The sequence below is a fragment of the Centroberyx gerrardi genome, chromosome 11 (assembly GCF_048128805.1).
Source record: "Centroberyx gerrardi isolate f3 chromosome 11, fCenGer3.hap1.cur.20231027, whole genome shotgun sequence".
NCBI lineage: Eukaryota > Metazoa > Chordata > Actinopteri > Beryciformes > Berycidae > Centroberyx > Centroberyx gerrardi.
The window spans coordinates 14,138,112-14,353,788 of record NC_136007.1 but is presented as its reverse complement, the minus strand read 5'-3'; the positions used below and the strand labels follow the sequence as shown (position 1 = coordinate 14,353,788).

General features: G+C 41.5%; 14 protein-coding genes across 20 annotated transcripts in view; 6 read left to right on the top strand and 8 right to left on the bottom strand.

The window, feature by feature from the left end:
• Nucleotides 1–3,942, top strand: part of slc7a1a (solute carrier family 7 member 1a) — a 10,948-nt gene extending 7,006 nt beyond the window's left edge. The window contains exons 7-12 of the mRNA XM_071924662.2: nt 366–502; nt 1,413–1,515; nt 1,689–1,894; nt 2,371–2,522; nt 2,623–2,731; nt 3,758–3,942. Of these exons, the coding sequence (XP_071780763.1) occupies nt 366–502; nt 1,413–1,515; nt 1,689–1,894; nt 2,371–2,522; nt 2,623–2,731; nt 3,758–3,942 (892 nt within the window). The remainder of the gene's footprint in view (nt 1–365; nt 503–1,412; nt 1,516–1,688; nt 1,895–2,370; nt 2,523–2,622; nt 2,732–3,757) is intronic.
• A 19,349-nt stretch (nt 3,943–23,291) lies between these two features.
• mtus2a (microtubule associated tumor suppressor candidate 2a) lies at nt 23,292–61,825 on the top strand. The gene is made up of 15 exons (XM_078286728.1): nt 23,292–25,424; nt 27,207–27,472; nt 31,713–31,944; nt 47,953–48,131; nt 53,662–53,753; nt 56,892–57,079; nt 57,166–57,291; nt 58,831–58,897; nt 59,277–59,491; nt 59,605–59,710; nt 59,825–59,898; nt 60,047–60,145; nt 60,428–60,547; nt 60,721–60,821; nt 61,387–61,825. Exons 1-15 carry the CDS (start codon nt 23,292–23,294, stop codon nt 61,823–61,825), a joined length of 4,437 nt encoding a protein of 1,478 aa, XP_078142854.1.
• Nucleotides 61,826–66,689: 4,864 nt separating this feature from the next.
• Nucleotides 66,690–71,333, top strand: slc46a3 (solute carrier family 46 member 3). Its single transcript, XM_078286786.1, has 8 exons — nt 66,690–66,878; nt 67,116–67,422; nt 67,570–67,780; nt 67,847–67,973; nt 68,116–68,362; nt 68,497–68,580; nt 69,194–69,350; nt 69,713–71,333. Exons 1-8 carry the CDS (start codon nt 66,690–66,692, stop codon nt 69,834–69,836), a joined length of 1,446 nt encoding a protein of 481 aa, XP_078142912.1. The 3' UTR covers nt 69,837–71,333.
• Nucleotides 71,334–79,094: 7,761 nt separating this feature from the next.
• On the bottom strand, nt 79,095–84,948 carry stoml3b (stomatin (EPB72)-like 3b). The gene is made up of 7 exons (XM_071924634.2): nt 84,815–84,948; nt 82,228–82,331; nt 82,048–82,120; nt 81,794–81,876; nt 81,362–81,565; nt 80,123–80,257; nt 79,095–79,665 (listed from the first exon to the last, which is right to left on the bottom strand). Exons 1-7 carry the CDS (start codon nt 84,876–84,878, stop codon nt 79,477–79,479), a joined length of 852 nt encoding a protein of 283 aa, XP_071780735.1. The 5' UTR covers nt 84,879–84,948; the 3' UTR covers nt 79,095–79,476.
• A 1,829-nt stretch (nt 84,949–86,777) lies between these two features.
• proser1 (proline and serine rich 1) lies at nt 86,778–97,561 on the bottom strand. Of its 2 annotated transcripts, XM_071924639.2 has the most exons (12): nt 97,045–97,561; nt 96,870–96,935; nt 95,656–95,724; nt 95,307–95,401; nt 95,059–95,152; nt 94,169–94,279; nt 93,381–93,479; nt 92,497–92,575; nt 92,028–92,120; nt 89,649–91,038; nt 88,823–88,964; nt 86,778–88,659 (listed from the first exon to the last, which is right to left on the bottom strand). In XM_071924639.2, exons 1-12 carry the CDS (start codon nt 97,087–97,089, stop codon nt 88,534–88,536), a joined length of 2,409 nt encoding a protein of 802 aa, XP_071780740.2. In that variant the 5' UTR covers nt 97,090–97,561; the 3' UTR covers nt 86,778–88,533. The 2 variants fall into 2 exon arrangements, with proteins under 2 accessions (XP_071780740.2, XP_071780741.2); XM_071924640.2 differs by lacking the exon at nt 92,028–92,120.
• Nucleotides 97,562–97,933: 372 nt separating this feature from the next.
• On the top strand, nt 97,934–105,209 carry vps36 (vacuolar protein sorting 36 homolog). Its single transcript, XM_071924641.2, has 14 exons — nt 97,934–98,096; nt 98,385–98,453; nt 98,776–98,846; nt 99,061–99,175; nt 99,322–99,411; nt 100,168–100,254; nt 101,426–101,458; nt 101,763–101,840; nt 102,506–102,640; nt 102,977–103,042; nt 103,333–103,397; nt 103,889–103,973; nt 104,148–104,224; nt 104,532–105,209. The coding sequence occupies exons 1-14, from the start codon at nt 98,001–98,003 to the stop codon at nt 104,611–104,613; spliced, it is 1,149 nt and encodes a 382-aa protein (XP_071780742.1). The 5' UTR covers nt 97,934–98,000; the 3' UTR covers nt 104,614–105,209.
• Nucleotides 105,210–107,095: 1,886 nt separating this feature from the next.
• Nucleotides 107,096–117,344, top strand: thsd1 (thrombospondin, type I, domain containing 1). Its single transcript, XM_071924635.2, has 8 exons — nt 107,096–107,211; nt 108,190–108,309; nt 109,178–109,575; nt 110,134–110,794; nt 112,857–113,018; nt 113,400–113,820; nt 114,431–114,977; nt 115,126–117,344. The coding sequence occupies exons 2-8, from the start codon at nt 108,255–108,257 to the stop codon at nt 115,804–115,806; spliced, it is 2,925 nt and encodes a 974-aa protein (XP_071780736.2). The 5' UTR covers nt 107,096–107,211; nt 108,190–108,254; the 3' UTR covers nt 115,807–117,344.
• Nucleotides 117,345–117,350: 6 nt separating this feature from the next.
• fgl1b (fibrinogen like 1B) lies at nt 117,351–120,613 on the bottom strand. Its single transcript, XM_071924636.2, has 8 exons — nt 120,525–120,613; nt 119,897–120,155; nt 119,484–119,643; nt 119,259–119,356; nt 118,786–118,874; nt 118,568–118,693; nt 118,366–118,430; nt 117,351–117,750 (listed from the first exon to the last, which is right to left on the bottom strand). Exons 1-8 carry the CDS (start codon nt 120,585–120,587, stop codon nt 117,570–117,572), a joined length of 1,041 nt encoding a protein of 346 aa, XP_071780737.2. The 5' UTR covers nt 120,588–120,613; the 3' UTR covers nt 117,351–117,569.
• A 2,777-nt stretch (nt 120,614–123,390) lies between these two features.
• On the top strand, nt 123,391–129,874 carry tpte (transmembrane phosphatase with tensin homology). The gene is made up of 18 exons (XM_071924638.2): nt 123,391–123,453; nt 123,701–123,781; nt 123,885–123,932; nt 124,036–124,197; nt 124,635–124,754; nt 125,289–125,388; nt 125,507–125,570; nt 125,711–125,775; nt 126,055–126,115; nt 126,203–126,284; nt 126,647–126,735; nt 126,881–126,942; nt 127,041–127,121; nt 127,941–128,046; nt 128,144–128,241; nt 128,338–128,433; nt 128,542–128,612; nt 128,927–129,874. The coding sequence occupies exons 1-18, from the start codon at nt 123,404–123,406 to the stop codon at nt 129,030–129,032; spliced, it is 1,542 nt and encodes a 513-aa protein (XP_071780739.2). The 5' UTR covers nt 123,391–123,403; the 3' UTR covers nt 129,033–129,874.
• A 968-nt stretch (nt 129,875–130,842) lies between these two features.
• smpd1 (sphingomyelin phosphodiesterase 1) lies at nt 130,843–207,398 on the bottom strand. Of its 2 annotated transcripts, none has more exons than XM_071924626.2 (9): nt 207,393–207,398; nt 137,966–138,210; nt 136,959–137,279; nt 136,133–136,413; nt 135,165–135,338; nt 134,602–134,773; nt 134,021–134,097; nt 133,094–133,239; nt 130,843–132,894 (listed from the first exon to the last, which is right to left on the bottom strand). In XM_071924626.2, exons 2-9 carry the CDS (start codon nt 138,182–138,184, stop codon nt 132,467–132,469), a joined length of 1,818 nt encoding a protein of 605 aa, XP_071780727.1. In that variant the 5' UTR covers nt 138,185–138,210; nt 207,393–207,398; the 3' UTR covers nt 130,843–132,466. The 2 variants fall into 2 exon arrangements, with proteins under 2 accessions (XP_071780727.1, XP_071780726.1); XM_071924625.2 differs by lacking the exon at nt 207,393–207,398 and adding an exon at nt 138,412–138,564.
• On the bottom strand, nt 139,384–147,392 carry ilk (integrin-linked kinase). Its single transcript, XM_071924629.2, has 13 exons — nt 147,273–147,392; nt 146,416–146,645; nt 144,159–144,324; nt 143,899–143,994; nt 143,515–143,611; nt 143,275–143,358; nt 143,101–143,186; nt 142,897–143,006; nt 141,674–141,801; nt 141,270–141,391; nt 140,855–140,954; nt 140,435–140,565; nt 139,384–139,975 (listed from the first exon to the last, which is right to left on the bottom strand). The coding sequence occupies exons 2-13, from the start codon at nt 146,502–146,504 to the stop codon at nt 139,826–139,828; spliced, it is 1,359 nt and encodes a 452-aa protein (XP_071780730.1). The 5' UTR covers nt 146,505–146,645; nt 147,273–147,392; the 3' UTR covers nt 139,384–139,825.
• timm10b (translocase of inner mitochondrial membrane 10 homolog B (yeast)) lies at nt 148,950–151,114 on the bottom strand. Its single transcript, XM_071924632.2, has 3 exons — nt 150,830–151,114; nt 150,622–150,717; nt 148,950–150,389 (listed from the first exon to the last, which is right to left on the bottom strand). The coding sequence occupies exons 1-3, from the start codon at nt 150,854–150,856 to the stop codon at nt 149,616–149,618; spliced, it is 897 nt and encodes a 298-aa protein (XP_071780733.1). The 5' UTR covers nt 150,857–151,114; the 3' UTR covers nt 148,950–149,615.
• On the bottom strand, nt 152,857–159,733 carry LOC139931213 (uncharacterized). 2 transcript variants are annotated; one of them, XM_071924659.2, is made up of 6 exons: nt 159,639–159,733; nt 157,115–157,225; nt 156,832–156,874; nt 156,607–156,698; nt 155,936–155,994; nt 152,857–155,017 (listed from the first exon to the last, which is right to left on the bottom strand). In XM_071924659.2, exons 1-6 carry the CDS (start codon nt 159,643–159,645, stop codon nt 154,505–154,507), a joined length of 825 nt encoding a protein of 274 aa, XP_071780760.1. In that variant the 5' UTR covers nt 159,646–159,733; the 3' UTR covers nt 152,857–154,504. The 2 variants fall into 2 exon arrangements, with proteins under 2 accessions (XP_071780760.1, XP_078142909.1); XM_078286783.1 differs by having other exon boundaries at nt 157,115–157,228; nt 159,639–159,687.
• LOC139931204 (uncharacterized) lies at nt 161,254–167,762 on the bottom strand. 4 transcript variants are annotated; one of them, XM_078286566.1, is made up of 8 exons: nt 167,572–167,762; nt 166,992–167,336; nt 166,034–166,072; nt 165,713–165,822; nt 165,275–165,431; nt 163,328–163,966; nt 162,097–162,196; nt 161,254–161,810 (listed from the first exon to the last, which is right to left on the bottom strand). In XM_078286566.1, exons 1-8 carry the CDS (start codon nt 167,651–167,653, stop codon nt 161,678–161,680), a joined length of 1,605 nt encoding a protein of 534 aa, XP_078142692.1. In that variant the 5' UTR covers nt 167,654–167,762; the 3' UTR covers nt 161,254–161,677. The 4 variants fall into 4 exon arrangements, with proteins under 4 accessions (XP_078142692.1, XP_071780749.2, XP_078142693.1 ...); XM_071924648.2 differs by having other exon boundaries at nt 163,328–163,957; nt 167,572–167,761; XM_078286567.1 differs by lacking the exon at nt 166,034–166,072 and having other exon boundaries at nt 167,572–167,760.
• Nucleotides 207,399–215,677: the final 8,279 nt, after the last annotated feature.

Genomic DNA, 215,677 nt, shown 5'->3' with positions numbered 1-215,677 from the left:
AGAGCTGAAGTCATGTTTTACACCCTGCATTGGAACAGAGACTAACAGCATGTGGAGCACCATATTTGCCATTGAAGGGGGAGAGTCGTGAAGTAGTGAAGTTTTGCATGCTGGCATCAGAAAAGCCTAACCTGGGTTTAACACTACGCCCCTGCTGCTCTACAGTACAACCAGTCTGATATCCCCATTCACTTTATTTAGCCCCAGCTCTGAAACCCCTATCTTGCTGATCATATTCGTCCCCTTCTCTAATTTTCCCTTTTCTCCCCTACTGACCCCTTTCCGTTCGTCCTCTCCCCTTGTACTTTACCCTGCACCTACCAATCACCCCAACTTGATGTTCCCTTCCCCCGCGCCACCCCCAGTCTGTTGGGCTCCATGTTCCCCCTCCCCCGTATCATCTTTGCCATGGCGCGGGATGGCCTGCTCTTCTCCTTCCTGGCCCGCGTCAGCGAGAGGAAGGCCCCCATAACCTCCACTATGGCCGCCGGGGTTATGTCTGGTAAGATGAACAAGAGCGTGAAAAATGGGGATGGGGAGGGAGATGGGAAGAGACGAGAGAGGCATGTATTTGGGGAGAGAGAAGAAGGAGAAAGAGTGATGGAGAAGTGGAAAAGGAGAAAAGATATGCATGAGATGATGTGCATGTGGTATATTTATATATATTGCCCAACGTTCTTTTTCACAGTGGTATTTTTTGACTAAATTTGCTTGGTAGTTTATAAACTACCAAGCAAACTACCTTTTAGTGATTTTTGAGGTAAAAAAAAAAAATATGAATAGGAATACAAACCGTTTGTTGAGGTCAGCTGTGACCTGCTCCTCTCAGCTGACTGACTGTAAGACACAACAGACATCAATGGATGCTAATTAGGGGCAAAAAACATCTACAACAGCAATGACAGAACGGCTGTCGCAACCATGACCTGTGACCACATGACCTGGTGCTTTCCAAACAACGTGTATTCAACTCTTCATATTACTTGCTTCCCCTTGAATAGGGTTGTTTTTGTTCTGTGATGACTACCAAAACACATCTTTTTTATGTGTTTGTTGGGAAGGACTGTATGTTTCTTATGTGTTATTATTGCATATTGATATATTCGTGTCATATCCATGACGAGAAGATAAAAACATGTTGGTGGGCTTCATCAACTCAAAAATGCTTGCTATTTGAAAGACCACTTTATTACTTAAATACTTCAAACTAATACCTGGTTGCTTGGAGGTCACAAAAACAGCTAACACACACTAGACCTAGATTCCAGAAATGTGTATGTAAAATCAGAGGGGCATCTTAAAAACACATTGATACTTTTCTAATAAGTTTATAATGAAGGTTCTTTGAGTTTCAAGGTCAACAAATACTCTCATCTCTCTCTCTCTGTTTCCCTCTCTCTCCCCTTCTGAAGCTATCATGGCCTTTCTGTTTGACCTGAAGGACCTGGTGGACCTGATGTCAATTGGGACTCTGCTGGCCTACACTTTAGTGGCTGCGTGCGTCCTGGTGCTCAGGTCAGTGGGGAAACACACATAAGCATAGGGACTGACATAATGTCCTGCTCCTACACCTAGCAACTGGGCCATCAAAAAGCAGCATTGTACTGTGGTTGTTAGCAGTGTGAACACAGAGTAAGGAATAAGTGTGAAAACAGCTTGGTGTGTGTGTGTTTCCTTGTTTGTGTCAGGTACCAGCCGGAGCAGCCCAGTCTGGTCTATCAGATGGCCAGTACGCAGGAGGAGGTGGAGCTGAGCGACGGCATCAGCGTCCCCAGTATGGACATCCTGCCCGGCGGGGAGGAGAGGTTCAGCTTCAAGACCCTCCTGTTCCCGGACAACCCCGAGCCGTCCGCACTGTCCGGCTTCACTGTCAACATCTGTGCATCTGCCATGGGTAGGTGATCATGCCTAGTATCTGCAAATAACAGTGATAAAATACAATGATTAAAAAAATAACAAGATTCAAGCAATAATCTGTGCCAAAATAAAAAGGTAATACCAAGCTAAGGCACAACTGCATTGGATAACAGAATCCAAATGACAGAAACATAGGACAGAAGCTGAAAATGAAACAACAGTGAGATCCATTAGATGACAAGGGCAATGGAAATAAATTAGAATGGCTCTCATGAGTGTATGTGGGTGTGAAAGAGAGAGAGAGAGAGAGGCAGTGTGAGAGTGTCAGTGCATTAGTGTGATAGGGAGTGTGTTAGTGCAGGGACGGGAAATCGTTAATAGATGTAGATTCAGTAGAGATATTAGAAATGGCACAGCACTTGAGCAGAATTACACTTGAGATAATCCAAAAACTCAACCCCTCACTGAATTCGCCCCTTCCTGTCCTCTTCGATCCCTCTCTCCGTCCTGCAGGACTGTTGATCCTGGTGTTCAGTGTGATGGCGGTGCAGGGAGGCTCTGCATGGTGGAACGTCGCGGCTCTCAGCATCATCTTCATGGTGTGTCTGCTGCTCACCTTTATCATCGGGAGACAGCCCGAGAGCAAGACCAAGCTCTCCTTCAAGGTGCGATTCCTCTCGCGTACAGAAACTCACCCCGGGTGGAATGAAAGTAGTAGTTTTTGAGCTTTCCTTTATCTTAACCTTTGCCTATTTGGCCCTTTAGGTTCCCCTGCTGCCCTTCATTCCAGTGATCAGCATGTTTGTCAACGTCTACCTGATGATGCAGCTGGACAGAGGCACTTGGATACGATTTGCAGTCTGGATGGCAATTGGTAAGTACTCCATTTCTATGTGGCATGTGTTGTTTTTCCAGGATTCTTTTGACTTGACCCACTCCCCAAGGAGACCAGAGCACAGGGTCCGAACACCAGTGATTTTCAACCTTTTTCATATCAGCGGCCCCTAATTTAGTCCACATTAGGGCCACGGACCCCCATTTGATGAGATTTTGTCTCTCGGACCAAAATCTTAGAGTATTTTTATTGTTAGATATGATTTTGTCCAGAATTCCAAGACTATCTGTAGAGAGATAACAGTGAAACTATGACCAAAATAGTCATAGTCTTCTACATTCTGTAATAGTTTAACAATTCATCTATTTGCTGGGGACCCCCTGGTACCCCCTCAAGGACCCCTGGTGGTCCCCGGACCCCAGGTTGAGAACCACTGCGCTACACAACATGACTCATGGACACTTGAGCAGGGCAGGTGCCTGCTGACATGGGGGCTTGAACCCCTCTGGCTGAAAGATGTTTGGTCTCCCTACTCATTACACCACCCTGCTGCCCTCAGACTAATGACACAATTGGCAGTGTCATTGTTAGTTTGGATATCAGTTGGATCTGGTCTGTTAATAACCTGGCCAAGTTGATTAGACCACAGCTGACCAGCTATGGTTCATAACCTGGCCAAACCTGACTCGAGTTGGTACTACTATTACTAGTACTTAATACTATTACTCTCACACACTAGTGCTGAAAATTAATAGTGATTTTAAGTTGAAGATTCTGGCTTGCCTGCAATACTGACATTGTTTGCCTTGCTGGGTAATCAATCGAGATTCAAGCCCACTCATACCAAGTCATAACTAGGCTGCAGCCAGTTGAACAGAGCTAGTGGGGACGAGACTTTACATACAGATTCATATACAGTAGGTTGTATATTTTCTCTGGCTTTGATAGCCAGAGCCCAAGTCATAGCTTCATTCCTTACTTTTACAATAGAGTGATTTGTATTTTTTTGAAAACAATGACGGCAAAAAAACAAATGATTATGTTCTCTGTTACTCTGTTTTCCAGGTTTAGTGATCTACTTCTGCTATGGTATCCACCACAGCACTGAGGCGGCTCTGGCCCGCTCCTCTCCTGACACGGAGATGAACGGCTTCAAGCCTTCACACAACCACGACGGCGAGGCCATGTCCACAGAAAAGGAGGCCTTCCTCCACAATGGCGTGGAGGCCAGGGAAGATGACGACTTTTAGAAACCGTTAGAACATGCTGCACACTTTTCAACCCCACCCGACCCCCAGTCTCTCTATATCACATAATTTTTGACAGGACCACTCCCAGTCCCTCACTTGCATTACTCCCTTTTGGGAGTTTCTGAGAAGGTAATGATAAATAACTCGGACCTGAAATTCACAAACTCTTGAATGTTTTTTCCCCTTCAGGTGCTGGGTAAAACACAGACAATTGGTGATAATACCCATACAATGATATGAGTTGTGAAACCATAATTGACATCTTCCAATATTTCATTATTTTCCAGTGAGCTCCTTACTTGCCCAGTGCTTGGCCTTGAGCCCTAAACCCCTCTTTATCACTTGGCTGTACCAGAGGGGAGGGGTCACATTGGAGACATGACAAAGCTCAGAGATGCTGGGAGGCCATGATAAGTGTTTTTTCTCTCTCCATGTTTGGTCTTAGCTGCCAATTTGGAGAGGGGCTGGGTTGCAAGTAGTGTTGAAGTTCACCAGCAATAATACAATGACATTTTTTTTCCTTTATTGACAAACCTCAACACCATTTTTCGCTGTTTTTTCCTGTTACATTTTCAGATACATTAGTCACAGCATAATTCTAAAAATCAGGTAACCCAGTCAGTATCAATGTTGATTGGTACCAATAGCTGCAAGTACGGCTCTTATGCCAAGTGTGTGAATACTTGCACACAGTTATGTAACTGAGCCTGAAATGCTGCACTAACCTCTCTGACCAGCGGGAGCTTGCGCAACAGACTGCAACACTCTTGGCCTGTCTGTCGTTCACCAACACAAGGGGGCGGCAGGCTCACTGGCTGCAGATGCAAGTGGGCCGACAGGGAGCTGCAGCTTACAGAGGTTTCCATGTGTCTGATGTTCAGCCCAAGGAATGCATTAATGTAATCTGGGGCCCCGGGCTTTTACATGCAAAAGGGAAAGCTTGGTGACTTATTTTGCCAATGTGGCTGTAATGAAGGTCAGGAAAAAAGCATGTATATGTTGGCAAGAAGCAGTACAGGCCACGGGGTTGACTGAATGTTGTAGAAACCGCTGCAACAAGACATCCTGTTGAAGAACTCCATACACTAAACAGGATGTCCTGGTGAACAGTTCCTTACTCTTGACCTGAAGTCTAGAGCTTCAGAGGAGGTGATTAGGTGTAAAGACTAACAGGAAAACATACTGTAAGTGAAACCGGCACACTGTGCAGTTGTTATCGATTCATTAATGCACCTAGAAGCATAACAGCAGAGAGACCCTGTGAGTTAATAGGTTGATATCAGATACACAGATATTATACACCTCCATCACAGGATTGTCTATATGAGTACAGGTATTTTTATAGTTACTTAGTCATTGGAACATGTTGGAAGAATATTAATAGTTAGTAATCAATACCTTGTTGGGGATATTTAACACCGCAGGTAAACATTTGAAATCTGATTTGTGAATCCCGATATATGTTGAACATCAGGTGAAGACAGTGACAGTTGCTGAATGTCAGTTAATGCCACATAACATTAGTGATGATGGTCAGTGGATTTTCACAGTGCTGGCTGCTGTGTCTTAATGCATCTATAGCTCATAGCTTTTTGTTTCTCCTCTAAAACAGATAGTACAGGATTATTATTTTTTCTTTTTTTCTTTTTTGGTGAATATTGAATTCGGTCTCGGTAATGTTTGTGTGTTTTGAGCTTTTTATGGTGTTTATTTGTGTCAGCATTATCTTTAAGCCTTTCTATTAAACACATGGTCATCTTTTTTTCAGATTCTGAATCAGAATCACCTTTTTATTTCCCAAGTACAATTACTTAAAAAAAAAAGATTGCTAAGAATTTGCTCTGGTGGAATTGTGCCACACTTATAACACGTACATTTACTTTCTACCCATTATATTTTTCATAAAAATATCTAATATTTTACTCTTTTTCATAGCTTAAACTAAATTGACAAAACCTAAACTGTCGAGTAATCATTGAAGTGTGTAACTATTAATTGTTAAAAGTTTAGATTGTCAGTTTTCTCTTGTCAATTTAAACCTGTCAGTTTTAACCCATGAATACATTTACTGTGGTTTTTAAGCAAGTAGCTGTGTATAATTAGCAATATGCATAATCAGTTTTCTGTAAATAAGATATTGTTTATATTTCTTGCAGTAAATTATTTGTAAATTGGAGAAACAGATTTTTTTTTTAAATTTTGGATGCCTAATGAGTTTTGTGCATATGTGATCATCTCTCTGTGGGTGTTTGGTGCTGTTAACGTAAAGATAGCCCTCTAAGTGTCTAATGTTATGTTGCTTCTACTGTGTCTACATGATCAGTGCAACTCTAAACCTTTGTATTCTCAGGGTTGGCAAAATCACTGCCTTCACCTTATTTGGTTAAAAAAGTGCAATTATTGAACTAGACATATATGATTGCATGGCAGCATCAGGTTCCTGTGAGCTAGTGAGCGTAGCATTTTTTACATGTGGGCCCGGTTCTCATTCACTGAAAGCTCCCTGTACAGTAAGTGTAACGTATTTAAAGAGTAACTAAAATCTGTGTAAAGCCTGCTACTAATGGTGAAAAGCATGCTACTGAAATTGCCATCTGCTATTGGCTGATCTTTGGTGCTATGTACACATTTACACAGATTTGGGTTTGGATTTGGTGTTAAATACTCTTTAAAACTTTGACCCTTGCTGTTGTGGAAAAAGTAACATCAGTTTAAAGGAAAATGCATACAGTTCTTTAAGTTTTGATTACTTTGACCACCTATGCTATGATTGACTTTTGCAGGGCTTTTGGTAATTTGTGTATTTAATGCTACATTAATGAGCCTAACTGTTGTGATGTGATGTGATGTTGGGATGCAGACAGAGCATCACACACATGCTCCATCAGTGCTTCTTCGACAAAGCCTCATGTCTTCTATCCATTCTTCTCATGAAACAAAAGGTTGGTTATCACTTTGTAACATCTGACAAACCGTGACTGTTTGATCTGCATCTGAAAGATCTCTGTTAGGGCAGTTATACTGCCAATATACTTTTTCGAGCTCAAATATTAGTAAGTTGCACAGGTAAGCAAAATACATGAAAAGTCACATTTCCCATAATCCAATTTTTTTTTCAAGCACATCTAACTAATCACAGTTTATTGTTTTTGTAATTTACACCCCAAGCATTTAGTGTGGTTCAGTAAGAGTAAAGTTCACTTACATGTTTTAGTGAAGACAACTTTAGGTTGTGGAGTGCTCTCTCTCCTCGTTAGGAGTGAATATCATAAACCTTGATGATGATTGTTTGGAGATGTTTGTGTTAATTTTGTGTTGAATGTATACTGTTCAGGGCTTCCTGTGTGTTTCTCTCTTCAGATGTTCCTTTGGGCCATGATGGAGCAACTTATGGCAAAAAGAATTAGACCCTATGACTTTAGCCTTGCCTTCACATAAAATGTGGCACTTGAGGTGTTTAAAATACAGCACCAGTGTTTCTGACAGATAGGTTCATGATCATGTCATTCTTGTTTTGATTGGACATAGTTTTTTTTTGGCAGCCTGGCTCATTGTTTGCTTCCAGTGTGTCTGAAAATGTCCTTTAAATGGCTTGAAAAAGCACAAAATCATTTTTTTTATAAGAAAGTGCTATGCTAAAAGGGTCACTTTTCTTGAAAAGTTGCACCATTGTTATTCATTTTTCATTCAGTGTTGCCTTAGAAGAGCAACCTCCTGCTGCATAAATGCTGCATTAAAGCACAATGATGCAACTTCAGAAAAATGTGACTTCATTAATGTTAGCATAGTATTTTAACAAAATGTGGTGATTTTCTGGTGTCAAATCTGTATTTTCAGCTATACCTGTAGCCTATGGATGTAATAGGGCAGCATAAACCAAATAACCTACCAAATATCTCAGTATAAAGATGCTAAACAATTGTCTGACATTTACCTAACAATATGTCCAAAACACTGGTATTGTCTTTTAAGGTAAATGTTCTCATTAAAGCCAGGGACAATATTTAAATATGACATAATGTATCCCAAATATAAAACATAGCCTATCAATAATGACCTGATGCATTAACTCGCTTCAAGGCAAGAATGGCCCATGAATGAGACCCATGTCAAAACTGATGATGTTGTCTTTTAATTTACTATTATCTACCATCTAACCCAAGTTCATTACCACCAAATCTTTGATTCAAGTGCCTTAATGTTTTTGTGGCCCTGGACATTGTCTGCTGTTTTCCCTTTGTTCATAATTTCTTTATCATATAATGTCCCATTTTCATATCTGTATCATCGTATTTGCTGCTGTAAATAAAACGAGCTTTTCAAAATCCTGACTTTGTTAATTTCTTTTTTTTTTTCCAAATGGCACATTTTTTCTATCTTTAAATCTACTGAGTTGAGGTTTTGTGTTCCCAGCGTAAGCGTTTTGTATTACTCCTTACATCCAACAGAGAGCGCAAATGTGTTGACATAAAGGAAATAGGAGTAGGACTGGTGGCCTGAACATAAGGATGCTCAGCCATGTGTCGGCTGCAGCATCAGCACCGCGCCGCCCCCTCCTCCTCCTCCTCCTCCTCCTCCTCCTCCTCCTGTCCGCAGCATCTCTCTCATTTCATTGCTGCTCCCAGTCAGTCAGAGAGAGAGAGGGACAGAGAGAGAGAGAGGAGGGACGCTTGCGTTTCGTTCCGCAACTCCTGCATAACCGAAATAAGAAATTCTTCAATGAACAAACAACGGGATAGACTAACGGTAAGTCGTAGAATTGAAAACATCCGGTGGTTGTTTTGCACCATGCAGCGCTTAGCGGGTGGCAGCACTGTGGCGTGAAAAAAGTGTCGCATGTGGCGATTTGGTCGCAGGCTTATTGGGTTCTTTATGCTGATTGGGCTCGTTAAGCGTTTTCAGCTAAAAACGTAAAATATCTCATGTTCCGTCTGCGCAGGCCTAATGCTTTGTGTAGAGTGTGTAGAGTGCAATTTGTGAGTGGCGAATTTGACAGTTTGTTTCTTCACAAAACTTAGTAATACGCATTTTTAAACAAATGTTAGCTACTATAATATGGAACTTGACCCGACTGTAACTGGAGTAAAAGTAGTAGCCTAAATGGAGGGCAGCAGGTCGGAGTGTGAGGTCAGACAGGGAAGAGGAGGATGATGTGATGAATGGAGGAGGTCAAGTCTCTGCGGGTGATGCTAATGATCAGACCTAGATTATCTAGGCTTTAGACCTGACTCCAACCGTGATCCACTGCACTGAGACATGTCAGCCCGTCAGAGAATGATGCAAGGGATGTTCTCAAAAACATATCAGGGAGATGCGGTGTGCCTATCGTGGTTAAGTGGGGGTATTTACTCAGAAGTTTTTACAAAAAAGAAAAATTGGTGGATACTTGATTTACATTTGCATGGGGGGCTAGCATTTATCAGCAATTGTTTTACAGCATGTTTTTGTTGGAATGAAATGCTCTATTGTTTTCGATTTTGTCAAATTTCTAAAAAAAAATAAATCATGGCTATATCAACAGAGACAGATTTAGCATAATGACTTCTAGACATGTAAACTAAAACTAAATACATGGTAATTGTATTTATGAAAAGATACAATAGCTCAGTCTTATTTTTACAATTTTCCTTGTATGTTTAAATCTGAGACGCCCATAGTTGTGTGTTGAAGTCCAGTTGTAATTACATTGTACATGGAACGTTTGAACTCACCGGCATAGCTTATTAAGGATTTGGACACTGTGTCAATCATAAAATCATTAATCTAAACAACACTTCAGAGTACTGTTCTGCTGAATCATGCAGACATTTGCTTAGAGAGGTGCATTTTGAAGTAATATGAGAGGAACATGCATGGTGCGAATTAGAAACAAGCTTTTGTCTGTTTGACACTGATCAAACCTTCAAAGAAACCTTCTGCAAGAGTCATAGCTTCCCTAAAGCAGGATGAGAGAGGCTGTCCTGCTACACACTCCTGCAGCTACACACATCGACACCTTGCTGCTCAGTACAAGTGTCGTATAACTCTCGGCCAATGTGCAGCTCCACCGGCGCACATATGAGGGTTAAGAGCCTTTACTCAAAGGCACATCAGCAGTAATTATATGTGCGTAAGTGGCTTTTGCAACACTTCAACTGCCATGTTCTCGCTCCATGCCTGTACTTAACGATGGGGTGAAACGAGAGAGGAAAGACTGGAAGAGGTGGATCAGAGGAGGGTGAAAAGATAGAGAGAGGGCATGTATTTCACACTCGGCTGTCTCTCGTCCTGATTGATTGGTGTCTGCTGGTCTGGGCGTCCTTGAGAATGTGGGGCACCACTTGCCTCTCTGTTGGTGTGTGTGTGTGTGTGTGCGTGTGTGTGTGTATGAGTGTACCCATACGTACCAGCAAGTTCTTCTGTTTACCCTCTAAAATTATTGGACTTGTTTCTAATAGTTTTAGCATTGCTTTTGCGTAAAGATTCACATTGTTTAGTATTTGTCTAGGGATGCACTGGTATCGGTATCGGTGCCAATACCAGGCTAAAATGGAATAACGGTATCGGAGATTTTACCCAAGACTAAAATCTGATACCGAAAGCCATGAGTAACAAGTAAGAAATAAAAGCAAACTGTCTTGATTTTATGCATTTGTGGCACATAGAAGCCTGTATTTCTCAAACAGAGAACAAGGATTTTATCTCAATAATTTTGTCCATTGACCCCAACTAAGGAAGTAAGCCTGCACTGTTCAGTAAAAGTAATGGATCGGATCGGTACTCAGTATCGGCCGATACTTAAACTTTCATACTCGTAATCGGTATCGGCATTGAAAAAGTGGCATCGGTGCATCCCTATATTTGTCTGCATTTCAAGTGTGATCCCATGCTGGTTGATGTGACCCGCATCGGTTTAATAATGTGTGGGAAGAAGAGTTTCCAGCGTGTTTAATAGAATCGTCTGCTGTCATTTTTGATCCCAATATGTGCGACTTCCCACGCGGCTCTTGTCCCTGTCATGTTACTGTGGAGGTTGACGCTGCATCAAAGCGGGGCAGCAGAGCCTTTGGCCTCGGCTTGTACAGTGCGCTGTCTGCTGTAGCTGCTGTTTTAGATGCTGATGTGTGTGTGATTGATTCATTACGTCTGACCTCTGCAATGTCTGAACAAGTAAGATCAATTCAGCAGATCTCTGCCAGGAAAACCACCCTCAGCAGTGTGTGTGTGTGTGTGTGGGTGTTAGAGCGTGCATGCCCATGTGTGCAAGCAGGCGTGTGTTTCCGCAGGTAAGACAGAGTGTTACAAAGCCCATGAGTGTAGCGCACCGGTCCGACCTTCAAGGTCATGATATAGGACAGATGAGAGGAGGAGGAGGAGGAGAAAAAGGGAGGGAAGGAGAAAAAAAGGGAAATAGAGGCGATAAAGGAGAGAGGGGAGGAGGTGAGTGAGAGAAGTATGTCAGTATGCCGCTCTCGTTGTGTGTGAGTTTATGTGTTAGTTCAACAATGCAGGTATGGGATGCTTCTGTGCTGAATTTGTATGTTTGTGTAGCATTGCCATCTGTAACCTTGGTATTCTTCACCTTTACCTCTTTCTACATGTATCATTTTTATCCTCTATTCTTCCCTCTCTCCAAACGCTCTTACATCTCTTCTGTGTGGACAAAAGCGCACTATTTGCGCTAATGAATTAACCTACAGAAAGCTTGTTCTCAATGTCTTTCTGTGTGTGTGTGTGTGTGTGTGTATGTGTGTGTGTGTGTGTGTGTGTGTGTGTGTGGATAGAGAGAAAATGAGAGAGGAGAGAAAAATTAGGCATGAGCAGTGATTGTATTGACCAATGCAGTGATATTTGATCATTTAATAATTTTAGTATTTCACGGGTGAGAGAGATCTCTCCTCAGTATGAGGATGTGTGTGTGCGTGTGTGTGTGTGTGTGCGTGTGTGTGAATTCAGTGTGAATGAAGTGTCATCACACAAATGCAGACACACACACACTCATTCACACCTCCTTTGTTTGGAAGGTGGCGATGAGGTTGTCGTAGCTCCTCCCCTGCAGTCAGAGGCAGCACATCAGAGACCGAACGCAGAGGCACACCCCCAATGATGGCACACACACACACACACCCACACACACACACACACACACACACACACACACATACTGTGCCCTGTCCCTTGGGGAGTCAACATGAGAGACCTTTTCACATCTTGAATGGATATGGATGTGTGTGTGTGTGTGTGTGTGTGTGTGTGTGTGTGTGTGTGTGAGTGATGTGAGATTTGCTCTATCTGTTAAAGGAATGTGCTACTGATTTTCTGTTTTTTTTCCTGTGTCCTAGGTCACTTTGTCACTGTGTTAGTCAGCATTTTCTATTGTCCCTTATTACATTAATGAACGCTCCTCCAGACATGAACAAAAAAGATTAAACATGTAACTGAGCAGCCTGAGTGCTCCTCTCAGTATACAGCTACAATTTCTAGTTCAGAACTGTACAGACTGCACCTCATTTGGTTGTAAAAGGCAACACAAAAATTCAACGAGCCGACATCATTTATTTTTTATGGCACAGCTCCAGACTGTACATCTGGATTCTCTTTTTTTTGGAGAGAGAGAGAGAGAGTTGTTCATGTTCAGAAAAATAGACTCATTCGCTTTAAGCCGCAAAAACAACATATGCGAATTCTTAAACAGAGTGGCATTCCTCTTTAATTTCCCAAAGGAGGTCTCCTACCTCCGCTTGTCCAATGCATATCAACGCGGTCACAGGCAAACGCACCCGCACCTCCCTACTTATAGTCTCGCTAATGCAACTTGTGCAACAGACAGGACACTACCCCCCCTCCCCACCCACCCCCACCCACCCCCTCTCCTCTCCTCTCTTCTCTTACAGGAGAAAATAAGAGCAAAATAAGCCTTAAAATCAAACCGTTACCGTATCCTTCTGCACATCCTCACCCTCCCAAACCCTCGTACCTCACTCTACTTCGCTCACCTCTCACTGAACCCTTTGCCAACTCTCCCTCCCCCCACACCCCCAAGGCTCTGCCTCTGACACATTATACATGCATACACACACTTACACATTACACTGCTAACTAGATTCTCACATCCCCATCCTTTTCCACCCCCCCACTTCTCGCTCTCTGCTGCATCATTTGTTTCTATTATCTTTTTTTTTTTTTCTTCTTAAAATAACGGGGACTGAGTCAGCCCATCTAACTCTCATTCACATTCTCTTTGTCTGGTCTGTCTCAGCTCGTCAGCTGTGCGTGTGTGTGTGTGTGTGTGTATGTGTGAGCATGTGTTTTACTGTGGCTACTTCCTCATGGTCCCACAAAGAACTCCACTATCATTGCATGCTTTGTCTGGAACAGCTTTGCATTTGAAGTGAGGAGAGACCAGCAGTCGTTTACTACTAATCCTCTCTTCTCCTCTCCTCTCCTCTCCTCTCCTCTCCTCTCCTCTCCTCCTGCTTTGTCCCCTTGTACCGTTCCCCCCCCCCCCCCCCCCCCCCCCACCAGCCGTGCAAGAGTTAACAATTTTCTCTGCGACAGGAGTGAGGCTGGTGGGTGGAGGGGCTTAGCTAATAACAATGCAGTGCTGCCAGCAGCCAGCGTGGACGGACAGCCCTTTTCTCCTCGCCGCCCCGTCTTCTCACCCAGTCCTCGTTTTCACCGCGCACACCGGATCTGACCGCCTGCCTCTCCGTCTGCCTGTGTTTCAGCTGTGTTTTGGCTTAACGAACCAATAAAGACAAGCCTCACATTTCTGTTTCCACTGTGTGACTGTTCCTCCCTCTCCTCCTTCTCTCCTCCAGACCGTATCAATCTATTTCTAACCACGTTAATCTTCCTACCCATTCCTCATTGTTTGCTGTAACTTATCATATTCCCGTTAACTCCTCGATTTTTCTCTTCATTCCCCCTGTCCCTACCACATTCCTCTATCCTTTATGCATCTCTCCTACCATCCATCATTACAGGCTGCACAGCGAAGCCAGACAGAGAAACAGGACCATCTAAGATTTAGTAGAGAGTGGCTCCCAGTAGACGCCAAAAGCAGTGCTGGGTGTCAGAGAAAATGACAACAAAGAGATACTAGTTTTCAGCCATAGGACAGGACCATGGAATAACATGTATGTATGTGTGTGTGTGTGTGTGTGTGTGTGTGTGTGTGTGCTTGTGCGGGTGAAAGACCACTATTTCATAAGCCACATTTTCTCACAGTGAGAGGCTGTCCCTTTGTCTCTGCTCTTGCTGCAGTATTACTGATAGTCATTCCCTGAGTGTGTGTGTAGCTGGTGCTTGCATGAGTGTGTGAGTCTGTATGCATAATGTGTGTGTGGGTGTGTGTATGTCATGTCTGCTTATTAGACTCGGGTTCAAGTTGGAAAGTGACACTTCTAGTTGTTTCGGTTGCTCTATGTGGTTCTTCTTAATGTGTCTCCTCTTTGTTTCAGTAATGTTTGGTTTTACGTAATAGCATCTTGCTGCCAGTGTGAGAGACAAGAAAGAAAGAAGATGAAAGGGAGAAAGAGACACAAGGAAATGTGTGTACGTGCCTGCATATGTGTGTGTACGTTTTGTGTGGGTGTGGGTGTGTGTGTGTGTGTGCGTGCGTGCATGTGGGCGCTATTCATTCTGCTCCGGTTAATAAATCCTATTACTGGCATATTGTGATTCTCGGACTATTTCACAGCTAGGTGGCGAGCAGCTATCTATCTATGTGTGCAATAAGGAAATGGCTGGGAAATCATCAGCTTTTATTGCAGATGATCTGATTGTCTCACTCTCCTTATTCTGTTGAGTGTGACCGCCCGCTCTGACCTGAGATCCTGTGGAAATCCTGTTACAGTTTCCTTCGCAATATACGACGAATCCCCCGGGGCAGAAAAAGGCATCCAACTGTGTGTGTTTAAGTGTGTGTGTGTGTGTGTGTTTGTGGAGAGAGAGAAAGATAATTATTTGGGCACATGCAGTCTGCTGCCGTCTGTAAAGACGAAAATGGGATGGATCACCTCGCCCTGCTCTCATTAACTGTGTATTATTAAGGTGAACAAGGGAATGGAGGGAGGGAAAGTTACACAAGATATATGGAGGAGAGGAGGGAGGAGATAGAGATATGAAACAATATTCAGAGAAAGGGATGAGACAGATGGGAATTGATGAATGGAAACAGCTTAATTGAATACAAGATTATGAGCTATATTGTGATCCAAAGTACCTTGAAGCAAAGATTGTTGATAAGAAGCGGGTTCACTGTTGTTTCGTAACGCACACCTATACAGAGGATCGGTGCAGAACAACAACCAAGCAACTGGAGGCTATTTCTGGATACTTCCCAGTCCTGCCACACTTTTCTGTGTGATGGTAATCCCTTTACTGTGTATAGTGGGTTATCTCCTGGTTCACACACACACACACACCCACACACACGCACACACAGTGTCGTGAATCATCAGTTACAGCAGGCTATCTACAGGGTGCCTATTGTGTCCTTTGTGAGAGTGGAGCGTTTAGCTTATTTCACTGCTACTTCTGCTTGTGTTATGTTTCTCCGTTGACTGAGATGGGAGGAGAAGGGATGGCTGCTAAAGCCTGGCTTACCGTTATTTCTGAATAGACTTTCTCACTAAGCTTTATCCTGCCTGATTGTAACTCTGTGAATGAAATACAAAGTACAAGGAGTGAGGAATTCTATTTTGGTTTTAAAAATGGATGGGATTGATGAGAATAAGAGAGATGGTGTGTGTGTGTGTGTGTGTGTGTGTGTGTGTGTTTGCATGTGCATCTTTCGCTGGTTTATTTTTGAAAGTGTGAAAACACTGAATAAATCGACATGTCTGTGGAGGGTAGGTGCCACATGTTCACAAGCTTCCACACACACACTCACACACACACACACACACGCACACTACAGATGCACACCAGCTCTGAGAAAGCTTACAAGGACATGCAAGGATGATGTCATTAGAGATTAATTACATGCATGCAGAGACACAGCATAATATTAGAGGAATGGAGCTTAATCTTCAGGATCACTGCTACACTGTGTATCAATGTGAATCCTATGGTAAATCTAATTATATCATGTGCCAGCACTCAAGAGTCATAAATTATGGTTACACACACGTCACTCTGCGTGTTTGCATTCACTTCTTTCCTCTTGCTTCTGTTTTGGTGTACTGGAATGCAACTGTGTGTGTGTGTTCTGTATGTATGTGAGAGGGAGCAGGGATGGGATGGGGTGGGGGGGGTTCCCCTGGGACCGCAGGGCTATAAAACCTGTCTGCTCTCTAGTGGGGGAGGAGAGGAATAAAGGAAAGTGCCAGAGACAAATGGCTTCTGTAATAACCACATGTGCTGCTGGACCGACAACAAAGACGCTCAGGAAAGGCATGCGAGCATGTGTGCATGAGTGGATGTGGGTGTCTGTGCAGGTGGAATGTGTTGTGTGTGTATGCATGTGTTCATATGCGTATACAATCTTTGCGTTATCACGTGTGTGCATGTGTTGCTGCGAACACAAACACACACCAGCCTGGCACAAAAAAGGAGCTGCATGTTCCACTTCTTACCTGGCTTCACTCTGAAGGCCCTTGTTATTCCAAGACGAGGAAGAGAAACCTAGGATGTCATTTAATAAAAAATAAAATAAGCACTTAACGTGGATCCACTATATGTAAATTAGATCCGGAATCCTTCCATTCCTACAACCAGAAGCCCCTCCCACATTTTGATTCTCTCTCATTACTATGGAAACCTCAGGGGGATTCAAATCAACCAGCATGAATAGTGTGCTGTCAAGTGTGTCAAGGATGGGATAGTCCACTTATAAGTCATTAGAATCTTGTAGTTGCTGGGCTTACTGCAGTTATGAGATTTGCTTATGTCTTCTTGCAGAACAGAAAAGAATTTCATAGCTGGGAAATGTGTGTTTCATCAATAGGAGCCATTTAGTACAGATTAGGACTTGAATATTTTGTAAATGGATTTCCAATAATCGCCTCGCCCTGATCGCTCAGGCTTTTTAGATTTGATGCACAGAGCTTCAGGAGCGGCACTCTCACTGTAGATATGATGAAGTATTTCCCTGTATTCCCTTCCATCAGCCTAATTAGAAGCCTCAGCTCTCCATCAACACCTCTCTTCCTTTCTGTATCTGTCTGCATGCCTCATCTCTCTCTCTCTCTCTCTCTCTCTCTCTCTCTCTCTCTCTCTCGCAGACACAATCATCCACAGCCATACACTGATTCCTGCTCAGGTTAAGAGAAGTAAATTGAGGAGACTGAGGGAAGCCTCTCTCTTCTCCCACTCTATTCCACTGTAATTCAGTCCTCCATCTTAGATTGTTTATCCCTCCTTTCTGAGAGAGTCTCCGTTCTCATTCCACCTCTCTCTGCCTTTATCCTCAGCTCATTATGACTCTGCCTTCTGAGGCAGCCGTCTGAGGTTAAATGCGGCATTTGATAGGTTAGAAATGAGAACCATATTTATTTCCTAGATTTGTCATACCATCTCTTCTGGTCCATTTGCACAAATCCCTGTTCTTCACTGAATTTGATCAGTGCTGCTGAGATATAGTCTCTGCAACATGATTTCATCACTCCAGCTATCCATCCCTCTACCCCACATCCAGCTACGACTGGTCCTAGATAAATAATAAGTACCTAGTGGGAAAAAGCCCTGGCCTTCACTCAGCTATTTTCAGCACAATGAGATGGGTGCATATGTGTGTATTTTGTGTGCTTGTGTGTTTTCATATGTGTGTGTGTATCTTTATTCATGGCCATGCATAAGTGCGTGCGAGCTAGTGTGTGTGAATGGTGGAGTCTGTGTTTCCATGTTTCTTTGCACTATAGTGTGTATGTGAGAGTATAAGCATGCACCTGACCTTCACAACAACCCCTCTCTTTCTAGTGTTGACCTTCTTCCCTGATGAAAGACGTATGGGTCAGGACGTGTCTTTGCAGATTCCCAGGAATATGGCATTGCCATGACAACAGAAGCAGGATTGTTCCATTTTTCCCCCTGTTTCACGCCCTGCTGTGTTCCCAGGAGATAACTGGGACTGGGGTCACCTCAACTCGTGTGTCTGACCATGACTTGAAACATAGCCTGCCTTCATTACATATTCTAGCCCCTGTCACCTCAACAGCCATGCAGGAGCTGATATTATTCCCATCTATATAACATGCAGTGGCCTTGTCCAGTGTATTGAATGCTCTAAATGTCATCAGCGGGACTGGGTATCAAAGCTGTTTATCTACTGACCAAATCACACTAATACTAAGTACCAAAAACTGTAGACATTCAGGACCAACTTTGCTTTAATTCTCAAAGAAATTAGTAGAAATTCATCTTATTGACACTAACTGTGAGTGTTGTTTCATCTTTACTTATGATTGGCAAAGCAATTATGTGTGTTATATTTACATGGAGAGCTATTGGCTGCATTGCAGACACGACCCACCTCACAAAGCCAAACATTGTCCCAGTTTGCTCTCTGGTTTGCATCGTCTTCCATGGCTCAAAGAGGGGCTAGATGATCAAAGCTGTAGTAGTTTGACATTACAATTACACGGGCATCTGTTTCAAAAAGAGACTACAGACCAGAAGCCAGAAATCTCAACACCTGGAAAAGTAATCCATGAGTTACTGGTATTGAGCAGCAACTCTATCAACCCCCTGCAGATATATTCTGGTTATTGTGTGCTATGGGGCAGTAAAAATCATACTAAATGCACCTTTAACAGACTCCAGACACAGCAAAATGCCACCGATGTGATGCAATATTGAAAGAATCTACTCAACTGCAGACAGCAATGGCCACAAGTGCTCTTGACTATTCACTGGTTCCAAAATGTTAACCTTAGCTTAGTCTCGTGTAGCTACACCTTTATCCACACTTTATTGCACTTTGCATAATTCATATTGTAGTCAAAGCCAACATCAGTCTTGCCTTCCCCACTCTGTCCCATGTGATCCTCTTCACTGTTAGCAGCTACTATAATCCAGATACATACAGATACATCTCAGTGCTTTGTCTGCATGTTAGATAGATAGATAGATAGATAGATAGATAGATAGATAGATAGATAGATAGATAGATAGATAGATAGATAGATTAAAGTATAGATAGAAGTATAGATAGAAGTATAGAAGTATAGATAGATAGATAGATAGATTAAAGTATAGATAGAAGTATAGATAGAAGTATAGAAGTATAGATAGATAGATAGATAGATTAAAGTATAGATAGAAGTATAGATAGATAGATAGATAGAAGTATAGATAGATAGATAGATAGATAGATAGATAGATAGATAGATAGATAGAGAATGAGTGGGTTAGGTGTCAGTGGGTCAGGGGTTTTAAAACCTGTTTTTCTTCTCTGTCTTGCTAGATGAGTTTTGTTTAGGTTTGGCCAGATTGGTTTTGCCCGCCTCAGTGTGAGGCGATGTGTATCTCATGGTTCAGTCTGTGTGACCAGGCTCAGCTCTCAGCCTCCAGGACTGCTGTCATCAGCACAACCTCCAGCTCTACATCAGTGCTGTAACCAATCTGCCACCGTGTCCTCTCGCTGAATTTTCTCTCTCTCTCTCTCTCTTGCTCTCTCTCTCTCTCCCTCTCGCCCCCTCTCTTTTAATTTTGTCTGTGTGTTCTCTAATTAGCTAATTGTTGGTGTGTGTGTGTGTGTGTGTGTGTGTGTGTGTGTGTGTGTGTGTACCAGCTGAGGGTAAATATTAGCTGTGTGTGCAGAGGCCGAGTGCAACAGACAAGAACAATGGATTAGCCCACATTTCATTTTGTCTGTATGTGTGTCTGCCACATTGAATTCTCCGTCTGTCTCTCTCTCCGTCTCTGCGCGTCTCTCTCTCCCTCACAAACAAACCCACACTGTAACTCTTTGCCATCTGACTAGCAGCAACACACCCCCTCATCCCAACAAACAGAATATACAGTAGCTCGGAGAGATGGGAGAGGAGGGGCGGTGGTGGGAAGAAAGGGTGAGCAGCAGTGAAAATTAGATTAATAAAAGAAAGGAGAAGGGAAGAAGGGAGAAGGTGACTAAGAAAGCAACTAATTTATTGAAGATATTTTTATTATATTTTTATATTTTATCTGATCTTTTGTGACAGCTAAACATGTATTTTAGAGTACTAAAAAGGTTGCTCACATTTGTAAACCCTTGAGTAAAACAAGCCTGTTTTTTAATCATGTCGGGTTAACAAAGTTCCCAAAAGCTTATGCTCCTTTGATAAACTCTTCAAGAGAATATGTTAATGTATCCAAATGTTCGATGGTCTTAAGAATTCTGGATTATATCCCTAAATGTTTTCCTCCCAGTGCGTTTACACAACATTTAGCTTTAACCCGAATACAGCAGCATCAAATGTCCCACAGGCAAAGGGAGCAGCCGTGTGAGCAGTGCTCTCAGTTCACTGGCATCACTGCCAGGGGCAACATGGAGCATGCACCTGCTAATGAGAGCACAGGCCCCCGCTGCACACATAATTAGGGGGCGGGAGCTCTATTTGAACTTTGAGATTTGGAAACTAATCTAATATTCAGTATGATGGTTTGAGTGACATTTATTTGGTGATATCGTGAGATTTTGAACATTGTGGCATTCGTTTGAAATGATAGTTGAATAAAATATACTAGTGTGTATAGTCTAGAATCGTTGATAAGCAGGTGGTGAGGGTGTTTTATTCTCCATGACATTCATCTTTATGAGGTTTTCTAACACAATAGGCCAATGGGACAATGGCGTGTCTTATGGCACAAACCTCAGGTGTTAATGGGAAATGCACAAACATCTGAGGTAAAATATATTATCTTAGAAACCTAACGTTTTCCCCTGAGTGCCGTCTCTGGCTGTGTTGGCCATGAACTTATATACAATAAATTGTGTTCGGTATTTTCTCTCCTTTTTCTGTCCTGTTTGCTGCTCAGTTAATACTGCTTGACATATTCAATCAACTGGACTGTACGGAGAAAGAGAGGTGATTGAATACAACATTCACCTGACTGCCAATATAATAAAGTGTGATTGCAATGCATATTGAGTAAACTGCAATCAATATGAGCCTTGTGTATGAGGTTAGAAATAGATAGGCTACAATATCTCATAAACATGAAAAGTAAACACATGACCGATACTCTCACTGCTAGGCAAATGAAATTGACTCCATTAATATTCTGTGGTTTTAATGCTTCTGTTTCTAGGCTAGAAGAGAATCCCTCACAGTGCTGCTGCATAATTGTGGAGAGGTTCAGTTGGTAATCGGACAGTCAGGAGCCTTTCCTCAATGGGAGAGCAAGAACGTGACAGTGTCGCTCTGTGTTGCCCAAGTCAGTAGCTAGCAGTTAATTATGCTGTTGTAATGTATAACCATCCTTCATTGACATGGTGTGACATTTGCCCTCCCTGCCACCTGCTCATCTATTGACTGTACACATTTCACATCAATCACACCACCTATGTTTCTTTGAAAATAAATTATTTATTTTCTATTGAGAGATACATGACAAGATTACCAACTCTTGTCTATGCTCTGTTTATGATCACAGTTTTCTCTGCATCTTGTAGTGTGTTGCATTGCTTCTCTCAGATGAGGTAGGCTGCACTGTTGTTGTGTGCGGTCGAATCATGGCATCGGTGTAATCAGCCATATGGTGTGTTAGAGGAGGCATGTTGAGAGAGGAGTGTTAGCCTTCCTGTACTGAACAGATTTATCTATGGATTTATCTCCCCTGAGCTGGTGTCCCTACACCTCTCCTACACAGGAGACTAGCAGCTATTGATGCACTTTTTGATTTTTTTTGTTTGTGTCATGTACACGCATACACTCATCCATGTAAAGGACATATCCATGCATGCATGCACACGTGCCCATGCAAAGTACAGTGTGTTTTATCATACCAGAATAGGTTGGAAAGTACCTTTGTTGCAGGTGTTTTCACCCAATCCTTATTCTGCCTTTTTATTTTTCAATGTCTCTTGAGGAGGAAAGCTCATTACAAAACACTTCTCACCCTTTCCTTCCTTCCTCTCAGCCTGTCTTCGTCAGCCATCCCCAGGGTGATGCCTTCACTCACAGGGAAACAGTCTGTAGCCTCAGCTCTCTTCCTCTTCTCTCTTCACTTATCTCTTTGCTTTCTGCCTCACAGTGAACATCCATCATCATTTGGTAATTGTATTTCCCATTATTGCTGCTGTACTACTCTTGGTGGTTATGACATCAACATTATTACTCCCTGAGTGTATTTAGCCACCTGCCACATAACATACTTCAACATTTAATGCCAAGCCCTTTCCATCCAGCACATACTAGTAGAGAATGCAAAAAGCCACACATTTAAAATAGAAACAAGGTAGTCAGAGTGCGGTAACATCCTGAGATCCCACCAAAGCCTTTTTGTCCCATGGGCACAATTCTGTTTTCTTTCGAATGGCTCTACCTTGAATAATAATGAAGATATCTTGTAGACGGACACACAGATAAACAAACATATAACAAACACAACACTGTGATAAATGCACAATTGATTTCACAATTTGTTACTGCCCACATTGGTGGGCAGAGCACCTAAAGCAGCTCTATGGGTAGAAAAAACCCCAGAATGGCTTCTAAAAAAAAGTGGACATGTCTTAGGCATGCTGCACCACTGAGCAAAATGTATAAAAGGCATCAAACAGTGAAGTTCAAAGTGAACCATTAATGTTTTACAGTTTATGAGTTACATGTCCAAAAATAAAGATGGATTTCTTATGGAGACATGCAAGCTACTCTGCAAAGGCTGATAAAGGGTACAGGGAAAGATACAAGAAAAGAAGACAAGATCAAACCATGGTGTGTAGCAGAGAGGCGTTAGATGGGATTGGAGCATAACAGAAAAGCAGAGTTTGTTTGGGCATGGTCCCTGGTGGACTGAACTACAGTCTTGTTATGTGGTTGGTATTGTTGTTGCTTATGTTGTTGCTTAAAGGTTGATCTGGTTAAGTTTGTGATGAGAATAATACGTCTTTGTTGTCTATGTTGTCTTTGTTGTTGTCTTACAATATCTTTTGTTGTCTTTTATTTCAGATCGAAGGGACCTGTACGTATCTCCCCGAAGAGCCTTCAAAGAGATCTTTGTGAACTCAATACAACGCTAGATAAAGAAAGTGGGGTTGAAAACGAATACATGAGATGACATTTCACCCTTTGACTAGTCAACTGAAGCACCATCATCTCAGAGATCCTGAGAGGGAGAGGCAGGGAGAGAAGAAACAGAAGAAGAAGAAGACAGTTGTAACTCCATAAATGGCCTCAGGACTCCACAGGTGTCTTTGAGCGTGCCAGAAGAATCAGTCTAACATGAGTATCCCAACTAGTTTCCAGGGGCTGAGGGTCAATGTTACCGGGGGAGAGATGAAGACGAACAAAACTCAGATCCAGCTCCCCCAACCTGGGGATGATAATGCTAATCAGCTGACTCAGGGAGAGGGAGGAGTGGTGGGGGACACTGGGTACAGCACCAGCTCCCTCCCCCCCTTGGTTTCTCAGAGTGATGCCCAGGACAAGCTACTTATCTGGGGCTCTGAGCAGCGATGCATGGACCCTGAGCTCCAGGAGTTTGAGCTATTGGAGTGTCATGAGATACACACCTTCCTGGGAAAGAGGGATCAGGAGGAGGAGGATGATGAGGAGGAGGATGGAGGAAGTGTGAGAGATGGAAAAGATGAGGGTCTCATGTCCATATCCTCCAGTTCAACTGCCAGCTCCGCTTCGGTCGGCGTGAGGAGAAACGACAACGACAGCAACAAAGTGGAGAGCAGAATACAGGGGGGCAAAGAGATGCAGAGAAGGATGGCCTGTCATAGCTCTGAAGACCTAGACGCGTATGTGACAAGCTCTGCGGAGAAGGGGGACACCAGGTCAGGCAGAGGAAGAGACAGGGAGAGACGGAAGGGAGGTCTGAAGGAGTCCAAGTCTGAAACAAATGTGTTTGTCTCCAGTCTGTCAGCCATTTCCCTGAGTGGGAGCCTGGCCAGCGCTTTGGATAGTAGTGGAGAGGCCCAGTCCCTCATCTCTCTGTCCAACCCCAAGACCAACCTGTACCCCAACGCCAACACCACTACCTCAGCCCAGACCAGAAGAAGGGCACCCCCTGTAGATGCCAACCAGAACTCCCCACCTTTGCATCCTCAGGAGGAACATGAGCTGGAAGGGCATCCACAATACTACAGCCAGGATCGGAGACAGGAGGATGGAGGTCACCATAGAAACGGATTGTCCTCCTCTGATGGGGGGCTGGGCCAAAGGAGAAAGGCAGGGTTTGAGGAGAGGGTGCTGCCACCACGACGACAACAACTAGTCAGACCCCTCTGTCAGACTGAGATGGGAAGAGGGAGGAGCTTACCAGAGCCACTGATCAATCCTCATCAGACAGAGACAGTGCAAACCTTTTCCCCTGCCCCCTATCCAGATTCACAGTGTCATGGGACCAACAGAAGGTGCACAAGATCGTCCTTACGTGAACCATCAGATGTCTCCCACCTGTACAGCACAGCTGGAGCCTCCCAGCCCAGACTCCCCGGCCAGGCAGCCCAGAGAGAGGCGCAGCCCCTGGATAAGCAGCCAGCTACTGCACGGCATACTTCCAGTCCTTCCAGTCCTTCCAGTCCCTCCAACCCTTCCACCTTAGAGAAGAGACCCCAGACCCAACTCACATACAGAAGGAACTGCTCCAGTCCCAACAGGACTGGGATTGTATCCAGTGGATCCAGGGCATCCACTCCTCCCCATTCCCCCCTCAGGACGCCCCAGGGCTCTCCACGCAGGCAACCCTCCATGTACCTGGCTTCCAGGAATGTTGCTGGGGTGGTTAGGCACCCCCAGCCAGGATGCAGCCCTGCCGTACAGACATCCCCTCAGGGCTACAGCAACAGTGGCTTGAGACCACCAGTCAGAACTAATATAAGCACAACTGGAATCCCCAAAGCGCCTCTTAACAACCAGCAGAGCCCCCCCAACTCTAACCATAGCTCCAGCCCCAAGGATAGATCCCTTTCACCTAAATACACCCCAAAACCTAAAGGCGTTCGTCCCAAAATCATTACCTATGTCAGGAAGAATCCTCAATTCAAGCCCCAGGCTGTTGACGGGCCTTATCAGGTGTCCTCTCTGCCGTCCAGGCTCTCAGCCTACACACACAGCCAAACAAACCCACCCAACACACCTAGAGACCCCTCCAAACCTGGGGTGGAACCCAGAGGAGCCCCAGTCCTGAGTGCCTCCAACCTTCTTTATGACAAGTACCGCCAAGAGATGCAGACAAACATGTTCCCATCAGGAATGCTGAGCAGGAATATCAGGCCCCCTGGACACACACACACTGTTCCCCCTGTACACGCACACACCGCTCCACACACACACACCCACAGCCACACAGCACCCCCGAAACTGGGCAGCAAGGCGGACAACTTCTACGGGGCCATGCCATCAGAGGTTAGTAATTTGTACTATAATGTATGTTTACTGTTTGATTCCTATAGTTTTTATGAGTGCCAACTACTGTGATGGGCGTCTTTATTATAGATTTTCTCTGCAGGAAAAAAGCTTGCATTGTGATTGCTACTGTGGATTGGTATTACACTGATTCTCATTTCACTGGCTAGAATAAAGGATTTGTTATCATGCTGAGATCCAGCACTATGCATGATCACACACATTCATTGAAAGGGTGAAGATGGATGAATTCAATTATGACACAGTTCCTGTATTAATTAGCAGTAGGTGTCTTCAGCATAGAATTACTTTACGGTATAATGTATGACATGTACTGTATGTTCAGCACAAAGACAAACCTCACAGCAACATCTCCTTCTTTGTCTTCTTCTCTGATTTGTTGTCTCCTATTATATTTGTATATTTGTTTGACTCGGCATATCAATTTCCCTAGCCAAATTTGTTGACTCTGAATGTCAATAAATTCTCTCCCACATTAAACTACGTATAACTGATTAAACATTTTCTCCATTTTACCTCCACTCTTACTAGAGCTGCTCATCATGCTTTCAAATGGTTCCTTATTGACTCTGATTAAATTGCTTAATTTGGCATTCATGTTCATACTGCAGTCAAACATCAAAATATGCAAGTATGTAGTTGATGCATGCTGAAACATGAAGCCCACAAAGGCAAGATGTTTTTCAACAGCTTTATAAGTCATCGTATGTTAACATTTTGCCCAGAATAGGGAATAGTGCCCACGAGGGACGACTCTGACTCTTTAATGATGCTGGTAACAAGAAACATTTCACATTTCTGGATCCAAACTCTCCAGCTCTCTGTTAGATTTCTTTTTAGACTTAGCAATGTGAGATTTCCTTTGTTACATTTTTCATCAGACTCCCTTGTTTATTACTTTTTCTCTCATAGCATGTAAAACATGCAAGGGAGACATCTGTGGAACAAAGAAAAAAATTAACTGGGCCCACATTCAAACACAGTGGAGTGCACTGACTGTTCAAACAAGCAACTGAGATACTCACTGGTAGAAATCTTTGTTATCAAATACCTACAGTATACAGTATATTGTACATGACCATTATATTGTTCAGCCCAAAACTATAATATTGTGTTGTTGCTTACTTTGTTAGTTTTAAAAGACATTGACTAAACCTCACAAAGTATGGCAAAGTGTTTATGGCTGCATGTGATTATGGATGCAACGGATATAGATGCATTTAGTTTAGATTTCAAGGGCATCAAATGTTATACTGCCTTCTCCCTCCACAATATAACAGGCACACAAAGCCAAAAATGTCATGACAATTAGAGCAACGGATTAGCATGCTAGTTGGAAATACCAGCAGAAAATGTAGATAGAGAATTATACATGACAATATACAGTTTGACATTAACAAAAGCTTAAATTTCATTTGATTCAAAATAGCAAAAACATGTATAGGAGGGCTTTAAAAAAAAGCTAATTTCATGTACTATAATCTTTGAAATGCTCATACAAAATGTCATATAATTATGTCATATTAAATTTGACCTTTTGGTTGAAATAGTTATAAATATATCTCTTAGAGGGTTTTCTTTCTTGATGAATCACATCAATTTAGGAAATGTCATGGTCTGGGGTCCTAGAGTGGTTTATGTAAACAAAGTTATATATTTGAAATACACAAAATGTTATAAAAAAAGAACAAAAAAAAAAACCTGCCTGGAATTTTTAATATCACATCAACTGGACAATTAAGCCAATTATTTGTTTCCTAGATGGGAAGGACTGCCAGCTTTGGAGGGAGTTGTGCTGACGACCCATCGCGCCCCAGGACCGCTGCCCAGGCTGGAGGCAGCGGCAGTCTGCTGCGCTCTGGCAGAGGGCTGCGCCTGGGCCTGGGAGCTGTGACCAGGACGGCCACAGGCTCAGCCAAGGCCAGAGGACCCGGTCAAGGTCAGAGGTCAACGCTGGTCTTCAGCCAGCCAGTCCAGTCTGTTAGCCCAGCGACCAATCAGAAAAGCCAAGATTACACAGGTAAATAAACTGTTTCTCATATCAAATCTGCCACCCTGAAGAATGGTATACCTTTTACATTTTAGCGAGTTTAGTTTGACCATACAGAGAATTATGGAGCAGGTTTAAATTTCTTTTTTTAATTTACACAGCAGAAAACATGCAGAATGCCAGATGGGGTCTGACTTCTGTTGAGCTCAGTGTCAGATTTTATTTCAGCGGGCCAACATTTGACACATGAGAAGGCTGCCTTATCTTTCTTCTCCTTTGCAGCAGTGAGCAGTTGTGGGACTGTTTTCCTGTTCATTTGGCCTGAGATGAAGGCAGCTCATTAAAATGCATGTCTCTGAAATTAATTTTGGCTGATCTGATTGGGAGGCTTTAAGAAACACTCCAAGGGGGCTTTTCCTGCTCCAGAAAACTGCATCTAACAGAAAGAAAAAGACAGAGGGATGAGGGGTTGAGAGTAAGAAGGATGCTTGTGTTGGTAAGCATACAATGCATCCTTGCTCCTTCTCTCCAGAACCTGTCAACCCATTAACACACATCAGATTTCCTAGGGGGTTGCTGAAAAACACAACACAAATCATGCAGATGCCAGTTCTAACTGCTGAAGTCAGGTTTACATTACAGCTCAACTGTCAACTGGAGTATGGAAGAGTGAAATTTGCTCATCACTCTGCACACAGCTAGAAGGCAATATGCCATTAATCACTTTCATGCATATTTGATCTGTGCACTCTCCCAGGGTATGATAACCCGGACAGAAGTGTGCACATACAGATTCACACACACACACACACACACACACTCACACACACACACGTACAGTATGTGCATGCATACACACACACACACAACTCCCAACTGCACATGCAGAATTGATCAGCCTGGTGTTATTTTGTGCCAAGCTTCCTTATCATAATCCCTATTAATACATATGTATGGCGTCTCAGTGCTGCTTGGCCCTCAGGGGAACTCCAGCCTTTGAAGTGCAAAGCAATTAATGCTTAAGTAATGTCAGTATCTTCCTGCTGGCATCTTCTCTCATCCCTGCTGTAGCCTGCACTACACACATTGCATGGATAAACACACCCAGTCATCACCAGCGAAAAACGTATTACACGTAGCATTGGTCAGCATTGCGTGTGCATGTATGACTGAAGGACTTTTGTTGTGTTTTTCTCAGCATTTTCTGGGGAAATCCGGGCCGTAGCCATCACCACATGCCAATAAGTGTCTCTTTATTCTTCTTTGCTCTCTTCATCAGTGTGAGCCCTTTCTTAGAGGAAATCCCTACATCTTGATTGCACACTATAGCAATTATATAGCAATTGTATAGCAGTCCAGGTACTGTAACTACTCATATAATTACCATGTAGGTTGTAATGCTGTATTGTTCTGATGAGGAGTATCATCCACTTACAGGACAAGACAGGTATTTTCTATACTCATCTTGAAGCTACCTGCCACTTCCAAAAATTGTCTTGATAATCCAGTCCTCCCTTCTTCACTGCAGTGAAGCCTGTGCTTTTGCTTTTGAGTGAATCTATAGGGATTGCAATGCTCTGAAGTAGCAGATTTAATAACATGCAATTTAACGCTTTATGGGAGAAATCAATGCAGGTTGTCGCCAGTCACCTTGGTCTGTAATTAAAATAGGTTAGTCTTTTTTTCATTATTGCATATCCCAGCAGTCCCATTATCTTTTCTGTGCCCAATTTGCCTAATGAATCTCAGCGTTAGGATGCTCTTAGCTTCACAGAAAGCCAATGGATTAAGATGTTTTCAGTTCTCAGGGGCTGTTGAGAAACCGGTCCCAGTGTGACAGACCTACAGGCAAAGTGAGGCAGTTTCACTCAGATCCTTGGAATGGCTGTCGGAGGGGAGGAAACTGCAAGTCCAGGAAAACACCCAGACTGTTATGTTTAATGGTGCCTTTCCAAATTCACCATTTTCATAAAGTTAAAGCTAAATTTGCAGCTGCATTTGAAAAGAGAGCCAATGAAACGGAAGGACAGGGCTGAAAGAGTAGAATACAGAAAGAGAGGGGAAGAGAAAAGACAGTCAGAGGCAGATTTCTATTATATATTTGATCTCCTTCCTCTTGGCTTTATAATTTGTTATGAATAATGCGTAGTTTCATTTAGCGGGAGCATGGGTCTGTGACATCTAGGCTGGAGTGGATGTTTGCGAGGCCCGCTCCACTCCCTCGTCTCTCAGAGGGGATGAATGCAGCGGGGGAAGGAGGGAGCTGAGGACATTTATCTTTAATGATCCTGACCTTCTCACTCAGGAGGAGCGAGCTCCAATTTAATAAACGGACCGCATTGCACAGAGGTAGAGATGGAGGAAGTGGGGAAGAGATGATAAGTGTGGACAGGGGCACTGGTGATGGGTTTTGATGCTGGAGGGGCGTTTCACCGGAGACACCATTTGAGAGAGACCTCTTTCTTTCTGCCTCTATCTCTCTCACTCTGTCTCTGCTTCACTCTGTCTCTCTCTATCACCTGGCTTGCTCTCTTTTTCTCAAAGTAGAAAGTCTCTGACACCATTCCCCCCCAGTATGGATGCTGTGGTTAGCCTATAGCATGCACTGGAGCACACAGCTATGCCAAATGGAGAGGAAAGGAGGGCTGCCTACCTTATCTCTCCAGCCAGCAGGGGATAATGCTCTTCCTCTGCCCAGGATCAAGTCCTTGTGCTGGGGGCTTGGGTAGCCAAGATGGAGGGTCTACCCAAGACCTGGGGATTTACCCACTGCCGACTGTGTGTGTGTGTGTGTGTGTGTGTGTGTGTGTGTGTGTGTGTGTGTGTGTGTGTGTGTGTGTGTGTGTGCCACATTGGTTGTTCATGCCTGCACATTTCATCTGTTTTGCTGTTGGAAACAGTAGATTAGTGAGAGGGAGGATTTCTGCCCACTGCTCACTGACAATGGCTGTCACTATGGAGCTTTGATTACTTTTTTTTTTGACCCTCCATTTCTCTTTCTCGCTCCCTCTAACCCTCTTTCCTCTCCTTCTCTTTTCTAATCCACCTTTACTTTCAAGCTTTGGTTTGTGCTCAGGAAACCTAGACTGTACCAGGACCACAGCTTTTAGGGGGTTTTGTTAGCAAACTGGAATCCAAAGCTGCTCTAATGCAACAGTAATATGTGCTATGTTTACTGAAGAGCTACTGATAGAGACTGGCTGAAAGACAGGGGGCGAACTTGGTGAAGCAGGGGTGCAAAACGTGTCATTCGCTCCATTGTTTTTACTTGCTGAAATGAGTATATAATACATCAGTTAAGACAAATCAGTCTATGAGTTTTTAATGTGCTGCAAAGTTAATCTCCTATAGGCTATACTTCTGTATTTTGCCAGCACCTAGAAGAAGCCCAAGCTGTGCAGGGGTCACTTTACTTTGTTGCTGTCTGAAAGACTATTTGTCTTGCAACAAAGAGTGACATGTTGTCAGTATTGGGAATTCAAATGGGGATCATCCCTGCCTACACCTGTAGTCCCTTAACCTCAATTGTGGGAGTCATATTCAATGCCATAATAGTGTTGGCAGCAGAGAAGCAGCTGGCTGCCAGCCCAGCCTGTATGTGTGACCAGACTGAGCTAAAAGCAGTTGTTTGCAAGTCGTTGTGTGTGTAATTGTTGTAGTTGATTGCTGTAGCAGTCGGAGTCAGAGAACTTCCTGCTGCCCACTGAGAGCTTAGTCAACACAGGATGTTGAATGATTCACAGGGGAAATAAGCATTATGGTTATGCTGAAGCTGCTTCATTCCTCTAGTATGTGAGCAGTGGATAATGAGTTTACTGTAGTCACTCAAACACACACACACACCAGCATCCAACAGCCCTGCTTCTCATATTTGCGGTGCTGTCCGTTCAGCACCACATGCTGCAGGATAACAGCTCACACAAACTGAGCATTGATGTAGCTGATTACCAGACAAGATGAACTGCAGCGAATGGTGGGTTGCTTTGTTTACCACTGTCTGTATACTGTATACCGTCTGGCTCTTGACTATGTAGTTTGTCTGGCTAATATTGGTTCAGCTGAGGACACTCCATGTAAACTCTGAAACAATATTGCTGCACTACTTGAATTCAGAGGTGGTAGAAGTACACAAGTTCCTTACTCAAGTAAAAGTGCAAATACTCATCTAAAGATATACTCTGGTAAAAACTTTTTGCATTATTGTCAGATAAAAAACCTCCAAATCCCTCTTCATTCTCTGCTCTTCCAACAGAGGACCAGGTTTTCACCGCTCCTGCTCCCGCTCCTCCTCCTGCCCCGGCTACAGCGGCAGCCCAGCCCCAAGCCGCGGCCTCCAGGTCCCTGCTCCCCAAAGCGAGCCAGTCCCAGTCAGGCCTGCGCCCCCCGGGCTTCAGCTCCAGCCGCCTCCCCCCGGGCCGCCTGGCAGCCTTTGGCTTCGTCAGGAGCTCCAGCGTGTCCTCGGTCTCCTCGGCCCACTCTGCTGACAGCACGCAGAGCGACCCCTGCAGGACGACCCACCGTGAGTCACTGCTTAACACCCGTTCTTTTGTATTACACATATTTTTTGTCCTCCTCTCTTTGTTCACAATACGTCGCTATCTCTGTCTGTTTATCTCTGTCTGATAACTTCGCACACAGTTACACTGCCAGTCAAAAGTTTGGACACACCACATTTTTCTTTTCTTTTTTTTTTTTACAATTTTCCACATTTTAAAATAATAAAAGACATCAAAACTGTGAAATAACACACAAAAAAGTTAAACAAATCAAAACTGTCATATCTTATATTTTAGATTCTTTAAAGCAGCCACTTTGCCTTAATGGAAAGGCAAAGGCTTTGGAAAGAAATTCATACAGGCATCAACTTCACTATTTATATTTGTCTAAGAAACAATTTTCAAGCATTTAAGCATAAGCCTTTAGATCAAAATGGCTTTAAGATAAGGAAAAACATAGTACTTTCAATCAGGTGTGTCCAAACCTTTGACTGGTAGTGTACTATGACTACACCATGACTACCCCATCATCATCTACTGTACATACTGTTTTTATTACCTTCTTCTATGTATTCCCCTCATGACCATAGTTTGCATAAACAGCCCCCACCCCATGTTTCCCACATTCATTATGATGCAGTTTGCTTTCTCTCCTGAGCTCCACCCTCCTTAAGATTTATTCTTCACAGTGTATTTTTATACACAAGCTTCCATAATAGGTATAGTGTCTTTACTCAAATTTAGAATTGCAGTTTAGCAAAACACATTTTCTGAGGCACACTGGCATGCAATATAAGGGGCAATTCTTTCATGACCTAGACAGGCAATAAACTTGGCCATTCTCATTGTCTTCTGTTTAGGAACACCATCTGTTTTGTAAGCATTCATGTTATCAGCGCACTATTTGGTCATATCATTAGACAGAAGATAGTTTTAGAACTTTAGATATAGGCTTAATTTAGGTATTGACATCTATTATTCCTCTCTTCCCACACAGATCAATCATTATATAGAAACACGAGCAACTCAGAAAGCAGGGAACCAAAAGTCTAATCTGTGTTGTTACCAAGATGTTCAGCCTGGTGCTGTTCTTTTGACAATGAATGGGAGACTGACTTTGTTTGTGCTTTTACACCCTAATGCGCTGTTTTGGGGTGATGATCTGAAGCAATCTGAACCTGAAAATATACACGCACCCTGAGAAATTCCTTTCAATACTGTGAAAATCAACTTGTCCTTCATTATCCCCTGGAATAAAACTGGAGGGAGGACTATGAATCGGTCTCCTTCCATTTGTTCATTCATCTGTCCATCGCACATGATCTCTCAGACACTGCTGATTGGATTTTGATGAGACTTAGATGAATGATGCATCTCCCCACTGCGTGTTGCCATTTTCAAAATTACACTGACTGGACCAAAGGGGCAACACATACATCATTCATTTGTTCGTACATGCGTCACAAACGATTGACCCGAGGGAGGGGGTGCTAAAATGAGATAATTGAAATGATTATTATTAAGACTATAGGTCAAAACAAGGTGACATACTTGTTACTGATTGGCCTAAGGGGGGCTGCATCATTCGTGATGGGTGACCTCCTTGCCTTGTTTGAACTTGGTGTGACATCACAGATAAGGAGGCAGGATAGACTCTCATTTCTGGGTAAAGGAAAAGTAGAAAAAGTAATACAATTTACTACAATTTACTGCAACAATGATAATTCACTGATTCACATGCTCACATGTTCCAAGGCACAGCAGATGATGACATTTAGTGGTTTCCCCTTTAAGAGCTTGTAACCAGGCCTTTCTCTGTCTTAAAAGTATGTCAAAATAACACAGAATAATTGCCTTTTCTCATCATTTCCCAAACTAGTCCAATCAGTATTTTATTAGGACTCTCATCTGGGCCTGTGCTAACTCAGTCTGGATGAGCGGAGTTACGTTTTACTTTTTAATGCTGTTGACGGAACCCTGTGGATAGCTTTATTTTCTCAGTCTCGGAGAACTGTGAGTGCACTCACAACTGTGCCTTCAATGCTGCTTGGCAGGCTGGCTGGTCGGCTGGCTGAATATGTGGTAGCTGCATGTGTTTTTAATGTGACCTACATAGGTAATGCTTGCTCTTCTTCTCCCGGTTACAGTTGACGTCGGCACCTCCGCTCTCACGCACGTCAGCACCCCTGTTATGTCATCACTCCTTTCCCTCGTCCCCCCCCCCCTTTTTACTTTTTTCAGCCCTGTTTCCCCTGTTTTCCCATTGGTAGCAAATGAACAAAAAAGTGGGTGGCAATGTGGGGGTGCCACCTATTCAAGCAACTGTGAAATGGGGGAAGGAGGACCCCCATGGGTGTCCAGAACAGAGCCTGCTTATGCTCGGAGCTAAAAAGAAGAGAAGTGGTAGAGGGGAAAGACTAAAAAAAGAAGGCGCAGAAATGAGAAGGTTTTCATTTTTGAATAGCTTTATAAATAGCTATGGTAATGGGATTATCATCTGTTTGTCTCATACAGGCTTACACATTGCTGTCATCATTTTATTTTGTTGAAAATGTTCCTTTCCTCCAATGTCCTCTCTCTCATTAGGAAACACTCGTGGTAGAAGGACTTTAATCAATGAGCAGTGCTCTAATTGTGTTCTAAATATTGACCAAAAGTGTTGGCATGTGCGTGGGTGTGTGTGTGTGTGTGTGTGTGTGTGTGTGTGTGTGTGTGTGTGTGTGTGTTTGTACAAACAGAACCATTTTAGAATCAATTCATTGGCCTGGCAGATTGGAAAAGAGGCATTATCCTTCTAATTAAATAAATAAGGAGACAGACAGACAGACAGATGGCTAGAGATGTGTTTGATGAATGGGCCAGCAGTAAATTATAATTGTAGGAAAGAAAAAGTGATGAGTCTAGCAGAACCTGACTGTAAGAAATCATGACTCCGTCAATGGTTATGAATTGCAGACCGCTAGAAGTAATTGCACAGTAAGGATTTTTGACTAGATATGAAAAATTACCATTACCGTAATCTTTCCAAATACTGCTTTAACACTCTGATATGGCTGGAAATGAAAGCTGACAGTCTGTTCTTTAACCTCATAGTCATTTCAAATCCAGATTAATAAGATTATGGAACCAAAACATCAATGGGTCACTGTCCATGTACTTCGGGAGCGCCTTCTATAGTTTTATATTTTTGATGTGGTTTGTTGTCAGAACGAAATAAAATACACACTAGGCAGAATCCTCAGTATTGAATTTATCCCCCTCGCTCTCCTCTGCATAATGATTTTTTTGTATAGCACTTTTCTAAAAAATAATCTGAGAATATCAATATCATGAATCAGTGACAAGGGATCAGGGATAATCTGCAGGAGCAGAGTCTCTGCTACTCTATCTGGTTAAAATGGAGACCCTCCTATAACCAAAAGTTCACAACTTCAATCTCTGCAACAGCTAATGTGTCCATCAACAGCCATGTGTCCCTTCGTAATGTTTCTGAGCAGGATATTGAGCAAGATATTGAGCAAAATATGTCACTAATATTAATCTAATCTCTTGCATGTTACATTATTGCCTATTAAAGCGGCTTGCAATGTTTCTGTGCAGCTTTATTGCAGTATTTTATGATGTAGAAACTTGTTTGAATGTCCATTTACATTTTGATCATGTTACTATGACAAATATTGCACTTATAGGCAAAAAGACACACATACACATACACGTACTGTACACATAAACATACACATACACATACAGATACACACACACATACACACATACACAGATAGATACGCCTGCCAACAGAACAGTAAAGACAGGCAGTTTTAAAAGTATTGCCTAAAGCAGAATGTTCCCTTACTGCTGTTGAGCCGCTGCACCTCAGAGCAAGTTGTGACCAAAATGGAATCAAGCGTGCAGGATCGACATGAGAGGCAAAAGATCAAGGCCCTTTGATGTTCTTTTCCATGTGTGTGTGTGTGTGAGATAGAGAGAGAGAGAGAGAGAGAGAGAGAGGAGGGGATAGGGGAGTATGGTTTACTTCAGGCTTTGACTCTGTGTGGTGCTTGTGACCTTTAGCTGTGAGGCATTTGAACTCCTGCGCTCCATTTGACCTTCCAGACTACGCTGGGCATAACTGTTGATCTCTCTCTGTCTCTCTTACTGTGTGAGCAGTAGAACAGGCTTAACCAATAGGGAGTGTGCTGTCTGTTGTCTCATTTTCCTATGGGGAATTTGGGGAAACTCAACTGTAAAGTGAACTCTCTGTATGTTTTCAGTGTGTGGTTGCCAGAAGGTGATGATTTCTTTTGAAACCTCTGGACATGCCATCCATTAATGAACTACTGTTCTTCATTATGTTAAGAGATCCTTCACCCCACAACCTAAAATCCCATTACCATGAATTAAAGGGGCCTGATATCAATCAGCCACTAAAGCAAAAAAATCAGAATGATTCTGAAAGGAAGCCAATGTTCAAAGCCCCTTACTGCAGTTTAACAAGGATGTTTGGATAATGCGTGATACGCAATGTTGAGTTTTTGCCCCAGAGGTAATTTAGCCCGGATGACAAAAAGGGGCTGATATTTTGTTTAAAGTTCGATCTTTCCCCTTATTTGAATTTTAAATACTGTGTCAGTTTCACCAAAATAATTGCATTTTGAAATCCTTTTGTAGCCCAAGGAAATATGCAAAACGACCCATTTCTCGACTGATATTTTGATTCCCAGCAAGATGGTGAAATACTGAGCTGTGAAGTAACACTGAGAGGACAGAAAAGTAAATGAAGCAGTCATAGGAATGGTAAACATGTCAGACATACAGTAGGTAACACTGTTAACTTGTGATCTCTGTTTTTTGCCATCATTTTTTTATTATCAAAAATATATTCATATTTACATATAAGGGACATATTTACAAATAACAAGCCCAAATCAAAATAACTTATATATACTAACATACATATACATAATAGGGTATCATTAGCAGGCTCCATGTCTGCAAAACTCCCCCATCAAATCAAAGAAAAACAAGTATACAATAACTTCATACAGTAAACAAATATAAATAAGTCAAACTTCATACAACATCACAGTAAAACATAAGTGCGATGAGGTAACCTAATCAGGCCACATGCCTACAGGCCCCCCATCAAATCAAAGAAATAAAAAAACCTTCTAACACAGATGTAATTGTAATACAAGATCCCATCGAATTAAGAGAAGCCATACGATTTTGCCATCATCACATTGGTTCACCTCTCTCTCTCTCTCTCTCTCTCTCCCTCTCTCTGAAGGGTTATTTTAGTTCATTATTCATCTGACTTCTTTCCAGTTTCTGATTTCCTCTGTCTCTTACTCTGTGAGTGTTTAGGAGCTCAGTATGTTGCATGTTTGTGTGTGTGTGTGTGTGTGTATAACTGTGTGCATTTATGTACTTACACATGTATGTGTGAGTGTAGGTGGGTGTGTTTCGTGAACTTGTGTGTGCTCCTACCTGTCTTTGCTGTACCACGTGGGGATCTTTGCCCCGTCTCACAGCGCTCCAGCTCAGATCAAAGCACAGACAGATTGACAGATGAGCTCTCACACAACCTTCCATCAAGGATGTCAGGGGAGACGCTGCAACCCAGCACCTCCTTCCGTAACAGAGAGAAGAAAAACCAGGCTCAGTTGCACGTTTTCCCCATTGATCAGCAAGCAAAGCGGACTCCATTAGGGCTCTGGATGATGTGGATAGGAGAAATCATTAAGGAATAGAGCGATGAGCAGGAAGGGATTGCCAGGCTGCGGTAAAGTGGGTTAGAGGAAGATCCCCGGAGTTTTAGCTCCCCACTGTCGTAGCTCGTCAACCTCACTCTGATCAATGGGTTGTGTGCGTGTGTGTGTGTGTGCGTGCACGTGCATTTGTGTGTCTGTGTTATGTAGGGGGTAAGAAGAGAGGGGAGAGGCAGAGAAAAAGGAATAATATTTTGGGGGTTTCAGAGAATAATGCTATAAATTGCACATGCATGGTTCAACAGCAACTGCATGAGCATTATGGAATATAATAGAATATAATGAAATAATCAAATTATACATACAGGAGACATACAGTAGTCATCATGGACAGGATGAAATTTAAACACAAACACACACACACACACACACACACACAGTGGGTAAGGAAGGTGACTTTGAGCCAACCTGGTATGGCCTTAATTGATTCTCATTGCATGTGTGCACATGTCTGCATGGGTGTGTGTGTGCATGCGCCTACCTATGTATGTGCACATCGGCGTGTGTGTGTGTGTGTGTGTGTGTGTGTGTGTGTGTGTGTGTGTGTGTGTGCTGTCTGGGGCGCTATAGGTCTCTCTATATGACATTGATTAGCCATTAACCCAATCCTCCCTGACCCAATCCTCCTCCTATCACTAACATCCATGAAGGTGTTCCAGGGATGTGCACCTAAGTGTGTGCGTGTGTGTGTGTGTGTGTATGAGAGAGAGAGAGTGCATCTATGCATGCAAGATACATGGGGGATACGCTGCTAATTCCACTGTGATTGACAGACTCTATTACAGAGCTGGGAGGTGAATCCAGAGAGCGGAGGCTAATGAAGCCTGCGCCTTTGAGCCACACTGACTCAGTGATAGAAACTCGATCACCAAAACAAACAGACTGTTATCGCGTCTGTCTGTCCTCTCTTTGGGCGATAATGAAATAATGGTGCGAACTGAATGGGCGTGGGGGAAAATTAAGGAGGCAGCTGAAGAGGAAAAACTGAAGGGAGATTCAGCGATAAAAGGAAATTGAATGAGGCAGAGAGGAAGGGGAGAGAAGGAAAGGCTGGTGTCGAATGTGAAAAGAGAAAGGAAATGGAGAGGAGAGGAGAGAGAGAGAGAGAGGCATGGAGAGGTTGGCGGGCAGGAGGATGGATGTCATACCCCAGATGCCATGGCTCAGATCTGGCTTGTGACTCATGCTAGCTCACTGTGAACAGATGGTTTCTATGGTGCATGTGCACACACACACATACACAAACGCATACACAGACACACACACACACACTAGTAGAGCAGCAAATTAGATGGGCCAATTAGATAAGGCTGCCGTTCTGCGGGTGAGGAGAGAAAAAAAACATGGCAGGGGCTTACTGAAGCATTAGAGCTGTGACAGTGTGGATGGGCTGAGTGGGCCTGTTCATTAACTGATAAACGCCCGGCGTATTTCATCCACCTGCTTGTTAATCACTGTTTATGGGCTTAACTGATGCTCCAGACTGACGAAAACAACGGGAATGCTGAGATAGGCGCACTGAATCAGGTGAGCAGGTACATGCTCATCCCCGAGTCACCTGCTATTCAAGTCACTCTCAGCTACAAGATACTAATTATAGTGCAGTAAACAATGCTATATGGGAGCTGTGAGATTTTGGGAGGTGCAGGATAATGTTAACAACAGTCAAAACAACATGTGCTCAGCAATTTGACAAGAGAAACTGCTGTATTTCAAAACCCATAGACCATAATCCTACGCAATATCATTTAGGTGATGGAGAAGACGTTTGGGGAATCCTAGCCCTCATTTGATTGTCTGTTATGTGCCACTCATTCCTTCCAAAGTCCATCTTAACAAGTCATTTTGTCTCATATTTAGCTTATTTTTCTTAAACCAAGAGAGAAAGCCAATGCGGTGAGATAACATTTGTTTCCAATGCAGTTTCACTTGTTTCAGGAATTCTCTAGAAATGAGTGTCAGTATCTTGAAACAAGTCAGAATAAGGCAAAGTCACTGCACTGCTATCAAGAAAATGACACTTGATTCTACAGAATTCTTGAAACAAGTTGATTTGTATTGGAAACAGGTGAAATTATCTAATCCCATTGTCAGATTTTTTCACTTATTTTAAGAAAATTATGATTTTAGGACTCAATAACAGACTAAATGACTTGTTAAGATTAAGATTTTTTTGCAGTGTAGAAAGAGTGTGTTAAGACATTTCATAATATGTTAATATTAAATTGTTAAGACATTCCATTAAGGTTAAGAATAATCTTAATCTCTATCACAGGAAAAGAAAACACTTGGTTGTCTTTTCCCCTCGTTTCCTCTCTTCTCCTCTGTCTTTGAACCATTTGCAGGATAGAAGCCCCATTCCTCCTCCTCCTCTCTCCCACTGGGCGAGCCTCATTAGCGTCTGCATTGGCAATAAATTACTCCTCTCTCCACAGGAGGCATGTGCTCGCTCTCTCCTACTTTTTCTACACCTAACACTTTCTCTCAGTCCGCGTGTTTTCCTTATTAAAGCGTGAAGATTTTTTTTCATCCTGTTGACAGCCAGCTAGCGTTTCCTTTTTTCCCTCTCACTGTTTTCATCTCTCCTCTTTTTTTCCACTTTGGTTTAGTCCAACACCCTGTCTTCTGCTTCAAAACAAGCAAATAACTTCTGTAAATATCCCTCTCAGGGCAGCATCACAAGAGAGCTTCATCAATAATGCTGTGTACATTGTGCTGCAACAGTTACCCTGCTGGTTTGATGCAAAATGAGGATTTAACCAAACCATTATGTCAAGGCATGACACTGATAAAGCTGTATTATTCAGAGCAGATGTTTGGCACCTTATGTTGTATTTGTTCCCTTGTATTTGTTCCCACCTTATGTTATGATAGCACTTCCCTGAAAAGTGACTTGCCATCAGCTAGTGTAGGGAGATTATAGTCATGAAAATTCCCCTTTGTTCCTTTGTTTTTGTTTTCTTTTGCTATTTCTGTCCCTCATCCCTTTTTCAAATGGAGAGTGAATGCTATCTTGCAAACTGATATACTTCAAATAGGATATAGATAGGGTGTGCTACTGTATGTGCGTGTGTTTGTGTGCATGCACGTGTGTGTGTGTGTGTGTGTGTGTGTGTGTGTGTTTAGCAGATTGGAATAAAATATTCTTCATCAACCTCCATAAACGTTCAAAACATTTATGCTCTCTGGTATCACAGATATCTAAATCTTTATTCTCAATTGTTCCATACTCTATACTCTAGACTGAAGGCCACAGATCAACAACCATTCATTTTGCCTGACACCTGACGCTGTTTTTTTGTGATAAGCTATTGATTCCTGAGGAAGAAATCGTCTGTGTGTTTGCCATCCTCCACAGGGAGGTCAGAGGTCAGAGTCAGCTACAGAACAACGCCCCTCAAACTGGTCGGGATTCAGTGTTTTGCGTCTGGTTGAAGGACGGTCACCTTCCTCGCTTCGCCACCATGCCGCCCCGTCCCTCAAACCCTCTCAAACCCAAATCTCCGCCTGATTGTCCTTTTCTCGTTCTCTCCTCCTTTCAGTCAAAGCTTGGCAGACTGGCAGTGATCTGGTCTAATCCTCTCACAACTTTTCTCCTTGTCCTAAGCCTTTTCTTGTTTGGGGTATTTTACTGCTGTGCCCGGCAGATTCAGCAGCCGAAGGCATTACTGGATCTCCAGCCAGAGAAAGGCATTATCTCCGGGCCTCTTTTTGAGATTATTCTATGGGTCCCAGAATAAAACTTGTAAAATGAGGCAAAAAACAGTCTCTGATTCACTCAAATTGAACTGAACAGATCCCTCCGATTTCATTATTCAAGATGGCACATGACCGATTTCCGTAAAATGCTGATCTACAATGGAGGAGCGTCAGCCTCTGCTCGACCATACAAGGAGGAACATTAACATTTCCTTCTGGTTGAACTGCACCTTTAATCTCCTGACATCTGGCTCCTGACAGAGGACAGGAGGCCTATTGGCTGCTGCTGTCAGCTCCAGTGTTATCATCTAATCTATCTCTCACTCTGCCTGCTTTTGCAGCCTCGCTCTGTCTCTGCAGGGCCATTACTTTGTGCTTTATGTATGCAGCGTTAACCTTGACTTTCACACACATCCCCATGCACGCACATTGTCTACTTTTCATCCCCTGAGTATGTAGGGCAAGACTGCGATGTGTGTGTGTGTGTGTGTGTGTGTGTGTATCATCTGACGTGCATGTGCAGACCTCTTTTTGTTGCCTGGAGGAGATAATAAGTCAAAGTGCACAGTTATGCACAGTTTGTATTCCCTGTCAGCTCTTATGAAGTTTTTGGAATTATTATGTTGCTTTATTCCAGTTAACTCTGACATAGTTTCCCTGTCACTTCCACAGTGCACATCATGTCTGATAGAGGGTCAAGTGCATGAGGTAGTTCCAATATCTCAGTGTGATGATAATATCTGCTGTAGTATATCAGACTGTTGATAGGGAGTGATATAGGAAAAAACTGCTTCTGTGTGCTTCTACACACACACACACACACACACACACACACAACCTGTACCTTTACCCTTATGTCTCTCTCTGAGGATCTAGACTAGAAAGAAAAAGTGTGTCGGCTTAGGGACAGTCCTTTCCAAATGGTCTCATTTGGAAAGAATTTGTCTGCAATGAAATGTGTGTGTGCGTGCATGTGTGCATGTGTGTGTGTGTGTGTGTCTGTTTATGTGTGTGCGTGCGTGCGTGTGTGTGTTTATGTGCGTGTGTGTGTGTGTGTGTGTGTGTGTGTGGGAGAGGGGTGTCTGATTTTGCTGAAACTTGGAATGTGTTCCAGCTTTTACACCAATTGGCCTAATTGGGGCTCTGTAATTAAAGAATTTATCAAAAATTTTAAATCAAACGTGATATCTCACACAGCACTGGTCCACATTTTGATGAAACTTGTAGGGATGATGCATTTTGCCACTTTGTTCTGGAGTTTAAAAACATTACACTGATTTCCCTGATGGAGGCGCTATAATTAAGGTCACACCTTTAAACGTTGAAAGGGCCTAACTACACCATAAGTCAGATTGACATGAAACTTGCGACACAATTAATTAAAAAAATGTTTGAAACTATGCACCAGATGAGTGAGGTTTATCGTATTCAGATAATGTCAGATAAGTTATCCATCCCATAACAGTAGATACAATAGACTTTCAAATTGTTTAAACTTCCTGGCATTATATAGACATGCTGATTGTGACAAATCCCACCCATCTGTCTTGCCAAACAGTTAAAACAAACACTAAATAATATTTGTTATCAAGTCTGCTTGGAGAGATAAAGTTTGGCAGCATGTTGCTGGTGTTTTTTCCATGTGTGTAAAAATAACTGCAATTATATCAAACATCTCAGAAAAAGAAGCACATTGAACTGTTAGTAGTTTAGTCTGTCAGTGACTAATGAGGAATACAGCATCCCATAATATTTTTTTCATTGGTGGATGAAGAGTGACAGTCATTTTGAGCCTGCTTCAGAGGAGTGACAGTTAGGAAGCAACGATTAATAAGCAGAACAAATCACTGGCTCTGATGAATACAATCTTCAAGCTAAATTACACACACTGTCTTTCTTTATTCAACAGTGCTGACTGAAGCTATATCTTTTGTTCTGTATATCCCCTGACTGAATTATAAATATATAAATATTATTTTTCTTAAAACAAGTGAAACATTCTGCAAATGGGGTGAGATCATTTCAGTTGTTCACAATGCAGTTTCACTTTCCATGTTGTATCCAAGCACACTTGTTGGAAATGTCTAGAAACAAGTGTCAATATATGGAAATAAAGTCAAAACATGGAATAAAGCAGATATTACACCAGTAGTATCAAGAAAATGGCAGTTGATTCAAGGCATTGGAAACAAGTGAAATTATCTCTTGGCGGATTCTTCATTTCTGTTAAGAAAAATACAATTTTAAGACTCAATACTAGATTAAATGACTTTTTTTTAGTGTAGGACTGGGGAAGAAGGGAGGTAGCTGGTAGTTTGTTTTTTTTTTCTTTAAAGCTGACATCAAATTCAAAGTGTTTACTCGTTTCCCAGTAGCCAGGTTTTTGAAGAATAAGAGCTATTTCTACGGCATGTCAGCACTACAACCTGGTCTCAATTCACCAATGGATGTATACGTATATGTGTGTGTGTGTGTGTGTGTGCACCTGTGTGTGCGTGCTGCTGCTGCTGCTGTATGTCAGCTACAAGGATTGCTATGAACATAATCAATTCCTTTAGGGACAGGAGAGTTTCATTCCCAGAATGTGAATGTGCTGATTTAGCTGAAGGCAGCGCGCAGAGCGGCTCCTGCTGCAGTCAAATGAAGGACTCTCTTTTCACCCAGGCCTATTAAAGACTCCAGTTGAACTCCAAGGGTCTGAATTTAGCTCTCACTGTGAAATCAAACCTGGACCAGTGTAGTCAGGTTGGTTACATTCCCATCCGTTCCCAGCCAACAGAAACCTCTGAGAATGCGCACTGAGCCTAATGAACGGCTCTATTTGATCTTGTTGTTGTTTTTTATATCTGTTCAGTGGAGGAGGGATCAGGGCAGAGATGGGAGAGTCAGCGTTATTCTTTCGGCATTAGTTCTGCTATGAAACACTAGCATTTACTAGCTTCTCTTTTGTCCTCATCTCCCCCCCCCCCCCCCCCCCCCTCGCTCACTGCCCCCGTTCAATTTCTTTGGTGTTTTTCACGAGAATGTGCTAAGCTTGTCATTGGCTCTATCTCTGCACCATCTATTTTAGCTCGTTTTTTGTTTGCTTCCTCATTTATGGGCGATTCCATACAGCCTCAGTCTCTTCCTTCCTCTCTCCTCCCATCCTCCCCGCGCTCTGCTATCCATCATCGGCTGGCACTTTGCCAATCAGCGATGCGTATCACCTTGCTTTTACCCGTTAATGAAATACACCCCTTTTCCCTCTGCCGCTCCAAGCCCCTGAATCACAGTCTGCCTTTATCATGCACGGCGTTCCCCCCTGTCTGTTGCTGGATATCTCCCCGACTCCCCCCGCTTCGTCCTTTACTCTCCTTCTCCACCTCCCTGCCGTGTGCATTGGGAGTCCGTTCATAGATACCACATGCCTGACCTATGGCCGATGAACAGATCCACTGTTCATATCAACCGACCGATCGATCGATCTGTGTCGTCTCAGCTGATGAGGCGCACGTCAGAACGTTTGGGGTTGTTGAAAAGCTGACACCAAAGATTTTTTTTTTTCTCGTATTTTTAGATTTTCACCGCACCATTAATCCATAGAAATCTGATTTGTTAAGTGTTTAGAGGAAGGCTCTCCCCCTTCAATTCAAAAGGTCAGAAACAATTGAATTTGATTTTACACAGCGAATGTTGACAGCAGTAATTGTAGACTTCAGTAGCAGACAGTAATGTTATATTCAAGATCATATCTGGCCTGGACACACTGCCCATGCCCTTGACTGGTTAATGAGGAGGAAAATACTGTAAACAACCTTGCCAATCAACTCCCAGAGGAACGCTGTGACCACTACCCTCACTAAGGTGCCAGATGAAATGCTACTGCATGTATCACCGGCAAGGTGATGTAGAAAATGCAAGCGGCACAGGCACACGCAGGAGTGGGAGCTCATCCATACATACATGCATCCTCATACTTATGTAAGCATGTTGATTTATGCACAGTAACTCTGCATTTGTCTTCCTTACCATTCAAATGTGAGCAGGTGTGAATTTTCATTTTAAGCTCTTAATAGGGAGGCATAGATAAAATTTTGGCAGCTGAAAATGTGATCTTATTTGTCATGTTTTCTCTGTATATTGTGTGTGTGTGTGTGTGTGTGTGTGTGTGTGTGTGTGTACGTGTGTGTACATGCACCCAAGAATGAGTGCATTAGTCATTTTCACAGCAAAGAATCTCCATCTTAACGAGTCGTTTAGTCCTGAAATCATAATTTTCTTAAAACAAGTGAAGAAAACTGCCAGTGGGGTGAGATAATTTCACTTGTTTCCAATGCAAATCAACTTGTTAGAAGAATTTAGTAGAATCAAGTTTCATTTTCCAGTGCAGTGATCCGCCTTTTTCTGACTTGTTTTTAGATATTGACACATTATCTCACCTCATTGGCAGAAAGGTTTCTCTTGTTTTAAGAAAAATATGATTCGAAGGTTGAATATGAGACTAAATGACTTGTTAAGATGGATGTTTCTTTCAGTGTTGTTCTGCATGGATGTGTGTTTTCATATTCCTGGAGTTCATTTTAGAATGAATCTATCTCTACTTCCAAAAGTAGATTAGCTGGATATTTTGGAATCAACCACGTATTGTCCATGCCAGTCCTGCTCGGGTCTCCTTACAGTCTCCGTCTTTCTGTTCTGCCTCTGTGTGTTATATATCTACATCCACCCTCCTCCTCTTTCAATTTTCTTCCCCTTTTTAACGATGATCAAACATGCTCGGCCAAGTGACAGAGCACTGACAAGGCTTGCATGAAAATGAATAATACATCATGATAAGAAATTCATTAAAAAACAATTGACTATCAATTCATGCTCTGCTCAATTCTGCAGTGGGTGCACATGCTGCACCTTAGGGGGCTTAACCAGTCGATGACAAACCAACTTCCTACTCACTATCCACAGCACAACACAATGCAGTAAAAAGTTGGAGGGGGGAAAGGAGAATTAACAGTTACTTGTGTGTGTGTCTGTGTGTGTGTGTGTGTGTGTGTGTGTGTGTGTGTGTGCGTCTGCGTGGTGCATGGGGGGGTTGAATTTTCTCTTAGCAGCTAACCCAATTCCACATAATAACAGAATCCACTGCTCACAGACACAGTCCAGCCCTCCACCAATGGGAGAGCCGCTCCTCCGTCTGTCAGCCTATCAGACGTGGCCTCCTGCAGAGCACCGCCCTAATCCTGGGGGCTTGAGGGAGTTGGCACTAACATAAGACAATGCAGGCCAAAAGAAACCCTTGATATCTCATTCTTCACAGCAGCTGTTTACTCAGCCATCACATTTCTTTGAAAATCCACAGATCTTTCAAGGTGGGGAGAGATGCAGGTTGTGCTTCAGTTAATACTGCATGGATTAATCACCATCTCAATGGCTGTTTATGAGCAGCTTTATGTTAGTTTATTCGTGCTGTTCACATGTATTGAACAAGGCGGAGAAGTGAAAGCGATCTGTTGTGTTACTATTGATTGGAGAGGGAGAGATAAGGAGGATATAGTGTGTGTGAGTGTGTGTGTGAGTGTGTAAACCGGCCCGTAGTAATTTGATAGATTACGGCTGCACTATAGGGCAAAATGAGTAATGATCAGTGTGTGTGTGTGTGTGTGTGTGTGTGCGTGTGTCTGTGTGGGGTGGGGGTGGAGGTGGTCTATAGTACTTTCCTGTGTGTCTGTTCAAGTGGAAATTCATGTGGAAGTGTGAGAGTGTTCTGGTGTAAACATGTGCAACAGACTGTGTGTGTGTGCGTGTGTGTGTGTGTGTGTACAGAATGTGTGTAAAGCGCTCCAGGTTAACAAAGAGAAGATTGAGAGCAGCAGTAGCCGGCCCAGAGGTTACAGGCTATTTTCCAGGCCAATGAAACTGGATCCAGAGATCAGACAGCCCTATTTCAGTTTACAGAGTAAAACTGATGTGTGTGTATGTGAGAGAGAGACAGCAATCAAGAGAGATAGGAAAGAGAGAAGACATTCAGACAGGGTGCTCACTTCGAAGAGGATCAAAAAGATGCTCATTGTGTATTGTGTACCAGTGTATTCAGTAATCAGTACATTACATACTAGGAATGGCACGATATGCTTATCTCACGATACGATTCAATACACAGTATGGGGTTCACGATTCAATACAACCACGATACGATGTAATAAATAAAAGTTATAAGCAGAATTATGTTTATTTCTGTGCCACGAATCTTTGTAGCAATGGCATTGGCTTGCAAGAATGTAAACAACACTATAAAAATGTCATTACAAAGTGCAAATAATATAATTTGGATGGAGAGCTTGTGAAACTGTGATGGGCAAGCCGTCTCATTTGTGATTACAGCAGAATAAAATGGAGCTAATATCACGATTCATTTTTCTGCCCCACGATACATATTGTCACATTTTTATTTTGTGATATATTGAATTTCAATATATATCGTCCCATCTCTATTACATGTACACCTACTATAATTGAAAACATTTTAACCTACTGTTGTTTAAATGAATCATCTAATTTTGTGTGCTTCGTTGTGTGTTCCAGGTCTGAGTGTGAGCGAGGAGCCCCCCCTCCACAGGGTGACCACCACCCCTCCGTCAGCAGAGCAGCAGAGAGGGCCACCCTGCCGCAGCAGCAGCCTGCAGCCGCCCTCCACCCCGGCCCTGCCCCGACGCTACCTGCCCGCCCAGCCAAGAAACTCTCCTGGAGGTCAGTGCAGGTTCTTACAAAAGAATAAAGTACAATTTATTGGCAATTTTTGTCTGGCTTCAACTGAAAGATAAAGAAGTTTTGTCAAATGTGTATCGTAGGATTTGCAGGCAAAAGGCACAGAACTTGAATGGATAGAACGGTCTTTCCCATTAAAATCAACGTTCCTGAAAGGCCAGAGTGGCGGCCATTTTGATGTGTACTGTTGGGCTAGCTTCTGTATAAACCGACTTACGGCAAGTCGGTGAGGCGAGACGTTTTACAGCAAGAATTAACCAAAGCAGTGGAAAATGCATTGCAGCTGAATGGAGTTGTCAGTCATGCACCACTAGGTGGTCGTCTTTTACCAGTTTCTGCTGTCTTTTTAAGTAACTCAAAAGTTTGACATCTGTGCAGTCAGTAGAAGTGGTTATAGTTGAATTAATCTGTTTCAGCCGATGTCCGTTAGCTGTTTGAAGTTAGCACATGCTAACTTTTCTTCTCCACTAAAGGTAGGCTAAGCTACATTAGTTTATATTAAGGGGCTACATGAAGTTAAACGTACCTGGTTTGATTATGCTAATATGCTAATATTTTGACTAGAAGAGCTATAGAGAGAAGTACAGTCTTTGATAAAGCTATGTTAGCCTTGTCGCTAACGTTAGATTTTAAGTTGAGTTTTGACAGTTTGCTAACAGACTCATCTGCACAGTTATCAAGCAAGTAGTGTGACAGACTTTAAGGCCTTAATGACCAAGACTTGTGTTGTCACCATAGCAACTAACCCTTAAAATTCCATAGTCGCCATTTTATGGTGTACTAGCCAAATTACCATGGCAAACAGTGGCCATGGCAAACAGTGGCCAGTCCATTCAAGTTCTGTGGCAAAAACAGACTTTTTTTTAAGGAGATGATCAGTCCACACCATAGACTGTAAAAAAAGATGGACGTAGTGAGTGTGACGTCACCCATAGGTCTCTGAAGGGCCGTTTTGAAGCCAAAAGATTGGGTTTACGACTGCCGCCATGTTGACATTTTTTGGAGCCAGTGCAGCGAAGCCGAGGGTTGTCCGCAGAGCCGCAGCGCCGCCTAGTATTGGCCCGTAATCGGCGACCTGTCGATCACTGGCAGAGGTGGGATGTAACAAAGTAAAAATACTTCATTACTGTACTTAAGTAGGATTTTCAAGTATCTGTACTTTACTCAAGTTTTTCTTTCACTTAAGACTTTTTACTTTTACTCACTACATTTCAAAAGAAAAATCTGTACTTTCTACTCACTACATTTCCAAAACAGACTCGTTACTCTCGGGAAATCGTCAACTGATTTTCTAAAAAAAAAATATTTTGTGCATCAGACAGCTTCCGTCCCCGAAGCAGCTGATCAAGAGCCAAATGAGATTGGCTGCTTGTTCAGCAAAGCGACACGCAACACGAAGAAGAGAGAAGCAACAAGAGAGAAAATGAACATAGTGAATTCAGCTGCTAGAATTAACGTTTGTGATCTGAGCTGCAGACTCTTTCTCATCTGAGATTCAGAGGAACGCTCAACACAGAACCAGTTTAGAACATTAGAAATGACTTTTTTTAGAGAACGACTTTTACTTTTATACTTTAAGTTAATTTAAGACCATGTACTTTTATACTTTGACTTGAGTAAAGGATTTGAAATGGTACTTCAACTTCTACCAGAGTATATTTTTAGATGAGTATTTGCACTTTTACTTGAGTAAGGAATTTGTGTACTTCTACCACCTCTGATCACTGGACAGGCGACCTGTCAATCACTAGGAAAACAACCCCGTTTTGTAACCGTTATATCCCGTTAATGACGCAATTATTTTGAGAATCGCCATATGGACACACATTAGAAGGAGTGAAATTAGCTACTGAGTCCATAACCTCTTGTCAAAAAAATGTATTGACTTTATATTTTGAGTGAGAAGTTGGGTTGTGGTCCCATTGACTTGCATGGAGTTGGGTCAGGTTTGGAGTCTTTTTGGAGCCGGCTCCTAGCGGACGTTGGAGGAATTGCAGTTTTCAGCCACTTCCTAATTGGCTTCAAAATTCACCTGTGGTTTTGGCTGCTTGGTCCACACAGTATTTGTATTGTTTTATTGAGACACACAAGAGAGAAAGGATTTTAACTCTGGTGACCCGGGTTCTATTACCAACTCATGCTTAGAAGCTTTCTACTGTAAGTGAAGTTTACATTTTTAGCATTTTTTTGCCCATTGATTCCAATGTACCCCTGCCCATGATGGCTGCATTTTCTCATGCCCTGGAAAGCAGAGATATTATGCAACCACACTAGTGGTATAATAATGATATATCCTCATGAGATAAGGTTTGTATTATAAAATACAATGATTAAAGAGCTTAAAAATACCCTTTGTAGCTTTAAAGTAGTAGGAGAGGTGGAAACCGCCTGTCACAGTCAGACTAACAATCACACATGCTAGATGAGGTAACTGTTATACAAATATCTTGTCAGATCAATAATCTAATTTGTTAATCAAATTTGTTGCTATAGTAACATATAATAACTATAGCAAATATCATAGTCTGAATTATTTTCCATAGAGCAAAACACTGCAGACATAGGTCTCCCAATATTGTCTCTATTTTTTATTTTTTTTTCTGTGGATCAGGTATGCAGACAGTGTAGTGGCTGTGAGAAAACTTCTCTCACTCTGTCTGGCTGAAGACCTGAGCAGATTTTATATGTGCTCTAAATTATTGATAAAGAAATACTGGAGTCCCTGTCAATGTGCAAGTCGGGCACAGCCACTACTACAGATAGTAACATTTTTTGGTTTTACGTCTCTCTCACTCCTACAGTACAGACGCTCATGCATGCACACACTGACACACACACACACACACACACGCGCACACACACACACACATACACATACACTTGTTCCCGGTGTTATCAGTCGACTGACACTGCTGTCCTGCTGAGCCCCAGAAAGCTTCAGAGAAAGCCTCCTGTGCAGGGATCCCACAGCAAGCAGTGGCCTGGGACACACACACACACACACACACACACACTCACACACACACGCACGCATATGCATACACAACCTCACTCCCTTGCATAATACACTTCCACACATACATATACAGTAGGCTACATAACCTGTCAGAAACAGACAGTTTCAGAGAGGTGGTTCATCTATAAGCCAAAGAGTGAAGGGTAAGAGTGAGGCAGTACAGGAGGGTTTTGTCATGGTAGAGAGGAACAGGACTGTGGCTTCATTGGGTCCTGAGGCCTGTTCCATTTGCACATGCCATCTGCATACCTTGATATTTATGCATCTCATGGTTTCATGTGACCACGTGCCTGAAAACTCCAGCAGCCTGTTGCACCAGTACTTCCACAAAGTCTTTAAAAAAAAAAAAAATAGCGGTTGACAAGATGCATCAATTTGATATATGGGAAAGCTTATTGGAGGACCTGAAGGTACAAATACAGAGCGGTTTACCTTGGTAGATGAAGAACCAAATTACAATTTTAACATTTTGCCCTGTTAAAATCAACATTTACGCCACTTGATGTCACTGTTGTTGTCTTTATTAATTACATAGTTGTATACATAGACTTACTTCTGTGATTGTAGTGGGTATGGGAGACAAACTACAAAATAATCCTAATACTTCAACTGATAATGTATCTATTTGTTATCATTTGTTGATGCTAAATTAGCTTGATTTATCATCTTTTTCTCCCACTATCATGTAGGTTAGGTAATATTAACTTAGGCTACTGTTAATTGGGGCATGATAAATTGATTTTGGCTTACACGTTATTGGCCACAGAAGGTGAAAAAACACATCACTGTCTGCAACAGTGTTTTGGTTAGTGATTCCTTTACGCCCTACTAGTTAAGCTGTACCTTAAGTCTCCGTGATGCAACTAAAAAAAAGACAGCTTTTATGTCAAACTATTGAGTTTCAACATACCTTTAGACTTTATACCTTAAACTTACGCTCAAACTCAAGTTTAGCTGGTGCATCAGGTCAACGAAGTAGGAAAATTCAGCTATCCAAATCCCCCAACAAGAAAAAAAAACCCCCAAAAACACAGGTTCCTCTTCGTTCAGCCAATCCTCGATGGAGCCACATCTTGATAACTGTGGTGCCGTCCACGCTGTTTCAAATTTCAGGTGGTGAACACGGGTGGTTAGACGGGACGGGACCGCACTCCAGCGCGTTCATTTCCACATGAAGCATGAACCAGGCATAAGAGGGGCCCGTAGGTAGAGGGGGGTCAGAAAGGGAATGGGTTTAGGAAAAGAAGCCAGGGAGTAAGTGGTGTGTAGTTAAGAGGGATAAATGGGATGGTGGAAAGCCACTGGGGGTTAGAATGAATAGAAAAGGAGGGAAGGTAGAGAGTACGAGTGTTAGGAAGAGAGTCCCTCTGGGTGTTTGTGACGGGGGGAGGAAAGTGGATGGGGGGGCAAAGAAGAGGGGCCATAAGTGTGAGTGTGTGTGTGTGTGTGTGTGTGTGTGTGTGTATGTGTGGATGGGGTGGGTGTGTTTGTGGAGGTGATCTGGACTGTCTGGGGTTCAGTTAACGGTAATGAGTCGCTCTGAGAGCCATGTTTGCTTCAACACACAATCACGTGTACAGTGCACATGTAAATGTGGTACACACACACGCGCGCGCACACACACACACACACACACACACTCACACACAGCGGTATCTCTCAAGGGTTATATGGGGATTTGTTCAGGATCAGAGGCTTCTTTTCCATTACCGATCTAATTAGTTTCTTTTCAAGGCCTCTCTCTCTTCTCTGCCTCACAACCAACTCCCTGCCTCCTAACTTCCAGAAACCCAGTTCCTCACTCACTATCTTCTGTTTTTCTCCACACCGTTTTTTTTTCCTTCACTTTATCTCACCATCCATAATCCTGAGCCCCTGGGTAATGCAATTCACATTCATTGTTTTCAAGTTCAGCTTCATTCCTTACACCCACTCACCCCACCACTCTGCGACAGATTTAAATGTGTCACACAAGAGAAGACAAGTTGGTGAGCTCAGAAACAATATTATAAATTATTCTGAATTCCCTGCAGTTGGTATCTTGGCTGCAAGGGGTGTAATGTCACAGAGAGAGAGGGGTGATGATGGGCAAAACTCCCCTGACATGAGCTGCTTCTCTTTGACCCAGTGTCCCGTGAGACGTAGTTATACTTCGCAGCAGGGGGGAGATAGAGGGAGATGGAGATGGAGAAAGAGCGAGGGTAACAGAAAGATTGAAAAAAAGTGAGGAGATGAGAAATATCAACAAAGAGATGGAATGGAAATGGAAAAAAAGGAGAGAGAGAGAGCAGCCAACAGGGAGGGATGGTAGTGGGTTTGATGCTTTTGTCTGCATGTGTGAGAAAGTTTCATGAACATAAATATTATGATATATAGTACTGAGGTATGTCATTGATGTGTGCTACTGCTGTATTTTCTTTTTCATTCATTATCTGAATCTCATTGTTTTGTTTTGCTGGTTGAAGATGGCTGATTGGTTGTATCCTTGTTGATTGACAGTCGGCAGGAAGGAGTTTCAGCGGAGTTCAGAGGTCACACGCTCTCTCCCTTCTTCCCCCAAGAGGCTGGCAGTGGTTCCCCCCAAACCCCAGTCCCCAGGTGAGTCTCTCTCTCTCACGCTCTCATTCAAAAAGCATGTATAATACCCATTCGCTGCTTCGGCGGCGCAACTTTGATCCTCAAAGCATTCCCTGCAGCCATTATTGCATACCCATCCCCTGCCCATCAGCCCGTAACCCCTCCCCTATCTTCCCTGCCCCCCCTGCTTTTCTGTCTTTAACCCAAACCTGATTCCATATGAGCACCATCATTAACACCTTTCTGGCTTCAGGCTGTGTACCATCTGCAGTCAAATCAGCAAGTGTTAAGGTTTAAGGTGCTGTTTTTAATTAACTCTCACATAACAGTCTCATGCACCCTGTCACAGAAGCATTCACACTCCTAGAGGTGCAATCAATCCTCTCCTTTGCCCTGATCTTTCTAGATCACCCTCACTGGTTTTGTCCTCGCCTCTAGGTCTGTGCTGTTATGATTCAACTCCCACCCATTCCACCCAGGTTCCACAGAGCTCAGTGCTTGGCCTTCTTTTCTTTTCCCTTAACACTAAATCACTGTCACTGTCATCACCTCTCACGAGCTCTCCTATGCTGATGACGCTCAGCTCTACCTTCATTTCCCCCACTGGATACGCAGGTTAAGGCGTGCATCTCTACATGCCTGGGTGACATTTTCACATGGATGTCTGATCTCAACCTTTAAAATCTGCCCATTTCAAGACCTCACCATCACCAGAACCATAATTCAGAGCATGCCAAGAATCTCAGTGTGAGCCTAGACAACCAGTCGATTTGTTTATCATAGCTTCTTCTTACTCAGCTACTTGTTCAAGTCAAAGTCCTCTCCTGACTAGACTACTGCAACTCGTATCGTATTTTGGCTCCATGCATTTTCTCTGTGGCCCACCTGCTCTTCAACCTTCCTCAAAATCATCCTTTTCATTCTCTCCCTCTTCAGCACCCAGTAGGAGTTTAGACTCTTCTTCCTCTCAGTCTTCCCACCTTATTCAGGATTGCAGAGCGCCTCTCCATCTTTCCTTGTAGACTGGAAATGCATCTCTTCAGGCTACACCTCTCTCCCTGCTCCCTTTAAACCTCCTCCACTACTTGCACTTAAGTGGTGCTGTTACTGTTTATCCTTACACTTTGTTGTATCTTCGCTGCATCTTACTTGCTCTTTGCTGTATCTGATTCCCTCCCACACACACACACACACACACACACACACAAAAGAACATTTTTCTCCTTTCTGTTTCTCAGCAGTGTAGTATTGTCTCTTGCACTTGTTCTTTACTGGGCTTTACAGATATTGACATTTTCTAGTGTTGCTTCTACTTTAAGTTGCTCTGGAAAAGGAGTGACAGCTAAATGTCCAAAGAGAAAATGAAGCTGAAATTTACCTCATGAATAACCCAACCTGACCGTCTTTACACGGTCCCCCCCCCCCCCCACACACACACACACATTTCTCATTGTTTCTCACATCATTACTCCCCCACACCTCTACCCCTCCATCACCTATCATCTGTATGCTGCCTTCATGCTCAGCCATCTAAACTCATTAAATATTCGCCATTCTCTCTCTAACCTTTCTCCTGGAACCTGTGTGTGTGTGTGTGTGTGTGTGTGTGTGTGTAGGGGTGTGTGTGTGTGTGTGTGTGTGTGTGTGTGTGTGCAAAAGAGGGAGAAATCATTTACATAAGGCTTCCAGAAGTCCTTTCCAAAGAAGGGAAATCCTAGTGTGCCTTGAAGGCAAAGACACTGATGAAGATGTAATATCGAAACAATTGCTGATATTTGCACTTTTTGCACTTCTGCACATTTCTGGGAGCAAAGCGTGGATTAATAAATGCCACGAAAAGACATTTCTGCCTCTTTTTGCCTTTTTGATGTTTAGTTCCTTCCTTTTTCTCTTCAATGCCTTGAAGACAGTAATTTCTCTGTTTTGGGATGTGTGGTACAAGTATTCATGTGTGTGTGTATGTGTGTATGTGTGTGTGTTTGTGTGTGTGTATGTATGTGTTCCTCGTCAGTCTACACCTGTTCATCTCTCTTTTCTCTAAAGTGGTTTTACACATCCACATTCCTCCATCTCTCCATCCCTCTCCTCTCCAACCCTCTCAACCTTCAGCCACCATCCCCCTCTTCTTCTCTCATATCCTTACTGAAACTCTGAAGCTCTTTGTCTCACCTCTCTCTGCTCCCGTTTACCCGTTTGCCCTCCCCTCACCCTATCCCTCCCTCCCTCTAACCGATCCCTCACTCATTACCTGGGACCCCGCACCCCAACCCCAGCCTCACGTTGTCATGGAGACCACTCCGCATGCTTCAGTGGGCTTGAATGATAGTTGAGGCAGGCTGATGGTGGTGCTGCAGTGCTTTTGTCATAGTGTGAGAGTGCGTGCTCGCTCATTCGTCAGTCAGTAAATTATATAGCTTGGACCAGACCACAGGAAATGTGTCTGTACCAATGATGCTGTGTACTGACGCTGTGTATGTCCCCCGGCTATATGTGGTCACACCACATGACAAGGTGACTCATAGAGAGGTTAATCTGCCTGCCTGTATGTCAACTGCAGCTTAATGGTCGCCCTCTCTCAGGAGAAATGTTTTTTTAGATGTTGTGTTTGTCTGGCCTTTAAATTACCTCCATCATTAACAGAGCAAGCCAACTGCCTTTACTTAGAATGGGCTTCATTTACCAACGCACACAAATACACATTCACACACATGAAGAGGGACGTGTGTGTGCACACATACACACACTCACACTGTCTATTATTTTATACTGTAATGAAGTCTATATATCACCCTGTTGCCTGCTGCAGCTCAATTATTACTGGATGCTGATCACATTCATCAGGAGATTAGATTGTCCATCATAAGGAACACCAGAGTGGGAATTACCCCAAGGCTTCCTCTGTAGCCAGGATTCAATTAGCTCTCACCATCATCCATCAGGTGAACACAGTCATTAGCAATAGGTCAGGTCGAATCTCCTCTGATTTAATACTCATCAATTTCATCATTAGGGCTGGATGTGTCTTAGTTAGATCTCAGAATAAATGACACACTGCATATTGCCTGTGAATATTTCCATATGTCATCATGAGCGTTTCCAGAATCTTCACACTCATTTCCAACTCTTACTGTAACTCTACTGTGTTTTTTCTGCCTACAGTCCAGTCTCGGCAGCGTCCCGCAGCAGCGGTGCGGGGGTCGGTTCCCCCGGGCTCCCCGCGCCGCGTCGCCCCCATCAGGCCGCAGCAGGAACAGCAGGAGAGCCTGCAGAGGGAAAAAGAGGAGGCTCAGCAGAAGGAGAGGGAGAGGGAAACAGAGGAGAGGGAAAAGGAGGAGCAGAGGGAGGAGGTGAGTTGTTGAGGCAACCTGCAGCACCACTTGGAGGTTGTCTTATTCTATTCTATTCTATTCTGTTCCATTCTATTCTATTCTAGGTTCAGAGGCTACAGGGACGCTGTGAGCAGCAGGAGAGGCAGCTGAGCGCTCTAAGAGATGAACTGAGGAAGACTACCTTGGGTCTGGAAGCCTTCATCGTCACCACTCAGCAGTACTGCCTCAAGGTAGCCAACTGGAATGCTATCATACTCTTAGTGCTCATACTGTAATAACATCATAATAAAATCATCACTCTCTTACTCCATAATTAATAATGCTATCTTGCTCTACAGCACCTGCAGTATATCATTCTTTTAGATCAATTGTATATTTTGTTTAATGTATTTTTTGGGCCCCACTCGTGATATTGAAGTAGTAAATTTCCTCTTGATGCAAAACTTTGCAAAACTTAACAAATGAAGGCTGACTAATGAACCATGCTCTTCCTGTACATAGACTTTTATTGCTGTTCTATAAATTTTTGTGGGTGGTCAGGATAGTCCCAGTGCTGGTGGATAGTTAGAGCGCCCACACAGTTATAGCACCAGTCCCCCACACTGTAGCCTCTGATTAATCATAAAGGTTTATTTCCAGTTCTTTATAACACCAAGAACTGTTCTAGCCTGCAGGCACAGACGGCTGCTGGCTCTATGTATGTGGTTGGATGTGACCACCCACCTTCTACATTGATTCAGGAATAACTGGGTTGTGCTGTGGCCTCTGATGTAACACACATTATGCACACACACACGCACGTACACACACACATATAGTATACATTAGAGGCCACAAGGTGAGGTTCACAGCACGGTCAATGAGCAGCACTCCTAGTAGAAGAGTGATTGCGTCTGTGGGAAGGGTTCCTGAGAGTTCAGTGTGTCGCTCTCTGTGTCTAATGGAATAATTTAGCTGGGGCTGAGTAAGAGAGGTGCTATACTGTAGGTGTAATGCCACTCATGTCTCACTGCCAGACAGCTAAGGGACTGTCAGACTGATTCATGGTCACTGTCTGGGTGCTGCAATCACTGGGACATGGTGTGGATGTGGAGGAGTGGAAGGGTTTTGGAGTGGGCCTGTTTTAGTAGAGTTGAGCTCCCTCTACTGTCACCGGTCCTACACAGCAGTCCTCACTACCTATAGTGGAAACAAGCATTCCTGCTTGTGTGTGCTTAATCGTTTTGCCTCTCAGGAGAATAATTCTGAACAAGTTTTAATGGCTAGCTAATTTATCAGCAAAGTCCTCATGATACACATTGAGTCATAAACAGAATCCATACTTTAGAAAGCAAGGAAGTGTTTAATTAATTGATGGAAATTTTGCCTAATTTCACTGCTGATTAATCTGAAGTTGTTTAACAAGCCAATTTACCTAAAATGAATTGACAGATCTTGAACTGTGTAGTTTTCCCCCGTAAGTTTAACAAATAAGATATTTGAATTTGAACTTGTTTTAGTCATACCAATGAGTTGACATCTGTGTTTTGCTATGGCGAGTTAAATTTGGTTGAACCAACATGGCATTTTTTTTCCCCCATGATTATATTTATGAGTATGAAGTCATACAATAATAGAAGTAAAGCATATGTGCTCTGTTTTCTTTTAACCGGTAATGTCATGTCAGAGTTAGCTGCAGAGAGTAAACGGTACTTTGAAGGGAATCTACATTGTATTAAAATGCATCTGCTGAAGTGATTTACTGTCATGTGTGCTGTATCAAATTTCAGAATAAAAACACTGAAGAGAAGGAGAGGGAATTGTCTGTGGAAATACAAAGGATCAGAGAAGAACTGGGTGAGTGAGAATCAACATGGTGACAAATGATAAAAACACTGGATGCTGAATTGGAGTCAGTTCAATTCAACTAAATCAGGGAGCAGATGTTCTTTAAAATCCCAAAGACTGAAACAGCATTTTTATGTTCTGTTTTGTTTTCTGTTCTTTTAAGAGACTAATATATTAAATCTTGAATGAAAAAAAACAACAACAACAAAAACGGAGAATGAATGCGGTATTATTAAATATCGAATAGGAGTTTAACTTTAAAATTTGATCTGGCTGAACTGAAAGTGAATTAACCCCAACCCTGATTCAGTGTACAGTAAAATTTACCTTTGACTACTCTATACTCTAAGAAGACTCTCTGATATGACACTCTGTGCTTCATGCCCAGCGTCCAACTCAATGCGATGGGAGAGGCTGCAGCGGGAAAAGACGGCGCTGGAGGTGGCGTTTGAACGGGAGCTACAGGAGCTGCAGCTGCAGCAGGAGGCGGAGCTAGCTGCGGTGGAGGAGGGGCTTAGGAAGTGTCACTCGGCAGAGACGGAGCACCTGAGGGCGGAGCATCGGTCGGTGGTGGAAGAGCTCAGGACTCAGCAACAGGAACAGGTGAAACAAGGCCTAATCACAAAAAGAAACAAGGCCGACAAGCTTGTTTGGTATAGGCAAAATGAGATTTCACATGGTGTGTGTGTGTGTGTGTGTGTGTGTGTGTGTGTTAGATGGAGGAGATGACTGTCAACCACCAGGCAGCTATTCAGGAGCTCAGAGACATGCATAACATCACCATGGCAACACTGCATGAGGAGCATGCCCGCACCATGAGAGGTATGTGTTGGAGTGTAGACCCAGTCTGGAAACCTACACACCACATCATGACACCAGCGCTGCTATAAACGGCATTAACTCTCTTCCCACCTGTATGTCTGAATCTCTCTGTAGACTTGAGGAAAGCTCATGAGCAGCAGAAGATGATATTGGAGGAAGATTTTGAGAAACTGAAGCTTTCTCTCCAGGTACGGCTCCATGAAAAATGACTAAGCGTTTGTCTTTTAGAGTTTGGTTGATACATGCTGACCTGTACTGAGGTGATGTCTGTCTTTGTGTGTGTGTGTGTGTGTGTGTGTGTGTGTGTGTGTGTGTGTGTGGATGCTGCCTGTTCAGGATCAAGTGGACACCCTGACATTTCAGAACCAGAGTCTGAGGGACAAAGCCAAGCGTTTTGAGGAGGCTTTGAGGAGAAGTACGGATGAACAGATAGTGGTAAGATAACTGATACTATATACTCAGACATACATGCATGTTTCAAGCAAATATTAGATATGCGTCAATGATACAAATGCAGACATCCAAATATAGTGTTAATATACAACGTTTCATAGACATTTTTATCCAGAGCACCTTACAGTACCATGAAATACATTTTTATCATGGGTGTCTTTCTCTCTCTCTCTCTCTCTCTCTCTCTCTCTCTCTCTCTCTCTCTCTCTCTCTCTCTCTGTTTTGCTGTTTGTGTGTGTGTGTGTGTGTGTGTGTCCTCAATAGGATGCCTTGGCTCCATACCAACACATTGAGCAGGATCTGAAGAGCTTGAAGGAGGTTGTGGAAATGAAGAACCAGCAAATACACCAACAAGAGAAGAAGATCTCTGACCTGGAGAAAGTGGTAGGCTCAATAAACCATCACACACACACACACACACACACACACACACTCTCTCTCTCTCTCTCCCTCTCACACACAAATGCATTCATGCACTATGTGTGTCTCTCTCTGGAGATGCATTGTCTATATTTGGTGAATTAAAGGTTGCGTTGTTGTTCTATTCTATTCTTGAGCAGGCCCAAAAGAACGTGTTCCTGGAGGAGAAGATCCAGGTTCTACAGCAGCAGAACGAAGATATGAAGGCCCGTATTGACATGAACCTAGTCCTGTCCAGGTAATGCACAGTGTCATCATCATCATCATCATCATCATCATCATCATCATCATCATCATCATCACTGTCATCAGGAACATTGTGAAAATATGATCAGTTTTATCTTTTAACAATGCTGAGAGACTTAAACATGCTAATCATCACATCATCATCATCATCATAATAATCATCATCATCATCATCATCACCAAAACAACAACAACATTTATGTTCACACTGTTTTTCATTTCAAAGGGCTGCCTATTGTCGCTGTCGGCCAATAAGCTTGTAACTCCAGTTTATATGATGTTCATTTTTCATCTTCAATTGAAGGATTACATGCTCCTCTATAGGATGAGAAAATTCTACAACACTTGGCTTTATGAAACCCTTTAAAAGCCCTCTGGATAAACTCAAAAAAGCATGACCGTCACGCTCAAACAAGGCTGTTTTTCTTAGTTCCTGAAATGCTGACAGGTTTTCACCAGAAAACAGCGCTGTGCAATTGTTGATTATACACAAAAACATACAGCATCCTCTGCTTTATGCTGACGTTAGCTTGCTGCCTGTGCTGTTCTCTCTGCAGGCAACTGTCGGAGGAGAACGCCAACCTCCAGGAGTCAGTGGAGAAGGAAAGCACCGAGAAGAAACGGCTGAGTCGGAACAACGAGGAGCTGCTGTGGCGTCTCCAGACCAGCCCGCTCATGTCCCCCTCCTCCTCCCCGCTCCACCGCTCCTTCTCCACCTCCCCCGTCCCCTCGTCCCCCTTCTTCTCCTCCTCACCTGTAGCGGGGTGCGACTCCCCCACCCACTGCTACGGCTGTACCCAGCAGGCTTCCCCCGCCCACTACTGCTCCCCGTCCCACAGAGCCACCGCCAATCAAAATCTCTCCCCAGGACCGGCCACGCCCACTCACCGGGCCGCGAGCAATCAGAATTACTCCCCCGGCCCGGCCACGCCCACACACAGAGCTTCGGCCAATCACTGTAACCCTGCCGCTTGTCTCAACCCCCTACAGAGATGAGCTCATCTCTCCTAGCTGTCTCTGTCTCTCTCTCTCTCTTGATTTCTTTACCTGACTCATTCTCTCAAATCTCTTCCTCCTCTTTCAATCTCCTCTTTCTCCTCTCTCCTCTTCCTTTTTTGAATGTGAATGGCATTGTAGTACAAGTTGGAGATATAAAGGAGGGATGGTGTGTGTTCTCCAGTCATCTCGAGACAAACTGGACAGACAGCACAGTGTGAAACCACTGTGATCTCCATTATGGTGTGAAATGACGCCATGATACTTGATGGAAAAATGGATGCTGTTGTGGCTCACCCCCCCCACCAACCTGTAGCAATAGACAGTGTTGAAATGTAGACTGTATATATTTAACCACAGACAGTGTTGAGATGTAGTTAAACCTCCCTGCATGGGTATGCTGACTCCCACACAGATAGAAACAAACAGATAAACGCAGGATGTGGCAAACCAGTGTTTTTGTGTATAGAACACACTAGCTCACTCTGGGGTTTTGAAAACACGGCCATGTCCTCGATAAAACAAGCTGCATTCTTTCTCATTAGGATTAGTTCTCATATTCAGTTCAGTCTGCTCAAAAGATGAATCGCAATTCCAAGTCTTGAACTGGAATCAGCTTTTAACTGAAATTTATTTTTCCGTCTGGAAAAGTCCCTAACTAAGCGCCTTATACTCAGTCCTGCCCTCTCACCAGCCGACAACGACCAACGTTTTATAGCATATAAGACTGTCTATTTACGTACACAATTGGTTTGTAAGTCAGAGAAATTTATGTTTGTCAGCCTCCTTAAGGTGTATTTCAACTTTCTTGATTAGTTTTAACGCTGATAGTTTTACTTGTGTGGGACGACTCAACAAAGCCCACCAGGAGCCCAGCCATTTTACCAGCAACAAAAAGAACACTTCCGATGTTCAAAGTCTTTTAAAACCTCGCCAGGTCTTCCTACAGCATCTCGCCACATGAACAGTCTTCACTTTTGGAATCCCTCAGGTCAACTTGCAAAAACTATGTCTGCCATTTTGTATTTACCTCAGTGGAAATGTGCAGTCTGTTGTGTCTGTAGCTCAACAACAACAACAACAACAACAACAACAATATACAGCTACCAGGGAGTTCAAAGCTAAGGGGAAAACCTATCACAGGAATTGCTGTTATAAATGTTGTTGTGGTTTTCTTTATAATGTGACATTTATATCTAATTTATCAGACATTTTTTGCTACTTAAGCAAGCATGTACTGTGAAAGTCTTCCGGTCTTAATGTGTAACTTATTATTGCTGTGATTTGTCTCTTTATTAATTAAGCTTGAGGTGTGAGGGGAATGAATGATATTTATAACTTTGTAAAATATCACCTATGGGACAAGAGTGGAATAAGTCACTTAGTCCAGGAGAAAGGAGATATACTGTAGACTTTTTCACTTGTTGTCCTGACAAGTAGGTGGTGTTCAGGGGACTGTCTGGTGGAGGATGTGGGTCTCTATAAGCTATATAGGTAAAAAAAAAAAAAAAAATACAGGTAACCCTCCAATTACCTCTTTGTGACGTACTAGATTAGTGTAGCCCTTTCCGAACCTATATTAACCTCTTGATAAACAAATAGCGTAAAATACACAGAAGCATTCTTCATATGCTTCTGTTTGTTTAACTGAATGACACATTTTTTTAGCTTTTGAGTATTCTGTTCTCAACTTTTGCAAATTAATGCTACGCTGAATTCTCAGTGTGCAAGAATATATCGTTCAGGGAATTATTTTCTAAATTTAGATTGATTAGTCATACTTTTAACTTTCTTTTGTATAGCTTCTCTACTGTAGCTTCTCTGCAGGACACTAGACACGCTCGAGATTTCCCAATATAAACTTCCATTCATATAAAATACGACAGAGAAACCAACATTTGGTATATGAAAATGAATTATTTTATAGCATATTTCATAGCTGCCTGTACTGTACTCTACTGACTAACTTACCCTCAGGGTCCTAATCATTTATCTGGAGCTGCTCTGACTAAGTCAACGTCGAAAAGTTACTATACAGTGTAATCTCAGTTGTTTACTCCCTTACACATTCACCGGCTCTCTTTACAAAGCTAGGCTAAAGATATTCATGAATTCCTCTTTGCCTATATATATACAGTATATTCTCTTGTAATATTCAAAATGTCTCATGAATGAAATGATCTTCTGTAAATAAGCAAGCTCAGATGGAAGGGATGAGGGTAAAAAAAGACTGTGTTGACTTGTACTTGCAGCAACACCGCTAATGGGGGCAAAAACAGGAAATAGTGTACTTTCAGGGGGCCTCAACCTCTAAGGGGCCCTTCAGAGAGCGGAGGTGACACTAGTAAATTAGATGCATAAGGGTGAGGTGTCACAGCTTGTCAAGGGGCCTTGGATTTCCCAGCAGCGCCCCGGGTCACTTGTTCTGTTAAGTTGCAGGTTGAGTCAATGTGACCTTTTACCAACATCTTGTATGGAGGTAAAGGATGAAGTTTATAGGTTGCCAGTTGTTCAGTAAAGGACTTTTAAGTGGATATTTAATTGCTATACCAGCACTTTTGATGGTAGTGAAAAAGTAAAACTGATTCTTTTCATGGATCTTCAAGATTTTTTATGATACCCACACAGGGTTTAATGCTCTTAAACAAAAGAATGTCAAGTTCAGTAAAGGATTTGAGAAATGTATCTCAGTTCTGTCTGATTTTATACCACGACGATGATTTTAAGAATGTCTTTGCATATTATCAACTGTCAGAATATACCAGTCAGAAAGTCACTGTGATTTTAAATGTTTAGAATTACAGTTCATCCCGGTCATTGAATGATTCTTCAAGGCCATCCAAACGGTCGCTTCAGGTGCAAAAAATACAGTATATAAAGATGCAAAAGAAACCATTGTTTACAAATGGAGGCATAAAGTTACAAATTTCGTCTTAAATTAATCTTTCACCAGTGAATGAACTTTGACTTCTAAACCAGGAACTGGTATTGCAATGACCCTTCAATGTGTCCTGTGGACATCTGTGTCTCATTATGTGCTGAATGTCAAAATATGTAATGATTGCATTTTATATAAGTCGTTCATGTAATTTTGTTAAATATAGAGGGGCCTCTTGTCTGACCAGTATGTAGCAGCCATTTAATAATATGTAGCACTTGGTTGAGTCTCCCCACTAGAAACATGGGTGATTTATCTAATTCATTAGGGATTGAAATGCCCATGTTGATATTTAAATGCTGGTGTAGCAAATATTTTCATGGATTTCTCGTCACCTTTCACCAGTATAATTTGAACTTGTGGAGGTTAAGCTATACAGTTACCCTTTGTGGATTTGTTCCAGAGACAAGGTTTACTGAATTTGTTTGTTCTGGCACTGATTGTACGTTTGAGTGTAAATACATTTACAACATGAGTCGTGTCTTAGTGCACCAACAAAGTAGTAGAAGCATGTTTTTCTGTCTTTGCTGTTTCTCGCTCTCCCTTTCTCTTTCTCTTCCTCTTGCCTCTCTGCGTTGTGATGGTCAAAATGTAACTGTAACATAGGAGGTCTGGAAGATGAGGAATGAGGTAGTTAAACATGTAATGTACACAGTATGTTGATGCTTTTATTTGCACTTTTTGGGGAGAATACAGTATTAAAAAATATTAAAGAAAACTCTGTCATGTTCATGTTTGCCTATGGACAAGTCCTGCCAGTGTTGTGTGTTTACATGCAACAAGTATTCTGGATACTAGCATATATCTTAAGGTCATATTCTGGGCCAGAGGTTTATATGAATATATAGGTTTATATCATATTCTGATCACAAATATACAAGTAGGAATAAACAGAATGTTAATAATAGGGTTAGTATAGAGTTTGCTGATATGATGGAGGTTCCTTCCTCCCTGACCACAGTCTATAAAACATGCAAAGAAAATTGTATGGTACAAAACACTTTGCACATATTTATTTATTCATTCAAAGAAGTATACATCAGCCATCCTGTTCAACTCACAAAAATGTATTCTGTGTCAAAAAGATAATGCTCTAATTTGAATTGACTAGGCCTGAATTATTTCACACATTGGAGGTGAATTATAAGTGACAGTCTAGTTTTAGAGGTCCTAGAGTATATTGTGTATTTACAATGTGTGAGGAATATTCAATTTTCCCAGTATAGAACACTAATCTAACCTTATTATTTGCTTGCTTGCAGCAATCAGGTGATACTGAGAAGGCAGGTGTGATGATATTATACCTAGGGGATTCTCATATACTGTATAAACATCACCTTCCTTTAGCTTGTGTGAAAAACCTCAAAAATATGTGCTGGAACTATTGTATGAACACTCAAATTGGGTCTAATAATCAGCAGCACAGTTTGGATCCAAACACCTCTCTCTCCCTCTCTCTCTCTCTCTCTCTCTCTCTCTCTCTCTCTCTCTCTCTCTCTCTCTCTCTCTCTCTCTCTCTGTGGTAGTGGTTAGTTAGTGTGTTGTTGCATGTGAATTAAACAACCTGCAGGCTGTGTTTGTGTTTTCCGGCTCTAGATGTGAGACAGCAGCACACTCCCACCCTCACCATGGGAAACAGCTTTCCCCGGAGGTTCCAGAGGGATCGGTGCAGAGTGCGTGCCTTATTTTCCACAGCGCTAATGGAGGTGACAAGAATTAGTGATGTGTGAGCGGAGATGCGCTTCCATTTAAAGGTAAATACCACTGTTTTAGTTATACTCCATTGAACTGTACTTTGCTTTGCTATGTATATTGAAGTTACATCCGCCAGATTCACTTAGAGTGCTGTGCATTCAGAAAGGCAACCTGATGTTTTGTCAGTGAAGTGAGTGCATCTTCCCCTCTCTCTTTCTACCCAGGTGCATCATGGGCTGTGTGGACCTGATAGAGCCTGTGGTTGGAATAAACGCTTTCTCTCTGTTTATGACCTACCCTCTGCTGCAGCAGTACGTGTACAGGAGACTGTGGTTGCAGCTCAGCAGTGCGCCATACTCCTTTGAGCGGAACAACATCCACTGTGCAGACAACTCAACCAACCTGACCTTCATACATGTGGTAAGGAGGAGACAGAAAAGGGTGAAACACTATTTATGTCATTGTCTGGTGAGAGTTTATAGGCCAACACTGACATTTAATGAGTTATTGTAACATCAGTCGGTTAATGCTTTGTTGTCCTTTTTTCCGGCTAACCAGAAATCTTTTTTATTTAAATTCTAAGCTCTTGTTTTCCTGATTGTCTCACTTCCATCACCCTCATATTCCCTCTTCCCCTTTCTCTTGCACTCTTTCCAGGAGGTCCAGAAGGAGGCATCTCTCTTCCTTCTGTACACTGAGCTATGTTTCCTCTTCCCCAGCCTGCTCTCCTCCCCTCTCCTGGTCTCCTACAGTGACGTCCGGGGCAGAAAGGCCGCCATAGTGCCCCCTCTGCTCGGAAACTTGCTTTTCACCTCGTGCTACTTTGTCGTCAGCGGCCTCGCTCTCAACCTGAGCTACCTGCTCGGAGCCGCTTTCATCAGTGGGGTCCTGGGTGGCCCCGCAGCGCTGGCTGGGGGTTGCTTTGCTTATGTCGCTGACCGGTGTGAACAGGGAATTTCACAGGGTAGAATGGGGGGAAGAGATAAGCATGAGGAGAGTGACAGTGGATATGAGGAGAGGCGAGACGGAAAGGCTGGAAGGCATGACCAGTGTGAGGAGAGGAGAGTGAGACAGACGGGGAGTAAAGATAACGGGACAGACGTTATCAGAGATAGAAATGCAAGGGCTCGGACCGTGCGCATGGCTGGCCTGGACATGATCCTGGGGCTGCTGTCTGGCCTGGCGTCTCTTTCTACTGGTTTCTTCATCCACGCTGCAGGGTTTACCTGGCCCGGCCTCACCGCCGCCCTGCTGCACCTTCTCAACTTGGGCTACGTGCTCTGTGTCCTGCGAGAGTCCCTGAATCCTCCATCATCTTCATCGTCCTTTTCCTTCTCATGCTTGTCTTCATCATTGTCATCGTCAAGTTTTTCACCGAAGGTTGGCAGCTCCTGTCTTCCCGAAAGAGGACTGCTGATTGGTCAGCTGCAGGGAGTTTATCTGATGTTTGCATCTGGGACTCGGAGAAGAAACACTGTTCTGGGGCTGATGCTGGCAGCCTTTGCTTTATATAAGGTGAGTCAAAGATACCTTGTCCCCTATTCATGTATCCATTCAATAGTGCTGCTATTTTAGAATCCATAAAATATGGATTTGAATGAATAGTGTATCTCTCTCTCTCTCTCTCTCTCTCTCTCTCTCTCTCTCTCTCTCTCAGGTGTCCAAGCTGGGTGGTATGTCCATCTTCCTCCTGTATGAGCTGAGTAAACCTCTGTGTTGGAGTGAGGTGTTGATTGGCTATGGTTCAGCGTTGACCACAGTCATCTACCTGGGCAGCTTTGCAGGCGTCTCCATCTTGTCCCGCTGTCTCAGAGACACACACATTGTCCTGCTGGGCTTGCTGTCTGTCAGCGCAGGCCTACTAATGGCTGCATTCGCAAAGAGCACACTCTTCATGTTCCTGGGTGAGTGTGTATGTGCTGGCTCGTGTATGCATGATTTACAATGGAAAAGGACACAAATATAGCACCATCCACTGAAGCTAATATGCAGTCATCTAGCTTAAGGCGCTCTGTTCCCTCTCTGGTGTGCTGGACAGTGAGGCTGCCTTTGGTCCTGTCCGCCATGCCAACTGCTGTTCTCAGGTCCATGATGTCAAAGGCAGTACTGAGCTCCGAACAGGGTAAGGTTTCACCCCATGTGTCATAGCCATTAACATGTCATTGAATAGGTAGTAATGGGAAGAAAGTAAATCTTTATTTATATAGCACCCCTCAAAACCGAAAGTGCTTCACAGGAAAATGTAAAAGAATAAAAAAAAGAATAATATATATAACACCACCACCCTGCTTATTTTAGACTATTGCATCTCTCTCAGCTTTCTTTCCTTTTTCTCGTCTGTAAGCTGTCGTGAAAATTAGAGGTGTAGAGCTGTGACTGTTTTTTGCAATCACTGATAAGGATTTGAATAATAATCCAAATAAATCAATTTGGAATAACACTGAGATAGTGCACACCAGGTTGCCTTGGTGAATTGGTGCTGACTCTTTTTCCTGTCTACTTGTTGATTTTGTATCTATTTTGATTACTTAACAAATATTTTGTGCATTTCCTTTTGTAAAGAGAGACAACTGGGATGTGCTTGTGCACTCAATGGTGAATTAAAACAATTCTGATTCTGATCTCACCATAAAAACTTTATTTCTTTTAAGTAGAAAACACCCAAACTGCTGTAGAAGTGCTATCATTGCAGTGTTTACATTTTAAATCAACATTTCCTCCCCCATCCTTTTTAGGTGCAATGTTTGCATGTATTGCATTTGTGGAGATGTTGAGCATGGGCGTGGCACTGATGGTGTTCAACAGCACATACGCTGCCTCCGTCTCCTGGTTCTCTGGGTTCAGCTTCCTGCTAGCCTCGTGTCTCGCCATCATTCCTGCTGTTCTCATTGGGTGAGTCTGGTCGCTCCCATTCTCACTGGATAAGGATGGAGGCACACTATAGAATTGTGATCAGATAATCAAAGGCAGTCTATGATCTAAGATTTTCACTTTAATCTAGCCTGCAATTTTCTCACTATGTCAAAAGATATGGTGGAGGGATGAATTTCTAATCTATTCAATCCCATTTGGTTTGTTGCTACTGTTTAAGATGTAACTCTTATTCTACCAAGGGAGACGTAGGCAGATCTATTTCATGTTTATGTAATGTTAGTTCATAACAGTATTATATTGATTATTTTAAAGAGATGGATTTGAAATGCTAGTTCGACTGGTAGAAAATAATTGAACCCTGTGTATTATGTTTTCTCCAGAGTTCTAATGTACTTGGATCCGGATGAGGAGGAGGATATGATCAGGTTTACAGCTGAGGAGGATAATCTAGACACAGACTGCAGCGGAGGGACACTAAACCTGATCCAATGGGAGTCTACCTAGACTCATCCCGCCTTGCTTCTTGTATACCTTCTCAATTGGACTTCCTATTACTCTAATCCTGTTGGTACTGTGGACTACTCTACCGCTAGTGTAATGTCCTTCACTATAGAAAGGATGAGTCATTGCAACACAGCCGTGTGGCCAGTTTGGGACAGCACACGTGTGTTACTTTTCAGCAGAAGATATCTTAATAACAACAAATCATGTGTCAGTATGGGCTGTGACTAATCAAGTGGGGTCAATCCCAGTACAGTGGAACCTGTGGTACGTAGCAGTGCTTCTCGAAAACCCTCAGAAATAAATCAACAACCAACTACAGTCTTTGCTAAAATATAGGCTGCAATCTGAGTCTGAGGTTGCATCCAAACTGACATGAAGATGTTTGTGGCAGGGACCTAAAAAACACTAGCTTAGGCACAACAAGAACAAGGCTGCACCAATCACATAAAACCTCTACAATACATTAACCAAAGACATTCCCCTCCATTATGGTCAACATTTGATTTGTGGTCTTTGTATCGGAGACAACGTTTCCTGGATTTGATACATTTTCAGTTTTTAGTATGTTTCTTATTTCGCTCTGTGTATTCCTTTTCATGTTGAGCATGTTGCTCTATGGTGAGATGCGACAGTTCAAACCCACTGTGGTTCATTAAAGACATCCTGTTGGCTTAAAGAGGGAAAAACTAGCCTACTGTTGCTCCGGTCTGCCTGCACACTGGCCAGACCACATCAGCGCTGGAGCTGGAAATCACAGGACAACCGTGGTCAACCATACACACAATTCCATTTCCATTTTGTCATTTTTCTTTCCTGTGCAATAGCTGGTAGAGTATTGAGTGTTGCTTCCTTGGAACCGCGCAATGCCGGTAAGCTGCGCAGATGCCGTTCTGTGATGTTTAATGTCACGTTTTTTTAGTGGCAGGACTGCAGCCACAATGATGAAGAACACAGTTGTCACAGCAGCCTCAAGTACCGATGAGTTGAACCCTAATGTTACTGTACTTCACACAATGCTGTATTTTTACTTAATGAGACAGATAGTGTTCAAAGCAAACGTAATAATAGGGAACAACCACTGGCTGTAACTAATGGCATTCAGACATTCAGACCGAGGACACAGATGCATCTCAGGCATTAGCTGTACGCAGAACAGAAGGAGAGCTTTGGTTTTAGTAAGTCATGTTGTTGTAAAGAGCTAAAGAACTCACCACCTCAGCTGACTAGTGAGTAAGTCAATCGTTGAGGTTGAATCAGAACTCCCTGAGTTCAGGGAGGAGATCCTGTAAAACAGAAAGAAAGAAAGAAAGAAAGAAAGAAAGAAAGAAAGAAAGAAAGAAAGAAAGACAGAAAGAAGGAAAGAACTCTGAAGATGAACTTGTGACGATCATTTTTTCCTGTTTGTATGACTGACACTGTTTTTATGAATTCATTCCCTATTTACAACTTGAGGTTTTGAGGTTAGGTTTAGGATCAACACCTGTTGTCATGACAATGTAATAATCACATTATATATCCTATTTAAAGGTGCTACATGTAGCATTTTAACATCAATAAATAATTTCCACATAAATTTTGCAACATTAATATAATTACCGCAAACACGTGACTAAACACGAGACTATCACCGAGAAGATTGATAGCTTCCTCTACACTGCATTTTACAATGTGCCACTGGGTCGGATTTGGAAGTAAAACTGTGGGATTGCTTTATGGCACAAAGCAGGAAGAGGGCGACCGGAGCTAAAGCTTTCAGAATTTCCGCTAATGGCAGATGGTGGAAGGAGTGAAAGGCCGATGGAAAAGTCACTTCCAATATGTTTATCTTCTTCAATGAAAGGAAGCAATGGGGGGTATCAGGAAATGTAATCTTAATTTTGAGAAGCACTAGCAGTTAATGTATGACAGAGAATTTTGTGAGTGAGAAAACAAATGACAGCAGGCATTGCATTGAATGTTTATAATGAATGGTGTTTTAGTAAACTTTTTTTTTAATTTTCTGTTGTGTCCAGACAGAGTTGCAATGTTTGTCCCTATAAAAATAATAGTATAGTAAATTGTATACAACAATATAAGGATATTGTAATAAATATTATACTATAAATATCATAGCAAATCTGTAGGTCCCTAAGAAATATTCAAGGAATAATATAATGATACCATAGCAGATAAAAGCACCATACAAGTAGGCCTACAATAAGATCATGAGCACCACAGGCACACTATAATCCCTATAGAAATATTGCAAGAATATTAAATTGTGTTTTTTTTGTTGTTAGGGGGACACTACAGTAATACCTGCCCTTATTATTTCATATTCACAATGCTTTCTGACTCATTAGCCACCACAGAAAAGTAGCTGTGTTTAATGTCTGGGCTCAAATTTTCGCATTATCATCATAATCCGATTTGCCAGATCTGTATCACTACTGCTTTTATAGGATAATAACCTTTTCATTATTGTTATAATGTGATAAACTGGATCTGTACCTGCCCTTGGTTTTCATGTATAAAGTTATTGTCAAATAAAAACACCACATGGAAGCTTCACACTGTAATTGAGTTCTCCTTGACAAGCAAAGGTGAGTGGGCACACTGGCAACATGTCTTCAGGTAGAAGAGTGGGGATCCATGGGAACCAGGAGGACTACGTATGAACTGCAAGTCCTGCCAGGCCATGAACTGCTTCTCTCCACGAAAACAGCCATGAAAATGGAGGTGCATGCACTGCAAAAAAATACCCACCATAACAAGTCATTTAATCTTGCACTGAGCCTTAAAAACATATTTTTCTTATACAAATGAAAAGATAATGACAGTGAAACTACAACAGAAACAAACTGAATTATCTCACCCCTTTAAAGTCACACTGAAATGAAAAATGACTTTTTTGGCTTTTTAGCTCATCATACTACGGTATACACCTAATTGACAATCTATGCCAAAAAAAAGGACAACAAATTAATATTATTGCATTTTTATATTGAAATCTCATTACTTTTACTTGCTGGAAAACTTTTGTGGTGACTTTGTGTGCCAGGAGGCAGTGTAAACACTTTTGAATGATCCCTCCCTGAGTTATGTCCAGGAAATACATCAATTTTTTTTGCACTGTGGGTCTGAGTCATATAAAGTTAAAGGGATGTCAATCAGTTGTCAAAAAAATACTGTGTCAAATTCTGACTGTAAAGTTTGATGTATGTGGAGTTACCACATATTGTTTTTACCAACTAGCTTATCACTGATTTATACACATATAATCTACTCATGATTGTGCACTACTTAGGTCAACATACCACTTCTTTCACTAGAAAGACACAACATATATTATATGGTTTCTGATGAGGACACAATGCTGAAATCTTGTTTTTTGTGCTTTGTCATTTTTAAAAAAAATAATAATATCATTTTAGTTTGTAATAGACCACTTCTGAACACAACTGCCGATTTCAAGAGGTTTTGTTTTTTTTGCTGTTAATTTGTTACATGATCATAGTGACCCAGTGTTCTGGGTCAAAGTTGAGTGATAGAGACTCATGTATATATGGAATCTGGCTTATTTATTTTCCAAACCCAAGCAGAATGGTGACAGTGGGTTTTGAAACTGTCATGAAGCCTTTTGTAAACATGAGAAATAATGTCGTAGTTATTACAAAGTAAACATGAAAATGGTCCAATTTGACCAAACCATCACAGAAAAGTTGAAGGCACAGCAGATATTCAGGAATCATTTTATTTAAAGAAATAAAGCTCTGAAGTTAAAAACAATAAAAAAAAAAAAATAAGAATCACCATATCCCCTTGACATGTTGAGGTGGGAGTATACTGTGATGTGACACAATTATACAATACAATAATACAAGAATACAACACAATGTTCTACTGATATATCACCAGCAATCAGCAGCATCAGAAAATCAGGCTTATTCTGCATATGTTGGTCAAAATAAGAAATCTGTCAAAATACACAAAACAGCCATCCAACTGGTGATATGGTGATATGCCACAGCCAAGCACTATATGGAGGCAAATCATGGCTCCTCATCCTCTGTGAGGTTTCTCAGTTGGTCACAGAGAGAGATGTTTGGGATACGATACAATACAATAATACAACAATATGTGTGTGTGTCTGTCTATGTCCTCTTGCGCCTGAAGAGGCCACAGAGCCAAGAGACCCACTTTTTCTTCTTCTTCTTCTCTTTCAGCTCTGTTGTCGCTGCAGCAACCTGTCAAGTAAAACAAAATGTCACATCTTATTTGTACCTGGACGGTTGGTCTGTTCTTCTCTGAGGTGAAATGATATGAAAAGCTAAAACTGATGTTTCCTTTCCCATTGTTTCTGAGCATCATGTTCATACCATAGCAGTAGGAAATGGCCTGTGTTTCAGGAAAGTTACACAGTACCATGGTTAAGGAGTTTTAGCTTTGCAGTAAAACTACACTAAATGTAGAAAATATTAGGGACATCTTCCTGATATTGAGTTGCAGCCCCACAATCCACATGTCAATTGTCTCAAAGTTTAAAAATCCTTCTCTAACTCATCTGCTTCTCTTTATCTCCATCTCTTCCTTTGTGATTGCTATAGATTTAATGAGGGAAACCAATAAGGGATAATGGCTTTTACCTGGATTCACCTCATCAGCGTACTTCATGAAAAGAGAAAGTGTCCCTAATATTTTGTCCACTCAGTGTATGCCTTAGGTTTAACACTAACCATGTGCTGTAGACTGTGAAAACATGTTGCTTTGAATGGCGGCTCACCTTGAGCTCTGTGCTGCAGAACTCCTCCCTGCTCTCCTTGCGCTGCTTCTGCAGACGCAGCTCCAGCAGGGTCTGGCCTCTCTCTGTCTCCCCCTCCTCTCGCTGGACGGGGATGTTGACACTGAACGGGGTTTCCTCTCCGCTCTTTGTGCGTTCAGCAAAGCTCACAGAGGGCTTGAGGTGGTTGAGGATCTCTGTGGCTATGAGGCTGCAGGCCAGCAAGGCGATCGGAGGATCCTCCATCAGCCCTTGTCTGCTCAGCCAGACGTTAGGAAGGGCCTGACCCAGAGCGACTTTGAGGGGCCAGGACAGATCCAGGCTCAGTTTGATCTGTGAGAGGAGAAAGTGGGTGAGTTTATACACTGAATTTATACACTGAATGTACAAAATATTGGGGACATCTTCCTGATATTGAGTTGCGTTATGTCAGTAGTCTCAAAGATTCATAATCCTTCTCTAACTCGTCTGCTGCTCTTCATCTACATCTCCTCCTTTGTGATCGGTATAGATTTAATAATGGAAATCAATAAGGGAAAAAAACAAGTGTTCCTAAGTCCCCCTTCATGCATTTATCCTGCATCTATCCTGCATTCTTATGCTATCCCTGTCTTCTTTTGAAGTGAATTCATGTTCCTTTTATAAATCTGATGGAATCAAAACAAACCTCCTGCTCGGGGTCGGTGAGGCGTTCCAGGTTTCGGAGGAAGACTCTGTTGTGTTGGTACCTGGCCGCCTCCTTCTGCAGCAGGGAGTGGATGTGCTGCACCATCTCCTTCTCAAAGGTCCGGTTCTGCAGGTGCTGCGGCCGGTACAGAGTCTTATCTCTGCCTCTGAAAAGTTCCACCAGGATGTAGGTGATGGTGGACTCCTGCACCAAAGGTCTTTCCTGTGTTAGAGGAGAAGATTTTGGTTGGTTCAGCTGAACCCTGTACAGATGGAGCTTTCACTTCAGGGGTAGTTAGGGGTTTGTAATCTTTGACCCGGACTAATATAAATTTGCTGGTACTGTCGGCATCTGAGGAGCCAGTAGAAACAGGCCTGTAATTTAAGGGTTCAAGTTAGGGGTCCCGACCTATAGTTTCACAAACACTTTCTTACACACTGTTTTATTTAGCTGAAGTAAACCTACTGTAGTCAGAAGTGGTTGGACAGCAGCAGAGTCACCAGCCCATGGTTGGGGAGGAGAAGACTGGAGAGATCTGAAGCCAGATTTGGTTGGTTTCCCCTCAGGGCCGCAGACAAACCCCTGGTCTCCTCTCCCTCCTGCAGTTCCTTGGACACTGAGAAAAGACCAACCGTCTAACCCATCAGTGACAGGCTTGGTCTCCGCAAACAGTTCTGTCTCGAGGAACGGCCAGAGGGTTCTTGACGAGCGAGCTGTTGTCCGTTGGCGTCTTCACCTCCTCGTAGTCGTCACCAACAAAGTAAATGCCGTCCACCTACACCACATCCCTGTTGGACGAGCGGGTCTCGACGAATCTGCTCCAGTATTCCAGGATGTCCTGGTCAGTTATCCTGTGCAGAACCTTCTGAAAGACCCTGGTGCACCGGATCCAAGTTCCATACTGCTGGAACATTTTCTCGCGCAGACATTCAGGGAGAAGCTGAGAGAACAGCCTGGTCTCCTTCTCATCTCTCTCCCTGGGTGCTAAGAGCAGAAAAGAAGGATCGGTCTAGCAATGTCATAATACTGGGAGCAGAGAACAAGGAGAGGTGAAGCAGTGTCATAGTGGAGAGTATTTCTAAAGTTTCAAAAATCATGGGACCGGCCAGACCTCCATTCCTCCCCGCAACATGAATCTGGTTGTGTCAAGAACACCTGTTGCATGAAGTGCAAGGTATTGTGGGATGTATAGCAATAAATGACCATAGCTTCTTCCATTTGATCACCTTGGTTCGGAGCACCTGACAGGTCGGCCTGCCTGCCTGGCTGGTACATAGTCAGGACGGCCTCTATGATTACATGTGGGATGGAGCAGAGGAAAGCAGGGTCTCTCATCACCAGCAGTTTCTTCACCTACAGCAATAGACCAGGCATTTTTGTGAGGCAGTCCAGAAAGATTTGGACCAAGGACAATTTTTAGGAGTATTTTGTCAAGATAGGGCGTTAGGGGTTCAACTCCCACTGGGACAATCCATTCTGAAAATGCATGTGCTCACAGTATTGCATTAAAAACATATCCAACAAATGGGATGCGTTTGGCACCGATGTCCAGTTGTACCTGAATAGATGATCCAAAGCTCTTCATGAGGCGGCTCTGGAGCAACACAGCGTTTTGCTTTACTAAAGGATAAACATTTTAAAGATAAAATTTGGCAAGCTATGGGACAATATTTTCAGAATGACAATGGACAGGTTACACCCATTACATTGTGGGAAGCTGCTAAAGCCACAATATATGGGGAAATAGCATATGCTGCTTTGAAAAAGAAAAAGTCACAAAAGTAAGTAGGAAGACTGCAAAAGATACATGAAAAAACAGGAGATCAAAATATTTCACAAGACAAAAGTATTATGATAGCAGTCCAAAAGCATTAAAGCTCTTGGCATTTAAGTTAAAAAAAAAAAAACAACAGAAGGAGAGAACTATCATTTCTAAAATTAAGGATGAAAACCTACCAAACTGAAAAATTTAAAATAGCAACATGTTTTCTGAAATATTACCAAAATCTATATAAAAGAACAGATAGGAATGATAAGGGGCTGAAGTTATATTTGAATTCAACCAAAGTGTCAGAGGACCAAAACTGTCAACTAATTCGACATTCATTTATATTTGAAATGTGCAAAGCATTTGGATTTCATGAAAAGTTTATTGCATGGTTAAAAAGAAAGTATCAACATCCAAATGCAAGAATTAGAGTAAACGGGACACTTTCTGAAGTATTTAAACTAACAGGAGGCACAAGGGGACCCTTTGTCACCACAGATTTTTGCGATATGTATGGAGTAGGGTTTGGTGTTATTGCATTGCATATGTCTTCAATTTGAAATACTTCAAAGGTGCAATATCAGTGGGTAATCTGCAGGCTCTGACTTTGTGTTTCAATGGAGGAGTGCTTGACAGATAAGACGGAGCTGTCTGCCTTATCTGACATTGAGCCTGACCCACACAGCAGTATGTACATTGGGACAGAGACATTTTATTAAGCACACATTCATTCATACAATGTGAGATTTCTGTCAAAAGCCTGAACTTGTAAGAAGGGTAAAAATGTAGAAGATCTCTGCATTGTGGTTTGATTATGAAATTCAATGGGTGTCTAGACTTTCGAGTGCTTTTTCCATTAGGCTCCACTAATGGGCCTTGCACTGCAGTGTGGTATTATGATAAATGTGCTGTGGATGCCCAGTGGTTGCGGCATCACGATAACCCCAGTCTCTCTTCCAACTCGCTGGATTCACTCTGCTCCGTTTCCATGGTAGAGAAATCAATATGTTACGACACCCTGTTGCTAACTGACCTAAATTTCATAGTTGTATTATTTTATCAAAGAATTTCATAGCTGCCCACATTATGACAAATAACTGGACTTTATTGATCTATGCAATTTGATTGACCAATGAAACTCATGGGGACTCATGGAATATCTCCTGGGGTGCTGAACCACCAAGGGCCCCACAAGCCATGTATATAAATTTGTAATTTACTTGTAAATTTGCACCATGACACACATTTGCATACTATGTTGGATTTCTTCAAAAGTTGTATATTGAGCAATTTTTGGTATGGTTTGCCTAACCTATATGATGCGGTGGGCATTTGACTGGGTGGGTACTTGACTAAGCAGATGCACAATATACAGTATACAGTATAGTGCAGGGTTGCATGGTGACTGCTGGCTGTGTGTGAGGGTCATAGTTCATGCTTGCCTTGCCCTGATACCTCACTGGTCATACATCTTGTCTAGGAATTATTAATTCTCCAGTTGACTTAACTTTGTTTGTTAGCCCCAGAGACTTCTGAACAACTGCCCTGTCTCTGTAAACTTGACTGAAAACACACAGGTGTCTGAGATGGGATGTCCAAGACAGGATCTGAGCTGTGTCTATCTTCTCTGAAATGATCCCTGTTTCTTTAAAAATACCATTAATACTTTGTAAGTAATGAAAATTCATGCAACCTGCAGAGGGTCCAGAGAGTGTTTTTCAGAACAGTGGTCATACTGGGGAAAGTGAAAAGATATAATCACCAACACCTACCTATTCTCTACCAATGAAAATAATTGTGTCTGTGATCAACACCATATCACTGTGCCATCAGACCAAGTGACCATTGTTCCCCAAAAGCTATGAAAAGTGATTCAGTGTCTGGTCAAAGGTTAGAAAGTATATAAAATGGATAGCACAACATAAAAATATAGTGCTTAGAGAACCAACAGAGCAGGCAGCGGACAATTTGTGTAATAAATAAAAATTCAACACAGTTCAACTCTGCATGTTTCACATTTAATATAGCGTATCAAAATATACAATTGATGATAATAATAATAATAATAACAAACTATTCAAAACATAATTTCAATACATTATGATAATTGTAAAAAATTCCTGTTTCATAACAGATTGTGCCAAACACACACTGTTATGAGTTTGACTTACTCTGATATTTTAATTCTTTAAACTTCTATTGCACTACTTTAAATCACATTGGTTAGCTGGCCTGTAAATCATAAAGATGTTCCGATGATCAATCTGAAAATTGTGGACTATATGAGAACAGCATTATCTTGCATCCTGATAGTTTGGATCTAGCCACAACAAAAGTAACCTGACCTCAGTCCTAACCTTTTACCCTTTTAATAAACAGGGACTTTAGAAAATCAGCAGTTTGAGGTATCACTGATGAGCCTGCAGGCCAGGATACGTTGATGGCCTCACTTCTTCATGAAGTGGCTCAAGACGTCCATGGGCAGGGGGAAGATGATGGTGGAGTTCTTCTCTGCTGCGATGGTGTTGAGGGTCTGCAGGTAGCGAAGCTGCAGGGCGGACGGAGACTCTGCGATCACCAGGGACGCCTCCTTCAGGGCGCGGGACGCGTTCATCTCACCCTCTGCTGCAATCACCTATAAGTAGATCAAGAAAGAGAGATTAGGATCACAACACAATAGGCAGTCTATTTATTTCCCTTAACAACATTACATTGTGTACTTGGGCTAGATAGATAATGAAGTGCAATACATGCAGACACAGCTTTTTTGATATAACTTAATTTTCAGTGCTTAAAAATGGTCAAAAAATAACAACGGGGTGGATGAGATGCTAATGATGAATGAATGGGATTTGTTGCAGTTAGAATTAAATTAAGGATTTTGTCTGCAGTTCAACCTATTTTGTATGGCAGGGAATCAGTGAGTCACATTGTTTAGAAAGCTGTCTGAAACACCTCTGAAAAATGCTGTAGTCAATAATGCACTTTTAATATTTTTGGGGGGATAATTGTGCAGCCCTTGTGTTTACATGCTGTCTTTTACATGCTTATATGTGTGTGCATGTGTATCCATATGTGTTGCATGTCCTGACCTTGGCTCTGGCCTCTCGTGCAGCCTCTGCCTCAGCAGCCATGGCTCTCTGCAGCTGAACGGGCAGCTTCACATCCTTAATCTCCACACGCTCCACCTTGATGCCCCAGTTGTCTGTGGCCTCATCCAGGCTCATCTGCAAAAGGGGGGAAGAGCTTACACTTGCAGAATACAGTGTAAGAGGGCAAACTAGCACGGTGTGTGGTCGGCGTTGACTAAACCTGTTTACTCTCTGGAGATGAAAGCATCAAGGAAACCAAACTCCACCTCTCTTTCTTCTGATCAGCTCTACTCTTGTTTTCTCACTCTTCATTCGCTCGTTCAGTTCTTTATTCATCTCTCTCACCTCATTCATATTATATCCCAGCTCATCTTCCTTAACTCCCTCATCTTGAATGGGCTGAATTTGCTGAGAGTTTTGGACTGCAGCTGACTGTTTTGCCCTATAGAGGGCACCTTTTTCAGTTTTTACAGATGCCTTGCAATGTTCAGAAAAGCTGTTGTACATTTGAACTGTAACAGTGGCTATACTGGTCAAAAGTCAAAGTAATTCAAGCGCAAACTAGTGGATGCTCTGTTGACACAAATGTCAGTGTAGTTGTCTCAATATACAACAAATCGTGACTGGATAGTATGGAGAAATAAGAATAAACAGGAATAATCTTTGCAGATAATCTTTGTAATAATGGAAATAAATACATTATAAATGCCACTGGAAAGATAATCCTAAAATTACTGATTACCTATTTATGAGAAGTTATTGATCAATCAAAATTCAAACGCCAACTGTTTTCTGTTTCTTCTTTTACATTATTTCTCAGTCCACAAGTTAATGTAATAGTTATAGTTGTGTCATGTAATAGATTTACAGTGATAATAACTGTAATGTCAGTGACTATCAGTTGTTCTGCTCTTTTGAAAGGAGTTGACATTAAGGAGATGGAGCTGATGGAGCTTTCACATCCCTTTTATAATTTTGGTTTATGTAAAGTAATCTGAAATGCAATTATAGCTCCTGAGAAATTAAATGCAATCAGATTACACATTTGTAAACAGTATACTGAGTTGAGTACAGCTTATTTTTGTATACTCTGATTATATAACTGAAAAATTATTACAGTTACAAATGCCCAACATTGATTATAGTTTGTTTTCAGCTTCATTTCTGTGTGTGGTCTCAAGGGTTCAATTGGCCCTAAGTTCACTGGCTTTAGCTCTAACTGGACTTCAGGTGGTGTACCTGCATGCTGTGGGAGATTCCCTCGCGGTCAGACAGGACCTCAGCCAGGTTCTTAGTTCCCAGGACATTTCTGAGGGTGGTTTGGGCCAGCAGACGGGTGGAGAAGTCGGCATTAGACACGTTGGCCACGGAGGAGATGGGGTCGCTGACCCGGAAGTAAACCACTCCGTCCACACACACTGTGACTGAGTCCTTGGTCAGGATCTAGGGTAGAAACACATATGTCAGTGTGTGTGTGTGTGTGTGTGTGTGTGTGTGTGTGTGTGTGTATGAGAGAGAGAGAGAGAGAGTCACTCAGTTGATGAGTTAAAGTTACACCAATAGTTTATATGAGAATCTTTCAGAATCAGTGTAGAATCCACAGATTTTTACTGATTTACTGACTTACTACAGTATATCCTTACATTTTTTTGCTGTTTGTACTGATCCTACCTCCTGTGGTGGGATGTCAAATGAGACGGTTCTCAGGTCCACTTTCACAAAGGAATCAGTGCAAGGCATAATAAAGAAAATTCCTGAAGACGAAAGAGGAAAAAAAGTGAGGAACATGAATTATCAGTGAAATATTACTGTTCTATGTCAGTCTAAATTTACTATGATAATCTGTCCTTTTGTCCACCAGTTATGTCCATCCACGTCTTTTGTTGGTCACTTGGTCAATAAAATAAATCTGTAGTGTTGTGTACCTGGTCCTTTAGCCTTGCGGTCCGTGATGCGGCCCAGCCTGAACATGACAGCGCGCTCATACTCCTGAACAATCTGGAACAGAGCGGACGTCCACAACACAAGTTTAACCATCCACACTTAAAGGTCATAGAGGTTTCTGCATTGCAGCCCACCGCTGCTCATTTATTGTGTTGACTCACCTTGAGACAAAACCAGATGGTGATGGGGAAGAGGCAGATTGTAAAGATGCCAGAGATTATGACTATGATCCAACCAACACATCCCAAAGATCCTGTTTGTTCAGCTAGAGAGAGAGAGAGAGAGAGAGAGAGAGAGAGAGAGAGAGAGGAGGGAGAGAGAGATGTTTTGAAATTAAACTGAAAATGAAATGGAGAGGACAGACTTTTTATTTGACCTTGTGTGATGACAAAGGGCGAAGAGGAGGACATTACCAAAGAATAACACGACTCATTCAGACACATTACAGTTTGAAGATTTGTCATAACAAGCAGGCTTGTGGCCAGAAGGTCGCCGATTCGAATGCGGGTTGAATCCGTGGACTGGCTTGGAAAATGCGGGTGGGGGGAGTGAATACTGTGTGATGGTTAAGAAAATCTCTATGATAACAATAATAATTAATGTCACAGTTCTCCTCATAATCATAATTACCATCATTCATGACTGCTTTCAATAATATGTACCTGATTAGATCAAACACCGATACTGGCAGGTGGGCCCTCGACTTGTTTACACACACACACACACACACACACACACAGACACACACACATAGCGCAAACAGTAGTGTTTACTCATGGAACAGCATCTTTGGAGTGCCTCTTTGGTAATAAAGGGAGTCATTAGGAAAGGGAAGGGTCTGCGTGTCGTATTGTGTCACATTTTCCATCTCAAATGACTGTATTTCCGTCTGTATCTCAGAGAGAGTGCACTTCAGTTGTGTGTTTCGCAACAAAGCCACAACGTGCCTAAAGGTCACATTAGTAGCAGTAACCTTGTGTTTTTAGAGAGGTTTGGATTAGAAATGTTCAACTTAAAGCACATAAGAGAAATTCACACACATATCGAATGCATAAGTGAATTTATAGGTGATACCCGAGCACCCTACATACACAACTGTACTGTTAGTGTAGAATTACATTTTGGTTATCATTTCCTTTGGCCAAATATTATAAAAAGCAGCATTGCTTTGTCTTTCTGATTTTCAAACCACAGCAAAAAAAAATCACACATTGCTACTGACATGTATTGACATTTTGGTCTTAAAACCATAAAGAAAATCAGAAAAATGGTTTTAACAGCAAAATGTTTGTTTTCACAAACAATGCAACAGCGCAGTGTGTGGCAGTTTATTTGAAATTTTGTGCAAGGCTTTGACCTCACTGTCTCCCATCGGCACCAGCATAAAGGTAAGAATAGGTGTGCAAAGGATTTGTCTCACAAACCACAAACCAGAGGAAATGTAGCTTCGTAATGTTGCTGATAACTGTGTGCCACAATTAAAACAAAGGTTTCACCATTGTCTTACATTGAAGTGCAATATAAGAGCATTATTCCACGTTACTGGGCAAATTGATGCAAGTGAATTCACTTCCTGGTCCACATGTTCGATAATTATTGGAAAATGTTATGTGCGTTTAAGTTAACAGTTTATGACTGTCTTTGGTATTAATCCCTTAAACTCCATTCATTGTTTTATCAAATAACCAAAATAATCACAGACAAAAATCTTTGTTTTTTCACAGTTTTTTCAGTTTATGGGGATTTTTTTCCATGTAATCATAGCTTGCACAATGCCACTTTCATAGGCCACCACACTTTGTATCTATGTTGTATAGCAAACTAAAACATTGCCAAGTTTTGACTATAAAACTGGGTTAGCTGGTAAATCAGTAACACATTTCACACAAGGCTCAGCATAATAAAGAGCTCCACAACAAGATATCTAAAATTAAAAAAACAAAAACACAGTGGCACCTATAAAAAAAAAGTTTGCAGAGATGAAAGAACTTGACCTGGACTTTTTGAGGAAGGGATCCTAACTGGAAATATGAATCAATAGACTTTAACAAACTAAATTGATGCTTTATTGACATTCTCTGTCTCCTAGCACACCAACGCAGATCCAATTGAACGTGGATGCATGTAAATGAAATGTACACAGCTACCTATGTTACATGATCCTGTCCAACAGGTTGCCAATAGGAAAGACCTGGGAAACTATTATCCATGATGCAAGGGATCTTATATGAAAACAAGCTCTTATCAACAACTAAAGGAACATTTACACAAGCCAAACCAGACTCTTCTCCCTGTCCATATGGATCAAATTCTAATTACACAGACAGTCATCAACCAAGTCATGGATACAGACGTGGATAGACGCAGGGACACACACACGCACACACACACACACACACACACACACACACACACAGTCACATGCTTTTGTGGCTCTTAGTTTCAGTGACATGTGACTTCTGTCTCTATGACGATAAAGCTATACTCTGCTCTAGCTCCTGTAGCTGTTTTCTACCTGCACAGGTGAGGCACGGCACACTTGACTCACACAACTGTTAACATAAAGACACTCTGTAACTACAACATGGGACACGGAGTCCAGGGAACAGTAAACAACTGCTTTGTTGATCTATGACTTTCACCCAAGTTGGTAATATTTTACTCTCCCAAGACAACAGCAGCAGTCATGTTTCTCCGTAAAGCTCAGCAGGCAGACAAGAAGTGAATGAGAAAGGTTGTGTCTCTTACATATCAACTCGGCTTTGCTCTGTCCCCTTCTCTTCTGGCTTTCAATCTGGTCTTCCATTTCCATGTGCTGGTTGAAGGCTCCTCCACCTACTAAAACTGAGTGAGGAAGTGTGTGTGATAGAGGTTAGTGTGTGTAGGAGTGTACTAAGTGAGGAGGGAGTCACCCAGCTTTTTAAAGTAGCATTGCTACAATATAATATGGGTCAGGAAGGGTGTGGCTTGGGCTCTGAGTTGATCATCAACAAACTGTAATAATTGTGATGCTGACAGGAGGTCATGGAACAATCTGAGTGTCTGTGAATTATTGTCTTTAATTTATTTTGTCCAAATATTATAACAAGCAGCGTTATGTTCTCTTAATGCATTCCCAAACCACAGCTAAACAAAATTTCAATTAAACTCCCACACACTGAGCTGCTGCATTGTTATTGAAAATTAACTGATGTTTCGTTGTTAAAACCGTAAAGAAAATCAGAAAGATGAAGGTTTTAACACAGAAAAGTTAGTTTTCACTAGCAAGTGTGTGGCAGTTTATTTGAAATTTCATGCGAGGCTTTGACCTCATTGTCTCCCAGTAGCACCAGCATAAAGGTAAGAATATGTGTGCAAAAGATTTGTCTCAAAAACCACAGCTTAACCAGAGAAAATTCAGCTTTGTTATGTTGCTGATAACTGTGTGCCACTATTAAAAGTTTCACCATTATCTTACATTAAAGTGCAATATAAGAGCATTACTGCACATTACTGGGGAAATTGATGCAAGTGAGTTCACTTCCTGTTCCACATGTTCCATGATAATTATTGGAAAGGGTTATGTGCATTTTAGTTAACAGTTTATGAGGAGAACAAGCTGTCTGTGAAATATTGTATGGTATTAATCCCTTAAAATGCATAAAAAGGGATGCTTTATGAAAGAACCATGGAAAAAAAATCTTTGTTTTTTTTCTGTTCAAAGTAGCCTAAATAAAGGAAGTAATATTCGATAATAGTATATTGTTTGTATAGATTAAGCCTGCGTATTCTTTCCATGGTGCATAAATATACACTGTAACAGCTTTTCACTGCTCATTCTTGCTATTTTATAGGGAAGCCAGATAAACTCCTACCATAACAAATTACATTTTAACAGACAGCGACATAGCATCCCATACATAACATACCACAAGATCCCACATATAGTATAGTCACAGATACAGTTCTTATATGAAGATACTTAGGACATGTCAGTCAGGACCATCCCCACCCTGCACAGGTCATTCAGGGCTTCCTCTCATGCCAAGCCTTACCTAATGTTTTTTTAATCAAAACTTGACAGTCTTTAATATCATTTCATATCAATCCATTGTCATCTCTCATCCAACGTAATAAGTTTGTGGAGTCAAAACATGAATGTGCTGCTGTGCAAATACTTAAACCTCTCATGCTGATTTTTTTGCTTGCCCATCACCCTGCTTGATTTCCCTTGCAGTGATCTGATACCCGTTTATAAATTTGCATCTGCCTGAATGGGGTAATTGAGCAGAAAAGGCAGGGGGTAATACCTGAAGCCTCACAGCTAAATGAGACTTAGCAAGCTGATGGTGTGGTCTTGCGGCTAGTGAAGCCACAGTTTACCTTGGTAATGTGTGCTGCAGGAAGGTAGAACTTCACATTGTTTTAGCTGGTCAATAGAAAATAACTGTCACTCAATGATTTCCCATTGTGGCCTCTGCAGAGGGAAATCTTACTATTCCCTACACCATTGAACATTGCTCCATAAATGGACAGTTTGCTTATAGCAGTTCTTTATTGTATAATGCAATGGAGAACTTTCCCGCATTTCATTTCCCTCTAGAATGAGGAAGTTTGAAAGGCTGAACTGTGTGTATGTGGATATTTCAAAATAAGCTCACTTAACACTGCAACTTTGGATTCTGTACTTTCACATTCACAATGAAGTGAAAGCAATCATCAATGTACTGCACATGCCAAATTAATTGATTTGGACTAGCAGTTATAGAGGAAATGATCACTTGAATGGGCTGAAGAGATAACTGTGCCAGGATGCCCCACAGAAGTCTCATGACTGAGTGACGAGGTCTCACATGACTAATTACCTCACTTGACCATGACTAATGCCCCTACTGTACCTACATATTATGCAATATTATATATGCTCATGATAAGCTATAGGTAGAGGGCCAAACTGGTAGTAGGCTGTAAAACCTAATAAGGAGCAGGGTCACCCCATGCATTCAGAACAGCTTCAATCATCTGCTCATTTTTGAGGTTTTAGTTTTGTAGTGTTTAACAACAACAATCAGTGATAATTGTCAGACCTCTTTTAAAGCTGATACACACTAACAATCACCATTCAACTTAATCTGACTTGCTTAATCTGACTTAATTGTGAGTTAGTTACATCAAAGTCCTTTTTCATATGGTGTTTCCACTCCCTGTATCTTTACTGAAGGGCCTTGCCTGATAGGCACGGTGTCACATGGAAACTCTTTGGACACAGCGATAGTAGAGGACAGATAGTAGAGTACCTCTTCGCCTTCACTGAACCAGCTAAACGAATCACCCTACAGTTTACTGGCACAATGATAATAAAAGGTGTAAGTGTGGAAAAAAGGGGAAAAAAGACCAACACAAGACAGTCTAACAAATCAAAATGACTATTACTCTCAAACAATAAAACAACTGTGAGTGAACCCCTGTACTGTAAGTCAGAGTAAAACATTGGACACAAAAAAATTGGATAACTAAAGTACACGTTTTAAGTTTTTACCATGCTGCAAAGCATTATTTCAGAATACAGTCATATGACATCTCAAGTCAATATATTGATTAACACATGATGCTGTCAGTTGTTCCCATAAACAAATATGCCTGCATATGTATAGTCAAATACTGTAATTACAGTACTAGCAGTGTCACAGTTGTCAAAATAACTTTGTAAACATACAAAATATAAGTCACAGTAAATTGCTCAGACAGCCACCGATGTGTGATCAATTAAAATAACACAAACATGAGTGTAACTGCCAAATACACGTTTTGTCTACAATGCTCCCTCCCTCTACACAGCACAAGGATTAAAAAGCATATGGTATGCCCACTTCAAAATGTGACTGCACCATACAACTCAATATGCCAAGTCAGCTAACAAATGCATGTCATAATATAATATTAGATTTGCATTGCATCAATAATCAATCGACATGATAAATATGTCCTTTCCACTGGGATTAGACATGGAATACTAAATGGGAACATTGTCAATTCATCACATGATAATGTCACGTATATTCTTTCAAACTTTCCATAATCGGTTATTTCACTAATATACATGTACTAACTTGATTAAAAACAGCCAAGTCCAGCTAATGTTAAAAAAATCAATTTCTACTTGCAAAACTTACCGAACAACTTCAACAACTGAAATTAACAATTGTACACTATGGGCAATATAAGGAATATGCCCCCCTCCCCCGAATACATACACACATTTTCTGAATGTTTTCATTGTAGTGTTCCTCATAGTAAAGTTATTCTGTCTGTGATAAACTCTTCACTCTATTGTCCAGTGTCCTGCATGGGTCAAGGTTAGGCCAAAAGAAAAAATGTTTGTTGAGTGCTGCTGAGGGGAAGGGCAGAGGGTAAGATAGGGGTAAGTGTGTAAGTGTATGCTTCAAAGACTAGAGTTTGGCCGTGTGTGTGTGTGTGTGTGTGTGTTTTCACTGCCAGCCCAGCTGAGGGTGCAGGCCTGGCTGCAGGGGGAAGGGGTTTCCTGGGCCTGGAGCGTAGTTGGCGAACCCGTTGGGCTGCGGAGGGAAGCTCTCCAAGGCAGCGGCAGGGTGAGCCTGGAACAAGACAAAGAGAACGACTGTTTCTGTATCGGACAAAGGCTTATCGTATAGACATTCAAATACTGTTCCTCTGCCTCTGTTCCTCTGACTGTGGTGCGTGTGTGTAACCATGCCACATGTCACTTTCCTCTGAGTGTGTGTGTGTGTGTGTGTCTACCTGCAGCAGGGCAGACTGCATGGCTGGGTTGTGGAGGCCACTGAGGGCAGCAGGGGAGGCGGAGGGAGAGAAGCCTGGCACCCCAGGGAAGGAAAGCAAACTGGGGAACCCACCACTTCCTGGCTGGAGTCCACCGCCCAACCTGGAACACGCAGCACAAAGTACTGTCAGCCTAGACACGCATACAATACTGATTATACTGCATCTATTCCGTATCATATCCCCTCTTAATTCCTCAACTGCATTACAGTATTCTATGAATTTAACTTGCTGGTATGTTCAACAGCTCCCTAAAGACTAGAGGCACCATGTTCCTACCTCTTGAGTATAGGAAATGTCAACAAAAGGTGAGGTTGGTGCTTGCAACACGAGGTCCTTGACAAGATAACATGATAAATATATGGCTGCCATAAATTACCTGGTACAACTGGCAAAGCACTCTCCCTGTTTGAAACACCTGAGAGGTAACTCCAGAGTACAAGTGGACTTTGTACACCCAATGTGGAAAACCTAAGGATCAATGAATGTCATGGGTTCTAATCAGCCCATAGATAATTCTGACCCTTGTCCACTGTGTTCTTCCATTACCACAGAGATTATATGATAATATAACAACTAACACTTGTAATTGCAATACAAGGACCCACATTCACATTCAGCTGCTCTTTTCTGAGCTATTAGTCAAATAGTCATGTAAACTAAACACGAATGTTTGCAAATCATAAGTCTATCCTAAGACTCCATATGACACACTGGCTTGTGTGGCGAGGACAGTAAAAAATTTCCACAGCACCCCATAACTGCCCATCCACCCTGGCTGATGTACCCCGGCTGGAAGTTGGAGCTGAAGGCGGATGCAAAGCCTGGTAGAACCGGTGATGACGATGGAACCCCAGCTGCTGCCGCCGCCGCCGCCGCCGCCACTGCCTGCAGAGGCGCTACTGATGCTACCGAAGATGCAGTGGCCCCTGGTAGTCCCATGAAGGAGGACAACACGGGGCTCCCGGCGCCAGGCCCTCCCGAAACCCCCAACCCTGGGAAGGCAGCAGGGCTAGGGCCGGGGGGCAGGCCTGGGAATATAGAGGGGGCAGAAGTGAGGCCTAGCCCGAAAGGAGACCCTGCACTGGGGGCTGCGTTGGGAGCCAGGCCGGGGTAGATGGACGTCGCCGGGTGGTTGGAAATGTTGGTGGTGGAAGCCATGCCGGGCATGGATGAAGGGATGCTGGAGGGAGGGAGCGAGGAAGAAAGGGAGGAGAAGGGGGAGAGGCCCGGATAATGAGAGGGAGCTGGGCTAGAGGACAGAGCTTGGAGGCCAGCCATAGCAGCAGGACTGGGGAGGGAGCCTTGAGGGGAACCTGAGGGGTGGGAAAGACCTAAGGAACGTGCCAGGGCGGCCTGAGCGGAACCTGGTACCACGAGAGAGCTGACCGAGGGTGTGCCAGAGCGAGAGGCGCCCTTGAAAGCAGAGGGCACAGGGCTATTACTGCCACTGCCGCTACCCCCTGTGTGTCTGTTCAGGATGGCACGCTGCTGTTCGGTGTAGAGGGCCCCCCCCATGGCAACCTGAACCTGGGCAGAATGGACTGGGGAGGGTTTGGGGCTGAGGCCGGGGGTTGATGAGGTTGGATTCATGGGAGTGCAAGATCCAGGGGTGAGAGAAGATGGTCCAGACGGGGTGTAACTGCGTATCACTGACCCAGCAGGGTTACCTTGCTGTGGGAGCATACCGGGGAAACTGGGTCCTGAGTGGGGGTCTGAGGATTGGGGGAAACCCTTCTGTTGAGTTTGGCCTATCGAGTTCATCTGAGGTAGGGGGTCTGGGCCGCTCCGAGAGGTAGCAGGGGTGCCTGGTCGGGAGAGGACAGCGTGGAAGGGGGAAGAGGAGAAGCCACCAGTGTTAGGGACAGGAGTTCCACACGGGGTGCCTGAGGGGGTGTGGGCTTTAATGACAGATGAGGGTGTAGCATGGCCGCTGGGGGTCGGCGGACCTGCTTTGATGACGGACGGGGATGGAGCAGGGGAGGGAGATGGGGCATTTGGGTTCTGAGAGGGCACCATGCCGGGGAAAACGGGCGTGATGGGGGTGGTGGGAGGGGGCTGAGCCGGGGAAGCCTGGGGAGGGACAGGGGTAGAAGGCGTGGATCCATGAGGAATGAGGAGGGGCCCGCTGTTGACTCCAGGTGTGGTGCTTTGCGGATTGCCTGGTTTGGTGTAATCTGGAGGGAGAGACAGATCAAAATTAGTGGGAAAATCTAAACTGGCAACTAGAATTATCTGATGTGGTGAGGTGAGAATCAAATCATAAGAAAAAGTGAAATACATTTAAAAAATATCAAAATAATAAATCAAATAATATATCAAAATAGTTGAGACATTCTGGTGATCTTTGTTTTGCAGATCAACAGTGTCATTGTTAAAACCAAATTTTTCCAGGACATAGGCATAATAGGCTAGACCCCAACAGACTAAAGGAGCGCAATCCATCACATCTAAAAAGGGGGGAGAGACAGAGCAAGGTGGAATAGCCAGAGAGCTTCCCTGCGTGCAACCTATTACAACTGGAATTCTGACAATTTTCAAGATTGGAATATGTCTTCTTCTCACCTTTGGGGAAATGTTGAAGTAAATTCTTTAGGAAAGCTCAAATCAACTTTCAGCTTGTCTACAAATCACACTGTTCTCATCTGGACTCCGATCCAGCATTTGAAATAACAATACACTGCTTTGGGCATGTGTCGATTTCCTGAAATTGGTGGCATCGTTTTATTTTGCCTATGACCACAGATCTCCCCAAAGGTCCTAAAAGATGTATTTCAATTGTGAAAACTGCTGAGTTTGCACTTTCAAACAATAAGTTATTCCAAGCGATGCGTGTTAAATAACTGCACAGAGCCAACAAAAGTGCTACAGAGCATATGACTTCAAGCATGATTCCAGAGAGAGAGAAAAAGATTAATGACATTAGTTTGAAATGATTCCCAGTCCAAGCAACCAAAGAGCTATGTCCTCACAATCCGCCAAAACCTATTTCTACTGTAACAGTAGTGAAAAGCACTTGAGCATTCTTCACCTCATCAAGGCATCACACTGGAGAAGCGCAGTTAATCAGCATGCCAGGTAGTTAGGCAGCAAGCTTCAAGGAGTGTCTAATTGCTGTCACACAGCACACACACACACACACACACATATTGCCAGCGTATCGTACCTGCTACTTTGTGGGTGGCGGTGTAGGGGGGAGGGGGCACGCTGGCCGTTATAACCCCTCCCATAGAAACAAGGCCTGCGTTGTTGTACGCACCTGAGTAGCATTTGCAAACATTAACAGTGCCCACCACACACACATACACACACTTGAAGAATCACACACTATACACCCCAGCACTAACCATACCTCAACCAGGCTCAGATGACAGTGGTGATAAAAACATTGTTATGAAACATGCCTCACTGTACCTACAGCCACCCAAAACAGCAATAATATGATCAAATGGCATTACACGCAGAATTTGGGTGGTAAATCCTCATTTGTCTTAAAGCCTCTGTTCTGTTTCACATCTGTTTTGTGTTCCATATCAGTGACTTGGGTTGCATCTAGTGCTGGAGTACTGTATAGGGGAGGGATAGGTAGGTGTGTGTGTGTGTGTGTGTGTGTGTGTGTGTGTGTTGTTTCTTACTTCGTGCGATGGTAGCGTGGGGTCGGCAGGGTGGTATAGGGTAGGGCACAGGCCGATGAGGGTTGTAGGTTGAAGGAAACTAGAGAAGGAAATATTATGACAAAAGATACCAAACACTTTTTATTTACTCATCAACCAATCAGTTCTGCCTAATAATTATCTGAACTGCTTATCAAAAGACATCACTAATTAACCTTCAATTGCTGAACACTGCTTGGAAAGAAAGCCTAGTGAATCCCGTTCTGTTAGAGAGAGCTTCATCTGCTAGCGTGGTATACATGGGGTGGACGAAATAACCCTAAAGCAACATGAGGCAACTAACAGGACAGACAGGTTTACACTCAGAGAAAGCCAAAGGTTGGCTTCGAGCCACAATGACTGTTGCCAGCTGTTAAACATGGTGGCGGATCTGTAACGGTATGGGCAGCCGTATCACGGAAGTCATTAGGTCCAGTCAAGGAATGAGGCTATTTTACAGGATCAGGAGCACCCTATGGTGCAAACACCATTCCCTCACCATGTTCCCATATTCCAAGATGATAATGCCTCCATACACACTGCTAAGCAAATTCATGAATGTCAAACTGCTATATAAATAAAGTTTAAATTGCCTTGAAAATTGAAATAGTGGCCCTACTCCTTATTAGGGACTTGATATTCATATATATTCATATACTTTCTGTTATTCTGTCCACCCCCTGTATTGTACCGGTCTTACCTCTTACTAACAGTCCATTTAGCGCTCTACCTGTGGCTTATATAATACTGCATAACATATAGGCTGGAGCTTTAATCATGTGTAGGTAAGGTAATTACTCATGTAAGACCTCGTCACTCATGAGAGTCATGAGACTTCAGCCCATTCAAGTGATTCTAGCGCTTACAGGTTTGAATGGTCCAATGATCCGGGAAGCAATTCCTTTCCCCTCCATACTGTTAGTGTCCTCCTTCTTCTCTCCTTCTTTCTTTACAGGAGGGGTTCCCTTTGATCACAAACAAAAACAAATATTTTGAACAGTTAGCCCTATTCAGAGTGTGCAAAAAATCCAGAAAGAAAATCCAAGAGCTCAAATGCAAATGTCACTTTTGGCTGAAAATGCTCTCTGCTTCAGTTAAACTCACAAGGCAACCACATGCAGTAACTGTGACTACTTCTCTTGTCTGCACCTGTAGATTCAACTTGCAAATTTAATCTAACAGTGTTGGCCAAACACCTTTTCCATTCAAATGACAACCTGTTTCTATGTAGATAGCTGGAGGACTCGTCGTCGGTTGTAACTCTACCTCCTATTCTTATTCAAAACTAAATTAAATACATTATTGGTTGCAATTCCTTATTAATGACTACAAGCCAATTTGAGATTACAACCCATTCTGTGTTTGCTGCACCACTGATAGGGGTACTGCTAGAGGCAAATACTTAAAAATTAGGACTGTAACTGTAATTTGCAGTGCTGGAATTTGTTCTTGGTGGCAATCTGTCCCTTACAGTCCTGGGCCTAGGAGGTGGAACACAGACCTAATATACTACTTATAGGAAGGGATCTGAGTTTTAATTATTTCTAATTAATTGTGATCCTAAATTTTGACATGTGGCTCTAATGTAAGATCCTTCAGGTTAGGATCGTGATGCTTTGCGTGAAGCTCAGTGTAGAATCCTGCACATACTTACAGGGAATGTGCCAGTGACCAGGCTGGGTCTGCCTTTGGGGTAAGGATTCCCTGGTATCATACCACAGGAGGAGATCATAGCTACAGGAGCCTTGCAGCCAACCTTACAGACCTGGTGAGACGGAAACAGTAGCCATCAGTACTCTGTGTGTACTCAGTGTGTGTGTGTGTGTGTGTATTCAGAATTTTGTATTTGGCTAAACAAACACTCTGTTTAAGATAACGTGAGTCATAATTCTGATGCTCTGTGCTGCCAATTACAAAGCAGGATCAGCATTCAATAGTTCTATCAATGCAAATCAATGCACACCAACACCATCCTGGTAGGATGGTAAACTATGCAATTCAAAGGGGAAGCTTCCTGTGCGCTTGAGAATCATTTGGGAAATGTCAGTTTGTCTCATAGCTTGATACCTTTCTTCTTGCTGGAATGTAATCCAACTGAATATTATGAAAATTAGAAAACCATAAAGATGGAACACCACTTTACAAGCAGAGAGATTCTAAGCATCTACTCTAAAGTACATGATTGATAGTTGCAGCTTGGTAAGGAAAAGGGAGCATCTCTAGATTTTTGGGTGACATCCAAAACAGGTCCATCTACTCTGTTGTGTATCTCATCTCTATCTGTTTCTTCTCCCCCGGCAACCCTAACACTGAGCAATATGGCTAGGTGCAGTGTATTTTGATCACTTACAATAATAAACAACCTTTTAAAACCTATAATAATTAAATGTCTGATCACAAATTCTGCAAAGTTGTCATACAGGTTTACATTAAGGGGGTTTTACCACACAATTTGCTTTTTGTGCTTGTGTGTGTTTTTGTGTGTGTGTGTGTGTGTGTGTGTGTGTGTGTGTGTGTGTGTGTGTGTGTGTGCATTTTACTTACCTGCTCCAGTATCCTACGGGCTCGTTTCTTCTCAGATAAGTGAATGCGGAACAGATCCTCCACGGGACGGTAATTTTGAGCATCTGAAATGTTCCTGTTTGTGAAGAGAGATCCAACAGTCATCAGGCAACCAATTATTCTAACAATTCAACAACTGAATGATCCACATATGGAGATATTACAGCATTTGAGTTAAAACATTTAAAAAATATTGCAGTAAGTTTAGATGAGTTTTAAGATTTACTCACAGAGCTATCAATTCCAGGACAATCAGTCTGTCCTTTGAGAAGGTGAAACAATTCAGGATATTTGCAACTTTGGTTGTAGGGATTGCAACCATTTTCTAAGGTGAAAGAGGAGAAAGCATTAGGGAGACATTAAACTAGCCCACTAAAACACACTAATAACTGGGGGCGCTTTATCAATAGTATTTTAGGTTTTTTGTTATTATAATTATCCAATAAATATGTTTCCTTTTTGTAGCTCCATTTCATTTTACTTATTTTTATGCACAGTATAAATTGGAAAAACAAAAACAACAACATTGTAAAGCAATGTAAAACACAAACGGCAATCAAAAAAGGACATGTTACTCACATGTTGCAGAGCTTTTACTGCTTTGATTTGAGGCTCTGCCCATGAGAAGTACTTGAGTATCTCCATCACCTGCAGATGTTAGAGACAGTGTTACAGCTCACAGTCTCACTAGAGCTGCACTGTGTTAGTGCAATCCATCTAAGTATTTTCCCACACTGTATGAGATTGTTTCTGTCCATTTCTAAGCACACCTTTGTTTGGCATGACAACAATATTGACAATTATGTAAACGTCTTTGATGAGCATTCATCTGCAGAAAAACAATAATGTGAAAAAAAAATACTAATAAGGATTTAACAATTAAATGAACAACATGATTGGTCGACAAATCCTGATGACTCATCATTAAGAATTTTGTTAGTCACAGACAGCTCTGATTAATACTTTAGGCTGTTAATATGTTTCTGACAACATATGTACTGGTAGAATACTGTAATAGCTGATGCATGACAAGTGCAATTTATTCACATTTTCACTTTAATTGCTAGTCATATGCAGCATAGTGTGTAGGGTAAGTCATTAATTCACTAACATCACATTCAGTAGGTCAGTGAATAACTGGAGAAGCTCATAAATTTTGGTATTGGCTCATGCTGTGTCATAATCCTTTGAAATTGTGAAAACATCCCAACTGCCAAGTAGTTGAATTCTGCAAATATTTCAAATGGATAGCTGCCATGTGAGTGAAGATAAGAGCTTCTATGCAAAGAAATTATGTGTTTTTCCCTAGTAGGGTTCCCACACTCACTTTGACATCAAATGCAAGGACTGTTCAGTGACTCACAAGGTCTTGTTTGGTGAAATTCAAGGACTCAAAATTGCCATGTTTTGGCATAAGACATGACATTAGCCAAAATTACATCACAGAGGCCTCGTTTTTATCTTGTCAAGTCAAGAAATCATGGTGAAATCACTCATTATAGAATTGCTGCTATATCCACACAAATATCCATCTTAGGGTTTTCCTCAGTGTTGATCCTTGAAGAAGAGAGGTTCAGAGAGCTGAGGCATACTGATTAATTGCCGTGCTATATTTTAATTTAAAATATCACATACTTTCAAGTTTCAAAGTATTTCAAGGTCTTTGGGAACCCAGTTATTCACTGAGCTATTACATGTGGCATTAGTGAGCTGAAGGTCCTTCGTCGTCTCTCACTGGTGACACTTTAACTGGTAAACACTAACGTTGCATGACAGTGTTGCTGTTTGGGTACCTGCTCGCTGGAGAAATACCCGTGCACCTGTTCTATGGCCTTGATCCGCTGATCGGTCAGGACACACTGAAACACAAGTTGAACATTATTTCAGAATGATTACCAAATGTTGTGGTTAAAACGAATTTCAACAGCAGCTAATTCAACATTTGGGATTAGGTTAGGTATTTCTTACCTTTCTTATTTCGTCTAAGACGATGTCAAACGATTTCTTATCCATGTTTGATGACTGATTGTAAGCTTACCCTCTCTGACAAAGAAAACAGCTATACTACCATACACTTGGTAAATGCCCCTTTTAATACAATGGATGATCTAAGTTATCAAGATAAAATGCATTCGGATGACTTTAAAGCCTTAACACTACCTAAAGACCTACTGATCTAATGCTGCAGAGGCATCATCTAATGTTATGAATTGTCTTATCCGCAGTAAATTGTTAGCTGGGTAATAAAGCAGCATGTTCTTTTTGAGTCCTTTGTATCTGCTGTTTACAACTTTGAACAAGGATTTCCCCAAAAAGAAAGGCTATGAGACTGCAATGCAAAAACAGGCTGCACCAGATCGCTGTCCGCAGCTAACAACAAGCTAGCCAGCTATTAGCTAGCTAAGTTTTGCGTACAGCCTAACAAAGGGAGACTCGAATAAACGAACAAATATTTGCACATCAATTCATTCAAACTGTGCTTAGATTAAATATTAGCAATAATTACGATAGAAACTCGAAATATGTAAAACTACATAAAAGTCTCAAAATAATACGCTACGAAGAACAGCAAGCTTGCTAGCTTCCATTGACAGCTGGCGCTAGTAACGTCAACACTGGGTAGGACCCCACTGGGGTGGCTTGTTAGAAAAGATACCATAATTATATATCCTAACCAAGTTGTATTTATTTAGGGCAATATTATGAGTATAAATAGTTAATTCATAGTCAACTGAACGATTCATTCACTAGTCCTTAACCTATACTAAATAAAATGTTATTTTATTCTTTTCAGGTTCCATTTTAGTATTTTTCTGCAGGCAGGATCAGGCTCATATTTGGACACTGTACAGGAAGTAAACATAAAATATGTCATCACAGCAGTGAAGGAGAGTAAGGAGTAAATCGTTCTCGGAAGAGAGAAAATGGACCGATTTTCATGGTCAAATGGACTGCTAGAAATAAACGAAACTTTAGTGATCCAGCAACGAGGTGTCAAACTATATGACGGTGATGATAAGGTACAGTTATGTTTGCTAATGGCACGGTTTGTGGCCGACAAAAACAATAGCTAACGCTATTATGCCACAAGAAATAACAATGTTACAACGTTAGTTGACTGAGCAGTATCAGTTAACTATAAAGGTAAGGCACTGACTGGTAAAGTTCAGAGTGACATCTCAGCAACAGATTGTGGTTTTGATTGGTAACATGCAAAGTAAAAAAGAAAAAAACATACCAACACAGGAACTCTATATTTCCTAACAATATAGCCTAAGAAACCAACCCATCTTTTCTGTCATTACCAGGCCAAGCTTGATGTTGGAGTGGCCTTGCTGAGCACCCATCGGCTGATCTGGAGGGACCTCAAGAATCATGTAAGAGGGCAGTTACCAAGTGCCATATTACTGTACTACATACTGTATGCCTAACTGCATTGATATTGTGAGAAGTGCTGTGTTGCATGTACTTGAATGCACTTATGTCTGCACTTGTTTTGTGCTATGCACTTTGTGTCTGTTACTGCACTATAATTGTATGTATTTTTATGTGGCAGCCTTTATGTCCAAGACAAATTTCCCTAGGGACAAATAAAGTAATCTTGAATCTTGAAGTGGTGCTTTTGTTTGCTAATTTGCCTTTTTAATTTGCCATGCTGACTCTCTTGGTGCTTTTCTGTATTTCGCCTGCTATCTGTAGGAATGCTGCATAGCCATACCACTGTCACAAATCATCTTCTTTGAGGAGCAAGCTGCAGGAATAGGAAAGAGGTGAGTGTCTATAGGACTATACTGTGTGTCTTGACGGTATAGACACATAGGCCATTTGAAAAAAATAAAGAAACTGAGAATTGAGGTTACACAAAAAACGGTTGACTAGATAGATTTGTCAGCAGTGTTGTAAGGTAAACTTCTCTCATGGTAACCATATTTTTGCATTATAAACAGAGAATTAAATTGATTCCTGTTATCCTTCATCCTCCAGTGCGAAGATAGTTGTCCACCTGTACCCACTACCTGCCAACAAGGAGCCAGGTCCTTACCAACAGAGCAAGTTCTCCTACATCAAACTATCCTTCAAAGAACATGGGCAGATTGAGGTAGTCCCTCTCGCAGGAATAGCACAATGACTTTTTTCCTTTACCCTTGTGCACTAACGGCCTTGTGTAGATTATAATGAACCTAGACAAAGTCTTGCCTTTGTTTCTTTATTGCCTGGAACCAACATGGTGTCATGTGCTTGCAGTTCTTCAGGAGGCTAACAGAGGAGATGACACAGAAGAGATGGGAGAATACACCGGTGTCGCAGCCTATCCCCACATCCACAGGCTCTCAGGTTAGAGGCTGATGCTGAGCAGACATTCATCCTCATCCAACTAGAATCTCTTCCTTTCCGCTGGCTTAGACTCATGGGAAATTCTCGATTCTGGTTTCAGAAAGTTATGTGAATTGTATCCACATGATGGCAGTATTGTAGCTATATAATAGTATACCTGTATTCAAGCCTCCAGTGTGAGGATGTTTTTTTCAGGGCCTCTCAAAAAGATATAATATCAGTACATAACATAGTTGAGCTGTCATTTTCCTCCCCCATCACTGATATCTGATATACAGATATCATGTATAGCTCAATGGGTGGAGGATGGCACTAACACCAAATGAGAGAAGTTATGTAAAATATTCCAGTTGGACCCTACTATATACAGCAAAGAAATTACAAGTCATAATGTAGATCTGGTTCCACAGTGGATAATTCACTTAAATTAGTTTGCGTGTCAAATGGGATTAGATAAATTCCTAGTTTGTTGATGCACTAGATAGTTACTATTACTAAGATGGTTATCAGTTTGTATAGAGCATAACAGCAGTCGACCACATTTTTTTCCCTCCATTATGTTTGTCTTTCCTTGCTCTTTTTGGCTTGTCCCTTATCCACACTCAAGCTTTTCCATATGTTTGAGTCTGTGGCATATTTCTGTTTGAATGTGTGTGTGTGTGTTAGGACAGAAACATGTTTTTTGAAAACATTTTAATTGCTTGTCTGTAGCTGTACTGGAATCCATGTATTTTCCTTCCCTCCGTGGTCATGTAGGCAGGAAGGACACGTGCAGTGGGGATTGTTGGCATTGAGAGGAAGATAGAGGAGAAGAGGAAAGAAACGGACAAAAACATTTCTGAGGTAATGTAAAGAGAAAATGTCTGAGAATGAGCGTGTGCAAGGGAGGAATTTGAGTGGTCAGTTTAGGTGGTAACGGTCTACCACAGTGTGTCATGAATTATGATAGTAACTAAATGAAAAACATGGCTGTGTTCCAACCCTGGTTTCAAGCTCCATAGAACTTGGTTTTTATTTTTTCTATCTGCTCCATGGGAGGCTCTATTTGTAGACATCAGAGTGTTGTGCCACTCAAAGGCTTCCTGGTTTTGTGTGTGTGCCAGACCTGCGATGAATATAAATTTTACCACACTTAGAAAAAAAGCAAGCTAAATCTTTTGTTCCAGAGCTCCTACAGCTAAAATCAAGTTGAAGCAGGCTATCTCAGTGCAGTGAGGATAAAGAATCTGGTGATGTCCAATTCTCCATAGTCTAGTCAGAGTGACTGCTGATTATAATGGAAAATTTGCTATCATACTGACAAATAACTACTTATTGTCATTTCATTTCCACATAGGGTCTTTCATTTTTGTGGTAGTTTATGCTTTAATTGTTAATTATTACATAGGTTTTGAATTAAACATTCAAATTGCTTTGAGACTGAGTTGGACCTTTAAACAAATTTCCTAAATATCTTAACGCATTTATCTCTCATACGTTTACTCATATTTCTCCAAGTAAAACTGATTGGGATACATATATGTAATTTTTTTATGTCTTTTGTGGCTTTCAAAGCAGCTATCAGAAATATGTGAGCACATCATTCTATGTGATGTGGGAGCAAACAATATTTTAAACAAATATCTCATTAGCTTAAAATGAAGTGTAGTGTAATTAACTTAGGAAGATGTTAGGTTGAGGTTAAACATGGGTTCATGACCTTCACATTATATAGTACTTGAGCAACCATGACCATAATAGAAACATCAAAGTCTTGTTAGTGTACTGTTAGTTGATAATGTACTGTATGTCTTGAATATCAGTAAAATTGAATCAAAATGTCCACATATTTAGCTTCATGAAAGGTATGACGGAAAAAAAATGTAATTAATTTGAACATCAACTAGAGAGCAGAGGGGGAGGAGCAGGGGATTTCTGGAATGGCTTTAAAATTGTATCTGTAGCCATGAGATTTTGTGGGTTATTTAATTGTGAACATATTTGGTCTCTATTATTCATTGAATCTCTTTTTCAGGCCTTTGAGGACCTCAGCAAGCTGATGGTGAAGGTAAAAAGAATGCATGCTCTGTCTTCTTTTAACATTTTCCTGGAATGAATGGCCTTTTTGTAGCCTGATATTCAGACTGAATAGCCATTTCGTTACCACTCCATTACTCTCTGAATCTGAAAAGTAGGCGGGACGCGATTCAGGAGTCTGGAACCAGGCTAGCCTTTTTGTGATCCTCTTATCCTTCATGTGTTGACCATTACACAGTTGTTGTAGCATCACAACTCAGGGCATCAGACTTGTGTTGAGCATAATGCAGTGCTATGTGCGGTGAAATCTGCTGAGTGAGCGTCTCCTCCAACAGGCCAAAGAGATGGTGGAGCTGTCCAGATCCATAGCCAACAAGATCAAAGACAAGCAGGGGGACATCACAGAGGATGAGGTAAGAACTTCAACTGTATTATCAGACACAGAAACAGGAGGGCAGTGGGAATACTGTCACATTACATGCAACAATAGCTACACGTAATGATAAAAGTAATCCTCTCCAACCTCACTGGACCATCATACATACAAACAGGTCCAAGTCAGAGGCCTTTCACAGACAAGCTGTCTTAAGGCCAGTATAGAGTACAGAGTTCCTGATTGCTGCCTTGGGAGTTCAGCAAACCGGTTTATGTCTTAGAAGGGCCATGTGATCCACCAGCTTGTACTTTAAAACTTCTACACTTAATAGGCTTTATGGTTTTGAGGAGGCCTTAGATTACCCGCTTCCTTCAATATGGTAAAAACTAATTTCTAAACTCTATAAGTCTGAACTTTGTGCATTTAAATTGCAGACCAGGGTTTCTTAGAAGGGTCCTTGAAGAGCAGAAGGTGGTGTGTTTTGGTATCTGCAAGCTGTCCGATCCACATTGGAATGGACTAATGTTGGATTAGACTAGATAAGTCAAACAGTCAAAAAGTAATATTATGTATGTACATTAGCAGACATAGTTTCCATGATGTCCCAGAGCCATCTAATCTTTACCCTCAAATGCCATTAACTTGGTTCTCGGGTGGGGTTTTTTTTTTTTGGTTGTTAACAATATTATCCTCCTTTTATAGACAATCCGGTTTAAGTCGTACCTGCTGAGCATGGGTATTGCTAACCCTGTGACCAGGGAAACACATGGCTCTGGTACACACTACCATATGCAGCTGGCTAAACAACTGGGAGATATGCTGCAGGCCCCTCTGGAGGTAGGTGTGTGTGTGTGTGTGTGTGTGTGTGTGTGTGTCAGTGTATGCTTTGTGTGTCGGTGACGGTGTCAGTGTGTGTTTATACGAGCGCGGAATTGTGTGTGTGCTGTGCCTGCTGTGTGTACGTGACTTGGAGTATCCTGTTTTAATCTAGACAACTGTTACATTTACACTAGCAAAAATAATACACTCCCTTCAATCAGCAACTTATTTTCTTTTCCATTTTGTTGTTTCTCTCTCTCTCTCTCTCTCTCTCTCTCTCTCTCTCTCTCTCTCTCTCTCTCTCTCTCTCTCTCTCTCTCTCTCTCTCTCTCTCTCTCTCTCTCCCTCTCTCAGGAGCGTGGGGGCATGATGGCTCTCACCGAAGTGTACTGTCTTGTTAACCGAGCTAGAGGGATGGAGGTAAGACACACATACATATGTAAAAAGACACACGCACTTGTAGACTCACACACCAGAAAAACAACTTAAGAACTGTATAGAGCATGTCTCTGCATGTTTATTGTAACTGACCCGACAGTTAGTACAAAGTGTCTGTGCCATCTATACATTCACATTACACATGAATGTTTTTCGAGGCCTGTCAGGTACTGAGGTTGCTTTTTTTGCACACATACTATTACTATATTACTCTCTAATCATTGACCCCCCCCCCCCCCCCGCCTCCTCCTCCTCCTCCTCCTCCTCCTCAGCTATTATCTCCAGAGGATTTGGTGAACGCATGCAAGATGTTTGAGTCAATGAAGCTCCCATTGAGGTGGGTTTGGGCTTATGTGTTTGTCTTTCTATTTGTGTTGGATTGAGCTGTGCGTGCTGCGGAATGCTTACATGCATGCATTTGTATATAGGCCAGGGTGTGTGTGTGTGTGTGTGTGTGTGTTTGAGGAATAACGGGCAGGGTTGGCGCCTGCTTCACAGAGGAATCGGCCAGGCGCTTCCTGCCTGACTTCCTGTTGTTGGAGGCGTCCAGCCCTCTGTGGCCGTGTCATTTCCTGTCACTTCCCAGAGTTTCGAAAGAAACACTGGCCTGCTTCCCTGTTTCCTATTGCCCCCAAACTGCCCGCTGTCCTTTCTGTGCTAGTCCAGTATGTCAAATAGTACCACATACAACTGGTCTCTATCACACCGTTTTCATACTCATCCCTCCTGTTTTTCGGTCTCCATCTTTCTCTCCATCACCTCTATTTTTTTGTCCCGCCCCATCTCACCACCCCCCACCCCCCCATATCTATCTTGTTCTCTTTGTAGGTTGCGTGTGTTTGACAGCGGTGTGATGGTGGTCCAGCTGCAGTCTCACAGCGAAGAGGAAATGATAGCCTCAGCACTGGACAATGTAAGCTCTAACATTACAAACATTACACTGACAGTGATGTGATCAAACAACATGTTTGGTTATCCTGGATATATATCTTTGGAAAATGTCCAGAGATGAGTCGCAGCCGACGTTCTTAGTTTCTATCTCTTTCTGTCTCTGTTTCACTCTCTCTCTTATCTCCCTCTCCTGTAGGTATCAGACAAAGGCTCATTGACAGCAGAGGAGTTTGCAAAGCTATTGGGTCTCTCTGTTCTCCTGTCTAAAGAGCGGTAGGTACCACAGAAGAACAGTTCAACACTCAGATTACTGTTGACGATACTGTAGATTATTAGTGCTCATTATTGTAACAATATTGTTATAAAAAGGAGATGCCTCTCTGCGCTCAAAGCGAAAAAAGGTGCGCTCCACTGGGAGATTTATCATGTCAAACCCTCTTTCTTGCTAAACAATATTGTTATAGCAATGAGCAATATTCTCAGTTTCTCTGTATTTATCTCTTTTCAACTCCTCTATAATTGCTGCGTATGTTCCTTCATCTTTACTTTGTGTCCTTCTCTCTTCCCTCCTCGTCTCCAGGTTGCTGCTGGCGGAGAAGATGGGCCATCTGTGTAGAGATGACTCTGTTGAGGGTCTGAGATTCTACCCAAACCTCTTTTGACCTGTTTACAATCATCATCGTCTAGATAAACATGGCGTCGATAGTCTCTGCCGTACTGAAGTCTCTGATGTACTATAGCAAAGTTCTGACCTCTACTGGTATCGTGCAGCAGAAGGCCTGCTGTACTTTCCACACAATGATGTACTTATCCAATTTCATATCCAATAGTCAGGAAAATGATTATGATAACTGAATGGTCGGTGTCCTGTTGGTGGCAGAAAACCACAAATCCCGCTATTCTATCTTGATCTAAGAACTGGACCCTGTCTTCAAAGTGTGTCATGCAGATAACTTTCCAAAGATTCAGCAATTTCTTTCTACGTTCACAGTGCTTGACAGAGTGTTCATTTTGCGTGTTTATCGGTAAATTGGGAAATTGACTTGATGGGATATATATATATATATTTTTTGCACTGCTCGGTTTTTGTACCTCACTGATCATCTCATGTCACACAGCTAATACATCAGTCCTCACCAGTAGTGTGCTCTATTGTGAGATAACCATAGCCACTGATAACAGGATTACATGTATCATAAAACACATTGTCATTTTTTTTCAATCTAAAATATAAGTTTATGTAATAAATGAAAAAGGAGTAGAACATGTTCTGCCTTCATATTCTTATTTTCTGGGGGGGGGGGGGGGGGTCTAGTAGGTTGCAGTGAGTCTGGTCACTCCATTCTTCTGCTCACATTCCTCTGCTCTTTCAGTCTTGCCATCAATCCTGACTTTAAGGAACATGTCCCTTCTCCAATCAAACTGTCTTTGGATATAACAGCTTTCTGATCTCGTATGCTAGACAAGGCCACATCACGGATTTGATCTCTAATGTAATTCCCTGCATGGAAATCCTTTAAACCCAGATTAGCATGACTCTTTGTTCCTACTGTGAGTAAACTGGGTTTCAGCTCCGTCGCTCCAGAGCAGCTTCCTGTTTTCTGCAGACTCTCTCCGGAGAGAACATGAGCGTACATGGCTGATTAGATTACCCTGCCATGTGGTCCGCTCATTGATACTAGATGAACTCAAATTGGTCCAGGAAATCTAGAGAGCTGAGCTGAGACGGGCCTGATCATAATAGTTAGGGATTTATGCACAACGCTGAACTCATGGTGAACGTTGGCTACACAAAATGGGTCCTGTTCTTGCATGCTGAGGTGGATTGATTTACTCAACGGTGCATTTCAAGTTAATTCATGTCCTGAATGGCTCAGTGTCAAATGTGTAAATGTTGAGAATGTTTGTTTTCATCAGTGGATTATAGAAGAATGACTTGTCAGTCAGGTTACGTGGGAACAAGGTAATTTGATTGTGTGAGATGAGTGGCAGTTTACTACTTATACTGTGTAACTTCAGATGATCTATTTTGTTGCCCAGCCTCCACCTTGGTATGCCTTTTGCTCTTGTCACCCACCTGTCTGTGTAAGCCAATTAAGATAACACTATGCTATGTAACTGCTTTATTATCTATCATGAGTTTCTGTTTATATGTAATCTTTCAACAATCACTCTAAAGATTTATGATTTCTGCATGTCTGAAATGTGCAGGTTTGCCACTTGAAGCAGTGAATTATAGATCCATCTGTTGCACCTCAAGTGTTTCTTCGTGTAGTCACTCTCCTCAGGCACCTGCGCTGTAACCGTTTGATGACCCAGGTGCCTGTTACTGCTCCTCAAACAGATAAAAATCAGATTCTTCTCAGTGATTCACCACATTATAATGCAACGCTTCAACTGCCAGGAGAGGAAAGGGTCTTTCGTTTGTGCTATACTGCTGAGGTTTGCTATGCGCTTTGCCTGTATCCAAACTCCATGAATGAAACTGAAGGCGGCGGGAAGGCCTGTGTCTGAGAAGCAATATTTGGGAAACCCCAAGATATTCAGAAAATGATTACAAATTAGGAATGACCACCCTTTTATCACAGTGGTTTAAGGAGGGAGCCTATAATGTTCTAAGAACCAGTGGAAATGAATTCTTTTGTATGAAATTTCCTTTTTGATTCAGTTTGAAAGTTGAACTTCTTAGGCAGGAATGCAGTGGAAAGTAAACCCACCTAAACTCAGCTGACCCACCTTTTAAGGCTGACGTCACTGACATAAATTGAGAGCAGCCTATGCATTATGGTAAGTAGTATCAATATATTCATGTTTCTCTGAAAATACTTTTGATTTTTGTTTATAGTTGTGGCTGTTTGCTTCATTGTTTACCCCTTTTTTTTTTTTGTATTTACCACTACGTCACTGCACGCGGTCTTTTACTGTATGTTTGTAGTTTGGAAGCAACTGGCAGGCAGCACATAGATAATGCCGCGTGCCGCTTCACATTTAGCTCAATCAGCCATGTAATTGGTCAAGGGAGCGGATCCTCAGAATGCGCGTTCACGCTTCTTCCGCACGCTCTCTACACAGGCAGGCAGGCAGGCAGACGCTCCTCCGGCGGACGCGGCGCGGGGTCTGTCAAGCTTCTCGTGCTGTCAGTGAAATTAATCAGTGGATCGATCGACATCACTATGGTACCAGTGCAGGAGGGGTTGATATTGACGTTGCCGTGTTGAAAAAGTCGAGTGGAATAATGGTGTGCTGAGTCAACAGAAGATGTGAGTACAACTGTTTTTTTGTTGTTGTTGTTGTTGTTTTCAACTATGAGAAAATGAAGGCTATGGCCATTAGCTGGCCCAGAGGGACGGTTTCAGATAGCGCACATCTGTTTAGATATTTAGATTGATGACACAGGTTTCCAAATAAGTCATGTGGGGTAAGCAATAAAACTTCAACTTACTACACACCCTTCTAATGTTCCAGCAGAGATTTACTTATGAGCTCAGTACAGAGGAAAAAATGTACAGGCTACAATATTTTTTATATCTTTCATCTTGGAAGTCAGTGGCTGATTAGATGGGAACTTAGAGAGCATCTGATTCCACTGATTGATATTGTATTAGTCTGTGGTTCGTGCAAAGATATCTAGCCAGAATTTGAATGGGGGGGATAGAAATGTACATAATGTAAGAGAAATAGTCTCACCAGGCATATTACCCAAAATCCCAAGGGTCCATGCCTGTGTGGGTCATTCCCCTGGTTTCTCTGAGACAATGTGAGACACAGAGTATTTTGTCTGTGAAGAGGAAATAGAGAAACGCAGGAACTGGCAGGCAATTATTTTGCTGCATGTTGTTCCTGACATAAACACTGGATAGAGAAAAACAATAGGTGAAAACCTTTCCGTTTGTGTTTCAGAAACGCTCTGAGGATTCAAACAGTCAAATCACAGGGGTTTGGCTCTAGGTTATAAATATATATTTGTGATGAACAAAAGACCTCCTGCAGCTACTACACTTGCGTGAGGATGAAAGGCAGAGGAAGACACCACTGTAAATCAGAACAACTCAACAGCCAGAGTCTCAAAACTTCATGTTAATGTTTTCCTGTTTTCCATATCTCGGATGAGCGCGCACCCCTGCCGTGCCTTCTCCTGTCTGATGACACCTACAAGCACTTGGTTGCTGATTGCCTCCTTCTCATGGATTACTTTTGTTTGTTTGTTGTATGTTTGCTGATTTCCCTCTGACTTCTAGAGGTCTGGGATGGTGGAGGAGGACGGTCATGCGGTGTAGGAGGAAACGGAGGCACGGCCATCGGAATGCCACAGGCTTCTGTCTCACTGTTGCCATTCCTGCTGGCGCTCATGGGATACGGTGAGCGTCGCCAAACCTCCGTCACCTAACTCATAATAACCTAAAGACTCAAAAGGCTGGCAGGGTAATTCATTTTCACTACAATTAATCAAGCAAACACGCATGTAGCGAAGCCTGCCACCTGCTATTCTACGAATCTATAGTGCTATTGTGCTATACGCTCATTCAAACGGGGCAGAGAAGCTGAGTCGCTGAAGGAAAAAGGAGGAGGGGGGTAAATGGAGGGTCAGTCTCTTCCTCTCCCCACACCCTCTTTCCTTTTGGAGAGCGTTGCTTTGTGAGGAAGTGAGCTATGCACAACAGGATTTACACAGCACAATAGCTCTTAGAGCGATATGCCGCTGTGGTCGAACATTTTTTAGTTTTCAGTACTTCTTCAGAGGCGTTCCCCAGCAGTCAACCTCTAACACTGGCTGCCTGTTGAGATGTCCCTTACTAACTTCTGTTTCCCTTCCATTAGTCTGAAAGCCATACTTCCAACACATATACCAGTGAAAGCAGACTGACACAAATAACTGTTTTTGTCAGTGTTGTGTGATCACTTCAATATAGAGAATAAGCAATGTAGCCTTAATGCTGCAGGTGAATACACACCTTATAGCCAAGGTGACAGCTTGCAAAGTCATCCTGAGAAAACACATTGAATTATGAAAATGTTATACCAGATTGAATCATTTATTTTAAGCAAAAAACAAAGTAGGACGAAATCAAATAAGTAGCGTAATATGGGATTTTACCCATTGTGGCTACATTTAGACAATGTGTTTTACAAGGTGCATGTTGAATAGCTAAATTGTTATTTCTACGTACATTTTCCCTGACATCTTTCTGTCTGTCCTCTCTCACCTCTCTGCCTCCTCTCCTGTAGCGATGGCAGGGCTCAACCTCTGGCCCTCCTTCCATGTTGCCCTTAGCAACGCCAGCGTGTTTGTGGACTTCAGCACCGAATCCAACGGCAGCGCCATCCGCAACGCCACCCTCTCCCTGGTTGACACGGACACCAACACCACCCTCCTGACCAGAACGCTCCCCAGCGACCAATCAGAGGGGAGGGTAGAGTTCAACTGCTCGTGCTTCCTTTACGCCGGAACGTTCCGGTTCCACCTGAAGCGAACCAGCATCGTCGCCGATTCTCGTGCTAACGGGACGGATGGGGGCAGCGTCGTGGAGAGCACGGCCTGGTGGTGGAGCTCTGAACTGCAGGTGCAGTGGCCCACGTTTCACATCGCTGTGGAGAGGGCCGGCAACCACTCAGGATCTTTCCAGGTAACACAAATGGGATATTTTACATAAGAAGTTGGTTTATTGTGCCGTAGAATGACAAACAGAATGATCAGAGGTGTTTGTTGAAGCTTTCTGGTACCATGACAATGTGCTTCTCCAAAACGTTGAGATTCTGATCAAGGACACCTCTTTTCTTCAAGTTCTAGTTCAAGTTTATTTATATAGCCCTTTATCACATGCATGTCTCAAAGGACAAGATAGATACGGAGGGGTGGGAGGGGGTGACATGGGATGGGAGAAAAAAAATAGAAGTGAGGGAGAGAAAGATGGAAACCAAAAAACAGGAGGGATGAGTATGAAAAAGAGTGAGCCTAACTAGATCTAACTGATCAACAATCAACCATAGAACAGAATGACATAGGACAAACATCAGGAAGAGCACAAAACACACAAAAGCAGATTTTAGCAAGACATAACAACCCACCTATTCTACATAGCCTAACCTACGGGCACCACCAGCCGTAGACCCTCAAGGAAAAACAAGGTGAAACTTTCAGGAAAACCTTCTTCTTCTTCTGTCTTCTCTGTGTCTCTCACCAGGTGGGGATATCCACTAACGAACACTTCCAGGCTTGCTCCAGTGTCCTGGACTCTGCCCTCCTCCTAGAAGTCAGCTACATGGAGTACAACCAGATCGGTCGGAACAGCATCGACAAGGTCCGAGCCCGCACGCGTCACCCGATCAGAGCGCTGCGTTCCCAGAGCGTCGAGCTGTCCTGCGCCTTCCCCTTCACGGAGAGAGACTTCATCCGGGTGGCTCTGCGCTCCCCTCACACAACCCAGGAAGTGAAGAGCTCCGGGCCCCTCTACCTGTCCCGCATCTTCTCTTACAAGCTGCTGGTGGACAATGCCAACGCTTACAGGACAGGTTGCGAAGGGACTATGGCTGTGAAGCTGGTCACCCCACCCTGCGCTCACATCAATGGGAAAGTATTGCTGTATCAGGACGGAGGGGTTGGGAGGGGGGTTGCTGGTTCCTCTGGGATGGGGGCAGGAGGAACAGCAATGGTTGGGTTTGGATCAGAGGAGCCCAACTCTCCGCCATTGGCCTTTAACTGGCTGACTCAGGGAGAAAATGAGACCGAATTCAACTGCTCTGTGTTTTACCCAGGAAGGAATAAGTACTGCTTTCGGTTTGTCTTCAACTTCAGTCGCTCCCCTAGTCCAGCACAGACCTGTTTGGTGGTTCACAGGAGTTCAGGTGAGATGTACCATAGATCTGTAATGTAATCACATGGTTTCCGTCTCAATAGGGAGTGGATTTTTTATTCATCCGGGGAAGGTTTGCCGAGCGTGCATGCTCTTTTTCAGCACCTCCCTGCTTCACATTCATACAGTTAGACACATTCACACTCGGGAGCTGCCCAGAGTACAATCACAATCTGGTCATTCATCACTGGAGTAGGGGTGAAGTGCCTTGTTCAAGAGGACCTTGATGCTAATTTTTGAAGGAGGGAAAAGAGCTACTCCAGATTTCCCAGATTGTTGAACGCATCTCTCTAATCTTAGGCGACTGCTTATCTATTTGGATGTCTATAAACAGACAACTCAATCCTGACTGACTTTTTGATTTGATTTACGTTATTCATCTCTCAAAGGGGAAATTTCTCTTTTTGTTCTCTGGGTCTAACAGTCGAATGTGGCCCAAATTGGAATTAAAAAGATCAGATTGATCAGAAAGATTTTTGATGTTCATTGTGCTCTGAAATCAGATCTGTGTCACATGTAGGGAAAAAAAATCAGATTTGGGCCACTTCCACCTGTAGTGTGGCTGCACTGGGATCAGACGGGTCCTTCGGTTGAGCGATGACCTCAGTAACCACTAGACAATCCTGCCATAATTTGCAGAACACAATGGAACTGCAATTCAGCCATAATTTACAGAACTCAATTCAGTTTAGCAAATCGTATTACCTCAGTAATTTGTGGGTTGTAGTTGTGACTGACTACTTGCATATTTATTTAATTTAATCATTGATAAGATACCGATTTAACGATTTTTAAACGTAAAATCGTAAATTTTTTTAATGATTTTATGCTGACAGCATCAATAAATTACCAATTAGATTCTGTCATATTGTAGTGATAGTAACTGCAAACCTATTGAATTTTATCGAAATCCTGTTGTCTTGTCTTGGTTTCTTTTACTTTTCTCTAGTCATTCAAACTCTTGTGAAATGCAGTATGCTGGTGAGAGCAAATTTTGCATTATGAAAAAGGATGGCAGCCTCATCAGGTTCAGGTCCACATCCAAAATGATGCTAGATGACCTGATGGTGGCATTATAATCAAAAGTCAAACTTAAAGAAAAAAAAAAGGCCATATCTCCAATCACTGTTTATCTGATAGTCATGATACTTGGTACAAATATCCATGTATCCTACAAATTTCCCTTCTAGACCTTTCTTCAGCTTTTGAAGCATCAACACCAAGCTTTTAGGATATATAGAGAGATACATAAATGGTCTGAATCTTCTCATATAGTTTGATAGATATACTGTTTTGGTGTGCCGGGATGTTCTAGGCCATAATAGCATGATAGATGATTATGAATGTTAGGACCTCAGTTTGAAGCATACTTAACAAATTATATGCAAATCCATCAAAGAGGTGCATAATGGGGAGATTTTGAGTATGTAACCAGTTACAGCAATGTTAGAACAAAAATGGATGTATGACAGTCACGACAGTCACAACCTCATTATATATGGATGCTTGCAGCTATATTTTTGCTTTATCCTCTCCTCCTTTGTTCTATAGATGATTCTATACCTATTCTGGGAATTAACTAGTAACTGGCTGATGTCACATGATAGAATGGTTGTGCAATATGTTAGCTGCCTGTAGAAATGGATCAGGATATTTATAGAAATTGTATTATTTTATTTATTATTATTATAGAATTGCATAATTCTATAATTAATTTTATCTGTTTTAACATTGTTTCTTGTTCACTTCCTTTTTATTCCCCCCACATATTCCAGTATTCCAGTAATTCATTTTATCTCGTTTAACATTGTTTCTTATCCACTGCCTCTTGTCCGCCTAACCCCCCCCCCCAAAATATTCCAGTATTCCATAAAATTGGCTAAGTGAAAACATTGTTGTATTGCCTGATAATACGGATGGGGAAAGGATAGGAGCTATATTAGCAAGTGAACACTGTTATATTGAGAAAGAAGCGAGGAAGAATCTAGGCAAGCCTCATGAAGTCACTTGATGATCTGGAATATAATATTTTTTTGTCATCTGTCTTACCGCAGAGTCATGGGGCCCTTGGCAGCCGTGGAGCGTGTGCAGTGTGAGCTGCGGAGAGGGGGTGAGGGAGCGGGTCCGTGACTGTCTGCTGCCCTCAGGTGTTGGAGGGGTGCAGTGCACCGGCATGGTGAAGGAACAGTCCCTCTGCTCACTGGAGGACTGTACCGGTCAGTCTCTTCACTCCCTTCTCTTCTGTCTTTTTTCTGTTCATCATTTCTGCTCCATTCTTCCATCATTCATACCCTTAGTTTATTCCACTGCTCTCTTTTCTTTGTCTTTATCACTCTATTCCCTTTTTTGCTTCTCCCTTTCAGAGATAAAATAGCGCTCCCTCTTTATACTTGGAAGACTGCACAGATCTAGTCATTCACATAGATATATTTTTTCATTCTATTCACTGGCCTCACTCTCTTTGCCCCTCCTCTTGCTCCAAAATTTCCATTTATGCTATTTTCTAGTGTTTTCCAGACTAGAAAACGACTGCAATGGCAGAGCAGTATGAGCACCAGTGCACACCGTTTACATTATCGTCTCCCTTTCTTCCTCAGCGTTGCCTGCTCCTTCCCCGTCCCTCCCCCCTGTGCCTGTAGGAGTTACGCCCCTAGGTGCTAACCTGGTGGTGGTGGCCGGTATCTCCCTTTGCCTGGCTGTGATTCTGGCTACAGTTGTGGTCACCGTGTGGAGAAAGCTCTGCCGGACGCCTCAGTGCAGCTCCGTACGCCGAGGCTCCATGCATTCCCCCGGGGGACGCAAGCTCTCCGATGAGGCCTCCATCTGCGGGCACAGTCTCCAAAGACCCAGCCTGTCGGAGAGCCAGGGCCCAGCAGGGGGCCTTGGGGTGGGTGGAGGCCAGAAAGACAGGCCTCCCCTGGCCACTCAGCCTCTTTCTCAGCCCCTGGTGCTGCCTCTGTCACAGGACCCAGAAAGACTCTCTCCCACAGGTCAAAAGCTGCTGCCGCCCATATATGGGTATGTATAGAATATGGTTTTATTCTGTGCATACAATTATATTCTGTCAGCATTATTGCAAAGTACATTTACTCAAGTACTGTACTTAAGTACAATTTTGAGGTACTGGCACTTTTTTGAGGTACTGGCACTGGCATTTCCATTTTGTGAGACTTTATAATTTTGCTCCACTACATTTCAGAGGGAAATATTTAACTTTTTACTCCATTTATCTGACAGCTGTAGTTACTAGTTACTTTGCAGAATAAGGTTGTCATTGCAACACATACGATAAGCTCATAAAATACGTTGCATTGTTAGAGTTTAAACTCCCCAACAGTATATGGAGCAGTTAGACCTACAACATTAAAATACGTCTTACAGGTTAATGCATCAATAATTTAACAATCTGAAAGGGGCCGTTCTTCAGAATGAGTACTTTTACTTTTGATACTTAAGTACATTTTACTGCTAATACTTCTATACTTGACTTTTATTTTTAGCGGAGTATTTCTCCATTATGGTATTGCTACTTTTACTTACGTAAAGGATTTAAGTACTTTTTCCACCACTGGTCAAACTCATTCTATCAGTCCTTGTCTTGGAAAATAAAATATTGGTGTCTCTGCAGGTACCGCTTGGCTCAGCAGCAGTTGAAAGAAATGAAGAAGAAAGGTTTGAAGGAAGCCACTCAGCTGTACCACGTCTCCTCCAGCCCAGTTCATGACACCCTGCTGGAGACATCTGCTTCACCCACCCAGTCGCCCGCTCCCACACCAACAGGCTTCACTCATCCTGTCCCCCTGGACCTCCAGGAGGAGGCCAATTCTCTCAGCCATTTCCGTATCGCAGCTCCCTTTTCTGAGCCCAGAGCCCCACTGCAGACTTCTAAGACTGTGTCGGACAGACTGAGTCCCAGAGTGGAGCTGGTCCTAGGGCCTCCTGTTTCTGGTTATGTGGGTGGGAGCAGCTCAAAATGGCGTGACCGCACTGCTGACTGGGTCGAGATGGTGGAGAGGAGCGGGATAGGAGGAGTCAGAGGCGGAGGGGACGCAGGAGTAGGAAACTCATATAAGAAGAATCCCAATTTCCGCCGGACTTCCAGTTTTAATGATACCAAACCCCAGCCCCCACCCTCTGCACCCTCCAGACAGTTCAGAGAAAGGAGCATGACCCAGGTTAGACTATCCAACTTTAATTATGGCTTTAAATATATACAGTAGGTAGAGTTATTCGCTATGATCTGTATCAGTATGGGTCTGTTTACACACTTCATCAAGTTTAAGAATCACCATCATATAAATCCATTTACGTTCTCATTTCCAGGTGACGTCCCGGACCCTTCCTGAGGGAAGCAGTTGGACCAAAGGCATCAGGGAGGGCCCGCCGTACCCCCCCTTCCCCTCTTACCCCATTCCAGAGCATGGGGCCTCAGACTGGGCCAGGTTCAGACCCCATGGAACTGACCAGAGGATGCCTTGGATAGAGACAGCTGTTCCTTGTCACAACAGTGAACTCAAACACACAGGGACCAACACTAAAGCCACCTCAGTACCTGAGATACACAGTAAAGCAGACCTCAACGGCACTAGGGAAAGAGAGAGGCAGAAGAGTGGTGAGACTGGAGGTGGAGGGAGGGTCTCAGGGATTGGTGGCCCAGCTGTGGGGCCCGTCAGTTCCCGCGGTGGGGACCTCCTGGGTCTGGATCGCGCAGAGCGGGCGGAGCACAACTGGAACCGCCGCGGCCCGTCGCCAATCCAGAGGAACATCCTGGCCCGTAAATTAAAGGAGGCCCAGTCCTGCTCCGGGGTCTCCGGCCACAAGGGGCGTCAGCGCAGCTCCACCTTCAGTGCATCCGCCTCGGAGCAGAGGAAGGGCCGGTGCCGCTCTCTGCCGATGTCTGGAGACTACAGCAGCAGCTGTGGCTCCCCCTACGGGCTGAGTGAGGCGGAGCAGAGGATGATGGACCTGGACCTGCCCTCAGCTTATGTAGGGGAGGAGGACTAGATCACACACACACGTTTATATTACTATACTTGTGAGGACTTGCTATTGACTACAATGACTCCTTGACTCTCCACTACATGCCTTAACCCTCCTGTTATGTTTGGGGTCAATTTGACCCCATTCAATGTTTAACATGTAAAACAATGTAAAACATGATTAACATTATTTTTTCAGCTTGATGCTTGATGACTTTTTCCTAATTTCATGGGGAAAACTGGTAAACTGGTAAAATTTAACATGATGATACATTTTCAAGGTCCTGTATACACTTACTCACATACAACGGTGTTGTTTGGGGTCATTTTGACCACACACAATAGCCTTATAAAACCAGAGAAAATATAAAAGTTTTACACAGATTTTCTTTCTCTTTGTTTTGACTGATACTGAGGGAACTTTCCCATGCAATTTTTTGATCTTTAAAAAACGTTCCCATGCTTTAGGGCCCTAACATAAGACCCGCACACACACACACACTCACACAAAAACACACTATCCAAACATATACACACGCTTCTACAAAAGCACTCAAGACACAAGGCACACTTTGATGCACACATGTATACCCACAAACACATACAGACATACTGGTGAAGATTGTATGTTAAGGGTTTAAGGAGTTTGCTTATCTTGGGAGAGGAGAGTAAAAAGTGAGAAAATAAGATAAGATAGGAGGGCAATGAGATCTAAATGGGGATTTATTAGACATAACCATCTCATTTTTATTCACAATATTTTGTCTGACATTTGTATAAGAAAAAAAAAATGTCTATGTTTTTGTATTTCAAAGTTTGCATGAAATGAAAATGTTTACTTGCCATATCAGTTCACTGCATAGTGTGCAGAATTCCTCTTTGCCGTTTTCTGGAGTTTTTTAATTTTAGGTTATATGGACTCTTCATTTCTAAAGGCATCTTAGCACTGGGATCACTTTGTCCACAAAAAATGATCTTATACCTAAGACACTTTTGGAATACCAAGCCCAAGTTTTTTTTATATCAACTTCTGGATGTCAGAATACACTCTTTGCCATTTGCCAAGTCATATTTAACATGATCTTCTATATCTGTATGCACTGTGACACCATGGACTCTATCAATCAATGACAATATTTACAGCACCACAGAAAACATAGAATGATTTTATGTCAACCAAGAAACACTGAAATTATTTCTGCATCTCAAGACAAGCAGATTAATAGAAGGGAAGACTGTTATTGTCCTACACTGTTGAATGTGCTGTTTTTTACTGTGCTGTGCAGGACTGCTGTACAGTGCAGAGCCATTTTCACTATGATGCAGTTTACTGTTCAGGGACAATTTGAATGTGTAGTTTAGACTGTATAATCCCTCCACCTTTTACAGTAAGATGGATCATAAACAATTTCAAACATTTTTCATAATGTCTTTTCCGCACAGCACATTAAAATATGTGACAGCTGTATCCAGTTGTAATTATATTTGAGGACAATCAAATATGAACATCAGGGAGACATCATTGTTGAAATGCTGTTTTTTTTATTGTTTGATTAATATCATACATCCTAAATACCAGTTATGGATAGCATGTGCTTACAAGGAAATATAAGATATTGAACTATCAACTTTTGATATTATCTTCAAATAATGAAGCAAGGGGGGGGGAAGAGGTAAATAAAAAGAATTAAAACATGGCATAAAAAAGTATAATTTCCTCCTTTCTCTGCCCTTATTTCTTATTCTCATTCCATATCACATTGAGGAATCTGAAGCCTGGTGTTGTTACTAATTTTCCCACGCTCCACTGCCCATGCTGTCCAAGAAAACCAGGGGCCGCACCTTCATGGTGGTGTGTCTGAGGGAATACCAGAGGCCCCTCCAGGTCCCCCACACCACGCCGTTGTCATGCTGGCCCTGGTACTTCCCTCCACGGTAGAACTTCCCATTCAGGTTGGCTGCATGACATCTGAAGACGTAAAGTTCACACAGTACACAACGTCATAGTTAAAGTAATAATCTGCAACATTTCCAAATAAATAAATGTTTGTTTTGCTACTCTCTATTGCTGATTGAAATAACATTAGTAATTCAACCTATACCCAGTTCAAGAAAGCTTTAACATTTGCTACATGTGCTGTTCTAAACACCTGGTGTCTGGTAGCTGTTTCCCAGGAAAAATCCTGTGCCGCATATAGGAGGAAATGTGTTATTGGCAGCAGCAACAGCAATGTGATCAGAATAAATAGAAGAAGAACTGGTAGGTAGCATGAGCAGCAATAGTCACTGTGTTGAACAGACACAGACAGACAAGAAAAGAGCGCCACCTACAGAAAATCAAACTTTATTAAGTGAAATCCAAGGAAAAAGACGTCACAGCCCACACTATTTGATTGACAAGTGACCTCCAGGAAGTGCAGTGCAGAAACACTACAGCAATGGCTATTAGCACCAAAGATGTTGCCAAAATAAAATAAAAAAAAGTTAGGGTTGTTTTAAGTGAAGATCACCACTTTAAACAAGAAGAGGACATCACAGAAACAGCAGTGCTACTTCACACTAGGTTTGATTTGAAATGTCTCACCTGTTGAACCACCAGCCGGCCTTATTCTCCTGGGCACAGCTGCCCTGAAGGTAGCGGTCATTGTCCTGTCAATTTACCATCATCATCATCATTAGCATCCCAGTTATCATCTGCGCTACCACCATCAACATGATCAGAAATGTTACAACCATGGACTCCATAAACATCCCATTTCAGAGTGTCAGGAGGATCGATGACTGACCTGATCCCTGGTGCTGAACTGCATGCCACTGAGGCAGGCGGACCACTGCTCCACCATGCCCGCTCCTCCAGTCAGAGCGTCCCCGGCTCGCCCGCTGTACGGCCCGTACTGGAGGCGATACTTATTCTGGAGTGGGTGTTAGAGCAAAGTAATGTTTGTCAGGGATCACAGTTACCTCTGGGGCCATAGATGAGTTTTGTAAAAATTGTTTTTCTAACCTCCTCATCAGAGATCCTGAAGTTCTCGTAAAATGCATGAGTTCTCTGGCCATCCCAGTCCATTAGATCTATCTTCACCAGGTTCTCACCTTCAGAAAAATACAAGAGACAGAATGAGAGAGAAGTGCTTTAAGTCCTCTGATCTGTTGTATAGTGTTGTGGTCAGAGCCAGGTCAAATAGTATCTGCAAATGTTTTTTTTTATGGTTTATTTTGTCCTACTTTAGAGGGTGGGCATAACCACACAGGAGCATGCAATGAGTGTCACAAAGTTTAGACAAGAAAAAGACAGCAAAGTAGTTGAAAATCATTTTTGTATACCTTTCATGTCTGATTCTGCTACATCGAAGTAGATACAAAAGAAGAATATATAATTTATTATGAATTTAGGATCTTAGAATGTATAATTTTAGATAAGAAAGCCTTTTAGATGTTGGGGTTTTATTAATTGCTGCATGGGAGTGTGAACCTGACCTTCTGAGAGCAGAGAATGAATGTGCTCATTCCCCAACCAAAACTCATCATTCCACAGCTTGAAGTCACCAAAGCCGTCTCTGTAGTCCACCCAGTCTCTAAAATAAGATGAGATGAGATGAGAAATGGTCATGTAATCTCTATCAACACCTAAAATCTGATGCCTGGCTTTGTGCAAACTTGTACTAATTTTACTTTCTCTTCTTTAAGTAAAACTGATTGTACCTGTTGAAGTCCACCTTTCCATGCCGTCGTCTCTGAAACACCGTCCAGCCTCCTCCATCCTCCATGTCACAGTAGGCCAAAAATGGCTCCTGGTCTGGTTTGGGTCTGATCCGGTAAAAACCACTTGGTGGTCTCAGTCTGTCATACAGCTCAGAACAGTCTAGAAAGATGGTATTTGAAAGTAGAGGCCTTAATGATTGCTAATGAACACCCTTAGTAGGTAAATAATAAACTTCATGTTGCATATTGTAGAACTATAACTATAACATGTGTAAATCTGAGTGAATATGAAGTTTCAAAAAGGACTTAAGGATTCATTCATGTAGCCTACTGTGGGTTCTGCAGATTGCACATCCCAAACAGCAATGTTACCTAATGAAGGGCATCACAACACACATGTGAGCCTTTCTTACCTTTATCATGGACAATAACGTTGCCTGCCGGTGGAAGTGGATTCAGGGCCGTGTTTGAGCTGTCTCCTGTCCCATTACTGGTTGAGTTTACATCAGGGTCTGGGTCCAGGTCCGGATTGGACAAAGGAGGTTGAATGGGACGGAAGTATTTGTGCGTTTGCAAGTGTTCAATCTGCCAAGCCCCGATCAGGAGTTTGCTCTCCAGACTCCTTATGCTGCGCTTCAGGGCTGCGTGCTCCGGCCCGCAGGAGTCCGCTGCCTTCAGTGAGGGAAACCAAATTCAAGAGATAGATTATGTTTCTACCTTTGTATTTATGGGCCCAATATCATACAGGCGTCCAGGGCACTGCTACAAATCTTGGGCCCCCTGACAAAAGTACATTTTAAACAAATGTACAACATAATATTAATTAAAACTGACACAATAAAAATCTAAAATCCCTGACATGTTACAGGGCCCCTGGGGGCCCCCTGAATCATTCAAATAATGTTGACAATGACAATGACAATGTTTAAGCAGTAGCTAAACATTAATTTAAGCAACTTTTTCACCTGCGTTACACTATAGGTCACACTACAAAGAGAGCAATATATCCTGAACTCGAAGAACAGAAAGTAGGATACATACTGAGAAATGTGTAGATGAGGCCATGGTTGGGCACATCAGTGCCAGCAGAAGCAGCAATGCCATGACTATTACGAAAGAGTCTCTTGCGCAATGTCAGTCTGAAAGTATAAACTTATATTCAATACTGTATAGGCTATAGAAGACTTGACAAAAAACATAGACTACTTTAAAAATCTCTGCGCCACAAGTCTACCTTCATTTCCCGGTGTTATGCCTCTTCCCCTTGTTCTCTCCAGCTTCAGTGTGTTCTTTTCCCGTAAAAATTGTCGGTATTATTTATAGGTTGGGTCGGTTCTGCATGGTCCACATTAGATCCAGGGTCAGTTGGCATTGCCAAACACTGAACTCAGGCCAGTTTTGCATTTTCCTCCTTTATCAAGCATAAAGGGATTTGGAAAGGGTAGCTGTTCCCAGAGCTGCATATGACCTTTTAAATGTCCTGTGCACAGAAAGTGTTAAGCCCACTCCATTCCTCACATACCAAGAGCATTGTCCATATAGGAAAAAAATGTTTTGGATCATAAGCAGTGATGTTTTATATTGATTGATTGATTTATTGATTGTATTTTCATAAAATTACTGATTTATGTTTTGTGGGTTTTTTTCCCCTATAGACATCCTCATATAACTCAAATCAGTTTGATATACTCTCCCCTTTATGATGTAATGGAGAGAGCATGGTAAGTTGAACCTGTGGTTAAGATGAGTCACCTTGTATTTAGACAACCAAACACAAAATTAATCATGTCATCACAGATTTAGGAAAAATAATTAATTTCTTTGAATCCGTGATGGAGGAGAGCAGATATGGGAAGAGAGCCAGGTAAAAAAAAAGAGTCAGGTCTCCTCTAAATCAAAGTAGATACATTTGAGCCTTTATTATACATTCGTTTAAGGCTTTATAAGTTACAAAACTGAGTCATAACATAACTGTGGGCCTAAGTTGCTGTATAAAGCAGTTTTTTTCAAAATGGATGTGGGGTAAAATGTGCCACGAGCCCTGGGGCAGGTTAAGCCAATGGCTCATGCAGCTTAACCCAAAACTAATTACATTTACATGCTATTGAAATGTAGCTAATTTAAACATGTATTTTCTAATATTACAGAGTAAATATTATGCCACAAGATTCCAAACACAGAACCAACAAAGGAGTACTGTACCAGTCAAAGGAGAAGTTTCAGGAACAGGTTATGACAGACAAAACAGGTTATGACAGACATTGTGTTAGCAGTTGTGTTGACCACGTTGAGCATTGTTATGCTTTTGAAAATAAGAGAAATTATCACCACCATCATCATCATGTTAAACTTGAGTAAACATCAGTTATGCTGTTAGAGTGTGATTCTCAGAAGAGACAGAATGGAGAGACAGTCTGTTCCTGCGTGCTGGAGACGCCCTAGTGAAAAGACTGAAAAGGACAAAAATAAAGGTTTTAGGTTGTGTAACATTTTACCCCTGTAGGGCTCAACTTACCCCTACCTGGCCAAGTTGTGCCAGAAAGACAAACTTTTCTTAATGTATCCTACTTATAAAACCATATTAGCTACAGCGAATGTTTTAATTTCCACGAATGCTCAATATTCTTATGTATTGTTAGAAATAAACACATACACATTTATTTTACCATAGAATTAGGAGCACAAACCTGGCTCATCAAAGTGGCTCATTTTACCCCATTCTCCCCTACTGTGAATTCCATATCATACAGATTTCTGTAAATGGAGGGTAAACTCGATTTTGCAAATTAAAAAGGTGGGTAAAACTAAGGTAAAGTGGGTTTACCCTGCAGCACGTAAGCAAAAATTTTTTTCATATGATTGCAGCGATGGGATACGGAGGGGATGGGACTATTTCGTATTCAACTTGGGAATGCAAGCTCTATTAAAACCAGATGTGACAGAGGAGGAAGACTGAGATGCGACTTTTGGTGCAGCACATTGTAAAATACAGTTCGAATAACTTTGCGAGACTCTAGGCACGAGCTTAGTGCGCTGGGTTCAGCTTGATGTGAAAGTGTACTGGCGGAGAGTAATGCAAGAGGAAAAGGCTGAGCGTTTTTATTGCGGTCCAGGAAGTCCGAAACCGCTACGTTTGCAAAACAGAGGAGGAATAGTGGATGGATGGAAAAAACTATACCCGGTCAACCTTTGAACCGCGTTCCTCTGTCTTCACAAGAAAGAGTCACAAGACAAAACCCTCGTATAATATCGCGAATGACAATCCTAACGGTGAGCAGGCGGTGCGAGTGGAAATGAACTAGTTTTTTGGGGGGAATTTGGTCTCGACGGGATCAACAAAACAAACATACCAAGGCGAGGAAAGGATTGAGGGAAGGAACTTGGCCCAGATGATCTGAAAATTGGATGGTTTGTATTAAAAATATTGATAATATAAATCTAACTGGTAGTCTAGATTTTGCTTGCAATGATGAATCATGGATAGGCTTTCTTTCTTGCTTGCTTGCTCTTTTTCTTTCTTGCTTTCTTGCATGGATTTCTTGCAAAAATGCTGCCCACGATCAACTTCATTATCAGAACTCTGATTGCTGTGTAATTAGTTTTTACCAACTAATGATGAACATGAACTCATGCATGCTGATAAGAAGTCTAATCAATGTGTGTGCGTGTGTCTGACTTTCTTTCTTTTAGAGAGTGTGTGTGTGTGTGAGAGACTGATGTCCTCAAATATCCTTGGACACGTTTTTGTCCTCTGTCTTCCCTTTTACATTGCAGCCACCAGCATGCCAAACAGGGAAGTTTAATGTTTTGTCACTCCTGTTTTTCAATCCAGAAAAAAACAGACGTTCAGAACAAAGTGAGAAGAGTTGCAACACACACACACACACACACACACACACACACACACACACACACACACCATGTCCTCTGTCCACTTCAGCCCAGGGTTGGATTCCACAGGTGTTAATGGGTGAGTAAAAAAAAAAAAAAATTACCAGCAACATGACTAAGAACAAACACGAGACAGTCAACCTTTACTCTGTGCAGATTTTTATATGAATACTACAATGTTTACAGCTCCATATAAATGATTAGGCTGCATTCTGATGTGTGAATGTAGTGCTGTTGTGCAGGTTATGTATAGGTTATATATTTTTTCCACCTTGTTTCTATCTGTCTATCTATCTATCTATCTATCTATCTAATCAAAACATCAGAAATACCGATAAGATGGAGGATGCTAAAGTGGAGATTGACGATGGGAAGGACGACAGTGTTGAACCAGACACTGTGTACCAGTAAGTTCATACTGCTTGGACTGCACAGCTCATATTTGTATTCAACACCTGCTATTCTGAAGCACACTGACTGACTAGTATCACCTCCCTTCCTCCTCTGCAGTAATATCCGGAAGAAGATAACACCTTTTGTTATGTCCTTCGGGTTCCGGTGAGTGTGTCTGGGGAACTCTTTCGGCGAGGTCTTGGGGAAATGATGATGATGATGGTGAAGATGATGGTGGTGGAGTTTACCTGTGTCTGTGTTTCCCTAGTATATTTGGTATGGTACTGATCCTGGTGGACTTTGTGCTGGTGATCGTGGACCTGTCCCTGCCGGCCAGGAGCAGAGAGCTTGGAGACGCCTTGGAGGCCGTGTCCCTCATCATCTCCTTGTTTTTCCTCCTCGACGTTCTCCTGCGGGTCTATGTGGAGGGGTGAGCGAGAAAGGAAGGGCTTGCATGTGTGTGTGTGAGAGAGAGAGAGAGAGAGTGACAGTTATGTGAAAGAGTGATGCAAACATTCCCTAGAATCCTGTGTCAGCAGAAACACAGTTGGTAATTCTGATTAGCTGTTAAACAGGACGTTACGAACAGGACGTTGGACAGGAAATGTGGTGCACGCATTGGGCTGGTCCCTGGGGAACCGCAGTGACTCACTTTCTGCCAGTGTAGTACTTTTGTCACCAAATACCTACCGTGCATCTTTACTAACCAGTTAGAAAAACTGTCCTATATAGTGGGCTTTCAGCTGATGTTACAATCCCTGCTCTAGTTCTTCCATATTGATTGAGATTCACGTACATACATTTAGTTGCATGTTCTGTAATGTTCTGTCTGCAGTATGTAAACCGTCTCTTGTGATTGCCTTGCAGGTTCAAGGTGTACTTCAGCTCCAAACTGAACATCGTAGATGCCTGTGTTGTGGTTATCACACTGGTGGTCACCATGGTCTACACCTTCTCTGACATGTCAGGAACCAGCCTCATCCCCAGGTACTGGGTTTTACCTGCCTTACCAGCTAATAGCCAACCGATAGTACTATTAATTACTCATGCAATCACATAAGACTTTGGGTTTCTTTGTAGTGAATGCACAAAAACAGAGGTACATGGAAAGCTATGTGGGGTCTGGAGGAAGATTGCATTTGGGCATAAAAATAGTAGATATCTGAATATCTGGGAAGTCCAGGGGTTTTACCCTATCATTACCCTCAAATTTGTGTACTAGTTACCCAGGATTATTGTTAAGTATAAACAAACACCTTGTGCCCAGATTAGATGGAGAATTTTGTTACAGTACCCTCAAAGTTTGGGGACCACTTTGTTAACACTGCAAAGGATGGAGATTCCATTTCCACTAGAGCTGCGTTTAGTGTAAATGTGTCGCCCTGCGTTAAAGTCAAGTGGCATACAGTATATTATTGCTATCTCCTTCATAGTGTGCTTATCCTTAATGAGATATGTGTTTGTGTGTGTGTATATTATTTTTCATTCAATTCAAATGTTTGTTTGTTCATTCATCACCAGGGTGGTGACGTTTCTGCGTTCTCTGAGAATAATAATCCTGGTGAGGGTCTTCAGACTGGCATCTCAGAAGAAAGAGCTGGAGAAGGTCACCAGGAGGATGGTGAGGTCATCCCCATGGCAACACCTAAATCATGAATAGCTAATGCAGTAAAATCCATCAATACAGGACCAGGGGAGATATTTACTTCCTAATCACTGACTCTTGATTTTTTTGTCAGGTCTCTGAGAATAAGCGGCGTTATCAGAAGGATGGATTTGACCTGGACCTTACCTACGTCACAGGTAGGTGTAACACACTGTACACCTGCACCACGCAAAAACCCACTATACAATATGATAGAATAGAACATACAACAATACATTGCAAAGAATTATACCCTTTAAGTAGATGAACAAGCGATTGCATCTTCACCCGACTCTAGACCGTGTCATCGCTATGTCTTTCCCCTCCTCTGGGAAGCAGTCCTTCTACAGGAATCCAATCAAGGTAAGCGGGTCGGGACCTGTACACACACACACACACACACACACACACACACTGAAGATTCCCTCTCAACATGCATGAGTTCATCTTCATCACTTTTGCAGCTGTTTTGCAAACCAATTATGCAGCAATCACAGTTCTGGTAATGAAGTTGTTCATAGCTACCATTTTCACAAGCAAGCCACCAACTAAGAAGGCAAGAAAGAAACACAGTCAGACACACACACACACACACACACCTCCATAGAAACTTTAGCCTATTTCCCTTCTTTCTCCGTTCAGGAGGTGGCCAGGTTCCTGGACACTAAACATGAAGGCCACTATAAAGTTTTCAACCTCTGCAGTAAGTCTGCTCTCCCTCTCACATGTCACATGTATTTCCACTCTATAGGAGTTCACACAGCATCTCACTATCATCTTCCGTTCCCAGGTGAGAAAGGCTACGACCCGAAGTTCTTCCACTACAAGGTGGAGCGGGTGTTTATAGACGACCACAACGTTCCCTCCTTGGAGTGAGTAACATCCTGTGTCACAATGCGCCGTTCCTCTTAGGTGTTTTTCTTTTGTTTGAAATCATACTGAAGCACTATTGAGATTGTAGCGATAATGCACAAGTGGGCGTTCTTTACTCTAGTTATGAGTACTGCAGTGATGCAATGGGTTGTCATCACCAAAGTTCACATAATCACTGTAAAGAATGTCCTCAAAGGCATATTTACCAGTATGTGTGCACTGACTGCAAAGATTTCTTTATAGTTTGCATACATAAGATTAGAAAAACAGGATCAAGAAAGATCATTAACTAGCAGTACCCATTTGTTGTACCACTACTCATCCCTGTCTCTCTCATTCTCATGCGTTTGTGTGTCCTCAGGGACATGCTGAAATACACAGCAAACGTGAGGGACTGGATGTCTGCTGATCCCAAAAACATCATTGCTATTCACTGTAAAGGAGGAAAAGGTGATTTCAAAGATCTGTAAATGTCTTGTATTTGAGTTGAGCACAGTCTTCAGAATGGTGTGATTTTTAGTCTCAGATTGCCCTCTGCTGGCTGAATAAAACACTTGCACCAGCAGTGTCATAATATTGCTGCTCTGGTTCACAGGACGCACTGGTACTCTGGTCTGCACCTGGCTTATTGACAGCAACCAGTTTGAGAGTGCGGAGGTAGGTCCTTCAGTTCTCTGCAACTATGTTCAGGACAATGAATCAGCCAAACCTTTTGAATTGTGACTTCCTTGTCTTCATCTCTGTTTGTCCACCAGGACAGTCTCGAGTACTTTGGGGAGAGGAGGACAGACAAGAGTCGGAGCTCCAAGTTTCAGGGAGTGGAGACTCCCTCTCAGGTAAAGACAAGACTCAGGAGCCAAACTTTAGAGAAGACTTTTTTTTGTTTTCAATAGAAGTATTGATTTAGAAATGATGTCATTTTAGGACTAGTTGAATGGAGTATTTACCGAGTTGAGATTGTGATTGTGTGGGTGCTATAGAGCTGAAACACTGGGTTCTGGCAGTACATTTCCATTCATTTTCCCCATTGGGAATTTGTCATAACGATTCAACAGTGTAAGGTTGACTAATTCCTTGTGAAATAATACACTACCCACAAACTTTAGCGAGCTCCCACCAATCGGAGACGTCACTGTTACCATAGAAACGTTACCCCCCTCCAAAGTTGCTCACACTTAGTAGCCACATGAGAGCAAAGCGATGTTAGTCGGCTGACAACCGGCTGACCAACCTTGACGCTGCTCCACTATGGTTTTGCTGTCAGACATCTTTTTTTTTAGGGTTGAAGAGAAGAAAATTATTACAAATCAGTAATCACAATTATTATATTGTGTAGTATCACTGTTGAAAATGAGGGCAAGAGAATCAGTGTTGTCACTCGTAATGCTGTATGGGATGAGTAGTTCATTTCCTCTTATAAAACTATGTAGGCTACATAAAAGTGTGTACCCTTGCCTTTTTTTCCATTTTTCATAGATATATTTACCTGAATCTTTTGTTATGAGCTCGTGATTCATCTTGCTGCTGGTTGACTCGGTTCAAACTATACTGGGATTTTCTGAAATGTCTATGGAGAAAATGAATGGGAAATTCACTTGGCCACTGAAAAAGGGGGTGAGCGTGTTTCAGCTCTGTTGTGTCTGTGTGAACCTCAGAGCAGGTACGTGGGATACTACGAGGTCATGAAGACGAAGTTCAACAGACAGCTGCCTCCACCTCAGAGCCTCAGGATCAAGAGCATCCGCATCCACTCTATAGCAGGTAAACTCCGCAGACCAGCAGAACACTCCTGTATGACTGTTTTCTCTGTAGTATCTGTTTGTGCTCTTGGTAATGTTTGCTCTCTGTTGCTTTCCAGGCGTGGGTCGAGGTGACGGCAGCGATCTCAAGGTGAAGATAATAGTGAGGAAAGAGCTGGTATTTCAATGCGTGTGCGCCAAACTGGAGAACTGCACAGTAGGTCTTACACAATCAGTCACTCAGTACAAACACTCCTCAAGCATTGATTAATGTATCGATTGGCTGATTGATTGAGTTCTGCTTGTTTTCTAGGTATTTCCTGATGTGGGGAGTAATGCAGCGGTGATCAGCCTACAGAATGGGCCTGTTGTTGAAGGGGATGTGAAAGTCATGTTTGAGTCCAGTGCTGTGAGTGTTTGGCATTTACACCTTTGAGCTGTGGAAAAGGAAGCGTGTGTTTGGCATGACTGTAGCCCTAACATGATTCAACATGCCTTGTGTTTTGGTCATGACCAGGGTCTGCCAAAAGGATACGAAGACTGTCCCTTCTACTTCTGGTTCAACACCTCCTTCATAGAGGATAACAAGTACGTTTCTGTCACTCCATCACAATTATTTCTGATTTCTAGATCTTAAAATAGATATTGCTTTTCTGCACTTTTAAAGTTCAGCTTTTATTTTGTATACAACTTTATACAACAGTTAGTTCCGGTCGAGTAATTTGATTGGACAGGATGCATTCCATGAGTACTAATATACAGTATAACAGCACTGGGACTTTTATGTTTCACTCTGCTTTACAGGTGTTCTAATATAAACAGTTGTTGCTTGGCAACACTTGGTAGTGGAATTAAACTCTGTGCTTATTTTTCTCTCTGCATCCCCTCCAAACTCTCCTCAGGCTGTTTCTATCTAGGGAGGAGCTGGACAACCCACACAAAGCCAAGACCTGGGACCTCTACAAGGAGGACTTTGGAGTCACTATGTTCTTCTCAGATCCTGAATAAAAACCCTTTAGAAAGATGAAGAGGAAGTTCTATCAAAGCACACGTGTTCACAAGTTAAAATGGCTTGTTACAGTTCTTCTAAATTTAACGATGGCCGATGAAAGGAAATTGTTAGATGAACACTAACTCAAGAAATGCATGAGGGCTGCATACTGATATACAGTATATCATGCACATGGCTATAATAATAAATGTTAACTCGAACAGCATGAAGCTGAAAATAGCCCAGTGTCAAACATTCATCAGAGGCAAAACATTTGATTCTTGTTCAAATGTTTTTAAGATCTTTTGAGCCTTTGAAGTGGGGACCTCCACAGAGTCCAATTTGCTGTACTCAAAGTGAAATTTACAGTGGGGGTTTTTTCCAGCAGATTCTATTAACAGTGCCTATAAAACACTACAGATGAATTCACACGCCCTCATGGACCCACCCAGCTCAAGTCCAAGAGAAGGGGTGGATTGGTGTGAACAGTAGATGCTCAAAGTGAACGGTCACATGACATGCACTGCAAGAAAGTATGTCAGCATCTATAGGCAAATCAAAAAGTCAAGAGAAGAGAGACAAGGCATTAATTCTCCTATAGCTCGACACTTCATAGTATGCAACCACAATATATCTAGTTTGAAGCTTATGACCAAGTTTAAGGGCATTGACCAAGTATAGTGTATGTGCACATATAGGTTTCACACTGCAGAAACTAATAGCCTGATTCAGGAACTAAATAATTCAAAAACCTTTACTTCTGATTTGTTTACAGAAAACAAAAACATGATTCTTGTTAACTGCTAACATAGACACTATGTATTGACAAATGACAGAAGTAGAAAATATTCATAGAATTAGGGTTAGGGTTAGAGGTTAGGGGGAAGAGTACCTTTACAAAACAGATAATTGCTTCCAATGAACCATTGGATGCCTTTGTGATTGGTCACTGTGTGTCCTAAGATAACATTAAAACTTTTGAAAAATCATTGGAAAACATTTTCCCCTGATGAAAGCATAATGCTGAAAGGTTGGGCTATTTTCCAGTTTGAGGCTATTGAGTATTTCTTCTGTAAACTGCCCTCATCCATTTCTTGATTATTGGACTGCTCCAAGATCCGATTTTGAACAAGTTGACCAATATGAAACTGCCTATTTTTGTAATGTTCTGCGTCTAGTTACTACTGTATGTACTGAACTGTGGATGAATGAAGGGTTTCAGATCAGGATTTAAATGTCCTAAGTGAGGCAATTTGTCACGCAGCATAAAAAACCCTACAAAAAAGCGGAAACCACAGAGCAGCATACCAGAAGCAGACAGGATGCCACTTCAAACTGAGAAACTGATGCAAGTTTACTCATAAGGGTACATAGATGGGAACTCACACAGCTAGTAATTTTGGCAACACCAGCCCTGTGCCTTGAACACATACTACTCAAGTTGACAGTAAAGTGACACTCCTGAGCAAGTATTGCCAATCCATGATGTACCTCTTGCACTGAGCTGTTAGACATCTCTATATGTGCTACATTTCTTTTTATATTAGGTTTGTTTGTGGCATGTTTCTGTGAGAAAAGGGACCACTTTGATATGAAGGATGTTGACACTAAGAGATTATTGGCCAGGTTTTGAATTATGTGAATATTTACATTTGCCTTAAAAAGAAATTCTGGAGAAGGCCAGGAAAATTCTGATTACAATATGAAATGAATACAAGTACATGTCACTTTTAAGAAACTTAAACCAATGTATTACCACAAAATAAATGACCTTGGAATTTGTATTCAAATGTTTTTCCTCCACAGAACAAAACAAGTGGACAGGGGTATCAGCATTAATCTTTTATTCATAATTTAAACAATTTCTTTAAGTTACTGCATATTTTACAGTTTGCTTTACACGTCACAATAATTTACCACCACACATTCTGTAAACCGTCTGAGATCACACTGCCACACTTCCCACTCATAATGCGCCTGTCAAACTCATTCTGGGTCCACCAAACTTCTTCCATTCAACCTCTAAATTAACTACCCAATACAGAAATAAAGTGCAGACACTAAGAAGTACACCTTGATGCGAAATATTTTTCCCCATTTAGGTTTGAAGACTTCTTTGCTGAGGCAGAGGGTGCTACACATTAAGTTAGTTACTTTACAAACTGGCAAATGCCCACAGTGGTGCTAGGGGAAAGATTGTCAAAATGTATTGAGAGTCAAGATATGCATAACAACTACCAAACTCCTCAATGCAAGGCAATCAGCAAAGCTCAAACCTGAAGAAAAAAACCAAACATTAACTGCAGTCCATACATGGATCAGGTGCTTTAAGGTAACGGCCTCCTGGATCAATGTTACTACCTTCAAATCGATATCACAATGCAAAGTGGCTCAACTTGCATCTGTTCATCTGTTTCAACAGCAAGTAAACAGTGCAGCAAATGCTATATTGTTCAAGAGGACAGATCTATAAAAGGGTCAATTGATGTGGTTGCTAATTTTAATGCAATTTTACCATTAAGCTTCAAAATTTTCCAGAAGTCTTTCCACGAAGCAGGCAGAAGAAGAAATTGTCATTCTTATCTATGACTAAACCCTTTACAGGGAAGCTTAAAAAGCCTATCCTCCTGATCACCAATCCTCATAGGACATTCATGAAAAGGGACCAAAACAATCTCGATATTGCATTCAAGCCATTTCGCAGACTTCCATCATTTGTAGTAATAGTAAGATTAAGTAACAGAACTGCTTGCATGGGTTTGAATGCAACTGACATATTGAGTCATTCCCTGTAGACTTACAAAAAGCACTGCCAACAAGAGCCTGGCGCTGATTTCTCAGAAGAAAAACAGCATGTAAGCTTTTTAAATGTTGTAGGAGTATTAGGGATACATAGGATAAGCTTCAAAAATCTGCTGCCCAACTCACTGTGACGACTTTGAACCAACTCTGCTCACTTGAAATGGACAGAATGGCAGGGGTTAGTAGGAAGAGGACGCATTTTAGGCAAATCACAACAGTCTTGACACAAGCAGCGGTTGACAAACCCATGGCTTATTGCCAAACACAATGAGGCAAACTTCTTTGGAAAAACATTGCTGATAATGCAAATCGTTATTGAGAACACTTTAGACCTAACCTCAATGTAAGGTTTAAGAAATCCACATTACCTTTCTCTTAGAGTAAGGGTCCTGAGGTAGATTTCTGCTATGAAAGTAATACAATCCTTGTTGACCCAACTGATTTTAAGCTACAAGCTATTGCCCTGACCAGACAAGGAGGGACCACCCCCACAAAAACAAAAAAAGAAAAATCAATACACTGAAAAAGTGACAGTTGTTCAACATTGTCACACTTTTTGGATGCATTTCAGATGAAGTTTGGTCACACCGTTTTTTCTTGACAGCCCGTCTGTTACGACCGTTCTACATTCAGTCCTGACTAAATCGGATCAACAGAGGGTCTTCCTGGCAGCCCGGGCCATGTTTCCTCCAAAACCGTTGAGGAGGTCACACTGTTCCAGCTCATCGTAGCGCCCACTGCGCAGGAGGCAGAGCAAGGTGGTTTTGCAGGTCTCTTTGCAGGGCTCCGATACGTGTCCTTTATGTCTCAGGTACCAGAACCTCTGGAAGACCCGGTCGTCACTGAGGAAGGCCCGGATCAGACCGTCCCAGTCGGAGGGGAACACACTGGACACGCCGTAGGCCTCGGTGGCACGGTACAGCAGGGTCCATTCGGGGTTTGGATCTGGTCGACTCGGTACACCCCGAGCCCCCGGACTGTGGTTGGCCTCTGTGAGGTTGAGGATGTACGTTTCGTGGTCAAGCACCAGACGAGAGCTGCCCTGGTAATTCCCATCCACCACGTACACACGGTAACCTGGAAAGAGAATAAATAGTCCAAAGCCAATGTTTATATATGTAATAATGTCAGATGATGAATTTTCATTGTATTTACATTTTTCTTCCTGTGGGGCAATTTACCAGCCGTGTGTGCATGTGTGTGTGTTGAGGGTGGGGCAATACTGTCCTCCTCCCTTAGGATCAGGACTGATGGTTCAACTAGTTCATGCCCTCACCTGGGTTCAGGTTGATGTAGGTGGTGACACTGGGAGCAATGAAGGCCACTCCCACTGGGCGGGTCATGGTTTCCTCATCATAAAACATTTGGAACTCATCAAAGTGTGTATGGCCAAAAAACTGTCCAGTAATTGTACTTTCATATCTGGGGGGGGGGGGGGGGGGGGGGGAACAAAACACAAAGGATGTTAAACAAGGGGGAAACATGCAAAATTTGCCGTCATCACCCATGGTAATCCATAGTGTGTCAACAGTGGAGCCATCACATGCTGCTACTTTCAATTATTAACCAAAGTCAGACAGAACACTGAACTTTAAAAAGTCCAGCTACTTCATTATTTGAAGCAGAGAAGCCTGAACCACACAGGACATCTGACCAGGCCATTTTCAAAATGAAGTAAAATAGGGAAACGAAATAAGTGTAGTTGGCAGTAAGTCTTGCTTACTTAACTGAAATTCGCTTCAAAGCTGGCATCAGATAACTGCAATAGTGCCACAGAGTCTAATTCCAGCAAAGTGGAATGATCAACTGAGCCATTACACTTATGGCAGCCACAACAGTAGTGTAGCGTTCATATACTCATCTTGTGGGTACAGTACGTCCCCACACTCAAAGTTTGACTCTGGCAAGAAAGTGAATGCTTCTGAGACTTTTATCAAAGATAAAGGCACCATTGCTTGGTTGTACAGAACTTCACGCAGTGTCCGTAGCGACTTAAAGGTCAGCAAGTAGATGCGACACTGTTTCCACTTGTAATGTCTTTACAGAGTAAGTCGACTGACAGGCTAGACCTTCTCCCATGTTCACCCATTTTCACTTTTTCCTCAGTAAATTCTACTCAACTAAAAACAGTTTTGAGTGTCTGGACCATCTGTTTCCACATCTATAGCTGTAGCTGAACTTAACATGTTGTGTAGCCAACTACCTGTTGACAATGTGATAGTAGTTCCAGCTCCAGCTGCCAAGACATAGGCCAGGTGGGATGTGACCAATGATGTGTACCTGAGAGAGGGAAGAAATACATAAATAAATAAAGAAAGAAAATAACAAAAACAAAAAATGGCAGGTCATTGCACTGATAACTCAAAATCTAATGAATGTAGCAGTAATCTCATCTTCCCTCCCTCATGCTCAGCACCAGTGACTGTAGGGAGGTAAAGTGGAAGGCTAGCACATTAGCCACATCCGGTATGAAGCAAGTGTGGCTGCACACTCATTTAAGCAAAGGGTCTAACACTGCATTCATGACCAAACCTCCGCTCCCTCCCTCATGCTCAGCACCAGTGACTGTAGGGAGGTAAAGTGGAAGGCTAGCACATTAGCCACATCCGGTATGAAGCAAGTGTGGCTGCACACTCATTTAAGCAAAGGGTCTAACACTGCATTCATGACCAAACCTCCGCTACCATATTCCCCCCCCCCCCCCCCCCCCCCCCCCCCCCCATTAATGATTGTTACCCATCAAACTCTCTGCTTCATTTGTCTCATTCCTGCTGCTCCACTCACCTTCTCCCCCTTGTCCTCACTGGCCTGGAGAATGTGGACCAGCCACTGCAGCTGATTGGCCGGATCGGTCGAGTTCACCATCAACCAGAAGTTTTCTCGAGCACAATAGTTCATGTTGAGAGAGACCACCCTCAGACCAGGCTGAATCTCCACTGTATAAAATCCTCCATATCTGGAATTGCACACGCAAAGACATAATTGAGGAACTGAATAATTGAAGCATAACTCTCCTATTCAGAGAGCGAGAAGCAGCTCTGAGGCCACCAACCAAAAGTCAAAATCCCCAGAGGAGTTAACAGAACACCCAAGCGTGACCACTTCTGTTTCCAAACTGTAGGATGTGCACTATAGCAACAGCAAAACTGCATAATCAACAGTTTCTAATATAGAGATCCTACTTCACCATCTATTTCTAAATGTTCGGTTTTATTTAGCAACAGCATTTAACACTGTGTGCGGTGGCTTGACCTGTATATCTATAGGAAAGAGGTAAACACATAATACAGTCTAAAAGGACAACAATCTTTTTATATTTAGACTATGAAAATGTTTAAATCAAGAACCTCAGTGTCTTCAGGGCCTGCTCTGGTAACCATGGCGCCCATTCCTCTGCCATGGTATTGTAGAGCCAGGCTGAGGATCTGTTGCCGTGAACGAAGGGCGGAGGGAAGCTGTTCACCGGCGTACTCTCATGGTTCCCTACAGCAGGGTAAACCGTCACATTAGGCCCCAGGTGTCTGGAAAGAATAAAAGATGGGAGGAGTGGTGGGCGTCAATAGCTGCTTGGATCAATTACAGGTTACACTTGGCTCACATTTGACCAAAGTGAGAGCAAAAACATTCTGAACATTCTGAACTGAGTACAAAAGCATTTTGAGGTTAAATTGGGGCATCTGCGTTACTCAGGAAATCCAATTCCAGTTACAAATAATTAATCATCAGCAACATACACGTCCGTCATTTATTTACCACTTACCACGCAGATTTCACCTTGTTTGATCAGTGTATTCTACTGTAAACTCTGACAGCTAAGAAATTTAACTGGCTGGTACAATTCTCTGGAGTCTTGGCTAATTAAGTTTCATAACCTGTTATATGTGCACTGATATCCATGTATGTGTGAGGCTTGTGTGCGCACATGTTGTTACTTGCAGATGAGCTCCATTTTATGAAACTTGAAAAAAGTAAAGTTATCCATTACATGGATCAAAGGCCAAGACATCTATCCTCATCAATTCACTGATCTTTCTCTTCAATGATAAAATTCTATAGACAAATCTTTTTATAGCATACAGTGACTTGGATGTACTGTGCAATATTTAACCTCTATGTATCCGTCTAACCCTTCCCTTATTTCCCCACCATTTATTTATTTTTTTTCTCTGTTCTTTGGTTCTCTGTGCTTATTTGTTGGATTTGTGGGTTTCACTTATATTCCATACTGTACATACTTGATATGCATGTTTAAGATGAGCAATTATGTTCGTCTTGTGCCAAAAAAACACTTCAATAAATCATTAAGAAAATTTACTTGTGGATGAGCCTGGAGATGACTGTAAGCTCAGACAGCTGTTGTTTCCTGGTCTGAGACCAAACATTGTGTGCTGGTATGTCTCCGGTCCAGTAGGCCCAGTCCCAGGGTCCCGTTCTGGCAGCGTGTTGCAGGAGGTTCTCCACCGTCCGTAGAGGCAGGTCACACTTACTGTAGGTTCCCCAGTACCCGGCCTCCCTCCGGCGCCAGCTAGGAGAGCCCGACTCATTACGACAACACAGAGGGTCCTTACAGTCCGCGCTGCTGCCCACCGCATACGCCTGTCAGTGGAAAAGATGGTGTTAAAAGCAGAGCTTGATCTGAATCCAATTTAGGTGACCAAACTTCCGCTACCATTTTCTGGGGCGTTATTTCTCAATTTCCTGGGAAAGCCTCAACATTTCTTCTAAGTAAGTCTGTAATTTCAACCCTGTTTCTTTTGAAAATATGATCGACGACAATTCTTCCATTATCTTTTTATCATTATGAAACTGCTGTTATTCATTCACTTTTGACTGCTCCAGGGTTTGAGTGACGTTTTCTCATGACTGTTATGTGCTTATACTGGGTTTTTATATTTATTGTTGCCATTTGTGATGGATTTTGCTGCAAACCAAATTGCCTTCTGGGATTATAATAAAAGGCTGAACTGAAGGTGTCAATTTGAGGAACTACACAAACTCTGGCACGCCAGCCCATATTTAAGGAGGTAACAGGAATTACCAGTACTGAATTTTGCAATAGTGTGACATACACCAGCACGGGCTATAGAGTGGTTATTTCAGTTTCGTTCAGCTCAGCTCATCTCTCACGGACTCACACTCACCTGATCCCAGTGGATGTCTGTGAGGAACAGGATTCGGCTCTGTGGGGAACCAGGTTTGGGTGGAGAAGGAGGTGTGACGGGGGGCTTGGGGACCTTGGGCAAGGTGATGTTCCAAGGGGCGTAGATGTCAAATTTGCCACAGGAGGAGCCCAACAGCAGGGCACACGCCTCAGAGGGCCACAGGAGCGACTCCTGTAGGGCCAGGATGAAGTCGTCCCTGAACAGCTCCGTTATCTCACGACACACTCGCTCATCGGCCAGGTGGAGACGGATGCACGCCTCGCCTACAGCACGGGCCACTCGCTCTTCATTTGCATCAGTCTAGCAGAGGTAACAGAAAATTCAGATCAGAGGAGGAGGGAGGGAAACATAATATGAAGATAACCCTATGGTGGGAAAGGCATGAGTAAAGTATTTTGTTAACAATATTGCACTGGCGGACATTAAAACCAGACACTTCCTGGAAGTTATACTGGTGTGCATCATACTGTATGAATGCCAAACTACCTAGAGGACAATAAAACCCCTTATATTTTACAAGCAGAAGATTTGAATCATAAAAAGGAATCTGGCCAGTATGAGTGCATGTTTTTGAAGCACAGTTAAATAGCTATTGGACTATAGCAGCCAACAAAAGACCATGAATTTCAGCCATCTCACTTGAATCATGCTTTTGTGCCAGATCAGCAACAAGAGCCAAGGGATAAGTAGAAGATTAGGCTTGAGGGGAGCAAACAAGAATTGGGTCTTTCGATGTCAAAATGTCTGTGAACTCCAGTAACCCTACCAGTCCAAACCTAGAATAGTTACTACAGCATACAGGAATCTGCTTCTGAAACGGGTTTAAACGCAACAGGCAATGTTGCCAGTTTGGACAAAAGCTTTATTAGGATGTTGTTCTAGGATGTTAGGTTGTTTGTTAGGCCTGTTTATAAGATTTAGGCAAGCTACAGGTGCACCAGTGTCCTTTTGAGTAGTTTAGATCAGAGGCAGATTAAAGATCTTACCAGGAGGGCGATATCAAGGATGGTGAAGACTGCTTTGCACACGGGGCAGGTGAGGTTTCTCCAGTTAAATCCGACGCTTAGGCGGCTAAACTGCTCCATAAACACCAGGGTGGGCTTCTCTATGGTCTGGGCCGGGTGAGAGGTCCCAAACAGGGGCAACATCAAAATCAGGGCGCAGACTATCAGCCCAAAGGTGGACGACACCACGGAGAGCCTCATTGTCCTGACAGCTCTTTGTTGGCAGCCTAAACAGAGGACATGAACATAAATAGACATGAGAGCGTGTAAAGGAAGTGGACCAACATAAACTTTGAAGGAAATGGCTTGCACACACACACACACAAACAAAAGACTCGGCGCTGCATGCGAGCCGCGGTGTCCGTTAAAAACACACGACTGTAGCCTAGTGAAAAAGTAGCTAGCTAGCTGCTCGTTCGCTACTGTACCTCCCAGTCGGCTCGGCTTCTCAGGGCGAAGAGATGAGTTGTAAACACAAGCAGGAGGCTGAGGACAGTCCTGGTTCCCCTTTCAGTAACAGTGGTATTAAAACGAGGTCGACAAACTTCCTTCCACTGTGCGCTCCGGTCAGCCGCACACTGGTTGTTGTGAGTGTCGCTGCTTGGTCTTGTGAAAGGAACAGTGTCAGGTGATTGGTCACGTGCCACAGATATCATTCCCCCCCCCCCGTTTGTTTTGAAAACTTTGCAGCTTCTGCAGATTGATCACTAATTGGATGGTAATTGTCCCCGCTGTCTTTGTTCTCACAGGGGGAGAGGCTATAACCTTTCTAAGATTGTTTAGACTTTGTCATGTCAAAAACCCTCAAATATGTTTGCATAAGATCACATATGCCCATTTGATAAGATTGCGTCCCAAAGAAACCCATCTGAGGTTTTAGTTGTGTTTGATTTAGGATAGAATCATATACATGTTTCTAGGTGGGGATTTAACAGCAGTGGGAAGAATGATGATCAGACTATGAACTATTCCTTATTTTGCGGGGCACCTCCTGGAACCATTTTAAGGACCCCATTTTGGGAACCTTTGACCTAGACTTTAATCATTTCTAGTGTTTACCATTGATTCCACATGTTTTTAAAAAGTTCAATCCAATCTAGATACTATTTGTATGCTTCACTTCTAGGCCAACATAAGAATAAAATGGTTAAACTTCAGAAGTACACATTTCCACTGTGAACCTGATTAAAAATATATATCAGTCTCATCTGTTTGTTAAAGCTTAAAGACAAGGTTAAGATAATGGACTAAGAAAAAACTGCCTGAAGCAAAACAGGGCAATGATGTGTCAATAAAAGATGTAGAAGTTATAAAGATATAAAATAAGACATGTGCTTTGAGAAATATGTAACCACAAGTGAGCAATAATTGTTCCACAGAGAGAAGATGATGTCTGAAAATGGATTTGTCATAAATATAAAATATTTATTGCATTGGTATTTGTTCACAACATTGTTTTTATACACATTTCTTTGGATCTGTTCATGAGCAGTTCTTTCTGAATCATCACTTAATATAATCCCAGCATGATCCACACCAGATTAGGAAGTTTTCCAATATTTCAGTGAACAGGTTTCAGCTGTAATAAAAAAGCAACATAGCCAGGCCAAAAAACCCCATTCATGAGCCAAATTTAAATTATGCAGGAAAAGCAATATAATACTTCTTGTTTGAAACTAGTGGCTGAAGTGGTCTCTCTGACATTATGAGTATTTACAGTGGCTTAGCAGATACATGATTTCAGTGAAGATACAGAAACATAAAGTGGTTTGTTGATAATCTTGACTGTAAAAAAAAAAAAGCAACAACAACACAGGACTGGGTGAATTGCTGTGGTGGCATTCACTTGTCTTGCATCTTCTCCAGGATGGGAACGATCATGTCGAACTTGGGTCTCTTGGCCGGGTCCTCGTTCATGCAGAGCCGCATCAGTTTACAGATGTGAGGAGAGATCCCCGGTGGGATGGTGGGCCGAAGACCCTCGAGAGCCACCTGAGCAGGGAGAGAGAGAGTTGCTGTTGGTGTCCATCCATACACAGGAATGTGAATGCTTTGGGATATTCGGAAGGTATGGTGTGTGTGTGTGTGTGTGTGTGTGTGTGTGGTGGGATATTTCTAAGGTATATGTGGATGTGAATGTGGACATCTAGGTCTATGGTTAGATAAATAAATACACACAAATACGTACATGCACACTAGGGATGGGACGATATGCTTATCTCATGATACAATTCGATACGCGATATGGGTTTCACAATTTGATAAAACCACAATACGATGTAATAAATAAAAGTTCAATGACAACAAAGTATGACTATGCAGAATTATGTTTATTTCTGAGCCACAAATCATTCTAGCAATGGCAGAATGTCCCATCCCTAATGCACACACACTCACACACACACACACACACACACACACACACACACACACACACACACACTCACTCACCTTCATGCCTATCTCCATGTGTGAGAGGTCAGCAAAGGGAACCTCTCTGGTCACCAGCTCCCACAGTAACACTGCGAAGCTCCACATGTCAGCCGATCTCCTGTTGATGTCCTCGGGCCTCTTCTGGAGGGCTGACAGATAAGGGCAGAATGATTTAAAAGAAGAAGGAGTGACGGGAAAATAGGAGTGAAGATAAAGGGGGATTACACAGCCGGTTTGTCTTCATTCTGTTAACATGAGCAACACAAGATAAACAGCGTGCGGCTACCTCTGAACAGCTGGGACTAAATTACACAGTACAGTATGTCCTGCGGTGGATGACGGGAGTCTGACTCATAAAGTCTAAGGGGGCACAATGGGAGAAGGAGGTTGGAAGTAGGCGGGAGGGAGGAGCAGAAAGAGGAAAAGAGGAATAAATACCTTCAGGGGCCATCCATGCCGGAGAGTACATCCGACCAGGACACTGGAAGGAGAACTTGGCATCCGCCATGCTTATCCTGGCTGTCATGTCTTCATCAATCTAACAGTTAATCACATCAGATAGTTAGTAATCAAACACCAGGCTGGTGAATGAATCCCAGGAATAGCATGTGTGAGTGGAGTGGAATTTATAGAGGAGAGGAATTGCTCACACTGTCTTATTTATGTAAATGCATAACACTGCTACTGAGTGGAGTACTTCTCATTGTTAAGCCTTAGAAAACAGTGCCAGAGAGATGCTGCAGATGTGAATATATCGATTTTGAGTTACTGTAATGACAGTAATAGGTTAGGATCTTACAGTTTAACATTGGGCCTCCAAAGTGTGTGTGTGCGTTGTGGAACAGGGTCTTACCATGACATGCTTGCTGTTGAGAAAAAGCCGTGAAACCATTGGTTCTAAAGTGTGGAGGAAAGCCATGCCACTGGCAATGTCCAATGCAAACTTCACTGCTTGGGTCTGGTCTACCACCAAAGCTGAGGAAGAGAAAGAGAAAGAGGAAGAGGAAGAGGATGAGGAGAGGAGAGGAGAGGAGAGGAGAGGAGAGGAGAGGAGAGGTAAAGATGGGAGGTAGACGCCACCTCTCAATTCTAGTTTTAGGAGACTTGTTCATGTTCAAAGATTGACACTGAATCATCTAAGATCATTAGAACAATATATGGTGATACTGTTTTTGGATGGAATTTCTTGTAATGCAATTGTTAACCATCTCCTGTGTTGTGTGTATGTGAACATACAAACACATACAAGGTACTCACTAGTGCCCTGGTGCAGTATGTTGTAGAGGGATCCATATGGCATGTAGTGGGTGATGATGATGGGGTGAGGGGAGGGGGGCGACTGACAGGCACCAAGAACAGGCAGAATGTTTGGGTGAGAAAAGATCCTGTGGAGAAGAGGGGAGGGAGATAATGAGGTAAATATTGGATTGTTGGACAAACAGCACCATCAATTTGGCTTCAGAGCAATTGGATTATGTTTGGAGTCATTTTATGGTCATTTTTTGCCCTTTTTGGAACTCTAAAGAAACGGTTTCCATTCACTCCAGTTGTTTTGGAGAAGGCAGCTACGGAGCTGCGCCAGCTAACTCACCGTGTGTTACATTGACATACGAACGTCACCAGTGTTTCAACTTTTTTTTGGGTGAACTATTCCTTTAAGTCAGCACACCTTTTATGGGTTGCCAGGGCGTCTACCTGTGCTAATCATCATCCACAGGCACGCGTTTCCAATTTACAAACAACTGGCATTCAGCATCAGAAATGAGGGCACACGCAAAATCTTGCCACATGTTTTATGAATGGTTTTCCATAGGCACTTTTCTCAAGGACAAAAGTAAGAAGAATTTAAGAAAGTTTTGTGAATGAGGGCCCAATGTATTCCTTTAATGTCCTGGTTTCTCTACACGCTTTTTATTGTGCGTATAATTTCTAACTTTTGTATCAGTTAGTTAGTGCTTGAGTTGATAGTGGTGGAAGGGACAAGAATACAAGGGGAATACTGGTGTTGTCGTCTTGAAAATACAAACTTTACAACGTCAACAATGTCCTAAATAAAAAGACTGGATGTGACAATAAAGTTTGTAAGGTTGGATGTTTTGAGGGATTATTTTATGGCAGAGACTTCCATTTCTTCCTGTGGGTGTCAGGTGACTGACAGTAAGCCGAGTGTAATGAAAAGCACACACTGATATGAAAACACACTTAGGCACAATGAAATAAGGATAAAACAGAAACTCTGACGTAACCAAATTAAAGCTTTATGTTTACTGTGATGGATTATCTAGTCTGTGGAGGTTGTTTTTCATACTGTACAAAAACAAATGGCAGCATATTTCTTCTTCTCATGGTAGGAAAATGATCCCAGATATCTTCAACTACGCTGACTGTGTAGGAATAATGTAAAGGAGAGGGGGAACCTAGACGACTGGCACCAAGTTAAAAACCACTTTTAACTGTGGGAATGCTGATGTGTAATTTACCTGAGTTTAGGATGCTCCTCGTTGAAGTCTCTGCTCTTCCTTGTGGTCCAGTCTCTCACCTGCAGCACCTTCACTATGATCTCATCCCCCTGCCAACGACCCTGCCATAACTACAGACAGAGTGCGTAATGTAGTAGATGATGAGCGGCGTTGATAATTGAAAAACAGGCTGATAAACGGCAGTAAACACAGAGTGGGACTGACCTCTCCAGAGTGGTTGTCATTGATCTTGGCCAGGAGCGATAGCTGCTTATAGTCAATACCAGCCTGCTTGTTGAGAGTACCATTACCTGATAGAGCACAAAAAAAAAAGATTAGTCAAACAAATAAACTGATTTGATATGTTTTTGTGCGTTTTATGAAGTGAATGTTACTCACGGGGCCGCGTCCGCATGGTGCCCTTCCAGAAAGTTTCCTTATAGGGGACTTTGGTCATATTCTGGCCCTGTTTCTCTGCCTTTTCTAACAACAGAGAGACGAACAGAAGTAAGGAACAGGGAAATCAAGCTGTGATCATTCTCATTTTGTAGGGATAATGCCTAATATTATGTATACATGAAAAAACCTGTGAGTGCGTAAAGGGTTTGACGATAATATGACTATAAAATGACCTCTGACCTTGAAGCAGCTGGCTTAGGTGGGGCTTGGCCTTATCCAGAGGTGTTTGCCCGTATCTGTTACATATACACACATGGGCACCGCTGGCTACCAGGTCCTGAGGAAGAGGGAATACACTAGGTCATTCACAGATCAGCAAATCAGAAAAATTGATTAGCTTAAAAAACTGATTTTGAATTACAAGCGAGGATATTGGGTGCAGTCAGACCTTCAGCACTAACCAAGAAAATGAGTCTACAGCAGTAACTGTTTCTCCCCAGAAGAGGGCATGGCTGAGGAACTGGAGTGTGTGTGTGTGTGTGTGTGTGTGTGTGTGTGTGTGTGTGTGTGTGTGTGTGTGTGTGTGTGTGTGTGTGTGTGTGTGTGTGTGTGTGTGCATTATACCTCTGCCACTTCGTCTTGCCCCCAGAAGCAGGCGTAGTGGAGCGGTGTGTTTCCATGTTCGTTGACTGTGTTGGGGTCGGCTTTGCACTGAATCAGCTGGCATTCGGCACGCAGAAGAATTTGTTAGCAGAGTGATATTCATCATCAAGTACAGTTAGAAGACATAGCAATAAAAAAAAATACTTCATTTCCACTCAGACAGCAAAGAGTATAGCAAGTGTATGGCTGTCCTCCTGTCATAGCGTTGTGAGTGCGTGCACCTTAGCCACGATGTCTCTGTGCCCGTGGCTGGCAGCGAGGTGTAGCGGGGTATCATCGCCCCGGTTCATCACGTTGATGCGAGCGCCTCTCATGATGAGCATGTCAACAACACCGCTCCTCCCTTCCCTGCACGCCCAGTGGAGGGGGCTGAAGCCGTGGTCATCACTGAAGACACACAGAGGGACAGAGAGAGGAGCAAGGAAGAGAGGGGGCAAGGAAGGTCAAATCCAAAATTAACTTAGGAGGCTCACAAGCTCGTCTATGTTTAAGCGGCGGTGGACTTAATTTTTTTTTAACACAGAAAATGAATGGAATGTCTAGAATGTTATAGAATTTTACAGTGGGAGGCGACAGTGGGCGGTGAAGATAAGGTAGAAACCTGGCTCCTTCCCGTGAAACGTGTGTGTGTGTGTGTGTGTGTGTGTGTGTTGGGGGGTGCTTGGGGTGGTGGTGGCTGTCTGTCTGGGTCAGAGAGCTGAGACCCCCAGTTTCAGTTTCACTTCACACAACTCTGAGCATATATCACTTGACAAAATACTATCTGTGTAGTTCTCTCTCTCTCTCTCTCTCTCTCACACACACACACACACACACACACACGTCATCCTGCCCCCTACCTACCTATCTTTATTTAGACATAAGCACATACTTCCTTCTGCTGCCTGCCACCAATGCAGGTATGCCTGTTAATGTAGTCACATGCGAAGACACAAACACAGACAGTTCACACAGCACCACTACACTCTACCAGGAGCCAACCTATCACCTACGTGCGACTGCCCCCTTCACCCATAACTCCTTTACTATAGTTGACCGCAAGGCAGCTGCTGGTGTTTCTCACAATTCTCTGCCAAGCCACAAACTACACACTGTTTGACAATAAAACCCAAGAGGGGCTTGTATAGCCTGTATGTCTGATAACATAGGCAGTAGCTACAGTGTTAGCTCACACTCTAGTAAAATAGCGGTTGCATTCTCTGCCCATTCAGACCCAACATATGGACAGACAGTTCTTCCTGTGACCAACCGTGTGTGCTATAAAAAGTAGGGAGGGAAAAAAAAACTCAGGAATGACAGAGGGGAAAATACACAGTGGAATCCTCAGCCACACATTCTCTCTCTCTCTCTCTCTCTCTCTCTCTTTCTGTTTCTCTGTGTCTCTCTATGTCACTCGCTCATATACACACAGCTCCAGGGGGAGTTGTGGAATGGCATTTAAGTTTGTCTCAGTGGACTCAGACTCTAATTCCTAACTTTTGCGCCAAAAAAACAGGACAGGAAGAGGATTTCAGTCCCAACTAAACAACATAGTTTCCCACCACCACATTACACTTATTACACATTATTGGGCATTCTGAATGAGGAAAAATGGGTTGATCCGCACAGTTGAGCCCTCTTCAGAGAAACAGCCAAAGCAGCAGGCCTGCAGCATAATGACTGGTCTCTCAGATGTTTATGTGGGACTGCAGCGAGCTGCCTGAGGAGCTGGGTCAGAGAGGGCCCAGCCCTGTATGGAGCTGAGCAGAGGAAATGGCCTTGGCTGCTGCGTGGTTGGCTGGGAGCTCCGCAGGCCTCAACGTCAACAAACGTCAACAAACTGCACATATATGGCCTGGCCCAAGAATGAGATAACCAAGGCCTTTGGTAGTGGAAACTGCACTCTCTAGGAAATGATCTAAACCAGCAGAACTGCTCCACATACCCAAAACAGCTATGATTTCTACATCTACAGCGATAACTCCGCTTTTCACTGCCTTCTCTGGTGTTGATGAGTTTTAAGTTATATTCTGTTGTTTAGTTTCATTTATTTCACCACAAAACCTTCCCTAAATCCTTCACTCCTTTTACACACACACACACACACACACACACACACAATTTTGGGGGATGACATCACAAGGAGAGAAACCTGAGAAGAAGAAGAAGAAAAAAACAGAATCGAATCGGAGTGGTGATGTTCAGCAGAATCTGGAGATCCAGAGAGTGCACAATATGGAAACTATTTGACCACCTCTAATGTGCCAGGGATCTCTCTGTATACACACACACACACACACACACACACACACACACACGCAGAATTGCTCACCTACCATACCAAATGTGGTACGCTGGCTATGAAGTCAACTCCCATCACTTCAGACCATTCTCTGGCAAAGCAGAGTCACTGAGTCTTATGCATATTACTGAACACACTTTACTGGGGTGAGGTGTGTGTGTGTGTGTGTGTGTGTGTGTGTGTGTGTGTCCACTTACCCCAAGTTGAGGTCATTCTCTGTGTTGTCCAACCACAGACGAACAGCCACAGAGTTGCCCTCCCGACACTGTGTGAAGATGTCATCCATGGTTGTAGGTTTCCACTCTTGGGTGGGTTTTTTTTTTCTTCTTTTCCTTAGTTTCTACCCAATCTACTCCCCCCTGTCTCTTAAGAGATCAGGGACAAGTAGCATAGAAGAAGAGTAGAACAAAGGCTCCTTATCCAAGAGCTATGAGAAAATCACAGGAGGACAGTTTCAATTTAAAAGGAATTCAACTTAAAGGTTTGTGGAAAAATATTTGGGCACATGGAGCTGGGCAAACCTACATCATTCACTGTCATTTGAACAACTGAGTAGGATTAATGTCCATCACAGTGTGTATGTGGTGCTCTTGATAAATTTCCCTAAATTAGAATCACTATAATATTCCTATAGGAACTTACAGTGTTTGTGGTTTGCTGTTAGTTTGTCTCCTATGGTATCACTATAATATTCCTATAATAGTCTCGTAGGGACAGTGATATCTTTCCAGAAACCTTCTAAAATTCATTATAGGATTAAAATAGTGCTATCCCGTAAGGTTATTTAAGTTCAGAAACGGTTACATTAGCTGTTGCACAAAGAAACATAAACAGCCAATAGAGTACAATGAAATGTAATTATGAAGTTGAATACTATAAATAGTACAGTACATTCCCACATTTTCCCGTGCTTAGTCTTCCTCGGTGGGTTGGCCTAATGGAACTCTTTGAAATCTATTGTCAAGAAGCCATCAAGTGGGGCATCCACAACAAACACGCACCAGGATTAAAAACAAAACTATTTAACATACAAAACTTTTCTCAAATCTCTTACCGGTTATAACGCGATAAAAGTCCGTTTTTCCCCCCCCGATAAGTCGCCCGTCTCCAGAAATTCTCTTAGGTCGGTCTGTGTGTGTCCACGCCCCGCTCCTCTGGTTTGATGTAGGCTACTGGGGAGAAGTTTGGAGTTCTGCTGTATGGGGCTACTGGCATCTGTGTCCCGGGACAGTGACACAATACTGACGCCTATTGGAGAGAGTTGTTACAGCCTCGCTGCGGTCAGAAGAGATCAGCCACCAGGGATGATAATGGTAAATCCACATAAACTGACTTTAAGCACATTTTTATTTGCGGAATGGAGTTTACCCAACTTTTTAGATCTGACAACAGTTTTATGAGGTACATTTATAGTATACATCATAGCGAACTGTATCAAATTGATATGAGGATAGGTTTTTTTTTCAAGGGAAAAAAAACACTGATAAAAAAAATCTAATTGAAAATACAGTTGATTTTTTGTTCCTACTGACTTATAATGAGACTCATAATGAAAGTCAGAATTCTGAGTTTAAAGTCGGAATTCTGACTTTATTCTTAGAATTCTAAGATTCATCTCAGAACTCAAATACATTTTTCACCTAATTCTCTTCGGTACCTTCTGATGATCACCAACTGAAAGGTCATAATTTACCCCTTTTTTTCCATCACTGTCAGACACCACACAGGAAGACAGATATATACTAAATCATAGCAAATATCATAGCAGCATCACCTTTTTTTGACAACCTGTGGACACACAAATCTATCCCATGGAGTTTCAATCAGCATGTTCATATTTGAGGTTGTGTTCCTCTCTGACAGCGACTGTAAAGCTGATTGATGGCTTGGCTCCGGCTCCACAGCCACAGGATGCCCGAGAATAACATCACCATATTATTCAAACAGGAACACCAATCATTTGAGCTAACCAATAACATTTTGATGGACTGGTTATTTCTTCTACAGCCCTAAACTGTCTGATATAAATAGTCAGCTGGAATGAGAAGTGAACAAACAGTAATGACAATCAAGATCACAAACAATGCTGTTCTTTTTAAGATGACTTATTATGGCTTTGCTACTGTATAGCAGTGGTTCTCAACGTGGGGTCCGGGGGCCACCAGGGGTCCTTGAGGGAATTCCAGGGGGTCCCAAGGAAATTGATGAATTGTTAAACATCACCATTATTTAATTTACCAGAAGTTAATGCAATTACAGAATGTAGAAGAATGACTATTTTGATCATAGTTTCACTGTTATCTCTCAACTTAATATGCAGATAATCATGGAATTCTGGACAAAATCATATCTAACAATAAAAATATTCTCAGATTTGGGTTTGAGAGACAAAATCTCATCAAATGAGGGTCTGTGGCTCTAATGTGCACTAAATTAGGGGTCTTTAATATGAAAAAGGTTGAGAATCACTGCTGTATAGGATAGGATAGTACATAGTGGAATGTCCGGAAATGACCAGAGAGAGAGAGAGGTGATGACATGTGGCAAAGGTCATGAACTGGATTTATACCATAGACTGTACAACATTGTATGTGTCATGTTCCCCAGCCCACTGAGTCAGCAGGACCCCCATCAGCAGGATGGCCTTTAATGTTAAACAATGAATACTGTGATCAACAAACAGCATGTTGGTTTTGGAACACTCCCAATAAAGAATACATGAACAAAGTGATTAATACTCTCATCTTTATTATTAAAGATCATCTTATTTCCTTATTCACTGTGACATTTCGCAGCATTACAAGGTAGGCATCATAATTAAATATGCTGTAGCATCTCATCAGGCATAACCCTCCTTGCCATTGCAAAGTCTAGGCTCAAGTCCAAATACGATGGGGCCTTTGCCATCCAGGCCTGCAGGCTGTGGTATTATCCCTGTGGAGATTTGGCTGTCAGGAGTCTTTAACGTCACTTCTCAAAATGCCATTTTACAGACAAGCTATTTATATAACATTTTCATTCTCATATTTGCCTCTTCTCACAACCCCGTTTTATCTTTACGTCTGGGATTTTTAATGGTCAGCTTCTTGGGTGTTATTATTAGCATTTCTGACGCACTTTGTAACACTGTTAAAAATTGCTATATAATTGATATATAAATGATGATGGCTATTCTTATAACTGACACTCTTGACCAACCCCTATTTCTCACCACAGCAGGCCATGTTTTTTTAACAGCATTTCCTGTTATGTCACAGTGGATGCTGTTGCATTTGGGACTGCAAGTGATAAGTCATTACAGCTAATTAGAGTTGGCCTGCTGCTCTGTAATATTAGGGGGAGCAGGGTGGACCAGCGAGGGGCTGGACTACCTCAGACAGACCCAGAGTGGCCATCATTACTGGCCTGACAGCGGGGAAACCTCTGGGGCTTTGTCTTGGCCTGACAGGCTCTCTGTGGCTTTAGACACTGTAGGAGCTGCTACTGTTGACACAGGCGCATCTTCTGATAATGTAATTGGTCTTGACGGTGTAAACACAGGCAGAACAGATACGGACATAGAGTTTCCAGACTCAATTTGGGTGCCGGCTATGGCCGACTGAGGCAAGACTGCCGTATAAGACGGTCCACTGGCAGGTTTATTAAGCGCTAGGGGATTTACTGTTTCGGTGGCAGACGTGAGCGCTGTGGCAGCTGCCAATTTCATTTCTGTGACTGGTGCGGCTGCTGTGGATTTGGACGCAGCAGCATCCAGCTCTAATGGAATATGTACCGCTGCTGGCTGTAAGACGGAGTCATGCATGTCTGGCCTCACCATGGCTTCACCTGAAACAGGGGAAGGAGCAGATACTACAAATATATCAGTTGCCTGTCCAGGTACAGCGGGTGTCTGAACTGGTCCAACATCAGTCACTGTTGGAGGTAACATTGGAGGTATTTGTGTGGGTGGAGATGGGGCGATTGGGGTTTGAGTGGTTGGTAAAGCTTCTGTGGCAGCAGGCCCCACTGCTCCAGATGCTGCCGCTGCCGCCGCCGCCTCTGCCTCTGCAGCCTTGCTCTCCATCTCCTCCATTCGCCGCTGCACCATTCGAGGCATCAACTGCACATAGGTCCCCATCAAGCGGTGGTTGGAGCGAATCAGCTTCCCAGCACAACTATCCACGCAGCGCTCCTGGAACACAACATGGATCAGATGAGTTGATTCACGATATTTGCAGGGGGGAAAAAGAGCATTTCAGTCACAGTGTGGACAACAGCTGGTGAGAAACAGGGACAATCACTACACATTAAAAGAAGTAGTACTCAGATTGACAGAGGCAGAGAGACAAATAACGACAACCCTGAAATGTCTCTACACTACAAATACATTTGGCAGGCTATGTATAACCTGACAGTCTTCTCACCTCGTCCATGGTGAGGTTTCTGTAGTTGAAGTTGCTGGTGCATCGCTGGAAGCAAATTTCAGTCATGCGGTTGTAAACCATCAGGAAATCCCGCAGCTACAAGAGACAGTGCAGTGAACACACCAATAACACAACCACAGATTAATGTGCTCAATGTGTTTGCTTGCAAGCTAGCGTGGCGTATTACTGAAATATAAATGTGACTTACATTTCGCATTTGCTGGTCGGGCTCCATAGCGGATCCGTCCAAGGTTGCCGATTGGTTAGCTAACTTGCTAATATCGACAGCACCGCTTTCTGGTTAGTAAAAGAAACAGCCGTACCGTCTTCTGTCTGAGATGTATGAGACCAATTCTATAACACGTAACTTACATACCAGCTACAAATGTCCAACCAATTACACCCAATTATGTCCGCATTCAAGTAATAGATTAGTATACCATGACTTTCACATGTGCGCTGCCATGTTTTAACAAAGATCGTCTATGTTATGAAGATGAGTCACTCGATAGTTCAAAAAACGGCTCAACTTCCGGATTCACCTTCCCAGCTGGAGATTGTTGGTCTTCCTGGTGTGTGACGTTACCGGAGGTAGCCTGAGAACCAGGTTTCATACGGTTTCATATGCAAGCGAGGAAAATATCCCTATTTCACACAAAGGGACGGAGAAAGCAAAGGAAACGGATGACCAATCAGAATCGAGCAAAGAAGCTTTTTCTGTAGTCTGTTGGCAGAAATGCTAACATAGCTTTTGTAAAGGCTTCATCTCTGTAATATGTTAGCACAAACTTGAGACATAACAGTGTCTAAAACTGACATCTCCATTTTTAATAACAAACTCAACAGTACTGTTCTTCTCCCCGCTTCAAAGTTTAATATAGCGGCACAAAACAAAAATGGCGCTAGTGGTGATGTAGTCTCCAGTGTGCCACTATTTGACATTAGCCAGGCAATGAAAATATAAGCGCAGGAGCATGGAGCCTCGCAGTCAACCAGGAAGCACTGCTGTGAGAAAAAGGGGTAAGTATTTCCCACTTCCCAGACCCAATGCTGGATTTGGGTATAGGCAAGGCAAGGCAAGTTTATCGAGAATTCAAAGTGCTTTACATAAATAAAAGAAAAATAAGGACATATATATAGGGTCTGGCCTTGCGAGACTATTACTACATTCCATTGAAAAACGACTTCCGAAACGGAAAAGTGCCACAGAACGTGTCACAGCATCAATTTGTACTTAATAAAACTTGATTCTACTTGACATGTAGTTTTTGTGTTATGAAAACGTGTTGTAAGAACTTTGTAGTTTCCATTTGTAACATAATTCAGTTGACTTTTGCTTCATTACTAGATAGAAGTCTTTGCTGTATGAACTAGTCTGCTAACGTTACTTGACAATTATCTGGTAGCTAACATTAACATTAATAGGCAAAGGCTGTTGCGTCCATTTCCGGAGAAGACTCACTGGAATGCATTTAGATCGGAAGTCAGTAATTCCAATTTGGAACTATCGACTTCTGACTTCCAATGGAATGCAGCATAAACTCTGGTAGGCTAAATAAATGTTAGCTCACTAGCCTAACTATCCTATCACATCCAAATAGCTACCACTTAGCTAGCTAACTCTATAGAGCTCAACAGTGACCGCCCACTTTTGAACGGCTCCGGTTCCAGGAAGTGAATTTCCCATTCATTCCTCCATTGATGTTTCAGAAAATCCTTATATAAAGAGTTTTAAGCCTGGAACCAAGCCAACCAACTACGAGATGAATCGTGACCATAAAACATTTGATTCGGAGCAAAAAAATTATAATTGGAAAATGGAAAAAAAGGCAAAAAAAAAAAGGCCTTTTTTTCTGTTTTCCAATTTTTTTTGCTCCGAATCAAATGTTTTATGGTCACGATTCATCTCGTAGTTGGTTGGCAAAGGCATAATGACAGAGGAAAAAGATGAGGCCGTTGGGAATATCAACATTTTCCTCAGACATATTATAAAATTACTAAGAAAAACTTTATACGACTAAAATTACAATATATTAACTTACCATCCACCGAAAAATGAACTTCCACGGCCTCCGCCATTTCTGAAAACGTCAACAAACACGTCACAACTCGTGAACTCGGAGCTTTCAGAAAATTTCCACTTCCGAAGTCGTGAATACCACAGGAGGGGGGCGTTCATATGGACTCTTCTCGTGAACACGATAAACACGACCCCATTTGAAGGCACCATTAGTGTTTCTAAAAATTAAGACCAGGTTTCCCATAAAGCTTATTGCTTCCTGTTGCTGCTTTTCCTCCCTCCCCTCAATCGTACCACTCTGTATGCATTTGTTTTCTTTTTCACTTTACCGAAGAGAATAAAAATGTTGGAAGTGATTTTTCCATTGGCATTTCAATCCTTCCACCACCTGCCATTGCGAAAAACGAGGCATTCTGTTTTGTGCCTTAAAGCAATTTCCCTTTGTGCCATAAAGCAACGAAGCAGCTTTCCTGTGAAATCTGACCTGATGCACACAATGTAAAATGCAGTGCAGAGACTGCCAGTATTCTTCCTGATTGTCTCGTTTGTTTACAGTAATTATACAAATGTCTCAAAAGTAATATGGTAATTTTTTATTGATGTTAAAATGCTACATATAGCACCGTACAGGATTAATCTTAAAAGAAAAAGTTTGCCAGATTTTCTTGTAATAGTGAGGATGTTTTCCTATAATTTTTCCTCAAAATGTGTTCTGACAGTTACAGACAGTAGTCTGTTTGGTCTGCTTTGTGATTTCAAATGATTCAGTTGGGAGTTATCACAACATATGAAAGGTTGTGCCTGTTGTGTCTGTGTTTTTCTGTGTGCCAGTTCAAGCCAAAAATCCCTGAACACTCCGTAGGCCTGTGGGAAAAAAATGAATCAATAGAAGAAAGTAGGCCATGGTCAACTATTGAAAAACTGTCAAAAAAATGGTTAATGGCCACACAGGATGTCGCAGGCCTCTGACTGCCTTGTACACTTTAGAGCTCAATTCCTTTTCAGCAGACAGTAGAGCGGTAAGTTATGTTTTAGAAGCAGTAGATAAATGGAAATCAACATTTTTGCTGACAGAATACTAGCTCACTAGTACTATAGAATGTAAAGCTAATGTAAAGTTAATTCCTTTGACAAGAATACATTTAGAAAATCCTATGTGGGTTACATTTACATGGCAATAGGACCATTGTGATGCAAATAAAACTAAATTATTGACACACTAACATAAGTCTCTCATCCTTACATACATGTCTTGCGTTTATGACATATGGATTTAATGTTCAGTCATTACTTTGCTGAAATGCAGATTCAGTGTTTGCTCATGCGAGCAGATTTATTTAAGAAAATGTTGCCTCTCGAGGCTTGGCAGTTGCCTACAGCATGGAAAACAAATGTCAGAGTGACAAGATTTTTTCCATAACACCTTTTTTTATGAGACATCTGGAGATCTATGAGACATCAAAACAGCAAAAGTGCCTCTATGTCCTGGGTGACAATGTCCTTTGATGTTTTCTTCATCTTTCACAATAAATTGAAAATTTCCACATGTGACCTTTAACCTATAAATGTCACAGACAGCGCTTCCTTTTCACTTTGTATCCTCCATATTTATTACATCCTCTGCACGTAAAAAGGAAAGAAAGGTGGGTTTTTGTTCTACAGTTGCCAAGGGTGGAGAGTTCAAGAGGTAGTTTCTTCACGTCAAAGAAGAAATTGCTCAAGTAGAGCTTGTTTTACATTGCAGGTTACAAGGTTTTCATTCTAGCAGTATTGCAATAGGAAATAACTTATGTTGCCCTCCTCATGTGCCCCAGAATTCAATTCTGAACAGTTTGAAAGGAGTTGGTCTACTGTGATGTATGCCTAATTTTGTTGGCCATTATCATGGTTGAAGCTGCTGATGAAATGATCTGTGCTATCATGTGTAGCCTCTTCCTCTATCTGTGTACCTACATTTACATTACCACCATCCTGTCTATCCGTTCCTCCCTCCCACTCTCTCTCTTCTTTCCATGCTCTACTTCCCCCACCCTCCCGCCGTCTAACTCCTTCCCAACCCATATGCTCCCATTCCGGGTTTATGCCCCTTTCTCTTTCCCTGTCCTCCGTCTCTTGCGTTATCTGTTGGCTGTTAAGGTAGATGCTATTGTGGGAAACCATGGGGCTGCTGTTTCTGGAAGGAAGGGAAGCCTCCACCTCCACTTCCACCTCCAGGAACACAGCCATGGGGGCTGTGGGTTGGAGCAGCGGCTGGGAGAGACGGTTCTGCAGTTTGCTCGGGTCCTGGGTCTGGCCTTGCTGGTGGCGGTGCTTCTTCTTGCGTTTCTTGGCCACATTCAGATCCAGTGAGGCATAGTTCAGATCAGGCTCAAGAGGCTGGGTCCAGACGATGGAGAAAGTTAAAGATTGGTGAGATGCTAGCATTATTAGGTGTCTGGAGTGATAAAAAACATATGTAATGTCATCTTTATCATAATGAACACTGCAGAATTCGAACCAGTTTAAATGCTTAAGTTACATAAAAGGTACTAGTTCTGTACGTTTGTGAGATGTCTTTGTCTATTAGCTGGTTGCATGCTGCAGCACATAAAGGTATTTCTGATGTTGAGGTATTTCAGCTTGTGGTTTCATATATATGGCATTCGGTGGCTGTAGATTCTGATATATTTCAGTGAGCCGAGTTTATTTTTAGACCTCTTCGTGCTTATTTGAACACATTGGTTCACAGTCTCATTGACCACAGTGTGTCTCCGCGCGTCAACTGCCTTCCGTTTTGAAAGCAATCACAATGGCCTGAGAACTCAACTAGCCTGCATGTTGATATATTAGTCATACATGTACACTGTGATAGAGGCAATCATATATTCAATATCAATGAATATAATAACAAAAAAACTAGAATTACAGCATTTAGAAATTATTGAAACAATGAGTTAGAAACATGTTTATACTTTGTAAACCTTGGATTGCCTGCTTGGACATCCAAGCAGCCAACACCACGTGCAAACTTCACCTCGCACCATGGCACGGTAGATTGAGGCATGAATATGGCTACGAATTTTTTTTCCCACATTGTGATGCAGCAATTCCAGTACATGCTATTTAATACATGATAAAAAAAACTGCTGAAAATAATTTAAGTACGTAATGAGAGCATAAACAACTCAGCGTAGCTACTGAAAACGATGGGGAGCTGAGTAAGAACTAAGTTGCTGTTGTCCATGAAAACCACTTGCAGAGCGATACTGTAGCTTGTGATACCTGTCAGTCTGAACATACAGTTACAGCAGTTACCTTTGTGCTATCTTTCGTACGTTGCTTGGTCATCATCTCATAGCACACCTCTTGAAGGTCTGTACAAGTGAAACACATGATGTAGTCATGAGTGGATCTGCTGTTTTACTAACCAAGTAGCCTAAACATAAATGGGATGGAAATAAAAACATTTAGCCTCACTCCTCAAGTAAAGAAATCTAGACTTTTTTGGGATTTCAAAGGTTCCACTTGGACTACTAACTAACTTCATATAGACATAGCAGCCAGGCTTCAATAAATTCTACAGCAAGACAGTGAGTGGAAAGGAAAGTAATGTGATCTTATCTTATGGTGTAGCTTACTTTATTAATCAGTCAAAATGAGCTGACAGCATAGAGTACGTGCTATTCGTTAAGTCTTTGATCAAAAGCTTGGCCACAATGTGCAGCTACTCTTCATGGCATCCGCAAAAAGATGATATTGTATACAAATACACGCACAAAAAAAACAAACAAATCACATCGACAATTCCAGGCGTATACAAAACAACATTGAATTGTCAGAGAAAATCCACTTCTCATTGTGTTGAATTCATTGGCATTCTAATTTTCAGCATTTTATCAGTACTGTGTAAAACACCTGTCAAAATGTAGTGAGTGCCCTAAATAATAATACACCAGAAGGCTGTCTGAATGCAGGCCTGGGCTCACCTCTGTCTGTGTTGATGTTCCCATAGATTGGATTTTCCTGCAGCTCATGATGATTGTGGTCATGAAAATCATGTCCTTCATCCTCAGACCGTCTGGAACAAGACACAGAGCAACAATTTTACATTTTGTTTATATTACAAAATTCAGACATATTGGACTGAATAATAGCCTGACTAATATACAGGACACAATTTATGATGGATATGCCTTGTTAAATAAACATACCTCTCTGTTTGATAGGCCTGTGGGTACAGATGCGCATCAGTGTCTGCAAAAACAAAATGGTTGGCAATTTATTGTATGCTATGATTGTATGACCTAATGTCTTTGTAAAGGCTAGGAGAGACTTGAAATAAACGGAAACCGTAGGTCAAATAATAAAAGAAAATGTGGCAATAAGTTAAGATGAAAAGGCTAGCAAAGCGCTACACTTCACTGACTGTTTAATTTAAAAACTGCCAAGCAGCTTATTGAAAATCTGTGTTGACAAGCTTCATAATAACCATACCTCTGTAAATGGGGGCCCTCCGTCTCAAGACGCAGAAGATGACATTGAGACACACAGAAATCAGCAAGGCCAGGGAGGTCACTGTCAGACCCAGCCAGGCATAGTTGCACTCTGCTAAAAGACAAACAACAAACCTCCACCGATTTAGTAAGAAATACAGTAGTTGCTTTACTAAACTGGTGTAGGATTTAAGGCTGAAATCTTTATCAAATATCTCCATTATTGCTCGGAATTTCCCTCAGTGAAGCTCAATAAAAACAGAAAAGATAAAACATTAGAAGCAATGACATTAGTACAATATAATACAATCAAGCATGGTCATCATTTTACATCAGATATCACATGTTAATAAGAACACAATCACATGCTGCAGCACTATCAAACAATCTCTGACCATCTCTGACCTTGATGCAACAATGTTGCTATAAATGACTATGACATTAGTGTTCTGTTTATTTGCTTATCTGTTTGTTTATTTATATATGCAATTTAGAAAGGGAACATATGACCAAATACATACAACAGTATACAATGCACATGTGGTATAAAAACCCTTCAAGGCTTGTAGTAAAAAACACCCTACATACATAAATTATATCAATTCACATACATGTCATACAAACAACATCCACATATACACTTGCACACGTGAACATACACACACATAAACAAAAATTATTGTAAAAAACAAATATACATATCTGGCATTTAGTCAACTATGGTGAGAATCTCCAAGGTATGGAAAAGGGGAGCAGAGTGAAACCATCCTGACAAATTTCCTTTGCAATGAGAAAATGGCATTAAGGCTGATTTAAAAGTGCTAGCCCAAACTATATTACCTAAGAAATAAAACCATAGATTAATATAAATCCAGCAACATTTTCTTCTTTTCGTCTTATTCTCCTTAATATACCAGTATTCTTAGCAACTTTGTTGGAAATAAGAAATGTGTCTTTGCCAGTTCAGCTGACCATCAATGATTACATATTATAACATAAGAAACATGTTCAAGAGCATTATCAGCTATAAGAACAAATCATGTAGGCACTTTTTTTGAGGGATAATTTGTTACTTTTAAACAAAACATCAACTTTATCTAAAACAGCATTCATGCGGGTTATTATCAGTTGCTCATCTTTATCAGTAAGAAAAATATTGGTACCATCAACATATAAAATGAAAAAACACTTCTTTAGATATTAAATGTAAGTCATTGATATACAGTAGATAAGGAATAATAGTGGACCAAGTATGGAACCTTGCGGAACACACACCGAATATCCCTATATTCTGAATTTATTCCGTTCCAAGTGACAAATTGTTTCCTTTTAGACAAATAACTTCTAAACCAATTGAGTTTGTTACCATGGACACCATAATCTTGTAATTTGTAATATATAATGATCCACAGTATCATTATATACAGTGTATAGTTAAGAGCCAAAGAATAAATATTGCACTGTACTGCAAGAAAAGTACTATTTCTAAACAACATAGTTTTGCATGAGATACTCCTTAACAATTTTTCCCCAGTGGGAATCATAACAAAGTAAGAGTTTGTTGGGGGAGAGCGGTCAGAGTTTTGCGTTGGATACAGAGGAGGAATGTGGAGGAAAGAGAGAGAAGGTTTCAGCCAGTGAAGGAGACTACGGTCAATATAAAACCATTTGGGTCTAAACAGAAACATCAGCCTCTATATAAAACCACCCCAGAACTATACTGAACCACTGAAAAAAACAATCCGTTGTAATGGAACCTGTAATGGCTCTCAAAAGCAGTGAGGAACCATCTAGAGGTTTGAATGGTTCCTCAAATAATAATGTTCTATAAATCACCATTTAGCTTCCGAAGAATCATTATTACCTCCGCCAAGGAGGTTATGTTTTCGGTGCCGTTTGTTTGTTTGTCTGTTAGCAGGATTACAGAAAAACTACTGGCCCGATTTTCATGAAACTTTGTGGAAGGGTGTAGCATGGGCCAAGGAAGAACCCATTAAATTTTGGAGCGGATCCGGATCCGACTCGCGAACAAGCAATAATAGCACGAACCTTGGCAGAAGTCTGCGCTCTCCGAGTGCCCTTCTAGTTTTGGAATCGCGATTACTATTATAACGATTTTATTAACAGTACCAACAACTTTCTTTGGAAAGTCATACTTCTCACTGTAACCAACCAAAGTTTTATGGTGTATTTGTGGTATTTTTGTTGATTTGTTTAAATCATTTTGTTAAAAAGTCTGGCAGAGGTTAATTCTGTTACACTCACCAAACACAGAACAATATACCATTATATAGAAAAAGGATTATCAATTCATTTCTGTGTGTTATTTTGTGAGGTGGCACAGAAATCAATATATCCGTTGCATATTGTCTTTTTTATGTCAAAGAGAAAGTTTTGCAGCATTATGTCGACATAAAATGTTGGCAGCGAGTCCTTGTACAATGTAATACTATTAATTATAAAACTATGCTTCAAGTTCTAAATATAGTTTTAGAAATTCAGAAAGTTATATCTACTGATCTTACCTGACATATTCCAGTCGTCTTGAATAATATGGGTTGTCTGTCTGACACTCTTTCTCTCAGGCTACAGGGCATCACAGTGTTTAGTCATTGAGGTGTGCTGCACTGTAGTCTATTTTTACCATTCCTTAGTTAACCCTCTCTTATCATAGCTCTTTGAATACTGTGTGTTCTTTTTCAGTTACAAACAGGAAACATGGTAACCTCATTCTGAGGCACCCTGTCTAAAAAACATTGCTAGGTACAATATGATTTCAGATAGGCCATTGTATCATTACCTAAAGATGACAATGGTTCTTAAACATCTTTTTTGTAATTCAGAATTTCAACATAAAGATTTGTAAATTTAAATAAAAAGTCAGCATACACACAAAAACCCTTTTCCCCTAAAAAGGCAGAAATATCTCAAATAAACAAATATCTCATCAACTGATCCAGAATTTCCAAATGTCCAAAAAGTGAGTAATATGTTTTGTTAAAGAATAGGCTGAAAGTGCTCAATCAACACCCACAACGTGCATTTAGCCACGCTGGGACACCAGCCACAACTACAATCGTTGTTTTTTTTTTTTTTCTAATTTTCCAACCACAGCAGTGAAAGCAGGATGTCTTGTGTGTATACATTCATATTCTTGTTTGATATAGAGAATCTGAAGCCCCATGCACAGGATACATGCACAGACAATTATAAAAAGAAACTAGATTGTATACGTGCCTGTTGTGCGCTGACCAAATCTATACTCAACACTGTGTGTGTGTATGTGTGTGTGTGTGTGAGAGAGAGAGAGAGAGAGAGAGAGAGAGAGAGAGAGAGAGAGAGAGAGAGGCAAGCAATACCTTTTTCAGACTATGTCTAAGCTTGGATAATCGCAGTGGAATAATTTTTTTTAAATGATAATTTTTTTTCTATATTATATCAATTGAGAAAATCATTTAACCAGGGTCTGAGCAAATTGAATGTACAAAAATGCACAGGATGCACAGAAAATATGTCTATAATGCTTGATGAAATTATTATTTAAATGAACGGAGCAGTATCAAATTCAAACTGGTAAGCACTTCAAAATATCAACAACTAGTATTATTACCAAAATTTCCAACACCCACTTCCTATGGGTGTTCAGTGCGGAAGAGGCAATCAGTGGGTGTTACACTAGTTGGCCAGTCAGCTCATGTGGTTTGTGGTTCAAGCCCAGTTTTGTAAGCTTCAGTGACACTCTGAGGTAAATGTTGACTCCAGTGGTCTTTGATGCAGGCCAGTCAGTCAGTTTGCAATACTGACAGTTAACAACTACATTAGAGGAAGTCATTGGGCCTCCTGGTGGTGGATTGTTGTGGCAGGAAATCCTAAACAGGTTGAACAGATGAAAATCAGCATGGTCTTTACAGCAGATTCTGCAGAGTAAATCAACCCCACAGTGCCAACAAACAGCAGTTTTGTTTCTATGCAAATGAAATACTTGTTTGCAACTGCATAAAATACAATTGCTGTCACACAAAAAGCAAATGAAAAGTCATTAGAAAGCCACCATCAACATATTAAAGTGCAAAAATAACATAAAAGACAATGTAAACAATATTAACACCGGCAATATGCCCAGTACAGAAACAATTCATAGACAAATTAACCCATTTTTTATTTTTTTTTTAAATCATAAAAACTTTTGCATAAAACTTGTATAAAAACTATTGTATGTGTAACCATAAAGCAAGGAAATGTCATGGTTAATATCAGCACATTATCAATGCATTAAAATAAGCATCATAAAATATAAAGTTTTACAAAGATACAAAGAGTTAAAGCCATACACATCCAGATTTACTACACACACACACAAACACACGCACACACACACACACACACACACTTGCCTGAGTGCTAACAACTGCTGTGAAACCAACCACAACTAAAAATAATAGACTTTTTTTTTTATTCTGCATGTAACCAAGACAGCCTATAACTAAGCAATTACTGGATGTAATTAATCAACTCCCATTGCACATTCAGCATCATATAGCTTCAACAAACAAACGCTACTGCTCTAAGCTCTCCATTCTGTAGCTTTCTGAAACCCACACGGGGCGACAGTATCAGCTGCTGGAATCTCATGAAGTGTTATAGCTGAATACTTGACTGGAGGAGGAGGGGGTTTGAACGGAGGCGGAAGATCCATCCTACACAAAGAGAGAGGGGGGGGGAGAGGTCATATAGATAAAGACAGAGAGTCACACTTCTAGATTTACATCCAAACCATGTATTGTTAGATCATCTTGAGCCAAATTTAAGCAGCAATTTTATATTTTTGCTAGCCTGTCATGATGTTAGCCATGTCAAATTTTGCATATTTGGGTGTCTCATTCTAACAGGGAAAAACATATGGTATCATTGTTTGTTAGCTGGCTGTACCCAGATAGGCCACACGTATCTATAGAAAAATGAGAGAAACATCAAGATGCTCACCTCTTCTTGATAATGTGTCTCCTGTAGAGAATCGCAACCAGGGCGATCAATGCCAGGATTGGAAATATGATCAACACTAGATAACTCCGTGCACCAGCTTCTAGGATCAGAGAGGGAACAAGTAGTCACTGTTGTTGTATTGTACTGGAGGATAGGGACAGAAGGCTTCACATCTGGTTCTGTAGCAGGAAAGCAGAACCGAGCAGTAAATTTTGGGGGATTCCAGCAGAGTCCAACTAATAATGATAAGATTAAAGCTGCAACATGCAGCTTTTCGCCTTGAGGCAGCCAAGTGTCTGTTCGTCCTGCCCTCCTCCCCCTCAGTCGGTCGCACTCCCACCCCCCAACACTTGTCACTCATCTTGATTAGCTGTCTACCTTGAAACGGCATCTAGCCTGAGGCTGAGGTAACTGTCATCTGTAAAGCCACAACAGGAGATGAAGAAGCAGACGGTGAAGGCGGCTAGTCTGCAGCAAGAAAATGCTGATGTTCATCTGTGTTTTCGAACAGGTCTTGTCTGCTGCATGTTTAGTTTTGCTTTCGTATGACTTCCCTGTGCTATAGCTGCTATGACACTCGTTCACAGCAAATGGTGTACGTCCCAAAACGTCCCAAACATCATTGAAAAGCCAATTTCAGGCAAACGAGGGGATTTAGGCATGTACACACAGGGTCACATGACCAGGTATGGTCATATACACTACCAGTCAAAACTTTGGACACATGCATATTTGTTTATTTTTACTATTTTTCACATTTTAGAATAATAGTAAAGACATCAAAACTATGAAATAACACAAACGGAATTATGCAGTGACCAAAAAAGTGTTAAACAAATCAAAACTATCTTATATTTTAGATTTTTTAAAGTTGCCGCCCTTTGCCTTGATGGAAAGGCAAAGGCTTTGGAAAGAAATTCATATTTGTCTAAAAAACTAATTTCAAGCATTTAAACATAAGCCTTTAGATCAAAATGGCTTTAAGATAATGAAAAACATAATATATTCAATCAGGTGTGTTCAAACTTTTGACTGGTAGCGTATAATATATCCTATTTATTGATTATTTTCATGTGGAAAAAGTTCCATATTGCTTTGGAGCTTTTTGGAAATTGCCCATTCTCCCTGGTATGACAAAATATTTTCCATCCTTCAAATGTTGGCTCCACTGGGGGGAATTAAGGGAAGCAAAAAGAGTATTTTCCAACAGGGACCATTACATCATTATTACCTTTTTCCACGCTGGCTCCCATGTCATCTCCAGTGCTCAAAGTTGAGGGTGCACCAGCATTTTCAGGGTTCATCTCAGTGTTTCCTAGGGTGCTGGTCTCCTCTGCCCGTGTTAGGGGACGGTCTTCTGGATTCATTGTAGGTGGCACGGACTTGCTCGTCTCATCACTTAATGTAGTCTGATTGCTTACAGTCCACAGAGACAACTCGGACTGGGCAGTGGATAGATTACTGGGCATGGATTCGTCAGTAATTGGGGTTGTGTTTAGATTGCTGGTGGGGTTGATCTCCTGTCTTACCGTCTCAGTCATGGTGACTGTCACATCAGTGGAGTTGTGGAAGCGGTCAGGCTGAGAGCGTGTGGCAGGGGGCGATGTCACACTGATATTCACCCTATTCGTGAAGAAGGGGAAGGTGCCTAGAGAGGCGGTATGCTTTCCAGTTGCCGTCGTAACATTATGGGGTTCCTTAGTTGTCACATTAGTGCTGCTACCCATGGTCCAAGTTACACTGGTATCAGTGCTTGGACTCCCACTGCTGGGGGACGTGGTATGGCCGATGTCTGCAGGTATCATAGTCTGGATCAAACCTTCTTCAGTCACATTAGATTGAGGTGACACTGTCGTAAGACCTGGAAGTACTGTAGCATGACAAACAAGCCAACAGTAAACATGTCATAATAATAATAATAATAATAATAATTATAATGATGATAATAATAATAATACATTTTATTTGTATAGCACTTTTCTAAATACTCACTTCACATAGTAACACAGAGAGATACACAAAAAAACACATGAATGACAATATCAATGAATAAGACAGTGAATAAAAACTTTTAAATATAAATATTGTTGAGAATATTGTTGTCAGCTACAATGGTGTAACGCTGGAGACAAAAGCGTTAAGTGTTGCAAAATGCTAATCTCAATGACAAGACACATTAATCACTCAAGCCTTTTGTCAGTATCAGACCACTAGTTTTTAATATATCACTTTTGAAAAACAAATGCGCAGGAGACAGAGCCATAGTTACTCCCCTATCTATTTGATCAACTAATGAGATATTGAAATTGTGCCAAATTATACTTTGCACAGCAACCGGACTAGTAAACTATATTTAGTTAGTAGTTTATCTCCATTATTTATTTCAAACCACCATTTGGGATGCACTACTCTAATCTGTCCAACAGATTGCGCCCACACCCCACATACTCTGCATGCTATTGATTTAGAGTTGCTGCTGCTGAAGCTCTACTTTAGTCTGTAAGAACTTGTGGTGTGACAGTAGATGGAGAGGAAGAGCAGGAAGTGACTGCTGACGTCTCTGTGGCTTGTGTTTGTTTCTCGGTACTGATTCAAATTCTCATGAGCAGCATGTATACAGGATGGGGAAGTAGGCCTACTGAGTAGCAGGGCCCTCAGGCTGTGAGTGTTTCTAGTTATATTCTTACCCAGGCACAGCCCACTCACAGGCACACCAAGCACTATAACCACTGGGGGCACACAACATGCAGTTTGGTTGTTTTTAAAATTTAGAACTGTGAATATATTTTAGCTTGGCTTAGTTCAGTATGTATTATAATCCCACAGGGCAATTGATTTGTAGCAAATAATTGAGAGTTTCATGTTTTTTCAGGTTTTGCAGCTCCCAATTTATTCACACTTACTGGTAAGCTCTCATAACATGGTTGGCAGCTTCAAACTCCTTTGAATATGTCTCTTTCCTTTCAGCTGACTAAAAAATTAAAATTGAGTGAGCTATAATAACAAAAGTCAGCTATTGGCTCTATGGTCCAGTGCCGTTTATTAAGTCATTTTATTAAGCCAGTTTATTAAGAGGGTCTCTTGGGCCCTCTACTAAATTGTTAATCCAGCCCTGAGGAAATGCTGAAATAGAGAACCATATAAAAACAAATAGCAACAAAGAGATGGGCAGTCTCACCTGTCCCTAAGCTTGTGGTTGCTGTCAGTACTGTGAGGGTAAAATTTGCATGCAGATGCTTGTTTCCTGTGTTGACAGTCAGTGCATAAACCCCAGCCTGAGCTTCACTCACCCACCACAGCTCCAGAGATTCACTCTCTGACACCGACTTATTGTCCTGGGGCAAAGCAAAGTTATGTAGCACACATAGAACTTCCATGTAAAATAGATGTGTTTACAATTTAGGTTTTGTTGTCAGAGGTCATCAAATCCTCTTGACATCCAAATGAATTGAAAATTTAACATTCAACATTTAACATATGTGCAAATGTCCTTTACAATTAGAATGGCCTGGTGACGCATGTGATATCACCAGACTGTACACATCATTTCTGTTTCTTTTGGTTCTAAAAGGAGAAGAAAATGACAGAGTTAGTGGGATTTTTGTGTGTTCCCTACCTTCATCCAGCTGTACTGGGCGTCAGGGGACACTAGGCAGTGAATGGTCACATTTTCACCAGCGTTGACCTCAAATTTGCTGTTCTTATTGCACACAATTTTATCAACATCTAATTGAAAAAAACAAAAAAACAAACAACATAAGATTTAGTGAATTGCTAACAGGACTGGTTATGTAAAATGCTTGATGTACTGTAGAATTATTTCAACCTATGTACAAAAAATGAATCTAGAGGGTGAACATTGGATAGACATCTACAGCAGACCAACATTTTCTGATAGTGTAGACTTACAGAAGACCTTTTTGTAATTGTCTTTTACCTCTATTATGATAATGATCCCCATTCAGTTCACTTATAGCTGAAAGGCAGGTACATGGTGCTTGATGGTTAAGGGAGTATTATGTCTTTTTCATTTGACAACTAAATGACTGATGCATGAGGGAAAAAAAGGTGCAACAGAGAGAAGAAAAGAGGTTTCTTGTGGCAAAAAACAACTCTTAGATGTGGTCTTGCAATTATTATGGAAATTTATGAGAAATTAAATAACTGGTGAGATTGACAGAGTAACAGCACTCTGATGCAATAAGGAGTAACATGAAATACATACACTGGACAGTAAGATAGAAATAGCAGTCATACTGTATGTTCTGACTGGACATGTCTGGTAGAGATCTGTACTTTTTGGTAACCCTTTAAATTACAGGCCATTAATTGCTTAGTAATGACTGGAAATAACTAACTAATATCCAAGTAAAATAGATGTAATAAGTAGTTATAGAATTAGAATGACTGGTAACTACTGAGTAATATACAAGTAAAAAAGGTGATTTTACCAGTAATTTTATTAGATAAGTGGCACAACCGCACACTTTTGAGAAAGGTGCTGGAGGCGAAGGATAAACTAGTTGAAAAAGTCAGAATCGCACTGTCTGCGTTCGCACTATCTTCAATTTATTACAGAAATTGAGGACACCTGTGCAGAAACAATCTGTTTTTTCATTAGGTTTTCATTTGCTTATAATGTAGAATACAATACAATAATATATTATATATTTTAGAAAAGACATACCAGTACTGACTATGTACAATATTCACATCAACAACAGAAAAGAACAGAAACAGAACAGGCCTTTCTGGTAAAAAGCAGCTTCTAATGCTATAACTAGTTATTACATCTATTTTACTTGGATATTACTTACTTATGTTACGTAATTAATGGCCTGTAATTTAAAGGGTTACCTACTTTTTTTCTTTACATGCAAATGCCTTCCTCTTACCTTTGACCTTCAGCTCTATTTCTCTCCTGATGGAGCCCGTAGGAAAAGTTGTGATGTCACAGATGTAGACGCCGCTGTCCCATTTCTCCACTCCCTGCAGGTGTAGGTTGTAGCCAATCATCCCATCAGCCTCATCATTTTTCTTTATCTGGATACTAACATTAGGCCTAAATAGGTGGGGCCCTAGAATTTGGCTGTGCACAACCAACTTTGCGTTTTCCCTTTTCCATTCGATTTGGACAATGTTGAGACCAGGCTTGTTTTCTACATTGCAGGGTAAGGTGATGTTCTGGCCCGCTACTGCTTCCATGGTTTCATAATGAAACGGCTCAACATCCCGGAGCGCTGTCAAACACAACAGATAGCGATGGAAGCCGGAGAATTGAAGAGACAAAATCACATACACTCTGAAGTTGATATTACAAGATTGCAGTCCACTGGGACGCAGGCAGATATAATCATAGCATTATACCAAGGCAGCATGTCACACCAGAAGCCAATACTCAGTTCAAACCCGCGGTGGGTATCTCATCTTTACTTGTATATTACACAAGCAACAGGACATTTGGTCCAGGATTACCTTGTATATTTGAAGCAAAGAACAGGAGAGAGACTGCAGTTCCCAATAGAGTCCCAGCCATGTTTGTGTTCCCCAACCTCATTATCAATTAGGCTGATTCCAGTGATGGATTCAGAGAAGACAGAAACTGTAGGCTTTAGACTGAGGTTAAAGAGTGGGATGAAGACGGTGCGACAGAGAACATGGTGACCTATCTTCACAGGAAGCTACAGAGCGAGACATAAAGAAAGTCAGATAGACAGAGTGAGTCACAGGTTAGCAGTGCGGTAGCTTTGCGGTGAAAACATCTGTCACTGAGCGCATATTTACATCCGTCATCAATCTTTACCTTGCTTCTAATCACACTGAAGCACAGAATGGAGCTATGATTCAAAAAGAGCTTGTATTTGATTCGTTTTAGCTTGGAGTGACCGTCAAAAATGAAGGAGACTGATAGATTTGGCTGACTATTCAGATTTCACCCCCACAAGCCAAATGGTCCAGGAGAGAAAGATGCCAAGCGAGCACAGCACACACATTTAACACAAATAACAAAATGAACAAACCAATTTTTAAAGAAACTGCTCAAAAGACTTTTATTCGTACCAAATATCTATAGTTTCAACAATTCGGCTTAGGCAATTAGACTTACTTTTATTTGAGAGTAAATTAACTGAATGTATGTAATCATGTTAATAAAGTAAATTCATAACAAACTGTTTGGATTTGTTTGATGTAGTACAAGGCAAGGCAAAGACATGTGCTGTGGTCCTGTCCACACATAGGCAACTTAATAAACACAAATAAAAAAATAGATGGAATCACAACAGGAATCACACACACACACACACACACACATACCCCTATGGCATTTTTGTACCTATGGCATTCGTCTAAATTTCTTGCAGCTCCATCTGCTGGTTAGAGTGCGCCTCTCTGACAGATATTAAAGCCCAGAAATCTGCTTATGTCCTTATTCTGTTTTCTCCCTCTCAAGGTGAGCCATTACACAGAAGAAAACTCTCTGCATTAGTAGTGATGCTCACCTCATATGCATGTATTATTGATGCTATGATTGAAAATGAGGTAAATTGATAGCAATATTATTCGCATAACAGCCTTGTTTTGACCTCTGTACATGTTAGTGGGTGATGTTTCAAGGGCTGAACTGAACTAAAAAGGTTTCCACACTCATCACAGCTCATTAGACCATTCCCTCACATACTGGCCCGATTAAATTCATCCCGCCTAACTATAAACTTTTTTCACTGATCAGAGGCCACAGGATTTCATTTCCCAGCAAATATTTTGATGTTGAATAGATGTTGATGTAACGGCCTGCTCCAACGTTGGAACGATGTCCGTGGCTGCAGTCTGCATCGTTTTGTGAAATCAGGACCGAAATATCTTTCTGACGTCAGTTCAAAACAGTCGCAAAGCTGTTTTAATATGAATGGGTGTTTGGGTTTGGGCCATGTCAACGTCCGTCAAATGCTTGCTGGGATGTGTCACTGTTATTGGATTGTATTGTAGCCTACTTGCACTGAAGCATTTTGAATAAAACCATAATCTCCTAGAGCTGGCATTGCAATGTTGCAACAATTGAATGTTAAAATGTTGAAATGTTAAATAGTACCTTTGTTGAATACTCACTACCAAACGCTGTTTCATATCTAATCATATCACTCCGCAGAGAACTCCGCAAGAAGTTTGGTCGATTCACTGTTGCCAGCTTGGCGACTTTGTCACTAGATTTAGCAACTTCTCAGACCCCCTGGTGACTTTATCTCCCAAAAGCAACTAGCAGCAAATCTTTTTCTGACCATGGGGAACAGTGTTAATGTGTTGACTCCCAAAGCATTTGGCAACAAATCGGCACGGCTGATGCCGATTTGCGCTACTTGCTTGTCTAATCCAAAGAGGTCTGATGACAGAGAGGGGATTTTGCTGATTTCTGCTAAATTAACTAGAGATCCTTTGTGCCAAAACGACGTTACTCCCTGGGTAATGCAAACGAACACTTGGCTAACCGAGGTTAGAAGCATGTAAGAATTTTCTCAGTGGATTTGTTTACATATGGTTACAATTCTGTGTAGCCGATGGGTGTTTGCTACAGACCTTTCTATGGTTTTATAGTCCTGCTGAAAATTTTTTTTGGCAGAAGCTTGTAAATTACTTTAGCTTGTAATATAAACAATTTAAAATCAATATTTTGTGCCAAATGATTCGGTAAGTAGCTGTGTAAGAAGCACAATAAATTTGCGATAATGACTGGCTTGCTGTACATTATCCTTTACATCAGTCAGGTTTTTGTGTAACACTTCAAAATGGGTTAATCCAAGTATAAACCTGTGTATTAAACTGAAAAGGTATTGTAAATACACAATAATACTGCGTTAGTAATTAATCAAAGCCCCCCTAATGCAAAATGCAAGAACAGAAATTACATTTGTGCATTTTGTGATAGTACATCCTTGTACTATAAGTTTATGTATTAAGGAGATACTAACACATTATTGGTGTATAATTGCAATACCTTTAATATACAGGATTGTATACTGGATTAAGGCCATTTTAAAGAAAAGTATTACTGGTTTTTGCAAACCTTCACCCTTGCATGTGGATTGGGCTTACTGGAACCCATTACTTAAGCACAATATGTGTGAATAGTGTTTGTACCATGATCACTGAAATGCTTCTCTCTTGACTGTCCCAGAACAGAAGCGGGAAGAGAGGGGTGCTGCTGCTTTTGGACAGAGGGGAAAGCATGTGCAAGAGTGTGACCTCTGTCATTTAGAGGAGTTGTAAAATAATCTGTCTTTATTTCCATTAATTTGGGAAAGATTTTGGTTAGAGACAAGCAAACAGACTTCCCAGCCCCAGGAGGTCGCCATTTCAACCAACAGCTGACTTGAAGCCAATATTGTCATTGGGTCCAAGTATTACAGGTATGTAAGAGCCAAATAATATATAGGTCTAAAATTGCCAAACTTATCCTTTAAAGGGCACCTTGGCATGTTGAATCTTATTTTGTTAGTTTTCTTTGCCACACACTTGTTATAATGTAGTGAAGAAGTTTCTGCTTTGGCACTTAAGTTAACAGAAAAATGGCTTATTAGCATAATAAGCTAGCTCATTATCTTGCACCTGGCATTACACATTGGTTTTACTGAGGGCAGCTTTTTAGGGTCGCTGAAGGACAAATTTGTCATAATATGACAATATGACAAGTGCTAAAATTCAAGAATAAAATTCAAAATGTCATGTCTCTTAATAAAAGGAAAAGTCGTGCCAAAATATTGTTTTGGAAATCAGTGGCTTATTGAAAGCTTTTTTTTTTTTTATTGAATTTAATTCAATGCATTCTTCACATACAATATGCATATATAGCAGTAGTACACAAACATATAAAAGCAACAGACCACATCAACTCACACACCCACGTACGTCAGCACCCCCCCCCCCCCCCACACACACACACACACAAAATTTTAAAAAACAACAACAATACAAACAAAACAAACCCCACAGCAATGGTATCACCACAATGGATTCATGCAGGTGAACAATCAACCATGTCCATCTTAAAAACAAATCCAATCAATAAACATATAAATAAGAAAGGAAAGAAAGCCGCACAGCGATGTGATATTGGGATGATTTAGTAGTGATATCTGTGTAATAACTAAGAGCACACAACCCCCACAGTGCTTGACCATAAATATCTATTCCTCTGTTGTATAGAATTGGAGTGGTAAATTGATAGAAAGAGTAATACCAGTTGTATATGAATCTAAATCTGACCCATATGTGGCTCCCCACCTGCAGACCCAGCCAGCAAGTCAGGACAAAATACATGCTTACAGGTACCGTTGTCATAACAACATCAAAGGAAAGAAATAACAGTGCACATAAAAAAACACTGGGGAATGGCAGTGGGGGTGAGGTCAGGCACTCAAGCAGGTTCCTCCTTTTACTTGTATACACGTGGGTTTCTAAAATGGCTTACCTTTTCAGTTCTCTCTGCTGTGCCACATTTACCCCATTGTTAAATTGTTACTCCTTTTTGCTTCTTTTTGAAATATCCTCCTCTGTCTTCATGTGGTTTAACATTGTACATTTCTACACGGTAAACAAAGGAGCGGAGTCCGATTTCCAGTTTGAGAGGATGCTTTTTTTTTCATTATAATTGAATTATATTATTATCCACCATTTTGAGTATCTATTTATCACAGTGGTTAATGTAGCTGCTAACAGTAGCTAGTTAGCAGAACCACTGTATGTTGTATTAGTTCTAGATGTTCATGTCTTGTAATCTCATGCATCAATTTCAAGTAGTCTTTCTATTTATTTTGTATATCAGTTACATTTAAGTCTTTGTTACAATAAAAGCTTTGTCAAAAATGGCTGTGTTCCCTATGAAATTTCTATTATGCTGATAGAAGACCCAACAGACAGATTTATCTATGTTGTTTCTGTTATCTAACAGGGGGAGAAGGAAGTCGCTTGTGCTGTGGCTCTTGATATCAAAAGCATTCTCTTTTATCATCCCAAATTTGTCTGTTGTTGTGAAAAAAAACAACATTTTAAACCACGTACTGAAAGTGTTCCGTACTGGAAGTTATTTACATTTTTTTTTGTTTGTTTTATTAAAAAGACTTAAAGGGGCTACTTGGGCGCTTTTTAAATTAATCCATGTCTGTTCTTTTGAACGGTTTACAATATAATATAAATGAAAGCTCTGCAAAGCCAACCAGTTCTAGAACAATGCAACAATTCTCTCTTTATTCTTGGGTTTTATTTGACCAGATAAAGAAAGTTATACTGAATTAATTGTTTTATAATACGTTTTTGGGGGGATTACTGGGATTATTGAAAAGACAAACATACATTTGGGAAGTCAAACAGAACAATATACTACCAATAATATTAATTGGGAGGTTTTCCCATTTTTCTACATCCATCATCATTGTCATTGTCCTCTTTAAAAGTCATTATGTTTTTCATTATTTCTTATTTATTTTGTAGCATGGTACTTTTCTCTCTCTCCCAATCTTTTCTGCCTATCTCTACTTTGGTCTGTTCAATAAAGGTGAAAAAACAAATAAAACTTACAATGTTGTTTGTAATGTTGTCAGCTTTTAGGCCTGTAATCCTTCTCTTAGTTTTTGGCCAATGGTTCTATGGCTAAAGCAAATAGGATAGGTGACAAAGGGCATCCTTGTCTTGTTCCTCTAGTGAGGCAGACTGGGCTGGAAATATAATTATGTGTAACAATTTCAGCTATACGTGATTTGCACATAATTTTTATATCTATTATATTTAATGGAAAATTAAATGCCTCAAAAGTTCCATTCTAATGTATCAAAAGCTTTCTTTGCATCTGCTGCCATTAAACCTAGCTTAATGGTTTTTATTTTTCAACAAAGTTGATTAAATCATGTGCAGGTAAAGGTACACGTGCCTTATTAAATTGTATGCTTTAATTAATAAATGCATACATGACAGCACAGATTAATTAAAGCTATAATTGATTTATGAGTACATGATGAAATGCAACTTGTGAACACATTTTGCATCTTGGGTACACAAGTTCCAACATAATAGCCCTTTCCTTTTGTGCTGCTGCAGGAATAATTAGGCATACCAATTATGATGAAAACAAATCAAGAATGGGATGGGAGACCAAATGAACTAGATATTAGATCACTTCAATTCTGATATTAAAAAACTTAATGGTTTATTTGTGGTTGGCAATATTCCTGTCATACATTACGTCACAACACTGCATGAATTAATACTTCAGAGTGTTGATTCATTTGTCTCTTGCTTTGAGAGTGACTTGTTCATGTTCCCATCTATACTGAATTGGCAAAGATCATAAGAATAAAATGTGAATTCTGTTTGAATCCTGTAAGGCAAGACTACAAGAAAAATATCTTTGTGCATATCTAATAGCAACCCCAAGCTAAGAAAACACTGATAATTAGGCAAATGTTTTTTGTAAAAAATGTTCTTGAGGGATGTAAGATAAAAACCTGTTCATGTAAATATTTGATGAATGGGGACCAATATTTTCAAAGGTAATGGTATTATATTTCCAGTATCCAATTAAGCAAGATTGGCTAATTGTTAAAAGTAAGTAACTCAAAAATCCTGCTCTCCAAACTGCTTGTCCACTTCTCATTCTTTCCACCCCCCACTTCATATATTATCTGAGTTTTCCAATATTCCCTGAAGAACCTGTAATGCATTTAGATGATTGATAATTTTACGGTACAGAATATGACCTTTATAACTTAAATTACCATTTAGACAAGTGACTGCCTTCCAGTGGGAGATTTCCATCAGAATTCTGTCAGCGTTTTATGGAAGTGTAAGGGGTTCTTGCTGCTTTGTTCCATTTGATAGGAGCAGCATCCCTTCCCCAGCGAGGCATGGGAATCTCAAGGGTTTCCAACACAATGTAACGTCACTGTGACTAGCTCAATCCATGGTCTAAGAAGAATGCTGAATAGCGTGTGAGATAATTGACCATTGAGCCTCACATTAGCTTCTAATCACTTTGCCATGTTTCCAGCAGCAAAGTTAAATAGGCATTGTTTGATTTTTTTTTTTTTCATCATTTGAGAAGTAATAATGAAGAAAAATGCATTGTCTGCTTTTAGTAGAGGGGTCTGGTTTCTGCTTTCTTTGATGTGATGAAAAGGAAAGAAAGTCTTGTGAACTGCTGGGACACCCTGCCCTCACACACTAATAGTTCCACATCGAGGTCACGCCTGCTCTGAAAGCCCCTGGACACTCCTTTGACCTGCAGCAGATTGCACTTTTCAGAAGAATCTGTATGTGTATATTTGTATGTGTACAAATATGTGTGTGTGTATGTGTGTGTGTGTGGTGTGAGTATGTTTGCGTGTTTGCTGACCTCCAGGGTTCTGCGTTAACATCACACATTTTACATTGCTTATTTAGCCACAGTCACAGTTTTGCCACCATGGGCACAGTGTTATCTCTGTGAACAAGTGTGATTTTTAGAGACAACACATAATTAGAATAGGCGCGTTGTACAGATTGTCTAACTACACTTCACTGAGGCTATTTTATTGTATTCCCGCTGACCCCAACAAAGCATGTAACTTAATATACAGGGGTGATGTGGCTGAAATCCCTTCTTCTGGAAACGCACGTCCCCCCTGCTGGTTCGGTTCAAATCCCACTGGAACCTCCTCTGTCTTCCTCCCAGCCTTCCTACTGTCTCAAAAAAGAACAAATACGAAGGTGAGTGGACTACATTTTCTTGTGTAAAATGTAATGGATGGATGGATGGATGCTGCTGAGGGGTGGGGGTGGGGTGGGGGGGGGGCAGACTGAAGGCAGACAGGCAGACATTCAGGAGCAAGTTTTTTTGGGTCTTCTTTTGTTTGTCCTGGGCTCTTTATTGTGGGAGAAGGTGTGTTTATCTCTCTGGGAAATCATCGACCCATCCAGAAAATTACACATTTACAGTGATTGCTTTCTGGTGACTTTTCTTTCACCTTTCCTCGATCGTTGTTTTTTATGTTTGTCTCCTGTTTTCCTCGTTACCCTCAAAAAAGTTCACAGCTTCTGTTGATGAATGTTGGGGCATGAACGGGTACAAATAACATACAAAAGCACAACAATAGCTGAGTAATAGCTGAACTCTTAGCAACATCAAACTTCCTGAAAGTTTGAAGGTTTGGAGACAGACGAGAGAGAGAGAGAGAGAGAGAGAGAGAGAGAGAGAGAGAGAGAGAGAGAGAGAGAACCATTGTGATGGTAGAAAATGAGTTTTAAAACTGTCAGATTTCTACATAATGGGGCAGAGAATGAATGGCATAAGATGAAGAATAGTACAGGATGAGGCCGGGTGGGAGGTGGGGTGGCAGAAACAGAAATGTAACAATTCACTTCATTCATTACTTATTCACACCCCACCAAATTGTTTGAATGTGACACAATGAGATGTTGAGAAGAGAAAGCATCCGCTCACCTCAGTGTTAACCTTGACTATAAAAATACCACTTGAAGAACTGAATGAATACGAAAAAAATACAGAATACACTATTTTAATTACAAACTCATAACTGACTGACTTGTTTTTGAATATCTGATCCTGAAATATATGAGTTAGTGGTCTGCTAGTTGACCACTATTTATACAATGGTGCCAAAAATATTCAACCTTAACACATGTGTCATGTGATCGTACAAAAAATATTTCTGCCTGTCATGTTTAGGAATTTCATACTTGAATTGATATTTCTGGGTGTCAATATGGGAGTGTATATGGGAGGACTTCCTAGTTTCCCACCTCAGTTGTTTTTTTTAATTAAGATGGTGGATAAAGCAAATTGTGTTGTGGCATTTTGTCGATGGTAGAGTGATAAAGGCCGATGATTCTTATTATAATGCACTGTGAAAGACAAACTGAGCCTGCAAGATCTGTTTTCCCTTCAAACAGAGATATTGCCCTTATCTGGGTTGACTTACTTGTTTGTATTACTGCCCCCCTGTCCATTGTTGCATGAATAAATCATGAAGGTTTTAGCCTTTTTAGGCTTAAACAGGCAACAAACAAAATGTGTAGTATATTGTACTATTGATTTTCTTTGAATAAGAGATGGTTTTAGCTGTTATGCACTATTCATCTCTAAAATCATGATAATAACTTTGAGGCAGTGACTTTCTAAGTAGTTTCACCAACCACACAAGGAGGAGGATAGAAATGGAATGGACAATTGATTTCCTTCCCTCCTCCCTACATACTCCTGTCTATACTGTCTATGTATTCTCTCATGTCTTACCAGTGTCTCTTAAACAACCTTTCACACAAAAACATAAAAAAAAAAAAGCTCTATTTAGAAATGCACTGGCTGTCTCAGAGCCAGTGCTTAATTTGTAAATGATGAGTTCCCAGAACACCAAGTGGTCGGTGTGTTCCCGCGAGTCGGTGTGGAGGGAAAAGGTTCTGGAACATATCAAGACAACAAGCGCATTGGAGGCACGATGGTGCTCAGTACAGCCATATAGCTTACTGTAGACCTAACAGCCTAAACATTACTAAATGACCGACTATATGACCTTAGAGCTCCGACTACTGGGGACCTATAACAATATTTGATTAGTGCATAGGCTACATAATGCTCATTTTTACAAACCTGCCCTTCAAGTAGTAGACTAAAGATATAACTGCACTGTGCACAACATAAAAATGCCCACATAGGCTACATGAGACATCCTAATCATACATAAAGGAAACTGCAATGGCTTCAACCATTTACCAGAGAAATTCTGGTTCAAGTAGTTACGCATCAATATTCAATACAAATACTTTCATAGGATATCGATTTTGAATGTAGGAAACGAATAATGCAATAAAACATGTCGTGGTGCAGCTAGAAGTTGGCCTAAATGCGACACTCAGCTGGATGCGCTGGTTTTGAAATGCCCACATTAATGTGGGGCTTACAGCCCTTCACGTCAACCAATTCTCATGTTATTACCAATTATTTCTGGACACTCAACATAACGTGCAATTGCCCGCATATTTAACTGTGGGACTTACAGGTCCCAGCAGTCCCAGCAGAGACCTAATAGATTACAGAATATGCTAACACGTTTACAAACAAAAAAAAATCATGCTTACCTTGTCTAATTTTCCAAAATAGTCCACACACCGGACATATGGACAGCAAATTCAACTTTTAGCCATGACGCTGTCTGAAGTTTACCACAACACACTCTGCAGAGCAGCTCACTCATGTGACGTGATTACTATGCGCTTCTTGTTACTTTCTAATAGGGTAATCACCTGTCTTCATATGGAAATGAGACAGTTAGGTTTTTGGAAGGGAGGGGAAAAGAAAGAAGAGTCAACTATTGTGAGTATTACATGGCAGACAACAAAAAACAACCTTTCATGCCACCAGGTGCCGGGTCCACGCAAATAGGTACCGGAATGCAGGTAGTCCAAAACCGCGAGGTGCCGGATCCTGTTCCGGCAGGATCTGGCACAAATTAAGCGCTGCTCAGAGCCAATCAGCGTTCCTTGAAAGCCATCAAAATGCCAGCTTAAAGCCTATAATCCCCAATTACCTCCTGGGGATGAATAAAGTATCTATCTGTATAAATAAAAAAGGGTGAATGAAAATGAGTGCTATGGCAAAGCAGAATTTTGAGTGCAGAAATATTGAATTTTCCCTAGCACTTTTGCACAGAAAAAAAGATGGCTTGTAGCCAGTTTCGTCCATTGGTGGAGGGTAGTGTATTGTTGGCCTCTAAAATGTTGGTATGGCCTTACAGAATATGAAGCCACTAAAAGAGCAGCTTCAAGTCAGATTTTCCCTCTACGTGAAAGGTATGTAATTCTCGTTTATCTAAATTCTCTTGTTTATTTATTGTGTTTTTCTGTTATCTGCTCCTTCTGGCGAGACATGGCTTTCTCTTTTTCTGTCTCATGCGCTCACACTGATCTCACAGACAGCACAGAACAGGTTTCACTCGCATGCACTCCATTGCTATTCATGAATTCATTGGCTTTATCATGTCCTTTGTTGCATTTTATTCAGTTATTAGTACAATTGATCTTACCGCAGAGCCGGTACATAATGACCCAGATTCTTGGTTACGACTTCGTGAAGTGCCTTAAAAATCCTGAAGAGCTGCAGTTTGTTAACCTTTGCTGTAGTATAGAACCCAATCTGTTGTCTGCGGGCTTCTTGCTTGAATGCCAGCCCTCTGGGAATTTGTTGTTTGGTTTCAGGGATTCAGTGCAGTGAGGAAGCACTAACCCAACAGATGAGAACCTCAGGCTCCAACTGTTCACTCATTTCCATTATGACACACAACGCCTCCCTGCGTCCGACCCCTTGACTCAAACCTATACTTTTCCGTCTGTCTTTCCCTCTCTCAGTCTGTAAACGTGTCTCTCCTGAACGTCATCCATTGATTAGGCTGAATGTGCCTTAAACAGCATAACTCTCTAGGGACTGGCTTGCCACAGAGATAAGTATGGAACTCCTTATTAGGCATCATCTATTATTATCATCTAACCTATACCAGCCCCATGACAGCGGCTCAGTCTATCAAGCTAATAACATTTCCTGATGCTGAGGCACGCACGCACGTATATGCACACACACACACAAACACACACACACACACTGCACCAAGTCCATGTCTGTCTGTTTGCCAGAATATTCTGTCTGTGATTAGCTGTAATGACATTTGAGAGGGTTTGTGATTTTGACAACCTGTCCAGAGACCATGAGCGTGCGCACTAGGGGTCAATATTAGCATGGGAGTGTGCATCCATCAGTTGAGTGGAGCAGTGACAAAGAAATGAAAGCCATTCTATTTCTTTCCAGTAGAGAGTGCATGTGTGTGTATGTGTGCCTACATGTGTGTCTGGGGGCAGGAGACACATAACACCGCTCCAGCTTTTTTTCTCCCTATTGTAGCCATGAAGCCAGTATTTGTATGACCATGTTAGCTCCCGCTGTGCGCTAGTTTCATTCCTTGATTGTCTCTTGATGTGCTCTAGCAGGTATTCAGCATGGAGCGTGTAGTACACATTAGTAGCAGCAGCTTGTGTTTTAGCAAAGTAATAAGTGAGGAGAGCAGATAAGTGGTTCTCTTTACCCAACACCAAACAGTTACATAACGAGAAGAGTTCTTTACAAACTTCTGTGTAATGATGTGGTTGAGAAATGAGTGTTTTGTGCACAGAAAAGTATATTATCTGTAGAGGTACACTCTTCTCAAGCTACTGCTGTCCTACTTCACATGCACATTAGCACACGAACAAGGACACACTCTTGTGAACATTGTGATGCGAGTGCTGTAAACACAGAAAACAGTGTTATATATTATATCTTATGTCATCAATACAGTGATTGTCATATTGATTTTATCCAAGGTCTCTGCCCAACCCGCTCAACCACAAATAATATGCCATGGTATATTTTTCCAAAGTACCATTTTGTATAGCAATTTACATCTAACAAACATAGCCAATATGTTCAAAATGGTGCTTAACCATGGGGCAATGTCTACAATGCCCTTCACCCCTCACACCCAACCACACCCACCCACCCACGTCTCGTCCCATGCAGATATTCAGGCTGTGACAGGCTTGTGAAAAGAGAAAGGGTAACATATATATATATTTAAAAAGGGAGTGGAAAGAAAATTGCAAACTCTGCAGCAGTGTGTTTGCAGTGACATACGGTGCTGCTGTGCTGGCATGGCAGGGCGGAGTCACATTGAGACCATGAGTCATTATCCTTGTGGCTAATTTCAGGTTCACTTCCTCAACCATTCCTTTCCATTAGTCATCAAGATTATCTCCACTTAAGCACGCTCTGACCGACAGGTCTACACTTGGAATTCAAGCACACCAAGGGTGTTCGTTACTTATGACCACTTAATATGAGCAGTTCTAAGGGCTGTGATTGCCATCTCTTCCTGATGTCACAGATACCATTAACTTTGATATTGAATATCAAAATGTCAACATTAATGCTGTCCATAAGAAGTGGCAATTAAAGCTGAAAATGTGAGAAATGAGTTTGATGCGGTTTTACTTAGCTGGCTTGGATAATGTTACCTTGCCAGATGTGTTGGATGGATGCTTTAAGATGGAAGGGACTGTCCTTGTCATAAAAAAAATCGTTTAAAGGAGTAGTTCACCCAAAAATGAAAATTCAGTCATTATCTACCCACCCCCATGTCAGTATGAATGAAAATGAAAATGAATTAATGAAAAATGAAATTAATGAAAATTCAGTCATTATCTACTCACCCCCATGTCAGTATGAATGAAAATGAATGAATGAAAAATGAAATTAATGAAAATTCAGTCAGTATCTACTCTACCCATGCCAGTAGAAAATAAGGACGGTGGAAAATGTTTTGCAAAAGCTGTCAGTAGATTTTTAATCACGTGTTACTGTGTCTGATAATTCCACTTCTTTTTACATGGAAACCTTTGCTTATAATTACACCTGCACCTTTGTCTATAATCACACCTGTACCAATAGCTATTCCCTGCATCCTATCCTGAAGTTAGGGATTATGGCTCTTGAAAACCAAGAAATCCATAAAAATTGTTGAGCCGCAGTGATACAAGCTCAGATCCTCTCACATCTCATATTAGCTCTTCTCACTGTTGCATCAAGACGTGCTTGCTCACATCTGCTGGCCTGCCAGTGACACCATGTCAGCAGCTTTGCAACTATGCTCACTAAATTCTGCATGAAGGATTTGGTGTAATTATGTGTAATTTGGCTAACTAGCTCATTGGCTCATTGAGCAGATGCAGGTTGCTTACCACTACAGAGAAAAGGACTAACATGCTTAAAGTTTGCGCAAGTCCAAATAACATTTTACTCTGACAAAACATTTATGAACAGTCTTGATTTTTCTTTCAGCCATCATATAACTGGGATAATACACTTCAAGTGACTAATACACTTCAAGTTTATTCATATAGCTCTTTATCACAAGCATGTCTCAAAGGATGAGCCAACCTAAATATAACTAATCAACAATAAATCACAAAACAAAATGATGCAGTACAGTATACAAAAAATAAAACACAAAGACACAAAACAAAGCACAAGACACAAAATAAAATGTTGGAGAGAAAAACTTTGTACGGAAAAAGAAATGGAAGAAACCTTGGGTGGGCCAAGAGGGATCCCCCATCAGGACAGCTGTGCAATAGGTGCCGGGACAAAACAATAAAATGGACAATAACATGGATAATGACAATGAGATTAGAAAGCAAATGAGACAATGAGCAACATAATGAGGCAGAGCTTGGCCAACACTGGCAAGATGTCCGTGAAATTATTTCAATCAACTAAGCCGATCTTCACCTCCACACATCCATTAAAACCATTAAGTGATAAATGTATTTTATCCTTAGCAAGGATAATAATAATACACTTATCACTTAATGATTTTAATGCAGTGTATTGTAAGGCACACATACTGAAAACAGTATGTACCAAATGTAAGGAAAATAGCCAAGCAAGTGTAAGCATACAACTCGCACACACACTCAATTACTGAGAAAGTAATGTAGCATTATTGATCTCACTATTTTCCAATTTGATCTAGGTTTCACAGAGCCCTTTCTCTTGTATAAGTATTTGTTCCATTGTGAACAGAGAGAGAAAGTTAGTGTATATGCACAGACAGTACATCACAGCCTAAAAATTAAGTAGCTTGGATGTGAGAGAGGCAAAGAAAACAAACCGGTCTAAAGCTGGGGTAGGCAACATTGTTTCTGTAGTATTTGGCGAACATTTCATAACACCTTTTCAGCTATGAGTAATTCAAATGGTCTGAGAGAAGATCAGGCCTCTGTCTCTGTTTTCAGGCTCTCACAAAATCTCACCTTTCCCAGTAGGCCTCAACCAATCAGGTGAGCTCTCTGCGAGGATGCGTACCTACTGCCTGTCAATCACGCGCGCACATACTTCAGTCTAGTCTACGGCAAGCCAAATGGGTCAACACGTACTAGTCTACTAGTCATACTAGTCTCCCATACTAGTCCTGCCTGCCCTGCAACCTGCAGAGAGAAAACTAATATAGCCACAGAAGAGATGAGGTGAAACAGCCATAATCCAAACTGAATACTGGGACTGGAATAAATTTGTTGTGTAAGGAAGCCAGTTAATTCCCCACTGCACAAGAAGCCACATTCAGGTCAGTCAGTCAACCGGTGTTAAATACTGTAGCTGTGGCTTTGCAACTGTGGTTGCTAATCTATGTGTGACAAAAAAAATCAGCAACAACTAGACTGAGCTAGCAGAACTGTGTTTTGTGTAAAAGGTGTGGAATTTATCAGGTTTGCCCAGACGCTGCTCTCTCTCTAATACAGAGTGAACCTAGCTCGACCTAGGTTTGTAGCAATGAGTGTTTCTAACCGCAATGACTAAGCTTTGCTGACAAAAATTTGTTTTGCCGGCAAATGTTTTAGTTACAGCTAGAATGAGCTAGCAGAACTCTGTTTTGCATAAATGGTTTGGAATTTATCAAATTTGGCCATGGCTAAGCAGCCGGCGCTCTCTCTCTCCATGTAGGATGAACCTCGCTCTACCAAGGTTCGTAGCAATGCGTGTTTCTAACCACAATGGCGAATCTATGCTGACAAAAAATATTTTTGCTGGCGAATGTTTTAGTTACAACTGGATTGAGCTGGCGGTGTTTTTTGCATACAAGATTTGGAATTTATTAAGTTTGCCCCTCTCATGCATGCGCCTGAGCCTCTGTTTGGAGGGAGGAGTTACAGGAGGGACGGAGAGAGCAGAGAGGGATTTCTTTGTTGTACACTTTCAAATTCTTGCTCATTTCTCCAAAGTTGCCTACCCCGGCTTTAAGTAGCTGAGAAGTGAAATTAACTGAACAGGAAAAAATGTAGAGAACAGAATTGGAACAAGTGTGGTAATGAACATTATAATGGTGCACTCCTTTAACTGTGATTTTAAGGAGATGCGAGAGGAGGTGAAAGAAGCAAAGACGCAGCCTTTAAGGATGAGAGGATAGGAGAAAGTGAGGCATTATTAATAATGGAAGCTATTTGTTGAGAGACTGCTGTGATCCTAGCCCTGTTTAATTAGGGTCTTGTTCAACTGTGTCTGCCGAGTTTCAAGTAACAAGTTTGTAATACCGAAACCACCCTGTGGTCTCCAACACCAAGGCAAAAATAAGGTACATGCTGTACCAATACTATGCTTCTCTTCCTTGTCATTAAATTATAATGAATTTTGAAATGACGTAAATCATGTGTGAAAACGCCTACAAATGCACACAAGCACACACAAAGTACCACACATGCGTTGGACTATTACACAAAACACTGCATACAGCCTCACACAAAAGCACAGAAAAACACAAGTTAAAGGAGTGTCCTTTTCATCTTTCAAAAGCTGCCAGAGACGGCAAATGGGATATCAAAGAAGATTACACATTACACATCTCAGTATTACAAAGCAGGATCTGTTTCTGACTCCTCTACCCACGTCAAGCCTGCTTATGCAACTATCACTGTCCTTGGTCAGGCAAACAGCCAGCTAGCTAGCTTTTCACAGAGCACAGCAACAGCAGCAGCTCCAGATCAGATTTGACACCTTGGCACCCGTCAGATAGAATACAGACCGCAGAGAGCGTACAGTATCCAGATATAAAGAGGAAATAGCGCGGTCATGCTATGTGGGTCCTGACTCCTTGTGGGTTGGGTAAGTCTGCATCATTAGAACTGTAGTTCTACATGCCAGTGTAACTTCAGGACAATAGGAGAGTGTGGTTGCAAAAATAAAACAACATAAAAAAAAACCCAAACAAAACCAAAAAATTCCATTCTACCCCATGAGACAATGATTCAACCGAACTGTTGGCCTCATACTTCTGTTCATGCCTTGATTCAAAAGACCTGGAGGAAAGTTTCAGGATTACCCATCCCCCCCCCCCCCCCCCCCCCCCCCCCCCCCATTGCCTCTATCAGTCGGGGAACAGGAGGATGGTTTAAGGGGCTAGGAGATGTTCTGGAGCTAATGCAACATGTTTTTCATACCACTGACTTTACATTATTCCTGCCTCCGCCAAGACCCTGTAATGTGCTGTTGTGTGTCGGTTTTCGGAGTCCCTGGGAGCACCATGTGACAAGCCTTAGTGTGACAGGAGCTTGCTGTTCCGCTGCAGTCCCAAATGCACCGAGTGCTGCTGTTCCATCAGGGCATGCAGTTGAGCTGTATCACCGATCGAGCTGTCCCCCCCCCCCCCCCCCCCCGATGAGTGACTGGGCTAACCGCATGTGCTAGAATGAGTCTTAACGTACAGCCAGGAGGTTGCTGATCTGCTACTCTCAGATCTATTTCTCGCTTTATTTTCACTCTGATTATTCGCGCTATCGTTAGCCCACTTCTCATGTGCTCCAGACTTGTTTAGTCTGTTACCTTGTCCCCCTCTGCTCTCCACAAAAAAAAAAAAATGTTCTCTTTCTCTCTCACTTGTGCATGCATACACACACTCGCCTTCTCATGTACTTACTCACACACATTTTCTCTGTGGCCCCTCAAACTGTCCTCAATCTCCCTCTCTCTCTCTCTCTCTGTTGTCTTTTCCAGATAAAACATTTTTTTTGTGTCCTTTCCTTTTTCACCCCGAGTCAATTTCTCTAAATCAGTCTTGTTTTGCTCCCTCCTTGTTTTCCTTTAACGCCCTCTATTCTCTAACCATTCATTTCTTTGTCCCACAAGTCTATGCCTTAATTCTCACGGCAGACACACACACACACACACACGCACACACACACACACACACACACACACACACACACACACACAAGGAAACTGACAGGAGGAATATCCAGACGGTCTCTCAGCCAGGACTTAAGTTTGCAGTGTTGGAATGAAGATAAATAATACTAACAAGACAGCCAGACAGACACATAAACCAAGAGCTTTGATATGGTCTGACACAAGCATCTCCTTTACCTCGTCAGAGACCCTTCTTTCTCTCTCTCTCTCTCTCTCACCTCAGTCAATCCCCCCATCTCCTCATCCTCTATTTTTATTGGCATGAATGCAGCTTTGCAGAGTAGGTTGGATTTGAGCCATAAGTCATTCATTCTAATTAGATACCGCTGTGAAATTGGCAAATGTTTTAAATGCAGTCTGAAGTCTTTAGGAGATGGGTAGAATTTAATTAGAGTCCTTAATTAGATACTTCTAATTAAGTTACATATGTTTAATTAGGTTACATATGTCCGCCCCCCCCCCCCCCTCTTCTTGTGTGTGCATTTCCGTGAGCCTCTCTCTCTTGCTGTCTCTCTCTAGAGAATGCTCCTCTTGTTTGGTCCTTCGTGACACACCCTGATCAGCTTTGACTAAGAAACACCTTATTGAGAAAATGAGAACTGCTCACAACTGCCCCTGGATCATCATTTATCATAATAACAATCAGAGCAATATGGAGGGCTCACATATAGGTAGTAGCAAACAGATAAGCGTGTGTTTATGTGTGTGTGTGTGTGTGTGTGTGTGTGTGTGTGTGTGTGTGTGAGAGAGAGAGAGAGTGTATGTGCCTGTGGACTATATCGTATGGTTTGCACCATATTAAGAGTTACCGTAATTCCTCTAATATTGGCCCGGGCCTTTATTTACCTCAACTGCAGAGGGTACCAGGCCTTTATTGGAAGCAGGCTTATATTAAAGACAGGCCTTTATTTCTAATTCCCTCTGTTTGATAAGTATATTTGCTCATATTTTAGTACGAAGCCTCCTTGTTTTCTGATCTGCTTCTGTTGGGGTACGTTAGGTAGACGTTTTTTTGTTACTGCAATGCATTATGATAATTATGGTAATCGACGACGGCATGCTCCAGAGACTTCCGCCGGCCGAGCCATCTTGTGGCACTTGTACGTTACTACAAACTACAGTTACAAACAGGCACCAGGAGTTTACCGGTATCCACCGTTGTTTGCATGTAAGCTGAAGCTAACTGAAGCTAAGAATAGAATCTATACAGTTATATCATATCGCCGTTTATTTCGATGCATATGCGCGAGCTCAGTCCACCTGACAGCCCTCTGTTCTGTCGGCGGAGAGAGAGACACAGACAGACCGCGCCCCCGGAGTTTCCCGGGGGCGCGGTTCCGGTCAGTGCCGATAGCTGGGCGCCGATGTGTTCCCGGTGATCCGGCCGAGATTTCGGCGGAGGTCTCGATGCCAAAGCGTCACCGGGCGTCCGGGGCTTGGATCGGGAGGATCAATACGGGCCGTGGGCGCGGTGGAGAGGACAGCGGCGGAGAGAGGAGACAGACACGGTCCAGCCATATACTAGGTTTTGACCTAGTCTTGTTTCCTTTGTTTTTTTCCCCGGCCTGTATTTGAGGGCGGCCTTTATTTGTTCGTGTCGACCACGGCCCCGGCCATTATCGGAGACCCAGCTTTTAATTAACTACTGGCCACTATTAGAGGAAATACGGTACCTGCTTTTGCGCAGTCGTTTGGAGTGGAGGTATTGGTTTGTGGCATTGTCGGTGTCTCGGCTGTATTTCTGATCGGTTTGGCGCTGCCCTGGTGGATTGGTGTATCGGTCTCTTTCGGGGGCATGGAGATTTCTTGGTGGTTCTGGACTCTTGAACGGTAGTGTAGCCTACTTGTACCTGTATCTCCATTTTATTGCTTTCTTGTGTGGGCCTGGGACAGCCAGAAACCGGAGTTTTTCCCATGGCGCAGCCAAGGGCATCAGGTCAGGCAGTCAGTCAGTCATGTTTTGGTTATATTTCAACAAATATAACCAAAATGCTTCTAAAATAAATTGCTTACCCTAGCTTTAAGTACAGCTTGAGGTGCTTGTACCATTCCAGGAAACTTAATACTTTTGCTGCGCTACATTACAAAAGAAATATTGAATTAATATCTAACTACATCTATTGAACATTGTCAAACACCTTTAAGTAAAAGGTTTTGCACACAAAACCTGTTCAGTTCATACAATTGTGCATTTTTGGACTTTGAGCTAGCAATCATCTGGAGGTAGTGATGAGAGAGTGACAGCTTTAGTTTACTCACAAGAGGTGAAAAACAGAAGAATCTTACTTTTACCAGACTGGTGCTCCAGGAGAATATTTTTACTTTTACATGAAGAAAAAGGGAATGTCTTTAAATATCTTCTTGTAGATATGAATTAACACTGAATCCACTACCTAGATTAGAGCGGCCGCCACAACATTACAAGGTGTGTGTGTGTGTGTGTGTGTGTGTTAGGGTTTTGTCTTTGTCTGCCCATCTGTCTTAATAAACATGCCTTTGTGTATGTTTGTATAAGTGTGATTATGTTTTGGTTATGTAACCATGTTTTGTGTATGAATTTTCCCCATGGCTGTTTTTGTATGTCATGGAAAGCTCCAGAACGAATTCTGATTCAGCCAAGATGAGACTTTCTGTACATTGCACATACACAATATGTAGGACAGATTCAAGTGCTTGAGGAGCAGAATGGAAGCAGGATGCGTGACTCATGTAAACTTCTGTACATTACAGGACGAGCAGAAGGTCTCATACTGAGTGTGAACTCCACCCTTTAAGCATGCCAACTTTCATCACCACCTTAACTGGAAATGTAGAATGTGTGTGCGTGTGTGTGTGTGTGTGTGTGTGTGTGTGTGTGTGTGTGTGTGTGTGTGTGTGTGTGATTGCTTCTGCCTGTCTGTCCATATGGATCGTCTTAATCCATGAACTGTCTCGGTGGAGCATGGAGCTAATACTGCCTGGGTTAGGGGTTTGATTCCCAGAATGTCCAACTATGTTAAAAATGTATGCATGCATGGTACTGTAAGGTGCTTCAGATAAATGTATCCACTCTAGTGTCACCAATCTAATATTTCTTGTCTCACAAATCTAGTTGATAGAGTCACTAGTTGATTACTGTTAGCTCAAACGTAATGTGTTTTATGATGTTTAGTTTAGTTTAGTTTATTTGCACATATTGAAAAACAAACAAACAAACAATAAAAAACAATACATGTAGAGAATTACCAAAGAAAGAAAAAGAAATGTACATGTGCAGTTGAGGTAAAAAGTCCAAGATGTGCTTATATCAAAACCGACGCTATACTAATTCAGTTATTTTAAGTAGTTACAATAATGAAAATACAATTACTGAAATGTAGTTACATAGTGTTTAGTATACTGGTACAAACAAATATTAATAAATCATGTAAATCTCAAGGATATTAGATAAGCGATCAAATGTATAACTGAGAGCATTAGCAGCTGTCAGAAATCAAAACCTCTTTTATTTTTCTTTCAAGTACATTCAGGGAGGGAGATCAATCTGCTAAATAAGAAAATTTATTCATTCATTTATTAATTTATGATGTGACAGACGTTTGGATGAGATGACAGACATTTGGATGAGATGACAGACATTTGGATGACATGATAATGAGAAGATGAAAGTTTAATGGGATTTCATTGGGATTTGAGCGAGCTGTGAGAAGAGCTAAGGTAGACTTCAGGGGGAAACTAGAAAACAAGCTCCAAGCCAAACACAGTAGGGGGGTGTGTGACAAAGACTACAACAAATTACCCATTATAAAGCCACAAGTTTGACATTTAAAGGCCCAATCTGCGATCGTCGCTCCAACTGTTTTTGTTTTGTATACACTGGGGTGCAGCTTTCACAGTAACTAACTAACCCTGACAACAACTAGAATGTGAGGCAGTTGATGTAAGGCATATAGTACAAACATGCAATAACACACACACACCGATCTGTGTGGTACAGTGTGGTAAGAGGTACAGTACTCAGCTGCATGTTGCATCATTCTCTGCAGAAATCTTTCAGCACAACTACTCAAAACTAAACAAAATAGTTTACCTTGAGAGAATCAAATTTAGAAATCCATCCGTGTGCACAACAGCGTGCAATTCCCCCTTTGTAAATCCCAATAATCTTAAAATGATATGCACATGCATGAGCCTCATACTCCTAACCCTAACCTTAATTAGTCGCATTGTGCCAGAAAAAGCATTAGAGGAAGATGAGACTGCTGCGGCCGACCCAGGTATCCTAAATGCGCCTTTTGTTTTTGGAAAGACTGAACCTAACCACGCATTTAACACTTCACATTAGTTTCATTTGACTGCTAAATGCATAACAGACTTAGAACAGATGTGACAAGTTTTTAATTCTCATTCGGATAGGTGCGACCAGTGGTAAAGAGGTGGCTGAAGAGGATGGCTGTGCATTCAGCTCCAGCCCCTGTGCGCCACAAAAGCAGCCATAACACATAATTATTTTATAACCCTGTAACAGTCAGTCCAACTGCTGAACACCTTGAATTTGTAGCAATTAATTAGGACACTCAACTTATGAGCCAATAGTGAATGTTAATTGCAAATAGGGAGATGCTTTTTGGGCAGATGGCTTTTAAAGGTCCCATATTCTACACTTTATAATAATTTATTTAATGTCTTGAGGTCCATTCAAAGCTGTTTGTGTGGTGTCATGTACCAAAAACACTCTCAATCGATTTTTACACGTTCATTTTCCAGCATCTCTCTGTGCCTTACCAAGAACAGGCTGTTTCTGTTGCCGTGTCTTTAAGGCTCATTAATATTAACGAGCCCTCTGTTCTGATTGGCTAACCATTTCAAGAGTGAAACGTGAGGCACCACAGACACAGCAGCTACAGACAGCGACAGGAAGGACAAACGCTCTGGTCCATAAACAATGATAACCGCTCAACCGCTTTGAAAAACATGCTTTGTTAGCTTATTATTTCTTACAAAAATGATAATGAGCGAACCTTTGTGACGCCACAAAGTTACGGAAGTCCAAATGGCTCGTTTAGAGGCTCGCTTTTCTAATATAGATTGTGTGGATTTAGTTGGCTACTGTGCGTTTGATACTTTCACGATGTTTAGATAGCACATCCAACTCCTTTATAATAAATAAAGGTTAAAAAAATAAAAAAATAAATAAATAAATAAATAAAAATTTCACTGCTTTGCCATCAGAGTCGCCATTTCTCAGTGTGTACTCAATGTGCCTATGCATGGGTCAAAGTTTCCACATTGGTAGGCACATTCTCACGTAAATCCCAATGTTTGCGTGGAAAGTGGCACAATCATCCTTTTTGTGCATCTAAAAGAAAATAAGAATAAAAAACTTTAAAACATTATGTTTTCAGGCTATCCCAAATTTCCCCTAGCGGATCAATAAAGTGCACCTATTTTTGTGGCCTCATTCAAATGAATGGGAAGTAAAAATCTGAACGCTACAAACTCATCCCAGCTGTATCCAATCTTGGTGATTAGTTTATATTCATGGTGGTCAATAGTTTTCATGGCGGTCAAATGCCAATTATAAAACGGGTAGCTCAAATCAAGCAATCTGATTGGTTCATAGCCGTTGTATATTAACCATATACCATGATGTCTAATTCCTTTGCGCAATTCAGTATCACTCCGCGTCTGAGAAAAAAAAACGTTAGCCTAACAAACTACGATAGTTAGCAAGCTAACAAACAAAGTTATCTAGCTAACGAAATGGAAACATTTATGGTTAACTTCGACCTCCGGGGTGGCCTAACTATGGAGGAGTGGATTGAGCAGTGCCTATCTCCAGAAAAAAATCCACCTGCTAAACGACATGCAGAGCTACGTAAAGAGGATAGTTTCTGAGGCAGCACCACGATTCAGAAACTATCAGATGCGGGTCTTGACACGAGAGAGATTATGGCCTAAGTGGCCACAAGTGCGAAACCTCTCTCCAGAGCTATTGGCAACCGAAACTCGGGGACCGGAGAAAGTGGAGCAACATCCTCGCCACGCCAAGCAACACACCTCCACCTAACAAAAAATGCAAGCCTGGTACAAGCAGTTTTCAAAGTCATCCTACTGACGCTGGACAGTTTTTCAGTGGTTGCACAATAAATGGCAACATACAAATTAATGTAAATAAATAGCCAAATAATGAAATCAATATAACACTAGCCTGTGATGAAAAAAGAAATATGCTAGCTGCTAGTGTGTACGTTACATAGCAACCGCCTCGCACTATGTGCAGGCAGCCAGGAGGGCCTATTTTATTTTGAACATTATTATTTATTAATAAAAACTATTTAAATTGTAGAGTGTCTATTACTTTCATATTGCCATACTTGGTAACCGTTTTATAAAAGCAATAGCTCACTTCAGGCCGTGGTATATAGTTATTATATCACAGCTAAGGGGCGCCCCTTAGCTGTGATATAATAACCATGTACCATGGCCTGTCGTGAGCTATTGCTTAAATAGCCCCCATGTTAAAACTAAGTGGAATGTTGCTTTAAGTCGGTAATGCCTTTAAATGAAATGAGTTTTGAGTGAATTGTTGAATGCGTGTTACATTCACTCTTTCAAGAAACAAAAGGCACATTTAGGATACCTGGGTCAGCTGCAGCAGTCTCATCTTCCTCTAATGCCATGTTGGTGACACCCTCTTTTTCTGGCATAATGCCACTAGTTAGGGTTTCCCATTATCGAGGTGAGACGTCCGTCAAGGGGAGTGTCTCCTCGCCCCCGCCAGTGGCCCCGACACTCTGTTGATGCGCAGCAATGCACTTCTTGGCATCCACCTTTATATCGGACCATTTCTTTTTTATTTTTAGTTTTATAAAGGGTGAGCTCTCAGAGATGAACTGCTGCCAGCTGGACAGCTTCCTTCTCCCAAAAATGGGCGGACCATTCCACCTCCATCCTAAAGAAAACCAACCAGACTTTTTTGCTACAGCAGCTCAAAAAGTTTGGGTTGTCCAAGAAGTGGGTGTCACAGTTTTACAGAGCCGTGATAGAAAGTGTGCTCACCTTTCAATAACGATGTGGTACAATAACTCTACAGCTCAACAGAGGAAACAATTAGATAGAATTATGTGCAGAACCTCTAAAATCATTGGCTGTGAGCTCCCTTCCATCTCAAACGTCTACCAGTCTCGTATGCGGTGTAAAGGTCTGAAAGTATTGAAGGACTCCTCACTCACACCCGGCCCTTCCATCCTCTCCTCTCAGGGAGAAGACTCAGAGGCATCTAAACTACTTTACAGGAAGAGCCCATGTAAACGGACACTAATAGACTCTTTAAACGCACTAGCCATTTTATGCAATCATTGCCCCATTATGGAGCCACTTTCAGGACTTCTTAGACTGACATCATGGATGTATGCATTGTTATATTGGAGGGTGGGGGATATGATTTATGCTTTTATATGTTTTATGCTTTCATGCATTTTTATGTGTTCTTTTTAAGGGATGTGCTTTATATTCCTGATCTTATTGTTTGTCATGAGCACACCGAGGCAAATTCCTAACAGCTGAGCTGGTATGGCAATAAAGTGTTGAATCTTGAATCTTGTATGAGGGTGTGCAGCATACTGAGAACTAAGAGCAAACTGAGGCAAAACAAAAAAGAATGTGAAATATGTCCAAAAATATACGAAAGATATGAAATATATGCATGATGAGATACGTGAAAAATTCTGAAAATATCACCTTCACTTAAAGCGTACATTTAAAAAAAAAATCTGTAGGCCTATAAAGGCAATTGCCCCTGCATCCCCTTACATAGTAATTATTTTGTATGCCCAAGGGGTTTTGTTTGAATTTTTGCAGCTTATTTGGCAATGTGAACTTATCCTTCAGGATATTTTGCATGCCTTAAGTGAGCTGAACATCAACTAAGTGGACATACTGTAGGTCAAGTACTGAATGTCTGACACAGTAGTGTCTTGGCACAGCTTGCACATGGCAAAATAAAGTGTGGTGTGCCCATAATAAGGACAAGTTTTGAGACTCCTACTACTAGGCAATGTTTAACTCTTACCATTTCTTAATTCAGCAGTTATTGCTCATACATTATGGTATTGGAATAACTACAGAGTGTTTTTTTTAAATTGTAAATATAATCACACGTAATATTATTAATAAATACAATAATATATAATAATAGGTGAATGTACGTTTAACAGTCACTGTCATGAATGGTATATGTTACAGAAACACTGTAATGAAGAGGGTGCTGTGATTGTGAAACTCTTAGAAATCTTTTACTACCAAATTCAAAGTAGTAATCCATGACATTTTTATATAAATACATATCCGTTATAACACAATAGTGATTCAACTTATACCCAGAATACCTCACTCAGAATAAATAGAAGAAGAACCCAGTAGTTCGACCAGCGATAGCCAACCTCAACTCAACCTGCATCACCAGAAAATTGCCTTTGCCATTGCCTTTCAGAGATTAAAAACACTCCAAGATGAGAAGGGATGAGGAGAGAGGCAGATGTGATTGTTTTTCTGTTGGGTTTTATGATCGTTTATTACCTGCAGTTTCCATTGAGTAACTTTATTATTATGTTGGGTCAGTGTCTACATTGAGTTGCAGCTTGTTTTATCTATTTGCAAAGTACTAACCTAGGTCTAGTGCTAATTGTACTGTAAGCAGTTGCTGTCTAATTGATTTAATGTTATTATCAGTTGGGTATTTGCTTGTGGCTAATGACTGTAATAGATCAGAACAGATCAGAACAGCCCATGCTTGTTTATTTGGGGGTGTGGGAGCTGCTGTCAGTCCAGTGACGTCAAAGCACTGGCCACACTGTTGCAGTGATTGCTGGAAAACACAGTGCAAAACAACACAGCAATGGCAGTTTATCACCAAAGATGTCATCAAGAAAAAACTAAAAAAAGAATCTAGCAGATTATCACTTTAAGCCTGTTGTTCCCACATCAGTGAACTATTACTCTGTTAATTTCTTTTTTCTTCTAACGCCATATTAATTAAAGTGGAATGCCCATTTCCAGTAGTAAAATATGTCTTTCTCTACCCTCCAGGGTGTACTGTGATCAGAGGCTGGAGGTTTGAATCAGTTCCAGAAGTGGAACTGCCAGGCTCAGCCGGGTCAGGTCACATGAGCAGCTTAGTACTTCAGATACTAGTTTGGCACGGCCCCTTTTTCAGTACAATGCAATGTCAAAGGGAGGTGGGATCTTAGACCTGAACCTGGTGATTTGAAAGCAACTAATTCTGAAGTGTTGACTGTTTCGTTAAAGAAAAGGTAATTGTGTCTCGCGAAGATCCACTGATAGTTTCTGTTTTCTGTCTCTGCAAGTATAAAAGGAAGTATGATGGTGCTCATGTCAAGAATGTAAATCCTTCTACCTCAGACAAGAAGTCGAAGAGGGCAAGAGAAGGAGTGAAGGAGAAGTAATATGTGGGAGCGAATCCATAATAAGCTGTAATTAAAGCGTCAGTTTTTTTTTTTCTAATGCGACCTATCCTTTCATTTCATAGGTCACATTCTGCCGATGGAGAACTGAAAGTCAAAGTTACATACAGATGAATACATAGAAAAAGATAAACAGCTTCTAAGATAGATCACCAAGTGACCTTGCTTAAAAGCTTAATCTGTGATAAAGGTATAGTGCCTGCAGACAATATGTGACAGCTCAGCATGACTCCTACAAGCATTTTGAGGTTAGAAAAGGCTTCTTAACATTTGTAAACACGGGAGTAAAATACACCTGAAGTTTTAGCTGAAGTTCAGAAAACTTATTTTCCATCTACATATTGTATACTCTCAAGAACATACATGATTATACCAAAATGTAGGTAATACATTGCTGATTACAAATTTGCACTAAGCCATAAACATTCTGTTAACATTGTGAAGACTTCATTTTTCAAAGAAAACAAAATGCTATTCTACAGCAGGTTCTCTTTGGGAATTTTTTTCACTTCACCTCCTAGAAGATCACACTTTGGTAAGATACATTGTTCTGAAACACTTCAAATTGGTGGCAATGACAAGATAACAAAGCTGCTACTGACTAAAGAAACACAAAACTCTAATATCTAGTATCCTGAAACTCTTCTACAGTAGGTGATTGTGTCGACTTACAAACATGCTCAAACACTCAGAAAGGTCAAACTCCAAAACTTACTGGAGATTTAGAGCTCTGATTTTAAAAGAAAATGTGTGTAGTAAAGTCTATCCTGTACGCAGCATGATATCAATCCCTTTCTTACTGTGCATGCGCACCGAACCACACAGGAAACAAGTTTGTTGGGGAAATTGCATGATGTTATGTGCCAAGCTTTAAAATTACTGGAATTTGAACCCATACATTTCAGGTAGTGCAACAGGAAAGAAATTGAGAGGCAGTAAGAACACAGCATGAGTTAGCTTTGGATTCATGGAAGCACAGGTCGTGTATTTGTCCCTTCGCCTGCTGTAACACTTCATTGGGAACCTTTCTATCTGCAGTCAAATTATTCCTCCACCACTGCTCCCTATGACTTTTTGCTTTCTAGTGTGCATTTGTTTGGGATTCACTGTGTCAAAGTGCTCAACTCTAATTTGAAAAGGTATAGAAATTGATGTCAAGGTGTAAATTTCAAACATCAGAAAAAGTCTAGTCAGCAAAAGTACATTATGCACCTCTATCTTCTGTTTCAGCTAAATTCCATTACGGGCGAACATTTTGTTCAATATTCTTTTTTTATTACTCAGACTCAATCTTTAGTTTGTAGCCAAGGGCTGTGAAAAATATTTTTATTACAGAATCGTTCTGATGCTTCGACACATCTCAGTGAGATTTTATGGTGTAAAGCCCCTGACACACCAAACCAACAGTCGGCCGTCGGCCAATGTCGGGCCGTCGGTAAGCGTCGGTGTCCCTAGTTTTTGCGGTGTGTCCCGCACCATCGGCACTAGTCGGACCCTGTCGGCGGCTTTTCGGCCGATTGAGCATGTTGAATCGGCGTCGGAGCCGTCGGTGAGAGAGATCACTCTGATTGGTAGTTCGTTGTTTTGCCTCTGGATGATTGGACTGATAAATTCCTTCAACATGTGGAACTGAACAGGAAAGAGCCGAGCGAAATTTTTAAAATCGGAGGTTTCATTTATCTCCAGCTCTCGAGACAGGTTCGGGAAAGCCCCTTGAGCCTGTCGCTGGAGTAACGTTATTCATGATTTCACCCATTTAGTGCGGTATTATTTATTTTTCGCCTCCGCCTCTTCCTTTCTTCTTCCACAACCAAAGACCAAGGGCTGACAACGCCAGTGCCATTTGCAACTTCTTATCAGACATATGGTTATTTCCCTTCACGCAGGCGCAGAACGTACGTGCTAGTTGGCCGTTGGGTGTAGTCTTTGCGGTGTGTTCAAGTGCAACTTTTTGGACCAGACACAGGCGACGTGAGGCGACGCAACAGTCGGCCTTCGTCGCCGCTGGTTCTTTGACGTCGGTTTGGTGTGTCAGGGCCTTAAGGGGGACTTTGTTTCATAATACTGGAGCACAGTGTAGTTCACAAGTGGTTCACTTACAGTATTTATGGCATTCAAGTCTGGTGAGCAACTCCAGATCAAGCACTGCACTCCATCTCAACATATTTCCATCCCATACCAGTGTTCTCCATTTGAAATACAAGTAGCCAACGAAATGAAAAATGTAGTCAGCCAAGGGTGGACATACAGTATTTTAATACTGCGGAGATTGGGGAAATAAAAAAAAAAAATCTAGATCAAACAGTTAATTAAATGCTCATCTACTTTTGACAGATAAACAAATCCTGACACTGCACATTTTGTGCTTTGCTTGCATTCAATCCATGTCCCTCACTCATTTTTCAAAGGTTTGCGCACAAAGTGTTAAAATGGGAGCAGAAGGACAGAAGAACATTTTTTTTGCTAGTTTTTTTGTGCAGTAATTGGACTTCTACCTCACTGCAGCTAGGAAGTTGAATGCAGTTATTTGCTTCTTTCATGCCTTTATTTTGCTTTTCTCACGCCCCATCTCCCTTGCTCTGCCGTCAGACACTACGTATCGATAGTAGATACCCTAGATACTTCTCCAAGTATTTGACTCGCATCCATTTCATCATCACTGTTTGTGTTAGTGATTAAATCAGTGTGCTCTGTGTTGTATGCTTGGTTTTACATTACTTATATCTGTGGTTTAAAGAAAGAATCTGGTGGTCAGCTAGCATGCATTGTGACCTGCAGGTTACCTTACTGGGGCCGTAGTGACAAGTGGAAGCCTATTGGCCCATACTGTTATTTTGTCTTACATACTGGGACTTATGCTAGTTTTTTTTATTTTAAAGCCAGTGACCCCTTTTTGCAGTATACAAAGCTACACTATGCAATGCACTATAGCCAATGTGAAAGTATAGCTTTTACAGAAATTGAACTTTTGAATTGCGGAAAGAATATGACAGGAAAGTAATGTGTTTATGTTTATATGGACTGATAACCTTTATTTTGGACACCTGAACAAAAAGAAAAGAGAAAGATGTAGGAAATTAGATTATTTCAAAAAATCATTGGGGAGATCCTGCCATGCTGAAACAACACTGAAATCTCCTGTCTCTTCTTTTATCCTGTTATGCTTATCTGTTTATGGGCTCACAGCATGAGACCTGTAACACAGACATCGCAGAAATGATTTCCACAGAAAGAGCTACCACAGTCAATCAAGGTGGTTCTGATGCTTTCATTGATATATGAGACTGTGTTCACAAGGACTATATGGTGCTCTTTCCCTGCATTTCCAGTTTTCAGAAGCATCCTTTTAACAAAATCATCTTTGAAAAGTGTAGCCCTTAGCTTTGTTTGCTCTGGCACTAGCTTGCTGGGTTTCAGCAATGCTACTGATGAAGTATCTGTGCAGCTTATGTATGAAAAGCACACACATCAAACTGCTTGTTCAGTCTAGGTTGAGCAGGGGGGTTAGCAGCAGGTGGGCCACATATACACTGTAGAAAAGAGTTAGACTTCCACAGATCCCTCTCTCTTTTCTTCCTGCCCAGGTCATTATCTTTCATATGAGCAACTCTGTCTTATCCCAGCCATACCTGATGTAGTCCTTCACGCTGAAACGGTCAAAAGAAAACAACTGAAATCTTTCCAGTCTGTACTATAAGTCACAATAAAACGAAAAGAGACATTTTCACCTTGTTACCTGATTCTCAGTATCATGATGTACATGTTTTTAATAATAAATTCAAAAATATTTTCAAAATTTTTATTTTTTCCTATTTTTATATCAAAATCCCATTACATGACATGGAACAAATATGACTAGCTTGCTTTTAATGCTGGTTGCACAACGAGCAAGCATTACTCATCTGTCCAGGAGAAAAATGGGCAATTTGACATCAGTTTTGAGTCTCAATAGTCTCCATCTTTCAAATTGCAATGCTAATGTCGGCTCTACTTTTGGCTCCTGCTTTATCTGCTAACTTTTGAGACACATGGTAAGGTTTGGTGGAAGGGGATGTTCGCAATCTCAATCCTTCAGTGCAACATTTGATACAATTGATCACAGTGTAGCAATTGATCACACGATTCTGCTAAACCTTCTAAAAAATTGGGTTGGTGTCTTGGGAACAGCACTCGACTGGTTTAGGTCCTGTCTCATCGGTAGAACATTTGCTGTTAACTTTGGTGATACATGTTCCTCTAACACCAATATGACTTGTGGCGTACCACAAGGTTCAATCCTAGGGCCAATACTTTTTTCTTCCACTAAGCCATGTCATCATAAATTCACAATTCATTTCACTGTGAAGCAGGTTCACAGTATTGTTACCACTGAAACCAAATGACCAAGATAGTCTTATCACTTTAGCTTTGCAGACATTAACTGTTGGATGACTCATAACGTCCTTCAACTCGATGACACTAAATCAGTAATCCTCATATTCAGAAAACCGACCTTTGCAGACTCAAGTTGCCTTGGCAATTGGTCAGCAAATGTAAGGCCCCATGCAGGAAACCTTTCATGGCTGCAACTGATTCAAAATGCAGTAGCTAGGCTCCCAACAAGTGCAAAAAAGAGGGACCACATCACTCCTCTCCTGGTGTCCCTTTGCTGGCTCTCTGTCAGCTATAAAATTAACTTTAAAATGTTGCTGATTTTCTAAAAAGCTCAGCAAGTTCTTGCACCTCAGTATATCTCTTAACTTGTGTGCCCTTAAAACACCACTAAGTCTCTTAGGTCCTCTGATCAGGGGCTCTTGGCTGTTCCACAGTCCAGGCTCAAACTAAAGGGTGATCATGCTTTTGTTATTATGACCCCTATACTGTGAAGCTACCTTCCCGAAAGTGTTAGGTCAGCAGAATCCATTGCCATTTTTAAATATCGATTAAAGACCACCTTTTACTCTTTTGCCTTTCAGTGTGACTGATGTATTTTACCTACTTCCTAAAATGGAATATGTCGTATTTTAGAATGAAACCCTCTTACAATATATACATTCAATATTCTACTGTTATGTGCATTCGACCATACAGAATAAACACCATGGTAGCATATATTGTAGCAAGTTACCTCTTGTGCATTGGTCCAGTGCTCCATTAGGATGTTATACAGAATATGATTAGATAGAATGAAATAAATGATAGACTTTGGACAACATACATTTCTGAGGCTAAAAAGTGTCATAGTGTGAAAAGTGTGAAATACACAGAGTCATGCAGATATTGTAAGTGGTGCAAAAACACTTCACTAATAATAAACAGCAGGTTAATAAATGCCAACAGCTGTAAGGTTTTCAGAAAGTTCACACTGGATGGTGAGGAGGATTGCGGGGGATAGGAAGGCTGGCTAAGTGGTAAAACTGACCGTAATGACTTTAAAGCTACACTGTAACTTTTGCATTTTGGCGGCGCCTAGGTAACTGTTGCTGGGAGAGGTAACTGTTCAATGGTCTTTGCCTCCAATACCCATGAATCCCTCCCCATCGCTTTATAGTGATGTTACTTTTCAGGCCAAGATGCCGTCGCTTTGAGAGGACACGTTCAATCCTTGTCCAGAAAACTTCAAGAGTTTTTTCTGGTTAACAAAAGTGAGCGGACTCATAATTCAAACATTTCAGAATTCTGCAAACGTAATGGGCAAAAAGAAAAGAAGCCAATCTGATGAAATCCTTGCAGGCAAAGAGATGAACAATGTTATAGAACAAACAGCGAGAAACTTGACTTGGAGGGAAAAAAGATGCAACAATACATTCTGTCTTGGAAGTTTTAATCGCTATTCAATCACTAACAAGCTAATACGATGCCACTGTTGCCAAAGTCTCATCTATCAAAGAGTTTACAAAAGCAACCTCCGAGAAGTTCGATGGTCTTACGGCTGCAGGAATCAACTCGGCAACGATGTCAACATGCACAGAGCGAATATCATGAGCTTGAACTTCAACAAAAAACAACGTGCTTCAACATGAAAACAAAGCTGAACGAAGGTATCCTCGAGCAACAGAGATACTCATGCAGATGGAACCTCAAACAACCAATGGCATGATGGAGCTGGAAGATGAAACTTCACTCCCAACATCAAACACAAGCTAAACGACGTGACGGATGTAGTCCATTACCTAGGCAGACAGAGAACAGATGGATCCCTGCGCACAATCATCATGCGTTTTACTATGCACATTTACAGGGGAGCTGTTTGGAAAGAGGCCAACTATTCCAAACACCTAACAGGGGAACAAGCTCTTCATCAAGAAGGGTTTGATTTGGGAAGACACTGCTGCTACTGGGAAAAGCTGTGGCCACTAGTCAAGAAAGCACAAGAGGAGGGAAGGAAGAAGGCAAGGTGGTCCAGATGTCATCATCGCCGGAAAAAGAGTCACCTGTGACTCTGTAAAATGAGGAGCTGTTCAACTAAACAAAGACTAGTAGGCCTAAAAACAATGGATTATTTTTGAGTTGTCCTGCAGGTCAAGGACTTTTCTTCTTTTATGATCTTTCTGATCTTTCTATGATTTTTTTCTTCTGGGAAATTCTAAAAGAACCTACAGTATGAATACCTAGAAAATGAAGAACTGACAAGCATCCTCTGTAAATAGATAATTGAGGATCTATCACTTTATTAAATATAGACTATAAATTCAACTCAGACAGGTTTTATGAAAGGGCGACATATAAGCTGTAACACAAATTTGCCAAACTCTTATTTGGAATAATTGTGACATAAAAACTTTACCTTAGATAACTAGGGTAAAGTGTTTTCATAACATCATCACTTAAAAGAGTTTAAACCTGTCACAAAAGCAATTCCATATGGTTTGATTCAATTAATGAGAAATTATTTAATTTTTGGGACACACAACTGTTGTTACAGAACTTAGACAGACTATACAAAGTCTCATTGCTCAAATATTTCACTCAAGACATTGTGCAAATATTGATTGGAAAAGACATTGATTGGAAAAAAGCACAGTTAATGACATACAAATATTGCATCCCAAATAAATTCAAAGACGTTCATTTCAAAATATATTAAGATATATCCATGTAATGCCACAATCTCCAAACACTGTGATGCTGTTCATGTCTGCTCCTTTTGTGGAAATAGTGATGAAAACCTGCTTCACTTGTTCTATACATGTGAACTGATATGTGCCTTTTGGGATAAACTTTTAACTTATATTTTTAATTGTAAAAATACAACTTACCACTTTGTATTGAAACATATCATCTGATACTACAGTAATACCAACAGACCCATTAAACCATGTTAACTTTGTTGTCCTCGCAAAATTTTTCACTCACAAACAAAAACTTATAAAGAAAGTACCTAAACTTTTTTTTTCTATTAGAATTTTAAATTACAAGGAAATATTCACTGAATCTAAAAATCCATACTTCTCATTTTTACTGTCATTTATTATATTGTATTCTACTGGTTTTTTTTTCTAATGTGATGTTTCAAATTTATGTTTTATTACCGTTATGATATTGTAATGGACTACTTTTTCTTAATGACAGAAAAAAAGGAACAAAGGGAAATGACCTCAAGCCAGGTAACTTTGTGCCATTTTTTCCCATTTGTGTAACACACATTCCTGGTCATATAATGATAATGTGGCCCCAAAACGTCAAAATAGCTATCTTACTAAAATTAGGAACGAGTGGCTGGCACTGAAAATCAATGCTACTCTGTAAAATGCATTTTTAAGGAAAGCTTGCCAGCTAATGATGTTGATACTGCCCTGTAGCTGTGTAATCATGATTCAGTAAACATACATGAATCATGAACAATATAGCTATATGTGGGAAGTGCTGGGATCCAATATTTGTCCCAGTGTTGCCTCTTGACAGGTTGACAGCAATTCTACTGAAGCATCACTCAATTCTCTAATGATCCATGTTTGAAACTGTAGAGCAAAGTAGATGGGAGCAAAACGGCAACAAAAGGCTATGACTTGTATATAGGCTGTATTTATTTCAGGGACAATGGCAGCTATCTGTTCATATAAGAAACAGAACAGAAACTCACAGCCAATACACTGTTTACTTATAGTTGTCTCTATGCCAGGCTGCACGTCCACAGCTGTCTGGAGACGTAGGGGTTGTGGACTTTTCACTGCATCTTACTACCTCAAGTCTGATACCTGCTGAGAGGGAAAACTACTTAAACTAATTCTCAGGATCCCATTGTTTCATTGTATATGCTTGGTATTTCTACTGTAACTTATTTTCTGTTTGTGCAGTCCAAAGACATTTCTGTGTGATGTTTGCTGTGTCTGTAATAAAAAAAAAACCTCTGAAATTGTTCTATTGCTGTTATTAGAGAGACACTTCAACATGTAAAAAAAAATAAATAAAGCAATGATAAAGTCAGACACTCCAAACAGTAGCATATTATATATGGAAAGCACTTGGAGTTGCTTCTCTGCATGAAAGGTGCTATCCAAATTATCCAAGTTATTATTACTGTTCACAAAACAATCAGTATTCATAAAAATGTGTCCATCCCTCTTGTTTGCACAGGGTGCCACTCATGACATATCCATGACATAACATTAGACTTTGCACCATTTATTTAGATAAAAGATCAAATCACATGCTACTCCACAAACACTTTCTACAGTTAGTTAGCTCCACATGCTAAAATGCCCATTTAGACTAAAATTAAAATTAAAATAGAGAGAATAGGCATGCTCAACTCCACTTAAACTTCTTCAGGTGCCGACTCAAAAAACATGAACTATAGAAAAATGTCCGCACTCACGTATTATGTATTTATGACAGTCTTTACTTTGCACAGCAGCAAAAGCAACATACGTGTTTCAGCCCTTGGCCTTCCTCAGCGTTTCTATTTCCCTAGTGGGAATGACCCATATTTATACAACAACCAGGGTCCTCAGTTATCAATCAAGCAATACATGTGCTTAGAACATAATAAACATAAGAAAAAACAACAAACATAGTTGCATATATACAGTCTTCAGTATGAAAAATTGTAGTCACATTTTATGGTCACATTATCATCAATCAATTTTATTAGAAGCAGGACAATGTTAGCTCCTCATTCAAACCTTTGGGATAAAATAAAAATGTATTGTTAGCACTTGTTTCGGAGCATCTGAACCCAAGTAGAGAGAGAGTTCAAAAGATTTCCGTAGCTGTGCATTTTCCGGCTTGCTGTTGTTAGTTTACAAGTGTTATGAGGTGAAGGTCCAAAATGCAAACTAGACTATAGTAGAAGGCGGTGCCGCCACATGGAGTTGTTGTTTTCTGCAGCTGTGCAACTCTCTCTGTAGCAACTCAGCCTCACCACATGGAGAAATGCTGCACACATACAGAAACAAACAACACTATGTGGTGGCTCCTGTTGTAGGCGAACAACTTATTCATATTGTAACTGCACCAACGAGGCTACAGCCAATTCACACTGCTAATAATGATTGATAGTAATCAAAATTTCAGAGTAAAATCACTAGAAAATAAAAATGTTTACTGGTCCATTAAAAAAGAAGTGGCCTCTGCTGCTGCATTGGTTCTGTTGCTTTGCCACTCCTTAAGGTCTTTTCACTGAATAAATGCAGCGCTAATATTTATTCTTGTTTTATTTCACTGCTTATCACTCTCCTTTTTGCTTGGAGACTTTCCAAACATCTAATTATTTTTTATCTGGATGATTGAAGGCAGAGGCGGTGACGGTCCTGCAGAGCTGCTTCTGCCATGCTGCACTGCAAATAGTCTGCAGATCACGGTGTAATTGTCTTCTTTGTTTACCTAATACATAACACGCATCACTTCCTGTGCGTTGAGATTTCCCGCCTAGTCATGCCCGACCATAGGAGCTGAAATGGGACAAACTAGGAGATCTTATGTAGCACTGATGAGTGGCTTTTCTCTTGTTGAGCCCTAACACATTACTTACATTCAAAATAAGGCAAAATTTTATAATGAAAATTAATAATGCAGCTTTAATATCATTGTTTTTATACTGTTTTAGGTGTGCCAAAAAAAAAAAAAAAAACTTAATGGATGTTCCAAAATGGATTTGCAAACAGTTTATGAAGGTTTTTGGTGTTTGAGTGCTTAAATAGCATTTTAAATGACATTCAGTGTTAACATACCTAAATTAGGTTTACCTTCAACACTCTGCATACAGCAGTCCTCAGTTTAGTTGTACCGATGTTCTTGGTTTCAAAACACAATCAATGTGCTTTAAACAAAATCTCTGCTAATGATGCAGCAATTACTTTCTTTTCTTAAAGAATATAGGAGTTGTGGTGCGTTATGCTGTGACAAAATGACAAAAGGGAGGACATTTCCCCAGATCAAAGCAATTTATACAGCTGAATGAAATCAATTTGCAAACAAACTGGCTTACCATGCTGAAAGCACCTGAAAAATTGCTGTTTGTCTTTAAGGGCAGGAGGCGAGACAGTGAATTAAAAAAAAAAAATAAAGTCTCCACAGGGAATATTAGAAGACACATATAACTCTTATTAATCTGTTTTTTTCTGTATGTTTACACTCCAGCTCAGCAGTGAAGTTTGCAGTGTAGAAAGCAGCCAGGGATTCTCACCCGAATGAATAACATTCCCTTTTCTTCTTCTCCTTCACCTCTCGTTTGTGTGAGGAATAAATCTGCATAAACTACCTGTTGATGTTTTTACCTTCGGCATACTAATTGTGAAAAATTTTATGTTTTTTCCATAATCACCATGCAAAATAATTCATACAAAAATGGGATGCAAAGATACACCATGAATGTGAGTCGTAAGTGGTAATAAAACCTACGGCATTCATGCCACTGGAGGAGATGAGCTCATACTTTGTATCAAGGTTCATCAGATCTACATTTAATTAAGTCTACACAATTAAGTCTTACTATGTTGCATAAGAAAAGGTCTAGAAATAGCTCCATAGAAAATTGTCAGATATGTGCGAGGCCTTTCTTGGGAACTGAGAAGGCCTGAGGGAGCTTTGACTTTGCCAAATATCACATGGACCACACTTTAATATTAGCTAGAGGAGGTATGGCTTCTGATAAAGTATGGCCTGGATAAGTTCTGGTCTTTATGGGATTTGAATTAATTCAAGAAATAAATGTATAAATAAGCACCAGGAGGAAACCCCCCCCACACACACGCACGCACACACACACACACACACACACACACACAAAGAGGGAGGGGTGCATTGGAGGATACAGGATACACACTTCCCATGACTCTTCACCGACAAGAACCACGTCAGATGTGTTAGGAACATTTGGACACACACGCGCGCACACCTACACACACACACATACACACACGCACACACACACTCTTTTCTTTTTTTCTTAACATTATAATAGCTTTCTTTTAAAGCTTTATTTTATTTTATGGTTCTCTATTTGAGATTTTGATTAAATTTGTGTTGAGATTAAAAAATATATCTGCTCCTTCTAAAGTGCACTTTATGAAGGACGCATGCATAATAATAATTTCCACCAGAATGGAAACTAAGTGAACTGTAAAAAGATTCTCAACAAGCGCACAGTATTAAAAAGTGCTTATCTATTCAGCTTTGTTTCTTGTGTCCAAGCATTTGTCATGCATAGAATGGCAACACTACAGTTATGCAGACTTATATCACCTTTGAAGTTGTATTGCTATATCTGTTGTGAATGCACATTGTTTAAAATGCACCCTCTCCAAGTTTTTGTTTTCTAAAAAAATCTACATTGTGAGTTGAATCCAGCCCTTCTGTTATCATGTTATCCTCTCTACAGTCTTCCCTGTTATTCTCCACTGTGTACTATCTAATAAAGCAGCAATACATTTTAAAAATGATTATGTAGATATCTCCTTTTGGAATTAAACTCCTCATACAAAGAGTATATGTGTCATTGTTATACATTTGATATATTATATTTATAAACTTTACATCATTTTATTGGAACGGTCATCTGATCTAACATCTGAACATTTGCCCCAGTGGGTCTATGCAACTCTTAATGAGATAAAAGGAAGGTGATAACTGATAACACTGAGCAACATTTTCATCATTGAGCAGGAAACTATTTAATACTTGAGGATATGAGACATCATGACATCATTACATTTCATGCAATCACTTCACACACATGGTTTACAGTGTCAGGATGTGTGATTGTGGGCATAATAGCCCAAATCAACTTTGTTTTTGGTGGACTGGTTCTTTAAGAATCTTTTTGTTTTTTACTCTATTCTTTTTTTGACAACTGAATTATTGCCACAAAGAAAGAAGATTAAGCTAGGCTACAGAAAACGTAGGCTAATCAGCATGAACAGGAGTGGAGGACTGGAGTATAGGCTCACAAAAAGGGCATCACAAACTAAATACGACACCTATAAACACAAAACTGCCTACATATTCTTGTCATGAATAAGATATTCCCTGAAAAATATAGTTTTTAATGCATAGATTTATTCACTGCAGTTACAGAGCTCATATGATCATGTCCTGGTTGTATTAGGTGCCAGTACTGCAATGGCACGGTTGAGAGGATTTCACCAACTAACGAGGAACTTACTGCAGGTCCAGAGCTGTAGCTGATACTAACCAACTTTGTGATGGAGGTTGTGAACGGTCAGTACAACGGCACGGTAAAACTGCTAATGATGGTTCTTGCGACCATTATTAGACAACAACGCTTTTGGGGATCCAATTCCTGACTGATGACGGGCCCCATGTGAGACACGAGGCCTTATTAGCCTCTATTGATCCTTGGCAAATTTGACAATAATGTTCCTTCACTGCGTGACACTGTCTGGAAAAACACATCTCAAGCTGAACTGATAAACCTGTGTTTTTTCTCTGTATGTTCAGGCAGCAAATACAACCTAGCCATTCATTCATATCACTGAACAAAATGTATGTGTATTTGATTTTTCAGCACATACTTACTACTATGCCTAACCGTATTCAGTGGAATGTTTTTTATCTATAAAATTGAATATGTGGTAAAATAGAGAATGAACACCTCTTTGTTGGTTAATGAGCTTTTGGGGGCAATTTGGCCCTGATTACATAAAGATACAGATATGTAGTAGAAAAGGATTTATTTTGCCCCATTCAGTAAATGGACACACCTTGGTCAGACGGCAGACATACACTGTTTCTCACTCCGTCTTGGAACAGAAGAAGGTTTGCACCAGGGGAGTTACACATGCAAAGCTTTACAAGCTTTTCTCCTTCCACAGTGAGAAAAATATGTCAGAATGAATATGTCAATGTGTTACACTGTTGGCCGCTAGATCTGGAGGTGTGAGTCTGGAAAATCAAGCATGAAAAAAAAAAAAAAAAAAAAAATAGTAGGCTCGAGTACTTGGTCTGGGGCATTAGGAGTACTGACACTGGATCAGAATAAAAATAGAAAAGGTGTTTGTCTATAACACAGCAATATACATCACTTTTTTTAAATTTCACATCTGGTTCATTCAGTGTACCAAACAACATAATGGAGAGTAATGATGGGAAGAGTCGTCACCAACCAACTGTTTTCAGTTCATCTTATGTAATCTGATTATGTGACAGCCATTTTGCTCAAAGTGTCAGTTGCTGATTTGTATGTGCTGTATATAATGAGCTTTGATCCTACTCCACACTGACCTAGTTCATGAGGGGTAGAGAACTGAGAGGCAGAGATATCAGTGTAGGTTCTTGAGATGGAAATGTAACATTTGTTAAAACCTTGTTTTTGTGCTCTCTGTGTCTCTCTCTTTGTTGTGCTGTTATATGGTTTCACCACTGTTGATTTACCATTGTGCTAGTGCAATGGCCATGACATTTTTTTTTAGATGTCTGTGTCTCTGCTATTTTTCCTTTGTGTGTTCCTGTTTTTTTTGTTTTTTTTTTAAATTACACATAATGTTAGCACCTATGGCTTTGAGATAATACACAAACATATCCCCGCTCCTCTGAATCTATAGGGGATGATATATGATCACCACATCCACACATATTACTTGAGATAGAAAAAACACGTTGAGACAAGTAAAACAAAATGTTGAAACGTTTTTTTCTAACTTTTCACCTACAAAAATCATTAAGCATTTTGTTGTATTTCAGAATTAAGTCTCACATCACAGTGCATTTCATATCTTGTGTGTTTTGTAATTTACAATAAATTAAACGTAATTGCTGCTATTTTCCTGCTTGCTGATTTATTTATAATTTGATTTGTAAGTGGAGAGTAAACAGATTTGTAGCACACTGTGTTAGCTCACATGGTTTCCCTCCTGCCCGGTTAATTTGGCAAACGGGTCGGATGACTGTACGCCTTTGAACTTTTGTTTTGATGTATGTTCGGCACATATTGTTTCTTTACAGTGCATCTCACTGGCCTAACAGCTGTGGCCCCAGTCCAACTTCTCCGGTAGAATGCGTAAAGCATTGCTGGCTTGTTTATTGGCTCAAATGAGCAGTGGCTATGACTTTTGGAAATGAATGTAGTTGATTCATTGTACTTCAAATCTCAGTGAAGTCCTTTTTTTCTGCTAATATTCTTATGATTTCCAAATGATGCAAATCAAATGGCGTAAAGTATTATGTTGGTCCTGCACACTACAACACATACACTGAATTTCACTCGGGGTTAGATCTAAGTAAATAAATTAAACTCATTTCCACAAATAAATATCACTACTGGTAATTATATTGATTTGGTAGCCTAAGGCTATCAAAAGGAGTGGTAGCATGAAGCACATCATTAAAAAATCTGATGGGGAGCAATACATAAACAAGAGTTTTTAGGCTGTTGATCTGCATATCTGCACTCCATTTGGCAGTCTGCAGGAACTGATGTAAGCAGTGTTTCTCATAAGAAGCATGATATCAGGTGATATCTTGGTCATGAACCCAAGACCATCCATTATTAATCCATTATTGTATAAAAAATGAAAAAAGCCAGCCAGACCAATACGTAAACCTAAATAATTTATCAAATGCCCTTACAGCCTGTAGCATGCCTGTAGCATGTGTTTTAATGTCTGATGAGCTGGTGCTTCAAAGGGCACATTTTAAAGCATTAATAAATTGCACTCTGGGAGCAGAATAAGTGAACCGAGTCTACTCCTTCATCACACACACACACATGCACGCACACACACACAGTGTAACTTTCTCGACACACAGGGAGGCAAAATCACAGTCACAAAAAGTCACTTTTGCTAACTTTACAGAAAAAGCATGGATGCTAAGAGGGTAAGCCGAGTATAAATTATTCTTGCATTTCATTTCATGTTTACAGGTGTTGGCCTACTTCTGTAATAAACCGATTGTGAGTAAATGAGGGAACGGAAGAGATGGGTCCTCCCCTCCACACCTGGGTCACTCGTTACATAACTGAGTATACGGAAATGATGTCCAACCTTTATGCCATGGATGGTATTAAATTAGATTAGATTAGACTTTTTAGATCATTGTACAGTGTATTGACACGGTCCAGTGCATCACACTACGAGACGAATTAGTACCGGTACATGGTTCAGGGGAAAAAAGCTACGAATGTCACAGAGTAATCCTGACAATTGTAATCCTAGCATTCACTGTAATGGAATCAGCTATCTTTGAAATGGTAATGTAATTTCTTTTCAACTCTTTTATGCTTTGCTTCAAATTTTGAGGCAGTAGCCAGACTACTTCAAAGGCATCACTAGGTCTCTTAGTAATGCAGCCAGGGTGTGAAATGCGCTGCATCATCAGCTTTGACAAAACACATCGCTCCGGCCTCTAATTATCAACCATCCATCAACTGATTTCTACACCTTTTACTTGCTATGAAGGATCTACTGTATGATGGATCTGTGATTGGTAAACTCTAAGAGGTACTTGCAAAGTGAATGATTTAGGGCATTATATGAGAGAAAGAGATGTGGGGAAATTGGCTGGGTTACGCCTTAAGTTACACTGATTTGAGGACAGTACTTCTTTAAACTTTTATTTATTCAGAGAGTCGACTCAGCACACATGCTCTTTCAAAGCAACACCCTGCTTCACACTCAGACAGTCACACACATTCAGGTGGGAGATGTCCAATACAACTGCAGTCTTCCACTGTTTCACGGCTCTACAGGAGCAGACAGGAGGGTTAAGTGCTGAAGAGGGGACTTCACTGGCTGGTGGTGCATATTCACCCAAATAGAAAACAAATAGGCAACAAAGACCTTTGGCATTTTAGACTTTTTTTGTGTTTTGGTAATATTTCAAGAAGGGAAATGCTTTGCCTGGTTTGAAAACGCCAGTGTTGAGTGTTGGAATTCACCAAGGTTTCTGGTAATTACACTATTTATATGCCTTAGGCTCAACTCTTGAAGACTCATCCACAGATGATTAGGATGCTGATTCCACTGAGCATAATTCTCAGGAAGAGTGCTCAAATGGATTTTCATCATCTGAGGAGGAGCTGGACTTCTGGGAGAAAAGGATATGTGGGATAAAAAGGACAGCGAGTCCATGTTTGAGCCAGTCCAGTGACAAGGGAAAGATTAGTCTTCCACCCTACCCAAAGGCGGTTAAGAAAGTGAGGATCAGCTCCCCTCTGAGACTAGCAATGTGTTTAAGGGTGGCTGGGACCCTCCCGGTAACGTCACGGGTAATCAAGTACATTCTTAATCCAGCAGCAACGGCAATACAAACCCGCCCCTAAACATGACAGATAAGTAATAAGTGGAGCAGTCGAATCTTCACTCATTAACATTTATCTGTTGCTGCATAAACTGTAAAGCTGCAATATGCTTTTTTGAGATAAAAATTACAATAAATATATATGTTATACATTATCAGTCTGTGTCTGTCTGTGAACCTGTGTGTAAATGCCTAAATTCCCCCATTTGCCTGAATAATGTTTAGGACATTTCGGGGTGGTAAGAAAAGAAAGAACAGCAAAGCTAAACATGTAGCAGACCCATTCCATCAACATTTTATTTTTTTCATTGCAGGTTGCCTGCATTCACTGTCTGCTTCTTCAATGCCTGTGGCTTTATGGATGCCGGTTACCTCAGCTTCAGGCAAGATGCTGTTTCAAGGTAGACAGCTCTTCAAGATGAGTGACAGGTGCTGTGGCAGGAATTTGCCCAACTGAGCGGGAGGAGGGTGGGACTAGCAATACGCTTGGCTACCTCAAGGTGAAAAGTTGCATATTGCAGCTTCAGTTTAGCCTGTATCCCATAGTTAATCTAATTTAGACAACCCATAACTTTAACCGTTCTAAGAATTCATGCACAATTTACATGTTGTACGCCCCAATTAAACAGCCACATCATCATATCTATAGAATGTCTACATGGCTTTTCTCAAAACTTACTTACAAAACGTATCGTATAGGAAATGTACATGGACTTTCTGTATGTTTCTTTTGACACATTTGGTCATTGAATTGTCTAATGCTTTCTCATCACATTGCTTGTCCTCCGCTATGTGGCTTTCTGCTTTGGTTACTGGCCGATGTTCATCACTGATTCAGAGCGGGCAGGTCGGGCCTCTGCCCAGCCAATACGTCACTGCCTGAGAAAGGCCTTAAACGAGCGTGCCCAATCAGACAGCTGGCCTGACCTCCTTTCTGAGCCAGTAACCTTTCAGATGGCCGAGTCCATCTGCTTTCTTTGCTACCTAACCAATTAAGCAGCTGGGACCACCTCCTTTTTGAGCCAGCCAACCAGAGACCTAGCCCCAACTCTTTTTCCGACAGTGGGGCCCACCTCCCTTCTGAGCCAATCAACCAATCAGGCAGCAGGGCCTATAGCTCCTTTTTGAACTAGCCAACCAATTAGACAGCTGGGCCCACCTCATCTCTGAGCCAGCCAACCAATGAGGTAACTGGGTCAACCTTGTTACTAAGCAACCCCCTCCCCCCTCTCTCCCCCTCCACCCACTAGAACCCCTTCACATGGCCACCAGCTAATCAGGGAAATTACACCTTCCCACTGGTCACCCGAAAGACATGGCTCAGACTATTAATACATGGTCAGGCAATGTTATATACCAACACTTAAGTCATCAGCCCCCCATCAGGGCAATGGCAGCCTCCAAGTGGCCAACAAGACAGCATGGTCCAATATCTTTCATCACTGCTCAGCTAATAAGATTGCTACATGGCCTAGTAAATTTAAATAGGAAGTGTAAGTTTGGCCAACAGGCTTCCAGCAACACCAGCAAAATCAGACCTTCTCTTTCTAGTCATCAATCACCAGCAACAACTGTGAAAATGGCTATGAACAAGTGGAAGTGAACTCACCGCAGGTCAACCAATCAGATGAGGTATACTCAAATGTACAGTACTATATGGATGACTGAGAGCTAATGGAAGTTGAATACTACACGGATGAGTGTCAGCCGATGGCTTTAAAACCAGCAGAGGTGAACCAACTGAATGAGGTGGAGGACATGTAAGTGGAATATTGCTACTGCGCTTACACCATCAATGTTCATTTCTCTCAAAGAAGTGCAGACATCATTCTTCATCCTTTCAAAACAATTCCATGGACACAAGGTCTGTGTTATATATAACATTTGAAATATTTTATTATGCATACATTGTACATCTCAATGCAGTCAGCATTTCATGTTAATATGCGCTTTGCCAAATAGAAAGAAAACAAAATGTAAAAAATGGAACATACTTACATTCTGGGATTTCCATATGAATAAGTCACTTAAATTCCTCATGGTACAAATTCCTAATTAATGTAGCTGGTATTGGCTTTTGTATTATGATAGCAGGAATGAAACTTGTGTCTTTGAGATCCACCATGATGGGAATCTACAGTCCTTGCTACCTGTAATACGTGTAACACACATGATTATGTAGGCATTACAAAACAAAAACAAACCTTTTACTCATTTCCAGTCAAGGATTATTAAGGGAAGACAAAATTTTGACATGGTATATTATTTTATATGTAATTTGCATTACTATGTTCATGCTGTATGCGTTATAAAGCCACACTCCCAAGGGCAATTATGATCAAAGGGGAAGATTGAGCTTGAGGAAGAAGAAGAAGACAGGGAGGGAAAAAATGCAATGTAGTGCTGTCATCACCATTAACACTCACTGAAAACCAGGCCTATATCTAGCACATAGCGTTACTATTGGCTGAATAAGGTATCGTCCTTTAGCTACAGTGTACATCTATGCTTATAAGACCATGTGTTGGCTGTGCAGCAAAATCACTACATGCTCCTTCCATTTTCATGGGCACTTTTGACCAAACATTTACATATTAAGAAATTAGGGATTTAGCCGAATGCTGTTTAACCAAGTGATGAAGATTTAATATTATTCAGTCAAAACAATCATAAAGAAATCATGACTGTATTTGATTCAACTCTTGTGATATTTGTATGAAGGGAAACAAAAATATGCTCAGTCATTAACACCATCATACATTTACAAATCGTATATTTAGGCCTTTTGAAACAGTGACTTCTAATTATTTTAATTCCATGGCACTGCTGTCCATACAGAAGGTAGAAGGTGTTTTATTTATTTACTTTTTTTTCTTGCAGCTTGTCGGCATGTCTTTTTTTAAGGGACTCCTATCTTACACAGTCATGACAGATATAGGCTTTATGAAGTCTATGGCCACATTTCGCCTGTAGCCACATTATTTTGACCCACTCTCTCTCTCTGTCCAATTCAACCTCAAATTTGACATCTCTCGCTACGCACCAATGCATCCTCTGCCGCTGTGTGACATTGAAATCAGAGCAGGCCACAGGAAATCAGCAAATTGTATCACAAATGAATCCAGCGATGGAGACTATAGCTTTCGATGCATTGTATTGAATAACAGTTTCAACTGACAGTTTGTAACTGTCACTAATTTATAAAAATCAATCAATTTCAAAATGAACACAGATAACATTCAAGTTAAATACATGTTTGGGTGTTGGCTCACTGATGTTGAATAATTATCAACCTTTGAAGCAACATGAATGAGAATGTGAATCCAAGGAAAAAGAAACAGATTAATCGCTCAGAGGGAGGCAAGTGTGTTTAAAAGGAAAGCGACCGTCTCCGAGCCAAAGCTGGAGTGACTATCAGCGCTGCCTTTCCAAGAGAAAAAGCACTCAAAGATGAGAAGGGATTGAGGAGAGATGTGGCTCTTTTTCTTTTGGTCTTTTTGTCTACCCCGAGTGTCTTTATTATTATGTTGAGTCAGTGCCTACATGGAGTGCAAAACACCAAAGCAATAACCCCGTATCACCAAAGGTGTCGACAAAATCAAGAACAAATATGAATCTCGCAGATTATCACTTCAAATTTTGTAAAAACAATGTCAGACCTTTAATAACCAAATGCCTCCCCAAATGATTTCTGTTCTATATGTATCTCACCAAGGTTGTTTATTGAAGACATTGTCAAAATGTGATGCAATTAGAGGCCTAACATTTTGATTGCCACCTAGCAAGTTTGATGTGCTACACTGGATGCTTGTTTCCAAGGTAACATGTACTAGATTAGTTAATTGTAAGCATAGTGATTTTAAACAAGGCACAATTATCCCAGTAAGTTACAGCAAGTATTGTCATAAAAATCTAACATATTGTATTTCAGCATTGCCTCTTTATTGTCCTCTCCTCAAATACTTATGAAATCAGCTTCTACCGTTGAGCATTTTATTCCAGGCAAAATAGGCCAAATCATTACATTTTTTGTAAAAGCACCGAAATCAGTACACATGTACAGTTCAATGCCCTGAACATTTTCAGAAGTGGAGCCATCACAAACATGGTACTGATCGGTCGGTAACCGACAGCTTCCACCATGACCAGCAAATGGGATTTCCTCCTTATCTGCTGAACTGACCATGATAGTTTACACCTATTTTCATGGCCAAAGTATACAAGGGTGCCAAAGCAAACATCATAAACTGTTACACACAATATAATTGTATTATCATGTGTATCATGATTCGTGATAATACAATTATATTGTGTGAGGCAATCAAATTAAATTGCAGTTTTACATTATTATCTGAACAGAACAAAACGGAACGATCCATGTACATTTTGCCTGGACCATTGAGCAAGCTTTCATAATAACAGATGCTAACTCCGACTGTTCAAGTTGCATAACTCACATCTATATTCCCATTTTATCAGAGGAGCTTGTAATGAACTGATGTCAGATTACTGTTCCATGTGGTCTTTAAATCCTTCCACTCAGGCAATTGAGAAAACTTCTGGGATGCCTCTGCTGAGCAGGTTTATGACATTTGGATCAGGGGAGCTGGGACCGCCTGCCAATCAGGGTCCAGTGTTG

What these genes read in the sequence shown, in the direction of transcription:
- slc46a3 (XM_078286786.1), top strand. Translation starts at nt 66,690, where the DNA reads ATGGGCTGTGTGGACCTGATAGAGCCTGTGGTTGGAATAAACGCTTTC. An exon ending in AATCCTCCATCATCTTCATC is followed by an intron (nt 67,781 to 67,846) that starts GTCCTTTTCCTT and finishes GAAGGTTGGCAG; the next exon opens with CTCCTGTCTTCCCGAAAGAG. An exon ending in ATTCCTGCTGTTCTCATTGG is followed by an intron (nt 69,351 to 69,712) that starts GTGAGTCTGGTC and finishes TGTTTTCTCCAG; the next exon opens with AGTTCTAATGTACTTGGATC.
- vps36 (XM_071924641.2), top strand. Translation starts at nt 98,001, where the DNA reads ATGGACCGATTTTCATGGTCAAATGGACTGCTAGAAATAAACGAAACT. An exon ending in AAGAACATGGGCAGATTGAG is followed by an intron (nt 99,176 to 99,321) that starts GTAGTCCCTCTC and finishes ATGTGCTTGCAG; the next exon opens with TTCTTCAGGAGGCTAACAGA. An exon ending in TGCTGCAGGCCCCTCTGGAG is followed by an intron (nt 102,641 to 102,976) that starts GTAGGTGTGTGT and finishes TCCCTCTCTCAG; the next exon opens with GAGCGTGGGGGCATGATGGC.
- ilk (XM_071924629.2), bottom strand. Translation starts at nt 146,504, where the DNA reads ATGGATGACATCTTCACACAGTGTCGGGAGGGCAACTCTGTGGCTGTT. An exon ending in ACAGAGACATCGTGGCTAAG is followed by an intron (nt 143,995 to 144,158) that starts GTGCACGCACTC and finishes GCCGAATGCCAG; the next exon opens with CTGATTCAGTGCAAAGCCGA. An exon ending in ATGACAACCACTCTGGAGAG is followed by an intron (nt 143,007 to 143,100) that starts GTCAGTCCCACT and finishes CTCTGTCTGTAG; the next exon opens with TTATGGCAGGGTCGTTGGCA.
- fgl1b (XM_071924636.2), bottom strand. Translation starts at nt 120,587, where the DNA reads ATGGCATTGCTGCTTCTGCTGGCACTGATGTGCCCAACCATGGCCTCA. An exon ending in GGAAAGGTGGACTTCAACAG is followed by an intron (nt 119,357 to 119,483) that starts GTACAATCAGTT and finishes ATCTTATTTTAG; the next exon opens with AGACTGGGTGGACTACAGAG. An exon ending in TCATTCTCTGCTCTCAGAAG is followed by an intron (nt 118,875 to 119,258) that starts GTCAGGTTCACA and finishes ATTTTTCTGAAG; the next exon opens with GTGAGAACCTGGTGAAGATA.
- thsd1 (XM_071924635.2), top strand. Translation starts at nt 108,255, where the DNA reads ATGCCACAGGCTTCTGTCTCACTGTTGCCATTCCTGCTGGCGCTCATG. An exon ending in CTGCTGCCGCCCATATATGG is followed by an intron (nt 113,821 to 114,430) that starts GTATGTATAGAA and finishes GTGTCTCTGCAG; the next exon opens with GTACCGCTTGGCTCAGCAGC. An exon ending in GAGAAAGGAGCATGACCCAG is followed by an intron (nt 114,978 to 115,125) that starts GTTAGACTATCC and finishes TCTCATTTCCAG; the next exon opens with GTGACGTCCCGGACCCTTCC.
- smpd1 (XM_071924626.2), bottom strand. Translation starts at nt 138,184, where the DNA reads ATGAGGCTCTCCGTGGTGTCGTCCACCTTTGGGCTGATAGTCTGCGCC. An exon ending in TCCTTGATATCGCCCTCCTG is followed by an intron (nt 137,280 to 137,965) that starts GTAAGATCTTTA and finishes TACCTCTGCTAG; the next exon opens with ACTGATGCAAATGAAGAGCG. An exon ending in ATCTCCAGGCTCATCCACAA is followed by an intron (nt 135,339 to 136,132) that starts GTAAATTTTCTT and finishes TATTCTTTCCAG; the next exon opens with ACACCTGGGGCCTAATGTGA.
- tpte (XM_071924638.2), top strand. Translation starts at nt 123,404, where the DNA reads ATGTCCTCTGTCCACTTCAGCCCAGGGTTGGATTCCACAGGTGTTAAT. An exon ending in TCACTGTAAAGGAGGAAAAG is followed by an intron (nt 126,736 to 126,880) that starts GTGATTTCAAAG and finishes TCTGGTTCACAG; the next exon opens with GACGCACTGGTACTCTGGTC. An exon ending in ACCAGTTTGAGAGTGCGGAG is followed by an intron (nt 126,943 to 127,040) that starts GTAGGTCCTTCA and finishes TTTGTCCACCAG; the next exon opens with GACAGTCTCGAGTACTTTGG.
- proser1 (XM_071924639.2), bottom strand. Translation starts at nt 97,089, where the DNA reads ATGGATAAGAAATCGTTTGACATCGTCTTAGACGAAATAAGAAAG. An exon ending in GGTATTTCTCCAGCGAGCAG is followed by an intron (nt 95,725 to 96,869) that starts GTACCCAAACAG and finishes TAACATCTGCAG; the next exon opens with GTGATGGAGATACTCAAGTA. An exon ending in TCATTGGACCATTCAAACCT is followed by an intron (nt 92,576 to 93,380) that starts GTAAGCGCTAGA and finishes TTCCTTCTCTAG; the next exon opens with TTTCCTTCAACCTACAACCC.
- LOC139931213 (XM_078286783.1), bottom strand. An exon ending in GAGGGCCCCCATTTACAGAG is followed by an intron (nt 156,875 to 157,114) that starts GTATGGTTATTA and finishes TTGTTTTTGCAG; the next exon opens with ACACTGATGCGCATCTGTAC. An exon ending in GAACATCAACACAGACAGAG is followed by an intron (nt 155,995 to 156,606) that starts GTGAGCCCAGGC and finishes TCACTTGTACAG; the next exon opens with ACCTTCAAGAGGTGTGCTAT.
- timm10b (XM_071924632.2), bottom strand. Translation starts at nt 150,856, where the DNA reads ATGGAGCCCGACCAGCAAATGCGAAAT. An exon ending in CCGACCAGCAAATGCGAAAT is followed by an intron (nt 150,718 to 150,829) that starts GTAAGTCACATT and finishes TGTCTCTTGTAG; the next exon opens with CTGCGGGATTTCCTGATGGT. An exon ending in GAAACCTCACCATGGACGAG is followed by an intron (nt 150,390 to 150,621) that starts GTGAGAAGACTG and finishes GTTGTGTTCCAG; the next exon opens with GAGCGCTGCGTGGATAGTTG.
- LOC139931204 (XM_078286566.1), bottom strand. Translation starts at nt 167,653, where the DNA reads ATGAGGTTGGGGAACACAAACATGGCTGGGACTCTATTGGGAACTGCA. An exon ending in CTTTGCTTCAAATATACAAG is followed by an intron (nt 167,337 to 167,571) that starts GTAATCCTGGAC and finishes TGTGTTTGACAG; the next exon opens with CGCTCCGGGATGTTGAGCCG. An exon ending in GGATCATTATCATAATAGAG is followed by an intron (nt 165,823 to 166,033) that starts GTAAAAGACAAT and finishes TTTTTCAATTAG; the next exon opens with ATGTTGATAAAATTGTGTGC.
- mtus2a (XM_078286728.1), top strand. Translation starts at nt 23,292, where the DNA reads ATGAGTATCCCAACTAGTTTCCAGGGGCTGAGGGTCAATGTTACCGGG. An exon ending in TCTCCTGGAGGTCAGTGCAG is followed by an intron (nt 48,132 to 53,661) that starts GTTCTTACAAAA and finishes GACAGTCGGCAG; the next exon opens with GAAGGAGTTTCAGCGGAGTT. An exon ending in CCCCAAACCCCAGTCCCCAG is followed by an intron (nt 53,754 to 56,891) that starts GTGAGTCTCTCT and finishes TTCTGCCTACAG; the next exon opens with TCCAGTCTCGGCAGCGTCCC.
- stoml3b (XM_071924634.2), bottom strand. Translation starts at nt 84,878, where the DNA reads ATGGAAATGGAAGACCAGATTGAAAGCCAGAAGAGAAGGGGACAGAGC. An exon ending in TTGACATCCCACCACAGGAG is followed by an intron (nt 81,566 to 81,793) that starts GTAGGATCAGTA and finishes TTTCTACCCTAG; the next exon opens with ATCCTGACCAAGGACTCAGT. An exon ending in CACGAGAGGCCAGAGCCAAG is followed by an intron (nt 79,666 to 80,122) that starts GTCAGGACATGC and finishes ATCTACTTATAG; the next exon opens with GTGATTGCAGCAGAGGGTGA.